The sequence below is a fragment of the Malania oleifera genome, chromosome 1 (assembly GCF_029873635.1).
Source record: "Malania oleifera isolate guangnan ecotype guangnan chromosome 1, ASM2987363v1, whole genome shotgun sequence".
NCBI classification, from domain to species: domain Eukaryota; kingdom Viridiplantae; phylum Streptophyta; class Magnoliopsida; order Santalales; family Ximeniaceae; genus Malania; species Malania oleifera.
In genome coordinates, this window is record NC_080417.1 from 81,098,558 (window position 1) to 81,386,915 (window position 288,358).

Below are 288,358 nucleotides of genomic sequence, written 5' to 3' on the forward strand. Positions count from 1 at the left end.
TGGTGTATTCCTAAGGAAGGGGGGGGGGGTGAATTGGGTATTAAAAAAATTTCTCCTAAGTTTGGTCCAAATCTCAATTCAATATTTCACAGCCTAGGGTTCATCTAAGCAACTACAAAACCCAACACAATTTAACTGAGCAGATATGTAAAGAAGATATAGCACACTCAGTATTTCCCAATCATTCACAGTATTTAATTCATGCACACATTTGAAATAATTTTAAATATAAGCATACATGTGTAGGAATTTAAGTGCGAAAAATAAATTACGAAAAATAAAGAGTATAAGGAAGAGAGAACACAACACGATATTTGTGATCAAGGTTCGGTCAATATTGCATACGTCCCTGCCTTAAGCTAACAAACAAGGGGATTCACCACTAATGCCAACTTGTGGGTGGAGTGGCACTGATTACAATCACCTCTCCTTATTGGGTGATGGAATACCCCAGGTCACATTCACAGGGCTGACCCCAACCTTTACAACTACACCTTACGGTGCAATAGGTCCTCCTAATTGATTCTAAACCATCCAGTGTACGTTACAAGTCAGTGCAATCCTCTTTCGATGATCACACACCAAGAATACAACCAGTATAAATTTTGTGTACAATAGAATGCTTCTTACAATAAGCAACTAAGTGCACCAATAAGCACAATACACTCACAAATGATAAAGATTTATGCTCAAGTGAGACTGTGTAGTTTATGTGACAACTCTCATAAATGTATACATACATACATACATATATATATATATATATATATATATATATATATATATCTGTGTGTGTGTGTGTGTGTGTGTGTGTGTGTGTGTGTGTGTGTGAGTGAGATCTTTGATTTAAATATGAAAAGTTCACTAAGTGTATTTCAAAGATCTAAAGCCCAAACAAAATGATATCTCCACAAGTATTTTTCAATAATGAAGAATAGGAGATGATGATGATTAGCCTTCCAAAAATATTTTCAAATAAGCACAATAATATCTCAACAAATATTTGCAAGATGAAGTATAGGAGATATTTGAAATCAGCTCAACAAAAAGATTTTAAGCAATAAGCACAAGATGAGCTTCTTGAGTCTTGCAATGAAAATGCAAAAAGACTCACAAGCAATGAAGAGTTTTCCCAATAAGATATTTATCAATAAAAATATTATGGGAAGAACTCAAAGCTAACTCTAAAAATATATTTTAAGAAAAATGAATGGGAGAGTATTATCTTTAGAGAGATGTAATGAAAAGCTCACAAGAATAAAACACAATCACTCTTCAAGTTGCAATGGATTTGCAAATGAAGAGGATGAATAAATAAAGCGCTCTCCTTAAAATGATTTTTGAAAGAATAATGTAAGAGAGAGACAAAATATACTTGATTTTTAAATGTATAAACAATAATAGCTCAAGAAAATTTTAGAGGAAAATTTTCTAACCAAGTGCTAATCATCTTGATAATTTGGACAAATGAAGGGTATATATAGAATTCCCACAAAATATAACCATTGGGGACATATTAGGAATTTTAGAAAAGTTTAATTAAATTTTAATCTCGGATTAGTGCAGTAAAAAATCCAGAACCCGAGAAGTTTGGTTGACTAAGAATAGAGCCAGTTGCTCGACCACTCACAGAATTTTGAATTAAAAATGAGGGTTCAGTTTGCTGTAGGAAATACCGGTCGGCCAAGCTAAGGCGATTTTCCAACCCTTTGTGGGTTCGGTTAGTTGAGCAGCAGGTCGGTTTGCTGAGTGGTTAGGTTCGTTCGACCAAGTTGTTTTGAACTAAAAGTTCGGTCGGCTGTGGTAGCTAGAAAAAGTCATTTTAAAGGTTGGTTGACCGTGAAAGTTGAGTTCCAAATAGTTTGGTCGGTTGAGTGAAGTCAAACATTGATTTTCTGGCCAGGTCGGTTGACTGAGCTATAATACAACATGAAGGGTCAGTTGACCGAGACTTTTTAAGTAAGCCTAAAAAAATGCAACGTCGGTCCACCGTCTTTGTGATATTAATTTTAGCCCTACTTTGCCTTTAAACTTTTCCTACCCTGCGTGAACAAGTTATGGCATTTTAATGAAAGGGTCGTGAAACCTAATGGTCAGTCTATGGTCTTATGTATTTGAGCATTCAATCCTTACCTTGCATGAGATGCAATTATTACAGACCATATGATTATTACAGGCCCAAAGAAAATATAATGCAATTACAATTGACAATTTTTTTCTTCATTCCTTTTGCACTTCGTATTGCCATTCCATATGCCAGGTGATGTTGAATTTCAGCTCCTCATGGCTTCTATTTTATCATTACCATCTGTGCATGCAAAGTGATAATCCTGCTCACATACTCAATGCACAGGTAAGATACTTTGTATTTGTCATAATCAAAACAGGATATGACTCAAAAAGTCAACAATCTCCCCCCTTTTTGATGATGGCAAATACAAATGCATGAGTTGGTATAGCCTAGAAAGACTCCCCCTAAGAATATGCATAATTTCAAAATTTCAATGCAGATTAAGCATATTAAGAACAGAAGACATTGTCAAAGCAATATGCATTGCATTTTAAGTTTGTCACTAAAGCTCATCTATCAAAGCTTAAAGACCAATATTCACCCAATTTTGCAAATATATTTCTCCCCTTTTTGGCATCATCAAAAAGAGCTAGACAATAAAATCATTTGAGTATTAAGAGGTTTAGCTTAAAAAAGGAAACTTCCCCTATTTGATTTAAAACTTGGGCATATAAAAATATTTTAAAAACTGTTTGAAAAATATATCAATTAAGCACTCAAAACAAAACAAAAAATATTCCCCTTTTTATGTTTGCAAAAGGTGCTAAAGGTCGTGCTTGCTGAAAAAGAAACTTTAATGGAAGGTGAACAAGCAACATTCTTCTGATTGAGCATTTAGGCACAATTTATAAAATAACTAGAGAAATCAACCACAAAGATCCTAAATATATCAAACAATTCAAAACAAGGATCATATGGCAACCTAAATGATTGTGGCCAATCAACATATTTCTAATTTCGATTTTCAATAAAAGCAACACATTTAAGCACATGCCACAATATATTCAAAACATATCTAAGTTAGACATGTTGGAGAACCTACCAAAATGAAGATTTAATTTCAAGGACTCCCCCTATAAATTTGAGTATGAGCTTAGATGCTATGAATTTATGATTTACTATGGGTGGAAGGAAATTCATTATAATAAACGTGCAGGCCACAGTATGCTATACATTTAAGCTAAAGGTAGAGTGATCATAAGAACTAGAAATTTATTTTTAGATGCTTCCCCTGTAGATTTGAATCCAGGCTTAGATGATATAAACCACTTATACTCATCAAGATTAATTTCACTAAGTATGTCAAGAGTATAAGCACACATTTTAAATATTTTATCATAACTATACTAGATATTGATTAATTCATTTCAAATATTGCAACCAATATAATTATCCATATAATTCACACATGCATTAGAAAAGTGATATTAAGGCATGATATGATGCTCATAAACCAGAGAACAATCCATATCTATATATAAAGCTTTAAGAGCCGGATATGATGTTCAAGGTTTTTAAAAGAGTCTCAATATTCAAAAAGCGACACATGATACATATGAGACGTTATGCTCTTTCTCTAGGGATGGTGCTTAGCTTCTCTAAATATTCGATGATTATGTAAAGATGAAGTTTAATATTCATTTTGTTTTTACTCATCCTTTCAAAAATATTTTTTTTAACTTTGATTTTATCATAATCATTTTTAGTACATGGTTTTATTTTAGGAAAAGTCTACCAAAATTTAAGCAGCATGTCGTTTGTAAATTGAACATTTTCCTATAAAACATGTACCTGAAATGTGGTTGTATTAAAAAAATAATTCATTTTAAACATTCAACAACCTAAAATCCACCACTAACAAAATGCAATTCTCATCACTGCATCCATGCAGGAGGCGTTCAATACAAACATGCATTTCAGTAGCACAATCAATATTTTATATAAAAATAAACCATCCATCAAATATCAACAATAAATAACAGTGGATAGTTATGAGTTTAGTGTAGTGATGTTTTTATTAAAGCATATAAATATAAAGTATGATCATGAGAGCATTTGAATTATATAACTAATGAGGAATGCTCCCACCAGTTAAGTACTCAACAATTATATGCCTTTTTCTTCTTTTTATTTTTTTTTCAATTTTTATTTAGCCAAGTGTTTTAGATTTTTTGTGATTTAATCTTGGCTTATCATGCTTAGGCTTAAAGGACCAAAAAGTCACAATGAATATTTCTTTAAATGAACTAAGCTTACATTGCCTCTTTTCTTTATGAATACTAATGAGTGAGAGGCACAAGTTCGAATGGCATTGGATTTTAACTACATATGCATAGGTTTCTTTGAACTTTGAGCTATCATCTAAATTGAAACCTAGTGCAATCATTTTAGCCATTCCACACATTTTAAGGACACAAAGCTCTAAAGGATTTAACAAGTTTGAGAGCTCGTGAAGGGAGTAAGGATTAATACTCCTAAAGATTAAGTTCAAAAGAGCATATTGAAGAAGCAGGACATTTTATAGGATTAAGCAAACAGGAGAATATGTCCTAACTCACTCTAGGCAAAGAGCATTTATGCATATGTGAGCGTTATGAATAATGCTCTTTGGAGAATGAAAAGTATCCTTTAAATATGATCACAATTTAGAGTAGGATATAAAACAGTCAAAAGATGAATCTTTACTAGATGTGATCATGACGTGGTAAAGATTTCCTATGGAGGTGATAGGTGAATTAAGACTAGAGGGTTTTAACATTTAAAGTTCAAAGGGAATATTTTGATTTAACAATGAAACTTGAATCCCTTAGTGAATGATCCCTAATTTGATTGTAAAATGATGTCCTACGATAAGCACAAGAAATATTTGGAATTTATGATCATCTATGCTTATACCTAGAGTGATGGCTAAGTTTTGATCCTGGCCTTTATGTTCAAAGAATGTCCTTAGGGAAGAATGATATATGACAAGATGAATTCCCTAAAGCTCAATCCCGTGCAATCGACAACAGTTGCTTAACTTAAGGTGTTTGTATTTAAGCATGAGTTAAGCATTTAAAATTATTTACCTATCAAAGATGCCTTGTCCATTTGGAAGTGAATTTAGATTCTTTGTATAACAAGATAGCATATAGTGAATGCATATACTAAGGTTTTGCATTTTAGGTCTGAACCACTTCCTAAACCTGTTAGTCATCACTCCCTCTAAACCTAAGAGCCAGGGAAGTATTAAATAATTATGTAAATCCAATTGGAATCCTTTCTTCCTTTGGCCCTAAGGGGTTTGCTTTCAAGATCGCCCACATCATTTTCTTATGTAAGCCTCTGACACTTCTAGATGGACAAGTAAACTGAATGTGTCATATCATTTCATAGAATAAACAAGTTTTGTGTAGCATGAAAGATTATGCTTACAAATCTTATTTTTGCTCGATGAGGCATAAAAATGACTATTGGATTTATAAGATGCCCCCTTTTTGAAAGTATTATTTCTTTTAACTCCTAGGGATTTATCGAAGTAATCCTTTTCATTTTTAGATTTGAAAATCATTCCAAAATAATTTTCAATTTTTCTTTGTTAGCAGATGATTTTCAAAACCTTCATAATCTTTTTCTTTTCTAAGGTGGCATGATATTTTCTTAGAGTTTCTAATTGTGTTGCCCACCTTTTATTTTCATTTTTCAAGATTGCTTTCATTTTAGACATCCTAACTAGAAGCTTATGCGTTTTCAAAAAAACATTTTCTAGTTTTTCATTAGAGGTCGTGCTATCGTCATTAAATTCAATGCATGATTCATCATAAGATTTATCACTGTGACATTCATATGAATCAATGCATGCATTATTATCATCACAAACAATAGATGATTCATCATACATTATATCACATGATTTGGCACAAGAATCATCACAACATGCATCACATGAATTATTGCATGAGTTATTAAAAAAAGTATCACTTGGGCAATTAGATGATTCATCGCATGATATTTTCCAGTATTCAACGTGAGAATCGTCAAGTGCATCAATATCAGAACTATCACAATATTCAATAGATGATTCAGCACAAGATACAACATAGCATTTGACATAAGAATCATCAATTGAGCTAGAGTGAGAATCATATACCTCTTTTTCTGTTAATGCAATTACCCTATCATTTACCACTTCCTGAGTGATGGTTTCATTCTTGAGGGATTCTCCATGTTTCTTCTCGAGTTCATCCCAGATTTCTTGTGCACTACAACAAGCCATGATCTCCTAAAAAACATTAGATTCTAAAGCACAATATAAAATATCCATGGCTTTAGAATTTATCATCCCAAAATCATTTTCATTTATTCGTGCACAATTTCTATTAGAAATCACTTGCTAGGCCCTCCAGTCCATTGATTTTATAAATATGCTCATTCTAATTTTTTAATGGGTGTAATTTACACCACAAAATACAGGAGGACAAGTGACTGTTCCTCACCGAATGAGGCTACACCAATGTGAGTCATTGCGATCTTTTGCAAAAAAATTTAAGTCTAGTGCAACAAGGCTCTGATACCAATTGTTGGAATTTGTGTATTCCCAAGAGGAAGGTGAATTGGGTATTAAAAAATTTCTCCTAGGTTTGGTCCAAATTTCAATTTAGTATTTCACAACCTAGGGTCTATCTAAGTAATATCAAAACCCACCACAACTTAATTGAGCAGATATGTAAAGCAAATATAGTAGGCTCAGTATTTCCCAATCATTCAAAGTATTTAATTCATACACACATTCAAAATAATTTTAAATATAAGTATACATGTGCAAGAATTTAAGTGCGAAAAATAAATTACGGAAAATAAAGAGTATAAGGAAGAGAGAGCACAACATGATATTTATTATTGCGGTTTGGCTAATACTACCTACGTCCTCGCCTCAAGCTAACAAGCAAGAGGATTCACCACTAATGCCCACTTACAGGTGGAGCGGCACAAATTACAATCACCTCTCCTTACTGGGCGAGGGAATTTCTCAGGTCACATTCATAGGGCTGACCCCCAACCTTTACAACTACACCTTATGGTGCAATAGATCCTCATAACCAAGTTTGAACTATTTGGTGCATGTTACATGCCATGCAATCCTCTTCCGACGATCACACGCTGGGAATACAACTAGTATAAATTTTGTGTACAATGCAATGCTTCTTATAATAAGCAAATAAGTACACCAATAAGCACAATACACTCACAAATGATAAAGATTTAAGCTCAAGTGAGACCGAGTGGTTTATGTGACAACTCTCATAAATGCATACATATATATGTGTGAGTGAGACCTTTGATTGAGATATGAAAAGGTCACTAAGTGTATTTCAAGATCTAAAGCCCAAACAAAATGATATCTCCATAACTATTTTTCAATAATGAAGAATAGGAGATGATGATGATTAGCCTTCCAAAAATATTTTCAAATAAGCACAATAATATCTCAACAAATATTTGCAAGATGAAATATAGGAGATATTTGATATCAGCTCAACAAAAAGATTTTAAGCAATAAGCACAAGATGAGCTTCTTAAGTCTTGCAATGGAAATGTAAAAAGACTCACAAGCAATGAAGAGTTTTTCCAATCAGATATTTATCAATTAAAATATTATGGGAAGAACTCAAAACTAACTCTCAAAAGATAGTTTAAAATCAAATGAACGAGAGAGTATTAGCTTTAGAGAGATGTAATGAAAAGCTCACAAGAATAAAACACAATCACTTTTCAAGTTGCAATGGATTTGCAAATGAAGAGGATGAACAAATAAAGCTCTCTCCTTAAAATGATTTTGCAAAGAATAATGTAAGAGAGAGACAAAATATACTTGATTTTTAAATGTATAAACAATAATAGCTCAAGAAAATTTTAGAGAAAATTTTGCTAATCAAGTGCTAATCATCTTGATAATATGGACAAATGAAGGGGTATATATAGAATTCCCACAAAATATAACTGTTGGGGACATATTGAAAATTTTAGAAAAGTTTAATTAAATTTTAACCCTGGATTAGTGCAATAAAAAATCTAGAACTCAAGAGGTTTGGTCAACCAAGAATAAAGCCGATCACCCGACCATTCAAATAATATTGAATTAAAAACAAGGGTTCGGTTTGCTGTAGGAAGTACCGATCGGCCGAGCCAAGGCGATTTTCCAACCCTTTGTAGGTTCGGTCAGCTGAGCAGCAGGTCGGTTTGCTAAGTGGTTAGGTTCGGTCGACCAAGTTGTTTTGAACTAAAAGTTTGGTCGGTTGTGGTAGCTAGAAAAAGTCATTTTAAAGGTCGGTCAACTTTGAAAGTTTAGTTCATAATAGTTCGGTCGGCTGAGTGAAGTCAAACATTGACTTTCTGGCCAAATCGGTCGATTGAATTGTAATACAACATGAAGGGTTGGTCGATCGAGACTTTTTAACTAAGACTAAAAAAAACGCAACGTCGGTCGACCGTCTTTGTGATATTAATTTTGGCCCTACTTTGCCTTTAAACTTTTCCAACCCTGCATGAACAAATTATGGTATTTTAATGAAAGGGTCGTGCAACCTAATGGTTAGTTTATGGTCTTACGTATTTCTACATTCAAATTCAATTCTTACCATGCATGAGATGCAATTATTATAGAATATATGATTATTATAGACCCAAAGAAAATATAATGCAATTACAATTGACAAATTTTGTCTTCATTCCTTTTGCACTTCGCATTGCCATGCTATACAACAAGTGATGTTGAATTTCAGCTTTTCATAGCTTCTATTTTATCCTTACCATCCGTGCATGCAAAGTGATAATTCTGCTCACATACTTAATGCACATATAAGATACTATGTATTTATCATAATCAAAACGGGATATAACTCAAAAAGTCAACAGTTCCACTATTCCCTTGTTTAATGGAGATCAAGGAATCTATTTACACCTTTTTTTTTTTTTTTTTCTTTTTCTAGAGATCAGGAAACCAAATTACAAGTTTTGTTTTTTGGAGACCAAGGAACCAATACAGCAAATCTTACAAAAGAAAATTGCTCAAAAGGATGATTTGTAATTCAAGTTAATAAAACAAACTCTTTAAGAATAGTCATATGTAGGCGCGCTCTACCACTGAGCTAATAGCCCATCGTGCGGGCCTCCTCAAGAGTTTTCTTAAAGATTGTCAATATAGAGTACAAGGAAAGAATAAAAGAGAATTGAAAGTAGAAACACTTGGTAGTTCAATATGGATAACTTCTCTTACATTCTTAAGGCTTAGAAGGACATATATATAGAGTTTGGGTGAAAACTAGCTATTTTTCACTCGTTGGAACCTTTTGACTTGTCAGAATGATTGACTTCTTAGAGGATTTGATCAACTGCTTACTAGCCATTAGACAAGAAAAAGTGAATGTTGTAGCAAAAGTTGATAGATTGGTTAACCACCTTTAGGGGCTAGTCAACTGCCTTTGGCCTCTGTCTGGGTCAATCAACTGCCCTTGGCACAAGGTCGGGGTTCAGTCATTTTTTTGTTCCCAAATTTTTGGTTTAAGTCCTTTAATGTTATGCCTTATACTTTCTTATAGTTTTACAAGTTGAAGTAAAATACAATTGACAAATATATATATATATATATATATATATATATATATATATATTTTCTTATAGTTTTACAAGTTGAAGTAAAATACAATTGACAAATATATATATATATAAATCAAATTTAAGTCTTCAACATCTTCTCTCAATTCTTCAATTTTAATGGCTTTAATCTTATAGAACACAACTTAAGCATCAAACTATTATTCAACGATAGTTTATTATCATCAAAATTAGGTTGATGAAACCTTGGGGCTAACACATAGGACCGCAGTAACAAAAACCCTTCATTGGTGATATAATCTAGTGCTACTAATAGATATCAGTTCAATGAATATCAAAATGCAATGAGAGGATGATAATTATTGATGAGAAATCATAATTTTGCAAAAATTCTTGGAAAAATCAATGTTGAACTTCAATTGACTTTTGGAAAGAAACTTACTATTCTCTATATTCTTCGTGTTTGAGAGATTAAAAATCTTGTATTTGCAAATTTAATTTGCAAGAAGGGATAAAGGCTATTGTAGAGTCTGATAAGTTAATCTTTTCTAAAGATAGTTTTTGTTGAAAAGGATGTTTCTTGTGATGGAATATTTAATTGTTTTTGTTTACATGATTGAGTCTTCTTTATCATTTGATCATTTGAACACGTAAATTATAGATCATTAAAATTTATGTCCAGACATGGTTTAATTTTGTACAATCATGATGATAGAAACAATTGAGAAACATGTATTCAAGTTTTCTAAACTCATACATTCTGATATTCGTGAATTGAATGGCATGTCGATAAGAATTTCATAACATGCATTGATTATCATTTGAGATTTTCTTATGTTTACTTGATGAAACACAAAGATAAGACCTTTAGCATGTTTGAGTGTTATTGATCTGAAGTTGAAAATAAAATGGAAAGGAAAATTAAAATTTTGCTTAGTGATGGAAGTGGTGAATATTTTCCCATTGGATCTTCTTTTTGTGAGAAAAATGGCATAAGGCACCAATCTAGTTCACCATAAACCCCACAACAAAATGGGTTGGTAGAAAAAAAAAAAAAAATAGTACATTGATTGATATGACTATGCCATGATTATAAATGCAAAATTTCCTTTAAATCTTGGGGAGAAGCATTACTTACTATATGTTATGTATATTATAAAGTACCATCAAGGAAAACAAAAGTTTCACCATATGAACATTGGAAAGAGGACGGAGGCCTAATTTGGAATATTTTAAGGTATGGGGCTATTTCACATTCTATGGAAAACCAAACTTTTGTTTTCCTTTACATTATTTTATTATGTACATGACATGTAGTAAATAATGCTTCTCCCTAAAGATTTAAAAGGAACAAAGTTAGGACCAAAGGTTTTGAAAAGCCTTTTTGTAGAATATGCTCAAAGTTCCAAAGCCTACAAATTGTTGAACTTGGAATCTAATGCTACTGTAGAGTCGAGAGATGTTCAATTTCTGGAAAACAAATTTCATAATGACTCTTAAGAGTTTTACAAAATCTACTAAAGCATAAAAGTTAGTCATTAGTCATAATCCATCTTCTAGTGATAAAAAGAAAGTACTTGAAACTTCTAGAGAACTTGGGATAATTCAAAGCATTAGAGGAGAAAAGACTTTTTATCCTAATTTTATATCTTCTTAACCAAAAGAAGATCTTTTGGCTGTAAGTGGCAGAAAGTATAATACAAATGAATTTATTTAAATATTCAAGGCCAGATTAGTAATTAAAGGATAAAATAGGAGGGTATTGATTGTTTTGACACATGTTTACCCATTGATAAGTAGCATCCATTAAAGTAGTGTTAACTTTGACATTTATTTATTATCTACGTATACATCAAAAGGATGTTAAAAGAACATTTTTGAATATTGAGTTGGAATGGAAAGTGTTTGTTTTACTAGGAAATAAAGAAAGTTCTCAAATTAATAAAATCATTACATGACTTAAAACAAGCATCTAAACAGTGGCATGAAAAGTTAGATTTTGTAATTCTGTCTCATGCATTTTGACATAATAGTGTTGATAAGTGTATTTACTCAAAATTCGCGAATGATTAAGACATTATTATATATCTTTAGCATGAGAGTATTTAACTTAATACTTACAATGCAGTTTACATGGGGGATTATTCAATAGATTGTAATAAGAGGAAAAAACTTTTTATATTACAATCTAAGCGAGGGATTGTTGGAATTTTATAAATTGTAATATAAGAAAGATGAAAACACTTATCCCAAAAGCAACAACTAACATCTATCAAAAGGTATATTATCTCCTTCATGTTTATAGATATGGGGTTTTAATAGTAGGTTTACCATTCCAAGTTTCTCTCTCTACAATATTTTTGATCGTCAAGCACTCTATTTTTAAGAATAGAGAAATATTTAGATTTACTACCTATAAAATTCTTGTAATTTTGTTGTATCCTTAAAGTAAATTGTACTACTCTTCCTAAGGCAAACTCATTTAAGTGGAGACAAGTATCACATTAAAGATAATCATTTATGCCAAAACCGCAAATTATTTTTATGAATTTATTCTCCTATACATTGCAACCACAACAAAGTCGTATTACCCTAAAAACTAAGCAAATGTAGAAAAGCATTAGATTTGTATTTCATAACCAACTCCTAATTGATTACAATTAAAGGAGACATTATATAAATTATGATCTAAAAACTTAGCAAATGTAGAAAAGTATTAGACTTGTATTTCGTAACCAACTCCTAATTGATTACAATTAAAGGAGACATTATATAAATTATGATTAATATAATTACAACTACGTGTGTATTTATTACACACTGCAACGATGATTTCACAGCAGAAGCATGATAGAAAGTAAATGCAACACAAAAACTACATGTATAATCAATTATAAAATAACTAATTGTTTATAAAAATACATGAACATACGTGTGCTTAATGACTATCTAAAAGAAAGGTTTTGAAAAAAAAAATAAAAGAGGAAAAAACAAAGTGATGCGTCACTTGCAGAGGAAACGAAACTGTGCTTCAACATCAAATGTTGCCCCTCACAAGCCCAAAATGTTGGCAAAGAGATCTCTGCACGCCCACAAATTCTAATGAACAAAAAACGCAGAGTAAAAGTACCAAAAATTTTTTACTCCGACCAGATTTGAATGCCATATATTAATCAAATTACAAAGGAAAATTGATTTGTTGCCTTCGGCCCAATATCATAGCTCATTCACCAAATTAAAATTCAACTATTATCACCACAAACACTTCATGTCCTTTCAACTTCACTAGACAATTCTCGTTTGGCACTATCATTTTCATTTTTTGGAAGTCCAAAGTTACCACCACTCCCATGATGCTCTTCGCTGTTCTCGCTATTAGCTGTTGCACCCTCGCCAGCAGCATCTTCTTCTGCTTCCAAAACCTTTTTTGTCTGTGTTTTACTCTCTATTTTCCCATCAGGCACGGAATCAGAAAATTCTTCATGCAGTGATGGATCAGACGATGCTTGAAAATCATCCATGTGACCAGGGTTCTCATTCTCTTCATCTTCAGTAGTCAATTTGGTCATTGATTCTTCAGCATATTCAAGCAGTGGATGACCACTTGAATATGGATCATTTATTTGATCTGGCGCTGCAGTATCGCTATACTGATAATGACTATCACATTGCTCAGAATAAGGGTCGTCTGTTTTCATATGATTTCCACCACTCACTGCTTCAAATATCTCTTCCTCTTCACCAACTTTTAGATGCTCAGGTTCAATTATTACTTTTACAATATTGTTGATGGGTGGAGAACTACGGTACTGTTGGAATTCATCATTTTCAGTATTAAAATTTGGAATGGGAGAGTTTTCAGCCATAGGAGGTTCTGCTACACTTTCTACTTCTGAATTTGTAGCGGCCACATTCGTGGATGCAGGAAAAGACTGGAAAGCGTCCCAATCATCTTCTTCTGTGCTGTTCTTGTCGGAGTGTGGTGTAGCAGTTGATGGAGATGGAATTCTCTCCCTACTTCCCTCCGTTTGAACTGGCAACTTTATTGCTAAAGAAGGTGCTGTCGGTTTCATCTGTGTTGCATTATGGTCTAGTGTTACAGAAGTACGGATGATGCCCTGAAAGTTGAAGTTCCAGATTAGTATCAAAGCAAGGGAGTTTTCAAAAACCACCACCAGTTATTTCACAGCCATAACAAGGATGAACAGAGGAGGATATTGGTAAGTCTAACAGATGAGTAGGTTCAATCTAACTACCAAATTCCTACAGGTCACAGAAATTTGTTTTTGCAAAAATTTTTCCTGACACTTTGAATTCAAAAGCTCAACTAAGAACCAGAAAATACTACTTTCAAATGGTAATTTCAAATAAGAAAAATGTGATTTTTAAAGAGTAATTTACAATGTGGAATGGAAAAATAATTTTTGAGAAGATAATACAGGAGAATATATACCAAGAAATTATGAAAAAGTATTTGAAATTGACACCTCTGGTGGACATGACCAATAAGATAGAAGAACAGTGACACAGTTTTGCTGCTGGACAGTATTAGAAAAACTTTAATTGCCAAACGAGTAAGAAAATATGAGAAAGCATGACTGCAACAAAATCTATAACTTTCAGGCAAAGCCAAAATATGTATGATAGCCTTTAGGCAACACCAACAAAATTTATTATAAAAATATTATTTCTCTGGACCAATCTCTGGATAAAATGGATAAATTACTGTAGGTCACTTAATTTCCTATTGATTTTGTTTGCTCATTTTGCTATTTTACAGTTTGAATTAAAATAAAAGTACCTGAAGCTGTTGCCTATGTGTTGCAGGCATTGCCAACAAAACATCCTTCAAGTGAACCGCAGAGGAAGGGATTTGAGCAAAATGAGAAACAAGTCTTATAGCAGTGCTCCTCATATCATTTACTTCCTGCAACAGCAAGCATATCAGAAGGGTGTAAAAGATGAACCAAAACAGGCAATAAATTTCATTTTAAGAGCCTTCAGTCACCTGAGAAAAACTATCTTCTGTTGCTAGGAAAACCATGACAATAGCTTCCAAAAGAAGTTTCATTATACTTTTCTGACACTCAGTGGCTTTTGTCAGATTTTGCAGGAGAACCAAAATTCTTAAGCACTCACCAGTGATGGCCACTGATTCCCGAGATATAGGTCGCTGTCATCAAGAGCACAGATCGCTTCCTTTTAGAGTAAAGATCATAAAAGTTTGACAGCAACACTGTAATGATTTTTTAATGACACAAATACCTTCAACATTTTCTGGATTATGGAGAATATCTCTCTAAAAAACTCCCCAGTAAAGAACAGTAAAAAAGAGTTGTTTTCAACATTGGTGCTTCTTTGTGATATGGCTTTTAGAACTTGCAATCCAATTGCTTGGACCTGCTCAGAGAAAAAATTGACTGGTGGTTGTTCCATACTTCATATAGGTTAAATTACTACATCTAAACCTTGCGTGCTTAGAGAAATTACCTGTACACTAGAATCAGTAAGAACAGTTTGAATACATACAATGCAGTTTTTAAAAATAGTATAGTAAATTGTGTTGCTGTCCATATGCTCCCCAAGAGGTTGAATTTCATAAGCCAGCTTGGCAAATGAAAACGTCTGCTCAACAAAGAAAGCGAGCTTCATTTGCAGCAATTTGCTCAAGTCAGACCTCTTCTTTTCCAGCAGATGAATGCCCTCAATGCAATTCTTAGTCAAACTACTAATTACGGCAAGACAAGCTCCAATGATTGTTCTCAAGTAAAGAATAGTCTCGTCACTTAGTTCAGATTGATCTGCAAGACACGGTTCCATAAACATGTTCATTAAATATTTATCATTTAAAAAATGCATTAAACTGACTAAATATGCTAGTACTCAAAGTGCATCAATCAGATTGTGACAAAATACAAGAACTTTTAATGCAACAGTTGCTCTTGCATCTTGTGGCAAGTTATATCCTACCATTAAACACTGCATTGAAAGAAAAATTAATGAAACAGAAAATCAATAGTCAAAATGGAGGCAAAAACACCACACAAGTAGCACACGACCCAAACCTAACTGAATCCTCACATCTCCCAAAGCCTATAGGAAAATTTAACAAAAGAGCTCCAATCTAAAACCAAAAAAAAAGTTATGAGTAGAGAAAATAAAACATATGCTATGTAAAAAGAACTCAAAACAGGAATACATGCTGTAAAATGTTCGGCCATGAAACAAATGATGCAATGACAGGTTTTGCCTAAATAATTTGAAAATATATTCCATGGAAAATTTCAGTGAAAATTAAGTGAAACCAGCCCTTTTAGAAGAGCATGCCATTTCAGTAATTAGGTTGTGTTAATGGGGGTATTTTTGTTATTAAGACTTCATTGGTAATTATATATAAGAAGGCAGACCTGGAGCTGTACTTAAGACTCCAGAAAACTGCTGCCCAGCTTTACCTCTCTCTTCTTCTCTTTTTTCTTCACTTCTGTCCATATCTAATTTTACAACATGGGATCAGAGCAGTGATCACCTTCAAATCTGATTTATCTGAATTATTTTGATACTCTGTTTTTCATTTCTTTCCTTACCCTTCCCTAATTAGTCATCAGATCTAATTTTCTGGTTAGCTTGAAACTCGTTCAAGGACACCCTTCCTCTTGGTTAGGTTCTGCAGCACTTTTGGTTGTAAGATAGGAAGCATGGACACTTCTAGAAGCCTGAAGTGTGGTGTCTGACATGTATCGGCTATCGACACCTGCCCGACACTCTATTACACGTATCCAACACGTATCGGAAAGTAATTAATTTATCTTTATTTTTATACATGATTGAGACACTTCCCCACACAGCAAGGACACCTCTATGACACTTCTTGCACCCAAACGCAGCATTTATGTTGCCCCTTTAATTCTGTTAACAAAACCCAAAAGAAAAAAAATAAGGATAGGTCAAGAGATCGAGAGTCAAGTTCTGTGATATCGGAGTGGTTGGACTTTGGAGCCCTAGTGCCACTCCACCAGCCTTGTAGACCACCGTTGAACCTCCCATCTCCAAAATTCCCCCCTCTCTGTAAGTCAATCGCCATTTCATCACTCTTGGTTAATATATATAGATTTTTTTTTAAATTTTGACAAGCGACGCCCATTGCTCATAATCAGCCATGCCCTTGAGTTGTTTTTTTGTTGCTCAAAACAATATTCTATAATATGAACATAGTTGATGATTGTATAACTGTAGTTCGTAAAATGTGTAAGTTTGTAAAATATGCAATTGATAATTTTGCATGAATGGTGCTTATATTTCATTTAAAACCAAAATTTCCACATATTTGAGACGTGCCTAAATATATATATTAATATTAATTAGTCAATGTATCCCTGCCATGGCCTATCCTTATTTTTTTCAAATTGTAGATCGTGGTGCCAAATATCGTGTCGTATCTGTGTCTTGTATCGGTATCAGTGCTTCCTAGATTGAAAGCTGTGTGCATCATGGTGATTAGCTAAGAAAATGAGAAAGAAAAATAAAAAAACACGTACCACATTAATGAAAAAATTAACTTTACACATCACTAAAACTTTAGAAATGAAAGAATCAACTCTCATTTTAGGGAGGAAAGAAGCCCATAATATATATATATATATATACGTGTGTGCATCAGATGGTCATTGGTTTATTGGGTACCAACTGGGACGCTAATGTGGTACCTGCTTGGTACCCAATATTTTCCCTGCAATCCTATTCCAATCGCTGGCTGGTTTTGACTGGAGTTCAAAGACTTATTTCCTGCTCTTGCCTGCATTCTTTTCCAGTTGCTGCTAGCCATAATGCCTGTAGCTGCTGCCAGGTTGTTGCTAAATGCCTGCCCTGTTCTTTGTGTTTAAGTAATTCCTCCTAGGGTATTGTAGGCTCAATTCTGTAGTCATAGCTGCCTCTTGAAATTCTGGATTTTGGAAGGTCTAAAATGTTGTGAGTTCTGGTTTTTTGAGGTCCTTAAAGTGCTGTTTTGTGTGAGTGCTGCGTGATTTCTTCTCAAGTTCCTCCCCATGATAATTCAGCCATCAGTACTGCCTCTAACCATAGTAAGTGAAGTTTTGGAGGATGAGGATGGGGCATGGATTGTGGTTGTAACAGAAGTTGTGTTTGGGAGACGAATTTGTTGTGGCAATTTTGCATTTGTGTGCAATGTGGCAAGGAAAATCATACCATTAATCACTGTTGGGATATCCTTGAGAAACCAACTTGGGCCAATAAGGGTGCATTTGATTCAGTGGCTAAGGCTTACAGGATAGGATAGGACTGGACTGGACTGCAGTAGTCTGGCCTGACTATGATTATTATCCCATTTCCATGTTTGAATTGGGATGCCATTGAATAGGCTAATTATTCAATAAAACAAAATACCTTTTAACAAAAATTCGTAAATTTTTATTTTTCTTGAATTTGAACATTATGAAATCAGTACAATTGAAGGGCCTCAGTTCTCAGGCAGTTGCAATGGCAGTGTCGGCATCTCCAGCTACTTCATCTCCACTAGAAAGGCTGGATTCGAAGAGTTGTTGATCATCACTGCCATGTCAAGCATATTGAACCTCCCAACACCTCCCTCATCTTCAAGGGAATTTTGGATTCTGTCAAGGGCTCCATGAAGTAGATCGTCTCTACAATGCCAGGGCTACTCCTGTCCAACCAGTCTCTGTCACAGATAGGGTTTCAAAGCATCCTCTTTATTACCTACTCCTATGACCACTTTAGCTGCAGCTGCAACTACCACCTGAATTGTCCGATCATGCCAGACTCGTCTCCCAACCACACAGCCCAAGCCGTGCACAAGCACAGCCTGCACCTTCTCCTCATCTTTGCCGTCCAACAATCCCAGAAACAGAAGGATGCATGTACTATTTTGATGGTGGTTATGGTGGATCCAATTCTTTTCACACGGTAATTTATATTCATGATGTTTCTCTTGATCAATGGCACACTCATTTGGGTCATCCATCCTTTCAAACACTACAAGAAGCTTTCCTATTTTCAAGTCGATTTCTCGTTTGAGTGTTCTGCTTGTCAGTTCGGAAAGGAAATTTGGACATGTATTTTGACTAGAGACGAGATTGTATTTCTTGTAGATTGAAGACTTTGACTGGTCGTCAATATTTTCTGTCCGTTGTGGATGATTTTGCACATGACTTGGATGTATTTGCTAAAAGATAGGTCTGAATTATTTAATATATGTACTTAGTTCTAACAGGAGATAGAAACTCATTTTGGCATTGTGATTCAATTTTTTTGAATCTGATAATGCACATGAATTGGTTCAAATGAGGTTCAATCTTTTTCTTTGGCCTTAGGGATTATTGATCAAATATCATGCATACATAATCCTCAGCAGAACGAAGTAGCATTTACTTGACATAGAATGGTCTCTACTCCTTCATATGCATGTTCCCAAAACCTTTTGGACCATTGCTCTTCTTGGAGCCTATTTCTACTCAACAAGATGCCCTCAAGTGTTCTAGGGAAAGAAATTCCCTTCTCAATCGTATACCTAGAAACATCAATTTTCTCTGTTGTGTCTCATGTCCTTGGGTGCACAAGTTTTGTTTATGTTCCACATACTGTTCAAGACAAGTTCTCTTGTGTTGTTAAATGTGTCTTTGCTGGGTACTTGAGAACTCCAAAAGGATATAGATGTTATGATCCCCACACTTGTAAGAAATATGTTTGTGCTGATGTCACCTTTCTTAAGAGGAGACTTTATTTCTTTAGCGCCAAGTCCTCCTTGGATGAATCAATTTTGATTCCATCAACAATTTATGGCCTCTCCTCGTGTTGATCCTCCTATCACTACCCTTATCCCTTTTGAGAAATCTTCTGCTCCTCTTCCAAATCCATTAGTTACTAATCTAAAGAAACAATTCAAGGTTTATGAATGGCAAAAACCAAGCATAGACATAACTACCACCATACAAATGTGTCCTCTACCCATCACTGTTTCGACTTCTAGTTTTTAAGATCCATCCAAGTATGGCTTGGTTTTCCCCATTGCTCACCGGAGAGGTACTCAAACATGTGCTTAGCAGTCCTTAGTTGCTTATCCTATTGCTCATTATGTTTCAATTCTTCACCTTCATAGTCCTATGTATTCAATTTCCTTGCCTATTTCCTCAATTTCTATTCCTTCCTCGCATGTTGAAGCACTTGCTAACCCTAGGTGGAAGCATGCAATGAATGCATAAATGGGATGCCTTAGCCACTTGAGGGACATGGGACTTGGTGGAACTTCCTCCAGACAAAGAGTTGGTTAGATGTCATTGGGTCTAAACCATCAAATATTTTCTTTATTGCTCTATTGAGCGGCTTTAAGACTTGGCTGGTTGTCAAGGGCTACACCCAAACATATTATATTGATTATTTTGGGACCTTCTCCCTTGTTGCTTGACAAAATTCTGTTCGTGTATTGATCTCAAGCACCTTCTCTCTTGTTGCTTGACAAAATTCTGTTTGTGTATTGATCTCATCAGCAGTTAATTTTAATTGGTTGGATAGTGAAGAATGTCTTCTTTTATGGGGGATTTGCAGAAAGAGGTATACATAGAGCAATCTCATCGGTATGTTGCTTAGGGGGAGGAAGGTAAAGTATGTGGGTTGGCCATTGATGGTCTCAAGTAATCTCCTCAAGTTTGGTTTGACAAATTCAGCATTGTAGTCTTTGCATTTGGCTTTATCTAGTGCTACTCTGAGCATTTAATTTTTTATCACAAAAAGAAGGCATATGTGGTACTTCTAGTAGTTCATGTTGATGATATCATCATCACTACCAGTGATCAAAGTGGGATTGTAGGCGTAAAGTAGTGGTTTCAAGAAAATTTTCAAATCAAATACTTGGGTATCTTGCGTTACTTTCTGTTGAGATTGTATGGCGTAGGACAAGGTTGAATCAATTCTTGTCAAATTATGCATTGGGTTTGCTAAGTGGGACTAGTTTGTTGGGAGCTAAACCAGTTGATACTTCTATGCATCCCAATGTGAGGTTGTCTAGGGATGTTGGACCGAAATTTGAAGACAAATGCAGTTGGTTGGCAAGTTGATCAGCTTAACTGTCAATAACCTGACATATCTTTCACAGTGTGCCCCCAGGGGGGGGGGGGGGGGGGGGGTGTGAGTCTGTGGAAAAATCCAAATCATAGCACCAGAAAATGCTAACACCCTAGCAAACCACATATTGGTACAAATGTTTCAAAATGTGGTAAATGTTTGTTCCATAACACTAAATACATTGATCCAAAGTCTTAATTCAATGTTTTTCAAATAACAAACTTTTAATAGTTAAAAGTGGGGAATCACCACATTTTAGGTCTATTTCTATCATTATTATTCTATTCGACAATAGAAGATCTCTTCTAGATTTAGAAACGCTTCAATGTCCTCTCCAAAATATATAAGTGTCATTACACTCTGTTCTCCAATATATCTATTTTAAGAATATCCCTAACATTACACATTTTTTAGCATGCACCGTACCATGATCTGATTCCCATTCCATGAACCAAAACATTCCACATTCTAGGTAACATGGATTCAAACAAATTTTTGCAGGCTTTTGTGGTATATCAAAGGCTTTCCAAGCAAAGAATTGTTTTATAAATGCTATAGATATTTTGAGGTTGCGGGATGCTCTAAAGCATATTGGATTGGATCTGTTGATGATCAAAGGTCTACTACTAGATATTGTACATTTGTGCAAGGTAACTAGTGTAGCAAGAAACAAATTATTTTAGCAACTAGCAAGATCTAGTACTAAAGTAGAGTATCAAGCTATGGCTCATACTGTGAGTGAGCTTACGTGGCTGAAGTCTCTAATGTTAGAGATGGGATCCTTTGTAATGAAGCCAATGAATATGTTTTGTGATAATTGAGCTATCATTTATCTTGCTAGCAATCCAATGTTTCATGAGAAGACAAAGCATATTGAAGTTGGTAGTCATTTTATATGGGATGTTGTGTCAAAGAAGGTTGTGAGGACTCCCTTTTTGAAATGTATGGATAAGTTAAGCAATACTTTTACTAAGACTTTATTTAAGCCCGCCTTGTCTATGCTCGTTACCAAGGTTGTAAATTTTGATTTTCGACTCAAATTTCAAAGCTCCAAAAGTACAAAAATTTAGACTGAAATTTCGATTTCTATGTCAATTTCGATTTCAATTTGAAAAAATGACAAAAATTAGTAGTAAAGCATGGAATTCGTTGTAAAACTTTGGAAATGGTTAACAAACATAATAATATAAGTTTTAGAACTAATATATTACAAATTAAATACATCTATGTTTTGTATAAGGTGGAAAAGTTGTAAAATAGTATGTGTATCAAACATATTTGTAAGATAATGTACATTAAACATATTCAGTTATTACAAATGAAATTCATAAATCATTTAAATATTATTTATTATACAACTAATGATAATTTAGACATGAATGGTTAAATAAAATCCTACGGTAAGTTTATTTTTTTCAAATAATTTCAAACGCACTTGTAATAATATTTTGTTTTGATAAAATAAATAAAATAAATTGATAGAAATTTCACTTCAATCCAAAATATATAATTTGAATTATGAAAAAATTTCATCGTATAATTAAAATTTTGACAAGTTTTGCTAAAAATTCAAGATTTCGATAAATTTCGAATGATTCGTTGAGATTTCAATGGAAATTATGCAAGACAAAAATCAACTGCCATTTCAATTTCGAGGGTGAAGGAAATCAGAAATTTTGACAGAAATTTCGACAATTTCATGGAAATTTAAGAACATGCTCGTTACAAGATAGGTTAGGTGATATTTATACAACTCCAGCTTGAGGAGCAATTACATTGTGCCGATCTAGATATTTTTGTCCTTATGACTTTATTATTATTAATAGCATATAAGAGGGAAGACCTGGAGTTGTACGTACACTCCAGGAAACTACTGCTCAGCTTTTCCTCTTTTTCTCTTCTCTTCTTTCCTCCATCTCTAACTTTACAACAATTCTAGATAAATATACAACAGAAACATGCAGCATATTTATATTAAAAATAGAAATTAATTAATGAAGAGTTAGGGGGAAAGAAAAGGACATTCTTGTGAAGCTCAAATACAAATATCAAACAGACAGAACAGTTAACATGTTATCAATCAGTTCTAATTGCTCACCATCATATTGCTTCTTCAACAAAGGGGCAATGCATTGCACAAAATCAATAGCTATAGAGAAGCATGACTCAGTTGAAGCTCCTTTAATACACTTGTACCCAATTAACAGTGAAGCCAACACGAACTTTAGTTGCTTCTACGAATGAATACAGGACAAATGATAAATCATATCAACAGCACACTTCACAAGTTATATCGTTAGGAGAATTAGACATAAATGAAATTAAACCTCATAATCATAACAAATATATATCATGGATACAGTTAATCCACCTTATGCTCAAAACGCATCATTAATGTCTTTGTTGTGATTAACAATGGAGAAATCAAATCTTCCTTCATTGGCTGATCCAGTAATATTGTATCAGTACTGAACAAAACAGAAGAAAATTTTGGATGAGATGACAAAACTCTAACAAATGTTATAGACTTGTTAAATTTTGATTTCATTCGCAAATGGCTACCTCTGAAAGACCTTGAAAAGATGGGTCAAAGAAAGTTCCATCACCAAATAAGAAAAATTTTCTTGTTCAAGAAAATTATCAGGGCAGTTCTGCACAATCTGTTCAAAAGGAAAAGGAATTAAAGTACGAATTAACAGTTAATAATGCATTTAGCAATTGTTTCAAGAGAAAAATTTTAAACAGCCACAGTGAGGAAACATTCCAAGAATAAAGTATGATCTAAAAGTCCTACCACAAGGCTATCGAAAATGATAGAGCAGGCTAATTTTCCTCTCTGGGAAATTTGTGGACTAGTGCTCCCACTAAAGTTGTTTTTCTTTTCTTTTTATTTTTATTTTTTTTGTTTTATTATTATTATTTTTTTTTGCTTTTTGTTTTTTGCTTAGGAGGCAGCATGGGGAAGGATGTTGATTGTTGAATCTATTGACAATCTTTCAATAAAGGGAATGATAATGGTCAATTGATGCTATTTGTGTAAAATTTCAGCTGAATTTGTGCAAAAGCCCATTCTTTGGTGCTCTTGGACTAAAAGAGATTCAAAATTGTAATAGCTATTGTGAAATTAAACTTATGAGTCATACGATGAAACTATGGGAAAGAGTAGTTGAACAAAGGTTAAGGCTAGACACGAAGATCTCAGAAAATCAATTTGGTTTTATACTTGGGAGATCTACTCCAAAAGCTATATATCTTTTAAGAAGATTAATGGAGAAGTTCATGGAAAAAAAGAGGGATTTGCATATGATATTTATTGATTTAGATAAAGCGTATGATAGGGTACTAAGGAAGTTTTATGGGGGGTTTTAGAAAAAAAAAAAAAATGGTGTATAAAGTAGGTACACTGATGTCATTAAGGATATGTACAATAGGGTAAAGACTAGTGTAAGGACTATAGGTGGAGAGACTAGAGAACTTCCAATCACAATAGGCGTACATCAAGGATCTACTTTGAGCCCTTATCTTTTTGCTTTAGTGATGGATCAACTAACTGGGAGTATCCAAAATGAGGTTCTGTGATATATGTTATTTGCAGATGATATTGTATTGATTGATGAAACTAGGGATGGAGTAGAGGCTAAGTTAGAATTATGGAGAGAAACTTTAGAACCTAAAAACTTTAGGATAAGTAGAATTAAGACAAAATATATGAAATGTAATTTCAATAATAGTAGGGGGAATATTGGAGACAAAGTTATACTTGATGATGTAAAAATAAATAGCACTTGTAGATTTCGATACCTTGGATCTATTATGCAAGCTGAAGGAGAAATTGAAGAGGATGCAATGCATAGAGTTAAAGCAAGTTGCGTAAAATGGAGAAGTGTTTCAAGTGTGCTTTGTGATTGTAGAATATCCTTACAATTAAAACGAAATTTTTATAGGAGGGCTATAAGACCAGCTATGCTATATGGATCAAAATGTTGGGCTACTAAGAAACAACATATCCAAAAAGTGAAAGTTGTCGAGATGATAATGCTTACATAGATGAATGATATAACATTGAAAGATAAATTAAAAAATGAATATATTCGTAGTAAGTTAGGCATAGCTCCTGTAGAAGATAAGATAGGAGGGGGGGCAACTTAGATGGTTTGGGCCCTTGCAACGTTGCCACATAGTGCGCCAGTGAGAAAGAATGAATTAGTTATTTATTAGGGGTAGTAGAAGGCGTAGGGGTAGACCTAAAATAACTTGAAATGAGAGGGATTTAATAGCCTTGAATTTGTCGAAAGAAATTGTCCATAATCGCATAAATTGGCAGAAAAGGATTCACGTAGCTAACCCCACCTAGTGGGACTTGGGGCTTGGTTTTGTTGTTGTTGTTGTTATGTGGTAGCAATTAACTGTTCACGTTGCAGTCCACGTCACTGGTAGGTACAATTATGATACTGTAACAGCTTACCTCTAAACGAGCTTTTATGTCTTTTGAGTCTTTTATTTGGGTTACTTTACCCTAGCTTTCCATAAATAAATAGGGGGCTGAGATTTAAAGCTGATGTGATGCTAGAACCAGTCAAACATTAATTAATATTTTCAAAAAGTTAGTTCACTCTTCGCCTTGTTAGTAACAATAATATTTTATTATTCCAGCCTATCACAGGGCATTATCATAGCATACTATGGTTTCATTTCCAAAGTAAAAAAATCTTTTAAGTTCTATAGGTCATTTATGAGTCTGGTCTAAAGCAGACAGGCCTTTTATGAACCTGTAAAAGTCAAACAGCAGTAATAAGTAATAAGCAATTTCCTATACACATAATTCCCCAAGGCTGTCACATGTACATACATACATACATACATATATATATATATATATATATATTAGTTTTAAGAACAAGAAATGGAAATTTTTTCCTACGATATCCTTATCAATTTTGACTTGCTCGGCAATTTCGTAAGATCTAGAAGTCAGAAGTGTATGCAGAGGATCCACCCAGTGGTACCTTCCATCTCCTCTGCAGCATTTCCAAGTGGGAGACAATCTCACATTGCCACCTTCCATCTCCTCTGCAGCATTTCCAAGTGGGAGACAATTTCACATTGCCACTAATCTCTCCACTTTACTAAATCACTGTTCTGATCCATCATAAAATTATAATCAGACTGATTCTACTTATTCCCACCATGCACGCTGCATTAAATTGGTACTGAAGCAAGTTCCTTGGTTTGCCTCTAGTTACTAAACTATTTTAAGTTCAAATTTGTTTGCTGGAATTCGGTTCAAGTGCAATCACTAGATATGACAGCCACTTGATGTTTCAAATATAAATTAGTTCAACTTTCAAGAAAACTCTTTGTTATTGGTACAAGAAAGAGAACCTGGATAAATGAAAGGATAATTTAGTAGTAGCAATTTGTGAAGAAGAGAAGATATTTCACTTTGATTGAACCAATCAAATAATATCTTTCGATCACGCTCCTCTAAATTCAAGCAAATTGACCTTGATTCCTGATTCCGGCTTGCAAGAAGCTTGCTCCAGAGCAGGTAGGGCAGGGCTTATGTTGAAGCAATGTTCAAACAACTATGAGGATCATCAAATTCCATAACTCCCCTCTTCTTTTTGTTCTGTATAAATAATGGATGAGAGAAGAAATCTGGGTTCAGTTCAGTTCAACTAAGAGGAAGCAGTTCAATCTGCATCCATTTGACTAAACTTCCATTACACTTCTTCATTCGAGGGCAAGCAACCTTCGCCTGAAACCAAAGTTTGGGAATGATGCGGCTAAGGCTTCAACAGCAGATGAGCAACAAGGTCATGTTGATGAGTAGTGGGAACTACTCAAGACAGGCATTGTACCTTGCAATGATGGCTTGCTTCTTCATGCAAGGATGGGGAGTCAGCTGCGTCACTGCCTTATCTACATATTCAAATGTAATGATGGGTGAGTCGCAGCTAGGTTCACTTCTCTGCAAATCTAGTAGCCAGTGGCGAGAAGGGCTTCAAACAGCCATTTTGTGGATGAACAATGACAGCAAAGCTCCAACAGAGATCCTTTAATGGTTGTTGAGACTTTTGACAATGGTGAGATCGAGAACTGTTGCCAGTCAATGATGGCTATGAAGGTTTTTGTGTACTTCAAAGGGATTTAGCTGATTATTGTGATTATGAATCAAGAGAAAGAGAATAGTAGAGACAGCACAAGCTGATTTTAATAAAAATTGGGAACCCTACAAGTTCAAGTGGATACTCAGGCAACCCTGTCAAACACTCATAGTGGTGGCAATTGGAGTTGATATCTTTTGAGTATTTATTCACGTTAATTTTTGTCAATCTTCTATAAAATTAGGGCAGAGATCAAAGTCCCATAGGAGATTAAGGCTGGTATTTTAGGGTTTTTTTTTTTTGTAATTTTGAATAAACCCTCTCCTGAAGGATGTAATTTTAGTTTTTCCTCGGAATATAGTAATAAAGTTTCAGATATGAGCTCTTTTTGTGGTGACAAATGCTCGACTCCTCTATTTCTGTTTTCTATTCAGTTTCCTGGCATTTTTTGGCAATTTCCCTGTCTGTATTTCTACTGTAACTCTCTGCTCGGCCACAGAGAAGCAGCTTTCATGGCCCAACCCTGCATCACCTGTGGTATGTACTATTTCATCCCTTCACTATTGTGCATCAAGTTCTCTAGAAGCTCAGATTATTACATAATATAAGCTGAAATTTACCTGTGACAGAACAGATACTGCAAGACTATTCCAAGAATCCTCCATGCAAATAGAATATGAAAAAACCTGCATCCATTGAATTTGCTAAATATGATTAAATGAATCCAGAAGAACCACATTTGCATAGAAGACAGACTTTGCCTCGTGAACATTTCCATCAATATTGAAGATAAATATGGTCATCCTATCATCAAAGACTAAAGTTTTAGTAGCAACAAAACGATAGCATAAAGATGTTACAGCACCCAGTTACCAAAATTAAAGGTACTGATATGAGATTGTTGCTCATATTCAACAGCAGAATTAACATGAACATAAAAACTGACTTGGAAGTAAACTTCCTGCACCTACACAGGCTAAGGATAAAACCACTTCACTCAATTTGAAAATTGTGATGCCGCTAAAGACATAAATAATAAGTTTTGCATTTATTGCGAAGCTTTGAGCACGAGAAATGATGAAAATTATGAACAAAAGAAGAGACAACCATCAATAATATTTAACATTTGGTTGACTTATTCCAAATTGTGGTTTGGGAAAAAGTTCCAAAGTCTCAAACCTGAAAATGTCGTCATTGAATAAAATTTCAGGGTGGAAACATTCCACAAATGTGTTGAGAGAGAGAGAGAGAGAGAGAGATATGCAATGGAGAACAGAACAAATCCATCCAAAGGTTATCCATGCATAAAAAGAAAATGAGAGTTACGCGTGGAGTAATTTTCATATTTTCAACATTGCCTTTATTGAATTCAACTATCATATTTATTTTACTTTTTCACCTTGTACAATTCAATCATTTATCCACTTAAATAAAGAGGCTATGGTTGGTCTATAGGCCTCTTTCTAATATAACCCTAATAAAATATAACTATTTACAAATCATTTATAAAATTGATCCTACTTTTGCCATCTTATATTCTAATCAAGATTTTAAATTTGATTTCAACTAATATATAAAGGCCTCAAAAGTATGGATATTTCAATTTCAATTTAAAAGAATAAAGATTAGTAGTAAAGCATGAAATGCTTTTTCATGAAACTTTAGAAACTGTTACTAGACCAAATAAGGCAAGATTTAGAACTAAAATATTGTAATAAATACATCAATGACAAGTATGTAGTCTACAAGGTGCAATATCTGCAAGTCGTACATTAAACATTTTAATATAAATGAAATTCAAAAATCACTTAAACATTAGCTATTATGTAAATACAGCTATTTTTGACATAAAAAGGTTGAACAAAATGTTACACCTAATAACGAAGTTTTGCATGAAATTTGAAGTCTGAAAGCCAAAATTCATGTCCTCCATGCAATAGACCTTATTTTGATTCTCTAATTTTGATTTCAAGAAAATTTTATTCCATAGTCAAATTTCCAAAACATAAAAATTCTCTAAAATTTAGGAATTCCAATAAATTTAGGATGATGGAAATTTCAACAGAAAATTTGTACCCTGAAAATTGACTACCATTTTGATTTCAAGTCCAGTGGAAAGCAGAAACTTTTGACAATTTATTTTTTCGAAATTTAAGACCATAATTTTAATATTATATGCGATACCATATTCTCTATTGACTCCTTTAAAATTGCATATAATAGATTATATAATATTGTTCAATCTAATCCTTTCCAATTATAACTAACTAATACAGAATTTTCACAACTAATGATATAAGCTGTAATGGTTGAAACAGCACGGTCACTCCTTTTAGCAGCTAGATCTGTTTGGACCCTGTCGTATAACTTACACCATGTACTCAGTATTAGATGAACTTTTTTCCCATACATCTGTTGTTACGAAATATTAATTAATTTGCATTTAATATGGTTTACTGAATAGTAAGAGTTCATTATTAGCTAAGCCAATAAAAATCCCCTACTAGAATGTACTATTAAACCAAAATTGTGGTTATATACCAATATCTATATGCTAAAATTAGACTGATTAACATATTTCTACTAAGCAAACAACTAAAAAATATGTTATGTAATCAATAAGTAAACAACATATCTAAAAAATTACATGGAAACATAGCTGGTACAAGAAAATAAGGAGAAACACAGAACACCACCTGCAGCAGTTCTATGCATACATCCATGGTCGGAAACCCTGCACTGAAAAATCTTTCTGTTGAGAGAAACTGGAACACAGGTAGCACAATCTCATACAATTTCAAACCTAAAGAACTTGTTTGTTCAACTGATAAGTCAGAACCAGGTTTAGCTTTGGCAGAACCTAGTGGAATTATTTGTTTGCCAACCATAGAATGTCGTCCCTGGAATAGAACTAGCAGAGCAAATCCCCATACAAAGTGAAATTCTTCAGACACCAGCTCAACCATTCTGTATCCAGATACTAAACAGTTTCTCAATAAATTACTAGAGGTTGTCTTTGAGTGCTCATCTGCATCAAAATTTGCAGGAACAGCATCTAATGCAAGTGCTTGTAAAATCACCGGCCATGCTTCTTCCAAACAAGGCTGCAACTTTGAGTAAACCAGTGGAGATTGAATTTCATCGAGGAATGGTTTCCACTGTAAGCAGGGCATTGCAAACATAAGAAGCTAGAATATGGAGAAAAACTATAAAATTTCATAAATATTAAGTCCATTTTCCTCTTTGGATGCAAAGAGGTTGCCAGAGAAAAAGAAAAAAAAACCAGGTTTCATTAAGCTCACATTTCTTTTAAGATGCAGGTGGAAGCAGATATAACTATAGTCTCTCAGAATCCAGATCCAATACTTCCCGAGAATGCTTGAGCTTTTTGAAAATAACGGGGTCAATGCTAGATACTCATCTGGAACCCCATTATGGTGTCTCCTCAAGAATGAAAATGTATAACATTTTAGAGAAGCATGAGCAGCAAGAAGTCTTATTTTGATCTAGAGGAAATTCATAAAAAGGAAAAATAGTAAGAGCCCCTTGATATTAAGAAAAATGCATATACTTGGAAAAAATATATTACAGAAGCAAATGAATTAATCCCACGAATTGTTCAGTTTAATTATATCAAAACATTTTAAACTACAACAAAGAGTTTGAAGATCAGAGAAATAGGAACACCTTGCAATGGACCCATTCCGCAAAGGATGGATAGTAAAGGTCCTTGAAGTCATCAAGTGGGCGAGATATCAACGAAAATATGCGTTTGACACCGGCTTGATCCCCACTGATTATTCCGCTTGTCAATATCTGAAATTTTAAGATGTTATCTTATCCATGACTAGATAAATTAATAGAAAAAATAATATAAAAGAACAAAACGTCTGTAATTTGCACCTTAGTAGCCAACTGCAAGCCAGCCTCCAAAAGAACTGGACCAGAGGATGAGTCTAATGCAGTGCGAACTGCAGAGACTAACTGAGCCTAAATTTCAAACGAAAGCAAAAAATTCATTGACAATCATAATACACATCATCGCAAAAAATCCTACAAATAAATCACAGAATGGAAACCATATCCAGTGGAAAAATGTAGATTGTCGGCAATACAATTTGCCTTTTGTATTTAATAAGAAAATGTTCAGGACACTTCAAGCAAATTCATCAATATACCTGATACTGTTCCAGTAGAAGGTGTCCTGGAAGCTCAGGGTCTGGTGTCATTTCAAACTGAAATTAAAGCATATTATACAGCAATTAAGTACATGAATTCAGAAATTTTGAACAAATAAAGAGAACTTCTTGGCTTTAAACAGAGGACAACAGACTAACAGAGTAACTACGCTGCAAATTTTTTTTTAAAAAAATGACATTCTTCTCTCATATAATCACTGGAAGTAAGGAAAGGAATAGAAATCAACAATATTTCTAAGAATGGACCAAAATAGGTTCCAGTCGCCATATGAAAAGGCTGTGAAACCTTAGATTTTTGTCCAAATCCAAGACAGATCCAACTATCCAACCAGAACACTCTGGTTTCCATGTAACTTGGTAAAATGTATGCACTTCGCCTAGAAGATAGGTGCTGCTAATCTAGATGATAAACCATATTCTCAGGCCACTACTTAACAGTTTAAGCCTTTAAGTTAAGTGCTAATATATCTTACAGTTAGAGCTGTGGTTGCCAGGAGCTCTTGGGTTCTTTTTCTATTTTTAAAGTGATAGGAAAAGAAAGTTACCGTGGCAAGAAGGAGATGCAAAGAGGATGATAATGCATCCTCCTAAGGAAAAACAGAAGAAAATAAAGAAGAAAAGCGCAAAGCAAGAAAAAAGAGAAAAATACGATCGGACTAGTAAGTAGAAGCCATGCAATCCTGCTATAAGTAAGAAAACAAATTAGCTTAAAGCCACTCAATGAAAAGGCCCACTGCGAAGCAAGGAAAATAATCCTGTCCAAAAGCAACACGAAAGGAAAAGAGCATCCGTTAAAATACAACTATTCACTTAACAAAACACCCAAAAAACCACACAAACCAGAGAAAACAGCAAGCACTTTACATCCTTGCGCTGGGTTCAACTCTTATTATCAGCTTTTATCATCTCCCTACTAAACCTCATCTCAATTATGTTTCTCTCTACAAGTGGAGTAGGGCTACACAAGTGGGAAACTGTTATGGATATAGTTGGTTCGCAGCATAACATCATAAGCTTTTTATTTCAGCAGTTTTCAAAATATGGTTTTAGAACCTTTCTAACCTAAATGTCCAGAGTTTTAATCCTGAATGCCATATTCTTCCATTAAAAATTTCAGCACAATGTAAAAAATTAAAATAAACGGACACATGCATAAAAATTAAAATAAACAGACACATGCATCATCTGTGCTTTCGTTGTCCATATTTTGAAGCCCAATGGAATTTCACATTGTGTGCAGGGCATTTTAGAGAATAAAACCAACTCCTAAGACCTCACCTAACAGCTTAAACATTCAAACGAAGTGATGATTGAACAGTTGTAAAGCCCATCTTTCTTCATCTTGCCCTCATTTCTGTAAACCCAAGACCTCACTAGACATTATCAAGACGATTTAATTGGATCATGGGATGGATTTTTTTCTTTTTTTTCTTCTTGCAAAACAATAAACCTTTTGACAGATGTTTTTTTTCATCGATGTTTTCTTTTTCATCTTTTCAGTTTCACAAAAAGATTTTCAAAGATTAAGAAAACATGAGTATTTTATCATAGCTATAAGATGGGGCTATTTGATATTTGAATTTATTTGGATCATAGATTGAAGGTGATCTACACAAAAAGCATAATTTTAGTAAGTTCATGTTTAATTTTAAAAATAAAAAGCAAGTTATTTATAGATTTGGTATAAATGCAACATATATGATTTGCTAGATCTATTTCAATAATGGTAGATGTTTCTATTACCAACCCATTCAATCTACTTTTTTGTTAATTTTCATGTAGTCTAAATCTTTTTAAACAATTAAAAAATAAGAAACACAGGGAATATGCTTTGCAAATAGCAAACATGGATCAATTAAGGTAACTTGCATATTAAGTATTTTAGTACCAATATGTGACCTGTAATATGTCCAAATCTCAGGCTGCATTATATTCTTTTTCCCTTTTTTTTGGGGGATAAAAAAGAGAACTTTATTATGGAATGAGTGTTGGAAAGTTAGAGATGGAAGAGTAGAGAGGAAAGCAGCAGTTTCCTGGAGCATGACATACATATCTGGGTTTACCATCTAATAATATTAGTAATAAAAAATAGATGCAAGACAAAAATACCCCACTCACACGGTGCACCACATAATTACTAAAATAGCCTATTCTCTTCTAACACTCTCCCTTAAGCTGGAGGTGCATAAATATTAACTAACCCATGCTTGCTACAATCATTAGACATGGCAGGCTTAAATAAAGCTTTCGTGAAAACATAGCCTAACTGATCCACACATTTCACAAATGGACTCCTCACAACTTTCTTCAACAGAGTCGTCCCCCCCCCCCCAACAAAATGAGGGTCAACTTCAATGTGCTTCGTCCTCTCACGAAAAAATAGGTTGCTGCCATTATAAATGGCAGATTATGACAAACATATCTGTGGGTTTAGATACGAAGAATCTCATTTATGACATACTTCAACCACATAATCACACTCAGTACTTTAGCCATTGATCTTATAACTTTAACTATTTCCAATTACTACTCAGTACTTTAGCCACAGATATATTCAATTTTTAAATGTCTTAAATTTCCTAATCGTGGATGCTTAATTGCTAATTTTCTATGCTTATAGCTTAACGAATTAATTTTTTTAATAGGTCTAAATTGTGAATCCATAATGGCCTAAATTGCTATGCTTAGTTATTGTTACTTTTGAATATTAAAATGTACAAATAAATTTGCAAGAAAATACAATATAACATGTAATAACTCTTAAGTATTAAATGCAATGAAACTACCATGTATTTAGCATTACTTTGCTTGATAGGCCTAAATTGCGTAATCCCTAATAGCCTAAATTGTTATGTTTGCTTAGTTATTGTTATTTGAATGTTAAAATTTAAAAATTAAATTTGCAAGATAATACAAAATAATATGCAACTATCAAATATAATGAGTAGGAAGACTATAATCTATTTAGTTGTTAGTTAGTATTTATCAATTATTACTTAACTATTTTTACAAATTTACTATTAATTAAAAACTTAAATAATAAACAGTTAAAGTGATAACTGATAAACCTTAATATTAAGCAACTTAAATTTATATAATCTATCATTCATTTTATGTAATAATGTTCCAATTTCAATTTCCATTTTATTCTTACATACAGACCATAACTTCCATCACAATTTTAATTTATTTCTTATGTGTAGAAATCATCAAATCAAGATGCCATGTGATAAGAAAGGAAATGAAAAGCTTCCTATTGGGAAATTGTTCAAAATTTTGCCAATCTAGTGGAGGGTAGTAGGCATGTTGTTGTGTTTTTGTGTGGAAGACCATTAAAGGAGGATTACATGCTTGAAACAACACTTGCATATAAAAATGTCAACTGGTTGGGAGTGCAAATGTGACCACATAGGTGAGAGAACAAATGATGAAACACCTTCAACAATATGCCAAGAAGAAGAGAGAGAGAGAAAAAAAAAAAGACCAGAACAGCTAGAAGCTCAAATTAGATGAGATTTCCAAAACATGAGTGACGAAGAAGATTCAATGACGAAAGAATGAGATTTTCCCAAGAGGAAAGCATATGGTCACAACAACAGTAGGAAGAGAGATAGAGATCTAGGCCAAGAATGAGTGGATGAAGTAATAATGAAGTAGGGGTGGCTTTGGTAATGGTAGTTCCAGTGATTTTAGTAGAGCTCAGACATAAGAAGCTAAAGGTAGTGGAAGGCAATGAATCAATCCTGATGACCCTGATGGATCCTATTATGGAAAGAAGCAAAAGTTCCAAGTAAACAAAAATCAACACCAAACTCCTAATAGGTTTAAAGAGTAAATTAAGAAAAGCAAGGGGAAAATCCCTAATTCATAATCAAGTCCTAGCAAAAGTAGTTGATTTCTCCATTTATGTAGCATATGCTTAAAGTTGCTACAAAGGTTGGAAAGGGGGTGAACAGCTCTACAGCCTATGAGAATGAGGTGTTTGAAATTTATTTGGAGCATAAAGGGTTACATATTTCCTTTTGCTGGTATATAGAGGGGCAAAGGTGTAACCATTATGTCTAATGGTTGGTCAAGACCAACTAGAAAACACATAATTAGTTATTTGGTTTACTGCAATAGAGGTATCGTGTTCCATAAGTCAATTGATGCCTCATATGAGCCTAGCTAAAATATTTCAAGTAATTTTCTAATTTTGATTATCTATTAAAATTGTAAATAGTTTTATAGCCTTGTATATTTTTAATTTAGTAATAGTTGACACTAATTACTAAATCTAAATCTATAATTAGATTGTAAATTAATTGCTCCACAAGCCAGGCATACATTAAACATTCAAAAGCTGTTCCAAGTCCAGCACAATAGTCAGAGAAACAGGCCCATTCCAATGCATCCTCACTCCTTGCCCTGCTCCCATTGTAGCGCTAGCCACCTCAGTTCCTAGTACTGTCCACACAACCAATTCTGTGTGCCAGCATTATGCAGAGAGTCTGCTTTGCCTGCTTCATAAGCATCACACCACTGTGCCATGAGCAAACATTCCTTTGCCTCAGCAGTACTACCTCACTCCATCAAATGATGTGCTGAGACTATACATCTTTGACTACATTAACATGGTCAATCAACAAAACTAGCATGCAAACTCTTGCATGAAAAAATAAAGCACCCTCCCAATTCTAGTGCTTTGGAAGCACCTCCCTGATCTTCCAAAGACCAACAATAAACCATCCAAAATCCAATTTGCTGCCACCAAAGAGGTCCTCATCTATTCATTGCACATTTGGTTATGCTCAAGAATAAACCCCAAAAAACAAATACATTCCCCACTCCTGCCAGTCTCAGATGAAAGGATATTCCTTCAATCTGTACCAAGTGCCATGGCAATTGACAGCAACAATCATGTGAAGAGAGAGCAAAATGGTTTCTGGAATCTTTACTAGTATATCGTGTAGTTAGTGTAGTTCAAAAAATGTACTTTAGATACTTCCTTTCAAGCAAATATGTAATGGGAGCGGTTTGGTATTCAAATCAATTTGGTAATAATAGACCAAGGCATATAGTTAACAGATATATGAACAAAATTTGGCATGAAGTGTCCCATTGTAATCATGAACCAGCGAAGAAATGCATATTACATTCAAACATGGATATTCATACAAATGTACCTTATCCACAATGGTACTTAGAAGTCCCACACCAATAGGCTGCATGCTTTCAAACTGAATTGTGCTTATCTGCGACAAATTACACATAATAAGATGTCTACTTATAAGCAGTTTCAGGGCTTGACAAAATTTCAAAGCATAGATACTATTACAAAATCCTTAATAATCTATCCAGCACCTGGTAAGCAAGTGATATTAGATCTTGCACTTGGAGGACTAACCAATCACCAGAGGCCCGTCCATCATTCGAGTGTTTCCTTGCCAAAGAGAGGTCAAAGTGTGCAGGATTCTTTCCAACTGCGGTAGGCAGATGACTCAAGCACCTAAAATCCAACAAAGGAAAATTCCTTTGTTAATATGAATATAGAAACAAAATCAAGGCAGAAGGTTACTTTTTCAGTTATATTCATAAAAATGCTTTTGAAGAGTGTGATGGTTGTGTTTTCAAGAAGACTGAATTAGAGGTTTGGGTGTCTCAAGGGGGTGTCTTTACAAGTACGTAAAGAACAAAGACAATATACAATGAAATCCACTTTCCAAGACATGTGCAAAAAACAATGTAATATGAACCAAATATATCCACCATGCTACGAACAAAAGCTTCCAAAACCATAATTGTTACTTTGTTAGTAACTTCAATAATCCATGACATGTAGTGCAACTAGTGAGCTTCTCAATAAATCCACATAACCATTCATTTCTCACAACAATTTGGCATACTACAATACGATGGCTCAAGTTAATCTTAACAGAGATAACATTAACAATTTGTTGCACATAAGGAGACCACACAGGGCTTCGTCTCCAAATATTATGTGATGGATTTAGCAATGGAAAGACCTTCTCATGGAATGACTTTTGTATTCCCAGAAACCATTATTTCCAATTCCAAATGACTTGGAGCCTCTGGAACACGTATGGCTGTTTTGGCAAATGTTGGGAGTGTCCAGAATCTTTGGAACTTCCTAAATTTAGAGGTCATGAAAGCCCCACAAGGATGCCAGAAGGCAGCGAATTTGTGCAGTCCTAGTTATTATAAAGGCATTCAGTTAGATAGAAAAGCCCATAATTTTAACAATAATTCTCTTGCAGCTGCCTTGGTAGAACATTGTATTTCAAGCTTGTAGGAGGGCTGTTTCATCTGACTGTTTTCAAGGAATTTGATTTTCACCTTTAGAAAGATTGTTGGTTTTATGGGCTTGACCTTTGTTGATTTATTTTTATTGTTACTTTCTTTTTGTTTTTCAATTAAAGGAACTAAAGCATTGTGAAAAAAATTTAAGAAGTCAAACATATATTTCAACGTTTGTTCATTCATTTACTCAGTCAAGAATATCCAGAAATAAAAAAGCAGGTAGACATACTCAGCAGCAAAAGCTCGAGTTCTGAATCTCAGATGGTTATCCCTATAATGATTGACATTGGAAGCACCATACAAGTTCCCATGCATTGGCACACCCTTAGAGACGGATACCATATCTTCATCATCTCCAAAATTGAACCTAGTGTCACCATCTGTTCCATTAAGAGAATCCTGCTCCATAATATTGATCTCATTGTTCCTTATAGCCGATACAGCAAGAACCTGGACACAAGTTGCAGGAATTATGCCATCTATAAGAACAACAACAACAACAACAACAACAACAACAATAATAATAATAATAATAATAATAAATAAATAACCAATCATTTCCGCTGCTCACAATAACGACCACTCGTCCCTGCTATTCCAGATAGTTAACAAAATTCAGAAGGGACACCTGACTCTGGGAGTCCACGTAGGCATAAGATCTACCAGAGGTCCATAATACCACAATCATTTCATTGCCCTTTATCTTTTGTTCATGGAGAGTTTAAAAAATGCAATAGAAACATTTGGTATGCCAAAAGTCATACAAGAATGCTCTTAGTTTCAGGAAACAGTAAAGTTAACTTTTGAATTTCTAAAAATAAGATCAATTAAAAAATGAGAACAACCTGAAATAGTAGTGTTTTCTGCTTTTCCTTAATTTTTTTAAAAAGAGAAAAGAAAAAGAACAGATACAAAAGTAGTTTCTAAACTCAACGGGCCATCAAGTCTCTAGTTATTATCATAACAATATATTTTAGGTATTTTTTTTAACTAATCAGATTTAGAAACATAACACATACAAACAAAATGAGCACTTGATCTCAACAATATCTTTCAACATAGCTATGGTTACCAGATAACATAACGAAAACTGAAAACTGTCCACTCTCCCTATTTAGAGATGACTGAAAATAAATTATTGCCAACATGTTCAGAGGAATGTGTTCAAACAAACATGGATAGCATATTAATTCCTCAAGATGCACATGATGAATCCCACTCATCATTCAACATAGGAATCTCCAACCCTCCAAGTCAGCCAGCGAGCAGAAGTTGATATAAAATTTACTAAACATGGAGGGATTTCAAGTGGGGTTAAAAGTTCTGAAAGCTAAGAATAATTATACATAATAGAGGAGCTCCATTATACCCTGGTATTGATGTGCTAACCTTTTCTTTGGCTCATATGTTTCATTTATAATTTTTTTTCTTAAATTCTGTTACACGGAAGTCATCACAGCATGCCCACCTTTACTACCATTGAAAATATGCAAGATGTAGGATCCATTCTAATAGAAAATATTGAGTTTATAATTGGATTAGAGAAAATGAATAAGGACTAGAACAATGTGTTTGTAATGCACAGGCACTGCATCCATTGCGATCATCTTTATCATAAACAACCTGAAAGGTACACCAACCATTGTGCAAGAAATAAGTTTAAATCCACGTACTCCAAAGGAAAAAAACAAAAAGAACAAAAGAATTCCAGGCATTCCTAATTAGGGGATGTCTGCTTGATTTGAATGGCCTCTGAATAGAGGTTATGTCTAAACTACTGCAATAAATAAGTGAACTGTTTAGACAACAGAACATTTGGTGGTAGCTTTGAATGTTCTTAAAATTCCTCTGATAGAACCACGCAAAGAAACATATCTGATTCGGATTTAGATGTCTCTTTCCAATTTTATCCCTCATAAAAAATGAAAATGACGAAAAACTCAAGTGATAATAATTGAAATAATAAATTTTATTTTTATACAACAATAAATAATATTATTGTTACTTATAATTATTAAATAAATATACGACAAAGAAATATTGTAAACAACAGCAAACCAAACCTTAAGTCTCGTTAGGTAGGTCGGCTATAAGTCTAAAACAAGGAAATATTATTTATGTTAAATTAAAAATTTTGACTTATATAATTGCTTTTTAATCAATCAAATTCATGCTCCTCAGCATTGAGAAGGTTAAAATTGAAAAACAGTACATATTTAGATATTAGAAACCAAACAGCTAAAAAGAAATTCATATTTTAAATTTAGCGACCAGTTCAAGTTCAACTCAAAACTGGTTCATAAAATCAGATTTGAATTCAGTGTTCAGCACTTAGCACTTAATTTTACCAAACACCCCCTTAGCCTGCAATGGTTCTAGGAATTCCTTAGATGAAATGCTCATCCCCATTTATTTTTTTTCGTTGAGCCATTTTCTTTATTTCTTTCCCCTATGCCAGCACCTAAAAAGCATTCAACATAAAGAAAGAGGGAAATAATTGTCAGTACTCTGCCTCCTTTTCCTGCTCTCCAGCCTTGGTCACCTTAAAGACACCTTCTACTCATTCTTGCCATCCCTACCCAACCTGGCTCTATATTTGTATGTTTCTGCATGTGCACACCCAAGTGGGCATGTGTCTCTGCTCATAATACATTGAATTCTCATAAAAAATGCTCCCAAAATGTAGAAAATGAAAGGAAAAAACTAGACAAAGATCTTTATTAACCACTGTCCTATAAATATCATAAACCAATACCTCCAACAAAGCAAAAGGCGTTGAATTCAAATCAACACCAAGAACAAAAGAACTCATCCACTCTATGATAATATAGGAATTCATAATTACATTAGGTGACTAGGGTTCTTGCAGATAACATAGCCTCAACGTGATGAGTATGTTAAGGTCTAGACTTTTACAAGTGGTTTAATTTTGTTGACAATATTCAGTAAATTGGAAAAAACGCAATCATAGTGAAAGGACAACTTCTCTATTTATGATATATGTCAATTACATGACCATAGTGCCCTTACTATCTCAGGTCACTAAAGAAATACTACTAAATAACCAATAACACTCTCCCTCAAGCTGGAGCATAGATATCATATGCTCCTAGCTTTTTACACAGATCAATTTAACTAGAGCACTTTGCAACACTTCAGTGAATAAATCAGCAAGTTGATATTCAGACTTCACATAAGCGGTTGCTATGAGCTTCTGCCTAAGTTTCTCCCAAAGAAAACGTCAATCAACTTCAATGTGTGTTTCTCTCATGGAAGATTGGATGGGAGGCCATATGGAAAATGACTTGATTATCACACATCAATTTTATTGGTTGCGACTTTGGGAAATCAAGTTTTAACATCAAGTTCTTCCTCCAAACTAGTTCACATACCGCATTGACGACAGCCCTATACTTAAACTCAGCACTTGATTGATTGAGCTACCACAATTTGTTTTTTACTCTTCCAGGATACGAGGTTAACACCAACAAACACAAACACAAAGGACCCAGTTGTAGATCATCTAAGGACAATCCAACCCAATCTGTATATGTATAACCCATGAGTGTGAACCCAATCCTAAATTCATGACATGAGGCCTCTCCTAGGTGTACCTTCTGGGTATCACAAAATATGAATGACAACATCCCATTAACTTGTTCTTGGAGAATCAAGAAACTAGCTTATAACACTTGTCAACTGTGAGAGAGACCAACAAGTCATCAGTATCACCAGGATCAGCCAACAAAGAGAAAAAAAAAAAAGGGCAGCCCGGGTGACAAGGTGGTCTATAAAAGATACAGACATTTCCACACCCTAGAAGTATTCAACATTAAATATTCAATCAAACACTTCATGCACAGATAACAGTTCAGGCTCAGTATACGTTTATTGTTATCACCTGCGATCACAATATCATCCACATACACAATGAGCAAAACCTATGAGCAGTAATATAGAGATAGAATACGGAGTGATGTGTCACACATAACTAAAGGCCAAATTCAAGCACTATTGCACTAAACCTACCAAACCATGCTATGGGAGATGACAAACCAATTTTGACTCCTAAGCAACAAAACCCAGCTGGTTCCTCAATATAGACCTCCACCTAAAGAACACCGTGTAGGAAGGCATTCTTCACATCTAACTAATGCAAAGGCCAACAGAAAGTGTTGCTAAGGAGATAAAAAGACGAAGCGGTGGAAGTTAGCCAACTAGGAAGAATGTGTCAAGTCTGAATCACACGCTTGAGTACCTTCAGCAACACGGTTGGCTGTTAGGCCAATCACAAAACATAATTAACCTTTTATGATGAACAACCAACGACATCCAACCACAAACTTATCAACATGAAGAGGCATCAATGCTCAAGTATCTCTTAAACATTGTGGCCCTCCATGGAACGGATGATAGTTAATACACAAACTTGGGAGGGGAAAGAGTATATAAAATGATAACAAAATGGTAGCATGACATAGACAATAAATCATAAACAGTCAAAAACCAAAGAATGATGCTAGGTACATGTGTGTTTACCTTTCCGTTCATGAAACCAAAATTCAGCTACAGAATCTAGACAACTTTCTCAACCTTTGAGTCATTATCATATGTGCACATGTTTATGAGGATGATGTAGGCAATTAGAAGTATACAACTTAGATAATGACTTAGGAAGAGCATTGGCATAAGAGAATATGCCAAATTCGAAAGACTAAGCATATGAAAGGACTCATTAACTTCAACAGGACTCGAGCAATTAGAATAATATGGTGTAGACAAATAAGGTATGAGGGCAATACTTAGGTTTTTCTCTCGGGGCCATGTTAAGATGCCATGTTAAATGTTTTAATAAATTGAAAAATCAAAGTGTCCATTTCTGATTGGGTTAGATGTTATGTCCGTGGATCCGATCCGAGAGCCTCTTTTAAGGGCCTTACACCTTTGCGCAATTCACTTCTGATCTCGACGAAGCTCCTCAGAATCAATTGGCAAGAGGTCAACGATTGCAAGAATTGCTCAAACCTTCGACGGGGGGCATCTAAGACTGAAATGACGGGCTTTTGCCTTTGAAAGATATAGGTGCTCTACACTTGTTGCCTCTCGGGTCGAGTCTCAGAACAAGCTTGATAGCCTCTGGTTTTGGTGCTCTACTGTGGTTTCCAATCAGCTGGCTTGCCATGATACTCCCAACAATTATCCTTGGAATGGCCAGGCTTTCGGCAATGTTCACACCATAGGCGGCCCTTTGGTTGCTTGGTATTTGGCCCACTGTAGGTCCCATGGAATACAAATGCTAAGCCCTCTGGTATTGTGGTTGTAGCTTCCTTCTACATGACTTTGCGCCTTGCCTCTTCACGCCTCACTTTAGCAAACACTTATCGAGTGGATGGTAGAGGCTTGCAGCTGAGAATCCTTCCTCGTACATCATCTAAATCTTGATTAAGGCTTGCAAGGAACACAAAAACTCTCTTCTTTTCCAATATTTTCTTGAACAATGCACTGTCCTTAACATAGCGCCATTCTTCTTTGTTGCTTAAATCCAGTTCTTGCCATAGTGCCAGCATCTCCATGTAATAGTTTGTCACCACCCTCTCGCCTTGTTTCATCTGCCATAGGTGTGTCTTAAGTTCAAAGACTTGGGAAGCATTCTCCTCATCAGAGTAGGTTTCTCGGACTGCATCCCACACCTCTTTTGCTGTGGGCAGGAACATATATGTTTTCCCGATAGTTGGCTTCATGGAGTTTATAAGCTATGAGGTAATCAAGGAATTCTCCGATCTCCATTGCTGGAGTGCCACAACATTCGTTGAATCAAGTTTCTTTGAGCCGCCGGAAAGATACCCGAGCTTTCCTCTACCACCGACTGCAAGTTTCACAGGCTGGGCCCATTCTCGGAAATTCTTCCCATTGAGTTTTTTTTCCGATAGTTGGACAGAAGAGCCATCTAGTCCATTTGAACTGCTGATGGCATTGTTTCGACTCATTTGAGTCTCTGAGGTTGTCAACTCTCGACTATTGATGGAGTTGTTCCCCATAGTTAGCTTGGTATAGGAAAAAAACCAGCTCTAATACCATGTAGAGAATGAGAATGAATCAATTGTATATTCTTTACATACTCAGGTCCCTATTTAACATGTACACAGAGAATAAAATATGGAAAAACAGAAGAGGACACAACTTGCAGTTGAGATGTGTGGTTTAGTTTCGGTGGGGCATCTCAATTTATAGCCTCTGGCTTGTGGCAAGATCTCATGGTAGGCGGTGGTGGCTCACCCACCATGGTAGGTGGCGGTGGCTCACCTACCATGGTAAAAGGCCATCATTCACCAACTGTTGGCCATCATTCACCAACCGTGGCCGTCGTTCACACTGTAGGGATTTCTATAGATAGTGAGTTTGATAATGATGGAGGTCTACTAATAGACGAGGTTTGTGAACAACTAAGGGTTCGATCAAATTATTCTAATTTGAAGCCCACTCCACATTTTGAACAACTAAGGTTTGAATCTCAATTGCTCAAGAACCATCTTCAATTCACATGTAGTCTTGAAAAAGATTAAGAAATTAAACAAATTGCTCACAAATGCGGCAATGCAAACTAATTTTTATTGTTAGGAGTAAAAAATCAATGCTCCAAAGTGCTTATAGTACACTGATACTTCAGTTTCTTTAATATCAACATATTACACTTCGTCACAAAATATCATGTCAACAATCAAAATATCACACTGCAGATCATAATATAATGGGGAAAAAGAAAAAGCAAAGTCCTGCAGCTGGACTAATTTCTCATGAAACTGGAAATTAAAAAGGAGAGACTGGCACTTTTCTTGATGTGCTCTTCCAACCCGTGGGGCATGTGAGCCGCCGGAGAAGGTCCTCCAGCAATGAAATTTGAGGCGAACCTAGATCAGGGGATCAGGATTGCAATGAATGTGGTGATGTGCAGAAATAATCACAGGGAATTAGAGATTTCAAAAGGGGGTAGCTTGGAAAATTTTCAGGTGGTGCATGGTCCACCCTGTTTATCGGATGGAAAATTTTTGGAAGGGAGCCTTTCATAGTAGTCTGTTTTCTATGGTATCGATAGTGTTGTAATATGGTGGCTGGAAGATAGGATTTGAATTTGAGGGACACGACTGTAATTTGGCTGGAAGTTACACCAGATCAATCCTTCAGATTTCTGGGATTTTCCTGCAATTTCTGAACTTAGCTGTTGGAGTTATCTGGTTTGATGCAAGGTTGAAATAATTCAAAGTGATTAGCATTGATTTTGATGTAGGACAGCAACTTCAGAAATCAGAGAGAGATTGGAGGGAACAGTGTGAGTAAATTAGAAGAAGAGCACAAGAAGAGAAGGAGAGATAGGGAAAGAACATAACAGATTTACAGAATAGAAACAGAAAACAGCAGAGAGAGAAATGGAAGCAGATATACAGAAAAGAATTAGAAGACAGCAAAGGGTTAAGGATGGAACAAAGGAAAGGGGAAGGGAAGAAGGATGAGGAAGCAGAAGAGTGAGAATGTTGTGATTGTGGTTGGGCTCCGAATGATACAGGACAGCATCATGGAACTACAGAATACATATAATTTGGGAGAGAGAGAGAGAGAGAGAGAGGAGAGGACAGGAGAGGAGAAGGGAAGAAGAAGAAGATGGAAGGAGGAAAAGAGAAGAAAGGAGACACAAGGGGGAAGCACATGTTCACCTCCAATTCAACAAAAACCAATTCCCACATGGATTTAACACAGTATTTATAAGAAAGCCTCTAATACAAGAAATTACATATAAACCCCTAAACTACATGAAATTAAAAACACACCGCTAAAATAAAAATGTATTATTAACAAGCTCCCAAAATACGCATAATTGTATGCTAATTAAACTAAACACACGATAAACAATTAACTAAACCAACCACCCCTTGACCCAGTTATTTTGATTTATTCACCAACAAAGGTTTTCCTATGGTTCGGCTTCTTGTCCTACATCAAGCCTAATGTAACTGTTTTCATACTTTCTTTGTTCTTAGGAGGATATATTGTCCTCTATTCTTTGTAACTTTCTTTATTTTTTGTTAATGTTCCTTTTTCTAACCAAAAAAAAAAAAACGTTACTCTCTGAAACGTGCACGTGCTACCAGGTAAGGCATCAACCAAATATAAGAGACATTTTCCTAATCTTCATGAAATAAAGAACAAATCAGGATACATGCAGATGTTCCACAAAAGTTCTACCGTATATGCATTCACAATATAATAAAGAGATGAATCATAGAGCTTCATAAAATAAAGTTTTTTAGCATATAATGGCAGGTGCAAGAGAAAGAACTGCATTTATGAAAGGAAAAGGTTACCATGTTATGACATATTGATATCCAACGAGATGGACACGAAGGACATGAGGCATAGAGCAATCTCATAATTGTAGTACGCACCAAATTTCCAATCCTAAAAAAATGGAATGAATTTACAGAAGAAACATTACTACAAAATCTAAACCCATAATACTATATCATAATTGCATATACTAGGCCTTAACTCATGAATTACCAAAAATTCTAAAATATTATGGCAGCTGATGCCAGGATAAAAGAAACAGAAGCACAAGGGGAAATGAAGCAGTACTTTGAATCAAAAACAGATATACACACAACAACCAAGCATTAAGTTCTACCATCATGGCCAGCCATATGAATCCTAAATCCTTTTTCCCATTCTTCTACCTATCTAGAGCACAGAATCCTTCCAAAGCTGAAGGTCCATGAAATCATTGCTATTACCTCAATCTAAGTTTTCTAAGCCTACACATCCCCTACCTACTGCCCCTAAAGTCAATCAATAACATTTATTCCCAGAGAACTCTGTGCTCCATGATTCTAATGGTTGTAACATCATAAACACCTTACAAGTACCACTCCCACAACACAACAGATGTATCCATTTCTTGCTTTATCACTGAAAGTTACCACCCATGTCATAAAATTCTTGCTCTGCATCTTTGATCCAAATTATTCTGTCCATCCCTCACCCCTCTACTATGCCCTAAACAAAAGCATCAACACATGAAAATAAAATCTCTCTGCAAATGTCTCACATTTGAAAAATGCTTCATCTTCTAAAAAAGCATCCTATCAGCGTGGAAATTTTTATAAAATTGGGTTTGATTTATTCATCTATTCATAAAGTATCTAGACGATACATGTGTTGTAAGAGCTTCAGGAAAATATATAAATATATATATATATATATACATATACATATATATATATATATATACATATACATATACATATATATATATATATATTAAACACAATTATGAGTTTATGACTCACATGAAAAAGACGCTAAGTTAGCACAAACAATTTCACACTTAAATCCAAGATAGATTCCCACTTGGTTTGAAAAACTGATAATGCTAAAATATTAGGTAAAATGGAAGTCATCAGTACAACGATAGGTTTCTTGCTCTATTTATAACATATTCCAAGCACATTACAAGGACCATATTACCCTTACTAACTCATGCACTCATGCCTACAAACACAAGAAATAAAACAATAAGTAACACTGCCCCTCAAGCTAGAGAATATATATCATCTGCTCCTAGCCTTCAATTTAAGATTTTCAATCTGCGATTCAATCAATCTCTAACATAATTGCTAGAATCTTTTCTTTATTGCTTTTATTTTATTCGATTACCTTCCATTATTCGCAATAAATTTGGCATAGCACCAAAAGAGAATAACATAGGGAGGGGCATCTTAGATAGTTTGCGCATTTGAAATGGAAGCCAAGTAGTGCACTAAGGAGGAGAAGTGAGATAGTTATTGTTAATGGTACTAGAAGAGGTAGGGATAGACCTAAAATAACTTGAAATGAGATAATAAGGGAGGGATTTAACAGCTCTTACGTCAGTTGAGAAAAATGCCCTCAATTATGTGAATTGGTGAAAAAGGATTCTTATAGCCAACCCCACAAAGTGGGACTTGAGGCTTGTTGTTGTTGTTATACCTTCCATTCCTTGTCTACGTCAGTTTCGTGCTAAAAAGGAAGACAAAATAGAACTTCAAGCCTTATGTTGCGTTCACCAAACCATTCTTCACTCTTGGAGGGGTATAGTGTACTCCCATTGGGAAGAAGCAACATACTCATCCGCTAAGGTGGTATTCATGTTTCATTGTGCTGCTAAGATTCAAAGTTGGCTTTTTAGTGTTTTTTTTTTTTTCAATTATTATAATTATTTTAAATTAATTCTTTCCTTTTAAATTCAAGAAAGAATATGAATGAAATATTTCCCTTCAACAGCATAAAATTTATATTTTTATTAATTTTTCTTGACTCATTCACTTACTTTCTGTTGTTTAGGGAGCACATACACATGAAATATGATTTTCTATTGTCAAAATTAAAACAAAATTTACTATTTTCCTTGTTGTTCATATATCAATATATTTGTGTCATATCAAACTGTTTTGCAAATTGGAATTTTTTATCAAATCTTACAATTCGATTCAATTAGACTCATAATCATCAATTCCCAAAATTGGAATTTGGATTCATGATTCGAATATTGATTTGACAACTATCCACCCCCCCCCCCCCCCCAAAGGCTTTAGTGAATAAATCAGCAAGTTGTGATTCAAACTTCAAGAATCATAATGAGCTTCTCAACAAGTTTTTCTCGAACAAAGTCACAATTAACTTCAATGTATTTCATCTACTCATAGAAGACTAGGTTGGAGGAATAGCAGCTTGATTATCACACATCAACTCCATAAGTTGAGAATGTGGAAAATCAAGTTCTTCTCACATGTTCTTTAGCGAAATAAGGTCATGTATAATGTGGGTGATGGCCCAATACTTTGACTCAACACTTAACTGAGCCACCAGAGTTTGCTTCTTACTTTTCCAGGATATTAATTCCTTCCCTTAAACAGCACAAAGTTTATATTTTTATTAAATTTTCTTGATTCATTCACTTACTTTCTGTTGTTTAGAGAGTGCATACACATGAAATATGATTTTTCTATTGTCAACATTTTAACACATTTTCCTACTTTGCTTGTTGTCTGCATATCGAAATATACGTGTCATTTTGAACTAATTTGGAATTTTTTACCAAATCTTACGATTCAATTTGATTCAATTAGACTTTTAATCATCAATTTCAAAAATTGGAATTTGGAATCTCAATTTGACAACTATGCCCCCCATGTATTTCATCCACTCTTGGAAGACTAGGTTAAAAGGAATAGTGGCTTGATTATCACACATCAACTTCGTAGGCTGAGAATGCGGAAAATAAAGTTGTTCTAACATGTTCTTTAGTGAAATAAGCTCACATATAATGTGCACCATGGCCCAAACTCTAACTCAACACTAAACAAGCCACTAGACTTTGTTTCTTACTTTTCTAGGATATCAAGTTACCAACAACAAAAACACACTACCCAATTGTAGATCTTCTATCACTAGGTGACCAAGCCCAATATGCACCTATATACATACCTAAACACAAGTGTGTTCCGGATCCTAATATAAGAGACCTCTCCTAGGTGCACCATTTAGGTATCTCAAGATATGAATGACTACATCCTAGTGGACTTGTTCTCATAGAATCAAGAAACTGGCTCATAGCACTTGTTGTGAAGGATATATCATGTCCAATGGCTATGAGGTAATTCAACTTTCCAACAAGTTTCTGGTATCTTCCTGAGCTAGCCAACAATCACCTACATCTGATACTAACTTGCTGTTAGGATCCATTTTTGTATTGACAGTTTTGGATCCCAATAGCTCAGTCTAATCTAAAAAAGGTACATGCTTCATTTGTTCTCAAACAGTCCCCAAACAAGATCTATATAATTATCAATGCCCTTAAATCCTTAGTATGAAATTTAGTTCATACAAAATTCCCAAACAAGATCTATAGAATTATCAATGCCCTTAAATACTTTGTATGAAATTTAGTTCACACAAAATCCTTCAATCATTATCACAAGTAATCAAAATATCATCCACATACACAATGAGTAGAATCCTACAAATAAAATACTGAGTGATGTATCATGCATCAACGAAGATCAAACTTAAGTGCTATGACGCTTAAGTGCTACAAAAATAAATCATTCAAACCATGCTCTAGAGACTATTATCGAGCACAAATTGTGACAACCTCAAAGCAACAAACCAGCCAATTGCTCCTTATAGACCTCCTCCTAAAGATCATATAGGATGCATTCTTCGCATCTAATTGATGCAAAAGCAAATGACATGTAGTGGTTAAGGAGATGAACAAAGAAGCAAGTTTGACCTTTGGCAATCGTCGATAGTCAATTTTTGACCAAACAAATTTTAAACCAAATTATTTTAATATTTTTCCAAAATTCAAATTTTTTCTTTTAGAAACTTGCTTTAAAAAATGTGAGATATGTTGATATTTATGTTGGATGTTTCAAACTTTAAAAAAAATAAAAATAAAAACAAAAACAAAAAAAAAACAAAAAAAACAAACTATACAACAGCAAAACCAAGCCTTAAGTCCCACTAAGTGGAGCCTGCTATATTAACCCTTTTCCTCCAATTTATGTGATCATGGACCATTTCTTTTGTTAGATTCGAGGCTATTAAATCCTTAGTCACTATCTCTTTTCACGGTATTTTAGGTCTACCACTACCTCTTCTACTGTCCCCCCCCCCCAAAACAGTAACCAACTCACTCTTCCTCACTGGCGCACTATGTGGCCTACGTTGCAAGTGTCCATACCATTTGAGTTGTCCCCCCCTTATCTTATCTTCTATAGGAACTACACCTAACTTACCATGAATATGTTCATTCCTTAATTTATCTTTCATTGTTATACCACTCATCGATCTAAGCATTCTCATCTCGACAACTATTACATTTTGGATATATTCTGTTTCTTCGCCGCTCAACATTCTAATTCATATAACATAGCTAGTATTATAGTCATCCTATAAAACCTTCCTTTTAATTTTAAGGGTAGTCAACGATCACAAAGCACACTTGAAGCACTTCTCCATTTTACCCAACCCGCTTTAACTCTATGGATTACATCATCTTCAATGTCTCCTTCAGCTTGCATAATAGATCAAAGGTATTGAAATCTACAAGTTTTATTTATTTCTTCATCATCAATTTTAACTTTGTCTCTAATATTCCTCCTACCATTATTGAAATTACATTTCATATATTCTATCTTATTTCTACCTATCCTAAAGCCTCTAGATTTAAAAGCTTCTCTCCATAATTCTAACTCAGCCTCTACTCTGCCCCTAGTTTCATTAATTAATACTATATCATTTGCAAACAACATAAACCATGGAACCTCATTTTGAATACTCTTAGTTAGTAGATCTCCTAGGCATAAAACCAAATTAATTTTCTGATACCTTCGTTTCTAACCTTATTCTTTGTTCAACTACCCTTTCCCATAGTTTCATCATATGACTCATAAGTTTAATTCCAAGATAGTTATTACAATTTTGAATATCTGCTTTATTTTTGTATATAGGTATTAAAGTTCTTTTTCTCTATTCATCTGGCATTTTCTTAGTTTTTATAATTGTATTAAATAAATTAGTTAACCATATTATTCTGTTATCACCTAAGTATTTCCAAACTTCAATTGGGATGGTATCCGATCCTTTCCCCTTTTTTTATCTTTTTTAGTGCAAACTTAACTTCGTTAACTCTAATTTTACAAATAAATCTCATATTTTTAGTCTTTTCTCCTTTGTCAAATCTAAATTTAAGCATTCTATTTGGTTTTCATCAAACAACTTACTAAAGTAACTTCGTCATCTTTCTTTAATGTCTTTGTCCTTAACCAAGACAATATCATCCTCACTTTTTATACATTTTACATTTCCTAAGTCCTTACCCTTCCTTTCTCTAGCTAAAAATAAATAAAAACTATCTATTTAATAAATATTATATAATAGTCATAGTTTTTATTTTAATTAAGTATACGTTAAATTTATATATATTAGTTTTAACATTTTAAAATATTAACTACAACTTTAATGGTTTTGTATTCATTATGCTGGAAGTTATGCTTAAATTTTACCTACATAAACTATGATCCAACTTCATTTCAAGATACGGCTTTTCTTCTTTGAAATAACTTTACCATCTACTCTGGAGATTTATATTATGTCGGCTAACTAAATGACACTACATCTCCTATAGCTTTGGCGTTTGTGAGTGCACACAAAACCGAGCCAGCCAAGTAATCCCAGAAGTTGTCTGCGCAGTGACTATATGCATCGAGAAATGTTCTCTATAAGCATGAAATTAGCTTTAAGGATAGTGGGTTCTTCCACGACTCAACTTCTGATAAGTATTTGTACTTTTATTTAATATAATAATTAATAGTAAATATTTTTTTTTCTATTATATTTCCAACAATCTTAAATTCGAGCACTATTATCTAAAACAAATAAATTGCATATATTAAAAACTAAAACAAAACGACCTTTGATTCCATTAAGGTTGGTTTGATTTGTTGGTATTATTTTATATTTTTCAATAATCATATTTATTCAATTGTTCAAAATTTTGAATTTTGAACACTTAAATTTGAGGTTACTATATTATCTTATTTGTAAGTCATGAATCTCATGATACATGACTTCATAATGTAATTTTCATATTAAATTATTATTATTTATCATTACTAATATTATGGAAAATTTTTTCATATTGTATTTTTAGTTGTTTAATCAGATTATATACAAATGAAATATAATGCTACCTATGCAGTATTTAAATTTGTGGAAATGGTATGGAAATTTTGTTAATGATCCTAAAACAAAAAATAGATGATACAAAGTTTTAATAATTCAATATTATAAAAGTGGAGTGAGTTTCCTACCATTGTTACGTGATTAGATTTGCACCTTTGTCATTATAAATTATTGAGCCATTCTAGTTAAGTTTTATCTTTATAACTAAAAATTTAATTTGTAGTTAATATATATATATATATATATATATATACATATATATATGTATATATTGTATATTCTCTAAGTTTCTGGACTACAAAAGTTTTGATGTTATTATTGCTTTCTTGTATGATGAGTGCATTCTTGAGTATTGTGTATTTTATATTAATTTTATTTGTTTCTCAACTTTTTTCTTTTTGGTATAATCGTGTTAGAGATATGTTTTTTGCGTGATAATATTTTACTTATTCAAATATTGTCAGATTTGGAATATAATGAAGTGTGGGGGTTATAATTTTATAACAGCTATAATATTGTTTGAGATTTATCATATCAGAGTCAAGTGAAAAAATTGTGGCTTAAACAATTGAATTAGAAGTTTTATTTTTGTTTTTTTTCGCTTCCTATTGCTGGTTTTGACTTGTTTATTTAAATGGGAGATGCATATGTGTATAAATGAAACAACGCTATTATTTTCTATTGCTCCAGTAGATAATATTTTCCCCAATTATACCATTACGTGATTTTTTTGCAAGGCACGTAAATTTATTATCTTTAATTGTGGGGTTTGAAATGTTTTTATATTCTTTTCATATGTCAAATAGATGGTGGTGCATAAACATGCAATTAAATTAATGGTCAATAATTATTATTAATGTTTTTGCAAAGCAAGATAGGTGCAAAAAAGGAACAATATTTTCATGAGCCGTAGTGTGGTGATGGAGTCACCTAAATTTATGAGCCTTAAATGGCACAGAAAAATCGAATATAATAATAATACACATAATTGTGTAATTTTATGGTGCATTGTTCAAGTGGATAATAAACACAAAGTCAGAGTATTGGTTTTGGTTAGTATATTTGTGGACTAACCTGAACTAAATGAATAGTCAAATTGGGCTACTATTAGCGTGATCCAAAAAATGTGAGGGCACCTACTATCAATATGATCAAAATACGAGAATTGAGAAACAGCTTTTGATTAATGATTTCCTTAATTAAAGGACTAGCTAAAAAAATAATAAAAAATAAACATCTAGGAGGATGTGTCTTAAGCCCTTAACATAAACTACTAATGATGGCAACCCAACCTATGTAACTGGAAATCCCACAAATTAGGTTCAATGGGTAATAACAAGTCATTGAGTAGTTTGGTGAGCATTATCATTTATTTTTATCATCCCTATGGTGTTTTTAATGGTGCAACTGTAATGATTGTGAGGTTAAGTTTATCTCTTAATAAATCCATATCCTTTGTTAGGCAATGTGTTTAGTTACAGTTACACACTCGACAAATTTACCTATGTGAGTAGGGGTGAGCAAACGGTCGGTTTGGCCAAATTCGGGTAATTAACCGAATTAACCGAAAAATTCGGTTAAATAATGTTGTTAACCGAACCGACCGAATTACTGAATCACACCGAACCGAACCCGACCGAATTACCAATTCGGGTAATTCGGTTAACCGATTTTAACCGAATTTATTCAATTATACATTAAATAAAAATTTCATAACTAATTTATTTTAATAATTGTGTTAATGCATTTACTCTATCACTTAGGCTTATTTATTTTGAGGTGCAATAAATTTTATTTATTTATTTATTCTAGGTCTTCGCAAATCAAGTGGAAATAAATAAAAAAAAAGGCGATGTTTTTGTTATTATCGAAACATTGAAAATAAAAAAATGAAAAAACTTTTGCTGAAAAAATTTATTGTCAGCGCTGTCATCCCCTTCGACGACAACATTAATTTCCATAAGGTATATCCACGTTCATAATAAAAAACAATTATATTCATAATTTATACTTAAAATTTAATTAATTAATAATTTGGTTAATCGGTTAACTGAATTATTTTTGGTTGTTAACCGAACCGAAACCGATTAACTGAATTTTTGTAAAATCCCAACCGAACTGACCGAACCAAGTTTTTTACCCGAACCGAACCGACCAATTTCGGCCGGTTAATTCGGTTAATTCGGTTTTCACCGAATTATGCTCACCCCTATATGTGAGTGTGGAAGTGGGACTGCTTCCTATGAAAGTTTACTAGGCTAAAACATTCTAGAACACTAATGAACATCGAAGTATAGTGCATGGCCTATTCATATCACCCCACAGAAGTTTTGTGTCTAGAGATGTTATGTGAATGATATGTTTGTAGTATTATGCTAAAAGAATTTGATTCAAGAATTTAATATTCACCAAGTTCTTGTAGCTCATAACATATTCTCTCTAAGTGCAATACAAACTGAAAGGTATTGTCACCCAATGCATTACATCTCGTAATTACCCAACGCTGATTTTTATCTTTCTTCATTTTTTTTTAAATTTGAACTATGTTGAGGATTGCTAATATTTATGTTGGATGTTTCAAATTTTTTTTAATATATATATATATATATATATATTTGATAAATACTATATAATAGTCGCAATTTTATTTTAATTAAGTATACGTTAAATTTAATATATTAGTTTTAATGTTTTAAAATATTAACTACTACTTTAATGGTTTCGTATTTATCATGCTGAAAGTTATACTTAATTTTACCTATATAAACTGTGATCCAGCTTCATTTCAAGATACAGTTTTTCTTCTTCAAAATAACTTTATCTTCTACACAATCTTGAGATTTATATTATGTTGGCTAACTGAATGACACTACATCACCAATAGCTTTGGTGTTTGTGAGCGCACACAAAACTAAACCAAGTAATCCTGGAGGTCATGAGCGTGGTGATTATATGCACCGATAAATGTTCTCCGTAGGCATGAAATTGACATTAAGGACAGTGATCCTTCCACGCCTCAGCTTCTGATAAGTATTTGTATTTGTATTTAGTATTATTTTTATTAGTAAATTTTTTTTCCTTTTATTATATTTCCAACAAGATACACACCCACAAAGTAAGCGCGGTAACCATTCATGGAATGGGTGTTTTAGGGTGCTAATTCTTTTAATTCCAAACAAAAAGGATTTAAAGTATTAGCTTCCCTATTCAAAAACTCCCAAACCTAATCTCTTTTCAAAATATTTTCCTCTATTATACCTTTTCAAAAATTAAAATAACATGGCGACTTCGCTTTTCCTAAAATAAAAGGACAGGTTAGATAACTAATGGTTTCGTTGTCTATACATGCTTGGATTATGAACAGTCACCAAAATGCTGACTACCCAAATGGGTCCTCAGAAGCCAATGTCAAGTACAACAAGGTGGGCCTTCGAGCCATGGAACGAACTAGATTGACTTTCATGGTATACATCTAGCAATTACCAGCCACAAACTTATTAAGAGGAAGAGGCACCAGTTCCAGTGTATTATTATCCAGTAACACACATTTCCTCAACTATTGTAGCCCTCCATCCAAAATGGGATAGGGATATAGAAAAAAGCTTTGGAAAAGCATCAAAAGATGGAATACTAACAATACATTAATATGAGGGTGACAAGAAATTGAGCAAACAAAATTAGAGATGGATTGTGGGTACGAAAAAATGGACAGAAATAGGAAGATCAACATCTTTATAAGAGAACTAGAAGCATAGAAGTGGAATCTGGAGGAGGTTGTCCTCCCTTAAGACACCAATATGGTTACACCTACAAATTGGGAAGATCCAAACGATGAGATGTACTTAACCTAGATGAAGATGCAGAGACTTGGGCAAAGATAATAGTTTGGAAGCATAAGTTGCAGAAGGGGCTCATCAAGGTCAGCAGGATTCAAGCAATCAGAATAGTATGTTGTAGACACAAAAATGGTGACATTAGCAAGGACAAAGAATCGATGTAAAGCAAGGCTATAACATTGATATCTCTTTTGAGTGCAAAAGTAGCCTAGAATAATACAATAGATAGCATGAGGATCTGACTTCTCTACTCTTGGACTTAACCGATGAACAAAGGACACATGGAACATGATCCCTACTCTCACAACATCAAGTTATGCTCCTTTTGACCTCATTTTGTACCTCAAAACCTTTTAAGCTTGAACATCTTTTTTTGAATGACTTAATTACAAGTGCATGCGCACACACACAGACACATTAAAATTAGGTGAGAGGACAGAGAGCAATATAAACATACAAAATCGACAAGCATGTGAAAGGGATGACTGCAAAGAACTTAAGGGCCATGTTGTCATCAAAACTTAAGATAAAGGGATCACCTAGACCAATTTAAATGGGTGAAACAGCATTTATTAATATAAAAAGCGCACAAAAATGTAAATAAAATGATGCAAAATGATAAAGTTTTAATGATCCAAAAGCATGTTAGTTTTGGGAAGTTTCTTAATATTATAACAATATCCAAAAAAAACTAGTACAATAACAGAGTATCATAACTTACAAACAATACCAGTGTAACAAATACTATATAGGAAAAAAATCCTAATCCATCTTTCCATCCTACACTATCTAAGTCACAAGGTGTCGTTAGCTCTGATGGAAGCCTCTCAAAGCTAATCCAAAACAATTGGAGAAACTAGTTATTGATAACTACCATGCACATTCAAAAATCATGTCGAACTATTAAAATATAATGACTTTAAAACAAAGACATTCAAGCGCACAAGCCTCTTCTTGTGTGTTTTCAACAGTAAAGAGTTTTCTTGTAAGACCACTTTTAGTTTTACATCCAAAAACAAGTTCTTAAATCTTATTATTCAAGAGAAAATATGGTTATTAATACAGTAAAATTAAGGGCAACAACTCATTTTGACTGCAATTGATTAATAAAAAGCATAAATTAATTGCTTACAACTTGCAGCAGTGAAGGACAACAAATAGAAATTTGACAATTGCAAAAATTAACCAAATATTCGTCCAAAAAGTAAAACAATATCAACTACCTCTTTTATACATAGTTAATAAACTTCCATTATTTTTCCTTCTATTTTTTAGCTATATCTGGCTATGCTTGGCCACCATTCATGACGTACAAATTATCAAACAATCTAAAACCCAGAGAGAGGGTGTGCGTGTGTGTGTGCGTGTGTTTGTGAAAGAGAGACAGAGAGACATAGAGAGTTTATTATGCACATACTCAGAATCAGTTTCTTCATCCATCATATGGAACAAGTTATCTTCTACTTGCTCATCAATAATGGCAACCTGTGAAAAAAAAAAAAGTAAAAATTAATGATAATATAATAAAATAAAATTTTAGCATCATCATCATTATCATAAGACTGGCCAGTGCATAGATTACAAAACCACGTTAGAAGAATAACAAAGATTAACGAGAGCAGAAATCAAAACTGGATAGGCCCAAGAAAGCAGTCCTTGGTAATGAAATCAAAATAACTGTGCTTCCTAGTACAGAATCTGCTGCCCCTGGCTTCAGGCGCCTTTTCTTTCCCTCTCCCTCTCGCCCAGGTTCTCCCTCTTGTCTTCTCCTCCTCCTTCCTCCTTTCTTCTTTTTCCTTCTTCCTTTCCCTTTCTGTTCTCCCTCTGTTCTGTTTATATGCTCTTTGTTTTTTCCGTCTCTCTCTCTCTCTGCATGGTTCCCACTTTCTGCCCAGCATCAGTTCCTCTTCTCCTCCTTCCTTTCTCTTTATTCTTTCCATTTCTCTCCTTAATTCTTTCTGTCTCAGTTTCTGACTTTCTGTTTGTGTCCCACATCAGCCTTGTTCATAAGGAAATTCATTTAATTAAATCTAATAATCTCAGTTTCATATTAAATTTTGGATTCATTATATACAAAAAATAAAAATAAAAAATAAACTCCTCACCAACTAAATTCCTCTTATTTTCTTTTGTTTACTTCTACTTCTAATGGTTTCTTTTCTTTTTCTTTCTTTCATTTTCCTGTATTCTATTCTCTCTTTTTGGTTGTGTTTCTCACCAATCAAACAAATCCGCTCTCTGAACTTCCTTTCTTTCCTTTCTTTTCCCCTAAAGACTCGAACAAATCCAAGGATTCTTGTTTCTTCAGCCCTAAAATCATGAAGAAGCAATAAAGGTTTTATGGGTTAAGGAATCTTGTTTCTTCATTATTCTTAGATATGACTCTTGAATTTAGATTTGAAGAATTCTTGCAATCCCTCGTTGCTTAGATATTCTTTGAATTGATTTTCGTTAGGAGCATCAAATTTCTTGCATCAAAGGTACTTACGATAGTATTGTGTAACACAAATTCTTTGTACACACAGCCGGTCCCAAGCCTGGATAAAGGAGTAAGGTTGTGTTGAGTAGCTGACAGTAAGCGAAAAATTTTATCAGATCTAATTATCATGAGTTTTTACCAAATTCACCAAGGTCAAGGGAATAGACCGGGTTAGTATAAAAGGGAGAGGGTTAATAAGTTAGTACTAGAAACTAAGATAAGATTAGCAACTTGGAATATAGGGATTCTTACGGGAAAAAGTATGGAAATAGTGGAAATAATGTTTAGAATAAAAATTAACTTAATCTTCCTTCAAGAGACGAAATGGATGGGAGAGAAAGCTAGAGAAAATTGAAAAATCAGGATTTAAACTTTGGTACACTTGCAAAGAGAAGCATAAAAACGGGGTGGATATTATTGTAGATAAAGACCTAAAAGATAATGCATAGATGTTAAAAGAATAGGGGATAGGATCCTTAAAATCCATATAGCTTTAGGCCGGGAGATAGTGAATGTCATTAGCATGTATGCTCCCTTAGCAGGCTTAGCAGAAAATCTAAAAAGACAATTTTGGGAACATATGAATAGTATTGTACAAAGGATACCAATGTCTAAAAAGGCATTCATAGGAGTTGATTTGAATGGCCACATTGGCAGGATAATATAGGATATTAGAGGATACATGCAGGCCATGGATATGGAGATGAAAATTAGGCCGGTGATACAATTTTAGATTTTTCCATGTCTTATGATTTGGTTATATTGAATACTTGCTTTATAAAAAGAGAAGAACACTTAATAACTTTCAAGAGTGGATATAATAAAAGCTAGCAAATTTCTTCTTAACTAAAAACAGAGATCGTCTATCTTGTAAGGATTGTAAAGTTATTCCAGGTGAAAGTTTGGCTACACAACATAGAGTATTGGTACTAGACATACAAATTAAAAAATGAACGAGTACTATAAATCAACACAATAGGACTAGATGGTGGAACTTGAAGGGAGATAATATAGTAAAATTCAAAGATAAAATGAACAAAGAGTGTGATTGGATAGTAGGGGATAACGTTGAAGCAAATATTGTTTGGAATAAAAAGGCAAATTCTATCTATTGTAAGGATAGCAAAAGAGGTTTTAGCCTTTTAGGTGACTCCAAAGCAAGATACTCAGGTAGTAAAGAAAGTTGGTGGTGAGATCAAGAAGTCCAAAAAGCTATTAGAACAAAAAGAATTTGGTATAAAATATGGCAAAATTGTAGAAATATAGAAAATCTTGAAAAATATAAAGAAGCGAGAAAAAATCCAAAAAAGACTATCAATGAAGCTAAACATAGAGCTTATGATACTTAATATACTAAACTAGATACAAGAGAGGGAGAAAAAGACATTTATAAACTTGCAAGAGCTAGAGAAAGAAAATGTAAAGATTTAGGCGATACAAAATATATATAGACGAGAATGATAATGTCTTAATTAGAGAAGAAGACATAAAAGAGAGGTGGCGGAGATACCTTGATAAATTGTTTAATGAAAACCAAAATGAAATATTGAACTTATAAGTGACAAATGAGGAAGAAGAGTTAATAGGAGATTTATTCACAAAATTAGAGCCCTTGAAGTTAAGATAACATTAAAAAAGATGAAGACTAGGAAATCCATAGGACTAGATAAATACCAATTGAAGTTTGGAAATGTTTAGGGGATAAAGGAATTATTTGGTTAACTAATCTATTCAACACTTACAAAAACCAAGAAAATGCTAGAAGAATGGAAGAAAAGTACATTAGTACCTTGTACAAAAACAAAGGTAATATTCAAAGTTGTAATAACTATCGTGGAATTAAGATTATGAGTCATATGATGAAATTACAGGAAAGGGTAATTGAACATAGAATAAGATTAGAAATGAAGATTTCAGAAAATCAATTTGGTTTTATGCCTAGGAGATTAACAACAAAAGCTATTTATCTTTTAAGAAGTTTAATGGAAAAGGTTAGGGAAAAGGACTTGTATATGGTTTTTATTGACTTAGAGAAAGTTTATGATAGAGTACATAGGGAAATTCTTTGGTGGGTATTAGAAAAGAAAGGAGTTTGCAGTAGATATACGGAGGTCATTAAGGATATGTATGATAGAGTAGTGACTAGCGTTAGGATTGTAGGAGGAGATTCTAGGAATCTAGAGAGTTTCCAATCACAATAGGTATACATCAACGTTTTACTTTTAGTCCTTATCTTTTTGCTTTAGTAATTGATGAATTAACTACGACTATCCAAAATGAGATCCCTTGGTGTATGTTGTTTGTAGATGATATCATGTTGATTGATGATAGTAGAAGTGAAGTGGAATCTAAGCTAGAACTTTAGAGAGCCATATTTGAGTCTAAAGGATTTAGGATAAGTAGGAATAAGAGAAATGAACTGTAATTTCAGTAATGTAAGAAGTTGCTATAGAGAGAAGATTAAACTAGTTAATCAAAAGATTAATAGCATTAATAGATTTAGATATCTTGGATCTATTATGCTAGCTAAAGGGGAAATTGAAGAAGATGTAATACATAGAATTAAGACAGGCTAGTTAAAATGGAGGAATGTGTCAGGTGTGTTGTGTGATCAAAGAATACCCTTAAAATTAAAAGGAAAGTTTTATAAGACGACTATAAGGCTAGCTATGTTTTATGCCTCAGTATGTTGGGCAACTAAAAAACAACATGTACAAAAAATGAAAGCTGCTGAGATGCGTATGTTAAGGTGGAAGAGTGGTTCAAAATTAGCCAAGAGGGAGATGTTTTTACACCAATTTTCCAAGACCACTTAGCTAAGAGGGAGATGTTTTTAGACACTAATTTTCCAAGACCCAGCCCTCCCCCTGATCTAGACCCGCAAACCTCTTCCCACCTTACTAAATAATCCCTAAAACCCCGACTTCAGACCATGAGAAGTCTCTCATAGTTTTCTTGATTTTATTAGCAATCCTCAGTTCCCCACTGGGTTCCAGTCTTAACAGCAACCAATTCAAGAAAAAGAGACTGCTAGGATAACTTGTTAGATCTTCTGCGACAAATTCCTCTTAAGTTTTTGACGAGGCATCCCTTATGAACAATGCATTAGACTATAGCCATGCAGATGCAGCAAAAAACAGGCAAGCTTTAGCTAAGATGACATCTGAAAACAACCTTATTTATTGGTGCCTAGGTTAGTACCATGTCAAATAAGTGAATGTTTTTGTTAAAGTTCAATATGCATTGTTGGCCCAAAGCCTAATAGTTTAAGCTTTTAGGAGAAGTGGTAATCTAACATGGTATTAGAGCTGGTTACCAAAAGTCCTGGGTTCTAGTCAATGTTACCTAGAACGTGAAACGTTCTAGCTTGTGGAAAGGGAACGGAGTTGCAGCATGGCACATGCTCTAAAATGTGGAACATAGGGATACACTTAAATAGATATACAGGTGAAAACGTTGCAAGGACACTTGTATATTTTGGAGATAAAGTTGAGGTGCTCTAAATCCATAAGAGATATTCTGTTGTGAAATAAATGACAGAAATAGGACTAAAATGTGATGATTCCTCATTTTTAACTAATTCAAAGTTATGTTATGTGAAAACTATTGAACTAATACTTTAGATCATTGGATTTAACGTCTGAAAATGAAAATGTACCACGTTTTGGAACCTTCATACCAATACAAGGTTCGCTAGGATGTTAGTGTTCTTTTGATAACTATGGTTCTAGTCTTGTCCCTTGCATCTATTGTGCGGTATTTATAAATATTTTGCTTCATGTAATCGGTTTAAATCATCCTTGGTTTCTCTCCTTAGATGTTATTAGACTGCACTTGCAGGTTAAAGTTAAAGCTTGATATACATTGTTGGCCCACAACATAATAGGTTAAGCTTTTAGGTAAAGTGGTAATCTAATAGTTTCCACGCCATTAATATAACATTTGGCAGCAATTAGAAAAGTGTATAACAATTATCACTTAAAACAAGTTCTTGCACAAAAAAAGCATTTGGCATCTTCCCAACAATGTGCTTATAAAACAAATATGTACTTGTTAAAAAGAAGTGCTGAAAAAGAACCACTTTTTAAGTGGATTTTGAGAAGCAATGAAAGATTGCATTTTGCGACTTAAAAGTGGGTATTGTTCAGGCTTGGTGACAAATTTCTTGTATTAATATAGCATCTTCATTATCACACCTCAACTCCAAAATAGAGTAACTCTAATTGCGGAAGTGTCTATCCCAATTTCTAAACATAACACAAAACTCTTCATTGCAAGTAATGTACCTCTATTTAGCGATTGAGTGTTTTTTACTGAAGAATTAATAGATGTCCATCCTTACTCAAAACACCACATATACCTACCTTAGAGGCATCACAAGAAACCTTTCAAGACCACCAAAAATCAGGATGCCTAAGTGCACATGCTTCAATCATCTTCTTCCGAATTTTAGAGAAAGTTTTAATTTGTCCATGTTCCAACGAACTCTCCTTTCTCAAGATAGTTATTGAAAGGAGACATAATTGTATCATAACCACTAATCAAATGCCCATAGAAAGTAGTTAGGCCATGAAAACAACAAACCACTAAAACAATTATAGGCACAGGCCTGAACCACTTTATAATGCCTTTAAAAATCTCTGGGTCAACTACTTCTATTATATGCGTAAGACTAGTGAGACCTACGAAGAGCATTCTAGCTTGCAATAAAGTACATTTCTTATGGTTAACAGATAGCTTGGCTTACCTAAGAGTGTTGAAGCCCTAACGAGAATAACACAAATGCTCCAATCTATACCTATTATGGGCTAAGATATAAGTAGAAATTTTTAAATTAATGGTTCCAAGATATGCCATAACCCTCAAGAGGCGTCTGACTCAGGTTATCCTAAATACCTTCATGGAATCACTTTAATGGGTATCTGATGTGCAGGAACACGATTATTATCTCACGAAAATATCTTTGTTTGATATGCTCATTAAGATTACAATGTTTGGCATAATATAGGTACTTTGATGGTATTTCAATAAGATTACCAAAATGCCATTGACTTGTAATGATAATAATACTATGCATATTCTTGTAATTTAATGTCCAAATGTATATGTAAGAACAATAATTGTAATAATCTTATATGCACATGTGCATATTATTATTTGTGAACAAGAAGGGGCATACATATTTTTTGCCCAATAATCCAAAATTAACTAATGAAGAGGTGACCATTGACTAGCCATGTTCTAGGGGCATTTTGCATTCCCAGAGAATCCAATGTGCCTATTACAAAAGATTAATGTGAGTTCCTTAATGTCGACATCCCAAATTCCATGGCTACAATATCCCTAAGAATCTTGAAAGATAACCCAAAATTTGTGCAGGATAACCACCCCCTCATGAAACTTCTAATGAGCTTTAAAGAGATCAAAGGACTCCAACAAATGCTTCCTAAGAAAAACTCACAACCTTTTAGATGAGACCTCAATTAAAATCTTATGCACACTAGTCAACACTCTAATTGGCCTATAATCACTCGCATTTGCGTCAAGTGATCCTTATTATGCAAAAGAATAATAGAAATAGAAGATAGAACTAATAGTCCTACGTACCACACTGCTAACATGAGATTCATGAACAACCTACAAAAGATGACTCTGCATAATACGAAATAAAGATAAAGTAAAACCATCAAGACACGTAGAAATTTTTGGTCCCTCTTTATACTAAACACAGCTTCCTTCACCTCCTTCTTAGAAAATGACCTTTCCAACCAAACACTTTGTTCATCAGAAATATAACTAAAATCAAAACCCCCGAATCATTGTCCTCTAAACATGCTCGTAGGACAACAAAACTTTACAAATTGACTAATCTCATCAGAAAAAGACTTTGAGATGTGTAACCAATCTCCACCTCCAACTCTCCAACCATATTTCTACTTACCTCATTAGCAATCCTATGGGGAAAAAAAACAAAAACAAACAAGAAAATGATGCAATCTCCCCCTTTTCACCACTTACTCCTAATTTTGTGCTTACAACTAATCTCTACCTTCAACAAGACTTCCTCCCACTCATTCTTTATATTGGTCCTCATCCATCAAAGGCCCCTTCCTCATGAAGAGTATCTGAAATAAATAAAACAGAAGACATTGAACCAACAATGGCAATCATTCCTACTGTCATAAAAAAATCATTAAAAAAATCCAAGAAAATGACTAAAAAGAGAGCCCACAAAATGCAAGAAGGCAAATTCCCAATCAAAGCAGCTGCAAAGGTGGAGAAAAACCATTGAAAATGTGAGCATTCTCAACCCGCCCACCCCCCCTCCCCCCCCCAAAAAAATAGCTCAAAGAACTGCAAAGAGAGAACAGTTCTAATTCCATAACACTGTAGCACTGTTGTCCCTTCCAAGACCATTAAAACTGGTAAACAAAAAAGCGTCCATGGACACCAGACAAACATAAACCTTTCCAGAAAGAAACTGCATAACCTGTACCCCAAGCTTCTAAGCAGAGCAAAGCAAAAGAGGGTCTCTGTTCACAATTAAAACATTGCACACACCCAAGAGATCAATCCTTAGAAGGCCACCTAATCAGCAATAGATGGTGTTAAATATTTGTCAACCCAACTTAGGTCTTGACCTTCAAAGAAGGATGAATATAAGATACTAATGCTGACTAGGATTTTAGAAATACTACTGACTGGGATTTAAGATAGCTGCATGGGTGAATACCTCATTGCATTGAAGGTACCCAACTCTGAGCATGAGAAGCACTCGCTAATACTACCCTGCTTTTTTAAGTCAAATGTTACGAAGGTAAATATGGTGAGAATTATGACACCCATAATCTTTAGGCCACAGTAAATTTAAATTAAATTGCTTTGATCAATTTGCGTTTTTTTTTTTGCTTTGTTTTGCATTAAACAAGTTCATACTAACCATGTCATTCATTAATTGTGTTAACTGATATTTGAAATTCCACTCGATTTATTAGTGGTAAGAGGGGCCTAGATGAAAGAAAATTATGAGGAACATTGTAAAACCAAAACAACATAAGAGTTGGACCAAAGAGAGAGAGGGGAAAAAAAAAAAAGGAAAAACAAGATGGGCCATGCTTAAACCAGGTGCGACTCCTGGCAGCACTACAAACCAGCAGCAGCCACATGGCAGCTTCCAGACCAGGCCCCAACACCTAGCACACAGATGGCAGCACTGTAGGACTGTTGTCACCACCAGCTGCTGCAGTCCTGCCATGTTTCCAGCCTAGAAGGAGACACTTAGCAGGCAGCTGGCAGCGAGCAGCTGCTGTCTTAACCATTTCAGCCCTACAGGGCAGCCACAACATATAAAATACCACAAACTCTTCTATAAACCTTAGTTATGGAGAGAGAGAGAGAGAGAGAGAGAGAGAACTCTGCAGAAAATTAGGGAAATTCAGAGAAAAATCAGTAGAAAATACAGGAAATTTTCAGAGGGAAACTTAAACTTAGTTTGAAGAAGCTGAAAATCAAGGTAGGTGTTATTAATTTTCATTTATTCATCTAGGCATTTTTGGTATTCAAAGGAAATAGAGGTGGAAGCTTGCATGGAACTGAATCCTAATAAGGAAGATTTAAGCTTGCTATTTCTAATTACTTGATATGGCAGCATATATGTTCTCTTTGGTTGTCATAGCTGCATATTTAATTTAGTTGGAAACTTTCCTAGGGATGATGGTTTTACTTGGCATGGCATAGCTTGTGTATGCATATGTTGAATTGCTATGGTGTGAAATAGCTGGCATTGTGTGTTGTTTGTGGATGCGATATTGTGGAATTTGAGTAAGTTGGGATTGTCTCCTATGGGTGAAAGGCCCTAAATCTCCATAGGGTATTTCCGCATTAAGCAGTGGTTGGGCAAGCTACAATTTGGCACTTGTTCGAGATAAAAATTGCATTTGCTTGAGACAACACTGCTAAGTCAGAAAAAACATCAAAATTCATGCTATTTGAATGTTTTGTGATGGTACCTTTGGATGAAGAGATTGCTTATGATAAGGGTGTGTTCATGCACATGGCTTAGAATAAAGAGAGTATTCATGCACCATAAGATTATGCATGCATATAAGAAATCATTTATTAAAATATGGAAATCCTTATTTGAACGAGGATTAAGAATGTCTACTAGGCTTGTGGTTGCTCACCCCACTCCATAACAATTTCAGGTTCAAACTGAATGAGAACCCCACCAGTTAAGTTTTCCAAGAAACTGCCATTTTGACATGTATTACAGGCTGGCAAGAAGATATTATAGATATTAAGCATGTATTTTGTTGGCAGACATATATTTAGTCTAGGCTGTGTAAAAAATGATGTATGTAAAGAACAGCCCACAATGTAAAGAGCTTGTCAATGAAGGAAAAACTTTTTGGTTGCTTCATGAAATATATATATATATATATATCTGTCTCTGTGTGTGTGTGTGTATTTTGTGTTCCAACAAATATTCACTCTCTTAATTGGCTTTTGACTTGTTTTCAAATGACGGTTCTGCAAAACAAATTCTTTCCCAGGCTTGGTGGCTCCACATTTTGGACTAAGCCACAACTAGTCATGTGCCAAAAATAGGGACATGACAACCCTTGGTTTTTAGAATGTGTTTGCAAATACAGATTTGAGGCCTTGGATTTGGGGTTGTGTGGCTTTGGCAAAACTCAATACAATTTTATATTGGTGAAACATTCAAATCCAAGGTCCAAATACCGAGAGCCCAAACATTGGCCTAGGCTCGTTTATTTATACAATTGTCATAAAACAAAGAAGATACAATATTTGAAAAAAACAAAAAACAAAAAAACAAAGGTTAAAAGTGATAAAAAAATTTAAAAAACATTTATTAGTTTGGAAATAGAAGAATATTATTGACTAACTCTCCCCGATATATTAGAGACAATTTACAATTATATACAAACACGCATATTTTAAGTAGCTAAGACCAAATATTAGACAAAAAAACTTCTCATTGGAAACTTTGCACTTAAAAGAAGTTTGAAACATGCAAAGAAAATAGAATAACCAACTCTTATTTACTCACTGGGTCCTTTTCTATGAGATGTCGTAGAGTGGAGACAGCCAAATGCCTTAGAGTTGGCTGTTTCAAGAAAAATAACAATAGCATTAAAACATTTCACAGAAAAGAAGAAAAAAACACTACTATTGATAGGAAGCTATTCCATAATTTACACAACAAAACCTGTCTTGAAGATAGTGTTGGGAGGAGAGTTTGCACATGGGTGTGAACAGAAACAGCTTGTGGGGCAAAAAGAACAAGCTGTTGCGTAAACCGTACGCTCCTGCCATATTCAAAATAGAAATATGGAGCAAAACAAATTAATTATTTCACCAAAACCACATTATTTCAGTAGTAGTCAGAACTACCCTCTCATTCAACCAAAAAAGAGAACAGATAATATGGGAAAAAGGAAATTTGACATACTCCAGAAGGGTAGCTGTTTCTTGCAGGGAGCTTATCTCTGCAACAACAGACTGAGCACAAACCAAACACATCATATATATGAAATCCACTATAGTTAACTAGCTAATAAAGATAGAACAAGAGTTCACATCAAAATATAATGTAGTTTAGGGTGGTCTCTCAACCAATATATATCCATAAGGAAATAGTAATAAAATAGGCTACTTTCTTATCTAAGTTCAAACAATAGCAGTACAAGCATCCAATATAATGCAAAAAGACAACCTTGCAGCGTGAAAAGAAAATACTGTCTGGAGCAAGTTCAGGACCAAGAACAGCAACAATAGCATTGATAAGACGGCCAACTCCCTGCTGACGGTCAAGCAATCCATTTTCCTCAGATAGAAGAATGTCCATAGCAAGACTTAGTGTTGCCTACAAATTAAAATAGGTGTGAGAAACAAACAATGACAAATCAGTTTTGAAAAAAGTTTATTGTAGGTGCAAAATGAGTACGACGGCTCCAAGAATATCCCAATAATACTAAGTACAACCAGCAACAGAATCTAAAATATATTTCCCATAACTGCATAGGGCAACATCAATAGAGCATTTTTCTTTCAAAAGAACCCACAAATTAAATTAAAGAACAAACAATATGATCAGAGGTCCCACACATATAAAGGAAGAAAACCAGAAGGATTAAGCTCAAACAAATTATGCAGGAACATGACCAGTGACAACATCTTTTGCATCAAAGTTCTCAAACCCAGCATTGCCTAAAGAATTGACACAGGAAGTTAAAGAAGAATAAAGTCATATAATCCGAAGTAATAGTCATTCCTTCAAATCCAAATAACCAAACCTTCTTTACTGCACATTGCATATGTAAACAAAGGTAATTGCTCAGTAGTCCACAATCCATCCATTAATTAATAAATTCCATTATGAGTAGACTATCTCATGGAAAAGGAAAATTTGCATGTTGAGAGAAGTCAGCCATGCCAAAACTTAGCCAAATCCTTCGATAATGTGTCCTGTATTTGCCTGAAAGCATTGAAAATGAGAATCCTTTTTTTCAATTAGCATAGTAACTTATTAAGAGATAAACAGAGATCATACAAAGATGATGACAAGGCATCCTCCATACAGACTTGAAAGCAAAAGATTAAAAATAAAACAACATTAGAGACTAACGAAGCAAAGCTCTCCAATTCCTTTTCATGCCAATGGTACAACACCAAAGTGAAACAAGGAAAAGCATCCAGCTCCAAACCAGATTTGCAAGAGTTTAGACACCTTGGAGATTCAAGCATTGTGTTCTTCTAACTAAATACACCAAATGTTGAAGAAACAGCGCACTTCCATAGGGCTTCCTCTTGCAAAAACCTCTAAATTGCAAGAGACAAACTATTAATAGGACATCCCCACTCCTGCCTAAAATACGACACAGTATTCCAATGAAATTAATACTCTTGCTTAAAATCCCATTCCCATAAAATTCATTAAGGACCTTAAGCAAATCAGCCTTAACCACCTTCAAACAATCTTGGAAGAAAGCCATATTACAACCGTCAAGACCTGGAGCTTTATCTCTCTCCATCCCAAAAACCATGGCCCTCACTTCCTCTTTCAGGTTTCTCCAACCAAACCACCTTCTCACTAGATAAAGGGTCCCAATCTAATCCTTCAACCATAGGTCTACCATCATCCCCCCTCGAAATACAAATTAGAATAAAATTCAGTGATTTCAAAAGCAGTTTGACTCTGATCGAATATGATGACCCCCGCTATCCACTTCCAACTCCCTAGTAAAATTCTTCCACATTTTCCCAATAGCTATCCTTTGAAAAAATCTAGAGTTACAACCACCATATCTAATCCATTTAAACTTCGTCTTCTGCCTCCAACTTATCATTTCCTTGAAAATCACCTCCTCCAATTCATTCTTCAAAGATACTCTTCTCATCTCTTCCTCCCCTTGATAGAATATTATCTTCTTCCTTCCCATCTAACTCAGCCAACTCTCCTAAGATACCAGCCTTTCTAAACCTTAAATCTCCAAACACCTCCCTATTCCAATCTTTCAACTTCTCTTTTAGCCTCTTTAGTTTTTTCAATGAATCTAAAGCCTTTCGATCTCCCCTCCACATCCTCACTCCAAGAATTCTTGACTAAGGGCTTGAAGGAATCGTTATCCAACCATATATTTTCAAACCTAAAAGGAGTAAATCCCTAGGGAAGTGGTCAGAAGCAGGCCTAGGTAAAATAGATTGAGAGAGATTAGGAACTCATCCTCGCACTCTATATAGAAAAGGAATCTATCACGCCTACTCGCCTTTGCTATAGCACCTCCCACTGACCACGTAAAATTAGCATTATCAAGAGGAAGGTCCCTCAAACCACACTCCCTAACAAAGGGTTTAAAACATATCATAGTAGTAGTAACTCTTATCACCTTTTTTCTTCTCTTGGGAACACCTCACCACATTAAGGTTGTCACCATGTGACCTGGAGGTCATGAGTTCAAGGTGCGGAAACAGCCTCTTGCAAAAATGCAAGGGAAGGCTGCATACTATAGACCCATTATAGTTCACCCCTTCCCCAGACCCTACATACACGGGAGCTTTGTGCACCGGGTTGCCCCTTGGGAACACCTCACTGCATTAAAATCACCTCCCACAATCCAATTAGGAACACAAAATCCAAATACATAACAAATCTCTTCCCAAAAATAGCTCCTAAGGGTTGGTCTAGAAGGGCCATACACCAATGAAACCCACCAATGACCCTGGCCTTTCATTTCTACTAAAACGGAAAGAGCTAAAAAAAACTTGCTAGATTACCCACTTTAACAATAGATAGAGTGTCCCACATCACCAAAATACCATCACTGACCCTCAAGAAGATAAGAATGCCCAATCCTTATTACGTCCTTCTCAAATCTCTCTAACAAACCCCCAGCCCCCCAAAAAAAATCAACATTCTTATGTTCAGTCTCCTTAATCAAAACAATATCAGGGGAATATCTAAGAAGGACCTCTTTAATTAACCTCCTTCTTTCTAAAACCTCCCAGCCCTCTAACATTCCAAATGACAATTTTCATAACTTCACTCGTTTTCCTCCCTTCCCAACTCCCTTCCTCCCCCATAGTTAACAAAAGAAACCAAGTTCTTAAGTTCTTCTTGCACCTTTTTTTTTTCACTCATAAGTTATAGGGCTCACTAGCAATTTCACCTCAACCCTACTAGACCTACTAATTTCAATTCGTCTTCAAGGAGTTTATTTGGATCCTGAATTCTCTTTCGCTACCCCCCCCCCCCCCCAAAGCCAATACCAAAAGCACTATGCTCGGAAGAACCCTCATGTGGCATAAAGTGTTAGAAGAAATAATAGATTGAACAAGAAGGGAAAGAATACCTTTTCTACTTTTTGACAAATTCGGATCAACCATAGAAATAGCCGACTCTTCATCAATACCCCCCCTCCCTTGTTTTTTACAAAAGGAATATCAACAGTCCACCAAATCAAAATTAGGAATGGGGATAGGGACAAAGATCCCTCATTTATCAATTATTTCATCTAGTTTAAATTGTGTTTAATATCATTAAGACCCCCTTGCACCAGTTTTAGAGAACAATTGAATACATTCTTCCCTGTACAGCCGCTTACTTTGTGTAAGGTCTTCGCTCTGTCCCAAGGCTTCCACTCACTCTCCTTCAGAGCTTTCTTCTGTAAATTGTGCCAAGGCTCCCTCTTCATACAAGGCGAACTCAACTCTCAGTTGATTAACCAGCAACTCCATCTCAGATTCACAAAAGCTACTCAAGTCATCTTCCGTATCAGATACCTCCTCTTCCCCCCACCCCCGAGTTAGATTATTTTTCGCTCTCTATCCATCATCTCCTTTGACAATTTTTCCTTTCCCTCCCCCTGAGTAAGATGTCCGAACTACATCCCCTCTACTCACAGGAATCTCTAACTCCTTTTCGAATGTCCCACCGATTGAACTAAACGATAGTTGTGGGTCAATATCGAGCAATGCGTCCCTCAAATTCTCCTCCATCACCTTCAAATCTTCCAAATAGTGTGTACCTTGAGAGCTTCACCTGACTTCCCTTTCGAACTCCCCCACTTGCGACTCCAATCCATCAAGCTTACCCACTTGGCTATTAGAAAGGTTACCGCATCATTAAGTCTCATGTTCTTAGAGTCAGAAGGTCCTAGATCCAAGGCCTTAAATTTCGATTTCAACTCAAATTTCGAAGTTCCAAAAGTACGGAAATTTCGATGGAAATTTCAATTTCAATGTCAATTTCGATTTTGATTTGAAAAAACAATGGAAATCAGTAGTAAAGTATAGAATACTTTGTGAAACTTTAGAAATAGTTAACAAACATAATAATGTAAATTTTAGGACTAACATATTGCAAGTTAAATACATCTATGCTGTGTATGAAGTGGAAAAGTTGTAATATAGCATGTGTAACAAACATATTTGTAAAATAATGTACATTAAAAAAATTCAGTTAATACAAATGGAATTCATAAATCATTTAAATATTATTTATTATACAAATAATGATAATTTAGACATGAATGGTTAAATAAAATGTTGTTGTAAGTTTATTTGTTCATATAATTTCAAAAGCACTTGTAAACAAAATAAATTAAGAGAGAAATTTCACTCACTCCTCAATCTCTTATTTGACTTCTGAGGAAATTTCATTGTATAGTCAAAATTTTGACAAGTTTCACTAAAATATCGAGATTTCGACAAATTTCGGATGATTTGTTGAGATTTCGATGGAAATTATGCAAGACAAAAATCAATCGCCATTTTGATTTCAAGGGTGGAAGAAATCGGAAATTTCGACAATTTCGTGGAAATTTAAGACCATGCCTAGATCCTCCTCCTAAATCGAATCTGATACCACATTAATTTTATCCTTTTCAATTCATCTGCTAACAGCCCTTCTTGGACCATTATTCATACGCCCACTTTTTTTGTCCCCAATACCAACATTTGTGAAGGAGTTACTCCCGAATTGCCTAGAAATTATCCTTCCCTTTATCAAGTGCTCTTTGACAACTTTGGAGAATGAGAAGTTGTCCAAAAATCTCTCAAAAACATTCTACTTCTCCAATTTCTGCTCGCGATGGACAATGCTCATGGAGCCACAATCTGCACAACTCATATTGTTATATCCTTCAAAAGCATTCTGATTCCCACCTAGGACACGGGGTGCTTGCCTACGACCTTCAAAAGACCATTCCTCAATACAAATAAACCTACCTCTCTCATTGCTCCTCAGCTCTACTCAAAAAAAGCATCCCCACCTTGCCCATTCGCTGCCCCTAAAGAACCCAAATAGAACAGCCCCAAGGATCTCAAGGCTCATAAGAACTCCTCCTTTTTCAATAAGATATAAACGAAAATATCCTTGCGAATTCAAATAACTAGAAAGTTGAACTATCCAGGCAGTTAGCATTGAAAATTTTCCTATCAATCGTCACAATAGCATATCCATTCAACTCCTTCCATTCCCCTATAATTGCGTAAGATAAATAGCCAAAAATAATAATAAAATACTTCCACCAGTAAGAAAGAGAGCACAATCAAACCACAAGAAAACCAACACAGTGCACAAGCAGTCAAATACCTAGCTACAACCATCATCAAATAATCAATCAATAGGTTCAAAACAAAAGCAATTCTTCCCTATACTAATAACCCACCCCACCCCATCAAACCTATCATGATAGTTACACGAAGGCTTGTGAAGTCCTACTAATGATTTTTGTGAGAATCAATGCGAACGGGATCGCAGAAGCATCTCTAACGTTGAAGAAGAGAGCCCAATTAGTCAATGACGAGAGGGACGACTCTATTGGGAATGCATAAGCAGTCCCAGTCGCAAAAGAGGAAAGTTTGTTACTGGTGGGGACACAAGAGGAAAGTCAAAGTAGACGACTCTGTTTTGAAGCAGTCTTAGTCAAACGAGAGTAGCTGAAGATAAGAGTCGAAGTAATCTCTATGAACGAGACAACACTGAAGTTTTTTCAATCTCAATCGCTAAGGATTTCAATCTCTAGTGGGGACACAAGAAGAAAGTCGAAGCAGACGATTTTGATTCAAAGTAGTCTAAGTCAAACAAGAGTCACTAAAGATGAGAGTTGCTAAAGACGAATTCGAAGCAATATCTATCAAATTAGATGACTTAGACTTTGTACAGTCTCAATCGTTGAAGATGTCAATCACGCTTTCTTTGTTGCTGATGGATTCAAGAGAACCCCAAAGATCAAGGATGACTTGCCGGAGAATACGAGAAAGTCTGTACGAAGGAATATCGGGAAGGGATAGGGTTCGATTATAATGGGAATGTTATGGCTTTGAAACAGTTTAAAGACTAAGGCAATCTTGGGGCTTCAAAACAATTTTGGTTCTAGGACATCAAAGATGAAGGGTCTTGATAAGACCCTAGGGTTTTATCATGGAGAAATTGGGGAGGTTTTAGGAAGGGAAGATAGTAAAAGAAAATAGGGTTTGGTCACTTTGAGGGGATCTGCCTCCAAATTAACCAAAAGCTATAAATTATGTTATTGCTTGGATGGAAAAGCCTTGTAGGGTTACATATATATAGGGTAGGAAAACCTACTCCTATTAGGAATGTAAATTATCCAATCCGAGTCCTTAATGGATTCAATCCCAATTGATTTAGGAATTCCAACACATTAAATAAAAATCCCAACGTTAAATAATCCTAACATTAAATAGAATTCAATGGGAATCACAATAGAATAATTAGAAATCTCAATTTATTTGGGAATCCTGACATTCTCGCCTCCTTCAAATCAACCTTGTTCTCAAGGCTAAGCAGCAATAAACTTTGGGAATCTCTCCTCCAAGGATTGATAAGTTTCCAAGTTGCATCTTCAAATGGTAAGTGAGAATAGCGAACTAAAACTTCTATGATGTCTCAACTTCTACATTTGGCCACCCAATGATCCAAAATTGCTTGTGGTTGCACTTGAACCTCATCCATAGGTGCAACATCAAGCAAATGGCACTGCATAGTAACTTGCTCCCCTAACTTCATTATTTTTAGGCAAAAGACATTAAAAAATAGATGTACCTTAGAACCTATTGGTTAGTCAAGATGATAAGCAGCCGGGCATATACGTTTTAGGATCTTATAAGGCCCGTAGAATCGAGGAACCAACTTTCATTGAAGAGCAAACAGTTGTAGAAATCTATATATAGGGTTGTAGCCTGAGAAATACCCAGTTTCCCAGTGAGAATTCCCTTTCACTATGGCAATATCAATTTATTGCTTCATAACAGCTTGAGCTGCGACAAGATTTTCCCTAAGGAGCAGAAGCACTTTGTCTTGATCATGTAACTCCTTGTTAATTAGATCAACTTTGGATAACACAAGTGAATGCCTAGCAAGAATAGGAGGAGCTCGACCATAAGAGCCTCGAATGGGAGCCATCGTACCCAATCCTTCGATTTGTCACTAGCAAAGCAATGAAAATAAGTCACCAAGCACCAGTTTACAACTTCAGTTTGCCCATATGATTGTGGATGCTATGCAATGCTCATATTCAATTGTGTTCCTTGCAAATAGAAAAGCTCCTTCCAAAAGTTGCTGCTAAAGAACCTGTCACGATCACTGACAATAGACTGAGGAATTCCATGCAACTTGACAATATTTTCAATAAAAGTACAAGCACCACTTATAGCAGTATAAGGACGAGTTATGGCACAAAAATGAGCATATTTTGTGAGATGATCCACAACAACAAAAATAGTTGACTTACCATGAGAAGATGGTACTCCCTTAATGAAATACATGGAGATAACAGCTCAAGTTTCTTCTAGAATAGGAATAGGAAGTAGAAAGCTTGGACTCACCACGGTTTCTCCTTGTTGTCATTGACAAACATCACATTCTGCCACAAAATTTTTGATTTTGCCCTCCATTCCCTTCCAGAAAAATTTCTAAGAAATGCGCTTGTAGGTTTTAAGAAAATCAGAGTGACCTGTAGCCAAATGATGGGAGTAATTCTTATAGTATGGATTTCTTGTGGGCTGAATTAGGCACTAATAAAATCCTCCCTTTATGCAGTAAGTTTAAAGAGTTCCAAAGGTAAGGAGAGACTTAAGTTGGCACTTTTTGTTGCTTTTGGATAATACCTCTAGTCTCCAGATTTTGCCACCATTCCCTCCTTTTTGGTTCAAGAGTAGTACATGTAGGTACAAAAATAGCTATTAGTTCAACTTGTTTAGGAAGTTGTGACATCTGCCACCACATCCTCGGTCCCTTTCATAAATAATCTCATAGTCATAGCCCAACAACTTAGTGACCCACTTTCATTGTTCCATGGAAGAGATTCCTTGCTCCAAAGAATACTTTAGATTCTTGTGACCGGTTCGGATTTGGAAATGCCGACCAACTAAACACGGTCTCCACATTGTAATTGCATGCACTACACTAGCATCTCTTCGTCATAAAATGACATGCCGATGTGGGATGGAGAAAGAGCCTTACTGCTAAAAGCAATGGGGTATCTGTCTTGTATTAAAACTACACCAATGCAAACTCCTGATGCATCAAACTCAATGATGAACACCTTCTCGAAATCTGCTAGGGCAAGAGCTGGTGTGGTGGATATTGAGTGCTTAAGCTTGACAAAGGCTTGTTCAGCTTCCTCACTCCATTTGAATGCACCTTCTTTAGTAGAGTGGTCAATGGAGTGCCAATCTTTCCGTACTCCTTAACAAACTTGCAGTAGTAACCAATTAAACCCAAAAATCCTCGCAGCATTTTGATTGTTTGTGGAATAGGGCAATCTATCTCACTTGTATTTTAGAAGGGACAACTAAAACAACTTCTTGGGAAATACTCTGCCCAAGGTATTCCACATGTGACTGAGCAAAGCTACATTTACATTTCTTAACAAACGATTATGCTCACAAAGAGTGGTGAGTACAATTCACATATGACCTAAATGATCTTCAAGAGATGAGCTATATATTAGGATATCATCAAAAAAATATGAGAAAAAACTTAGGTTGGAAGATGTCATTCATAAGACTTTGGAAGATCGAAGGCGCATTGGCTAACCCAAAAGGCATAACCACAAACTCGTAATGGCCATCATGAGTTCTAAACACAGTCTTCTAAATGTCATCTTTGTGTAACCAAATCTAGTGATAGCCTAATCTCAAGTCAAGTTTGGTGAACTAGCACCTCCCAACTCATCTAACAATTCATACCCAACAGGGAGGGTATATTTATCCTTCACAATGTTCTTGTTCAATGCTCAATAATCAACACACATCCACCAAGAGCCATCCTTCTTTACCAGTAAGACAAGAGAAGAATATGGAATGACCCTTGGTTGAATTATGCCCTCTTCTAACGTTTCTTTCACTATTTTTTCTATTTCTGCCTTCCGAAAATAAAGATAGCTATAAGGACGAACATTAGTAGGAACACTACCTAGAAATTAAGGAATACGTTGATCATGTGTTCGCTAAGGTGGCAATCCTTATGGCTTTGCAAATAGGTCAAAAATTTCTTAAATAAGAGAGTCTAGCCCTTCATCCTGGCCAGATTGATGTTGAAACTTTGGTGCTCGAAGTTGTACTAAGCAATCATGTCATTCCTTTTTAAGGAGCTTCTCTATACGTTGGGTTGAAACTATAGTGACATTCCCACAACGTTTGCCATTAAGAGTCACTCTCTGACAATTCAGAGCAAACTTTATAACTAGTCTAGATAAATTCTAAGCTATCTTACCTTAAGTCTTTAAACATTCAACACCCGAAACCACTTCATAGTCTTCTAGAGGCTGCAAAAAGAAATCAACATACAAGGCATAGTTTTACAAAGTAAGTTTAACCTCTGGATACTTGCTCTGACATGTCAAGGTCCTTCCATCTGCAACCTTCGTATCAAACTTATCATATTGCTCCACAGGATAGCTAGCTATGTAGCAATTTTAGTGTCCATGAAATTATTAGTGTTACCGTATCAATTAGAATAGTAATAGGGTTAGCGTCTTCGGAATCCACTAATTTTCATGGTTTGAGGATTAGCATAACCAGCCAAAGCATGAACTGAAGAAATGATAGATTCATCATTATCATCAAATTCCATACCTTCCTGATCTGAATAAGGGAGCTCATCCTTAACCTCTTCTTGCTTCTCCACCGGTTAAATCATCAAAAGTTGTCCCTTTTAGCAACAGTGCCCTCTATGCCACTTTTCATCACAATGCCAGTACAAACCTTTTGTCATTCTCTCTTTAAGTTCCTCCTAAGTCAATCGTTTGGCAAAAGGATTGCAAGCAGCAGGTGGTGTGATAGTGTTGTTGACATTCTACTTGCTAATGGTCTTTTTGGAGCGAGATCATTCTTCTCCCAACTTCTCTTCTACTAACAATGCAAAGGAAATTGCAGCAGTCATATTTCATGGCCAACATACTTTGACCTCATGCCAAATGTCAAGTAGGAGACCTTCAATAAAAGTACCGACAAGTTGGCTTTCATTCCAATCTTTAGCCCTGTTTGATAGCCACTCAAATCATGTTTAGTACTCCAAGACAGTGCTAGTTTGGGATATTTTAGCAAGCTGTCCATTGATATTCTCATATCTAGTGGGCCCAAATCAGACAAAAAATTCAGAAACAAATTCTGCCCATAAAGGCATTCCATAATGAACTTTAAACCAGTCATACCACTGAATAGCATCGCCATCTAGACTAATAGAAGCATCTCAACTTTAGATGTTTATAGAGTGCGATGAAAGCAAAAGTATTTTCCAGCCCTAGAAACCTAACTAGTAGGATCACCACTAACCCACCGAGGAATTTCCACTTTAATATGAGAAAGGCCACAATCACACTTTCCTTGGTAACCTCCTTCATCCATGGACAACTGCTCCCTATGATTAGCTTATGTAGAGGCATCGTCTTCTCTCTTTTTGTGGGAAGATGTAATGAGTAGTTTAGATAGCAATGCTTTGACCTCTTCAAATTGAGACTTAAATAGTTAAACATATTGCTAAGTTCAGCCTTTAGTGTAGCTTCCATCCGGAACTCTGCTGAATTTTTCTGAAACCATTGCGTACGACTGAAGATCAAGATTTCCAAGATCTTACTTCTATTGGTAGGTTAACGGCATCCACAAGAACGCTACCTCTAATACCAAATGATAAAACCCTAGGGTCTTATAGTGGAGAAAATAGGGAAATTTTAAGAAGGGAAAATAGTAAGAGAAAATAGGGTTTGATCACTTCGAGGGGATTTACCTCCAAATTAGCCAAAGGCTATGAATTATGTTATTGCTAGGATGGAAAAGCCCCGTAGGGTTACATATATATAAGGTAAGGAAACTTACTCCTTTTAGGAATGTAAAATATCCCAATCCAAGTCCTTAATGGACTCAATCCCAATTGATTTGGGAATCTTACCACATTAAAAAAATTCCCAATATTAAATAATCCTAACGATAAATAAAATTCATTGGGGATCATAAAAGATAGAAATCCTAATTGATTTGGGAATCTTATCATTAAATAGAAAATCCCAATTGATTTAGGAATCCTATCAGGTCTCAGGCCAAAATATTTGGGAGGAAGATGTTTGTGGATGCTCACCATGCTCGCAGTTGCGTAGGAAGCCGACGTCAGGGAAAGAGCATTGCCATTTTTGCTGAACTTAGAAGTTATGGTTCCCTCATCTAGTCCTAGGCATAGTAGTGAAAAGGGCGAGACGCCGTGAGGTGACCAAGCTAGCACCTCATTCTTCTTCAAGCAAGGTGACCTTCAAGACGCCCAGGTAGGTGCACTAAAGCGCACTGATTCTTCAAGCGCAATGAGTCGCACCTTGAAATTCTTGAAGTTGTGAAGAAATAAAACATAGCCAAAACCGGCCCTAGCCCTCCAGCAATCCAACCTTCGACAGTTCAACTCAAACCAACCCTAGCCCTTCGTCTTTGACTCTTCGAAGCAGCATAAAACCAGCAAGAGTCATTATCGACCCTTCGAAGCAGTACAAAACCAGCGAGAGCACTTTGCCTTAGACCCTCGAAGTTCAAACCAGCACAAGGCTTTCTTCTTCAGTTCTTCTTCCTCACTTCTTTTTCTTTTGCTTCTTCAGTTCTCACACACACACTGACACACTTTTCTCCTTCTTCTTCTTTTCCTCCTCCTCCTCCTTCTTCTTCCTCTGCTTCTTCTCTATTTTTTTCTCCCCACCTCGGGCATGTGTGTGTGGGATCCTGTGAGCAATGTGTGTGAGTGTATACAGATTAGTGTGTGTTCAATGTGCATGAGTGTGTGTTGGACGTCCATGCATGCATGGGGATTGATGACGCATGATGCATACATGACAATGGGATGGATGCATATACAAACTATACATTTTTCATAAATATATTAATATATAATATTTTTTACTGAATTTAGCTGCTGTTTTATTGTACTCGTTTCTTTTGATATTGAACATGCTTTTGGGCCTTCGGCTTGGCAATTTCATTTCATTTCTAATTTGAAGCTTGAACTCTTGCATGCGTAATTACTTATGTTGAACTATGTTTGTTTCACTTGGAACTTAACTCTTGCATGCATAATTACTTATGTTGAACTATGTTTGTTGTCATAACTACTATTGAATATTTTGGCATTTTTAATTCTAATATAACTATTGATGTGTTTTTATATCAATTACCCACCAAATAGGCATTGTACAAAAATTTTAATAATTGTGCGCCTCACCTTTCTGAGACGCACGACTTTGCCTCGCACCTCGCACCTCGGCTCCAAGTACCCTTTGTGCCTTAATGCACCACGCACCTTTGACTACAATGGTCCTAGGGAGGATAATTTGAGTAAGGTTTGAGAATTCATTCTCCCACTCACTGCAAAAAAGAAACCTATCCAGCCTACGAGCCACCGCTTTAACCCTCACATAGAACAAGTAAAAGAAGAGATTTCCAAGGAGAGATCTCTCAAACCAAAATCCCTAATTAACAAATCAAAATTTTGCATGCAAGCTGTAACTCTACCTCCCCTTTTCTTCTCCCTACGAAATCTCATTGCATTAAGGTCACCTCCTACAATCCATCTTGGGGAGCAGAAACCATAAACATAGTAAAGCTCATTCTAAAAATAGCTCCTAAGGGTTGGTCTAGTTGGCCCACACACAAAGGGAACCAACCATTGACCCCTCCTCACTTCAAATAGCATAGAAAGGGAGAAGAAACCCAATAGAGTATCCAATTATTAGACAGACCGAGAATCCCACACGATAGGGATATTACCTAAACCACCGCACTAGGGTAATAATTCCCAATTCCTGCAGCGACCACCCCAAATACTCCTACCCAATCAATCACTACCCTTTTATTCTCCTGGATAAGGTATCCACAGAGTATTTGTCCATGAGTTCCTTCATCAAGTTCCTTTACCTAAGCCCCCTAACCCTCTGTTAATGGTTATTTAGTCATTTAGCATTATTATTAAATGTTAAGAGTTTGGTTCATAATAAGTGTAAGTTAGTAAGGGTATTATAGTCATTCCCATTGTACTTGACATATATTATAAATAGACGGGGAGACATATCATTGAGTTTAGGTCTTCCATTTTACCCAATTATTAAACATGGTATAAGAGCATGATTTTGAAACCTAAACCTCAAAATATTAACGCCACCACCAAACCAAAGCCTAAACCCAAAATCCACTGCATGTCTATCATCATAGAATATTGTTTAGTGATACTGTAACCCAAGGAAACAGCCAGCAGCGGCAGAAATTCAGACCAGTCGCTGGAATTTTCTGAGCGACACTGCCAGTTCAAGAGCATCAAATCCACTATAGATTTGTCAAAACCAATACCATAGTCACCCACAGACACTGCCGATCTGCCGCCCTCTGAAATCCCACCTTCAGGCAGTGTCCCATGCACCCTCACTCGCCAGATGAAGGCTGCCAGGGCCAACCCCACTTGCCGGCACGTGAAGCCACTTTCAGGCATGGTTTTGACCTGAAATGATCCAGCAGTGATCCAATCTCTCTATTAACATGTTTTTGGAGATTTTTGTGATGTTTTTTGCCCAAAGATCTCACCTTTTTTAATTGCTCAAGTGCAGCACCTAAGGAATGGTTGTTTGATACTTCATGACGCAATTTATCAATGGTTATTGAGTTTATTGGGTCTTAAACAATGGGATTTGTTGTGTTTTTTGATTCAATGATTAATTCCTTCTATATATCAAAATATCAAGTTGTTGGACATGTGTTTTGCTCAAAGATCCAGTCTTTGTTTAACCATGCACTTGTGGTAATTTGTCAATTGTAGTTTTGTGTTAGTAACAGTCACAGTGCTCATAAGCTGTTTTTTGCGAGGCTATGGCAGTGTTATGTAAGTTAGTTGGTGATTTCTCCATGATAGTTTCAGTGGTTCACTTCCCCAATCGTTTTAGTGCAGTGAGTTGCTTTCTTGGGGCAGTGTTTGAGTTTCTTGGTGCTGTGGCAGTCTTGTACTGATTTATCTGTGACTTGTATATGATTGGTCACCTTGTTTGTGGTTGTTCTGATTGTTCCACTAATTAATCTTATGGTCATTGGTCTGAGTTTGTGAATATTGGGATGGAATTTGCAAATCCCAAAAGTATGGTTAGTGCAGTGAGTTGCTGTCTTGGGGCTGTGTTTGAGTTTCTTGGTGCTGTGGCAGTCTTGTACTGATTTATTTGTAACTTGTTCATGATTGGTCACCTTGTTTGTGGTTGTTCTGATTGTTCCACCAATTAATCTTATGGTCATTGGTCTGAGTTTGTGAATATTCGAATGGAGTTTCCAAATCCCAAAAGTATAGTTCCTTCATTAATCACTTGTTTAAGTGAACCGTGTACTGTGACTATATCAGAGGAGGTCAATTCAAGGTTTCTATGGTATCAGTCGTCGCAACAAGCATCTTCTCACATTGCGACTTTGCCCAGAAAGGTAACCCTACAGTTTGTATGTCATTTGGTATCCTTCCTACTAGTCCTTGGGTTATCGATTATGTTGCCACTAACCATATAATAGGTGCAACCAACTTCTTTTCTGATCTCCAACATCCTGAAAGTCTACCTCAAGTTACCCTTGCCGATGGGTCCACTATTGATGTTAAGGGGATAGGAACAGTTAATCCTACTCCTTCCATCTATCTTTCTTCTGCTTTATACATTCCTAAATCTCCTTTCAATCTCATGTGAGTTAGTAAGCTTACAAAATCACTAAATTGTTTTGTCACATTCTTTCGTGATTATGTTTATTCAGAATTTGAGGATGAGAAAGACAATTGGCACAAGACATGAGGCTCGTGGACTTTACTACTTTGAGTTGCCTTCTCCACCCATTGCTTGCATAGTCGCAGCTACACCACCCCAAATCCATTGTCGCCTTGGTCATCCGTTTTGGACAAGTTGAAACAATTGGTTCCTACATTGAGTTTTGTGTCTAATCTTGAGTGTGAGTCTTGTCAATTGGGAAAGCATCATCATGTCCCCTTTACTTCCCGGGTAAACAAATGAGTCGTTAGTCATTTCATGCCAGTCCATTCCGATATTTGGGGTCCTAATTGTATCACATCAAAATTGAGGCTTTGGTACTTTGTTACATTTGTTGATGACTACTCTAGGACGATTTGGTTATATTTAATGAAAGATTATTTTGAGTTGTTTGATATCTTTAGTGCCTTCTGTTCCCAAATAAGGACTCAAGTTGATATGCTAGTCAGGATGCTTCATAGTGATAATGCTAAGGAGTGCTTCAATACCCAATCCAGTACTTATATGACTAGCTCTAGTACGATCCATCAGTCCTCTTATGCCCACACTCCACAACAAAATGGGGTTGCAAAGCATAAAAACATACATATTTTTTAAGTCACTCGTACCCTATTGTATCAAATGAATGCCCCCGAAGATTTTTGGAGTGATGCTACGCTTGCAGCTTGCTCCCTCATCAATAAAAAGCCATCCTCTGTCCTTGGCGGCAAAATCTCATATTCAGTTATCTTCCCTAAGGCTTCTTTGTTCTCCCTTCCTCCTTGTATATTTGGTTGTGTGACCTTTGCCCATCAGTCAACTCCAAGAATGGATAAGTTGGATCCTCATGCTATCAAATGTATCTTTTAGGTCTATTCATATACTCAAAAAGGATAGCAATGTTATATTCCTACTTGACATCGATTTTTTGTCTTTACTAATGTCAGCTTCTTTGAGCCTACACCATACTACCCTGATTCTTTGAGTTTTGTTGACTTGAATGATTCTCTTCCTCTGCCTTGCCTTCGAGATCCAAACCTAGTATCTATGCCCAATCCTCCTACATCTTCATCCAGTATAAGTCCTTCTCGTCCCTTGGATCATCCCAATTTGCAGGTATACACGGCAACTCAAGGGGGGAAGTGCATCCTTCAGCTTCTACTACTGTGCCTCTAGCTCCCTCATCAGATGATCTTATTTCCCATGATGTTGATCCTCCTACAGCTGTTTGAAAAGGTAAAAGCACTTGTACCCAATATCCTATCTCTAATTTTGTTTATTATGATTCCTTGTCATCCTCTTATTATTGTTTTGTTAGTACTTTGTCTTCCGTTGCTCTTCCAAAATCTATTTCTTAAGTCCTATACTCCTATCCCATTCTGGGTGGAGGACAGCAATGGTTGAAGAGATGCGTGCACTACATGATAAGGATACTTGAGATTTGGTACTTCTTCCTCCTAATAAGTTTGTGGTTGGTTGTCGTTGGCTATACACTGTGAAAGTCAATCCTGATGGCTCTGTGGCTCGTTTTGAAGGTATGCCTCGTTGCTAAGGGGTATACTCTGTTGTATGGTTTGGATTATTCAGACAAATTCTCTTCAGTCGCTAAACTTTCCTCGGTACATTTGTTCATTTCTTTAGCCACCACTTGTCATTGGCCTTTACATCAATTCGATGTGAAGAATGCCTTCCTACATGATGATCTAGATGAGTAGGTATATATGAAGCAGCCACCTAGGTTTGTTGCACAGGGGGAGTCCGGCTCAATATGTCGACTTAAAAAATCATTGTATGGATTAAAAAAATCTCCAAGGGCATGGTTTGGCTGTTTTAGTGTTGTAGTACTTGAGTTGGCCTTCATTGGTGTGTAGATCACTCTAATTTTATTGTCATACTCTATCTGGAAGAATTTTGCTTATTGTATATGTTGATGACATTGTGATCGCTGGTGATGATGATTGAGGCATCCACGACCTAAATTTTTCCAACAAAGTAAGTTTCAAACCAAGGACTTGGGACCATTGAAGTACTTCTTGGGTATAGAAGTATTGAGATCTCGTAAAGGAACTGTATTGTCAAATAGAAAGTATGTTTTTGATCTTTTAGATGAGACGGGGTTATTGGAATCCAAACCTATTGATACACCCATGGGTCCCAGTAGTAAGTTAGTGCTAGATATGGATGATTTGTTGCCTAACCCAGGTAGGTATAGGAGACTTATTGGAAAGTTGAATTATCTCACAATCAACCGACCTGGTATATCCTTCGCAACAAGTATTGTGAGTCAGCTCGATTCCCCGAGAACAAGTCACTTGGTGGCAGTAATTCGCATTTTGAGATCGCTCAAAGGTACACCAGGGAGAGGTCTTTTATATCAGGATCAGTGTCACACTCATATTCAAGGATACATAGATGCCGATTGGGTCGAGTTACCTTCTGCTTGAAGATCCACAACCGAGTATTATATCTTTGTTGGTGGTAATTTCGTGTCTTGGAAAAGTAAGAAACAAATTGTGGTGGCCAATTCGAGTGCAAAGTTAGAATACAGAGCTATGGCGCACACTACATGCGAATTTGTTTGGCTAAAGAACATGTTTAACGAACTAGGTTACCCATATTCTCAGCCTATGGAGTTGATGCGTGATAATCGAGTTGTTATCATGGTCTTAAATTTCCACAAACCGATTTCCATACCCTCAATCAAAAGGGCAGTCAATTTGCATCTTACATAATTTCCGTTTAAATTTCTACGAATCATCCGAAATTTATCGAAATCTTAGTGAAACTTGTCAAAATTTTAACTATAGAATGAAATTTCCTCATAATTCTAATGAGAGATTTAAGAGTGAAGTTAAATTCCTCTCTCTCTTAATTTAATTTATTTTTTTATCGAAACAAAAAATTATTACAAGGATTTTTGAAATTATTTGAAAAGATAAACTTACAACAACATTTTATTTAACCATTCATGTCTAAATTATCATTATTTGTATAATAAATCATATTTAAATGATTTATGACTATCATTTGTATTAAATGAATATGTTTAATGCACATTATCTTACAAAGTTTCATAAAATAATTTCATGCTTTACTACTGATTTCGTTTTTTTTTCAAATAGAAATCAAAATTTCAATCAAAATTTCTGTACTTTTGGGGCTTCGAAATTGGAGTCGAAATCGAAATTTAAGACCTTGGCTGTTATTCATAGTGCTTCGAACTACCTTCCATGAGCGGACAAAGAAAATTGAAGTTGATTGTCATTTTATTTGAGAGAAACTTGTATAGAAGCTCATTACAATCACTCATGTGAAATCCGAGTTTCAACGTGCTAATTCGTTCACTTGCTCATGCGAAATATATTTGTAACAAGCTAGGAGCATATGATATATATGCTCTAACTTGGGGGGGGGGGGGGGGGAGTGTTCATGGTTATTTACTAATTTAGCATTATTATTAATTGTAAGGGTTTGGTTTGTAATAAGTATCAATTAATAAGAGTATTATGTTCATTCCAATTGTACTAGACATATATTATAAATAGAGGGAGAGACCTATCATTGAGTTTAGGTCTTCCATTTTACCCAATTATTCAACACCCTCTAACATTCCATCCAACTAGCTCCAAAATCTGACCCGCTTACGGCCCCCCTTCCCCTACCCGACCCCTTTACCACACTCATAATTGATCAATGAAACCACATTTTTGAGCTGCTTCTTAACTTTCCTTTTTCGCATACATCCTAGGACACAAGCCCACCTTCACCAAATTCCCAGCAAGATCTAATATTTCCAGGCCTAGGTCCCTGAGGAGTTTTTTCAGGTCGAGACTGTCTCTCTTACCACCCTCAAAACTAAACCCACAACCCTTCCTCCAATTAGAGTCCTCCCTACCCATAAAGTTTCCGAAGAAAGAATGTGCTGGATAGGAAGAGGTAGGACACGTTTCCTAATTCTAGATAAAGGACTAAGATTCTCTGAGGGAAGAACCCCCTTCCCAAATTTATCCCTCCCAACATCACAAGAAGAACAGTAGAATTAGCCAAAGGAAACAAATTGAGCTTGAGGCCAAAGTCAGTATGCTCAGGCCCCTCATCATTAAAGTCTTTCAAATGGTCAGAATTATAATTAATAAGATTTATATCTGCTTGATCATTTTCAAGAAAAGTATGAAGGCAATCTCTCTCTGACTGCTGTGATAGCATTACAGACTTGACACTCTTAGCCAGCTCCCACCCCTTAGGTCAATAATAAGCCTCTACCTCCTTAGAAGTTGTCTCGTGTATTAGGGTTTCAAATTGATAAACACCCATACAGTCAGCAAACTCCGACTTTTCCAGAACTTTCAGCTGGGAAGAGCTCAAATACACATCCTCAAAGTCCTGAATCTGTTCCAAAAGCAGATCATTATCTTCTATATTCCCATCTTCCAATACAGTGTCACATTCTTGCAAATTACAACTCTGTTTGATCACAAAATGTTGTACTGAACTTTTCACGATATTTTGTAGTCTCTATCTTTCTTGCAGTATCTTCCTTGTCATAAAATTCTGGATTTTCTACCAACCTATCTCCCTCATTTCTGTTTTGGATAGGTGAAAGGTTAGCTTCAGAATTATCTTTTACTGTCAATGCTGTCTGCAATTCTCCCTTGCTGGACAAAAGATTACTAGGATCCATATTGTCGTGTTTAAACACCGCCTCAAAGCTCTCTGGCATCTCTGCATCCCATGTTTAAATCACTGCTGTCTTAGACACGTTAACAGATTTTCCATTCTGGCTGACTCTGCTTTTCGTAAGTTACCCAAACAGGGCAAACTGTTGCAAATTTCCATCTTCGCAGTTTCATCCTCAGCCTTCCTTTGAGTCTTCAGCATGCCATTATGCTCCTTCTCGCCTGGGTACAACACCTCCATTCCCACACCAGTAAGCAAAGTCCCTCATTAATTCCTGAGTTCTTATAAGTACTGGACTTTTCTTTTCCACCCAAACTAAGTCCACTGATCCAGCCCACCTAGATTTTCTTGGCCCTGCAGGGAAGCAGGCTTCAAAATAAGGCTCCCCCCAGGCCCAATGTGTAACGTATAACTGATTATCCAATTCAAAAATATTCAGCCCAATTTTCACACCATTTGGTTTAGAAATAAAATTTTAAAATTTTAAATGAGATCTGGGTTTTGTTAAAGCACAAAAATCTCTCCCACCCCCCCCCCCCCCCCGCCCCCCCAATTTTTCCCTTTCCAAAGCCATGGTCTAGCCTTTCTGGATTTTCCGCTTGGTTTCGCCAGAATATCTCCATCTCCAATTGTAAGCAACTCCATTATTTACCGTCTCTGCATAGCTGGGCTCATTGGGTTGTCCATTATACACCATATTTATTCCTTCTCGCTCTGCTCTATACCAGCAGAGCTGCAGCGCATACAACAGACCCAGAATTTTTCAATTATTCCCTCACATTATGTCTCCATCCCCTTTCAGCAATTTGCAGAAACTCCAGCAACATGAGCCTTCCTGCCCTCTGGAATTCTCAAAAAAAATCTTCCCCTGAATACAGCAGTTTCTCAACAACGGCCATCCAACCAAATTTGTTTGACACAAATCAAATGATCAAAGAACCCCCAGGGAATTTCTTCTGCTTTAGCCATGGAAATTTAGTGTTCTGCATCAAAAACTCCAAAATCTGCTCCTTGCCCCATTGGACCTCGTTATCTAGCAGATCACAACGAAACAGCTTCCTCCAAAATTCTGAGAGCTCCCAACGACAGTATCCATTCAAAAGAGAATTGTTTTCTGTATATTTGAATGGGTTTGGACATTACAGACAGTCAAGTAATTCTTCTGTACCTTCTTCATCTCCTCATGATCTCTTCGAATGGATGATGAGAAGTTTCTCAGGGACAGACAAGTCTTCTGATAGCCAACGAAGGAAAGAAATGATGTACAAGAGGCTCTGGATCTTCAAAGATGAGTTTCTGGTGGAATATAAGTCCTCTGATATCCAGCGATTCTATTTGATGTTTGAAAAGCTTTAGACAATCGAGGCCAGGTTACTAATGGAAAGCAAAAGTTTCTTGATCTTAGCAATGAATATAGAAGAATTGATTGGTGATGCCCTAAAGCAGCTAGGTTTGATAACTATGAGAAGGGGTCAAACGACAGGATATTGGGAGAGGGAGAAGAAGTTGCTTGGGAGACTGACAAAATCCTCCGAGGGAAAATCCCACTTCCCAAAGTTATTCGCCCAACACCACAAGAAGGAATAATCGAATTAACCATTGGAGAATAATGGAGCCAAGGCCAGGGTCAGAAGACAAAATTTCATCTGCATCTGCTAGAAATCAGATTGCAGAGACTTCTAGAAGCTATTTAGTGCTAGTTCCAGCTTCAATTATTTTTCCTTTGCATTATATTTTTGGCTCTGTCATTGCTGGGAATCCTCTGAAGTGAGGAACAATCATTTTTTTACTCCTAGGACAGGGGAGCTAAACTTTTACACTGCATCACACCAGATCCCAGAGAAAAAAGAAAGTAGCAGTAGAATTACCATATAAAGAAACACCAAAGAAAGAGAAAAATATCAAAACATTACAATCACATGATGTGAATGAGTGCTCAAATCTGGCTCAGAAATGTAAACATCCATATCTATGTCCTTGTGCCTAGGTTGTAAGGAGTTCACAAGTCCAAAACCCCACATGTATGCCAAAGCATCACATATATGTCAACATCCACACATCACTGCAGCACAATGACTCCAAGAAAATGAAGTTAAAGGGATCACCTGCTTCTGCAATTAGTTTTATTAAGACACATCTAGTATGTTTTACAACAGGTTAAGGGGCCTTAGAGCTTTCCAGATAAAAAGCAACATATATTTGGATGTGTTTTATTAAGGCATATCTTGTATGTCTTTGAACAAAAGCATGCTAAATTGGGCTTATGGCTATGACCCCAGTCTATGCAGATGCCTGTTTTCAACATCTTGGGCATACAAAACTATCAATACCAGAAAGATTAGAAAATGGTACAATTTGCACCCACTCAGTACAAATGCAAGATAGAAAAATGATGAAGGAAAAAATGATGAAGGAAAAAAAAAAAAAAAACACTAACTAATATCAAGTGGCATCAACATTGAATCCCTCTTCCAAACATTTACAATGATTTAGGAACTCAAATACCTGAACATGAGATACATAGGACAAACCAGCAGCTTCAACAGTCAAAAGAAGTCCATGTAAAGACCAGATTTGTAATCCAGCAATTGAACTCTTGGCCAAGGAAGAAATTGAGCTTACTGTTGGAGGCACTAAACTTGATAGTGCCATTCCTCCTGCACTGTAACAAATCTAGATAAGATGAAATCTTCCACAACTTATACACAGAATAACAATTGAAGAGTACCAAAAATAGGCATGATATCCAAATACACAAGCATATAAAAGTCGGCACTCTGCATAGCCACGAGTAGACAAAGTTCTGATATGAATGCTTTGACAAAGTAACAACATAGAAACATATGGAATTTCCTTGTCTCATGAAATATCATAAATTTTATGACCATGGACAGAAAAAAGTTTCTAAATGACTATTAACAAAACTACATCAAGAAGGTTTTATTCAAAAAATTAGAATGAACTAAAAAAATAATATTCTTGATATAGTAACATTCTCAATATAGTTTTATTAATAGTCAGAGGATATTGTCCCAGATCGTGTAAAATGGGGCAAAAGGATTCATGTAACCGGTTCCACCTTGTAGGACTTACAGTTTGGTGTTGCCTGTTGTTCCTATTGTTGTTTTACTAGCTTTGAATAAAAAGACACTACTATTAGCCTGGGGAATTCCATGGAATACCTTGCAAATCTTACTAGACTTTACCAAGTCCTATTATGGTATAGATTTTGATACACTACATTAGGCATGTGCATAGATTAAATTATTGTCTTATTCCTCGGCACTAAAAAATATTTAAGCTTAACAGCAACACACAACATAGAACTTGCCACTGGGTGTAATGCTTAAACGATAGAACTTTTTAGCTATCTAACACTTGTGCATAGCTTTAATTTTGGGGAGTAGCCACTAAGCAAGAAAGGTAAAGGCTTAGGATCATTTCAAGAGAACCTTTCCTGGACCATACTTAGTAGGACAGCCATTGGTTAATGCCCTTTTTTAACACTTTTCTTTGTCACACTACACTTGACATCATCATTCAATATTTACGGATTGAATTATGATCCAGGTTGAATGACAAGACTCCAATTAAATTGATTGAGTTATAACTCAGAGAATAGCTTGGAATACTATGGACAAGATATGAAAATTTGAAACTGTTGTAGCATTTGATTTATTACTGCTATGGATTTTTTGAAATTTGGCAGATTATAAAACATTAACTTCCATTGGTTTAGAGATGTCATTACTGCTTGACCCCTCACTGAACCTATTCTAAAAAAATCTTCTGAGAAAATGTTAATTAATGAATTAACCTGGATCACTGGTTCAAATACTGATGGCACTTAAACTTGTTGCATTTCTTGCAGTTTAGTGTGTGATGCATTCCTTGCAGTTCGGTGTGTGACATTTGTGCAGCCCCATCAAGACCAGTTTGCTTGGGGGCACAAAATGGAAGAAGTATAAACTGATGTTTACCTGCGATGAATGCAGCCAAGTGCAAGAGCAATTGATCCAGCATAGGTAGAATCAGCCGCCCCAGTCAAATCACCAAGCAGCAATCTAGTCTGTTCAGCATATACAGTCAGGCTGGTATGCACGAATGCACACAACCAGAGAGAGAGAGAGAGAGAGAACTAAATTCACATAGAAAAATGGAAAAACGATACTTGACGAAGTTCATGACAGACCATTCTGGCTGTAAAGATATCATTTCCAAGGCGAGCTAGAAGACCAAGACCTTCTGCACATGCTCTACGCTGTGAAGCACATATGTCCCCTTCTGCAAGAATACCCTGTCAAAATGGAACAGAATAGTAGCTGATCTAGATCAATAACATGATATTTTAAAAGGTAAATTTCAGGATAAGAATCTAATTAACTAAAACTGCTCGTAAGCATAAAATAAAAATTATATATTAGAGGCTTCACAGCCACACCCTCTGTACCTACTAAATAGTTGAACTTGAGGCCCTAAAATAATATTTCAACACTTACCACCCCAACGGTATAACAAATCAAATAATTTATTATGGTCCTACATATTATATTTTAAATGCACTGCTGATGCCATCTGCCAGTGGATAAAAAACAGTTAAAATTTTAATAAAAAATTTAGCATCACTAAGCACAGAGGAATACTGTTACCAGAAATATAGCCTGAGCTGAATTTAGTATGTCCAATCCTAGGGTTCGGGGACGTAGACCAAGAAAATACTGCAGAACAAAATGAAATCAGGGACAAACTCCAAATAGCGTAACACCAAACGGTCAATTCTAAGAAAATGCATTAAGTACAAGAAAGCACCTTTAATCCAGCTACTAATCCCACACATATACTGGTTATGCAGGCTGAATGCCATGGTTGTTTTTTTCCAGCTTTTAGACATTGTTCAACTATGCCAAGAAGTGAAAGCATCCCACCACTATCCTGGAATGTGTAACTCCCAAGTGATCAAAAATTAGAAATCCACTTCAACTAGTATAAACAAGAAAGAAAAACGCTGGCCACAAATAACAATCACTTACTTGTGACGCAAACATTATTCCGAAACAGAGAAGCATCTGGTTCACCACCATCTTGCTTATGGTCTCCGGCTTCATGAACAGAGTCAAAATTAGCATTGGAGTTGAGTGAAACAAATAAAAACTTTCACAATTTGGATAGAGGAACTGGAAAACAGAAATCAATATGGCTCAAACTGAAAAGGAGAACAAAAAAGAAGCTTATATGCATATATTCAAGCCTTAGGGATAGAATAAACTTTGAATGGAATATAGTATCAACAGGGGCAAAAGCAAAAAAGAAAGACCCCTGGTACCAAATATCAAAATTAACTGGAGGCATAGTTGCTACAGATGCAAGATGCAACAAGGCAGAAAGTCAAGCAGTAACTTGGGCCCAAGAACACTCTGCAGAGCACAGGCATGCACCTTGGGAAAACAAGGTACACTTAAACACATATACAAAATGCTTAGATAATAATTTTTGTATCTGCAAACAAACTGTTACAAATATTAATATAAATGACACTAGTCAACTCTACCAAACTACTCTCTAGTGAGGCACAAATCTAGTTTTCAATGCATAATAGTCACTAAAGCATTCATTGACAATTAAGTTATTAATATAGAATTAATTATTATTAGAGGTTATTTAGGTCTTTTAGTATTATTATTAAGTGTGTTAGTATGTTAATTAGTGAGAGTTAGTAACAGTATTATTGTCATTAGAATGTATTTGATTTGTATTATAAATAGAGGGTGAGACCTATCTTCACGTTAGGTCATTCATTTAATCAAAATATCAACATGGTATCAGAGTGTGATCCAACCTAAACCCTATCATACTCAGCCGTCGCCAGAAAAAACCTTCCCGTTGCTGCCCTTCTCAGACCCACCTCCACCCTTCAATATTTCACAAAACCAACCATACAACCAAAAACCGAACCCTCTGAAGCCTACCCCCATAAAACCCCATCACCGGCAAGTATCCCACATGCCAGCCAAAGGCCAGAAATGCCAACCCCATGCGCTGGTGCATGCGAGAGTTTCTGGCCACCTTTTTCTTTTTTTTTTTCCCCCTCTGCCATGTTCTGATTCCTTCTCCACACTATATTATCAAGCTGTAGGGCATGCTTTTTGCTCAAAGATCCAACCTTTTTCGACCATGCACTCATGGTAATCTGGTAGTTGTTGTTCTGTGTTCATAAAGGCTTCTTTGTGAGTTTCTTGGGGCAGTGGCAGTGTTCATAAGTTAAGTTGTAAGGCTGTGGCAGTGCTATATTAGTTGGTAAGTCGTTCACCTCGTCCGTGGTTGTGTCGGTGCTTCACATAGTTTGTGATTGTCTTGATTAGTTTTGATTGTTCTTCTTGTTTGACATTGGTGTGGCTGCAAGTTTGTGAGTGTTGGGATGGAGTCTATGAATCCCAAAAACATGTTGAGATTTTGAAATAAAATTTCTTCCCTTGGACTTAATGTCATAACTTAGAAGCACTAAGAAAATTTTCAGATCCAACTAGACTATAAAGGACTGATAATTTGCCCAAGTCTAGAACCTCTATATTTGACCAAAGTTTGGCTAAGGCCTTAAAATATATTTTTAAGAAATTTATCCCTGCCTTTAATTTCTAATCATTTACCCAATTAATCTTTTGAAGCTTTGATTCTGAACGGAATTTTCAAATTTTATACTTGAAAAATATCTTGGTTTATTTCAGCCAACAGCTATACTTTTGAGGTGTGCATGGATTCGCTCAATTTGATGCTTAAGTTCTATTTCATTTGTGGGTTTTCAGTATAAAGAACTTAAGAAACACGTCCCAATTCTTTTGCCCAACAGATCAACCACCGAGGCTATATGCATGTTAAAAAAATTTTGACCTAGGTTTTTATTTTTTGATTGCAAAAGAAAAATATTAAGAGAGACAGGAGAGAATTTTAATCTAGAAGAGGACAAATGATAACACAAAAAATGAGAAGAGAGAGAGAGAGAACCAAAAAAATGAAATAAAATAAACCAAAAACAAAAAATCCCAAATTACGATAACCCTATTAAAGCCCTTCCCTTCATAATTGATGGAGCACTAGGAACTTGCTAGTTCCACTAACCTTACGTTGATTCCCTTTTAGCTCCATCCAAACGAACTTAATTCCTTTAAGGATCAACCAGCCAGATTCCCATATCATCCAGAATTTTTTTTAGCACCAACTTCTTGCTAACTAACGTCCTCCACCAGAGTAACACATTCCTACATTGATTAATAACAGCTAAGTCTACGTCCAAAGCCCCTTTTCAAAGACAGAGACATCCTCCAAAACTTTAAGTGGAGAAGGAAGCACGTAAGTAATATTCCCAAGAGCTTTGGAAGACAGAAATGTAATCCAAATTTTCGCCAAACTCATCCAACAAAAGACATCACAAGAAAAATCACTACCACATTGACTATCCTCTTCCAAAATATTCCACTGTTTCTTTTCCTGCTGAAAGTTATTTCCTCCTTTATCTAAATCAGATTTAGAACAATTATGAGACTTCCCCAACATAAACTTTCCAGCATCATCTATTTTTAAAATTTTCCTCCCTGCATTTTTGAGTTCATAAAATTGCTAAGAAGCAATGCTTATACACACCTTCAAATCCACTGCCTTTTACAATCATTTCCACCCTTGATTTCCCCAATAATATCCACCACCTTGGGCATGACCCATTGCCAAGACCTTTCTCATTATGCCCTCCATCTGAATGCAACTCCTGCACCACTCAAGTAATCTTAACCATTTCATAACAAAAATTATTGGACAATTCCACAATAAGATCATCATTACCAATATTAATACTTGATGTCTCAGCATTGATCATTAACAGGTCACATGGTTTTTATTGACCAAGAGAATGCCTATAATTGAGTACCTACTATCTAGATAAGTTTTACGGTGGTTCAGAAAGGAAAAACAAAAAGAGGAAAGTTTGTAGGTATATACAGGTTGTTAAGGACATGTACAATGGGACAATAAATAATATTAGAACTACATGGGGAGAGCTCAAGAGAATATTCAATCACAATAGGCATACATAAGATTCTGCCTTGAGTCCTTATCTTTAGCTTTAGCTATGGATAAAATTTCTTGACATATCAAAAGATGAGGTACCATGGTGTATGTCATTTGCAAATGATATCTTGATTGATCAAAAGGTATGAAAGCATCTAAGTATGAATTATGGAGATGACATTTAGAAAATAAGCATATGCAAGACTATGCCTGAAATGCAATTTCAGTCATTCTAGAAGGAATAGTAGAGAATTTTAAACATGAGGATCAAGAAATGCGTGGTGCGAGTATAAGAACCTAGGATCTATCATGCAGGCTAAAGCCGAGAAGTGCTCCAGGCATGTTGTGTAATCATAGACTAATCTTGAAATTAAAAAAGGAAAGTTCTGTACAATGGCTATAAGGCCAGCAATGCCATATGATCAGAATGTTAGACAACTGAAAAAAAACTTATCCAAAGGATAAACATTGCAGAAATGAGAATACTAGGATGGATGAATTGTGTAATTCTAGAACATAAAATGTCATATCTGTTGTAAGCTAGCTATAGAAAGATAAAAGGGTGATTAAAATTTATTGTTAGTGGAAGGGGAAGGGGTAGATATACAATAACTTAGACTGAGATAGTAAGGATTTGATACCACTCCAATCTCTTAAGGACTAGCCATAGAGAATGAAAGTTTCTCCACAGCCCCAAAATTTCAAACTTATTAGCTTATAGTATAATTATACTCTTATTTTTAACATAGTATCCTCCTCTGTTTCTTTTTTAATAATAAAAGAGCAGATGTGATCCTGTTACATGGTACTTCAGGAATTAAAAATACCAGGCCAAAACTAACTGTAGAATGGGGAATCCTCTTTCTATTAGTAATAGAAGACAGATTTGCCCTCAATTGTACAGAATGGCAAAAGAGGATCCAAGTAATTCACTGACCTAGTAAAATTTAAAAGCTTTTTGTTGTTGCTTGTAGTCTATAGAACTGTTATAACATGCCTTCCTGGTTTCTTTCCTTATTCTTTTATCTCCTAATTTCACTTGTATTAATATTGTTTTGAAACTTTCAATGCAAAACAGCATAGAAATAGAATGGGATCACCCAAGCCTAACAGTGCTACACAGGTAGATTAAACAACTTGTCCCATATGGAGAATCCTCTCTACAACAAACCCAGGACAAAAAAATCCATAGAAGATATCAAGCACAATAACAGAATTTTCATCCTTTTTTCTCAAATGCTTCTCTTTATTCATGTTCATTTCTTCGCTTTTTTTTTTCCAATTCCTTAATCTAACAGAAGGAATATTTATTATTTGGACATTTTTTTTAAACCATACGAGTGATGATTATTCTGCATTTGGTTGCCTCTCAACAGTCTCAACCAGAAACATTCCTACCTGAGGAAAAGTAGCAAGTTCACCATCCCATACACAATGCATAAGGCCATCCTTTCCACCTTGAAAAGCACGAAGTTCATCTTCAAACCAGTCCCTGAATAAGCAGAACGAAGAAGCATACAATCATTTATTCTTCAGGGGAATAAAATGAAAATTTTGTTGGAACACATTTTGGGGAATGAACTTGCATAATTTAATCAAGATGCCTAATGCAACATAGACCAAACATTTATAGACATTTGCTAGAAGTCTAACAACAAACTACAAGACTGCTAAATATCTTAAAAATCAAAAAAAAAATAAAATAAAATAAAAGAGGATTGAAAGCCAAGCACCTTCCAGGAATCCATGGACCCAACCATGCATCTCTCTTATCTAACAGCAACCTCAAACAAGAGCTTTCCTCACATCCAGATGCATCCCTGTTAATTAATACCAAAACTAATGAAAATCAAACAAGTTGGTTGTAGTGAAAGAAAGAGGGGAGAGTTCTAACAAAAAATCTTATTTCAGAAAATTTGAGTAGTCAAATAAAAGTGAGATATTTAAAACATATTGATCCTCAGGATAATAAGAGTAATTTTAAAAACTTACAAAACAAAGGAAAGAAAATATCAAAAATTACGTATGGCTAATCATTACCTGAAGGGAGTAGTGCATAGTTTAATAATCTGGGGGTGATCAGTTTTGTATGCCATTGGATCAGAAAGGGACTGATAAGCTACTAACGTTCTGATGATAAAGACATCCATTGCAGGCTTCACATTAGGCAGTTCTTTGAGTGCTACAAATGATATATAGGATAAAGCCCTGCACTCATTTATACATTAAAAATTTATGACTGTCACTGAACAGAACCCTGAATACAGAAGTCAAACAAATCATAAGCCAAGAATGAAAACCAGATTGAACGATACAAAAGAAGCTTTCTATATATCAATCATACCTGCTAAGGTATACTACCACTGGTTGCAGTAAAATCCCATAGCTCGCAGTGTCAGGCAAAACAAAGCATCTCACAAATGCCGCAAGTGCATCAATTGCAGCAGACCACACACTACAGGAGAAGGGAGGAAATTAAAGATGAAGCTTAATAACAAAGCAGTTTCAACCATATTTAAACATATCAATCCACTGACATTAGACTCAGTGCCTACAAAGAAAAATGAGTAATTTGAGTTTCAAGAAATTACAGATGACCCCCAGTCGCATGGGGGCTGTGTGCAACAGGTGTTACATTCATTCATTGGGACAGTGCAAATAATTTCTCAACCAAAGTTATCAAGAAGAACTTTGTCATAGCACCAACACTTGAAGCCTCATCAGGACAGAGATGATTAAACTGTAGAATCACATTTCATGCAAGAATGCTTGGCTTTAAGAAGCTGCATGTTGCTTTTGTGTGAAAGAATGCAATGACCGTGATTGGCTTTGAGTACAGACAGTCTAACAACCTTTTTATGCTCGTGGTCAATAGGATTGCATAGAGGTTGAAAATATGGAAAGATAAAGTACACTTCAAGGAAAAATTGAACTGCTGAGGAAGACATATTGAGGTGAACAATTACACAAGAGCTTATCAAAGGGGTCTAGGATGGGTTATCACCATTCTTTAAGCTAACAGGAATGGGTTTAATTCGTATAGATAGGAGTATGATCCAGAATGTATTTCCAAGTATGCAGGAAAATGTAGTTCTTTAGTGGTCTTTGATAGTAAGGAATTTCTTCTATTTTTTTATTAGTAAAGAGAAATTTGTCATTTGCATCAATACCACCTTTGTCACTCTTGTTCCAAAGAAAGTTGAGGCTGTTAACATCAAGGATTTCAGCCCTATTAGCTTGGTGGGGAGCATTTATGAAATCATTGCCGAAGTCCTAGCCAAGAAGATCAAAAAAACAATACCAGAAATCATTGGTCAGTATCAGCATGCTTTTGTGGCTGGAAGGCAGATTATGGATGCTGACCTTATTGCTAATAATGTGGTGGATGCTTATCGGAAGGAGGGAAAAAGGGGAGTAGTGTGCAAACTGGATATGGAGAAAGCATTTGAGCATGTCAACTGGAACTTCCTTCTTTATCTCCTCAGGAAAATGTGCTTTGGGGAGCTTTGGTGTAGTTGTATTGTTTGATGCATCAAAACTCCAAGCTTCTCAGTGCTCATAAATTGCAGCCCTTACTGATTTCTTCGCTCCTCGAAAGGCTTGAGACAAGGAGATCCCTTGTTCCCATATTCTGTTTATTTTGGTTACGGAGGTGCTAAGCAAGGGCAGAGCTACATAGGATAGAGTGTGGGCAAATGCCCCCACTCAATCTCAAAAATATGAATATTTTATATGGAAAATAAAATTTTTCCCCACTAAAATTTTTATATTGCTCCTACCATACCCCAACTACCCTCAAGTACAGAGGAAGAAAAGCCCCTAGCCTCTGCCCCTGCAGAGGCTGTGAAGGCAGCAGCAAAGTCAGTGTACTGCTCCATTTGGAAGGCTTGTACTCTAACTGAAAAATATTTTCTAATAGTTATGATATTTTAATATTCTATTGTGCAGCCATGTATATGTATGGCAGTGTACATAGCTTAAAACAGAAAACTGCCCCTCTCTATGCACATGGTAGGCTCTTTTTATACATTAATGAAACATCTAATCTCAACAAGAGATTTGTTTCCATAATAATAGGGATAGCTATCTTCTATAAATCAAACCATTAAAAAAAATTTTTTTTTTAAAAATTCAAAAAATATGACATTATGTAGTGCCAATATTTAATATGACATTTATTTATTTTCATTACTTAAATATTATGTTTAAATCAATGTTCTAGCAATTTTTTATAATAAATAATTTTAATTTTTTTTCATGGAGTGCAAATTGTTGCCCCCCACTACAACAAGGTTTTGGCTCCGACACTGGTGCTAAGCCTCATGCTGATGAAAGCTACTGAATGAGGGCTCTTTAGAGGTCTCAAGGAGGGCAAAAATGGAAGGCTAACAGAAGTTTCTTGTCTCCTTTTCACAGATGATACTATCATTTTTTTATTTTTTTCGTAAATATGATCCCCTTCATATATCCTCAACCTTCGATGCATTTTTTTAGGGCTTGAGGTTGTCTCAAGCTTGAAAGTCAACCTTGTTAAAAGTGATCTTATTCCAACTTGAGGATAAGGGTTGGATAACACACAATAGTAGGGAACCCTATGGAGTGGGAGTTTGGAAACTCATCAGCAATGGATGGGATGATCTGTTTTTTTCCAATTTCAAAGATTTCCAGTGGGAAATGGGGTCAATGTTTACCTCTGGCAGGATGTGTGGCATGAGAACAATAATCTTAGATCTGTCTTTCCTTCCATCTACAGCTTGTCTTGTGACAAAAATGCCCTTATCAGTCACACCATCTCCAAATCACTGATCAAGGAATTTTCTGGAATGTTCCTTTTACTAGGAATGTGGCATATTGGGAACTTCATGCACTCTTTTTGACTTTTACAGAAATCTCTATAATTTTCGTTACCAAAACATCCCCAATGAACCAGAATGGGCTTTTGACAAAAATGGTTTTTTCACTATAAAATCTTTCTAAAAAAGAAGCTCTCCTTGATGGGAGCAAATTGCAACAACTCCCCTTGGATTCATATTTGGAGGACAGCAGCCCCCTTAAAGGTTGTCTTTTTTGTCTGAGAATCCACACATGGAAATATCTTAACCCTTGACAATCTGCAGAAAGGGGGCTTACAGTCACAAATAGATGTTTTCTTTGTATGGATGATGCAGAATCAGTAAACCACATTTTTCTCCACTGCCCCTGGACAAGGAACTTGTGAAATATGGTTCTACCCTTGACTGGATATAAGTGGGCTACTGCAACTTCCGTTGGAGGGGAAATTTGGGCTTGGAAAGGCATCAGAGCCACCAAGGAGAAGCAAAAGGCTTTGAATGTCATCCCTCTCACCATATTGTGGTGTGCTTGGAAAGAAAGAAATATAAGAGAGCCTTCAAAGATACAGCTACACCGATTCAGATTTGCATAGTGCAGTGGATTGCTGTTGTTTCCAGCTAGCCTAGTGGGCAAATTGTCAATGATCTTAATGTAATCCTTGATGCTTACGACACTCTTACCTCAATGGTTCCTATTACAGGTGATCGTGTTTCAGTCTGGTCCCTATGGCTAGATAAAGGTTCAAGCCTTCATGGGGTTTGCTAATGAGGGGTACAGATGGATTTATTTGCTTGAGACTGCTAAGAGGGAGACAAATCTTATCCCTAGAGAGAGTTTGAGAGAAAGATCAGAGTTGCTCCATTCAAGTTCTAGAACATGAAACGGCAACAGAGTGGTCGGAGTTCCTTACAGTATAGAAGAAGAAATCCAGTAAGTGAGGTCCCAAGAGTAGAGAAGAGATTGGATTGCATTGTTGTGATTGTGGCTCAAATACTATTTGCAGCGTGCTTCAGCAACTGTCAAAAAGGATGTGTGCCAAAGTCCTTTCCCAACCTCTGGCAAAGGGCTTGAATTGTTCCAATTAGGCATCACTTTAGAACAGCAGTTGTGATTTTTTTGCAAGAAACCAGGATAAGGTTCCAGATTTTCAGGGAAGAAGATCTGATGAGGGGGTCTACTTCAGCCGTTCAAATGTTATTTTCTGAATAAGCTTACATTATCAAAACGGAAAAAGTCTTACTGGCTGTTTGTTTAGACTTAAAAGCCTTAAAATAGAGGCTGGGTTCTTAACAGTCTAAATATTAAGTGAACAGTATATTTGTTTGGGCTTTGAATGGGTACTGCCCTCTGACCAAATTAGGATTGGCCCCTTTGCTCATTCGATCAGCACCAAGTATTCGCCACATTCCTCTCTTCTCTCAAACTCCACACATAAGTACACAGCTCCTCGATCACTCTATTTGCAAGCACAGCAGTGGCATGGAACTCGCCATGAAATACATATGGAACTCAAATCCTGGCATCCAAAGCCAAAGCAGGAGTTGTTTGTCAAAGATGACAAAGAACATCAGGAAATCACTGGAGTTCGACATGCAGGTGCAGAGGTCGAGCTCTGTCAACTGAAATTCCTTACTCATTCTCGCTCTCTGGGATTTCAACTTTTCTGTTGATAATGCTGATGACTATGCCATTGGATGAACCAAGGGGTAATCACGTGAAGTAGTCACATGGGCCTGATTCCCCTCAGTAGTGAAATCCATTAACAAAAGCTCCTTTGCAGATTTGTGTTTTTTTCTATGTATAGTAAGAAGATAGCTGAGGTACTTACAGATTGTAAATTGTGCAAAGGAATTGAAGAAGTTATTTGTAAGAAAGGAACCATGAATCGGACATCTCCCAGGTGTCATGGTTATTCTATTTTTTTTCTTTTTATTGGACTGCTATGATTATGTTCCAAATGAATTTTGTCAGTTTAAGATGCAAAGTCATCCAAATGGATATATATATATACATGTATACAAGCAAAACTTTTTTAAGAATATAAGCATGTTAACATTTGCATAAAAGGAAAATATTATTTATTATGGTAGATGGTATGTTATTCATTATAACTGGTGGGTCTAATTTTAAGTCTATTTATTTACTACTGAATATTATTTTTTACTTTCTATGACATTTGTACTAAAAGAAAATATTCTTAAAGAAAATTATTTTTATATTTTATATTTGAGACATTATTTTAGCTATAATAAAAAACTAAGATTTTTGAAAATGTTTTAATATTTTTAAGGAACATTTTTGCCCTCGACAATTATAACAATTAAAACAAGAAAGCCGCATATTCAGAAGTTAGTTACCTAATGACTGAAACAATTCAGCATTCAGATTCAAAGGCTTGTCCTAGTTATATTCAGAACCTAATTCACAGATTTAGAACTGCATTCAGTATTCAGCACTTAATGCTTAATTATCAAACGACCCCTTAGTCCCCATGTGAAACATTGTGCGAGAAATCCACAAGTCATTAAAGCGACCAAATCTTAAGTACAGCAACCAGTTTTCAGAGCAAGAATTGAAGCATAACACAATTTTTTAGCAAAGAATACAGGACATGCTGATGAATCATCTTACCATATTCCAGAATTAAGGTCTCCAATATCATTGAGTTGATATTCAGGATTTCCGCTGAACAAAGAAGCCCACAGTGAAAGAATATCAAAAACCTGATCTTCAAGCTCCTGCATGTATCAAAAATATTACATTAATAAGCCAAAATGTAGTAATGTATGCAAAAATGAGGGCTAAGAGATGCCAGAACCTCCTTTGGCATGGATGCTAACAGTGATGCCAAAAGCAACCACCCAGCTTCTTTTTCAACTGTGGCAGCAGCAGGGTTCCGACTGCATTCTGTCAGCATTCTCTTTGAGACTTCAAGAACTAATCTGGGCAATCTGAAAACAGCAACACAATGAATGTTCCCACTCTAAGTGCCACAGCACCAGAGAAAACCAAGTCACATGCATAACAATCAATGAGGTCATTACATGCTATCCAGGATGATGACCCCAGGGATGTGAACTGCTATGTAATACGTGATATATTAGTGTGTACATGGAAGGCTATTTTTTGGCGTGTACGGCACTGTGCAGGTGGGAATTGAACAGAAACATGTAATATAAGAAGTGCAATAAAAGTTGAAGACAAGAAGAAATCAAAATCTTATGGTACAGGCTATTTTAAGGATTCTGCTTTCAAAATGTCATCAGAGACTGGAGGGCTTCATTTAGATGATGTAGTTTTCCCTTTCATTTTCCTTATTCAGGACTAGTTCTCCTTTCCTTTTATCTTTTTCTTCTTCTTATTAATAAAATTTATTTTTCTATAAAAAAAAAAAAAGAAAAAAAAAAAAGATACTTTTTTTAATCTACAACCAAATAGATCCAGATCCACTTATAGAATATTTCTAACTCACAACAGTCAACATCTGGAATCAAGAGAAGATGGAATTAGTAAATTTATTGCTAGCCATAAAAACATTTAGGCCAAGTCAGATAGAACTTGTTCATCTAAGCTCAGGTTGAGATGATGGCTCAAATCCACTACACCAGAGTTTGGACACTTATAACTCTCAAAATGCTTGTTGTACGACCCTAACCCATGGTTTTGATTTGTGCTTGTGAACTAAGAGGTATGGTCAGTTAACCTGGATGCATCTGTCCAATTGTCATGGGGATGGTTTCATTATATCTCTATGATGTTGTGGTTGGTCCAGATAGTTTTGAATCTTTTGATTGTGGTGTTCTTGAATCTAAGATGTATGATCACTAGATCCCTAGTGGTTACTCTCATATGTGACTGAAAATACTTTGGAGAATGACTCCAGGGGATACACCAGGGGTGGGCCCTACCTCCCCTGATATCTTGATATATACTAAGTGAGCAATCCTTAGGCATGCTCAGAGGTGGGTGGGGTTCCTGACACCCTCAAAGGGTGTCTTGTGCTTCTGTGTGGGATTGGGAGTCCCACGGACAACTCATTTGGGAATGGGATCGCGCGAGTCCCTCTGGCCCAAAGGTTTGGGTGCACGACCTTCTTAGCCATCGGCTACACAGTTGGGTGGTATTATCTAAGACCTCGATTGTATTAAAGCAATGAGAGTTACACTGAGTACTAATGGAATGTGAGTTATTTCCCTTATCGTTTGAGTCTGGGTTCTTTAGTGATGACCTTAGTTGGTTCAAGTGTCATCATGTCATGAGACTTAACCACAACGTTAGACACTTGAGTTTTTCCTTGGATAAAGATGGGTTTAGATGGGCTGGAGACTTGGCGTTCTTGCCACCTCAGAGGCATGACTTGATGACACTTTAGGAGGATTTTGGCAAGGGTGATTCCTGTTCAGCCATTGTGAACTCCACATCTGTGACACTTGTCTTTTTGCCAAATATAAAAGGTGGTCTACATCTTTTTGGAAAACCTCAAGGGAGATCTATTAAATTTTTGAAAACTCGAGGGAGGTGTCTCTTTTCACAAAAACTCAGGTGAGGTCAATGCCTTTTATCCTTCTATTTATTACATGAGCAAATAATCTTGAAGAAACATCCACAAGGTATAACAAGCAAGAATCTCAAAAAATTAAATGCATTATATGATGAAAGCATTACCTAGCAGGATATCCAAGAGGTAACTTTGGCGAAATGGTCACCAAAGCTGCCAAAACTGTAGCTTGCCCATGCAAAGAATCGAGCTCAACTTTCAAACTGCTTCCCTATAGCAATATGCAGGAGCCATTTGTACTAATTATTATAAACTCTTTAAAAAATTACAGCAAAGAACATTCCAATATTAACCCTTCCATGATCCACTGAACGGATTCCTGGACATATAAGACAGTTAAAATACTAACTTCATCGTTTTGAAACAAACAGATGGTGGGGCTTGAAAACCAACTCACATGCGCACTTTATGGCCCAAGAATCACCAATACAACCATCCATTACATTATCTCAGTTACAAATCTTGACAAATTCATTTACGTTCCAAGCTCATATCCAAGGTCTTAAATTTCGATTTCGACTCAAATTTCGAAGCTCCAAAAGTGGGGAAATTTCGACAAAAATTTCGATGTCGATTTCGATTTTGATTTGAAAAAATAACGGAAATTTGTAATAAAGCATGGAATTCTTTGTGAAACTTTAGAAATGGTTAACAAACACAATAATATAAGTTTTAGAACTAATATATTACAAATTAAATACATCTATGTTTTGTATAAGGTGGAAAAGTTGCAAAATAGTATGTGTATCAAACATATTTGTAAGATAATGTACATTATATGTATTCAATTAATACAAATGAAATTCATAAATCGTTTAAATATTATTTATTGTACAAATAATGATAATATAGACATGAATGGTTAAATAAAATGTTAATGTAAGTTTATTTTTTCATATAATTTCAAAAGCACTTGTAATAATCTTTTGTTTCAATAAAATAAATAAAATATATTAAGATAGAAATTTCACTTCACTCCTAAATTTCTCATTTGAATTCTGACGAACTTTCATCGTATAGTTAAAATTTCATCAAGTTTCGCGAAAATTTCGAGATTTCGATAAATTTCGGATGATTCGTTGAGATTTCGACTGAAATTATGCAAGACGGAAATTGATTGCCATTTCGATTTCTAGGGTGACGGAGATCGAAAATTTCAACGGAAATTTCGACAATTTCGCGGAAATTTAAGACCATGCTCATATCTTCAAGCAAAAACAAATCAATAAATAAACATAAATAAAACATGTACCACAAAAGTTTAATCCTTCATATGAATTAGCATACTTAAATTACAAATTTACATTTTTTTATAGAAATTACAAGTACATAAAGGAATTGAAATGGAAGTCCATTTTAATTACAAATTTACTGATCATGATGCGTTGGAAGATAAGTTAAGCTGCAGACACAACCAGTGAAATTTGTACTTCTTGTATAATTGTAAGGGACCAAGATTTTGCTCAATAATAAACAATATTTGCATAGCATTAAATATAAACAATTAAAAAATGTGAGGAAAACAAAGGAAAAGCTCTTTAATACTTAAAAAGTAAAAAGTACATCCAAATTTGGGATAACTATCATCAAATTAAACTAGTGAGTCAAACAATGAAACTTTGAGAAGTAATTGAACAAAGACTAAGGTTAGAAATGATGGTTCCAAAATATCAGTTTGGTCAATTGCATGTGTCATTAACTAAAAGCTATACATCTACTGAGAAGATCTGGACAAGTTCAGGGAAAAGAAGAGGTACTAGCACATGGAATTTTTGATAGGGTACCTAGGGAAGTTGTATGGTGGCTGCTAGAAAAAAGGGAGTATGCAATAGGCATATTGATGTCATTAAGGGTATGCATGATACAGCAATGACTAGCGTTGGGACTAATCTATGGAATTTCCAAAAACAATAACTATACATCAAACATCTACTTTGAATCCTTACTTTTCGCAATATGGATGCATGAACTAACTAGGAGTATCCGAAATGTTGTTCCATGGGATGTATGTCATTTGCACATCATATAATGTTGATTGATGAAACTAGAGGTAGAGTAGAATATAAGTAAGTATTATTTTCTCCCTTGTGACCGGTTCATCATGGGTTCGAGTTCAAGGAAACAGCTTCTCTGCATAAAAGCAGAGGTAAGGTAGCGTACACTCTGACGACTAACCCCTACCCACGCAAACGGGCAGCCTTGTGGCCTAGGGACACCCTTTTTTTTTATTAGCAAAAGAAATTTCATCAATAGGGAAAGAAATTACAGGAGGGAGAATAAGATATCTCCCAACAAAAATTTGGAACAAACCAAAAAAAGAAAGAACTAAGAACAACAAAAAGAGAAAATCATCAGCCAGCAAGTTCCTCCAGCCTCTTTGTATATCCAGAAAGTTGCACCCCTAAAAATTCTAAACCTGACACACCACAAAGAAGCATATACTGAATCTTTTCCCCTACCAGTGTGCATTTTAACTTCTCCCCAGAAAATATCCGTGCATCACACTACAGCTAGAGGTGTACAGAAATAAATCGAACGGTTAGGCATTTCAGTTTGGTCTTTTGATTTCAGTTTTACAAGAAAACCAAACCGAAAAACTGATCTATAAACTGACCTACAAACACTTGGACATTTATATATTTTAACATATTCCTAAATATAATTTCTATATACTTTTTAACATGGCAATTTCTTTATTTTATGTGGAACAATAGCAAATACAGTTCTACTGCTCAAAGGAAAGGATGAGGTTTCTATAAATAAGGAGAGGCCCTCCAACTTTGCTGATTTTCAAAGTGGCAAATGGAATGAAGGACGGAGAAGACATGCCCAGGACGCCCAGCTGACGACCTGCTTTTTTGTATTGACGGGAGCCTTTGTCCCACATCACCCCAAAGAAAGAAGAGAAGACCCTTCATCCTATTATAAAAGAACAACCCCTCAGTTGTCAAGTTGTACTTGCATTTAAGATAGATCAGAGCCCTCGTCTTCAACCCAATAGTATGCAAAATGTTGAGTCATGTTAATGCGGGCTTGATGCTTAGTTGAAGCGTATAAGTCCAGTTCTTAATGTTTAAAGCTTCACAAAACCCAAAAATAACCAAACTGAACTGCTAAACTTGGTTGTGAGCTTCGGTAGAGCTGATGGTTTACAGATCAGTTTCGGTCTTAATATTCCAAAACTGAAATTTTTTGTTTGGTTATCAGTTTTGGGAAATATCAAACCGAATGAAACTGATTACAGCCCTATCTACCGACATAAACCCCATAAGACAACAAATATGCCACACTTCCACAATGCTACCCTATCATTCCTTTTTCCAAAACCTGCAATGGATGAGCTAAAAAATCTTCCACCGAAGAAGGACAAACCCAACTCTCTTCCATGATACCAAACAATTGTTCCAAATCCTCCAAGAAAATTCACAATGCATAAGAATATGGGATGCTATATCGAAATTCCTATAACAAAGCATGCAAACATCTAGAGAGAGAGCCTTCAAAGGTCTCCTAATTTGCAGCAAGTTATTGGAATCAATTTTGTTAAACATAATCAACCATGTAAAAGCTTTGATTTTTGGGGAACTTTAACCTTTCAAAAAATCAATCAGGTAAAAAAAATAATAATAATCCCAAAAAATACCCCAAAAAAAAAAAAAACCAAAAAAGTGATTAATCACCTTTTGCACGTATAGCTTTAATCTTTCCGTTAATGATTGAGTCTCAATTAAGCTCATTCAATAACCGTAGATATCTAAATCAAACCGATATAGAACAAATATAATATATGCTGAATAATTTTTAAAATACATTATTTTTAACATTTTAGAGCTTGGATTATTTTTAAAGTATTAGAACTTAGATTATGGATTCCATATGTTCAATCACGGATCAATATTCTTAAGTTCATGTTAAACACTCATTAAAAACTTAAAATTCATATGACTTCGCATTGATGACTGAATTTTAATGTTCAAATTTAAAACTTACATGTTGATATTATTTTTAAAGTATTAAAACTTAGATTATGGATTCCATTTATGTTCAATCATGGATCGATATTTTTTAGTTTATGTTAAACACTCATTTAAAACTTATAAATTCATATGGCTTCTTATTGATGATTGAATTTTAATATTCAAATTTAAAACTTACATGTTGATTATAATAGAAGGGGAGCCTAGGCACAACAGTCAAGTTATCGTTGTCAGGTTCAAGGCATGGAAATAGTCTCTCGCAAAAATGCAAGGTAAGCTTCCTTGCTATGGCACAGTGGTCGGCCCCTTACCTGGACTACGCATGTGCAGGAACCTTGTGCATCGGGCAGCCCCCTTTTTCAATGTTGACTACAATAGAAAAAAATTGTAATTGATAGAGACTTTACGATTTTCAAGTCGTCAATATTTATTTATATTATTGTTTGAAACTAAAAATATTTAATGACTAGATTTTTGTATGAATTTGAAAAAAAAAATATTTATTGATAACGACCTTAGAATTTATAGTTCAAGGGATAGTTCAAGGGATATGGTCCGGTTAACTGAACCATACCTAGTCTTAATATTTCATTACATCTCTTGAAGTTTGGAGTTTTGTACAAAACCTTTATCTTACTTTGGAAACATGTAAGTCATACTTTAAGTTTGAATTTGTGTGGGAATAAAGTCAATGCAATTTTATACTTCGTACAAATTTATAATCCTAAACACCACCTTAGTTCTGCAATGAAATGTATTTATGGTTGTTGTTCCATTAAATAGAACAACTATGCTTAGGTAAAATTGTCTAAATGTCTCATATAATGCTACATTTAAAGCCAAAAGTTATAAAGTTAATGGAAAAATTAATGAATATTACATCAAACTTTTATATTGTATATTGCGAATATCACGACTCAAGTTGTATAATATGTCAAGTTAAGCTCGAGTATTATGTACTATTTATCTTCTTATAGTTTATTTGGATATTATACTTTTCCTTAACTGTGCCAACTAATCCAAACAATTGATTTCCTTGGTATTATCGTAAATTTTAAGGTACCCCGCCGAATAGCGTGGGGCTTTTCACTTGTTCCCATATAAATTAGTGAAAACCTTCAGCAAATCAGAATCTAAGTATTATGGACAAAAGCTTTAGTGTTTGAAGATTTGAAGATAAATAGAAATATGACAGAGCATATGAAATTAACTTTAGTCATGTCAGCCTGACAGGAGGAATATTGGTGAAAAGATTAAACTTGATGGTCAAGATATTAACAGCAGTAGTAGATTTCAATACCTTCGATCTATTATGAAAGCTGAAGGATAAATTGAAGAACGTGCAACATATAATGCTAAAAGTTAATTTGGGTAAAATGGAGAAGTGCTCTGGGCATGTTGTGTGATCTTAGAATACCCTTAAAATCAAAAGGAAGATTTTATATAACCACAGTAGTCAAAAGCACGTCTGAGGTGCACCTCAGCATGAGGCGCAAACAGGCGATGGAGTTGGTGCCTCAACAGGCCTGAGGCAAGATGATCAGCATGGCGCAGTGAGGCTAATGGAATGAGACGCACCTCAATGTTTCTGGCCTTTACCCTTATTTTTTTACCTTTTAGGTAAAAATTCTCCTTTTGTTTTTTCTACTTCGAGCCCTAGTGAGAAACCCAGAGCCCCTTTGTCTTCGCCAGAGCCTTTGAACCAGCAAGAGAGCCCTACCATCGTTTTCACGAGAGCTTTCATCTCTGATCCAGAGCAGTTGTGGGGCCTTTGCCTCATGCCTCACACCTAGGCTCCAAGTACCATTTGCAGCTCAGTGCGCCTTTGGCCTTTGACTACTATGTATATGACAATTACAAGACTAGCTACATGATATAGATCAAAATGTTGGGCAAGCAAGAAACAACATATCCAAAAGTAAAAATTGTTGAAATGGGAATACTAAACTAGATAAGTAGTGTAATGCAAAAGATAAAATTAAGGAATGAACACACTTGTGGAAGCCAACTATGCGATATAGATCAAAATGTTGGGCAAGTAAGAAACAACATAGTCCAAAAGTAAAAATTGTCAAAAATGAGAATGCTAAGCTAGTTGAGTGGTATAATGCAGAAAGATAAAATTAAGGAATGCACACATTTGCAGTAAGTTAGGCACAGAACTAGCAGAAGAGAAGATGAGGAAGGGGGGCACCTGCAATAGAGGCCAAACAGAATAATGCACTGATGAGGAGTGCTCTAGTTAATGTTAGTGGTAATAGAAGGGATTATGGTTGACCTCAGATTTAACAAACCCCAAATTGTCAGAGTGTCTAGCCCAAGATCATGTAAATTGGTAGAAACAGGTTCATGTAGCCAACCCTAACTAGTGGAACCTAAGGCTTGGTTGTTGTTGTTGTTGTATAAGAAACAAAACATCAAACAATAAAGCAAAAATGATTACTATATATATGGACAACAACTAGGCTTCCGTAAATGTAAAAGGCATGAACATACGGTGTTCCATTATGAACAAAATGGAGAGAAACAATATACTGAATTACAGAGAAAAATATGCTGCTGATGTATGAAGGCAAAGAGGGAGACATAAAGGTGGAAAAAACGCATATGCAGGTAAAACAACTGATGATAGTGCCTGCTATTGTCCTACAATTCATCTCAATTACTGTAATTTAAGGCTTTCGAACGGCTCCAATATGACAATATAAAAACCATATGTAGTTGACGCACAGCTTGAGTGTGAAACTAAGCCTGAGAGTAGTGTGCCAATATGTGGCCCCACCCCACTCATGGAATTTATAGTGGAATGATAGGTTTAATGAATGAGTTCAATAATGACTCTAATATGAATTAGTCATACAAATTATAGACCTAAAACAAGGAAAAGAAGCATTAATTATAACACAGAGCCCATGACCAATCAGGCAAACAAGATTTGTTCAAATGACGTACTTGAAACGGTTAGGTCAAGTAGAGGGAACAATTTTAAAATAAACAAATAAAATATGAGAACAAATAGCAGGTCAAGTTTATGCAAAATCAGTGCCATCTATTGGTAGTGGGGATTTTTTTCTTTTTATTTTTAGGGGTGGGGGGTGAGGAAGTGGAGGGAGGAGGGGGGTTATGCTTTAACAGACAGGTGCAGGAGTTCAAATTAAATAACTTGGTCATAGAGTATAACCTATGTTCCATATCATACAGGTAACATAGTACATGCTTGTTCTTTCTGTACCTTTTCAAATGAAATGTTTTCTCTCAAAGCATTTAATGTTGTCACCCCATAAGAAATTAAACCACCAACACAAGTAGGATCAACCTCAGCCAATGCGCGCAACGTCAAAGCAGCTTCAATGCGTACCTAGCAAAAAATTAACCGTGTGTCAGAAGAAAATAATACAAATATAAACACAGGGTTGGAAGAACACAGCTAGATCAACTATAATGCATAATGGTTTAGTTATTGCACATAATAGATGCAGCTTTCCATTTAGCATGACAAAAACAGGCAGAAAACCAGTTTCAGATCATTCTTCAATCAAGATCTCTTCGGGACATGAACTCAGAGATTTATGAAGCAGTGGAAAGTCCTTCTAAAATCTTTGCAAAATGGTGGTATTATTTCTGTTAATGGTTATTTTGGACATTTACAATTATTAGCATGTGCCAGAGTCATGTAAGAGTAAGGGTATTATGGTCATTGGAATCTACTTGACATATATTGTAAATAGAGAGAGAGACCTCTCATAGAGGTTAGTCTTCCATTTTACCCAATTATTCAATATGGTATCAGAGCAAGATCAGACTTAAACCCTAAGTAAATAAAAAAAACCAAACCCTAACCTCAAACCAAAACCAAACCCTAACCAAAACCCTAAACCTCAAACCTGCGGCTGTAGAGGGATTATTTGCATCACCAGTGACCAGAAGCAAAGTCCAGGGGCTTCCAGAAACACTGTAGTTTCTGGAAAATCCTGGGCACTGCTGCCCTCTAAGAAACTCAAAGAAATACTTCATATTTTGCAAAAATAACCACATAGACACACACAGAACCAGCCAATCTACTGATCTAAAAATATTCATAGCCACGGAGTGCCCTATGTACTGCTATGCGCCGGCTGCAAACCTGCAGCTCCCAACTTAGCACGTATAAGACTTATTCTGGTATGATAAATTAGTTATCTTGTGCCCAAATTCTACAAAAAATGGAGTTGCAGAGACATTCTTGAAGTCATTTGTACCCTAATGTATCAAATGAATGTCCCCATATTTTTTTTGGAGTCATGCCATGCTCACTACTTGCTCTCTCATCAATAAAATGCCATCCTCCATCCTTGGTGGTAAAATCTCACATTTATTTATCTTCCTACGGCTCCCTTGTTCTCCCTTCCTCCTCATATATTCAGTTGTGCATCCTTTGTCCATCAATAAACTCTAGGAACATATATCCCTGTGCTATCAAATGTATTTTTTTGGGATATTCCTATACTAAAAGGAATATCAATGTTATAGCCCTATTTTACATTGATTTTTTTCTCTGCAGATGTCACCTTTTTTTATTCTACACCATATTACTTTGATTCCTTGCATTCTGTTAACCTTGATGAATCCCTTCCACTGCCTTGCTTTCCAAATCCTAACCTATTAACTATGCCCCATCTTCCTACATCTTTATCCAGTTTGAGTCCTTCTCGTCACTTGGATCGTCCCAATTTATGATATACACATGGTGACTAAAGGGAGGAGAGCCACCTCTAGCTTCCACTTCTACGCCATTAGTTCCCTTGTCAAATGATCCAATTTCCCAAAGATGTTGATCCTCCTATTGCTATTAGAAAAGGCAAACGCAGTTGGACCCAACATCCAATCTCTAATCTTGTTTCTAGCCACCCTCATATTATTGTTTTGTTAGTATTGTGTCTCATGTTGTTCTTCCAAAATCTATTTCTAAAGAACTATCCCATTATGGGTGGAGGAATTCAATGATTGAAATTTGAAAAATGCATGCACTACAAGATAGTGATACTTGGGAGTTGCTACTTTTTTCCTCCAGATAAGTCTAGGGTCGGTTGTCACTAGGTGTATACCGTGAAGGTCAATAGAAGTGGTTCCATGGCTCGATTGAAGGCCCAACTTGAAGCTAAGGATATACTCAAGTGTATGGTTTGGATTATTCTAACACTTTCTCTCCAGTCACTAAGGGCCTATTTAGAATCGTTGTTTTTTTTATGTTTTCTAATCTCAATCCTGCATAGTGAAGAAACAGATTATTAAAACTCATTTTCTTATGTTGCTAGTTCTTTTGTTTTTTTTGCCTATTTTCAGCTATTTGTGAAAAAAAATGAAAACTAGATTTTATGATTTTCAGTTGTTTTGGCAACCTATTGTCAAAAAATTTTAATATCCAAAAATAGTTCTTTTGAATTAAATCATTCATTTTATATAGATTTTTTTAATTAAAATTAAAATAAAAATGATCATATGAGTTTAAATAAAATTAAAATAAAAATATCCATAAATTTCATAAAGTAAATATATATATATATATATATAAGTCAATTACAAAATATTTTTACCATTTTTCAATTGTCATGTACAATAAAATTGTTGCTGTAAAAGTGAACTTCAAAAATATAAAAATTACGTAAAATAATTATAATAATTTTTTATTTTTATTATAGTTTTTGACTATTTTTAATTTTTATTATTTTGCACTTTGTTATTTAAATCATATTTTTAAAATATTATTTGATTTAAAAATGAAAATGAGCATTTTTAATTAAATTTTTAATTGTTTTTTATGTACAAAAATTAACCAAACAAGTTGTGGTTTCTAGTTTTTAGTTTCTATTCCTAGTTTTTAGTTTTCGTTTCTAGTTTTTGTTTTCATAATTTTTCAATGATACCAAATAGCTTCTAAACTTGCCATGGTACATTTGTTTCATCTCCATAGCCACTACTTGTCACTGGCCTCTACATCAATTAGATGTGAAAATGCTTTCCTACATGGTGATCTTCAAAAGAAGCTTTATATGAAGCAACCACCTAGGTTTGTTGCTCGAGGGAGTTAGGATTAGTAAGTCCACTCAAGAAATCATTATATGGTTTAAAACAGTCTCACAAAGCATGATTTGGTCGATTCAATAGCACTAAGTATGGCCTCCAACAGTGTGTAGTAGATCACTCTATATTTTATCATCATACTCTATTCGGCAAGGTTTTGTTTACTGTCTATGTGGATGATATTGTGATTATGGAGATCTCGTATAGGAATAGTTTTGTCGTAGAAAAAGTATGTTCTTAATCTTCCAGATGAGACTATGTTGTTGGGATCCAAACCTATTGATATAGGTAAGGATCGCAACAATAGGTTAGTGCCAGATATAGGTAACTTGTTTCCTAACATAGGGAAATACCAAAGACTTGTCGAAAAGTTGAATTATCTCACAGTCACTCAACTAGACACATCTTTGGCAACAAGCATTCCGAATCAATTCCTCGATTTTCCAAGAACAAGTCACTAGGCTGCAGTAATTAGTATCTTGAAATATCTCAAAGGTGCACCTAGGAGAGGTCTCTAATATCAAGATTGGGGGCATACTTATATTCAAGGATATACAAATGCAGATTGGTCCAAGTCACCTTCTGACAGAAGATCCATAACGAGTACTGTTTCTTTGTTGGTAGTAAATTTGGTTTCTTGGAAGAGTAAGAAACAAAGTATGGTGGCCAAACCAAGTGCTGAGTTGGAATATAAGGTTTTGGCACACACTACATGTGAGCTTGTTTAGTTGAAGAACATGTTGGAAGAACTGTCATGACCATAGTTTTAGAACCTGGACCCAACTGGCCAGTCTGACCCCATTCAACCGGAAACAGCCACCAGGCTGGTCTGATCAGCCTTTCAGAACTGGAATTGCTGCAAATCAAACTCGATCCAACTGACCTGGTCAGAACTGGATGGAATCGGTCCAAACCGGGGTTGAAGTTGAGTCAACCCAACCCATACTTAAAAAATATATATGGTAGAGAATTTGGCCAACCTAGAATTGAACCCTAGACCAGCAATGAATATACTCTCCTCAATGCCACCATGCCAACTGGTTTGAGTGTATTAATGGAACATTGAATATTAATGATACTTCATATACAAACACCCACAACCACAATAACTTCAAATATATTTATATTTGTATTTTTTCTTACTCAAAATAAATATAAATTTTAAAGAATATGCACAACAACTTCAAATATTTGTCTTGTTTTTGACTAAAAGTAAATAATAAACTTTAAATATTTTAAAAAAAAAATAGAGAAAAATGTTTCAAGCTTAAGATTTTATTTAGATGGTTGTTAAAATTTACAAATGTGATTCTTTTTTTATTTAATTCGCAGATACATGTGATTTTAATCAAACATTTTTGTATAATTTACATGGAATCTGTGTATATTTTTTTTGTAACAATATTATTACATGTCATATTTATACATACACATTAAATAATATATCAATACATATTCTCAACCTATGGAGTTGATGTGTGATAACCAAGCTGTTATTCGTATTGCCTCCAACCTAGTCTTCCATGAGTGGACAAAGCACATTGAAGTTGATTGCCACTTTGATCGAGAGAAACTTGTGCAGCAGTTCATTACAACCACCCATGTGAAGTCTAATTTGTAGCTTGCTGATTTATTCACTAAAGTCTTGGGAGGTGCTCATGTAAAATTCATTTGTAACAAGCTAGGAGTATATATATGCTTTAGGTTGAGGGGGAGTGTTGTATCATATGTTCCAGCTTGAGGGGGAGTGTTAATGGTTATTTTTGTCCTTTAGCATCATTAGTGTGTACTAGAGCCGAGAATTATGTTAGTAATGTGATAACGTAAGGGTATTATTGTCACTGATATGTACTTAACATATATTGTAAATAGAGGGAGAGACCTATTATTGAGCATAGATCTTCCATTTTACACAATTATTCAACAATTTTCTTTGGCCTCATTTCCATTGGTATTGGTAAGACATTGTAACTCTATTTCAGCAATGAGCACTAAGCACAATGTCTAGCATGAAGGTACCCATAGTGCTCAATTTCTACCTTTGTTTCTTTGACAACCAAATTTTTTTTTTTAAACAAAATAAATTCATTAGAAATAGAAAGAATGTCAATTGAGAGAAAAGACATCTCAGAAAAATCTGGGAATCCCCAGAAAACAAAAAATAAAATCAAAGAAAACACAAAAAATAAAATACAGCAAACTAAAATCAGCACACCCTTAGAAGGGACTGCCAACCACGCTGAACATTTGTCAAGCAGATTCCCTTAAAATTTCCCTTGCCTACACACCACAAAGAAGCCATAAAAAGTGCCCTTTCCCACACCAACCAAAGTGGAATCTTCTTCCCTGAAAAAATATGCAAGTTACGTTCCTTCCACAAGAAACAAAGGTAGAAAATCTGACAGCCAATTAAGAGGCTTTGATCGGAAAGTGCTTTAATTTTTCTTTTTCTTTTCTTCTTTTCTTTTGGTCACAGGAGGAGGGGCTCTCTTTGTAAAGGACGCTCATCAGGACTAGGAGTTTTTCTACAAACATATATTTCTGAATTTCAAAGGAGACTAAATTAGATGGAAGTTGAGGGGCCACAGATGCTTCTTGGCAAAACCCATCACTAGGGCTGTGTCTAGATGTAATTTGGAAGGGAGCAAAGGGATTTTTTTTTTCTTTTTCAGGAAGGTTATATGTAAGTCAAAGCTCAACATAAGGTGCCCTATTTTACTAGGAAAGCCACTTGGAATCACATTTTGACTATATAAATTTGCAAAGAAGTGCTTGTGCACAAATGCTTCCTATGTAAAGAAGGAAAACTTCACACCCTCCTTTGTTGTCCTCTCATGAGAAAGCTTTGGGATTCCATGCCAAGCCTAAGGGATAATTGTTGTGTTTGTTCCAATTTGGTGATAAATCCAGCATGGAAATGTTTGGAAGGAAGGAAAAAGAAAAATCTTAAAGCATCATCCTTCACATGGTCCTTCGACTTTTGCAAAGAGAAACTAGAAGCTTTTGATGCGGAAAAATTACCTCAGTAAACATTGGAAGGAAGATGGATCACGATCTTTATTTTTAGAAAAAAAAGCTCTTCTAGATCTAATGCAGTAGATATTCTTAAGATACAACATATGTGCCCATATAGTTTAAGAACAAAATGAACATTACGCTCTACTTTAATTTTTATAGAAACCACATTCTTCTACACATCAAGTTTTGTTACCGGTCCTTTTAGATAGATAGTAAATATTGTTAGTGTGTATGCTCCCCAAATATGCCTAGCATAAAACCTTGTAAAACAGTTTTGCAAATATATGGATAGTATTTTACAAGGAATATCAACATCTGAAAAGACATTTATAGGAGCTGATTTGAATGGACATATTGGAAGGGACAATATAGGTTATGAGATGACATATGGAGGCCATGAATATGGAGATAGAAATGAAGTCGCTAACTCGCTGATACAATTTTAGATTTTTCCATGTCTTACGGTTTGGTTATATTGAATACCTACGCTACAAAAAGAGAGCACTTAACAAATTTCAAGAGTGGGGTGGGCAAAATAAAAGTCAAATAGATACACAACATAGAGTTCTAGTATTAGATATGTATATATATATATATATATATACACACACACACACTAAAAAATGGAAGAGAATGAGCAACATAAATCAAAGCAAAAGGACTAGGTGGTGGAGCTTGAAGGAAGCAAATATAGTAAAATTTAAAGATAAAATGATCAACAAGTGTGATTGGACAATAGGGGATAAGGAAGTTGCGAACATTGTTTGGAATAGAATGACTAATTCTATCATAAAGATAGCAAAAGAGATTTCTGGTGAATCCAAAGGAACATACTTGGGCAGTAAAAAAAGTTGGTCATAGGATCAAGAAGTACAAAAAGACGTCAAGACAAAAAGAAACCGGTATAAAACATAGCGAAGTTGTAGGAATATAGAGAAGCTTGAAAAGTATAAAAAGGCAAGAAAAAATGGAAAAAAAAAAATCTAACATAAAGCTTATGATACTTTAAATACTAGACTAGATACCAAAAAAAAGGAGAAAAAAAACATTTATAAACTTGTTAGAGATAGAGAAAAAAAATGCAGAGATTTAATAATGTAAAATGTATAAAGGACGAGAATGATGATGTTTTTAGATTTCTTAACTAGGAAAAGGCATCATCCATCTTGCAAAGGATTGTAAAGTTATCCCATGAGCAAGTTTGGTTACACAACAAAAATTTTTAGTATTAGACATATATACTAAAAAAAAAATGGAAGAGAAAGAGCAACATAAATCAAAACAAGAGAACTAGGTGGTGGACCTTAGGGGGAGAAAATATACTAAAATTTCAAGAGAAAATTATCAAAGAGTGATTGGACAATAGGGGATAAGGGCGATGTGAATAGAATGGCAAACTCTATCATAAAGATAGCAAAAGAGATTTCATTGAATCCAAAGGAAGCTATTCTGGCAGTAAATAAAGTTGGTGATGGGATCAAGAAGTCGAAGAAATCATCAAGACAAAAGAAAAAAACCTATTATAAAACATAGCAAAGTTGTAGGAATATAAAAAACCTTGAGAAGCATAAAGCGACAAGAAAAAAAAAAAGGGGGACCATTAGTGAAGCTAAACATAAATCTTATGATACTCTATATACTAGACTAGATACAAAAGGAGAAAGAAATATTTATGAACTTTCAAAAGCTAGAGAAAAAATATGCAAAGATTTAGGTAATTTAAAATGTACAAAGGACGAGAATGATAATGTCTTAACTAAAGAAAAAGACAGATAAAAGAGGTGGCAGAGATACTTTGATAAGTTGTTTAATAAATACCAAACTGAAAGCTTGAACTTGGAAGGGAAAATGAGGAAAAGAATAAAAATAGGAAATTTATTCGCAAAATTAAGTCCTTGAAGTTAAGATGGCATTAGAAAAGATGAAAAGTAGGATATCTATAGGATTACACAACATACCAATTAAAGTTTGGAAATTGTTAGGGGATAAAGGAAGTATAGGGTTAATTAATCTATTCAACACTACTAAGAAAACCAAGAAAATGTAGGAGGAATAGAGAAAAAACACATTAGTACCTTTATACAAAAGCAAAGGCAATATACAAAATTTATAATAAGTACCGTGGATTAAGATTATGAGTCATACAATGAAAGTAAAATTGGAGGAAGGGTAATTGAACAAAGAATAAGACCAGAAACGAGCGTTTTAGAGAATCAATTTAGTTTTATGCCTAGGAGATCAACAACAGAAGCTATTTATCTTTCAAGAAAATTAATGGAAAATATTAGGGAAAAGAATGGTTTTATTGACCTAGAGAAAGCCTATGATAAATTACCTAGGGAAGTTTTTTTATGGGTTTTAGAAAAGAAGGGAGTCATGCAGCAGATATACTAAGGTCATTAAGGATATGTATGACAAAGTAATGACTAGGTGTACATCAAGGTTCTACTTTTAGTCTATATCTTTTTTGCTTTGATTGATGAACTCACTAGGAATATCCAAAACGAGATCCCTTGGTTTATGTTGTTTGCAGATGATATTGTCTTGATTGATGAAAGTAGGAGTGGAGTCAAATCTAAGTTAGATTTGGAGAACAGCTTTAGAGTCTAAAGGTTTTCAGATAAGTAGGAATAAGAAAAACATATGAAATGTAATTTCAATAGCGTAAGGAGTATTGGAAAAAAATTATACTTAATAATCAAGAAATTAGTCTAGCAGATTTTGATATCTTGGATCAATTATGTGATCAATTATGCAAGCAGAAGGGTAAATTGAAGAGGAGGTAATGCATAGAGTTAAAGAGTGTTGGCTAAAATGGAGTAGTATGTCAAGCATGTTGTGTGATAGTAGAATACCCTCAAAATTAAAAGAAAACTTCTATAAAACAGCTATCAAGCCAACTATGCTTTATGGATCAGAATGTTGGGCAACTAAGAAACAACATCTAAAAAAGTAAAAGTAGTAGAAATGCGAAAGTTAAGGTGGATGAGTTAACTTTAGAAGATAAATTAAGGAACAAGCATATACGCAATAAACTGGGGATCATACCAGTCAAAGGCAACATAAGGGAGGGGAGGGGCAACTTAGATGGTTTGGGCATTTGAAATGCAAGCTTAGTAAAGCACTTGTGAGGAGTGAGTTAGTGTTTGTTTCTAGCATGGAAAGGGTAGGGGCATGCCTAAAATAACTTGGAATGGGGTAGTGACAAAGGATTTAATAGCTCTTAAGCTAAGAGAAGAAAATGCTCTCAATTGTGTAAATTGCGTAAAAAGATTCAAGTAGCCGACCCCACCTAGTGGGACCAAAGGCTTGTTGTTGTTGTTGATACTTTGCACAAATGATATAAGCATTTGTTCCAGTTCTTTTTGGATGGATAAAAGATACATTAAAGAGTACCAAGCCAAATAAGAAACATATTACACAAATAAATAAATACGGTCACTAAAGAAATTCAACCAAGAAATGGGGTATGCAGTAAAATCTCCAGAACACCAAAGAAAAGTGTATGAGTGTGTCCCTCAATGTTTGAACAGTCCAACCACAAAGAAACGTGATGAAAAAAAGCATTATCTGACAAGGAATGGCTTGCAAGTATCTGACGCCTCCTTCCATTGTTTCTTCCATCGAGTTAGCAATGACCATGGCGGCTTCTCCTTCGATATCTAATCTAAATGTCTCTTTGAGTCTTCATTTAACGTCAATTCCTACTTTCATATTCCTTCGCCGTCCCATTTTCTTGCAGAAAAGCTATTGAGTCCTGCGATCTTCCTTGAAAATCTGAAGCCTTTTCTAAAACCCTAACCTTCATTCTTCTTCATATCTTACTTCTTGTCTTCGTCACTTTATCTTCCTTAGAAAACGTAATACTTCAATCTCAGCTTTGCTATCACCTTGGCTCCCAAATGGAATCCACCATTTCAATCCACAAGAAGCATTTTTTTTAAGGAGAAGACCAGACAACGAGGATTTGCAATATTCATTTTTGAAGATGAACGTAGCTAGATGAAACATGAAATATATTGTTTCCTCTTCACGAAGACCTGACCTGTGGGTGAGAATCCACAAAGCTCCAACTGATCTTTCAAGACTCTATGAAAGAAAAATGGAGTTCTCAAGACTGGCACCACAAGGTAATCGTTCAAGGAATTTAATCGAACAGCTCCAGAGAAATTCTAATTTGGGAATGCTGGCCTTTCAAGGGAAATGTTCAGAGCCATGGGATTCTTATTGGGTAGAGCTCAAATCTGAACAAAAGAGTTCAAGGGATGGGTAATTCAAGCAAGCAAAAGGGAGCTTCCGATCAAGCAGTTTCAGCTTGCAAGCTTTGGGTCTATTCTAAAGAAAAACCACACAGCCCATAAAGCATTCAATCATAGGCTCAAGCCTAAATCAAAAGATGAGGCTGATTACCACAAGTTTCACTCCTACAAATAGATCCTCATACAAGGCAGATTGTTGTCTCCCTTGAGTGAGAATTCTAAACTCTGTAAATGAAGGTCAAGGGAGGAAATATCCCTTGCGATCGGCCAGTACAAAATCAAGGAAGCTTAAGGCTTTCAGCTGCCTGTAGGAGATTCAGAGCTCAGCTGGAGAGGGGGGATCTAATCAAAGTAATGATAAACAAATAGCCCTATCAGAGGGTGAAGCTTCAGAGGACAAAGAAGATGATTTCAGACCTTTACTTCAGAGAACGATGGGGTCCTTATTAGTTGTCTCCACATGTAACGCAAGGTTAGAGATCTTGATAGGTGCAAAGGGTTGGGGAGTCGCACATTTGGGGTCCAATCTTCTTAAAAAAGCTGGCGAGGTCAGCCTTTTTCTTGGAATTTGAGAGGACTAAGTAGTAAGGGTAAAATAAGAATGGCTAAGGAACTCGTCCCTAAATCCAATCCTAACATATTTTATTCCTTTGGGAAACTAAGCTGAAAGATGCAGATTCATTCCTAATCAAAGAGTCTTTAGGGCATTAGAAATAGAGATTGGGTGTGTTAATTTGTCAGAGGGATGCCTGGGGGTCAAATTATCATGTGGGATTCTAGAGTAGCGTATGTTAAGCAAGTCCTTGAGGGGTCCTTTTCCCTATCCATTCTCCCTGATATCAAAGTTGTAAGGAGAGGTTTGTAGGGGGGGATTTCAAAGTGGTTCATAGCTCTATAGAAATCCTAGGGAGCTTTAGGACCTCTTTGACCATAAGTAAGTTTGGCTGCTTTATTTGAGAATATGGGCTTACAAATATCCCTATTGACTATGGTTGTCTCACCTAAGCGGGTTCTGAGGATAGTAAGGCTGCTCCCGTATTGGTAGATTTTTGTTCACTAATGAGTGTAAGGATGCATTCCCACTGCTCGTCCAGCAAATCCTCCCTAGGCCCACTTCTAACCACTATCCTGTCCTTTTAGAATCCAACCCTATGCAATAGGGGCCCACTCCTTCCGCTTTGAGAACGTGTGGTTAACCCATCCTCCCTTCAAAGAGAATGCTAGAAGTTGGTGGAGTGAGTGTTGGATGGAGGGTTGAGAGGGTTTTAAATCCATGAAGAAAGAAAAATTCTTAAATCCAAGCTAGAAGTTTGGAATACAAAGACTTTTGAGAATGTAACAGCTGCTAAAAACCATATCCTCTCCAAAATTGCTGCCCTAGATAGGCTAGATGAGTGTGGTATTCTCAAGGAAAAGGGTAGGAGTAGGAAGCCAAGCTTATCAATTTGTTAGATATCCTCTTAATGAGAGAAGACATGAGTTGGTATCAAAAAACTTGGGTGAAATGGATTAAGGAGAGAGATTGTAACTCTAGTTATTTCCCATCAAGGAGTTGATTTTGGACTTAGGTTAGGTGGTGAAGGGTAAAGGCCAGATAGGAGTCACAATCACTAATCTACAAATCTCTTTTTCTAAGGAAGTCCCAAAATAGGCCGATGGTGGAAGGCCTTGACTGGAGCTCCATTAAGGAGAACTCTACTCAATGGTTGGAAGCACCATTTGAGGTTAAGGAAATTAGAAAAAAGGTTTTGACATAAGTAGAGACAAGGCCCCAAGCCCAAATGGTTTTTCAATGGCCTTCGTTGAAAAAAAAAGTGGGTTGTGTTTGGAAGTGAATATCCTTAAATTTTTTGAAGAGTTTCATCATAAGGGTGTGGTAGACATTGGTGCTAATTCCACTTTTATCATCCTTATCCCTAAGGAAGGAGCTAGAACAGTCGAGGATTTTGGATCAATTGGCCTTGTTACTAGCCCTTATCAAATCCTATCTAAAGTCCTCACTAGTTGACTTAGAATTGTCTAAGAGGAAACTATCACCTTGGCACAATCCGCTTTTATCCATGATATTGTCTATCATGGATGCGTTGTTGGTGGCCAACAAGGCGGTAGAGGATGTGAAGAGGAGGGGTAGAAAGGGTATTATCTTTAAAGTGGATTTTGAGAAAACCTATGATGGGATCAATTGGGTCTTTTTAGATAAGGTGATGAGTACAAAAGGCTTTGGGGATCTTTGGAGAAAGTGGATCAATGGTTCTCACTTTGTCCCATGTGTCTATCATTGTCAATGACAACCAAAAGATTGGTTCAAGGCCTCTCGGGTTCTTAGACAAGGGGACCATCTATCCCCTTTCCTATTCACCTTAGCGATTGACACCCTTAATAGGTTGCTTTTTCATGCTCAGGCTAGGGCTGATCAGAGACCTATGTGTGGGGAGGGAGGAAATGGAGATATTGGACCTCTAATTTGCCAATGACACTCTGTCAGTCCTTGAAAGCAGTCTAGCAAATTTCAGGAAAGCCATTATGTTGCTCAAAATCATTGACAAGATGTCGTGTCTTAAGATCAACTTATCCAAGAGTGCTATAGTTGGCATCAACATGGATGAGAGGAACCTCTAGAATTTCAAATTGAGTAGGGAATGTGTCCACCTAACTTATCTCTACCTCCCTCTTGGAGGTAACCCAAACTCTAAAACCTTCTAGGAGCCCTTCCTAGAAAAGGTGGCTAGCAAATTGGAGGGATGGAAGAGGGTTTATTTTTCCCTTGAGGGTCGCACCACTCTCATTAGTGCTTCTCTCGAATATCCCAATATATATCTCTCCTTGTTTAAAGTCCCCTCTAGAGTGACCAAATCCTTAGAGAGGTTGATGCATGAGTTCTTTTGGTCGAGTGTTGAGGAGGGTAGGCATGATCATCTTGTGGTCTAGGGCATGGTTAGCAAACCTATGTTGGAGGGGGGCTGGGTATTGGGAATGTTGTATCCGAGAACATCTCTCTTATGGGTAAATGGCTTTAAAGGTTCCCTCTAGAATCTAAATCCCTTTGGCATAAGGTGATAAAGTGCAAGCACAGGACGAAATGAAATGGGTGGGAGACGAGAAGCAGTTGCATCATATCTCATGCTTGTCCCTAGAAATCCGTCTCTCAGGAAGCAAGTTAGTTTTTTCCTCTTATTCAGTTCAAAGTGGGTAATGATGAAAAAGTCCGCTTTTGGGAAGATGTGTGAGTGGGGAAAACTCCATAGGAGCTGAAGGTTCCTCGTCTTTTTAAGCTTTCTTCACTTCATTATGCTTCTATCAGTTCCTTAATTTATTCTTAGGAGGATCTTTCTTCCTAGATTTCCATTTAGAAATCTCAACGAAAGAGAGATTAATGAGCTCACTTCCCCTACTTCCTTAATGGAACAGCACATTCCCTCTTCTAGTGAAGGCGAGAGTGTGGGAGGGGAATTCTTCAAGTATATTTACTTCTAAATCTTTTCTCTCGCCTTCTAAAAAGCTATATCCGTAATCCTTTTCCTTCGAAACACTTTCTTTGGAGGGCCAAGGTGGCGGGGAAGATTTAGGCTTTTGTTTGGACGTGATTCTAGAAAGGATTAACACGCACGATTTGCTTTAGAAGAGAAGACACTATATGAGTGCACTCACAACTTCTGTGGGATAGAATGACTTTCCAAGCCCAATTGTGGGTGCACTCCTTGGGTTTCTTTAGGGCTTTTCCACTGTCTGACCTTACTAGAGATCAGTACGCAGTGCTCTTGCAGTGGATTTTATGTATTGTATTTTGTATTTTTCCTATTTTGGAATTTTCCTAGCTGTTTAAAGTTTTTCATCACCTTTTCTAGCTGGTTGGGGAGGACTCCATGTCCTCTAAATCCCAAACTCCGTTTTTCAGATTTAATAAAATTATCTTCTTCTATCCAAAAAACGAATTGTTTAAACAGTCCAAGTCCTTTCATTCGCATGTTTCTTTCTCTCCAAATGCACCAGGACAAGAGAGCATCCAAATTCCACACCTTCAATTCGCAGTCCCAACCTTACAGGCCCCTGCAATGAAACAAGTAGTGGATACATTTAGACATTATCCAAGCAATGAAAACCATAGCCTTATTAGGCTCTAGGCAATAGGACAATGCAGCACCAAATGATTAACATTTTCTCCATCCCCCTTACACAGATAGCACCAATTTGAAAAATTATAATACCTTTCTTACTAATGTTGTCCCCAGTGAACATAGCTTCCAAAGGGCCTCCCAGTTGTAAGCTGCCTACGTCTTCACCATCAAGAACATTTGATAACGAGGAGCCTTGTTTGATTGCTTGATATTAAATTAAATTGGATTGCACTTTTGATTATATTTTTAGTATCAGCTGTACAATCCCAGTCCCTAAAGACTCGGATCAGCCAATGGTCATTCATAAAGGCAAGCATACCTACACTTCCCATCCCATACCATATTGTTTACATCCTACAGATTATGACCATTTGTCACCATATCTGTGTTATTTAATTTCCTCAGTCTCCTCTTCCTAAATATGTTTACAAGTCTATGTCCCATCCTGGCTAGCAAGCCACTGTGGAAGGAAGATGAATGCTTCTGCTGCAAAATAATACTTGGGAACTTGTGTCCCTTTCTTCAAATAAATCCTAATTTCATGTTTGATGGATATTTACTACGAAATTTAATTGTAAACCATTCACTGAAAAAAGGAGCAATTCTATCCCAAAGATTAAATCATTCTTCTCTCACCTTATTAAGACTGACGTGGTTTTATATGGGAGGCTAAAGTTCCTTTTAAGATAAAGGTGTTTATACAGCTCATGGCACCCCATGAGTTGACATCAAAATTCTGCTGCAGAGTATAAGCCTTATAAAGCTTTCGTCTCCCGATATGTGCTCATGTATGGGAATAGTTCTAAGGATGCATCTCATTTGTTCCTACAATGTCCATTTGCTTGGGTCTTCTAAAATACTCTCCTTAGAGTTCTTGGTGAAATGCAGATTTGACCATAGTCAGGGGAGGAGCTCTTGGCTATTACTTTTACTGGTTTTGGGGAAGGCATGGATATAATTGTAAAGAGGTTGTGAAGGTGTGCTCTTTCTGTTGTGCCATTGGGAATTTGACTGGAAAGAATGCTAGAATCTTTCTTTCGGAAAGAGATTATCTGTGGGGTTTCTTTGGGACAGCGAGGTATTTGTCTTCTCATTGGACTTACAGTGAAGGTGGTTTTAAGCGATGCTGTTTTCAAGATGTCAACCAAGACCAGGTCAATTTTTAAATTGATGTTGTTTTTCTTTCACTATTCCCTTTTTTTTTTTTTTCTTTGAATGAGGACTTCTTGCTCTCACTCTTTGTATTTGTTTCTCCCTTATTTTTTCAATAAAGGATCTTTGCCTATCAAAACAAATTGGTTGACAACATTGTCACAGTTGTATATACAAGTACAGAATACATTGTGGATACATCAAGATACATTTTTTGAAATTTTGAAGCATCTGTCTCAATTCCAAGAAGTGTATGACACAGATACACGACCCTCTGGAAGCACTTGTGCTTCATGGGATCCATCTATCTAGAAATTAATTCACATCCCATTTTCAAATATTCATATAAATTAATCTCAATGCCTACATAAGGCCCAACATGTCAACCTTGTCGGATAGGGCTCAACCACCTAAACACCTAATAAGCACTGTCCCAAAATCAAGTTGCCCAAAGTTCTTTTTCAAACTGCTTAATATTCACATTTTCCAGCCTAAAATCCAACAAGATCACATTGAAACCCTCGCTAGATCTGAGTGTATATCAAAACTGACACCCACCTCCAACAGCACCACGAAACCATCCAACTTTTCCTTAGTTTAATCACAAAAAAAATTGAATTGAAGATAGACACCGAACCCAAATGTTATATAAATTTTTCAGCATCCGCTCAGAAAGTAATTGCCAACGAAAAGATAACTCCAATTTAGCCAAAATGAAGAACTGATGCAAAATTAGAATATTAAACATTGGCGAAAGAACAAAAATGAAAGTTATAAATAAAAAGTCACAAATATGCATCTGTAAAATGGACAACTGCACGTGCAATTCATATAACAGATTTGTGTGTATGTGTGTATTTATAGACAGAGCCGAGAGCTTACAAGCTGCGAAAAATGAGACAACGAAGCAACAATTGTGTTATCAAGAGCTTCCTTAAATTCAAGTGGAACCTGGAAACAGTCAAAGCAGTCACTACCTCGTGAAAATAAAAAAATAAAAAAAAAATTAAATTTTTTTTAAAAAAAATTCAAGCTAACTGCATGTTGCAAAATGTCAGAACACATGCTTATCCATATTCTTAATACCACTCGGTACTCAATATATAAACAAGTGCAGCATTCATAGCAGAAAAAACAACTTGGGGAGAAAGTCATGTTCAATTTTATTTCAAATCATCATAAGTTTACATCTACCGTAACGTACAATAAAAATTAACTGTGCTTTTTATTGGGAATAAGTTTTTTTCTGCAAAGCACTGAAAATTAGGCAGGAATGTGGGGACAAACTCCTGTGTTCAATAGAGGAGTAAATTACAACCTTGGTGAAGTTGGTCATTCACATAATGGATGGGATACTTACTCAAGGTCCCTGGAAACTTTTGTCCCAAATCCATCAGTCTTTCTTTCCTAATGTTTGTTATAAAGTATCCAATGGGGATAGAATTTATTTTTAGGAAAAAATTTGGATCGGGAATGTGCCTTTGGCTGTTGGCTTCCCTCGTCTGTTTCATTTATCTGATATTCATGGGTCTCCTACAGCCCCCTTGCTCATTTTGCAAGAGGCTGGACTTTCTTGGGATTTTTATTTGGGAGGAATATGAGAGAAATTAATGAGCAAGCATCACTGACTATCCAGCTTGATTCTTTCCATGTCCAAGTGGGTGATAATAAACATGTTTGGAGTTGATTCTTCTGGGTATTTCTCGTGCAAATATTTCTTCTCTCATTTGATCCATTCATTCCCTAATCTGGAAAGCTAAAGTTTGTTCCAAATATAAGGCCTTTTCTTGGATTGCCATCCTTCAGAAAATCAATATTAATGATTTACTTCAGAAGTGAAGACCTAACAGGGCCCTCTCTCTCGATGTTTGTGTCCTGTCTCAAGAATGGGGAAACTTGTTCTCACTTGTTTTTACATTGTCCCTTCTCTTGGGCACACTTTTGATTGGGATTTTTGGAGAAAAATTGGGTGTGCTTGGCTTCTTTGGGGTGCTTTTTGTGTAATTATTTTTTTGAGGTTTTGGTAAGAGGAAGGAGAGAGAGTCATGTGGCAGAATACTGTACAGACTATTATTTGGTGCATTTGGTTGGGCAGAAATGCCAGAATCTTTAAAGATGTCACCACAAGGAGTTGACACTTCCATTAATATGCTTTGGAGTGCAGAGCCACTGAGTAGTCTTCTTGGCGCCCCTCTGATCTTCAGGAAATGGATTCTTTCAGCATGTTTCTTTGGAAGGCATGCAGCAGGAGTGGTTGGCATGAGTTTATTGATTTGTCGTGTATTTACTTTCTTTAGTTTAGCTGCTTTCCTTCAGTGATGGGAAGATATCTTGTTCTTCCTTTTTTTTTTTTTTTTTTTTTTCTTTTTTCAACAATTGTACTCCTTTCTTCCTTAAAAACAATTCTTTGCTTATCAAAAATAAAATATTATTACTTCACCATATTTTAAATTTAAATTTTAAAAATATTTTTACTGGATCATTTTTTGGTCATAAGTACATATAACTAACATATATATATATATATATATATATATATGTATGTATATTTCTTAACTCATAATGTACCCATGACTATAAATGTTTATTTGGTGTCTAATTTTAAAATCCTAAACAGTACCTTTACAAAAAAAAATTTGAAATTGTATTTCTTAACCATGTTTTGAACATCAAAAATTAGTAATTTTACGTATTTTTGAAATCGACAATTTCAATCGAAATTTACTGTGTGTAGTATTAACATGCATATGCAAAGAAAATAAAATATATACACTGATAGGAGCGCATGCTAAATCACCCACAAGCACATTTTTCTTATTAACATTTCAACAAACACCTTGGCCACACAAAACTCCACCTGTGATGCACTTAAAGTCCTAATTTTTTTCACACACAGCCAGTCCCAAGCCCGGGTAAAGGAGAAGAGTTGTGCTAGGTAGCTAACAGCCAACGTAAAATTTGTCAAATCACTATGATATGAATTCTTACCAAATATTTGTTGGGATGTCTCTACAAGTGACGCATTGCACTTGTACCACCTGGGTGTTGCGAAAAGTGGGCGAGGGTGAGCTAGGCCATCGCCTTGAAGCGACATGCCGTGTCGGCACCTGGGTACAGTGTCAAATATGCGAGGGTTCCAACATCATTCTAGACATAGGCAAATAAAGAAGCTAGTTCAAGAAACTAAGATTAGAATAGCAACTTGGAATAAAGGGACACTTACGGGTAAAAGCATGGAAATTGAGGACACAATGATTAGAAGAAAAATAAATATAATTTACCTTCAAGAAACTAAATGGGTAGGGAAGAAAACTAGAGAAATTGATAAATCGGAATTTAAACTTTGGTACACTGGAAAAGAAAAACATAAGAATAGAAAAGGAATTATAGTAGACAAAAACTTAAAAGATAACGTTGCTGATGTAAACAGGATAGGGGATAAAATTATAAAAATCAAAATGGTATTATGCCAAGAGACAATAAAAATCATTAGTGCTTATGCTCCTCAAGTAGGCTTCGTAGAAAATATTAAGAGACAATTTTGGGAAGATATGGATAGTATTATACAAGGTATACTAGGGGTTGAGAAAATATTCATAGGAGGAGATCTGAATGGACACGTTGGAAGGGAAAATGAAGGTTATGAAATGATACATAGAGGATATGGATATGGAGACAAAAATGAGTCTGGGGAGATGATCTTAGACTTTGCTATGTCATATGATTTTATTATAATGAATACTTGATTTAAGAAGAGATAAGAACACTTAATAATCTTTAAAAGTGGACAAAATAAAATAGATTTTTTTTAAACTGGGAGGGTAGATCGTTTATCATGCAAGGATTGCAAAGTTATTCCAGGTGAAAGCCCAACCACACAACATAGAGTCTTAGTGTTATGTATATGTATTAAAAAATGAAATAAAAAGGATAAAATAAACTAGTGTAAGAGAACTAGATGGTGGAACCTAAAGGGAGAAAATATAATAATATTTAAAGATAAAATGGTCAAAGATGGGTATTACACTATAGAGGATGGGATAGATACAATTATTCTTTGGAGTAGATTGACTAGCTCTATTAAAAAGATAGAAAAAGAGATTTTAGGTGAATCAAGGGGAAAATTCTCGAAAAGTAAAGAAAGTTGGTGGTGAGATAAAGATGTTCAAAAATCCGTAAAGGCAAAAATAATTTGGTATAAAACATGGCAAAAATGTAGAAATATGGATAACTTTGAAAAGTATAAAGAAACGAGAAAAGATGCAAAAAAGTCCGTTAGTGAAGCTAAACACGGATCATTTAATAGTTTCTATGATAGATTAGATACAAAAGAAGGGGAAAGAGATATATTTAAACTTGCTAAAGCTAGAGAAAGGATGAATAAGGACATAGGAAATGTAAAATGTATAAAAAAAAAGATGATGATATTGTCTTGGTTAAGGATGAAGACATAAAAGAAAGAAGGTGAAGTTACTTTAGTAAGTTGTTAAAATAAAAATCAAATCAAAAGGCTTAAACTTAGAATTGACAAATGGGGAAAAGACTAAAAATATGAGATTTATTCGCAAAATTAGAGTAAGCGAAGTTAAGTTTGAACTAAAAAAGATGAAAAATGGAAAAGCTTTAAAACCGGATAACATCCCAATTGAAGTTTGGAAATGCTTAGGTGATAGCAGAATTATATGGTTAATTAATTTATTTAACACAATCATAAAAACTAAGAAAATCCTGGATGAATGGAGAAAAAGCACTTTAATACCTATATACAAGGAGATATTCAAAATTGTAATAACTATCGTAGAATTAAACTTAGGAGTCATACGATGAAACTATGGGAAAGGGTAGTTGAACAAAGATTAAGGCTAGAAACGAAGGTCTCAGAAAATCAATTTGGTTTTATGCCTGGGAGAATCTTACTTTTTGTTACTCTATGCCAAAGGGAAGAATCTTCTAGTGGAAAGCACCATAACCATTTAGCTAAAAGAGCGGTGTTTCTAGACACCAACTTACCAAGACCCAGCCAACCCTCGCACCCAAGGTTTAAATCTACAGACCACTTCATAGATGCCTCTTGAGAGTATTAACTTTTGATAACTATACCCCAATCACCAAAACAATATAGTGTCCTGCCCAGCATCTTGTGAGCGCAGATGTTTTCCACGGAGGTGATGGTCTTACGTCGCTTCTAGCAAAATAACTTAAAATTTAAATTAAAAAATTATAAAGGTCTTGGTTCCGTCGGTGGCACCAAAGTCTAACCTCAGAGACTTATCGACACCATCATCCACCACGCATCATCTGCATACTGGGTCCCACACATGTTCTGTGCACCCATGGTGCTCAACATACTCTCTAATTCGGACCTGGACTCAAGCCAGACCCCTGTCCAGGTCATGACCACTGAAGCACTCCTGCCAATTGCCCTGCTCCTTTGGGCTAAATCTCTCAACTTCATCATTGCCCACAAGTACAGATAGACAGAGACAACAAGGATCGACTTCTCCTGCATGTGGAAGCCACAGTTGAACCAGCTGCCAGCAACAGTGAGGACAAGGATTAAGGCAAGACAGAGAGTGAGGACAACGGGCATGGGTCCTTTGATATTTGAACTGGAAGACGGTTATGAAGCAGTTGTGGGGTTTTGGGCATTCAAAAACCAGACCATATTTTGGATAGTTATACTGGTGTTTCTTTTCCAATTTATGCCCTCAACTTAACAATCAAGTTTTTTGAAAAATAAAGAGAGAAACTTATGGAGGGATAAATTTAGAATTTAAAAAAATGAGACCAAAGGACGAATCCCCTTTACAATATTAGAGCCAAGAGATTAGAAATTAATATTAAAAGGACATTGAAGATGAAAATACCCCCCATTCATGCACATAATTACAAAAATAGTGTATTTTCTTCTAACAAGAATAATTTTGCACTGAAAAAATGTGATTTTTTTTTTGCACACATACAATATTTTTGACAAAACAAAGGGTCACTTGGATAGCAGTAAAACAAACACACTGAATACACAAGATGCAAATTCATTATTTGTAACCAATTGAATCCAAGAATTTCAAAGCAATTCAATGAGGAGATATAACCCATGATAGTGAGCACTAATCACCAATTAGAAGAAAGTAGTCGCAACTACCTTCCCCATCCAGCTGTGATTAACAAGGATGATATATGCCTAAGAACTGTCCTAATTCCTTCTGCTCTTCTTTTTCTTTTCCTTCTTTTTTCTTTTTCTTGATACACTCCAAGCATGGTTTCCAATAAACGAAAAGCAGATTGCCTATACATTATGAGCATTACTACATAAATATTTAGCTGAAAGTTATAATACAACAACACAACAAAATCGGACCTCGAAACTTTATAAAACCTTGACTTGGTCAAGCCTCACCTCTCCCAGTGTCTTCAAAGTATATGCCAACGTGCGCAATGCAGCAATTTTCATGGAAGGGCCAACATCAGGAGACTGAAGCTGCAGTTTACCATGAAATTTAAGCCATCTTACAGCAGGATACATACCATACAATCATGGGCAGCAACTAGAAGACTGAAATCAAAACAAGATTAAATTCATAAGCCCAAGAGAGCAAAAATTCCGGAATAAACAAACCTGCTTCCCCAGAAAAATTAAAAAGCTCCTTTGAGCAGGTTCTGTCATTTGATCAGTCACACCAACACGAAGAATATATAGAACACAAGCCTTCAAAGACCAAGAAATATATTTGTGAGTAGCTAAATTTGTAGAATACAACATTTACTATAGTTACTATATACAATGGGAACACACGGAAACAACATTATGGAACTTTCTACCCTTGGACAGTGAATCATTACTGCATAAGCCCTAAAAAACTCAATACTTTTGACTTCAATTTTGTAAATTAGTAAAATTAAGAAAAACACATTTTCAATTTTATGATAATATCAACATTGTATTAACTCAAGAAAATGGCAATATAGCACTTGAAAGAAATGGTTAAAAAAAGGGTTTGGGATAAGCCAAACACATTTAAATCAGCCGCAATGAAGAATTTGTTCAAGCATGCCAAAAGAACATATCTGGAAAATATGCCAAGTTCTCACCACCAAATGGCCAGGCAATATATTTATACATTTAAAAAATCTCAACTCCTACATAAAGGCTTTATTTAGCATAGCAGCCATTTTTTTTCCCCTCCCATAAAGAATAAATTTTTCTTTAGATAGATGAAGGATTGCATTAAAAGGGAAAAAAAAAGAATAGTATAATCACAGAGGGTAAAAAAAATATCCACTAAACACACAAAATAACTGGAAAAAAAAAAAAAAAAACAAAAACAAAAACAAAAGACAACCCTTCTGAAGTCTAAACACCTAAGAGAAGCAAGGAAGACCACCCAACTCAATAAAATATCAGCCAAAGAAGCAAGTCCCTTAAAAATCCTAGCTACACTCCAACCAAATGCACCATATTACTACAGGAAAGAACACATCACAGAAGAACCTTAACCTCCTTAGCAATGCAAACCCCTGTAAGGACGAAGGCACAAACGGTTCAGAAGAGGAAGAAACCAACTAACAACTTTCAAAACCCCAAAGAAAGAGTACAATGCAGAAATATATTTGAGCTGGTCTTCCCATTTTCAAAGCACGACATACACATCAGGAGAAAGTGCATTTTAGACCTCAAGTCTCAATCTCAATAACAGTTTATTTGAATTAAGAACACTAAGCAGCAAACTAGGATCAATAGTCTCCCTCTCATTCAAATTTCTAAAACAGAGGAAAATTCAGTTCACGCTTTCCATAGAAATACAAAGAACCTCCATTTTATGCTCTGATAAGTCCAGAGCATAAAACTATGTATGTCAACTAACTTAAAAAAACAACAAAGTACTTGTAAAGCATTCTCCAATGGCAATATGTAAGGTTTCCTGAAAGAATGCATCTCTAGTTGAATTTCATAGCAACTTAGCAAAACTCCCCAATGAAAGACCAAACGTCAGACAAAAAGTAAGATAATTTATGCTGAACAGCATTTAATGCTGTAAACAATTTGGTATTGTTTTTTATTTTTCTCCCCCATTCTACTTCTCTCTCTTTTTTTTAAAAGCCCTTCCCTTTCATCTATGAAATAATGCATAACAGGACATTTGATTATCGAATATATCATTTTCCCACCAAAGGAAAAAAATGAAGTTAAAGCTCTTGATTTGTTCAAAAAAGTACCAGTGCTTGGGCATCAACAAAAGCATCCATGCGAAGCATGTCCATAACCTGCAGAGCAAGGTTTTGAAGCTCACCATCTGGATGACAATACTTCATACGCATGGCCTGCATGATACATTCAAAGTAAAACAAGAACATTACAGCTAAAATCACAAAGCGGAGAGAAAGAACTATAAATTGCAGTCACAGATGAGAAAATATAAAATAGTTTCAATGCAATTGGGGAAAAAAGGCAAAGAGTTTCCTCAGATATAGGTACTAGCTACTCCAAGCATGCTTCCATCAAGGATAATGCATTTAAAGCCAGAGCAATAAAAAAATACCAAGGATACCATGAAACAGAATGTTGCCAGTTTAAAACCTCAGAAAATGAAAAGAAAGCCATGCAAAATAACTTATCACTAACCAACAGAAAAATAATAACAGCAACCATAACAATATTCCCTAATTTCAAAGAACATTATTGATGTATAAACCCCTAAAAAAAAAAAATTATGTAAAGAACTGCAAAACTGTAAAGGAAACCAATGATAGTTCCGATATCGGTACAAACAAAAACTGGTTGTACTAAAGCTTCATATCTACAGGGAGAGTAAAAGGGAAGAAATGTCAGCATCTACCTGTAGAAAAGATACCCATGATAAGGTTAGGCCAATTCGCAGGATTTTTGACCGAACTCCACTGGCTGCAATTTAAACAATTTGTGAGGATCTGCTGGGCTCAGAGAAGCACATTCAATGAAATCAAGAGGAACAATGAAATTTTTTAGAAAAGGGGGAAGAAAAGAACTCAAGAGGTTTTTTAATACAAGAAAAGAAATTCTATTAAAGGAATAAATAAAATACAAAGCAGAGAACCATAGCTGATTTATAAAACAAAAAAAAAAGTTCATGCAAAACAGAACAGAAAAACACAACACAAAAAAACATTGCAATGGCAATAACAAAATCAGTAAAACACTGAATGCTAGTCACCAACACCCAAAGAGAGATCTAGAAAGGTAAGCAACAGATGTGTACTAGCATTAGTAGCATACAGTCATCAATGAAAACTAAATCTGCCAAGCTACTGGAGTTTCCGCAATACACAAATGCCCCTCACAATTACTTCTCAGAGATTTCAATGTTACCAAATCAGAATTACTTTGCTAAAGCTTCAAGCAATTTTATCATTTTAAAACTTTCCTCCAGCATCATTCAACAAGAATACAGCTTGCTAACTCCAGCCTTATCAGACCTTTTCCCAACACTAGTAAGTTTTTCCTTGCATCAACATCATTCCCCAGAACATCCTTCACACACAATTCCTGGTTATAAGCCTGGCAAACTTAAAGACAGTTTTCAAAAACCACCAGGAAGACTAATCGGCAGCAATTGCTTCCTGGACTCCTCCTCCAAATCATGACAATGATCCTCTCCAAGTAATGAATCAGATCCATTTCAATTGGATTTCTAGAGAAACAAAAATTCCAAGAATTACGAACCTTCCAAGTTCTCCCTATACTCTATAGAGCCACATGTGGGGATGGGGAGAGAGGGGAAAGATAAGAAATCCTAGGTACAATTTTCCAAGGGCCTCCACAAGGAACTCATCAGCTCTCACACCTCATCCATTTAAATAAACCCCATATTGCTACAAATTACTTTACGCCAAAGGGATTGTGCTCTAAAGGGAACTACCATATCCACCTCCCCACTAAATAAAGGTTCTTAGACACCAAATTGACAAAGCCCAATCCTCCCTTACTCTCAGGCTTACACAACATCCCAACTAATCAAGTTACTATCCCCAAAAATCCCAAACCACCAAAAAATCTCTCATCAGCTTTCCTAACCTACAAGCCACAAACACTGGAACACGGAATAGTGACAGATAATAAATAGGTATACAAGAAAGGCAAGCTTGAATAAGAGTGATCCAAGCCCCAAAAGTGAAGTAGGTACCCCTCTGGATTAGTGGGGAAAATTTGAAGCTTGAAGTTATAGAACACCCGCAGTAGTACCACATTCTTTGGTCCAATAAAGAGAAGGAAGTATTCGTGATAACAAGATGCATGATCAATTTTCAATGAGAATATCTAATAGAGAATCCATTTGGTGTGACAGAGTACCGATGGAAACATGCCATATTCTACTCGGTTGTCCTTGACAAAAAGATAAAGTGTTCTCAATGATGAGCATGCCTATACATATGTCAAAAATGGTGATAAGAAGAAGTCAGTTTTAAAGCCCATGAAAGGATGGAGAGGATTGCTTGGTGCAGCTATCAAAGGGTGATTTTGAAGCTAATGTAGAGGAACTATTGGGGTGGAAAGAAGCTTCTTTAAGGGGTCGATTTCTATAACTGTCAAAAATTACAAAAACGTTAACCAAAAACTAGAAATAGAAACTAAAACCAAAAACCAACAACCCGTTTGGTTAATATTTACAAAAATAAATAAATTAAAATTTTAATTAAAAAATGCTCATTTTCATCTTTAAATCAAATAATATTATAAAAATATGTTTAAAATAATAAAATTGCAAAAAAAATACACATAAAAAAATATTACATAAAATCATTTATTAAATTATTTTACTTAATTGTAATTGTTATACTTTCAAAATTTACTCTATAACTAAAATTTTATTGGACATGATAATTGAAAGATAGTAAAAATATTTTGTAATTAGCTTTATTATTATTTTTTGAAATTTATTTATATTTTTTATTTCAATTATATTTAAATTCAAGGATCTTTTATTTTTATTTTTATTCAAAAGTGTATAAAATGAATGATCCAATCCAAAAGTACTATTTTTGGATATTAAAATTTCTGGCAATAAGTTGTCAAAACAACTTAAAACCATAAAATCCAGTTTTCAGCTTCTTCGCAAATAGCAAAAAAAACTAACAACGGAAACAAAAAACTGATAATATAAACAAAAAAACAGAAAACACATTTTTATAACCCGTTTCTTCACTATGCAGAAACAGAAACAAAATACAAAAAACAACAACGATACCAAACAGGCCTTAAATTTATGATTGTACAACTGTAGCTTTAAAAAATAGTTGTGTTTTATTTAATAAATGATTTAAAATTTAGCAAACTATAAATTCAAACATAACTTCAATTATTAATCATATATATATATGATTAGGAATGAAAGATTATCCGCCAACTACCTTGGATGGTCAGCTTATCACCACAGGTCATCCAATCCAAACCACTAATTAATTGAATTAGATATTGATTGTAAGTTGCTCACTCGCTAATTCGCCAAATCCACCTCAGATTATCCGATCCAATCTGCTTTGCCAAGTCAATAGCAAACTAGTAAGAGGATTCTTAGTTGTTCTCTAACACTACGCAAGGAGTTAAGAATACTTTTAAGCACCATTCAGACCAAATGTGCATGTCGATTGAAAGGGGTTTTTGTCCCCTATTCTTGAGTTGGAATCGATATTTCTTCTACTATCAAGAGGGAAAATGATGAAGAGACAAATAAGCTATTGGAGGATTCGATACTTCAAAATTTGAGGTATTCTTCCCTTTTCAACCTAATATGAACCAACAAGCTCCGCTTGCATAGGATGATCTACACATGCCAAGCGGACCCATCACAAGAGCTAGAGCCAAGAAGGTCAAGGAGGCTCTGAAACCAAATGATGCGGAACCCCAAGAATGAACGTCCGAAGACCCCAAATCAGATTTATCAAAACCCCAAACCCAAAATATGATTCGACATGGTAGTGGATCCTTGACCTATTGCTTGACGTGAAGCACAAACCAAGAATATCAAATTAATGGATGAACGCCAAAAAGGTAGCACCTTTGATAAGTTTAGTGAAAGTTCAATGAAGAACTTGAAGAGAAATAAACCTCACTCGAAATTGTATTCGGCCAAAAAAATATTCCTTTCTAATACAATGGAGAGTTGGCTACTTATAGAACATAAAAGAAACCCATGACAACAGTTTGGCCAATAAAAATAGGCTATGACATCAATCTGGCCAATAAAATAGCCCCACATAACCTTAAGCATGTCATGTCATTTAATGAAACATGTACAAATCACATGTCATGTGCCATGTCATTTAATGAAACATGTGCAAGTCACATGCCATGCTTAATTGACACAATTGGCCCACTATTTAGCCCATAAAAATTCCCCAAACAGCCGTTATTGGCCTAAGGTTTCAGCTTCACACGTCTTTAGACAATTTACCATCTTTTGCTCTTCAAGAAAGTCCTTTCTTTAGTGTCCATGGCCCTCATTGACTCTTGCTCAAGCAACTTCTCAATTAGTCCTTGCGTAGCCTCCTTGACCTTCTTGGCTCTAGCTCTTGTGATGGTTCCGCTTGGCATGTGCAGATCATCCTGTGCAATCGGAGCTTGTTGGTTCATATCATTCCCCCTCTCCTCAAAAGGATTCATCCTCAAATCATCACCTACATCAAAAGGGGATAAATTAGAAACGTTGAAAGTTGCATTAACCTTATACTCACCCGGTAGATCCAACTTGTATGCATTGTCGTTGATCTTTTCTAGCACTTGAAAAGGTCCATCACCCCTCGGGTGTAGCTTTGTCTTCCTTTTAGTAGGAAACCTCTCTTTTCTCATATGCACCCATACCCAATCTCCCAGTTCAAAAGTAACGAACTTGCACCCCTTATTAGCTTGAGATGAATATTGTCGGTTCTTCTTTTCGATGTGCTGCCATGCTTGTTCATGGATCCTCTTCACCAAGTCAGCCTTGTGTCGTCCGTCCAAGCTAGCTATCTCATTCACAGGTAGCAGCATCAAATCCAATGGAGTCAAGGATTAAAACCATAAATAATTTCAAATGGAGAAAAATTAGTAGAAGCATGCACAGTTCTATTATAAGCAAACTCAACAAGTGGTATGCATTCTTCCCATGATTTTAAATTCCCTTGAATGACCGCACGCAATAAGGTAGCTAAAGTCCGATTAACTACTTCAGTTTGACCATCGGTTTGAGGATGACTAGTAGTAGAAAACAATAGCTTAGTTCCTAACTTTCCCCACAAAACCTTCCAAAAGTAGCTAAAGAATTTAACATCCCTATCACTCACAGATGTCCTAGGAATGCCATGCAATCGCACAATGTCCCTAAAAAATAAATTGGCTATATTTGTGGCATCATAAGTTTTATGGCAAGGAATAAAATGTGCCATTTTAGAAAATCTATCAACCACCACAAATATAGAGTCCATACCCCTTTTGGATCTAGGCAAACCTAATATGAAATCCTTTGAAATGTCTACCCAAGGTTCACTAGGTACAAACAAAGGAGTATAAAGGCCATGAGGTAAGACCTTAGACTTAGCTTGTTTACATGAAATGCATCTAGAACACACTCTCTCTACATCTCTACGCATATGTGGCCAAAAGAAGTGTTCACGCAGAATATCTAAAGTCTTTTATACCCCAAAATGTCCCATCAAACCTCCACTCTGTCACTCTCGCACAAGCAATTCTCTTAAGAAACAGTTAGGCACACAAAGTCTATTCTCCCTAAACAAATATCCATCATTCCTATAGAATTTACGAAACACAACTTTATCACATGCCTCGTACACATAAGCAAAATCAGAATCTTTAGCATATAAATCCTTTATGTACTCGAAACCCAATAGCTTAGTGCTAAGTGTAGTTATTAAGGTATACCTGCGAGAAAGCGCATCAGCCACGACATTCTCTTTCCCCTACTTGTACTGAATGACATATGGGAAGGTTTCGATGAACTCTACCCATTTGGCGTGGCGACGATTTAGCTTACCATGCCCCTTCAAATGCTTTAATGATTCATGATCAGAGTGGATCACGAATTCTTTAGGCCACAAGTAGTGTTGCCACGTCTCCAATGTCCTCACCAAGGCATACAGTTCTTTATCATACGTGGAGTAGTTCAATGCTACCCCATTGAGCTTTACACTAAAATATGCAATGGAACGCTTATAATCATTGTGACAGGTCCGCTTGGCATGTGCAGATCATCCTGTGCAATCAAAGCTTGTTGGTTCATATCACAACCCATTCTTTCCTATAATGCTTTATGCGAAAAAGGAGGACCCTACCAAGGGAAATGATTCTAGGTTTAGCCAAGGGGATAGTGAGTAAGAATTTATATAATAAAAAAAAAAACATGTTAAGGCTTTAATACTATTAGATTACCATTTCATATAAAATCTTAAGTTTTTAGGCAAAGCGGTAATCTAATATGGTGTTAGAGTTGGTTACCAGAAGCCAGGAGGTCCTGGGTTTTAACCTTGTTGCCCGTGTTTAAATAAAAAATTATTGTATTCCCTATAATGGGTGTTATCATCAAGTGTTTATCTCACCACATGTTGTCGGTAATTTATTTAATATAATTGTAAAAACTAAGAAAATGTCAGATGAATGGAGGAAAAGCACTTTAATACCTATATACAAAAATAAAGGAGATATTCAAAATTGTAATAACTATCGTGGAATTAAACTCATGAGTCATACAATGAAACAATGGGAAATGGTAGTTGAACAAAGATTAAGGTTCGAAATGAAGGTCTCAGAAAATCAATTTGGCTTTATGCTTGGGAGATCTACCACAGAAGCTATTTATCTTTTAAGAAAATTAATGGAAAAGTTTAGGGAAAAGAAAAGGGACTTGCATATGATATTTATTGACCTTAAGAGAGCATATGATAGGGTACCTAGGGAAGTCCTATGGTGGGTTCTAGAAAAAAAAAGAGTGTATGTAGTAGGTATACCGATGTCATTAAGGATATGTACGATGGAGTAATGACTAGTGTAAGGACTATAGATGGAGAAACTAGAGAATTTCCAATCACCATAGGTGTACATCAAGGATCTTCTTTGAGTCCTTATCTTTTTGCTTTAGTGATGGACCAATTGACTAAGAGCATTCAAAAGAAGGTTCCATGGTGTATGTCATTTGCAGATGATATTATATTAATTGACGAAACTAGGGATGGAGTAGAGGTTGAGTTAGAATTATGGAGAGAAGTTTTGGAATCTAGAGCCTTTAGGATAAGTAGAAATAAGACAAAATATATGAAATGTAATTTTAGTAATGATAGGAGGAATATTGGAGACAAAGTTAAACTTGATGATGAAGAAATAAATAGCACTTGTAGATTTCGATATCTTGAATCTATTATGCAAGCTGAAGGAGAAATTGAAGATGATGTAATGCATAGAGTTAAAGTAAGTTGGGTAAAATGGAGAAGTTCTTCAAGTGTGCTCTGTGATCGTGGAATACCCTTAAAATTGAAAGGGAAGTTTTATAGAACAGCTATAAGACCAGCTCTGCTATATGGATCGGAATGTTGGGCAATGAAGAAACATAATATCCAAAAAGTAAAAGTTGTCGAGATGAGAATACATAGATGGATGAGTGGTATAACATTGAAAGATAAATTAAGGAATGAACGTATTCGTCGTAAGTTAGGTGTAGCTCCTATAAAAGATAAGATAAGGGAGGGATGACTCATATGGTATGGACACTTGCAACGTAGACCACATAGTGCACTTGTGAGGGTGACTTAGTTATTGTGGGGGCAGTAGAAGGAATAAGGGTAGACTTAAAATAACTTGGGAGGAGACAGTATGGATTAAATATCCTTAAATCTATCAAAAGAAATGGTCCATGATCGCATAAATTAGCGAAAAATGATTCATATAGCCAACCCCACCTAATGGGACTAAGGCTTGGTTTTGTTGTTGTTGTTGTTGTTGTTGTTGTTTTGTGGTGTGTCAAGCGGTGTTTTAAAAGGCAAAGGCATAAGGCGAGGCATTTTACCCTCCGCAAGGCGAGGTGTAAGCCTTTTGGGACTGTATATTTTAAAATAATTAATAAATAAAAAATTATATATATAATATTAAAATGAGAAAAATGTTAGAATAATGGAGAAAATATGTATTTTCAAGAAAAATCTTTTTTTTTTGGCCCCTTGAATTAGCTTCAAACATTTCAGCAGGTGCAAATTTAATTTAAACAATTAAAATATGAAACAAAAACCTGAGAGACAATAAAAACTCAAAAACGTCAGATAGAGACTTCAAAAGAGAGAGAGAAGATGCTGAGAGAGAGAGAGAGAGAGAGAGAGCAGAGGCTGAGAGAGAGAGAGAGAGAGGCAAAGGCTTTGTCGAGCTTCGTCGAGGGAGTAGCCGAGCTTCGTCGGCTTCATCGAGCTTCGTCTAGGCTTCGAAAGAGAGAGCAAAGGGTTCGCCGAGCTTCGTCGGCTTCGTCAAGCTTTGTCTAGGCTTCAAAAAGAGAGAGCAGAGGTTTCGCCGAGCTTCTTCGAGTCTTCGAAAGAGAGAGCAAAGGCTTCAAGCGAGAGCAGAAGCTCCATTGAGCTTCGTACAGGCATCGAAGAGAGAGCGAAGGCTTCGTCAGGCTTCAACAACAAAACAGTGGAGAAGAAGCTTCGCCGGAGACCGAAAGGCATACACCTTATTGGCCTTACAAAGCTTAAAATCTTGTTTTGATGATAACAAATCAAATGAACTTAACATATTTAGTTAAGTGATGATATTTCAGGACTCAAGTATGTGAATACAAGGTCAAGTGCACACAAGGATTATTGAAAGCTCATACTCCAAAAAAAGAAGATCTCATAAAGCTTATACTATTAAAGCATGGATTCATAGATGATTTGATGAAGCATTAAAGTGAATTGAAGTTGGAAGTCAAGATAGACTCAAGAGATGGAAAAGCATGAAGACTTAAGTGCTTAGAATGTCAAAGTCTTAAGAAATCTTTATGTAAGTACTTCAAGCAATTTCAATATGGATTCATGAAACTCTTAGGTTAATTACTTTGACCTAGATACCTTTTAAAATACTTGGAGAATATTTTTATAAGGTCAAAAGTTATTTCAAAATGGTTAAAATTATTTTTGGAATGAAAAGCACCAAAGCATGATTTTCCAAATTCTGTTATTTTTTCTATATCCGCATTGATGAGCACTTTTCTCTATCAACCACTCCTTATCTTATAACATATTCAACATGAAAGTTGTGAGATTTTCTCTTAACTTTTTGTTGATACCAAGAACGTCAAATTTGGAGTTGTGTAGAAAAAGTTATGACCAAAATACTGAAGGGTGGTCAAAGCTGTCAGGCGGCTGATCTTGTCTGTTCAGATGACTGAACAGCAGACAGAACCACTTCAGGCGCCTGACCCTATACTACCATCAAAAATATGCTGAAATTTAAAGTCCAAGCGACTTACCATTTGAGTTCAGGCACCTGAACCTTCGAAATTCAAATTTTAACAGTTAGGAAACTTTCCAAAAGTGATTTCTTGGCCACCAAACTTTGTTAAACTAGGGGAATACTCCAACCAACTTGGGCAACACGAAAAATACTCTTTAAACTCTATAAATACATGATTAAACCCAAGGGTCAAATACACCAATAACCTACAAGCAGCAAATCAATCAAATTCTTTCCACTCTTCAAAGCTACCTTGCCTATACTCTTGCTGAATTACTTACTGCGATTTTGTTGAGAAAAGCTCAAGGGTCTTTGCATTTTTACTGAGTTATTCAACCTAAGAAAGAACCCCGGTGATATATATACTTGAGTTTCATCTTTCTATATTGTGATTTTGATTGAAGCATATAGATTTCAATTGTATTAATCTACTCTTTTGAGAGTGTCATTGTACACCAAATTGTTTCTTGTTTCTCTTGTAATTTTTTACGGTTCAAGGTTGGTTGAATCGTTGTAACAGAGCGTGGGGTATCACTTGGAGAGGGGGCTCCACCCTAAAGAAGAAATTGTAATGGTTTGTTCTGCCCGTAAAGGAATGCTATAGTGGAATCCTTAGGTGGTCTTGCCTAAGGCGAGGACGTAGGCTGGGTATAAACCGAACTTCGTAAAAAACTCGGTCTCACTCTCTTTCCCTAAACCCTCTTTAATTTTCTGCACATATATAACTGCGTGGTTGTTAATTTCAAATCTATAAATTGTGTGGATTGGATATTAAATAAACCAAAAATTAATTTGACTTTAGGATTGCGGAAACCAAATGGGAGTATGTTGGTTGATCAATACTTTTTGCGGAAACCATAAGGGCGTACGTTGATTGATTAACACCCAAGACTCATTAATTGAAAGTTTATTTAAAATCTAAGTTTTGGAAGAGTGTTGGAATTTTCAATTGTACTTCATTAAAACAGGGCTTTTATCAAACTCTACTTTGAGTTATTCAATCACTGAATCTCGAAAGCTTTGCTGAAATCATTCTTTAGTGCGAATCTTGTTTTGGTTATCTCGTTGAGAGGATTGAATTATTCAAAATCTGAAAGCATTACATTGTGAATCATTGGTTTGTGTTGATTAAATCACTTTATTGGTTGGGTGTTAATTGACATTACTGCAAGATCAAGTTGATTTACTCATTCTTAAAGTTTTAAAAGTGAATATTGATTTCTAGCGATATTGTAATTCAAATCATCCTTGTTTGAGTACTAAACTTACAATAAGTTGAGAATCTATAAAAGGAGTTAAAAGAAACTTTTAAAACCCAATTCACCCCCCCCCTCTTCTTGGGACTACACCTTACTTTTCATGCCTTACTTATGAGGCATAAAAAAGCGTTGTTTTTTGGCTGAGGCGAACGCTTTGTTGGATTTACGCCTTTACACATATGCCTTGAGGCGTTTTTGTCCCAAAACGCACCAAGGCGAGCCTCAAAAACGCCTTTCAAAACACTGGGGTCAAGTATGGATTTTTCAAAGAGGCAAATTTTCAGGAGCTACAAGGAGATTGGAGGAACACGTTAATTGGATGATTTTTTTCTTAGGCCTTTTTTTTTTTTTTTTTTTTTTGAAGTCTTGGAGAGTCTCAGTTTTCCTTGGAAGATTTCTCATTCTTCCTCTTGTAAATTCTCTTTCTATTAATGATATCTTATTTTGCTATCAAGGGGGGAAAAATGATTTCTAAGGCTCATAGTGCATTCGTGGGGGGTACTGGGGTAGATAGATTGTGGCTACCATTTTGATTGCTAATGAGGTAATAGAGAGTATTTGGAGGAGAAAAAAGAAGGGGCTCATGTTTAAACTGGATTTTTTTAGAAATATTACGACATAGTTAGTTGGAATTTCTTGGACAAGATTTTTGTGAGGAAGGGACATCATCTTGCAAAAAAGCACTCATAAAGCTTCACCAACCTTCGCCTTTTCCACCCTAAGGAATAAAGACCGAAAAATTCTTCCCTTTCCATCCCAACCCTAGCTCCATAAATTTCCTACCTTCATCCATTTAACCAACATCCAAAGCTTCGTGATACCCAATCGAACTGATTGATGCCCCCTTTGCATGCAACCAAAAGTCGATATGCATCAGCGAACCAAAGCACAGCCTCTCTGGAAAACCTAACCCACCTAGTATAAGAGATATTGTTCTCGACCATGAATGCAAACCCACCGATCTTGTCTAATTGCCAATCAAAGGAGGATCAGCTACCACAAAAGCTGCCATGGCATTGAGCGCATCAAGAGGAGAAAGGAGTCCACAAGGCAAAGAGAAAGAGAAACATCAGGACCAACTCTTGGGGGGTAGAATTATTCTTATTTAGAGCAGCCTGTATACCATTATTTTTTTTTTATCTCTTTTTAGGATTCTAAGAGGGGTAGCCCATAAGCTAAAGAGGGGATGATAAGAGGGATTATGAGGGATTAGTCCTAGTCCATTTGTCTTTGATTGTATTCATCAATACTGACATGAGACATGGATATGACACAGCAATACAGAATTTTGAAAAAATGAGGATACAACACAGCAGGGATGTTTTAATTAATATAAAAATATATATTTAGATATGTTTTTCCTTTTGGATGACAATTATTGTGGTAATTTTAATTTAAAAATGAAATATAAGCACCATTAGGCAAAATTATCAACTACACATTTTATAAGCTACACTTACCTAGTTGTCAACTACATTCATATTATAGAGTATTGGTCTGACAACAACAGCAACAACAACAAAACTCAAGGGCAATGGTTGATGGTGGGCAATCGGCATGGCTCATCAAGAAATGGAGGGGAAAAAAACATATTAACAAAGAACAAAAACTGTCAATGGCTACAAGAGGGGAAATTCTGGGGGCTGGGAGGTTTAACAGCGCTCTATAGGGCTGGTGCAATGGCACAGGAGCTCCAAAGTCCAACCACTCCAACGTCAAAAAACTATTGTCTCCATCTCTCATCTTCTCCACTTTTTTTTTTTTGGATTTTGTTAATAGAATTAAAGGAGGCAACGAAGCGCAGTGTTTCAGTGCAAGAAGTTTCCAAAAGTATCCTCATGGTGCCAGACTGTGTCAACAAGTGTCTCAGCCATGTCCTAGGAAAAAAAATAAATTAATAGATTTCCAACACATGTCAGGGAGTGTCCGGCAGGTGTTGGTATCCAACATGCCAACACTTCAGGACTTCCAGAAGTGTCAGGGTTTCCTAGGTATTCAGCAAAACAGCTTATCCTTTGGAGGCTCTTCTATTTCTTTCCCTCCATACAACATAAAAATAGTATGGGGAAAAAAAGTCAAAGCAGAGTCTTTCTTTCTTTGCTTGGAGCCTTTCCAGACCTAGATTTCTTTCTCCACTGAGAGTGGCCCACTGTTACCTCAACAGTGCAAAGGCCAAACCTCAGAGATGTCTGGTCCAATAGCAATGGAAAAGAATATGGTTGATTGGTCGATTATCTCTGTCTTGCACAAATAGCACCTGTTTACCAGGGGCAGTCCCCTGTCTGCAGGGTGCTAATCATGAGGATTTTTTCTAAGGAATTACCTTCCATGAAGGTAAAAAGCCTCCGTTGTGCAGGGGTTTTTCAACTTAGCTCCAACGGGAAAATCTCTGCTGGTTACTGCCGAGCTACGAGTTTCCTGTAGTAGAGCTCACTGTCAAGCAGTCACCATAATCCATGATCCAGTTTTGTTCATTAGAGATGTTTCTGAAACAAACTTTTTACAAGCTGCCAAAGAAATCAATGAAGCTGTCAAATTTCAATCTCCCTATCATGCACATTCTTTACAAGAGGGATGTCCATGCAATTTGCTGAAGGTGGCTGCATATAAATGCATCTTTATGGCGGGCCAAGCTAAAAATAGTGGGAAAAACCTTGTGCTAAGAGAGTGACCACACCATATGTCATGCCAAGAGAAAATACTTTCCCCATTTCCCAATATAAATGAAAAAGAATCTTCCCAGCCTTTCCAAATGTATTTCCAAACTCCCACACGGGTTCTCAAGCTTCTAAAGAAGTCCAACGGTCCAACCATTGTAGTCAAGACAATATTTTGAAGCTATGATCTTTCTCCAAAGTTGATCTTGCTTGCTTATCAATTCCCAAAGCCCTTTCCCAAGGAAAGCTTCTGACGACTTGAATTCCAAGCCTCATTCTTGGATAGATTGCTTGACAACCCCTGTTAGACAAGATGGTATCTAAAGCCACTCCCATGTTTTAAGGGGAAAAGGGACATGAAGTAGACCGGTTCATCAATTAAAAAGCACCTGCTTAAGATTGGCTCCACCACTATGGCCAAAGTTAAAGGTTTGAACCAGCTAATCTAATTTTTAAAAAATAGCATAAAAGCAATATGACTAGCCTAGCCCCTCAGGATGTGGCAAATGCATACCTTTCACAAAAGGCTGTGCTAAATGCCTCTGCAAACCACCTTCAAGTTTCTTTGCAGCATTAAAATGACCTTTTCCCATTGGTTGCACCTAGTTAAGAAATACTAGAATCAAAAGACTGCACCAAAAGGGAAAACAGGAAAAAACATTACCACAGAAAATTAAGAGGTACAAACTTGCGCATCAGGATTCATTCCCAGAGCAATCAGGGCACCCAAAGATTCAGCAAAGGCATCCCGAACAGAAGAAACAGGATCCTCAAGAGCCTAGTAAATTAAGAATTTATTAGAATAAATGAATAATTTACCATAAGCATTACGCATGAAAGAATAAAGAAGCAACCTACCTTGACACAGCAAGACGATGAATTGTCTAGCTCTCCAACTCCTAAACCTGGACCTCCGATATTAGAAAATGCCTTCAGACACCTTGCAGCAGCTATTCTAACAACAAATGATTTATCCCCAACACCAAACCGCATGATAAGACGGAATGCCTCACTATATGCTGCAAAAGCAGCTCTGCCACCGGAACCTTCTAAAGCATTCTGAAGCATATGCAGAGCTTCTTGCCTTACAAATTCCTAGAGTCATTAGTCGTCAAATGCCAAAAAGGTTAAAAAGCAAACAAAATGAAAAGCAAGGAAAATGAGGGGAAAAAAAAGACATCACATTATTGATGATCAGTTTTAAAAAATAACTTTCAGCAATATGAAGCACAGAATACAAAAATCCAAATCCTTAATTTCCACCCTCAGCCAACATGAACACAGCTCATTAGAATTTTCCAAAGGAAAGAGCAAGCATGAGGCGTTTTAACCAATCACTGCACTACAAAAGCAACTGCAGTCTTTCATTGATGCCAGGGGGAAGAAATCATACTTGGTCCATAGATAAAGAGTCGATCAAGGCAGATATCAATTATGATACTATGGTCCAGATGACATATTTAAACATAGGTCATTCATTAAACTTTTTCAACTCTTTCAGATAATTATTATTGCCCTTGAATTTGAACCAATAAATTCCACGAATTTTTTGCAAAAATGATTATACTGCACATAAAATATACGTTATCATTTAGTTCTTCCGTACGACTGACAACGGAAAAGATCATCATGTGTGCGGTACGAACATAGACAAATAAAAGAAGATTTCAAGTTCTATGAAACTACCTCATGGAACTTCATAAGTTTTGTTGCAATCATAGTTGTTTCCAGTAAACCAGAAGTAATCCTTCTCCCAAAAAGGTGATATAATTCTCCCAAGCATTGTGCAGCACCTGTAAAATTATTTCCATAATTGAAGAATGGAAAATATTTTAGACAAAACACACTCAAAAGCAATGGAAGGATCCTGAATACAATTTGTCCTAGTCCAAACACCATTAAAAAATTCTATTAGTTACACTTATACCATCAATAGCTAGTATCATAACCCAACGGTAAAAATAGAGTAAATATGGGAAATAAACCTCCACGGATTCCCCAAAGAACATCTCAAGCTAGCAATGGCATCCCACCCAATCTCATCAAACCCAAACTTACTACAAATAACTCTATGCCATAGGGAATTATTTTCCAAGGGAAAGTGCCACAACCATTTAGCTAAAAGAGCGGTGTGTCTTTAGACACCAAATTACCAAGACCCAACCCCCACCCCCCTCTTTTTAGACTCACTAACCTTTGCCTAGTTTACTAAATGGTCCCACAACCTGCTGGCCTATCAAGGTTTCATCCCGTTTTGATAATGACAGACTAAGGCATCTAATTGTGCTATTAAGTGCATTCATAGGAATTAAGGTTTTAAGCACAATAACAGATGCAAATTGGAAGCCATGGAGCCTACAAGATGATTTTAATTGGCTATAATAATGGAGCTTATAAAAATCAAGCTTGAAGACTAGGAGAATTTTTTTTAATGCATATTGCAAATAGAACCTAAGTGAGTACACTACCCTTGATAATGTGATGAAGCTCATATGTGACCTTAGTTGGACTCTAGGCACTCTAAATTTCATGAAAAATCATTTTATACAAGTGCAAAAATTATTTCAAAGTATTAAAATCAATTCTGGAATGAAAAACTAAGCGTTTTGCTGCTCCAAGCAGTTCGGGTGCTTGAAGCAAGGGACTCAGTCAGCCGAGTTGCTACTGGTCGTGCATTGGTCCTACTCCAAGCAGTTCGGGCAACTGAACTCCAGATCGGTCGACCGAACCTATGGGAATTATTAACCCAATGGCTATAAACGGCTAGTTTTTCAAAATATTAAATTGTTAAACTCATCCAACAGCCATAAAACAGCTAGAACTCAATTTTGCTTATAAACTTGGCTTCAAAACTTGTTCTATGTATGGGTATTATTATTGGTATCATTTAGCAAGGAAGCTAAGCATTTGATCTTTAGTGAAAATCATTTTCAAGCACTTTCCATTTTCAGTCCATCATTCAAGTGCTCATTTTCACTTTTGCTCTCTAAATCTTAGAGAACTTTTAGTTACTCCTTTGAGCTTCATTCTTATTCATTTGGGAGTGCATTAGCGTGCCATTTTTCACTACTTATCAGCTCAATTTTAGGAGCATTTATTGTAAACCAATTTATCTTGATTCCACATTCACATTGACGGTTCGGGAGTGAATCGTGCCAATCGAAAGGGGTATTTCGCTTAAGGGATTGTAAAGGCATCTTTGCCTAGTGAAGGAGGGATTGTAAAAGCATCTTTTCCTAGTGAAGGAGTGACGCATCTCCACCTATCGTCCTCAAGTGGTTTTCTTAAGGTAAGGACGTACGCAAGTATTGCCGAACCTTGTAAAAATTCGATTTTGTTTTCTCTTCCCTTAACTCTTTAATTTCAGCACATTTGCATTCATACATATTTATTGTGATTATCGATAGTCTTTGCATACTTAGAACACTTGTCTAAATTTTGGCAAAAATTATTTCAGTGTTAGCTTAAATTTTTAATCACCCAATTCACCCCCACCCCCTCTTGGGACAACACCTTAACTTACACAACCCCCCATACCAGGCCACAAAAAATCCCTCATAATTCTTTTAAGCTTGCTCGTGACTCCCATTGGAAATATAAAAACAGATAAAAAATACAAAGGGGTGCTAGAGAGAGCCAGACCAAGATAAGCATAATTCTACTACCAAAAGAGGAACAGGTTCGTTTCCAATTGTCTCATCTCTTCATAATTCTCTCCACTATTGGATTCCAAAAATCTGCCCCTCTAGGATTCCCACCCAGTGGAACCCCTAATGAGTTAGGGGCCATTCCAATAAACCACACCCCACGTTTGTTGCCCAAACTCTAATCCTCTCATCAAGTACATTTTGGGCTACTAAACCACTTTTCCCCATATTAATCTTAAGCTCAGAAACACTCTCAAAAACATTAAGAATACCCAAAATTCTTCTAAACAAAAGATTATGGTTGTCAAGAAAGAAAATGGTATCATCAGGAAATTGAAGATGAAAGACTACCACCCCCTCACTCCCCACACCTAATCCTTTAACCAAACCTCTATCAAACGCCCTATCCACCATCCTACTTAAGACATCAGCTACAAGTACGAACAAAAATGGGGGTAACGAGTCTTCTTGTCTAATGCCTCTCAAAGCAATAAACCAAGATTTAGGCTCACCCTTAACAATAATTGAAAACCACACATTAGACTGGCAGTCCCTAATCCACCTATGCCATCGCTCCCCAAAACCCTTTTTCACAAAGACCTTATCCAGGAAACTCCAACCCACTTTGTCATAAGCTTCCTTGAAATCTACTTTAAAAACAAACCCCCTCCCCCCCTCTTCTTACTCCTACAGATGTACTCCACCACCTCATTAGCCATCAGGATACCACACACTATTTGCCCCCCCCCCCCCCCCCAAAAAAGCATTTTGGGCTCTAGGCTCTAGAAATAGAATCATTGAGCACCACACTCAACCTATTAGCTAAGACTCTAGTGATAATCTAATACACAGTAGAGACAAGACTAACAAATCTAAAGTCCTCCACCTTAGAAAAAGAAAAGGACAAGAAATTCTTATTGCAGAAAAAACGAGAGAGAGAGAGAGAGAGAATCAAAAAGGAAATAAAAATAAAACAAAAACTAACAACCCTAATTGAGAAAACCACACCTTAAGTCCTTCCATTCGCAATTCATAGAGTTCTATAATCTAGCTAGTTCCCGCTAATTTTTAGTCCCTTTTCTTTTAGCCCTTTCCAATCAAACTTCATTTCCGCCAGTCCCATGTCCCCTAAATTTTTTAAGCACCAACATCCCACCCACTAATCTCCTCGAGTGGAGTAGGTAATAACCCATCCCTGCATTGACTAGTCACAACCAATTCCATACTCAATCCCCCCCGGAAGATAGAAACATCCTCCAAACTAGACATGTTAAATGGATGGGTACGGGTCAAGGTGGGTTGTGTCAAAATGGATAGGGTCAAGATGGGTCAAGTCAAAATGGGTTGGGTCATTAATGACCCATTTACCCATTTATGATGTACATGCACATATGTTAATTGGTTTGGAATAGCCGAACCAAACCAATCATGTAAATTTATAATTGGGTAATTACATACATATTTGAATTGCATTGTCCAAAATTACAAAATCATGTACATAGATTTTCGAATAATCTTATTAATTAATTACATAATTATGTAGTTTAATTTCAAATGATAGGTGCAGCCAATACTTTGATTACATATCTCTATAATTACAGACATATCTAAAATGAATCAATTATGTAAGTATACACATGCATGCATATTAATTGGTTTGAATAATCAAACCAACCAATTGCAAGTCCATAATTACAAAATTATATACATAGGTGTTCAAATAATAGTGCTAATTACATAATTATGTAGTTTAATTTCAAATAACAGGTGTAGTCAACCCTATAATTACATGTCAACATAATTACTAACATATCTAAGCCAAACCAATTATGCAATTACATACATGCATGCATATTAATTTGCTTGAATAACTAAACCAATCCAATTATGTACATATATAATTGTGTAATTATGTATGCATTTAAACCAAACTTTACATAATTATAAAATCATGTACATAGATTTTAGAATAATAGTATTAATTACGTAATTATGTAGCTTAATTTGAAATAATTGGTGTAGCCAATACTATAATTACGTACCTACATAATTACGAATATGTTGAAACCGAACTAATTATGTAATTATGTACATGCATGCATATTAATTGATTTGGACAATTGAATCAAATTGATTACATTCATAAAAAATTAAGAAATTACATAAATACTCGAACCAAACTATCCATAATTACTTTATGCATATAGATATCCAAATTATAATATTAATCACGTAATCATAGAATAGTTTTGAGTATGTTGCATTACGCAGACTACAAATTTACTATTACAGTTAACTAGGTTCAAAATTTAAATGCGTTGATAGGTTAAGTGGGTACAACCATTTTCACCTATCTAATGTTTGAGTCTAAATAGGTTGCCCATTTATGACTCATATAATTACATGGGTGTACCCTAATGCATTTATTTGTGCTAGATATAGGTGGGTTAATGGGTATGGGCCACGTCTTCTCCAAACTTTAAAGTGAATAAGGGAGCACATAAGAAATATGTCGAAAAGTGTCAAAAAATTCAAAAGTATAATCCAACTTTTCGCGAATCTCATCCAACAATAGACCACCATCACATGCAAAATCACTATCATACTGACTGCCCATCCGAAATATACCCCCAATTCTTTTTTTCTCTCTAAAAAATGATTTCCACCTCTATCTAAGTCAAACTTAGAACATTCTGGAATTCCTCAACATAAAACTTTCCAGCATCATCTATTTTAGAAATTTTCCTCCCCACATATTTGAGTTCACAATTCACACAATTGTTAATAAGCAAACCTTTCATACCTTTCATACCTTTCCCATCCTTCATCACTAATCAATGCTTGTACACCTTCATATCCATTGCCTTTTTACATTCTTTTTCATCCTTGCTTTCCTTAGAAAAACCCACCAACTCTTGCACAACCCATTGCCAAAGCTTTCCTTGTTCTGACCTCCATCTAATTGCCACTCCTGTTCCAACTAAGATTTCTCAACCACTTCATTACAAAAATTATTGGACAACTCCACAACAAGAGCATTAATATCAGAATGTATGCTTGATCTATCAGCGTTGAAACCCTCGACAATTTGCTTGATGTCCGGTCCTAACATTTCAACATTCTGATTTTGAAAAGAAACTTCCCAAAAAAGATCTATCACAATTGAATAAGAAATAGCCAAATCATAAATATTTTCTGCTTTTTTTGCATAGTAAACAAGTGCTCCATATCACATTTCACCAGCTGATATTCACTATTTCCAATGGGAATATCACTTGATCCCTACAAAGGAGAAACAATAGAGCTTCCCATTCAAATTAGGCACCAAACTTGCTACATAAACATGGAGAATTTTCTGCCTTTGAACAAGAAAAATCGTCTTGGCTGCTAATAGGCCCACCAATAAACTTTCAGATCATGATTTAAAGAATGGACCTAGCTGCTAACATGATAAGTTAGCTGATCCACATACCTAACCGAACCAAATTCAGCTCTAAGTCTCTTACACGACTTGATGCAAGACCAACGTCCAAAAACTTAAATCTAATTTTCAATCTAAATAAAAAAAAAATGATACATAGGAGCCCTTTAATAGGCTTACAATGCTAGGAAGATGTTGGATTACCACTTTACCTAAAAAGCTTATGTAGGTTGTGGGTCAACAATGTAAATCAAGATTTAACACCATTGCACACATGCAGATAGCATGTGGAGATAAAAACGAACGATAAATAACACCCATTACTAGGAATATAATAGTTTTTAAACACCAAAAAATAAACGTGGGCAACAAGAAGGAAGTCTAGAACCGAACTCTAATACCATGTATCAAAGCTAATGGTTCATAACTTTGGCGGAACAAAATCATAAAAATCGAGGTGTAAAAGCAAATTCTCCTAATGTGCTAACACTTGTAGGACCAAGTGTGTTAATAAGACCCAAATTGGGTCAACCCACTTGAGGGAATTACAAAGACACTCAAGTGAGAGGGAAAAAATTAACTAGAGGATGAGTGGGCCCATGACCTATCAGCTTAAGCTTTGGGTCAAGTTGGTGCTCACCCTGTACATCAAGCCCACATGAACATTCCTAGATTCTAATAAGTGGTTTCAAAGCTACGTTACGAGTAGTGTTTTTTTTTAAATATTTGAAAACTGAACCAACCCAAAAATCCAACCTAAACTAATCGGTTAACCAATTTACACAGTTCGATTTCAATTCATCCTTTTTTATGGTTTTTGGTTTTCAATATGATTTGATTTTTAATGTTCATAAACCGATGGTTACCTAAACCAAACCAATATAAGCATTTATTTATAATACATATCATTTATATTATATAACAATATATAATATATACTAAAGTAAAAAAATAGTATGAAAATTTCTTTTGGGGTGATTGATTTATATAAAAAAAAAAAAAAAGTGTGATTGCACACAATAAAACAAAACCCAAAAGAATGATCTAATTTTTAAAATATACATAATGATGTGAGAATTTTGGTTCACAAAAACACCAAATTGAAATTTTAGGTATGATAGAACTTCGGTTCGAATATCTAAACCATGAACATCCCTGGTTACGAGAAGGTTGTGGGTTCTAGTCTTGTTGCCGATGTTTGTTGTGTAAAGTTTAAAAACCATTTTATTCCCTGCGATGAGTGTTATTCATCATTTGTTTGTCTCTCCACATTCTATTGGGCTGCACGTGCAAAGGAGTGTTAAAACTTGATATACATTGTTAGCTAACAACCTAATAGCTTAAGCTTTTAGATACAGTGTTCGTCTAACATCTTCAAAGCATTGCAAGCCTATAAAAAGGCCCCTATGTATTAGTTTAGTTTAGACTGAAAATCAAGTTGTTGGATGTGGGTCCTGCATCAAGTGTTGTCAGAGACTCGGAGCTGGCTTTGGTTCAATTAGGTCTATGCATCAGCCCATTACCCCCATTAGATTATCACTTTACCTAAAAGCTTAAGCTATCAAAGTCTCCTACATCAAGTGCTCATTTATTCCTGTTTCTAAGGGCACTGGAAGCAGGCTTTCTAGAGAGTATGGGGGCGTGCCCTTCTTCTTTCAAAGGTTTTTTCCTTCAAAGTAAGGAGGAAAATTTCTTTGGAGTTGTGCTACTTTTGTTGTTATGTGAGGTATTTGGTTCGACCTTGTCACTCTAGATTTTAAGGGTGATGGAAAAAGATTTACTGCAGAGTAGGGCTCTATTTTTGGTGTAATGATATCCTGCTTTCAGTTCATTATGGAAAGCATATTCAAATACATAGCATAGGCAGCACAAGAATTTTTGTGACACCATGTGTACTCAAAACAATATTCAGGAAATAAAATTATATTTATCATTCATTTATCTAACTAAAAAGTTTGATGACATTAACAAACCAGCAACTCTTTGAGGCTCGCTTCGCTTTCCATCAGATAGAAAACCTTGAAGGCTACTTGCTCTTGAGTATATTGAAATGCCATCTCCCTTGGAGATTATCTTTGCCATGGCTCTCGCTGCCAAATGACGCACAGGCCGGCGTGCACCAAGAATAAGCAGAGAATAAAGTGCTTCTTCACATTTCCTTTGCCACAACAATATAGATTCCTAAAATCAAGCAAATCCAAAATCGCATGTGATTCCTTTCCAGAAAGATAAAATCCTCAAATTAATAATTTCAAATTAAATGTCAAGGCAACCAATGCAATAGTGATACTAAACTGCCAAATAATCATTACTTTCATTGAATTAAACACGTTCAAACCCTTGTACATTCGTGGAATTAAACAATTATAGATCATATGTAGAAGCAACCTTTTTCAAAGCAAAATCCAAGAGTTGAAAATATATATTGTAGCCATAATAAAATGATTCAAGTCCATCAAAACCAGAAAGACAAGCATCCTAAGTTTAATAAATTCCTGAAATTAGAGAATGCTTTGATCAAGATGTTTGAATGAAGTCCCGCAGGAAACAAACTAAAGAAAGAATCAACTGCCATACAATCATCGAAAATCTATTAATCCTAACCAACCACGTTTAAAGCTCAGGACAGTACACTTCTACTTTCAGAAACAGCGATCACAAAGATAATCAAATATTAACTGCAACAAAGTTTTAAATAAGGATCTAAATAATGCTGAGAGTGAGAAGAGGAAGTGACCTTGGGTTCTTCATCAATGGCAGACAGGAGATCCGAGAGGAGATCGAAGCAGAGAATAGCGTCCGGCGGCTGTTGAGCAGCTGAGGCCACAATGGACTCCAACTGAGCCACCAACACTCCGAACCTCGAGAGCGGCACATTCTCTCTCACGTAATTCTTCGCCATGGAGGCGCATTTGTGTGTGTGTGTGTGTGTGTATGTGTGTTAGCGCCCGCGTGAGAGAGAGAGAGAGAGAGAGAGAGAGAGAGAGAGGGAGAGCAAACTAAGCCACTGCCAAGATCGTGAAAGTGAATGTCATAGCATCCCCAGGACTCCGGAAATGAGTGTCGGAGGCGATTGCCATAAATGCCTCATGCGCATCGACCTAGCCGATCTACCTTAAAATAAATAATTATTGTAAAAAAAGTATTTAAAATAAGTATCCAAGCAAAAAATATTACTCAAACATTTAAATAAGTTTTTATTATAACACTACAACAACAACAACAACAATAAAACCAAACACTAATCCCACTAAATAAGGTCGGTTATATGAATCATTTTTTCATAAATTTATACAATCATGAACCATTTCTTTTAATAAATTCAAGGATATTAAATTCATACTCACTATCTCCTCTCAAGTTATTTTAGGTCTATCCCTATCCCTTCTACTTTCCCCCACAGTAATTAAGTCATTTTTCCTCACAGGTGCACTATAAAGCCTACGTTGCAAGTGTCCATACCATTTGAGTCGTCTCTCCCTTATCTTATCTTCTATAGGAGCTACACCCAACTTACCACGAAAATGTCAATTCCTTAATTTATCTTTCAATGTTATACCACTCATCTATCTAAGCATTCTCATCTCGGTAACTTTTACATTTTGGATATTATGTTTCTTCATTGCCCAACATTCCGATCCATATAACATAGCTGGTCTTATAACTATCTTATAAAACTTCTTTTTCAATTTTAATGGTATTATATGATCCCATAGCACACTTGAAGCACTTCTCCATTTTAACCAACTTGCTTTAACTCTATGCATTACATCATTTTCAATTTCTCTTTCAGCTTGCATAATAGATCAAAGGTATTGAAATCTACAAGTGCTATTTATTTCTTCATCATCAAGTTTAACTTTATCTCCAATATTCCTCCTATTATTACTAAAATTACATTTCATATATTCTGTTTTATTTTTACTTATCCTAAAGCCTATAGATTCCAAAGTTTCTCTCCATAATTCTAACTCAACCTCTACTCTGTCCCTAGTTTTGTCAATTAATACAATATCATCTGCAAACAACATATACCATGAAACCTCCTTTTGAATACTCTTAGTCAATTGGTCCATCACTAAAGCAAAAAAATAAAGACTCAAAGCAAATCATTGATGTACACCTATGGTAATTGGAAATTCTCTAGTTTCTTCATTTATAGTCCTTACACTAGTCATTACTCCATCGTACATATCCTTAATGACATCGGTATATATACCTACAACATACACCTTTTTTTCCTAAAACCCACCATAGAACTTCCCTAAGTATCCTATCATATGCTTTCTTAAGGTCAATAAATATCATATGCAAGTCATTCTTCTTTTCCCTAAACTTTTCCATTAATCTTCTTAAAAGATAAATAACTTTTGTGGTAAATCTCTCAGGCATAAAACCAAATTGAAGTTTTTATTATAACACTACGTTTGGAAATATAGATTTTGAGTTTTAAACTTAGATTTGAATTGATTTAGACAATATTTAATATAATTTTATGTTACATTTTATTCAAATTCATACAAATCCAAAATTAAAATCTCTCCAAAACATAAGATAAACTTTTTTTTTTAACAAAATTCTATATAAGAACAAAAACAAATAAATTTTTTAGAAGTAACATGAAACTATTTTTTAACCATTTAGAGCTACAAATAATCAAACCTGGGAAGTTTCAGGAGCTCAACTTGGTAATAACTCCTTCAAACTTGTTTAGTATATAAATGTGTGATTTCCAAGCGTAATATACAACTCATTTAATGAATAAGTCAAACCTAAGTATGGATGGGCTCAGGTCATTTCAACTTGTGAACAACTCAATTATAGATTTAAACTCTTTTAATAGGCTTGGGTTAAACTCATTTATAGGCTTGATTAATACAATAGAATTGGGGTTGACGGACTATAGTGGGCTAAAAAGTAGAGGTTGTTTTGATTGTGCGCTTATTTAGCTCAAACTTCATAACCTAAATCTAGTGATAGGGTCAATGTCTAAGTCCAATAGGCTAACTTGATAAAAGCAAAAAAAAAACAAAACAAAAAAAAACAAAAAAAAAAAAAAAAAACATTAAGGCAGTATTAGTAAGAACCTCTTTTCACCTTTTTGCCTAACAAAATCTCAAAGTCTTTCATCTCTCAAACTAAGAGGTTACCAAAAATATCAAATTGTTTATGAACATCTCGATAACTTAGCTTAGTAATTGCTCGTGAACTTGTTCTATAAAGGCCTAAAGAATTTTACCGAACTAAGTATTAAAAGAGAGGGGAGAAAATAAGTTTTCTAAGGGAGTTCAGCAAGCCTCATCGACGAGGCCAGATTGTTCGTCGACTAGGAGATTGCTAAGGAACGTCGACGGGGACATGTGTCCCGTCGACGAGGGATTACCGAGAGAGGTGTTTCCGGGCCTAAAATTCGTCAACGAGGAATAAGTGCTCATTGACAAACCTCCTTCTCGCACTCGTCGACGAGATGACATGGCTCGTCAACGAGTCTACACTTTATAAATATGTCAAACCCGGATTTGAAGCGAGAAATGGCATGCAAAATTTCCTCTCTCTCTCTCTCTCTCTCTCTCTCTCTAACTCCACCCTTCTCACCTTCTTTCTAACTTTCTGGCCCGATTCTTCGTCGGATCGACGATTCAAAGCCGCCACGCTACTCCTGTGAAGTTTCTCTTCATTTCTGTAGGAGTGGATCATTGGTTAGGCTAACTTGGGAACCATCCCAAAATTTGGGTAAGTTAGTTAATTTCAGTTTTATTGGGTATTTGGTATTTCTGTACTGAGGAGAATATGTTAGGAAGGATAATACTGAATTTTTGTTGGAGAAATGTTAATTTCAGGATATTGTGCTGGGAACACTGCAGGTGTAGGATTGAGTGTTTTGTGGGCTTCTTAGTAAGCTAGGTAAGGGGATAAACTAAGTCATAATTTTTCATGAAATTAATTATTATTTTATAGCATTAAATTTCAAGAAAATACGTATAATATATAATTATGTTTGGGAAATACAGTTATGAACACGGATACGATTTAAACATGATTTATCAGAAATTATGATTTTGGAACAGATTTTACATTCAGGAGATTACCTATTTCTGTGTGGCATGAGTTTAAATTTCTATGTAAATATGTATATCAGAATAATATGTTTTCCCAGATCAAGTTTGTTATGATAGTTTTCAAAGCAATTATAAGCAATACAAGAACCATGATTTTATGATTGTAATATTAAACAGTACAGAAATTATGTTCAGTATATTATGATATGCCGGCGCAGAAGCCGTAATTCATGTTATTTTATGTCGGCGCAAATGTTGTGACTCATGTTATATTATGCCGGCGCAGATGTCGAGATTCATGTTGGCGTAGGTGTCATAATCATGTATGATAAGACAAAATTTATGAAATATTAACATGACAGATGTTATTATGAAATACGAAACAGCTATGTTTAGTATATGAAATTTATTATATGATATCAGAACTCAGATGGTATGGTTTAGTTCAGTTTTAGGAGCATGGTATCGTAGCTATATATTCAAAATTATGATAGTGCTACCACACGACCAGTAGTGTGGGAGATGGCAGTTGATGTGGCTTCAGTGTAGAGTGGAATAGTCCCCTTAATAGTCCGGGACCAGGTAGGGGTAGACCCATTGTACTTACAAACTTATGTTTGATCTAACATGGTCGGCCAGCCATTGCTAGGTCCCGCCTTCAAGTTGCATAACCTAGTCATATGTGGGTAAGACATGACATCAGCTAGCTATCCATCTTGTGTTTTATTTCAGTATTGTACAATTATATAAGATAATTTTCATGTATAGTAATCTAGTATGCTTTATATGATATGATAATCATGTTTTACTCAGTTCTGTTACAGATAGTCTTTACAAAATATGCTTATTATACTATTTATATGTATAACACGGTAATGCTCGTGTCACCATACACTAATATTTGTTTATTTCCCTTACTGAGAGGTGTCTCACTCCAGTTATATAAACATTTCAGAAAATCTAGGTAGAGGAGCGGATAAAGCTCCGCGACAGTAGAGATCGATGGGGCTACCCTGTCTGAAGGGTGAATTGTAGAGTTAGGGTCAGGTTTATTTTTGGGTAGAGACCCTAGGGTACTTTTGGCCTTTTGATGGATGATTGTATATATAACAAGTTTAGTGTAACTCTGGTATTGTGATTGGTTGGATGATATGTATATGATTACGTTTCTTGTTACTTAGGTATCAGAGTTGTATTTTGGGTATATCCCTGGTACCCATGAGTCCAGTTTGATTGTGCTATTCAGTTGAATGTGATATCAGGCTTATTATACTATATGTTAATAAAAAAATAAAATATATATGGTAAATTAGGCAGGTAGTTATAGTTTGGTATCAAAGCCTAGGTTGGTAGGTTCTGTAAACTTTAGAGTGCTACGGAAGCAATACCAAAGTATAGGAAAGGATTTGAGGTCTTGTTTTGTGGCCTTGGTCTTTCCTAGGGTGATGATTTTAGGAAAGTCATAGTAAACTATTGTCGGCTCATGTGTCTAGGTTACAGGATTGGATTTTGAATTTAGATAAGGGAGGATAGTTTGTAGTAAATATGAGATTTTAGTTGAATGAAATAAATTAGATTTGTACGGGAGGTAGGGTCCTTAAATTGTGTTCTTTGACTTTTCAGGATGGACCCAGGAAGTAGTAGTACGAATGCTGGGGGTGATGGAGTGGGACCTTCCAGTATGGGAGGTGGAGATACTGAGGTAGTATTGTGCAACATCACCCAACAGGTGATGGTTGAGATGGCTAGGAGCTCAAGGGAGTGTAGCTGTACGATCGAGCAGTTTACGCGGATGAAGCCTCCATATTTTGCTGGAGGAGCTGACCCGATTGTGGCTGAAAACTGGGTTTAAGACATTGAGGAGACGTTGGCAGTGCTTCCATGTACGGACGAACAGAAGGTAGTATTTGCGACGTTTAAATTAACAAGATAGGCAAAACGTTGGTGGAGATCAATGCGATTGATTGAGGAGCAGAGGTTGGATCCAGTGCCAGTGATGTGGAGTCGATTCAAGGAGCTGTTCTTCAAGCGATATTTCCCTGCTATCATTCTAAGTGCAAATGTAGCAGAGTTCATGCGCTTAGCTCAGGGGCAAATGACAATATCACAGTACGCAACTCAATTTATTGAGTTGTCTCGGTTTGCCCCACATTTGGCACCAAACGAAGAGAAAAAGGTGAAAAAGTTTGAAGAAGGTTAGAGACAGAATGTATTTGAGCAGGTTATCGATTTTCAGGCTTAGACATTCACTGAGGTTGTGGATAGAGTTTCGGTTATTGAGAGTAGCATGCAAAGAGGCATCGCAGCTCAGAGTCAGAGAAAGAGGCCCACACCTCAAGGTTTTCAAGCAGGTTCTAGCTGGGGCTTATTGAGAGCAGATCGTTATAGGGGAGGTCAGAGGCAAATGACGAGACCTTGTGAGGTTCAGGGTGCTCAGACCAACCATGTATGTCAGATATGTGGAAAGAGACATCAGGGGGAGTGCCGAGCCAGGAGAGGTGTATGTTATCATTGTGGAGGATCAGGACATCTGGCACGGCATTTTCCTACACCTATTAGTACTACTCCTGCTCCAAGGCAGTTCAGGGGAGGTTACCAAGCGCCTCATTGAGGGCAATAGAGGAATGTGTCCCCAGCAAGGGTTTATGCTCTGACGCTAAGAGATGCTGAGACGGTCACAGATATCGTGACAGGTACCCTTACTGTTTTGTCATGTCATGTTATTGTGTTATTTGATTCAAGTGCTACTCATTCCTTTGTGTCTACGAATTTCATTAAATTATCTAGAGGTGAGACCCAGGTATTAGATGTAGTAATGCCAGTAGCTTCACCAGCTGGTTCAGTGATAAAGTGTCATAGGATGCTCAGAGGCTATCCCGTAGAGATTTAGGGGAGAGTGCTACCTGCCGATCTAATTGTACTTGACATGCGTGGGTTTGATGTAATACTGGATATGGATTAGCTGGTAACTAACTATGCTAATATTGACTGTCATTTGAAAGAAGTAATTTTTAAACCACTAAGCAAGTAAGAATTTAGGTTTGTAGGATGGCAGGTGTGTTCTTCACCTTAGTTAGTGTCAGCTATGCAAGCGAGAAGGCTACTCCTAGATAGTTGTCAGGGGATTATGGCTTTTATAACAGAGATGTTAGGAAATAAATTGAAGTTTGTTAAGACGCCAGTGGTAAATAAGTTTTCAAATGTTTTTCCAGACAAATTACCTGGTTTGCCTCCTGATTGCGCGGTAGATTTTCATATTGATCTACTTTTCGGGATGGCACCGATCTCTAAAGTTCCTAACAGAATGGCTCCTTTACCTGGATTTCTTGAAATGTTTGAAATGCTGGGGTGAGACACCTCTCAGTAAGGGAAATAAACTAACATCAGTGTGTGGCATCATGAGTACTTTCGTGTTATATATATAAACAGTATAATAAGCATATTTGGTAAAATCTGTCTGTAGCAAAACTGAGTAAAACATGATTTGTCATATCATAATAAGAAATACTAGATATCTATACATGAAAATCATCTTATATAACTGTACAATATTAGAATAGCACCCCGGATGGATAGCTAGCTGATGTCATGTCTTACCCTAACCCGTCACGTGAGCCTGGGGTGCTACTAAAGTGACGCTTGCATACTTGATAGCATAATCATTTAACAATAATGCAGCGGAAGTAATGATACATTCTCTATACATACATTACCGGAGTTCTAAACTTGTTCATACATAAAGGTTTTCATGCATCCATATTACAATCCGACCAAAACTGGACAACTAGTTCGGTCCATATGACCATAATAGAAGCCCTGAGCCTGACAACATAACTTACATATGCCAAAGTTCTTACAGACACTCTAAAAAAGGAACTAATCTAACTTTCACCCCCTGATCCTGCTAAGCATGACACCTGTAGTTTCCTGCAAAAAATGATTTGTATATTGGGGTGAGACACTTCTCAGTAAGGGTGATCAAGTTAATATCAGTGTGTGGGTAGCATAATTTTAGTGCTTACAGAAAACATTCATTCTTCATATAATCAAAAATAGCTGTCTTAACATCATACATATATATACAGTTGGAAATACTCATTTTGTTTTCCCAACTTAAACACTTCATTCATTTCATAACATCATCATTTACATAAATGTACAAATAGGCATGAAAGACACCTCCTGGGACTAAGATCATGTATAAACCTCCGTGGTCAGGGTTAAGCTGCCCGAAGACTGGACTGAGCTTGGGCTGATCAACCCAGACAAAGTTAACATTCATCCGCGTCATAACTCCGACTATGCAGGCTTCTGCAATGTACTTGCGTGCCCCGATTGCCCTACCGTGTCTTGAAAGTCTGGCCTTCCAAGTATTATACACCCTCTACCGAGGTTAATCGACATAGACCACCACACCACTCTCGCAGTACAGTGTGGCCCACATGGTCATATATATAAATCCTAACAATAGTACCGTGCTCCTAACAAAATGGTCCATCAGGGTTCCTAAAGCATATCGTGTAATTTAAGTAATAAAACCATATTTCATAATCATTTCATATAAAACTTGACATGTAACTGCCGGCCCTCGGCTGTTATATCATACTTGGCTCACAGTCGTTAAACATATACCTAGCCCTCACGACCGTAAACATCATCCTATATTTTCCAAAGCAGTTTCAGTATATTTCGCAAACAATTCACTATTTCACAAATATTCATCATTTTGGTTATAACATAGTACATATATACTATTCACCTGCCACACAATCTCCTATACTTTAAACATAACCCATAGGCAACCATGAAAACATAGTATTTGTAACGACCCAAAAAAAAAAATTAATTAAAAAAAATATTATTATTAATTAATTAATTATTATTAAGAAAATTAATTAAATTAAGAAATTTGAGGATTTTGGATATATATAAATATATATATATAATATAAAATTATATACATAAGTATATATATATATATATAAGTATATATAAAAGTTTAAAATATGGATAAAGGAAAGAAAAAAATAGGAAACTTAATGGTTAAGTTTTGAACAGGAAAGGAAAGAATAAAAATAAAAAAAAAAGCTTCACGCGGCAGAAGGAAGAAAGAAGAGAAAGAAAGAAGAAGAAGAAAAAAAACAAACTCTCTCAGCTCACGCTCTCCACTCCTCTTCTTTCTACGATTTCGCGGCAGATTCTCGTCCAATTGAAAATCCGAAAATACCACTAGACTCCATTCTCCGCTACCGACATATCTACCAAAGTGGATTTGTCGTAGGAGTAACGTGGACATATCTCCTGGGGTAAGCCAAATTCTCATTCTTGTCTCATTTTTTCTTAAATTTTAGGCTAAATTGACGATCGAACACCACCACGAAAGTCTAGGGATGATTCTCTACAAATCTAGCAAAACGGATTTCTCGTTGGGTCGTTGTAGGAATAGTCCCAAAACTAGGATAAATGGGTTATTTAGAAATTAATTGTCATTTAATTATTGTAAATTAGGAAATGTTAAAATAATATTTTATTGGGGTTGATTTGATTGAATCAGGGTTCGGGTGAGCGCTGCGGGTATAATTTTGGGAGCCTTGTAGGCGTGATTCAGGAAATTAGGTAAGGGGGAATAAAATTATATCAGTATTTTTTTTAGGGTAAATAAGTTATTTACGAGCGTATGAAATTTATTATTTATCTATATGATTTTTAGAACCGTCTAAGTACTGGAAAATGATGATTTTGTTTAAGATTTATATTTGAGATAATTGCATATGATATTAAATTCATGTGACATAGGAACAATTTTTCCTAATAAATTGAATATGAAATACTATGGTATTTGGGTTTGCATGTGGGGATGTTTGGAATGATTATGACATGATGAATGAATTGTTATGTTGGACTCATGTGTGGAAATGTATTGATCTGTTGGGATATTGTGTGGGAAATAAATTGATATGTTGGATTCCTGTGTGGAAATGCATTGATGTGTCTGTGTGAACTAACTAGTGTGGTTATTCGTATGCATCTCAATATAACATTGGCATGAGGAGGTTGTTATATTGCCTAGATATAAATCATGATATGACGTTGGCAGGTCGAGGAGCTTGTCATATTGTCATTTATATGGGGTAGGACATTGGTAGGTCGAGGAGCTTGTTCTACTGATGTATGACGGGTAGGTCATGGGGATTGGATACTGGTGAATAGTGGTGTCTGTGTGGGTCACGTTATATCCTGTGTGGATAATGGCGTCTGTGTGGGCTATGTTATGTATCCTGTGTGGGTAGTGGTACCTGTGTAGGCCACGTGTAGATAAGAAGTATGTAGGTACTTGTGTGGGCTATGTACTAACATGTACGCAGTTGCTCAGTGTGGGCCACGTACTGAGGACTTTGGAAGAAGAAGTATGAGATGCATGATTCTTGTGTGAATGTGTCGTGCGAATGTGAATTTAATTATAACATAAAAATAATGGTATAGCATATTGTGAATGCATGTGTGTGCATGTGGCGAGGTAAACATACCACTGGGGGCTTGTTGAGAAAGGCGAGAGCTCTGCTAGGTAGTTTCTTGGTATCAATGCAAAGGGATGCTACTTGTATGGGTGGGTAGACATCTCGATCCTTGGAAACCTTCGCCTTTAAAATAATAAAGATGTGTGTACTGGCGGTGAGGTAATAGTTCACCTGAGGGCTTACTGAGTAAGGTGAGTGCTCTGGTAGGTAGTTTTTAGTACAAGAGCAGAGGGAAACTACTTGTATGGGCAGGTAATCTTCCCTATCCTTGGGGACTTTCGCCTGCAAAAAAATTATGTACTTGTGCATATTGGATGTGTGTATGATATTAGATGTCAGTGATGTTATTAATGATACGTTCTCTTAGTTGTTATTGATGTTATATGAGAAGCAGTTTATTTTGAAATATAAATATTAAAACTCAGTTGTCACACACTATTATAATTTATTCCACCCTTACTGAGAAGTGTCTCACTCTAGTGGATTAATAATTTTTCAAGTTCTTTTGGAGATCGAGTTTGAAGGCCTAGGCTGATATAGTATTTGTTGATTTCTTTTTGGGGTATTGTGAGATACAGATATATGTATAGATATATTTGTACGAGATAATATTTTGAATGCTGGTTGTGGATATGGATATTTGGATGTTGTAGTATTCTTTTTTGGGTTGTTATATAGAACTTTGGTATTTATTTGAGGTTATTTATTTATGTTCCGCTGCGTGCATGTTAATTATGGTATCAGATACAGGTGATTGGAACACGTGGCACCCGGGTCCCACTTGGTGGGTTGGGGGCATCACATTATGGTATCAGAGCATTAGGATATAGATTCTGCAGACTTTAGGATTGATTAATACTAGAATATAGGTGCGAATAAGGATAAGTATAGGAATGGGTAGATTAAGATGTTGATAGGAGATTTTGAGTTTTGTTTCGTAGCTTAGAGGTAGAAATTCCTTGATGGACTTCTGTGAGTTTCTGAATCCAGCCAGTTTCAGAAAATCACGGTAAATCCGTTGACGGTGATGTTTCTGAGCAGAGAGAATGAAACTTAGAATTAAAACTTGAAGGTTAAGTTGATTTGAGGATAAGCTGACTATTTGATGTTTTAATTGAGGATTTAAATATTAAACTGATTTGTTGTTCTATAATTGATTAGCGAATTTCAAGGATGAAATTATTTTAAGGAGGGGAGAATGTAACATATTAAGAAAATTAATTAAATTAAGAAATTTAAGGATTTTGGATATATATAAATATATATAAAATTATATATGTAAGTATATAAGAGCTTGTTAGTTGGAACGAAACAATCACTCCATTTGGATTTCTAAGTACTACTTTCTTTTAAAAACAAACAATTAGGTGAATGATCAATAGATAACCATCAATGGTTAGCCTCATCTTTAAACAGAGAAGTGCAATAGTGATTCATGCTCATCACGAACCATACTTGCTAGGACATCTTAAACCAGGATGTGTACTCATTTACCTGTTAGATCAATTGTATAAAAGGCACTTCAAAACTCTCACCACAACTTTATAATTCGTTTGAGTAAAAATTATATGAACTCCCAAACATTCCTTGGAATTCTATAATCCAATTTCTTTTCAATGCCAAACTATTGCACAGGCTTACACCTTTAAATCAGGGTAAAGTATCATTTTCTTACCAAATTGGTTTCTAGATTTTTTTTTTCTTGCAACATTTTTAAGATTCCACTTCTAGCCTATGTTGGCAAACGTTGAATATCAAAATATAGTTGGAAAATATCCTCAATGAAAAAAAAGGATTGCGATTATGGCAAGTCTAAGTCTTGGTATATTGACTCAAGACAACCCTGATCTTGCTCCAGTGACTAGACAAATGTATTGATTTTTCGGTATTAAATACAACATAGATGAAGTTGTTTAGTCAACTATGATCAGTGATTGGACATTATCTGGTAGCACAAGTCTTGCGTGGAATGAACTAGGAAGGAAAGGATGATATTCTTTTGTACTAAAGAGTTGCTAATCGTGGAAGGATCAGATTCTGAAGATGGCTTCAAAAGCCATAATCAACTATAGATAACCACATAAGATTTCACATGAAGCTGTATACAAGTTAAATCCCAATTGAGCCGATGCCTGAGTGGTTAAATTGATGTCCCATTACCAAGTAGGATTTGCACGGATAAAGCAAAAAATAAAACTCCAAGTCCTAGCATACATGGTTTTCCTTTTAGATAGCAGATTGTTAAAATCCAAGTATCATTATGATATTTCTTTTAGGTACGTTGATCAAGATTATTCTATTAGGTGTTATTTGATTCACAGGATCCTTTGAAAGACTTGGCAATGTGATGCCCATGACATCTTGTTCTCATGTTTGTTTTTAGGTAACGATAATAACATCACTTTCTAGGGTATAAAGAATTTCCACAAAATATAGGAGTCTAGTTGTTGCCCACTTAGTATCTTACATTCTTATGGGCATCTTAATTTTAAGATTACACTGTCCCTAATATTTTGGCCGACTTATGGAAATATGAAAATATGTAGTCGATGCACACTCTTATCGACCCATCTTCCTTCCTCACAAACAATACCAGCGCTCCCTAGGGCCACACGCTAGCCGAATTACTCCTTATCCAACAGTTCCTGAAACTGTTCCTTCAACTCTTTTAGTGCTATTGGTGCCATTCTATATGGCGCTTTAGAAATTGGTGCTGTCCCCGGAACTAGATCAATAACAAATTCTACCTCACGATCGGGAGGTAGTCCCTGCAAACCTTCGGGAAATACATTAGGAAAACCCCTCATTACTGGGATATCCTCAATCCTCAACTCCCCTTCTGATAGTTCCTTCACATAGGCCACAAATTCCTGACAACCCTCTAGCAACAACGTCCTCGCCTGAATGGAGGATAACAACTATAGTGGGGTGCGCACACATGACCCCACAAATCTATACTCCTACTCTCTTAGAGATCTGAACACAACCTCTTTCTGATAGAAGTCAATGCTGGCTTAGTGGGCAGCTAGCCAGTCCATCCCCAAGATTACCTCAAACCCATGCATCTCTAAAACCACCATATTAGCTGACAAATACCTCCTTTGAATACCCACTAGACAGTCCCTCAGTACCTTCCTATACAACACTACTACCCCAGTCGGCGTAGGCACTGACGAACTAATATCTAATCGCTAAGTTAGCATCCCACAAAATTTAATGAATTCCTGGGCGATAAAAGTATGAGTCACCCTTGAATTAAACAAGGCAGCAACCTTATATGACAAAATTGAAACAGTACCTATCACGACATCTTCTGCCACCTTAGCATCTCCCTGTGTCAGCGCATGGACTCACGCTAGGGCGGTATACCTCTCCTGTCTACCTCGGGGTTCCTAGCGACCTCCTCGGTATAATCAAAGAGCAGCCGCTATTGTTGGCCGTGCCTGGCAATTTCTCGCCATATGTCTAGGCTGATGGTACTGATAACAGACAACCTCCCTCGCTCGGCACTCTCCGGGTGTGTCCTGAAACATATAGGGCAAGAAGGGGGCATTTGTCTGCCCTGTACTACTCGGTCTCCCATTCCCTAGCTTTGGCCTACACTACCACCATGTCTTCTCCAAGTCCCCTAACTGGTACCTACCTAAAATTCTGGAGGCAAATATCTCTTCCTCTAGTTCAGATTCATAAACTCCTCCACCTTGGCATCTCTGGTTGAAGTGTGAATGTATTGATCACAGAAAATTTCCTTAAAATGGTTCCATGTCAAGGTTGTTGGTTTTGGCCTTTGTTTTTCAAGTAGCTTTACCGACATCCATCAACGTTTGGCCTCCCCAATCATTTTCAAAATAGCATGCAGAACTTTCTGCTCGTTTGCACAACAGAGACATACTAATATATCTTCCATATCTTGGATCCATTTCTTTGCAATGATTTGATTGGCTCTCCCTGTAAAAGTTGGGGAATTCATGTGGATAAATTGCTCGACAGTGCAGCCCGGGTCAGCTGGTGGATAGTCTTGTCCCCTATAGTTCCACACACTTGCTGGCCTACACTACACAACACCTATTCAAGGTCACTGCCACCTATGCTGGAAGCCCTCTAGTTACCGCTACTTTCACTATTTACGTCGTTATTCCTAGGGTCTATCCTAAAAAGAGAACAAGTAGTCTTAGAACTCAATTACTATCATGCAACCAATACACTTATCAAATTATAACTCATGTAACATTCTTCTATAACCATTCATCATAGCATCCTCAATCCCAATTTAAGATTTAGTCGTACCACTCAGAAGTAAGAACCGACGATAGTATCCGTGGTTTTCTTGAAATCGTCACCCCAAGAAAGACACAGAAACAGCCACGAAATTCCTGCTCCCAGGCTGCAAGATAGAACCCTAAATTCCCAATATCATCCTCTAACAATAACTAATTCATATCTCACGCCACCCATCTCTTATTCTCCTTACAATCCATTTGTATACTCTGGTATTATATTTCACTGTTTACTAAAGTCTGCAGAACATAGCAATCTAGGCTTTGATACCAAATTGTGATGCCCCAATTTTCATACCATTTTTTTTTTAAAATAATATCATAAATAATAATTAAATCATACACATCAAACATCATATCAGCCACGTCAACAACTCTGATATCACTTACACGATCGACTGGCATTGGGTACTGGGTAAACAGACATTTTATTTATATTAACCTAACAGCGGAAGACATAATATACATACCATCTAGAATACAATTACCCAGAGTACTAAATCATCCATATCTACATATATGTTTAACACATTCCCCAAAAACAAAACATCCTATGGAAACACATACATCCTTGGTTCAAAGCACTCACCCTGTATATCAGGGTACCAGCTCCCCACTATCCCAGAGCTCTATCATCTTTTCTGTCACAACTTCCTAAAATATTTAGATATTTGGGTGAGATACATTTCAGTAAGACGGAATAAATTATTTACAGTGTGTTACAATATGAGTTTCATCAAATCATAATATACTATTTTAAATTATCATATTATTTGAGAAAATAATTGATATACGCTCATAATCTTTTAGATATAAAACACAAGCTTTCATAAGCTTTTAATTCCATTTTTCAAAATCATTCACACTTAACCCAAGTTTACCAACAAAGTTCTCGAGAATAAGGAAGATTACCCGCCTATTCAAGTAGCTTCCCTCTGCCCTAATACGTTATGCAGTCAAGTATGACTAAATCTGATGCCTATGGGCACTTATCTTACTTAGTAAGCCCTCAAGCGGAGAGTTTTACTTCGCTTTAATTATTTATGTTATTAACTCACACATATCCATTTTTCAATTTCACTATCTAGCACATGGGTATCCTTGGTATTCAGTACCAACATTGCGTTTGTAACTCATGGCTACCTTGAGGATTTCTTTGCCACATCATACTTCCCCCCATGAATAGGGTTGTGCGGCCCGAAGGATGGATCTAACTGTGGTTGGCCTACCTTGTTAGATCAAAATAGAAATCCATCCATGTGTTTGTAATACGACTGGCCGGCCTATAGCCCTGATCCGGACTTAGGGGGCACAACACCTTTACTTAATGGCTTAGTTGACTGTCCACACCACACTCTCCACGAGATCGTGTGGTTGCACTAACACCTCTAGAAACGGTACCATGCTCAATATCACAACCTATCATTAGGGTTTCCATAACCATCCGTTAGGGTTATCATTACCATATACCCACAATCATTATGCGGTATTGACATTTCATCAATCGTATTTCAATGATCCCATTGCAGCTTTTGCACTTTGCAATGTTCACAATTCCCAATATTTAATGATCCCATTGCAGCTTTCGCACTTTGCAATGTTCACATTTCAATATTTGTATTGCAGAATTTACAGTGCAATATTCCCATTTTTAATATTCACATTTCAAAATTCATTCCATAATAATGTGTGTGTGTATATATATATATATATATATATATATATATATATATAAATCTTATTTCACATTATTCAACATTTCCTAGTAAAACATTTCTATACTGAATATTTCATCATTTTTCCGAAAATACTCTTCAATATATATATGTATATATATATATATATATATATATATATATCCTCAGTTCAATGTTTCTAAATAAAATAATTCTCATATCAGTATATTTTAATTCATCTCAATAAAAATATTCGCATCATCTTCTATGCACATTCTATCATCTCATAATAGCATATATCACGTTTCATGTGTTTTAACATTTCTCAGAAATACTCATTAATATTTTTCACTTTTCATCACCTCTAGTATTTCAAAAACCAAAACGCCACAATTCATTATAAATCATATGCCTCACAACTTTATCTGATATTCATATCATAATAATTTTAGGAAAAATATCATATACTCATTTTTACGTATTAACTAAATCTACAGTTCTCAAAATAATTGTAATAATTTATTCCCCTTACCTGGTTTCTAGAAACTATGCTAGCAAGGACCCCAAAATTATACCTGCGGCGCTCACCCAAACCCTGTATTCCAAAAGCCCTACTTACTTAATTCAACCTCAAAATGACCAATATTTTAACATTTACAAATCTACATTAATTAAATAAAAATTAATTTCTAAATAACCCCCTTATCCTTATTTTGGGGTTATGCCTACGATGACCCCACGGGAAATCTGCTCTGTTAGACTTGTAGAGAATCATCTCTAAATTTTCGTGGTGGTGTTCGATCGTCAATTTGTCTAATGATTTAAGAAAAATTGAGGTAAAAAAGAGAATTTACCTTACCCTAGGAGATCTACATCGCTCCTACGACAAATCTGCTCTGGTAAAAATGTTGGTGGCGAAGATAGGATTCCAGCAGTATTTTTCGATCTTCGATCGGCGCTTGTTTGGCTGAAAAAATTGAAGAGAGAAAGAGAGACAGGTGGAGGCGAGACATGAGGAGAGAGTAATTTCATCTCAAAATTCTCATCTTTGGGGGGGGGGGCACCTGAAACTTAAAGAAGTTTCAGTTGTCTTTACATACATATATATATATATATATTAAGATTATAATATAATAATATATTTTATTAATATATTATTATATTATATTATATTATTTAACTAATAATTATTAATTAATTAATTATATTTATTTATTTATTTATTTTGAAATCACTCCACTAATTTTGGGGTCATTACATAAACTATCGTCGGTTTTGTTTTCGAATGGTAAGATTAAGCCTTAAATTTGTGGAGTGATGGTATGAAGATATGTGATGATTTTTAGTGAGATTAATGTAAGAATTGTATTATGAAGTTAGGATTATCAAATTATTCTCGTGTTATTGCAGGATGGACTCCGGAAATAGCAATGCACATGTCGGTTGTGGTAGTGATGCAGGGCCTTCCAGTATAGGTGGTAGTAACTTTGACTTAGTGCTGCGTAGTGTAGCACAACAAGTTATTGTAGAAATCGCCAAGAATACCAAAGAATAAGGCTGCCCACTAACTGATTAGGGCTGTACGATCCAACAGTTCACCAACATGAATCCTCCAGAGTTTTTCGGGGGAGCCGACCCTGTAGTTTCCGAAAATTGGTTGCAAGAAAATTGAGAAAACACTGATGGTGCTGCACTGCACTGATGATTAGAGGGTCCTTTATGCCACATATAAGTTGATGGGTGAGGCCAAGAGGTGGTGGACAACTGTGAGATTATTTGAGGAATAGAGACCTGTTCTAGTAGCCATGACCTGGAGCTGGTTCAAGGAGGTGTTCTTCGACCAATATTTCCTTGCCATTGTTAGAGAAGTTAAGGTAGAGGAATTCTTAAATTTGACGCAAAGGCATCTAACGGTCTAGCAATACATGGCAAATTTTATTGAGCTGTCACGTTTTGCCCCATACATTGTCCCAGATGAGGCTAAGAAGGCAAGGAAGTTTGAGAGGGGCTTAAGGTAAGAAATCTATGAATAGGTGACCATTTTAAAAGTGTAGGATTTTTTAGAATTGGTGGACAGGGCCATTGTAGCAGAGGAGAGCAGGCAAAGGGGTACTGGGACAAAAGGCCAGAGAAAGAGGCCCACGCCTGCTGAGTTTCAAGTAGGTGCTATTCAGGGCCCATGGAAAGGAGACCGATACGGCGGAGGTCAGAGGCAAGTGATAGGAAACCGTGGATATCAGGATGAGCATACTTATCCTATCTACCCTAGTTGTAGCAGGAGGCATATGGGAGAATGCCGTATGGGAGAGAATATCTGCTATTGGCATGGGAGACCTAGGCACATTGCACGAGCTTCTCATGGGCTGTTGATCAATGCACCAGCCCCTAGACCATTTTGGGAAAAATAACCAAGCACCCCAAGGAGGCCAGTAGAGGAACACTGCCCCAGCGAGGGTCGATGCGTTGACGCTGGGAGACGCTGAGGCTACAAGCGATTTGGTGATAGGTACCATTAATATGCTTTCAATTAAAGCCATTGTTTATTTAACTTAGGGGGCACACATTATTTCGTGTCTATGGGGTACGTCAAATTATGTAGGGTAGAAACTCAGCTATTAGACACAGAGTTGTTAGTAGCTACATTGACAAGGTCAGTAGTGAGATGTCGAAGGGTGCTCAGAGGCTATCCAGTAGATATTCAAGGAAGAGTATTACCAGTTGATCTCGTGGTATTAGATATGCATGGGTTTGATATGATTTTGGGTATGGATTGGCTAGTAGCTAACTATGCCAATATTGATTGTCATTAGAAAGAGGTGATGTTTAGGCCTCCTAGAAAGTAGGAATTCAAATTTATGGGGTCTTGTGTGTGCGCCCCACCACAGTTGGTGTCAGCTATTCAAGCAAGGAGACTACTCCGGGAGGGTTGCCAGGGGTACATTGTTTGTATAAAGGAAATGCCAGAGGGAGAAATTAAACTTGCTAATATTCCAGTAGTTAGGGAATTTTCAGATTTTTTTCCAGAGGAGTTACCTGGTTTACCATTGGATCGTGAAATTGAGTTTGTTGTTGATTTATTTCCAGGGTTGGCACCGATTTCTAAAGCACCCAATATAATGGCTCTAGCCGAATTGAAAGAATTGAATGACCAGTTTCAAGAATTATTAGACAAAGGGTTTATCAGGCCTAGTGTGTCGCTTTGGGGAGTGCCAGTTTTATTTGTAAATAATAAATATAGGACGATGAGGATGTGTATCAACTACAAAGAGATAAATAAAGTAACAGTTAAGAACAAATATCCTCTTCCTTGTATTGATGACTTCGTTAATTCACTCTAGGGAACCCGAGTCTACTCTAAGATTGATCTTCGGTCAGGATATTAGGTAAAAATTAAAGCAGTGGATGTTCCTAAGACAGCTTTCCAAACCAGGTACCACCACTATGAGTTTTTGGTTATGCCATTCGGATTGACCAATGCACCGACAACGTTTATGGACATAATGAATGGGTTATTGCACCAATATTTGGACTTGTTTGTTGTTGCTTTCATTAATGATATTCCAGTCTGCTCAAAGAGTTTTGAGGAGCATGAAGATCATCTGAGGATGGTGCTACAGGTGTTGAGAGAAAAGAAGTTGTACACTAAGTTTAAGAAATGTGAATTCTAACTAAGGGAAGTCATGTTCCTAGGACATGTGATATCCGGGGATGGTATTTCCGTAGATTCGAGTAAGATAGAAGTGGTGGTGAATTGGTCGAGATCGAGGAATGTTCAGGAGATCCAAAGTTTCTTGGGTTTGGCGGGATACTACCGGCAGTTTGTAGAGGATTTTTACAGATTATCAGGTCATCTGACACGACTTATGAGGAAAAATGTGAAGTTCGAGTGGATCGATGAATGTGAGCAGAGCTTTCAGGAGTTGAAGAAGTGACTCGTTATCGCACTGATTTTGACCATCCCATTAGGGGATGGAGATTTTGTGATCTACAGTGACGCTCCTTTGAGAGGACTTGAGTGTGTATTGATGTAGTAAGGAAAAGTTGTGGTATACGCTTCTCAGCAACTCAAGGAATATGAAAAAAATTATCCAATGCATGATTTAGAGTTGGCTGCAATGGTGTACACCTTAAAGATTTGGAAGCATTATCTGCATGGTACGAAATGTGAGATCTTTACAGATCATAAAAGCTTGAAATATTTCTTCACACAGAAAGAGTTGAATATAAGGCAGAGGAGATGGTTGGAGTTAATTAAAGATTACAACTGTACCATCATTTACCAACCAGGGAAGGTAAATGTGGTAGCTGATGGCTTGAGTTGAAAATCAGGGAATGCCTCTATGTTAGCAGTGGTGATGCAGCATCAAATCATAATGGATTTGGAAAGGCTTGGGGTAGAGTTGATAGAGGGAGGTCACTAGGCATTTATTACTAGTCTGGTACTTCTGCCAACTTTGCTGGAGAAAATTAAAACTACTTAGATGCAAGGCGCATAATTATTAAAGATTAGAGATAAAGTACAGAGTGGACAGGGAGCCAATTTTACTATTTTAGAAAATGGTGCTCTGAGGTTTGGTATTAGACTGTGCGTACCTACAGATGTTGAAATTAAAAGAACCATATTGGAGGAGGCACATCGATCCTTGTATACAGTGCACCTTGGAAGCACTAAAATGTACAGGGATCTTTGGGAACCCTTTTGGTGAAGCAATATAAAGAAAGAGATAGCTGAGTACATAGAGTAGTGTCTCACGTGCCGACACGTATAAACTGAACACCAGAGACTGGAGAGACAATTACAGCCACTCCATATTCCTGAGTGGAAGTAGGAATATATTTCTATGGATTTTGTTACAGGATTGCCGCCAGCACTTCATGGTCAGGATGCTATCTGGGTAGCCGTAGACCAGTTAACAAAGACTACTCACTTTCTTCCCATCAAAGTTGGCTATTCTATGAGTAGGTTGGCAGAGATATATATACAGGAGATAGTGAGATTGCATGGAGTGTCTGTGTCCATCATCTTTGATCGAGACCTATGGTTCATATCACAGTTTTTGAAAAGTTTGCAAAGAGCCATGGGTACACAACTAACATTCAGTATGACTTTTCATCCTCAGACCGATGGACAGACAGAGAGGATGATTCTAATACTGGAGGATATGTTGTGAGCTCGTGTATTAGATTTTGGTGGTAGGTGGATCTAGTACATGCCACTAGTCCAATTTGCTTATAATAACAGCTACCGGACTAGCATTGAGATGATACCATATGAGTCATTATATGATAGGAGGTGCCGATCCCTGTTATATTGGGATGAACTAGTGAGGGACAAGTTTTGGGGCCAGAGATGGTTCAGCAGACTTAAGAGAAAATCAAACTCATCAGAGATAGAATTCGAACAACTCAGAGTTGACAGAAAAGTTATGTAGATACTTGCTGGCGAGAGTTGGAATTTGGGGCAAGAGATCATGTATTTTTGAAAATTGCACCAATGAAAGGGGTGATGAGGTTCGGGAGAAAGGGTAAACTGAGCCATAAGTACATTGGACTATTCGAGATACTTGAAAGAGTGGGTTCGGTTGCCTACATGTTTGCCTTACCACCAGTTCTATCCAGAATCATGACGTATTCCATGTATCAATGTTGAGGAAATATGTCCTAGATCCCTCATATGTGATCATATATGAAGCACTGGAGTTTGGTGATGCCTTGTCTTATGAAGAAGTGCTTGTACAGATTCTAGATCGAAAGGAACAAGAGTTAAGCACAAAGAGGATTCCATTGGTAAAAGTATTATGGCGGAACCATGCAGTCAAGGACGCTTCATGGGAATTAAAGGAATAGATGCTTCAGCAATATCCACATTTGTTCAATGGAGATCAGAGATGAGATGTTAAGAGTAGAATAAATAACAATGTAAGTATTTTTGACTTGCATAGTGTAAGGTAGGATAGTTAGTATTTTTTATTTTAGGTTATAAATAGTTTTGGGAGAGTTTTCTATTATTTAAATGATTGTAATCTCCCAGAATTCTTGCTTGTAACCACAGTATTCCTCCGCGATAAGTAAGGGTAATTAATAAAATTGCAATGTTTTTCTTGAAGTTTGGAAATGTGATAGATAGAAAATTTCGAGGGTGAAATTTTTATAAGGAGGGGAGAATGTAGAGACCCAGAAATAGAAATGATAAGAAAAATAGAATAAAAGAGGAAAATGGTTTGGTGAGGAGAAAATCGGCGACAGTTTTCTGGAGTGCTAAGAAAATCATAGACGGTTATATAGTTATTGCTGCTGGGTAAAAGGGTAAACAGTAAAAACTGGTTTGGTTATAGACAAAATCGACGATGGTTTTTTGGGAGCCTAAGAAAACCGTCAACGATTTTTTCCTGGGGTAGAAATCTATAAAAGGGATGCATGTCGTTTTCTTGTAAAAAAATTGAAAATCCTCACTCTCTCTCTCTCTCTCTCTCTCTCTCTCTCTCTCTCTCTCAAGCTGTGAGTCCTCTTCCTCTATTTCCTTATTTTACGACTTTAGATTTGCCCCATCGATGATCAGACTCCGTATTTAAGGCCTAGTAGCGATCCTTGCCATTTTGATCAGATCATAATTATGTTTGGAGGATCCCAGGAACCACTCCAAAACTGAGCTAAGAGAATTATTTTTAAGTTTAAATAGTTATTGGGATTATGTGAACCTAGGAATATTAGAGTGGTATGCATTCTGGGGTTGAATTGATAAAATGGGATTTGTGAAATACGGGATTTTGGTGTGAACACCGTAGGCACGGGTTTAGGGTAAGAGTAATAAATAGTTAATTGTTTGATGTTTCATTGATTAAATGGAGTATGTGGGGCCGGAAAAATGTGAATGCGATATTATTCTCGGGTTACATGATTTTAGGGTTTTTGTGTTCCAAATGCCATGGGCGTGAGCATAGAGTTTTATGAGGCCTCTTGATAATCAGGTAAAGGGAATAAGTTAAGCCAATTAATTTCGTGAATTTTATTAATTAAAGTATAGCATGTGTTTATGGGATTGGAATTTTACATCTGTTATATGTTTGTGAAAAATTCAGAAATTTTGGGATACATAAAGGTTTTACAAATGATATATATATATATATATATATATATATATATTATTTTTATATAGCAGGAAAATACAGTTTTTCCTGTACAGATTATAGTATAAGAGTTTTACTTAAATTGTGTGGCATGAGAAATATCAGATATAGCACAGAGATTTAATACATGATTTTATACAGCTTTTACAGAACCATGATTATATATAGCTTTTACAGAACCATAATTATTTACAGTTTTTATAGAACCACAATTATATACAACTTTTTATACAACCATGATTATATACAACTTTTACAAAACCATAATTATATACAACTTTTTATAGAACCATGATATACAGTTATTACAGAGCTATGATTTACAGTTATTACAGAATCATGGTTTTACGGTTTATACAGAATCATGGTTATTTCAGTTATACAGAATCATGGTAAAATAGTAATATATGGACATAGTATTATATAGTATCAGATCTCTGATGGACCATAATAGAATATAGAGCATGGTACTGTAACTAATACAGTATAGAGAGTGCAACCACACATCTCAGATAGAGTGTGGAATGATAGTCAATTGTGCCTAGAGGAGAGACGAGGAGCTCCCTGGCAGTTAGGACCAGGTTGAGGGGGCCAATAGTACTACTGAGGTTTACAGTTTGACTTAGCCTAGTAGGCCAGCCAGTGTTAGGTCCAGCCCACGGGCCGCACAACCTGAGCATGCAGGGTTAATTCATGCAGACAATTATCCATCCAAGGAAGCTTTCATAGTTATATAAATAAATGTATTGGTTTTATAGAGAACATGAACTACCTATAATGTTAAAAGTATGTTCAAGTAGAAAGCTTACTTTAAAGGGCATAGGTATGAGGTATGATATGTTTTACATTGAAATGTTATCACAGTTACAACCAAATTAATAATTATGTTATTCAAGTAAAAATCATTTGCCACATACTGGATGTAACTTATTCCGTCTTATTGAGAGGTGTCTCACCCTAGCATTCCAAACATTTCAAGTGATCTAGATGGGCGTGCGGAGCGAGCTTCGAGATTGAGGGGGCTTTAGTACTGCCCTAGCTGTAGGGTAAGTTTTTGAGTTGGGAGTTGTATTTTTGGGTATGCCCCTAGGAAATTGTGTTTCTTTTGGGAGATGTATATGTATATTCTTGGAAATATTGAAACTCTGGTATTATAAATAAGGTTAATGTATTTTTATGTTTTCCCGCTGCATAGGTGGTATGTTTTGTGAACAAGTATCCTCGGTATCACTTTGGGTTCGAGACGTTATAGAGATTAGTATTATGGGTATTAGAGTAACAGTATATTATAAAAAAAATGAAAAAAAATGGTAATAGATTTTGGGGTCGTTACATGCATCCTATCGCCCTCTTCCCTTCTAGAAGCTCCACCAACTCCCACATCTGATTCTTATGTAGTAACTCCATCTCCTCCACCATAGCACTTATCCATATACTTTTCCCTTGGTTGTGCACTACCTTTTTAAAAATAGTAGGAACGTTGCTACTGGTAATGAAGGCATAAGACACCAGATCATCAAATTCATACCTGGGTGGTGGCCTGATAGTGTATCCGGACCCATTGTGATACTACTGGTCTCCCAAGCTAGAACTCCCTGCATTATAAACAATGCCATCTCTACCTTGAGTTTGTAACTCCACCTACATCATAATCTCATTTATGCTGCAGTTTATATTATGATTTTGCTGGTCTCCAGAGCTAGGACTCCTTGCATTATAAACAATGCCATCTCTACCTTGAGTTTGTAACTCCACCTACATCATAATCTCATTTATACTGCAGTTTATACTATGATTCTGTTGGTCTCCAGAGCTAGAACTCCTCACATTATGAACAATATTGGAGATATGACTCATATTTGAGTGGAACATATACATTGGGAAATCATAGTGAAGCAAAGAATAAGAGAGAAGGTTGCAGAAGGATAATCGTTGATGGCTAGACTGAAACCGTCGATGGTTTCCGGATTCATTTTGCAAGGGAAATAGCTATCGACTTCAAATTGTCGATGGTTTTCCTGAAACCGTCGACGTTTTCATTCGGCACAAGTCATGAAATTTAAATTGGATATAAGTAGATTGGGAGATTTTGAAGGATTTTCCTCCAAGGGATTACTACATAATTGTTTTAGATGTAGTCTATGTCTTCTGTACGCATAGGGTGTGTTTATATACTATATTTTGTAACCCTTAATGTAAGTTTTGACAAAATTCACATTGTGATAGTGAAAAATAGTCACTTGCTCCAGTGGATATAGGCAAATTGCCGAACCACGTAAATTCTTGTGTCTTTGATTTTGTTTTCTTTCCTTATTCTCATTGTAAGTGTTTGTTTACTTCGTATATTCATCATTGAGTGCTTGTATTACTTGTTCCAAATTGTTTTCGAGTTCATGAGGTTTCTGCTGCGCATTCGCATCAACAAATTGTATCAGAGCTATTGGTTGCATTGGTTGGGTTCTCTTTGGTGAAATTCGATGTTGGTAAGTTCGATCGAATGAGAAATTTTAGACTTTGGCAGAGGAGGGTTAAGGGCTTGTTAGTGCAGCAAGGTATGGTGAAGGTACTATATGAAAAGAAGCCGAAAGGCATATGCGACACGAGTTGGAAGTGAAAGTTGCATCTAATATCAGGCATTGTTTGGCCTATGATGTGATGCATCACGTCATGGATGAGGAATCGCCTGCAACAGTTTGGATGAAATTGGAGAGTCAGTATATGTCCAAGTCATTGAAAAACAAGTTGTATCTTAAGAAAAAACTATATTAGCTTAAGATAGCAGAGGGTTTGGACCTAACTCAACACATCAATGTATTCAATTAGATCATTAGTGATCTGAAGTGAGTTAATGTGAAGTTTGAGGAAGAAGACAAAGCGTTGATGCTACTTAATTCCTTACCTACATCTCCTACCTGTGAGAATCTGGATATGATCCTAACATGAGGGAAAGAAACTTTGGAGTTGGAGGATATCATGAGTGCATTGTTGGGGTTCAATCATAGGAAGAAGGCTAGCGATGAGAATTCACAAAGTGAAGGGCTCGTGGCGAAGGGTAATAAGGATCGTGGGAGAGGCAAGTTATGGAGCGTATCAAGTGGTAATAAAACTTAGTCGCAGTCTAGGAGGAGGAAGGATGTTCGTTGTTTTAAGTGCGGGAAAATTTGGCACATAAAATCGGAGTGTCTGGAGTGGAGGAGGGGGAATGCAGAAACTCACGAGAGTTCGTCAAAATCTACGAATGTAGTGAAAGAAGGAGACTCAGAGACCAGTGATTGTGATATGCTTTCTATTTCATCAGGTTCAAAACGCCTTTTGAATTCTTGGATCCTAGACTCGGGCTTTGGCCTAACAAGGCTTAATCTCATTTTGACGATAACAAATCAAGGTTACTTAACATATCTATGCAAGTTTGAGTTTGAGGAATTATGTGATCTTAAGGTTTCAAGTGGATATGCTTGAAGAGTTTGAATGGATAATCACACTTAAGGCTATGAGACATGACAAACATGAAAGTTCAAGTCATGTGAGACATGAAACTCATTGAAGTAGTGGACAAATCTCAGAAGACATATTGGAAACTTTACAACATGAAGACTTAAGCACTTAGATAGAATAGTTAAATAGAAGTCTCATGTGAGTACTTCAAAACTCAATATTGATTGCTTGAAGATCCTAGGATATGTCGTTGAACCTAGATACCTGATTTTATTCATGGAAAATGTTTTCTCAAAGTCTAAATTAAGTTTTTCATTACATGAATTAAGTTTGGAACAAAAAATATTGAAAAACAAGATTTACTGAAAAGACAGGCAACTGATGATAAATCATAAGGCGACTGTGATGCTACTATTTTGAAAATATACAAACCGAATAGGCACAGGTGACTAACCTATCAGACATAGTCGACTGGCACCATTTTGATTTTCAGAATACGTTAACTTCAAAAGAGCGCAGGCAACTGACCCTCAGAGGATAGGTGACTAATGTGTATGTTTAAACGAATTACAGCGCTGATCTTGTTTCCATATCTTGCGTGATTGGTTTCCAAATTAAGAGAAAACCTTAAGGAAACTTTTTAAAACCCTAGTGCACTATTTAAACATATTATTATCGCACATTAGGGAAAGAACACATTTTGAAAAGTGAATGGCTTGCACAAGTTCTGTATACTTTAGTCTGCATAAGGCGACTGCTGTGTTTTTGTTTACAACTTAGAGAAAAACTGATTTGATCCTTCGTAACTCACTCTCTTAATCATTTCTGGTTATATACTTCGAGCTTCAACTTTTATATTGTTTATTTAAAGTATTATTTTGAATCTAACGTGTACTAATCAACTCATTTGAGGAGTTTTTCTCTTGTACAAGAAATTGTTGCTGTTGTTGTATTGTTTGATGATTCATGATTGTTGGATCATTGCATAGCGAAAGGGGATTCTCATTAGAGAGGCAAACTCCACCTTTGAGGGAGAGAGGTTATAACTTCATTTGGTATCAAAGTTGGTAAAGGAAATTCTCTCAACGGGATGTTGGAGGCAAGGACGTAGGCTGCGGCCGAACCTTGTAAAAACAACGGTATTCAGCTTCTTCTTCCCTATACTTTTACTTTTTGCAAGATATAATCTGTATGCTTGACTATATTTTCATCATTATCTTGTTAAATATTAAATAGTGCTGAATATCAAATCTTGGTAAATATTAAATCTTACTAAGTATTGGAACTCGTTGAATATCTAATCATGTGAAATATTGTATTATGCTAAAAATCTAATCCTTGTAAATATTGGATATTGCTGAATATTGGTTGATTGTGATTGAGCTTATATTTGTTATATGATTAATTTGTTAAATTAAAATTGCAGATAAATATATATGAAATTGATTTTTTAAGTAAAGGAGAAACTAGTTGTAAATTGGTTTTCATATTAAAGCATAAGTGCTCGTGTAATAACCCGAGGAATTAATCAGGACCTCATCAACGAACATAGGGATTCATTGACGAGGATACATGAGGACCTCATTGACGAAGACACGTCTCATCGACGAAAAGATACCAAGAGAAGGTTTAAGGTAGATTGAAACTCGCCAACGAGGGTGCAGGTTCGTCAATGAACTTTCAACAAGACTCATTGACGAGATGACGTGTCTCATCGACGAAACTAGCCCTATAAATAGTTGAAACTCGGATTTTTCAGCAATAAATCTCGCAAGAAACTCTCTTTCTCTCTATAAAACGTCTTCCTCTCCTTCTCTCTTTGATCTCGGCTCTATTTCACTCCGGATTGAGGATGTGAGGCCACCACGCCGCTCTTGGCGAAATTCTCTACAAGTCTGCTTGAGCTAATCGTTGGTGGAGATGGTTTGAAATTCATCTCAGTTTCAAGGTAAGGTATTTTATCCAGTTTTTACCTTTCCCACAGTTATAGGAAATCTTGTATGCAATGAAATACTGATATTTTGTTCTAGGGGATGATGTTTTCAGGATGTTGAACGGGAAACCCTGCGGGTATAGGGCCAGAGTACAGTAGGGGTTTTCCAGAGTTTAGGTGAGAGAAATATGCTATGCTAGAAATTTTGTTATATATTTCAGAAGATTATGAATGTGTATTTATAAGCATGCAGATCAGATTATTTTTCCAGAAAAGTATGAATATTATTTTTACAATAGAATTACAGAAATTGAGCATGAGATTTTGATTTTCCAAATGTGTGGCATAAGTTTATTACAGTATAATATGTAGATTTTAAAGTATTACAAATATTCAGTTATACAGATTATAGCAATGAATGAGGCTTACAGTATTTTTCAGAATAACATGATTTCTAAACGATAACACTCAGACAGAAATTATAGGTAGATATTTCAAACAGATATTACAGAAATCACAGACAGATATTTTAGACTAATATTACAGAAATTACAGACATATATACGGATATTCCAGACATATATTATAGAAATTACAGATAAATATTACAGATAGATATCACAGTGTTTACAGACATATATTTTAATAGATATTACAGATAATTCAGATATTACAACTCAAATTTATAGTGTTATGGTTGTTTTGAAATTATGCTAAAAGCAGTAAGATGATTATGTATTTATATATGTATACAGTATTACACAGTTTCAGACCCCTGTGGATATTAAAGACAGGGATATACAGCAGAGCACGGTACCGTTGCTATTTCAGACACGTGCAACCACATGACTTAGATAGTATGTGGATTCCGTCTGACCGTGCGAGGAGAAATTGCAGTCTCCCCAACGTGCTGGGTTGAGTTAGCTTGTTAGACGAAGATAGAGGTTAGAGATGGCCCGGAGTGATTGTAGCGGGCTAGATTTACACAGATCAGAGGATGTTAGAGATTCATATTGACTTTCCTAGTAGGCCAACCAGAGTAAGTATAGCCTACAGGCTGCACAACCCTATCATGAGGGGATATATCATGATATATAGATCTTAGGGTATAACAGAAGTTCCTATGTAAAGATAAATCACACAGCAGCAGTTTATACTATTATATGAGCAGTACCTTTATATAGCAAAATCAGATACACAACTATGTTTTAAATTATATTCCATATATTCTGTACAACTTATTAGTTTACTCAGATTACAGTATCTGTATTATTTTAGTATTTCAAATGTATAGATCAGTGGCCACACACTAGTAATAGCATATTTCCTCTTACTGAGTGTCGGCTCATCTCAGTGACTTTCTATTTTTTAGGAGAACTAGCAAGGTGAGCAGATTAGGCTCGCAGGTAGAGGTTATTTTGAGCTGCCCTTGCTGGAAGTGTAGGTGTTTATAAGTTACTAGTGTTTTGGGATAGTTTTTATATTATAGTGATGTCACTGTATTGTAAATAAATTTCAGAGCACGATAGTTTTCTGGTATTGTATATAGTAGCTCCCAGTTTTTATATACCGCTGCTTAGATATGTATGGTGCCTAGAGTTTCTAAAGTGCTCCTTTGAGCTTGAGAAATTATCAGTAGTATTATAGATAGAGAATACTTATGTATATGAATATAAAAAATATATATTAAAGAAATAGCAAGTCGTTGCAGTTTGGTATCAGAGCCTAGGTTGTTAGGTTCTATAGACTCTAGAATGTAGTGGATACAATACCAGAAAATAGGAAAAAATTTGAGGTTTGTTTTATGGTCTGAATATAAGATTTTTGTGGTGGTTTCTGTGTTTTTCCTAGGATGACGATTTTAGGAAAATCATAGTAAACTATTAACGAGTTGTGTGTTTGGGTTGTCGGATTGGATTTTGGGGAAGAACAGGGGGTTGCTAATAGAGAAACTGAGATTTTTGTTGAATAGGATAAATTAGATCTGTGTGGGAAATAGGATTCTGAAATAGCATTCTTTGTATTTTCAGGATGGATCTGGGTAGTGGTGGCACGGATGCTGGAGGTGACAAACCACGACCATCCAGTATAGGAGGTGGAGATACAGATGCCATTTTACGCAGCGTCACCCAGTAGGTGATGGCTGAGATGGCCAGGAGTGAAGGAGAGCGTGGCTGCACGATCAATAAATTTACACGGATGAAGCCTCCTTCTTTTATTGGAGGACCTGACCTGATAGTAGCTGAGAATTGGGTTCAGGATGTTGAGGAGATTTTAGCAGTACTTGCATGTACAGATGAGCAAAAATCAACATTTGCGTCATTTAAATTGTTAGGAGAAGCAAAGCGTTGGTGGAGATTAGCGCGGATGATTGAAGAGCAGAGGACAGACTTAGTTCCAGTGTCATGGAGTCGGTTTAAGGAATTATTCTTCGAGCAATATTTCCGTACTATCCTTCAGAGAGCAAAGGCAGCATAATTTCTGCATCTGACTCAGGGGTTGATGACAGTGACATAGTATACTGCGCGATATCTTGAGTTGTATTGTTTCGCCCCACATTTGGCACCAGTTGAGGAGAAAAAGGCAAGGAAGTTTGAAGAAGGTCTGAAGAAGAGTTTATTTGAGCAAGTTATTGCCTTTCAGGCTCAGACGTTTGCAGAGGTGGTGGATAGAGTTGCTATTATTTGGAGTGGTATGTAGAAAGGTGTTGCAGCTTAGGGTCAGAGGAAGAAGTTCGCCCCTTAGGATTTACAGGCAAGCTCTAGCCAAGGGCCGTGGAAAGGGGATCAATATGGAGGCAGTTAGGGATGGATGACGGGCCGTGGTGGACCTCAGTGTGGACGGGCTATTCCTACCTGTCCTAGATGTGGCCGCAAACATCTAGGTGAATGCAGAATGTGTAACGACCCCCTTAAATAATCATATAATAAAACATATTAAGTACAATAGTCAACTCGAACCCGTGGGTAGTAGGGACACCTGTCATACATAGCGGAACCTAGGCAGCAGTAAATGTAAGTCATCAACTCAATACCACAAAATACATAATACCAGAGTTAACTATAATCCCACAACACTGTGTTTATATACAATCTCTCAAAAACATAGAAATTTTTCTAGGATCCCACATCAGAATTTCCTGATCCTAGTTCAAACTTACCCTCCTAACGGGGTACGATGACAGACTCAATGGCGGCCATGACCTACCTGTCCTTCTGGGTTTCTTGAAAATTATTTAAGTTCGGGGGTGAGACACTTCTCAGTAAGGGAAAAAAAAAAAAACTAAATACAGCTGTGTGGCAACATGAATATTTAATGATAATACAGATATACAATACATTTTCCATACTAAAAAACATTAATCATTTAATAACTGTATAAACATATACCTTCATATTTTTAATAAATCATGATAACTGTTTGGTATAACTAATAATACTGAAAACATACCCAGGATGAATAGCTAGCTGATGTCATGTATTACCCCCCATGATTGGTTGTGCAGCCCGAAGGTGGGACCCGATAATGGCTCGCCGACCACTACTGAGTCAAAAATATCTATAAGTATGATGGGCCCGCCACACCCTGGTCCGAACTGTCAGGTGGACTTCTACAACTGATTATGCGCTTAAATTGCGTAATTAGGTGCTTTAATTCATGCATTGCAAATGATATTTTGTATTTAAATGCCTAATTACTCTCAATATTCTAACATTGTGTTCTATTAATAAAATTTGGGTTTTATTGAGTAATGTATGAAATTTTGGTGTTTTTTATTGCAGAGCAACTGTTGGAAGCTAAAAAAAACCGACAGTACTTTACAATCTCATCAAGGCCGAAATCAGACGTGAAGTTAGCATACGCCGTTTTATGGATTTTTTTCGACAATTCTTCGTAATCTTGGCGTAACTTTCTCATACAAGCTCCGATTGAGATGATTCAAAATTTTGGGAAAAGCTGAAAAAGAGCTCTACATCTTTTATGTTTTAAGCTTTGAGAGTTATGAGCTGTAAGAGGGTTGAAAGTGGGCTTGAAAGAGGAGGGTAGTTCATATACCTTTGAAAAAAAAAAAAAAATCAAAAAATCAAAAAATGAGATGTGACCCAGCCATGCAGCCAGGTCATCTCATAAGGGTAGTGTGCGCTGGGTACATACAAAGGAAAGACAAAAGAATGGAAAGAAAAAAAGAAAGGAAAGAAAAGCAAAGAAAGAAAGGATAAAAGGAAAGGATGGAAAAGTCAACAAGGGAGGGTTTCCTTGGGAGAGTGCCGTGTGCAAGAAGAGAGGGGGAGAGAGCAGCGTATGCTGGGGGGCTAGAGTGAGAGAGGCCGCACCATAGGAAGAAAAAAAAGGATTTTTCTTGGGGAGAAAGAGAAGGGAGGCCAAAAAGCACATAGAGTCTCTTGGAAAAATTATTTTTTGGAGAGCTTTCTTGTGGTTTTCTTTTGGGGGTGCTGCGAAGATACACACACAGCCAGCAAAGGAGAGTTGGAAGCACGCAAAAATACTATCTTTTCAGAATCGGAAGGCGGCGAACAACGGCGGTGTTCGTGACGCGTGATGGCAGTGCGGCGAGTGTTGATCTTTCCCGTACGCTCCAAATTGAAGAAAATATGGTGAAATCTATTATGTTGGATTTTATTTTCAGAATGAACTAAATTTTTGAATTCTAGGAAAACGATGTAACCAGTTTCGAACTATGCTTGCTCTTTGATGCTAATCTGAAATAGTTTTCATTAATGTTTGTTTGAGTTATTCTGTGCCTAATGCTTTTAATTAACTGGCCATTAATTAAATGATTTTAGTCTTGTGATTTGCTACCAAAAGGGGGGATTATAGGATAGATCTTGGATAATTCAGCGTAGGTAAATATAGAGATCGAAAGACTTGTATGAACCTACGTAGCATAAAAAATCGAGGGTCTTACTGCGTTCTTGCATTATTAATTTGCATACTCTTATGTTAATAAACAAGAATAGGTTCCGATTGACTATCGAAAGAGGCTTTTGGAAAAATTGGCGATTTGCTAACAAACAGAGGAAACGAAGTTAAATTAGCTAAATGAGTAAAGCATAGTGAGAAACTAGGTGAAATCGGTTTCCTAGAAGTTTTCACCATCATCAATTTGACACGCGGTATTCAGTTTTAAATTCTCCTGAATAGTTTATTTAAAGTAGTTTTGTTTAAATTTTGCAGTCTAAAATTGTTAATTTTTCTAAATAAAATCAAGGTTAGTAAAATTTCAGTACTTGGTAAAATTAAGACATCAATCCTTGAGGACGATACTCTACACATCATTATATTATAAAACTACGATACTGTGCACTTGCAGCTTGCACTGGTCAAGTTTTTGGCGCCGTTGCCGGGGATTGAGTTTTTCTTATTTTTGCCAATATCGATACAAAGTAATCTTGGTTTTAATTTATAATTTTATTTTTATATTTTTATTTATTTATTTTCTTTATTTTATTATTATTATTATTATTATTATTATTATTATTTTTTGTATTTCTGGTGTGTTTTTTTATGTTGGATGCGCAGTGCTAGAATACGTGCCATTATTCCTTTTGATCTAGAGACTGAAAGAACGCTTAGAGCACTAAGGAAAAAGAGGGTATTAGCCATGGAGAATGGACAAGATAATGCGCAGCCACGCGCCTTGAAGGATTATGTGCGACCAGTTGTGAATGACAATTATTCGGGTATCAGACGCCAGCCCATTAATGCCAACAATTTTGAGCTCAAACCCGCATTAATTAGTATGGTGCAGCAGACCCAATTCAGTGGATCGCCACTTGATGATCCCAATATCCATCTGGCGATGTTTTTGGAGATTTTTGATACTGTGAAGATCAATGGTGTTACTGAAGACACCATTAGACTGAGATTATTCCCTTTCTCTTTGAGGGACAAAGCAAGAGGTTGGCTACAGTCGCTACAACCTAGGAGTATTACTAGTTGGCAGGACATGGCAGAAAAATTTCTAGCTAAATTCTTTCCACCTGCAAAAACAGCTCAACTCAGGAGTGAGATTGGTCAATTCAAGCAGCATGATTTTGAATCACTCTATGAAGCATGGGAAAGGTATAAAGATTTGATTCGACGCTGCCCACAACATGGATTGCCAGATTGGTTGCAAATTCAGATGTTCTATAATGGGTTAAATGGGCAAACGCGGACTTTAGTTGATGCTGCATCTGGGTGAACTTTGATGTCAAAGACACCTGAGGGTGCTACTACTCTTTTGGAAGAAATGGCATCAAATAACTATCAATGGCCAACTGAAAGAACTATGGCTAAGAAAGTTGCTGGAATTCATGAATTGGAGCCGTTTGCTACACTTTCAGCTCAAGTTGCTTCTTTGTCTCATCAGATTTCATCTTTGACAACCCAGAGGATACCACAAGGTGCAGAATATGTGGCAGCTACAAGTAGGACAGATCCGAGCATTGGAGTGAGTCAAGAACAGGTTCAATACATCAATAATCAGAACTACAATTATCGTGGTGATCCTTTGCCATAATATTACCATTTAGGGCTGTGAAATCATGAGAATTTGTCTTATGGAAATACAAGGAATGTGCTGCAACCTCCTGCAGGATTTGAGAGTCATCAAGGTGAGAAGAAGATGTCACTTGAGGATGCCATGATATCTTTTGTTGAGGAGACAAAAGCAAGGTTTAGAAAGACAGATGCACTGCTAGACAACATTGAGACTCATTGCAACAATATGGGAGCCACTATGAAGAACCTTGAAATACAAATTGGGCAACTGGCCACGACTATAAATACCCAACAGAGAGGAACTTTTCCTAGCAACACAGAAGTTAATCCTAAGGAACAATGCAATGTCATCACACTTAGGAGTGGAAGAGAAATTGAGAAATCACCAGCAAAGGAAACCATGACAACACCTACAGCTAAAAATAATGGTCAAGGCAAGAATAAAGTGGAAGAAGATGAGATGGTGGATGACACACCTAGAGAGACTGACACGTCACCAACAATTTCATTTCCTGAAAATCCTCCTATTCTCTCTACTCCACTTCCTTATCCTCAACGTTTTCATAAACAAAAACTAGATAAGCAATTTTCTAAGTTTTTGGATATTTTAAAGAAAATTCACATAAATATTCCTCTTACAGATGCCTTGGAACAAATGCCAAACTATGTCAAATTCCTGAAGGACATCATTTCAAAGAAAAGAAGGTTGGAGGAGTTTGAAATAGTGAAGCTTACCGAGGAGTGTAGTGCTATTCTTCAAAAGAAATTGCCTCAAAAATTAAAAGATCCAGGGAGTTTTACTTTGCCTTACACTATTGGAAATTTATTTTTTGATAAAGTTTTATGTGATCTTGGTGCTAGTATTAATCTTATGCCACTTTCTGTTTGCAGGAAATTGGGACTTGGAGAGATGAAACAAACAACCATTTCGTTGCAACTAGCAGACCGATCCATCAAGTATCCACGTGGAATCATAGAAGATGTATTGGTAAAAGTGGATAAATTTATTTTTCCTGCTGATTTTGTGGTGTTAGATATGGAGGAAGACCAAGAAGTCCCGCTAATTCTTGGCCGACCATTCTTGGCCACTGGAAGGGCTTTAATTGATGTTCAAAAGGGTGAGTTAACATTGAGAGTGGATAAGGAAGAGGTTATGTTCAACATCTACCAAGACATGAGATTCCCAGAAGATCCAAGCACTTGCTTTCGGGTAGATGTCATTCAGCAAGGTGTAGAAAAAGTCTTTCAAAAAGATGTACAAGTTGATCACCTAGAACAATCCTTGCAGCAGATTACAACACAGCAGCATGTGGGGAGGCTAGAACCTATGGTAGCAAGGATGGATTCTGTAATCTCTAAAGGAAAGATGCAACAACCTATATCTCTAGAGTTGAAACAATTCCCTGAGCATCTTCGCTATGCATTCTTGGGTGATGTGTATGAAAATGCAAAAATCTACAAAGAGCAAACGAAGAAGTGGCATGAAAAACAAATTCTTAGGTGTGAGTTTGCTCCAGGACAACAGGTTCTACTCTTCAACTCACGATTAAAACTCTTCCCAGGGAATATATTCAAAGTTAATGGTCAGAGATTGAAGCAATATTATGGAGAACAAATGGAGAGGAACTGTGCATTTATTCCTCTTGGTGATCCTGGTTGATGAAGATTGAAACGTCTGGCTGGAGACGTTAAAACAAGCGCTTATAGGAGGCAACCCAAAGAGTTTTTCTTTTGTTTATTTCCTTTATTATTTATTTATTTATCTATGCACTTTTGAATAATTTAGATTTTCGATGCAGGTTCATTTGGCATGAGTACAGAGCTGAAAATTAAACTCCTCAACGGATTCACCAATAAGTCTGGGAAGTTTCTTTCTTTTCTTCAATCCTTCTCATTTTTGAATAACAGTAAAAAAAAATGTGTGTGAATGATGCTACTTATGCCCTTCATATACCTGCATATAACCTAGGAGTACACATTGGGTCATTTATGTGTAGTTTCTATTTGTATGGCTAAACTAGGAATCGTAACTCATTGAAAGTTGATTGGTAGTGCACTTGTGTTAATCTGGCTTTATAAACTTTTGTATCTACATGGTATCTCTTGAGGCTAAAAAAATACACGTTCACGTGACTTGTAGCACTTAGGGTTCCTTGTGAACACTGAGAGAGCGCCCGTGGAGACTTTGACACCTTGTGAGGTATTGTTGAGCCATTTATCGCTCTTTTGAGTTTTGACGTCAACTCAGAGTTCATGAAACTCAACTTTCCCTATTTTTTTTCCGGATACTCTTTGTACAGTAGTCTTGGTTTTTGAATTGCTAGCCTAGAGGTGACATCTAGTGGGGAGATAAAAACTTAGGTCTTGTAGCCTACTCAAGATGTGAAGGCCGAACCACCCCTAGAAATAGACTTATTTCATGGACTCTTGTTCGAGCTTAATGCACATGGGTGGTATGAAACAATAAAAGAAGTCTTATGATTGTCCTAATTGACCATGAAAAGAAAGAAATTGAAAAGTGAGCAGAAGAAAGAAAAAGAGAAATAGAAATACCCTACAAGAGGTGAAAGACTAATACCTGCTCCACACAACTTCAACAAAAGTCAAGGACAAGATGCATGTTATCCACATATGAAGACTCTTCACCCGCCTAATGCCTCAGATGTATTCACGCCTAGTTTGTAAATAAGTTGATCTAGGGTGGTCTCGGTTGGACATGGCGAGTAGGTGAGAAGATGCTAGGGTGAAGGACCTGACACCTCCTAAACAGGCTTGATCCTTTTCAGACTAGTCCACTCCATACATTTAGCTTTTGTTCCTTGCAGTATGTGGGATGTTTGATCATGACACTCCTCCTCACATACGATGAGTGAACCCATCCTTTTTGAGTGTTTTGAGAGTATACCAGTTAGGCCGAGTCAAAGCGACAGTTCTTTAGGTGTCCACGGATATCCTGGGTGTAACGAGTCACACACATTACACGTGCTTCAAGATTTCGCCTATTTATACTTGAATTTATATGACTACATTAACTCTGAATTGTGCTCGCTGGTTAATTTTACGTGAGTTTACTGTTCTTAATGGCTATATAATGATGAGATTTGCATGAATGACTTACTTCGGAGTTGCGTGAATTGGGTATGAATGAGTTTGTGTGTAATTTGGTGATATTCCTATATGTGAAAGGGTATGGTTGTGTTGCCTGTGTATTCATTCATTGAAATTGGTATGACACCACCCTAAATTGCATTCACGTTATTTGCTAGGGACTAGCAAAACTGTAGTTGGGGGGTGTGATTACACGCTTAAATTGCATAATTAGGTGCTTTAATTCATGCATTGCAAATGATATTTTGTATTTAAATGCCTAATTACTCTCAATATTCTAACATTGTGTTCTATTTATAAAATTTGGGTTTTATTGAGTAATGTATGAAATTTTGGTGTTTTTTATTGCAGAGCAACTGTTGGAAGCTAAAAAAAACCGACAGTACTTTGCAATCTCATCAAGGCCGAAATCAGACGTGAAGTTAGCATACGCCGTTTTATGGATTTTTTCGACAATTCTTCGTAATCTTGGCGTAACTTTCTCATACAAGCTCCGATTGAGATGATTCAAAATTTTGGGAAAAGCTGAAAAAGAGCTCTACATCTTTTATGTTTTAAGCTTTGAGAGTTATGAGCTGTAAGAGGGTTGAAAGTGGGCTTGAAAGAGGAGGGCAGTTCATATACCTTTGAAAAAAAAAAAAAGAAAATCAAAAAATCAAAAAATGAGATGTGACCCAGCCATGCAGCCAGGTCATCTCATAAGGGTAGTGTGCGCTGGGTACATACAAAGGAAAGACAAAAGAATGGAAAGAAAAAAAGAAAGGAAAGAAAAGCGAAGAAAGAAAGGATAAAAGGAAAGGATGGAAAAGTCAACAAGGGAGGGTTTCCTTGGGAGAGTGCCGTGTGCAAGAAGAGAGGGGGAGAGAGCAGCGTGCGCTGGGGGGCTAGAGTGAGAGAGGCCGCACCATAGGAAGAAAAAAAAGGATTTTTCTTGGGGAGAAAGAGAAGGGAGGCCAAAAAGCACATAGAGTTTCTTGGAAAAATTATTTTTTGGAGAGCTTTCTTGTGGTTTTCTTTTGGGGGTGCTGCGAAGATACACACACAGCCAGCAAAGGAGAGTTGGAAGCACGCAAAAATACTATATTTTCAGAATCGGAAGGCGGCGAACAACGGCGGTGTTCGTGACGCGTGATGGTAGTGCGGCGAGTGTTGATCTTTCCCGTACGCTCCAAATTGAAGAAAATATGGTGAAATCTGTTATGTTAGATTTTATTTTTGGAATGAACTAAATTTTTGAATTCTAGGAAAATGATGTAGCCAGTTTCGAACTATGCTTGCTCTTTGATGCTAATCTGAAATAGTTTTCATTAATGTTTGTTTGAGTTATTCTGTGCCTAATGCTTTTAATTAACTGGCCATTAATTAAATGATTTTAGTCTTGTGATTTGCTACCGAAAGGGGAGATTATAGCATTTAAACTAACATTCGGGTTTTGATAAGATATAACGCATGATAATATAGCGTTTAACATAAATGGATTGATAGCATTTTCTATAGCTTCATAAATACGGCCTTGCGCCGAATATTTCATGAATACAACCTTGCGCCAAAATCATATATCATACACGGCCTCGCGCTGACTATCAATCATGGCCTTGCGCCAAATATCTCATACATATCATTATGAGTAAATAAATCATTTATCATGTATTTTCAAAATCGTAATGTATTGTATTATTTCATAATTCTTGAAAACATGCTTTATTCATAAAATTGCCATAGCATAATACTTCCCATGTAAAATAATATTCATGCCACACATTGCTGAATAAAACCATACATTATATTCTGAAATCATAATTTCTAGAATTTCATACATATACATATATTTCAACATAATAGTAGTGTTTTCCCAAATATGCATTTTCTCTATGATATACAAATATAATATATGCTTTCCTGAAAATAAAATTGCTGATAAATAATAATAATACGCGTGAAAAATAATTGCTTTAGTTTACTCACTTACCTGACACTGGAAAGAAACCTCCTAAAAATTCCGATCCTGCACTCACAGGGTTCCCCGTTCAACTACCTAAAAACAATAACTCCTAGAACTAAATTTTAGTATTTTCACATGAATATCATTTCCTATAACTATGAAAAGACCAAATTTGGCATAAAAAACCTTACCTCAACTTAGGGATGAATTTCAACTCGCTTCCACTAACGATTCGCTCTGGCATATTTGGAGAAAACTTCCCCAGGAGTGTCGTGGTGGCCTCAGATCGTCAATCCAGCGAACGATGGAGCCAAAAGCGAAGAAAGAGGAGAGAGGAACCATAGAGGAGAAAGAGAGTAAGAAATTTTCTGATTTTTCTGCGTTTAATTCAAGTTTTAGGTTATTTATAGAGCTGGATTCATCGACGAGACACGTCACCTTGTTGACGAGTCCCTAGAGAGTTTCGTCGATGAACCTTCACCTCTCATCGATGAAATTTAGAATTGCAAGAACCCTCCTTGGTATTTTCTCGTCAACGACACATACCCTTGTCGATGAGCCCAATTGCCGCGTTCGTCGACGAAGTCTGCTACATCCTCTTTTCTATTCCCATTTTCTCTCTCTTAATTATAATTTAAATACCATTATACTTCGGGTCATTACAGAATGGGTGAGGACATCTGCTACTGATGCGGGAGACCCAGACACCGATCTTGGTCGTGTCAGGGACTGCCAACTCAGGCACCAGCTTTTAGACAGTTTTGGGGTGGTTATCAAGTGCCCCGTGGAGGACAGTAGAGAAATACGGCATCGACGAGTGTGTACGCGTTGACGCCGGGTAATGCCGATGCAGCTGGAGACATAGTCACAGGTACCCTTACTGCTTTTTCATATACAACTGTTGTTTTATTTGATACAGGTGCTACCCACTCTTTTATTTCATTAGTATATACAAAATTAACAGGGTATGAGGCACAATTGTTGGATATTGGGTTAGCTGTAGCTACGCCAACTGGGTCAGTGGTGAGATGTAGGAGGATACTCAGGGACTTTCCAATGATTATTCAGGGAAAGACGTAACCAGCTGATTTGGTGGTATTAGATATGCAGGGGTTTGACATAATTCTGCGTATGGATTGGTTGGCAGTCAATCATGCTAGTATTGACTGTCATTTGAAAGAAGTGATTTTCATACCTCCAGGCGAGCGAGAATACAGATTTCTTGGTTCGTGGGTACGTTCTTCGCCACAGCTTGTATCGGTCATTCAGGTGAGAAAAATGATTCAAGAAGGCCGCTAGGGATTTTTCACCTACATTAAAGAATTGAAACAAACTGATATCCCTATGGTCAGAGAATTTTCAAATGTATTTCCAAAAGAATTATCTAGCTTGCCACCAAACCGTGAAGTTGAGTTTACTGTGGATCTTCTACCGGGGTCAGCACCAGTTTCTAAAGCTCCTTATCGAATTGCCCCAGTCGAGTTAAAAGAGTTAAAAGATCAATTGTAAGAATTACTGGATAATGGATTTATCAGGCCCAGCGTGTCGCCCTGGGGAGCACCAGTTTTATTTGTGAAAAAGAAAATGGGACCATGAGGATGTGTATAGATTATAGGGAAATAAATAAACTGACAATTAAGAATAAATATCCTCTCCCCATGATCGACGATTTGTTTGATCAGCTCCAGGGGACCTAGGTCTATTCTAAAATTGACCTGCGGTCAAGTTATCATCAGGTGAGAATGAGGGTAGAGGACATCGCGAAGACGCATTTTGGATGAGATATGGGCATTACGAGTTCTTGGTGATGCCATTTGGGTTGACTAACGCACTAGTGGTATTCATGGATTTAATGAACTGAGTATTCCATTAGTATTTGTACCAATTTGTGGTTGTATTCATTGATGATATACTGGTCTACTCGAGAAGTTTTGAGAAGCATGGACATCATTTGAGGCTGGTATTGCAAACATTGAGAGAGAGGAAGTTGTATGCGAAATTTAAGAAATGTGAATTCTGGCTGAGGCAAGTTTCTTTTCTTCGCCATGTAATCTCTAAGAAAGGTGTATCTGTTAACGCGAGTAAGATAGAGGCAGTAGTGAATTGGGCAAGGCCAGGAAATGTTCAAGAGGTTAGGAGTTTTCTGGGTTTAGCAGGTTATTATTGGCATTTTGTGGATGGTTTCTCCAGTTTGTCAGGTCCATTGACGTGACTCACGAGGAAAAATGTCAGGTTTGAATAGAATGATAACTGTGAGTAGAGCTTTCGGGAGTTGAAACAAAGGTTGGTTACAGCCTCGATGTTGGCTATCCTATTGGGGGAGGACAGGTTTGTGATATACAGTCATGCGTCCCTGAAGGGACTCGGGTGCGTACTGATGCAACACGGTAGGGTCATTGCATATGCTTCTAGATAGCTTAAAGAATATGACAAAAACTATCTTGTGCATGATCTGGAGTTGGCTGCGGTGGTGTACGCTATTAAAATTTGGAAGCATTATCTGTATGGTGGGAAATTCGAGATCTTCACGGATCACAAGAGCTTGAAATACTTCTTTACCCAGAAAGAATTGAATATAAAGCAAAGAAGGTGGCTAGAACTTATGAAAGATTATGACTGCACTATTAGTTACCACCCAGGGAAAGCAAATGTGGTAGCAGATGCTTTGAGCAGGAAATCAGTGGGACCAGCACTGGCAGCTATGGAGGTTCCGCATCTGATCCTGATGGATTTGGAGAGACTTAGCATAGAGTTAATAGAGGATAGTCCTCAGGCATTTGTCACCAGCCTGGTTGTACAACCTACATTATACGAGAAAATCAAAGCAGCTTAGGGAGATGACGCAAAATTAACGGAGGTAATGGCTAGAGTGCGAGATGGTCAAGGAGAGGAGTTCAGCATATCAAATGATGGAGCGCTACAGTTTCGTACTAGGCTATATGTTCCTGTAGATACGGAGATTAGGAGAACTATATTGGAGGAGGCTCACTGATCACTATACACAGTCCATCTCGGCAGTATTAAAATGTATCGAGATCTGCGAGAGTACTTTTGGTGGAGTGGAATGAAGAGGGAGATAGCCGAGTTTGTACAGTAGTGCTTGACCTGCCAGCAGGTTAAGGCTGAGCACTAGGGACCAGCAGGATAATTGCAGCCACTCTTAATTCCAGAGTGGAAGTGGGACCACATTTCCATGAATTTTGTAACGGGGTTACCACTAGTGCGGTATGGATTGAATTCAATTTGGGTGGTTGTTGATCGTCTGATGAAGACTGCCCATTTCATCCCTATTAAATTTGGTTATTCCATGGATAGACTGGCAGAAATATATGTTTAGGAGATAGTTCACGTCCATGGTGTACCAGTATCCATAGTCTCAGACTGGGATCCTCGGTTTACTTCACGATTTTGGAAAAGTTTTCAGGAGGCTACGGGTACACAGTTAGCATTTAGCACAAATTTTCATCCCCAGACAGATGGTCATACTGAGAGAACAATCCAGACATTAGAAGATATGCTTCGGGCATGCGTGCTAGATTTTGAGGGCAGCTGGACTCAGTTTATGTTGTTGATTGAATTTGCTTACAATAACAGCTATCAGGCTAGTATCGGCATGGCACCATACTAGGCATTATATGGTACGAGGTGTCGTTCACCTCTTTTCTGGGATGAGGTCGGCAAGAGGTGAGTTTTGGGTCCAAAGATTGTTTAGCAGGCGTATGAAAAAGTCCGACTAATTAAAAAAAAAAAATCAGTACGGAATAGAGTCGGCAGAAAAGCTACACAGACACTCGCCGCCAGGAGTTAGAGTTTGACGTGGGAGATTGAGTATTCTTGAAGGTAGCTCCTCTGAGAGGGGTTATGAGGTTTGGAAAGAAGGGTAAGTTGAGCCCTAGGTATATTGGCCCTTTTGAGATACTAGGAAGAATTGGGTTAGTTGCTTACAGGTTAGCTCTGTTGCCAGTTTTATCCAGAATATATGACGTGTTTCATGTTGCTATGTTGAGGAAATACATCTCAGATCCATCCCATATAATTAGTTATGCAGAAATAGAGCTTAAGGATTCATTAGCTTATGAAGAAGCACCAGTACAAATATTGGACAGAAAAACACAAGAATTATGCACTAAAGAAATCCAGCTAGTAAAAGTTTTGTAGGAGAATCATTCTATAGAGGAAGCTTCTTGGGAGCTCGAGAAGCAGATGAGACAGAAATACCCTCAGTTGTTCCAAGAGGTTTAGAGGTAATCAGGTAAAGTATAATAGCTAGACAGTGTTTCTTTTGCAGGTACATGTATTGAATATATGAAAGTAGTTATTAGTTTTATATGTGTAATCTCCCAGAATTTGGAATGTAACCACGGTATTCCTCCGCCATAAGTGAGGGTAAGTAATAAAATAAGTAGACCATTTTCCTCAGAGAATGATGTATGATTTAGATAGTAAATTTCGAGGATGAAATTTTATAAGGAAGGGAGAATGTAATAACCCGAGGAATTAATTAGGGCCTTGTCAATGAACACAGGGGATTCGTCGACGATAATACATGAGGACCTCATCGACGAAGACACATCTCATTGATGAGAAGATACCGAGAGAAGGTTTAAGGCAGACTAAAACTCGTCGACGAGATGACGTTTTTCGTCGACAAAGTCGGCCCTATAAATAGTTGAAACTCAGATTTTTCAGCAGTAAATTTCGAAAAACTATCTTTCTCTCTCTAAAACGTCTTCCTATCCTTCTCTCTTCAATCCTAACTTCATTTCTCGCTGGATTGAAGATCTGAGGCCACCACGACGCTCTTGGTGAAGTTCTCTACAAGTTTGCTTGAGTTGATCGTTGGTGGGGATGGTTTTAAATTCATCCCAATTTCAGGGTAAGGAATTTTATCCAGTTTTTACCTTTCCCATAGTTATAGGAAATCTAGTATGCAATGAAATATTGCTATTTTGTTCTAGGGGATGATGTTTTCAGGATGTTGAATGGGGGACACAACGGGTATAGGGCCAGAGTACAGTAGGGGTTTTCCAGAGTTTAGGTAAGGGAAATATGCTATGCTAGAAATTTTTTTATATATTTCAAAAGATTATGAATGTGTATTTTTAAGCATGCAGATCATATTATTTTTCCAGAAAAGCATGACTGTTATTTTTACAACAAAATTACAGAAATTGAGCAAGAGATTTTGATTTTCCAAATGTGTGGCATGAGTTTATTATAGTATAGTATGTAGATTTTAAAGTATTATAGATATTCAGTTGTACAAATTATAACAGTGAATGAGACTTACAGTATTTCTCGGAATAACATGATTTCTAAACCATAACACTCAAACAGAAATTACAGACAGATATTACAGAAATTACAGACAGATATTACAGAAATTACAGACAAATATACAAATATTCCAGACAGATATTACAGATAGATATCACAGTTATTACAGACATATATATTTCAGATATTTTAATAGATATTACAGATAATTCAGATAGATGTTTCAGATATTACAGCTCAAATTTATAGTGTTATGGTTGTTTTGAAATCATGTTAAAAGCAGCAAGTTGATTATATATTTATATATGTATATAATATTACACAGTTTCAGACCCCTGTGGATATTACAGACAGAGATATACAGCAGAGCACAGTACCATTGCTATTTCAGACATGTGCAATCACATGACTTAGATAGTATGTCGATTCTATCTAACCGTGCGAGGAGAGATTGCTGTCTCCCCAACGTGCTGGGTTCAGGTAGCCTGTTTGATGAAGATAGAGGTTAGAGATGGCCTTGAGTGATTGCAGTAGGTTAGATTTACACAGATCGATGGATGTTAGAGATTCAGATTGACTTGCCTGGTAGGCCAACTAGAGTAAGTCCAGCCTATGGGCCACACAACCCTATTATGAGGGGATATATCATGATATACAGATCCCAGGGTATAGAAGAAGTTCCTATGTATGAATATATCACACAGCAGCAGTTTATACTATTATATTAGCAGTACCTTCAGATAGCAAACTCAGATACACAATTATGTTTTAAATTATATTCCATATATTCTGTACAACTTATCAGTTTACTCATATTATAGTATCAGTATTATTTTAGTATTTCAAATGTGTAACTCAGTTGCCACATACTAGTAATAGCATATTTCCTCTTATTGAGCATCGACTCATCCCAGTGACTTTTTATTTTTTTGGAGAACCAGTTAGGCGAGCAGATCAAGCTCGCGGGTAGAGGTTGTTTTGAGCTGCCCTTGCTGGAAGAGTAGGTGTTTATAAGTTACCAGTGTTTTGGGATAATTTTCAGATTATAGTGACATCACTGGGTATTTTGTATTGTAAATAAATTTTAGAACACGGTAGTTTTCTAGTATTGTATATAGTAGCTCCCAGTTTTTATATACAGCTGCTTAGATATGTATGGTGCCTAGAGTTTCTTTAGTGCTCCTTTGAGCTTGAGAAATTATCAGTAGTATTACAGACATATAATACTTGTGTGTATGAATATAAAAAAAAATATTAAAGAAATAGCAGGTCGTTACGGATGGAGTTAAACAAGTGATTTGCAAAAATCTGTTTTGAAATAAAATATCACTTGTGGTTGAAATTCAGATTTTATTATTGATTATGTCATTAAAGTATAAATCAAATCATTGAATTCATTCTTGAATATGTTGTTGTAAGCCTTACTTATTCAAGATGTAATCATATTCCAAATAAGGACTAAATTGAATGTATTAATTCTTTATTTCATAATTTAGATCATATATTGAGTTTTACATTTATATCTAAGACTCCTTGTTTGTATTTCTTAATAACTAAATCGAAATAATATTTTTGAAATTGTTTGGAGTTAAAGTGAGTAAGGGCTGCAGTATATCCTAACAAGTAGCTACATAAAGATCATTATGGCAAAGTTAGGAGTATCCCCTTTTGGCGAAGACCAATCCTCATCTAGACCTCCCATTTTCTACGGTGAAAACTACATCTTCTGAAAAGAACAAATGAGGATATTTTTGCCAACCATTGATTATAAGGTATGGAAAGTAGTCACACATGGTGACTGGATTCCCACTAAAACTGTAGACTACAAAGAAGTCCCTAAAGAAGAAAAGGAATTGACTGATGTAGACATGAAACAAATACAAATTAAATCTAGTGTAATGAATGTACTATATTGTGCCTTAGATGCAAATGAATTCAATAGAGTCATGGGTTGTAAGTTAGCTAAAGAAATTTGGGACAAGTTAGAGGTTACCAATGAGGGAGCCATAGATGTTAGGGATAGTAGGATTGACATGCTCACCAGTGAGTACGAGGCCTTTAAGATGAATCTAGAAGAATTTATCACTAGTATATACACTAGGTTCACCCATATAATAAATTCCCTTAGTGCACTAGGTAAAAATTATACTACCTATGAGATGATTAGGAAAGTTCTTAGAGGACTTCATCTTGTTTGGGAACCTAAGGCAACTGTCATAACACTGCAGTCCTGATCGATATAGTTACTGATAGATTGACATTTAATGGCTGAGTTTTTATCCCACAAAATTTGATAAACTTTCAGGCTATAAAGGAGTGAGTCGCCCTTGAATCAAATAGAGTAGTAGCTTTATCGAAAAAAATTAAAACAATACATGTCACTACATCACCGGCTGCCTCAGCATCTCCTAGTGTCAAAGCATAGACCCATACCGGGGCGGTGTTCCTCTGCTGACCGCCTCGGGGTGCCTGGTTGTCTCCTTGATATGGTCTAGGAGCAAGTGGGTTAATTGAGGGTGTTCGGTAGTCTCTTGCTATGTGACCAAGTTGACTACAGTGATAACAGATCATCTTTTTGACCCGGTAGTCTCCTATGGCACCTAGGGCAGAAATAGTGCAATGGTCTGCCCTGTACCGAGTTGGTCTCCTATCCACTGTCTCTGACCTCCTCTACCACCCTGTCTCCTCCAAGGCCACCCTGTCTCCTCCAAGGCCCCTGGCTGGTATCTGCCTGAAAATTGGGAGGCATGGGCCTCTTCCTCTGACTCTGTGCTCCAGCGCCTCTCTGTGGGCTGGTCTTTATAACTGTGGCTTTAACTACCAGCTCTAAAAAAGTTTGGACTTGAAAGCCCAAAACCTACTCATATAAACCCTGTCACAATCCCTCCTCAAATTTCCTCGCCTTCTTTTCTTTATCTGGCACCATATATGGGGAAAATCAGGACAACTCGATGAATCTGGTGGTGTACTTCTGTACCATCATATGTCCCAGAGTCAGATTTAGGAATTCCACCACTTTAGCATTTTGGGTAGTAGCGGGGAAGGCTCAGGCCATTGCTCCTCCATTAATCTCGCTGATTTCCACCAACATCTAGCTTCTCTTGTCAACTTAAACATAGCAAAGGATACCTTCTGCTCCTTAGTGCATGAGAGGACTGCCAACATCTCCTCCATCTCCTGTACCCAAATCTTAGCCACAAATGGGTTGGCTCCTCTAGAGAATGATGGGGGATTCATACGTGTGAACTACTCAATTGTGTAGCCCCACCACCCTAAACTCGTAGCCATCCCTGTCATCACCTACTGGGTGACACTGTGTAGCACCACATCTGAATCTCCGCCTCCCATATTATAAGGCCTTGCATCATCACCCCCAGCATGTGCATTGCTACATCCAGGATCCATCCTAAAAATGGCACAAAATGTTCTTAGAATTCCATCATCATAACATAACCAATACACTTATTAGAAAAAGGCCCATAAGATATTCTCCTATAACCATTCATCTTAACATTCTCATTTCCCAATTTAAGATTTAGTCTTATCACTCAGAAACAAGAATTTGCGATAGTTTATTATGACTTTCCTTAAATTGTCACCACAGGAAAATCATAGAAACCACCATAGAATATCCTACCTCCAAGCTGCAAGATAGAACCCTAAATTCCAATCTTTAACTTCCAACAATGACTGACTCATATCCCAGTCTACCCATCTCCTACACTCATCAAGATCCATTCCTATACTCTCGTATTGTATTCCACTAAAGTCTGCAGAATCTAACAACCTAGGCTCTGATACCAAACTGTGATGACCTGATTTTTCTACCACTTTTTTAAACAATAATAATAATCAATCATCATCTGTCAACTAACTCTAATACCATATATTACACATAACCTGACCCTAAGGAGGGGTACCGGGTATTCAGTTCATTTAAACATACTATCCACGCAGCGGAATACATACTATGTCTAGGTCCAAAATACAATACCATCCAAAATACAATACAATATGAGAGTGTTACACACATATACACACCCCCAAAAATAAAATAATTTATGGATTACACAAAACACATCCCATACTCAACCACTTACCCTAAATACTAGGGTACTACAGTCTCCTTTACCTCGGGGCTCTCTCTGCTCATCTGTCATTATTTCCTGAAATTTTTAGATTTTGGGTGAGACATCTCTCAGTAAGACGGAATACATTATTGACAATGTGTGGCACATGAGTTTAAATATATTAACATGTCCATTTAAATAATTATAACACCTGAGAAAATATATCGATATGTATATTCATATATAAAACATAGTGTCATAAACCTTCATATCATTTTCATAATCATATACATACTCATTCATTTCTTCTGTCATATACGTACTCTGTCATTTCTTATATTCATAATCATACTCTAGCCCATGGGTGCCCGCTAGCATATAGCATAACGCGTCTGTAACCCATGGCTATTCATTTCTCATATAATTTTTTTTTTCATTTTCATAGTCTAGCTCATGAGTATCCACGAGTATAGAATACATTATGCGTCTGTAACTCATGGCTGTTCATTTCACTTTTCACTTTTCATAAACATTTCCTAACTCATGAGCATATACTAGAATAAAATACACTATGCGTATGTAGCTCATGGCTATTCATTATCACGTCTGTAATGAGAAACCATCCTAAGGATAATTACTTGGTTATGTATTCACCCCACATGATCTGGTTGCGCGACCTGAAGGCTGGACCTAACCGCGGCTGGCCTACCCAATTAGATCAAAACAGAGAACGCGTTTGTAGTATGATTGGCCTACCCAATCCTGGTCCAGACCCCAGGGGGTAACACAACCCTTCACAGGCCCAATCGACTGTCTCGCCACACTCTATACCAGACGTCTGGTTGCATAAAACAATGTTGGCAACAGTACCATGCTCTCAGAATAACTCTAATCCATCTGGGTTTTCATTTCCACATTTCAGTATTCATATTTCATTATTTCTGTATAATTCTCTGTTCAACATTTTTGTACAAAACATCTTTAAGTATTTCACATATAATCATTTCAGTATAAAACACATATGTGTATTTCTCATTTCATCGTTTATGTAATTCCCATTATTTTTGTATAATTCTCATCTCATTTCATCATTTATGTGTAAAACCTATTTGTATATTTCATATATCATCAATTTTCAGTAAAAACATATCTGTATATCGCATTTCATCATTTCTATTTAAAATAAAACTGGGTTTCTCATATCATCATTTCTGTATAAAAATATTTCTAGGTTTCTTGTATTTTCATATCTGCATAGAATATAACAGTATATCAACATTTCTCATTACAAAATCATATATTTCTGTATCATTCACATTCTTAATATAAAACTGTTATTTCATATTCCTCATGCCACACAATTTTAAATGATTATTCACAATATAATAATCATAAGGAAAATATTAATATCGTAATTTTCCAATACTATATACCATATTCTCATTTTCACATACCTTAATCAATCAATTAATTTCCCAAAAATATATGTTATAATTTATTCCCCTTACCTGCTTACTGAGAAAATTCCTATGAAGATCCTAAAACCCAAGCCTGCGGCTTTTTGGAGTTCAAAAACCTGAAATCACATTTTCCCAGTTCAATCAACTCAACCCTAGAATGACAATTATTTTTAATATTTCATAAACCCATACACTCCCAATGACTAATTAAACTTTTAAAAAATAATTAACGGATATAATTTCATTATCCTTATCCTAACCTTGGAGTGGTGCCTATGAAACCCAAATTAAAAATTTACTCCAATTAAAATGACAAGAATCGAAGCTAGGACCCTGTGGTGGTGTCCGATCGTCGATTTGACTAAAGATTTAAGAAAAAATTGAGAAGAGAGAGAGAGAGAGAGAGAGCGAGAGAGAGAGAGAGAGAGCGAGAGAGAGAGCGTTTACCTTATCTCAGGAGTAGTGCCTATGACGCCCTAATCATGAATCCACTACGGTTAAAATGTTGGCTGCCAAGAATGAAACCCTGTAGTATTTTCCGTTCTTCAATTGTTTGAGAATCGGGGAAGAAATTGAGGAGAGAGAGAGAGTGCTCGAGGAGAGAGAGAGAGATGCCTTCCTGAAGTCTCTGGCTTCAGGAAGGTTTATATATATATATATATATTAATATTATAATATTATATTAATATATTATTATATTATTTTATATTATATTATTTAATTAATATTTATTAATTAAGTAATTAATTAATTAATTATTTTTATTTTTTTTTACTTTTATGGGTCTTCATATCCTCCTCTCCTTATACAAATTTTTTCCTCAAAATTTGCTAACTTTCACTTATCACAACCTCCTTTAGGAATCACCGAAATATTTATTCGACTATAAGAAGAGCTGGTGGCCACCCACATAGCGGCCCCGTCCCAATTTATTAATAACCACCACTTATGGTGAAGGAATACTGTGGTTACAAGGGAGGGTTCTGGGAGATTACACTCATTCACATAAAAAGAAAACTCTCCCAAAACCATTCATAACCAAAACTAAAAACACTAATTATCCTACACTATACAAGTCAGTAATGATACATTGTCATTTACTTTTATTCTTACTAGCTCAACTCTGAGCTCCACTAAACAAGTGTGGATACCTTCGGCGCATCTTATCTTCCAATTTCCATGAACCTTCTTCAATTGCGTGGTTGCGCCATAACACTTTTACCAATGGAATCCTTTTTGTGCGTAGCTCCTGATCCTTTTGATCTAAAATCTGCATTAGCACTTCTTCATATGAGAAAGTGTCCTTAAGCTCCAGTGCCTCAGAACTAATCACATGGGAGGGATCTGTGACGTATTTCCTCAACATGGATACATGGAATACGTCATGAATTCTGGACAGCACTAGTGGTAATGCCAACCTATAGGCAACTAGATCCGCTCTTTCCAATATCTCAAATGGTCAAATAAACCTAGGGCTCAGCTTACCCTTTTTTTCCAAATCTCATAATTTCCTTTATCAGAGCAACTTTCAAAAACACATGGTGCTTTGTATCAAACTCCAACTCTCGCTGGCGAGTATCTGTATAACTTTTTTGCCAACTCTGAACTGCCTTGATTCTATCTCTGATAAGTTTGATTTTATCATAAGTCTACTGGACTAACTCTGAGCTTAAAATCCTTCTTTCACCAATTTCATCACAGTATAATGGAGATCGGCATCTCCTACCATATAACACCTCATAGGGTGCTATCCCAATGCTGGTCTGGTAGCTGTTATTATATGCAAATTCAACCAATGGCAAAAACTTTATCTAACTACCTATGAAGTCCAGCACACAAGCTTGCATTATATCCTCTAGTATCTGAATGGTCCTCTTCGTATGTCCATCGGTTTAAGGATGAAATGTTGAGTTGAACGTCAACTGAGAACCCATGGCTCCTTTCAAACTTCTCTAGAAATGAGATGTGAATAGTGGTTCTCAATCCAATACTATGGACACTGGCATGCCATGTAGTCTAATTATCTGCTGAATGTATAACTCAGCTAGTCCACTTATGGAGTAGTTAACTTTGATGGGAATAAAGTGGGAAGTTTTTGTTAATTAGTCAACGACTACCCAGATGGCGTCCTGTCCATGCAACGATGATAGTAATCCTGTAACGAAATCTATCGAAATATGCTCCCACTTCCATTTGGGGATGTGAAGTGGCTGCAATGATCCCGTCGGTCTCTGATGCTCAGCTTTTACTTGTTGGCATATCAACACTGCACTGCAAATTCAACAATTTCTTTCTTCATATTACTCCACCAAAAAGATTCCCAAAGATTCCTATACATCTTAGTACTACTAGGGTGCACTGTCTAAAGAGATCGATGCGCTTTATCTAGAATAATTCTTTTAATCTCAGCATCAGCAGGCATACACAACCTAGTACAAAACCTTAAAGTTCCATCATCTGAGATATTAAACTCTGCTCCCTGACCATTCTACATTTTATCCATAGTTTTACTAATTCCGCATCTTCCATCTAAGCAGCTTTAGCTCTTTCCTGTAAGGTGAGCTGAATTACCAGATTGGAAATAAATGCTTGGTGATCTCCTTCTACCAGTTCCACGCCAAGTTTTTCTAAATCCATCTGGACCGGATGCTGACTTACCACGGTTGACATTGATGAGCCCACTAATTTCCAGTTCAAAGCATCAACTACCACGTTCGCTTTTCCTGTGTGGTAATTGATGGTGCAGTCATAATCTCTAATCAACTCTAGCCATCTCCTCTGCCTCATATTTAATTACTTTTGTATGAAATAGTACTTCAGGCTTTTATGATCTGTGAAGATCTCACGCCTACGCCCATACAAATAATGTCTCCAAATTTTTAACGCATAAACCACTGCTTTTAATTTCAGATCATGGATAGGGTAATTATTTTCATATTCTTTGAGCTACCATGAAGCATATGCTACAACTCTCCCTCGCTGCATTAGAACACATCCGAGCCCTTTGCATGATGCATCACTGTAAATTACAAAACCTTCTTCTCTCGAAGGAATTGTTAGAACCGGTGCAGTGATGAGTTGCTGCTTTAACTCCTGGAAGCTTTGTTTACACTCATCTGTCCATTCAAACCTTGCATTCTTGTTGGTCATTCTAGTCAAAGGGCCTAAAAGTTTAGAGAATCCTTCTACAAATTGGTGATAGTATCCTGCCAGTCCCAAGAAGCTTATGATATTCTTCACATTCTTTGGTTGTGCACAGTCCACTACTGCCTCAATCTTACTCAGATCAATAGAGATACCACCACCAGATACAACATGCCCAAGGAATGATACTTGCTCTAGCCAAAACTCGCATTTCTTAAATTTGGAATACATTCTCCTTTCCCTCAAGATTTGCAGTACTATCCTCAAATGGTCCTCATGCTCTTAATGACTCTTTGAATACACCAGTATGTCATCAATAAACAAAACCACAAACTGGTCCCAATATTGGTGGAAGACCCTATTCATCAGGTTCATGAATACAGTATGGGCATTTGTCAGTATAAATGGCATATCCAAAAATTCATAATGGCCATACCATGTTTTGAATGCTGTTTTCGGAATATCCTCCACCCTGACCTTTACTTGATGGTACCCAGATCATAGATCAATCTTGGAGAAAATCTGTGTGTCCTGAAGTTGGTCAAACAAATCATCAATGCGGGGAAGTGGGTATTTATTTTTAATAGTCACCTTATTGATTTGTCTATAGTCGATGCACATTCTCATCGACCCATCTTTCTTTTTCACAAACAATATTGACGCTCCCCAGGGTGACACATTGGGCCTGATAAACCCTTTGTCCAACAGTTCTTGTATCTGTTCTTTCAACTCTTTTAATTCTACTAGCACCATTTTGTATGGCGCTTTAGAAATTGGCGTTGTCCCCGGAGCTAGGTCAATTCCAAACTCAACTTCTTAATCAGGAGGTAGTCCTGACAACTCTTTTGGAAGCACATTAGGAAATCCCTTACTATCGAGATATTCTCCAATTTTAACTCCCCTTCCAGCACTTTCTTTACACAAGCCAGGTACCCCTAGCATCCATCCATAAGCAATCTCCTTGTGTGGATGGTTGATAACATCTATGGTGGGGTGCTCACACATGTCCCTACAAACCTGTACTCCTGCTTTCCTGGGGTGTGAATACTACCTCTCTCTTATAATAATCAATACTAGCATAGTGGGTAGCTAGCCAGTCCATCCTCAAAATTATCTCAAAACCATGCATATCCAAGACTACCAAATTAGCTGGCAAGGACCTCCCTTGTACATATATTAGACAATCTCTAAGAACTTTTCTACAAAACACTACATTCCTGGTCGGTGTAGTTACTGACAGACTGACATCTAATGGCTGAGTTTCTATCCCATAAAATTTGATAAACTTCTGGGCTATAAAGGAGTGAGTCGCCCTTGAATCAAATAAAGAAGTAGCTTTATAGGTCAAAATTAAAACAATACCTGTCACTACATCATAGACCACCTTAACACCTCTTAGTGTCAAAGCATAGACCCACGCCGGGGTGGTGTTCCTCTGTTAACCGCCTTAAGGTGCCTGGTTATCTCCTCGATATAGTCTAGGAGTAGGTGGGTTAACTGAGGGTGCTCGAAAGTCTCTTGTTATGTGACCAAGTTAACTGCAGCGATAACAAATCACCTCTTTGACCCAGAAGTCTCCTAGATGTCTTCTATGGCACCTAGGGCAAAGAGGGTGCAATGGTCTGTGTTAGAATCGGTGTATTCCCAAGAGGGGGGGTGAATTGGAATTTTCAAGTTTATCACCTAGGTTAAATAAAATGCTCGTATAAAACAACCTAGGGTTGGTCTATATAATTCCAAATGCGCAGATATAAAAGATATGTGGAAATTTAAGTTAAGCGCATCATTCACATAATAACATACGCGTGCGGTAAATGTAAAGTGCAGAAATGTAAATAAAAACACGATATGTTATCGAGGTTCGGCCAACAGTGCCTACGTCCCCGCCTCAAGCTCGCAAGCTAGAGGATTCCACTAATAGCTCACTTAAGGGTGGAGCGGCACCGTTTACAACCAGGTCAAATTAACACAAGGCTGACCTCAACCTTAACCAGGTCAATTAGCGGGGCTGACCTCAACCTACACGCCTTAACAGGACGACGCACCTAGCTTTCCTAACCGGGTCTAAGCCAATCTGGGACTATTCCAGGGCTAGTCTCCCTCTTCGGGCCCGTGCCTGGAAATACAACCAAAGTGTATTACAATGAAATGGTACAGTGATTGTGCTTTCAAGTAAAGCAGATATGTACCCAAATTTGCGCAATGATATACACCACAGTATGATTCAATATGTAAGCTCAATGTAGTCTAAAATGTCAACTCTCAAATAAATTTACTATCGTTGTAATGAGTGCGTGAGAGTGCAAACCTAAACGATCTTTGTATCACAGGATATTCAATCTAAGTGCTCAAACAAAGATATTAATCAAACTTCATATATTTTAATCAACGAGTTTTCTCAATACATATATCTATATGAAGCTTAGTAACGTATAGGTTTGGTTTGCAAAAAGGATATTCAATCTTTGTATTCAGCAAGGGATATATGAGTTAACGAACATTGCAACAAAGATTTTATCACACTAGCAAATATCTCGTCAAATATTTTCAAGATAAAAACACAGTAGATATTTGAAAATGTTTTTGCAACCAAAATGCAAATACTAACTTCTTAAGAAATTGCAATGACTATGCAATACTCAGAAGTTTTATATAAGTCTTCTTAGGAGAGACTTACTAACAAAGTCCCCTAAGAATACTTAAGGTTTGGCTCTCAAAAATAAATCCGACAATCCAGAGATGGGAGAACAAACCAATTACAACAAGCACTCAAAATCAACTTACAAATGATGTAGGCAATATGAGAAGGTAAGATTGAGTGTGTGGAGCTTGGAAATGAGTATTATAGGGTTTTGGATTTTCAAAGAATTTTCCCTAATCAAAGTGGCTAATCCCTCTTTAATCTTTGCAAATGTACCCATATATATAGCCATGGAAGGAAATATGACCGTTGGGGACCTATAGGGTATTATTAGAAAAGTTTAATGACGTTTAAGGCATTTTAACCCTGTTTAGAAAAATATTAACCACGGTAAAAATTGGACCAACCCGAGAGGTCTGGTCGACCAAAAGTGGTTCGGTCGACCAGTACTCAAGTGGCTCGGTCGACTAGGGGCATTTTGAACTGAGTGGTCGGTCGACCGAGCAACGGCGATTTCCAAAAATACAGAGGTTCGGTCGATCGGGGCCTTTTTGAACTACAGGGCTCGGTCGACCATACCGTTGGGAATTCTCCCAAGACCCCTCGGTCGACCAGGTAGTTGGAGTACAAATCTGGTCGGTCAACCGGGAGGTCAAACTGTTGACTCCCAGGTGGTTCGGTCGATCGAGGTCAAATGACCTATAAGGGCTCGGTCGACGGGTCCTGGGTCAAATAGTTGACCCGGACCGGTTCGGTCGACCAGGACAAATTGAACTGAATTGGCCGGTCGACCGAAAGTGCACCAAGTGTGCATTTCGGTCCCGTATCTACCCAAACAATTCCTATTCAAGTGCCTAACAAATATATGTGAATATGTGTGTGTCCTAAGGTCACTTTGGGGTCCAATTTGAGATCACTGAAAAAGTCCGGTGTCAGTCGACCGAAGGTCGACCGAAGGTTCACCCTAAGGTCTTTCTACGGTTCGGTTTGAGCTTGCAAATTAAATCATGTTTTTGATGTGTGTGCTTATTACAAACCGAAGAACCCTAATTACTATTATAGACAATTTTACTGAAAATTATTACAATTAAGAGTTATGAAATTGTCTTCAAGCCTTTCTTGCTTTGTGCACATCTTGATCTTATCATTCTTGATTCCTGCACAAAACTCAACCACTCATTAGATACAATGAGTATTTGTCATAATCAAAACCGGGCGTGACCAATAAGGTCAACAGTCTGCCCTGTATAGCTTAGTTTTCTATCCTCTGTCTCTGACCTACTCTATCAACCTATATCCTCCAAGGCCCCTGACTAGTACCTGCCTAAAAATCGAGGAGCATGGGCCTCTTCTTTTGACTCTATGCTCTAGCACCTTTCTATAGGCTGGTCTCTATAACCGTGGCTTTATCTACCAGCTTTAAAAAAGTCTGGGCTTGAAAGCCCACAACCTGCTCATATACCCTGTCTCAGGCCCTCCTCGAATTTTATTGCCTTCTTTTCCTCATCCGGCATCACATATGGGGTAAATTGGGACAACTCGATGAATCTGGCGGCATACTGTTGTACCGTCATGTGTCCTTGAGTCAGAGGGGCGTAGATTTAGAGTATTAGCAAGCTCCGTAGGAATCATGTAAGGGAAATATGCTATGCTAGTTAAAATAAAAATTTTACTAGTAAATTATAGTATTTGATTATTAGTTTTATAGTGTGATTTTTGAACAAATTCAAGCATAAAGTTTATACTGTTTCACAGATTTCAGTACATAGGTTTTATTTATTTGATTGTGTGGCATAAGTAAGTATCAGTTCAGTATAGAAATTACACAGCTTTCAAAGTATCATGATTTATAGTATATATACAGAAAAATGTTTTACAAAAATTACAGAATTACGATTTATGGTATACACACAGAAGGATATTTTACAGCATTTATAGAATACCATGATTTATAGATTACAGAACCATAACATATTACAGTTTATATAGATATTGTTGTTTATTCAGATGAGCTTTTACAGTGTTATGGTTATTACAGTTAAAACAGAATCATGGTAAAACAGTAAGATGTATTAAATAGTATTATAAATTATTAGACCCTGATGGGACAGATCAGATTACAGAGCACAATACCGTAGCTAATTCAGTACAAAGTGCAACCATATATCTTAGATAGTGTGTGGAGTTTATGAGTAGTCGATCCTGCCTTGGGAGAGCTTGCAGACTCCTTGACAGTTTGAGTTGAGGCGGCCGATATGATGATAAAGGTTTCAGTTGACTTATCCTGGTAGGCCAACCAGTGTTAAGTCTCGCCTGCGGGTTGCACAACCCTATCATGAGGGGTTAAATCATGACATACAACCCCCTGGGGAAGTTTTCACAGTTATGTATATATGTATACAGTTTTACAGAATATAGTTGATATACTTATAGATACTAAAAGTATGTTTAAATAGAAAGTTTAGTAACAGTTGTATGTTAAGCCATATAGGTGTGAGTTATGATATATTTTATTTTACCTGTTATCTTAGTTTCAGTTGATTAAAGTATATTATTCATATAAACTCAGTTGCCACACACTAGTAATAGCATATTTCTTCTTACTAAGAGTTGTCTCATCCCAGTGAATTAACACATTTCAGGTGATCTAACTAGATGAGCAGATCAAGCTCGGAGAAAGAGGGGATATTTATGTTGCCTTGCCTATAGGGTAAGTGTTTTTTAGGGATGTATTTATTAGTAGATTCTAGATGATCTAGTGGAGAATACTGGAGAGATATGTATATAAATGTTTTGGGAAAATACTAAATTTCGGTATTGTAATTATGGTTGTATGATTTTTTTTTTCTGCTGCATAGGTGTGTTGTCTTACGAACAGGAATTCCTCAATGCCCACCTTGGGATCGAGATGTTATAGTAGAAGTTATTAGGGGTATCAGAGTAAAATGACTTTATAGCACATATAAAAAAAATGGCAGGAATTTTTGGGTCGTTACACTAAGACCCATAAGATATTCTCCTATAACCATTCATCTTAACATTCTCATTTTCCAATTTAAGATTCAGTCTTACCACTTAGAAACAAGAATTGGCGATAGTTTATTATTAACTTTTCTGAAATCATCACCCCAGGAAAATCACAGAAATCACCACAGAATATCTTGCCTCCAGGCTACAAGATAGAACCTTAAATTCCAATCTTTAACCTCCAACAATGACTGACTCATATCCCAGTCTACCCATCTCCTACTCTCATCAAGATCCATTCCTATACTTTGGTATTGTATTCCACTGAAGTCTGCAGAATCTAACAACCTAGGCTCTGATACCAAACTGTGATGACCTGATTTTTCTACCATTTTTTTAAACAATAATAATAATAATCAATCATCATCTGTTAACTAACTTTGATACCATATATTACACATAATCCAACCCTAAGGAGGGGTACTGGGTATTCAGTTCATTCAAACATACTATCCACACAGTGGAATACATACTGTGTCTATGTCCAAAATACAATACCATCCAAAATACAATACAATACCAGAGTGCTAAGACCTCTACACATATATATACACCCCCACAAATCTATAAAATAATTTACGGATTACACAAAACACATCCCATACTCAACCACTTACCCTGAATACTAGGGTACTACGGTCTCCTCTACCTCGGGGCTCTCTCTACTCGTCTGTCCTTATTTCCTGAAATATTTAGATTCTAGGTGAGACACCTCTTAGTAAGACGAAATAAATTATTGACAATGTGTGGCACATGAGTTTAAATATATTAACACATCCATTTAAATAATTATAACAACTGAGAAAATATACCAATATGTACTCATATTCATATATAAAACATAGTCTCATAAACCTTCATATCATTTTCATAATCACATACATACTCATTCATTTCTTATATCATATACGTTCTTTGTCATTTCTCATATTCATAATCATACTCTAGCCCATGGGTGTCCACTAGCATATAGCCCAATACATCTGTAACCCATAGCTGTTCATTTCTCATATCATTTTTTTTTTTCATTTTCATAGTCTAGCTCATGGGTATCCACCAGTATAGAATACACTATGCGTCTGTAACTCATGGCTGTTCATTTCACTTTTCACTTTTCATAAACATTTCCTAGCTCATGAGCATCCACCAGTATAAAATACACTACACGTTTGTAGCTCATGGCTATTCATTATCATGTTTGTAATAAGAAACCATCATGAGGATAATTACTTCGTCATGTATTCGCCTTATATGACCGGGTTGTGTGGCCCGAAGGTTAGACTTAACCGTGGTTGGCCTACTTGGTTAGATCAAAATAGGGAACGTGTTTGTAGTACGATTGACCTACCCAATCCTAGTCCGGACCCCAAGGGGTAACACAACCTTTCATAGACCCAATCGACTATCTTGCCACACTCTGTCCCAAATGTGTGGTTGCACTAAAACAATGCTGGCAACAGTACCGTGCTCTTATAATAACTGTGGTCCATCAGGGTTTTCATTTCCACATTTCAGTATTCATATTTCATTATGTCTGTATAATTCTCATCACATCTATATATCTCATCATTTCTGTATAATTCTCTGTTCAACATTTCTGTACAAAACATCTTTAAGTATTTCACATATCATCATTTCAATATAAAACACATCTGTGTATTTCTCATTTCATCATTTCTCTAATTCTCAATATTTTTGTATAATTCTCATCTCATTTCATCATTTTTGTGTAAAGCATATCTGTATATTTCATATATCATCAATTCTCAGTAAGAACATAGCTGTATATCGCATTTCATCATATCTATATAAAATATAACTGGGTTTCTCATATCATCATTTCTGTATAAAAATATTTTTGGGTTTCTCGTGTTTTCATATCTGCATAAAATATAGCAGTATACCCACATTTCTTAGTACAAATCATATATTTCAGAATCATTCACATTCCCAAATTAAAGCTATTATTTTATATTCCTAATGCCACACAATTTTAAACGGTTATTCACAATATAATAATCATAAGGAAAATATTAATATCATAATTATCCAATACTATATATACCATATTCTCATTTTCAGATACCTTAATTAATCAATTAATTTCCCAAAAATATATGTTATAATTTATTCCCCTTACCTACTTATTGAGAAAATTCCCGTGAAGATCTTAAAACCCAAGCCTGTGGAATTTTGGAACTCAAAACCCTGAAATCACATTTCCCCAATTCAATCAATTCAACCCCAAAATTATAATTATTTTTAATATTTCCTAGGCCCACACACTCCCAATAACTAATTAAACTTTTAAAAGATAATTAACGGATATAATTTCATTATCATTACCTTAGCCTTGGAGTGGTGCCTAGGAAACCCAAATTAAAATTTTGATCTAATTAAAATGATGAGAATCGAAGCTAGGATCCTTGTGGCGTTCGATCGTCGATTTGGCTAAAGATTTGAGGAAAAATTGAGGAGAGAAAGAGAGAGAGTTTACCTTATCCCAGGAGTGGTGCCTACGACGCCCTAATCATGAATCTACTCCAGTTAAAATGTTGGTGGGTGAGAATGGAACCCAGTGGTATTTTCCGTTCTTCATTCGACCTAGAATCGGGGAAGAAATTGAGGAGAGAGAGAGGGAGAGAGAGAGACGCCTTCTTGAAGCCTCTAAGGTTTATATATATATATATATGTATATTAATATTATAATAATATTATATTAATATATTATTATATTATATTATATTATATTATATAATAATTAATTAATTAATTAATTAATTTTTTTATTTTTATTTTTATTTTTATTTATTTTTTATTTATTTGTTTATTTATTTATTTATTTTTTACTTTTTCGGGTCTTCACAACATAACCAAGTTGATTCATTTCCCATGAACAAAAGTGGTAACCTTAATTGAATTGTTAAAGATAATTTATGAATACTTAAGGTTAAAATTCTAGAGCACAATATATGTTGTTCTTTGCACAAACTTGAGATTTAGAAGATTGAATTAAAAGAGTCTTAGTAATGTTGCTCATAAGATCCTAATTTATCTTGAGACCTTGTTAATTGATCAAACATTAAAAGAAGTTCAAAATGAAAATCAGTTATTCAACGTGTTAGATATTGAATAAATCAACAGGATATTTCATCTTAAAATCATCTCAAGACACTGATAGGTCCTCAAGTACAAGTGAAATGTAATTTTGTTTATACACTTACAATATATGGTTGATTCAAGAAGAAAAGTGCATCTAAGTAGTTTTTCTGAGTTTATATAAGTTAGTAACTCATAATAGCTCAAAAGCTTTCAGAAGCTACTACTAAGAAATTCAGAGAATTCACAAATTCCAAATAGAAAATTCTTCTTTGCTTAATATATGAAAATTTCTTAATCACAATCAATACAAAAGTGTTAAACAAGGTGTAAATGGAGAATATCAATCTTGAAGGATTATTTCCAAGTTTATTGATGACATTAGTGTTAAAATCAAGTAAATATAAAAATGGAATTGTTGGCTGAAATCAAGAAAGGTTGGATTGTACAAGACTTAACTTAGAAAGGATTGAGTTCAAAGAATCCTTTGCATCAATTGCAGATTTGGGAAGCCATATGAATTTTGGGCATTCACATACAAAAGGATAATTTTAAATCAAAAGAGAGAAAATTTGAAGTAAATTAGGTTTATTACATAGTAGAGAGGTGATTTGAGAAAAATAATTTAGTGTATATGAGTGGATAAGCTAAAAAGAATATGTAAGTCATAAGCCCTGAAGGATAGGAGACTGACACTTTAGTATCAGTCGGCTGAAACTACACTGACTTACTAAGTACTTCAGGTTCAAGCTCATTAGGCGATTAACTCCTTAAGTGCAGTTGACTGACTTGCTATTGACTTGTGAAATTTGAGAAAATACACATGTCAAGCGATTGACTCTTTGAGCAAAGTCGACTGACCTATGGTGGTATATATATTTATTGTTCATTAAAACCCTAACTTTTCACATCTCAACCAACTAACCGTATACCTCCACTCTCCTAAACTCTCTCTCTTTCATCTTCAAGTCATATTTATTGAAGATTAAACCATTTAAACTTCAATATTTCCTTCAATCTTTCATTCCCACTTCGTTTTCAAGTATTTCACCCGTTGATTTCTTTAAGACTATGCTTAGAACCAAGCATGCGGCAAATCGAGATCCCTCTTCTGGGAAAGAGGATTCCAACGATATTGAGAAATGGCTGCTAATGCCTCAAGCAAAGTAAATCTATAGAAAGCATCTTCAATCTACTGAACCCATATTTGGTAAGGTTTTGGATCTTGAATTCTTTAGAGATGAATTTCTTGATATTTTACCATTGTTTAATGCTCTGGGTTGGGAGAAATTCATAACCTATCAAGCTGGAGGATAGTATCCTAATATGGTTAAACTTTTCTATGCAAACATGATAAAAGGAGAAATTGTGATCTCCAGTTAGATTATGGATAAATTAGTTGCCATCACTCCACAAACTTTAGCTGCTAGATTTAGAATTCAAAATGAAGATTTAGAATTCAAAAATGTCCACTTATTGGTACATCTTGGATAATAGAACAAGGTTTTACTCCTGAGGAATTTCTGCCATTGATAATAAAAGAAGCTCCTGTTTATTTTGGTATTCCTCCACTATATCATTAGTTAAACCTTCAAGCACAAATTCTATAGAAACTCATCATGTACAATATTCTGCCTAGGGTAGGATCACATAATCACATTTCCTACCTTGATTGCTTTGTAATGTGATGTCTACTCAATGGAAAGAAAATTGATCTACCTAATCTTATTTTAAAATGGATGATCACACGAGAAGAGGATAGACGAGTTATTTTACCTTGTCGAGGAGTGTTGAATCATATTTTTGATCATTTAGAAGTTACCACTTCATATACCCTATTCCTAACACGTACCCGCTATGACATGTTTTCATCTACTACTTTTAGGCAAATGGGTTATGAAAAATATAAAGGGCATGGTTGGTTGCCAAAGGGCAGAAGGGAACGCAGACAACCTCTAGGACCTCAACAAGCTCTTGAACCCCCGCACGATGCTCAACTAGCTGATGATGTTCCATTATGATTTGTAGCTTATCAGTAGCCACATAATGTCTTTTATGGTGAAGTGCATACTAGTTTTAATTCACTTCAGTCGCTTTATAATTCATTCGATCAGCGTATTGGACGCATTGAACAGTATATGAAAATTTCTTCATCACGTGGCAAAGCTCCTATGGAAACAAACTCTAGAGATGAAGATGATGAGGAAAGCACTGTCTCAATTGATGGAGATCAAAATAAGCTTTCTAAACTTTTAACTACTTTAAGTTGTAATATTTGAGCTGCTTACAGCTCTTTATAATTTCTTTATCTTTGCTTATTTTGAACATTACTCTTTTCATACTAAACTTTGATTATATTGATTATCTTTTGCATGAAACCTAAATGTTTGATGAATTTCTGCTTTGAGAAATGGCATGCTGACTACTGGACTAGGATATTGTACTAAATTTTGATTTTTGGTCCTATGTTGCAATGCATGTTCATTTTTTTGGGAACCTTTTTTTTTTTTTTTTTTAATGTTAAAAGGGGGAGAAATAGTTGCAAAATGAGATACATGTTTGAGAAATACTAAGAAATACTTAAATGTTTGAGCATGAAATATGTTGACAAGGTTGAGAAATAATAAATGCGCCAAATTTATTATTGAGTTTATCAGTCACACATGAACATATATTTAGGAGGAGTTACTATGGATGATATGAGTATTGAAAAACATGATATACATTGAACATTATGAAGCATGATATATATTGAAAATTCTTAATGCTTGAAATTGTTCTGATATGATTATTGAAAGCATAGTATATATTGAAAATTCAACGCTTAAAATTGTTCTGATATGAATGTTGAAAGCATGATATTCTGAACACTTGATATATTATGATATGCGTGTATGACTTGTTAAAGTTATGCTTATTGTAAGGGGGAGCCTTTTAAGGCTTTCTCATTTTTGCCCCTTATTTGTCATCATTAAAAAGGGGGAGATTTTTGGCCTAACAAGGCTTAATCTCGTTTTGATGATAACAAATCAAGGTTACTTAACATGTTTATGCAAGTTTGAGTTTAAAGACTTAAGTGATCTCAAGGTTTCAAGTGGATATGCTTGAAGAGTTTGAATGGATAATCACACTTAAGGCCATAAGACACGATAAACAAGAAAGTTCAAGTCATGTGAGACATGAAGCTTGTTGAAGTAGTACACAAAGCTTAGAAGACATATTGGAAGTTTCACAACATGAAGACTTAAGCACTTAGATAGAATAGTCAAATAGAAGTCTCATGTAAGTACTTCAAAACTCAATATTGATTGCTTGAAGCTCCTAGGATATGTCATTGAACCTACATACCTGATTTTATTCATGAAAAATGTTTTCTCAAAGTCTAAGTTAAGTTTTTCATTACATGAATTAAGTTTGGAACCAAAAATATTGAAAAACAAGATTTACTGAAAGGACATGCAACTGATGATAAATCATCAGAAGACTATGGTGCCACTATTTTGAAAATATACAGAACTATGAATTACTGCATTATCCCAAGAGAGGGGGGGGGGGTGAATTGGGTATTTAAAAAACTAGATCCTTTAGGTTCTAATTTTGTAAACGATAATTTCAAACTTGCAAGTTGCCAATTGCTATTTCAATCAATTTTATTAATCAACCTAATGCGTAATTTTAAGTGTCTTTATCAAGCATACAATGTTACCCAATTATTCAAACATATACCAATTGATCAACACATATACAATATGATTATGCGGAATTTAAATAGAGATATGGGTAAGAGAGATGCAAACTCGATTTTACGAGGTTCGGCCTACCCCAGCCTACGTCCTCGCCTTAAGTATCCCACTCAAGGATTCCACTAAATAATCCGCTCCTTTAACTAGGATGAAGCTTTCCTTACAATCCGCTGCTTACAAGAGGCATAACTTTCTCCTACTCCACTGCTTACAAGAGGCACAATTTCCTCGTCATCGGGTTCACAACCTAAACCGTGATTATAATATAGAATTAAAATTCTGCATAAACTCAAAATTGCTTCTCCACAAGTTAGTGAGTACAATAAAAATCCTAACACATAATCATATGATAAATACTTGAAGCTCAGTATGTATGTAAAAATATGATTTTTATAAGTTGAATGATATGTTTCACAAATCTACCCTTCAAGCAATATCTCCCAAAAGTTAGTTTTTTATTTTATTTTATAAATAAATACTTTGGAGATCTTGGAGTTTGATTTCGAATCACTTTATGCAAGAATATCAAATAAGATCCTTAAAAAAAATAGACTTGAATATTATGTAGATCTAAGTTCTTGCCATCAAATAACTCGTAAGATTAAATCTTTGAGTAAACAATAAAACTTGATAGGTTTTCAAAGATTTGAACAATATTTCTCAAATACTTTTTGTACAAATAAAGTAGGTTTTTTAAATGAAAGTATATTTTTGAATATTACAAGGTTTCAACACTTGAGAATACTGTTCCCAAAAACTTTTCTTAGATAATGATCTTTCACAAAATGTATATATAATAAATCAAGAACAACCTCTCAAATAAAAATCTTCAAGAATACGTTTGTAAAAAACAAAAAAACTTTGAGAATAAACCAACAAGTAGTTTGATCACCAAATCTCGATACCCAAGTTGTTTATGCAATATTCGTAGGAATGCCTTTTGAGAATCAACGTAACCCAAGCTTAGATTTGATGTGAATGCTTTGAAATCGCAGGCAAGGGCTTAGCAATGTGTTCAATGCTTTCCAGAGATGTTTATACATTCAAGGCTGCCAATAATATGCAAAAAGTGAGAAACTAGGATTCTTAGGTTAGTTTTATAAGTGTTCTCGGCTCTAGATTTAATCCTGGCCATTAGATCAAGTTAAAAACAAAAGTTTTCATCCGTGTTCGCACTAAAACGTGAATCAGCGTCCCAATCTTCGTCGACGAGTGGGTAAGTTCGTAGATGAGTGTATAACACTCGTTCGTCGATGAGAGCACTGTCTCAACTTTTTAGGCTCTCGGTATTTGTTCGTCAATGAGACAACACTATTCGTCGCCAAGTGGCCTTCATACGTTTTTTGATGAGGCCATTGGGTTTGTTGACGAGGCCTCTAAAATTTTTCTTGAAAAATTTATTCAACATGGACTAATGTAAATGATTTTTTCATGAATGCGTGAGTCCTAAGGTATATTTGAGCTTTAAAATATATCATATGACATGTAGTTACATTTAATTCTAAATACCCATTCCCATTGACGACCTCGAACTTAAAGCTTGCTTCTCCATCCTTTTATTCTTCTAGATCCATGGATTGAGCCAAGTGATATGTACTTTAGGTTCCTCGTGGCTTCCAAATCAAGATCACCGTTCGTGCATTCTAAATCACGATCTTGTTCATAAACTCAATTGCACAGGTCAAATACCAAGTGATTTTTCATTATCAAAACAGGATTGGACTCATAAAGTTAACAATCTGCCCCCTTTTTAATGATGACAAATACACGAGTAAAAATGGGTTACGCCTAACAAGGCTCCTCTTAAGATAATGCATAATTTAGAATTCAGCAATATAGGTTACACACAATGAAGTTCATACACATTGTAGAATATGCAATATCTTTGCTAGTATATATGTCTATACTATACTCTTTTAAAAAAAAAAATGCTTACTTCTTCCTCTTTTTGATAAAAGAAAAATCATGATTTATTTTTGCTTACAAACTTCTCCAAAAAAATCATTTTATCATTTTGCTTTAATTTCTCCCCCTTTTCGACATCAACAAAAAGGTATGTATATAAAAATGTTCTGATGGAAATATATCTTATCTTTGCAAAAAGAAAAAAAAAAATGCAACCTTTATATTTCAAAATTGTACTGTGAATTATATCTCCATGTGTTATTCAATTTACTTCTCCACCTGTCTAATGTATATCTGTGTTGTTGTATTAAATGTCAATGTAAATAGACATAGTATTTCAATTTTCATAGACATGGATAAGAAAATCAGTCCATTAAAGTCCAATAGTTTTTATTTGACCAGCAACATGTGTTATGTATCCAAAAAAAAAAAAAAAAATTTAACTTGCAATCACCTGTTTTGAGTTTAATACCAAATGTGAAAAAAAATTCACCAATTGTGAAGTGTTTAACCAAGTATTAATGTTAATGTATGTTGCTCCCCATTAGTTATGTAATCTAATGTAATTCTAAACAACTTCTCGACTATGCATCAGACCTAATTCTCATCTAATTTGGATAAACCTATCCTCTACAAGTGGTTTTGTAAATATGTCTGCCCATTGTTCATCTGTGCATAGAAATTCAAGTGTCACATCTCCTTTTTGCACATTATCATGAAGAAAATGATGTCTAATTTCTATATGTTTAGTTCATGAATGTGATATAGGATTCTTTGAGATGTTTATTGCACTAGTATTGTTGTATCTTATAGGAACTGTGTCATAGCTTAATCCAAAATCCATAAGTTGTTGCTTCATGTATAGCGTTTGAGCACAACAACTTTGAGCCACTACGTGTTCAGCCTCGATTGTGGACAAAGCAACTAAATTTTGCTTCTTTGAAAACCAAGATACTAACAAATGTCGTAGGAAATAACAGGTGCTGCTAGTACTTTTTCTATCTACTTTACTTCTGGCAAAGTCAGCATCTGAATAACTAATAATCTCAAAGGATGTATACTTAGGATACCATAATCCAAGTTTCATGGTTCCTATCAGGTATCTAAGTATTCGTTTGACAGCTAATAAATGTGACTCTTTAGGTGTAGCTTGAAATCTTGTGCACAAGCATACACTAAACATTATGTTAGGCCTGCTGGCAGTCAAATATAGTAAGCTACCAATCATTCCATGATAGAGCTTAACATCTACTGGTATACCTTGTTCGTGTTTGTCTAATTTCAAAGAAGAACTCATAGGTGTTCAATATTTTTTCATCTTCCATATTAAACCTTTTGAATAAGTCTCTAATATACATTGATTGATTTATAAAAATTTCATGTTTTGCTTGTTTGATTTGAAGTCCTAGGAAGAAATTGAATTCACTCGTCATGCTCATCTCAAATTCATTTTGCATAGTACTTGCAAACTTATTACACAATTCTTCATTTGTTGCTCCAAAAATTATATCATCTACGTATACTTGAACTAGGAGCATGTGTTCATTCTTTGATTTTATAAATCGTGTTGTATCAATCTTTCCTCTAATAAATCCATTATCCAGTAGAAAACCGCTTAGCCTTTCATACCAAACTCTAGGAGCTTGCTTTAAATCATACAAGGTTTTAGTTAGTCTGTAAACATGTTTTGGATACTTATGGTTTTCAAAACTTAGGGGTTGTTCTACATATACCTCTTCACTTATGTAGCCATTTAAAAATACGCTTTTGATATCCATTTGATATAGTTTGAAATCCTTAAAAGTAGCATAAACAACAACATACGAATGACTTCCATTCTAACTACAGGTGCAAAGGTTTCCTCAAAGTCTATTCATTCTTCTTGGTTATATCCCTCATGTTTATCTTTCTTGTTCTTATATATCCATTTTGTTTCAATAACTGTCTTATCCTCAGGTTTAGGAACTAATGTCCATACTTTATTTCTATCAAACTGGTTTAACTCTTCTTACATGGACATCACCCAAGATTCATCCTCAATTACTTCACTCACATTCCTAGGTTCTGCTTAAGATAGAAAAACACAATGACTAATCATATTTCTAAGTGAGGATTCTGTGGCTACTTCCCCATTATTTGATTAATGGGGTGATTCTTTATGTACTTCCATTCTTTAGGTAGTTCATTAACTTTACTTTCAAATTTATTATTTTCAGCAAATGGTTCCTTAATTTCATTTCTCTTATCTGAATAATTTTCAATAGATAGTTGTTCAAATTCCTTATTAATCTGAATTTCATCCTCATCAATCTTTTTAGAAATAGGATTGGATTCATCAAATACAATGTGAATGGATTCTACAACTGTTGATGTTCTTTTATTATATACCCTATAGGCTTTACTATCTAGGGCATATCCTAGAAAGATACATTCATTTGATTTCACATCAAACTTTCCTAAGTGTTCATTTGTCTCTAAGCACAAAGCATTTACAGCTAAAGACATGAAAATACGAGATGTTTGGTCTATGGCCATTCCATAATTCATATGGAGTCTTATTTAGAGATGGTCTAATCAAAACTATATTTAGAACATAGCAGGCGGTATTTACTACCTTAGCTCAGAAGTACTTCGGTAACTTATGTTCATTAAGCATAGTTTTGGCCATTTCTTGTATAGACCTATTCTTTCTTTCAACTACTCCGTTCTGTTGAGGTCTTAATGAATTACAATATTCTTCCATACCTTGATTTTTAAATTCTCTACCCCTATCACTCCAGATATTTTTGATTGTATATCCTTTTGCATTTTGAATTTTCTTGCATAGTTTAATGAATTGTTCACACACTTCATCTTTGTGACCTAAAAATAGCACCCATGTATATATAGAATAATCATCAACTATAAAGAATTCGTATGATTTTCCTCCTAAACTCTGAATTGTGTTTGGACCAAATAAATCTAAATGTAACATTTGAAGTGACCTAGTAGTAGAGATTACTTTCTTCTTCTTAAAACTGGATCTTGCTTGTTTTCCTAGTTGACATGCATCACAGATTTTTTCTTTCACGAATTTAGTCTTAGGCAATCTCTTAACTAAGTCTTCCTTAACTAGTTTAGATATTAAATCAATGTCTGTGTGTCCTAGTCTCCTATGCCAAATCCAACTAATCTCATTCATAGCAGAAAAACAGGTTACGTGTTGAGAAGCAAGATTGTCAAAGCTAGTGGTATATACATTTTCATGATGCTCAGCAGTGAATAAAATTTTGTTATCAGTTTTATGTTCAACGATGCACTTTTCATGTTCAAAAAATACTTTACAACCTTTATCGCATAGTTGGCTTATACTTAATAAGTTATGTTTTAAACCATCAACTAGTAAAACATCTTCTATAATAAGTGATGAATCGTTACCAACTTTACCTATACCTATGATCCTTCCTTTTGCATTGTCTCCAAAAGTGAAATCCTCCATCTTTTGGTGTGATGGATGTGAATTTAGCTTTATCCCCAGTCATATGATGTGAGCATCCGCTATCCATATACCATCTATCTTTTGAAGTGGACAATCTCAAGCACATTTGTAAGACATAATCAGATAATTACTTTTGGTACCCAGATTTTCTTGGGTCCACAGGGGTTAGTGCTTGACTCTCCTTTAACTCTCCATACCTTTTTCATTTTAACATCTCTATTCTTAAAAGGACAATCAAATTTTATATGACCCATCCTTTTATATTTAAAGTATGTGGTATATTTATGAGAATCTTTTGATGGAACATAAGTCTTTGATTCTTTTACAAAATAATCCATGTAAAGATGTTTTTGTTTCAAATTTTCTTTTCCATTAAAACCAAGTCCTTCTTTATCTAGAGAATTTCTTTGAGCTCTAAGGAGTTTTTAAAAATTAGTTTGACCTTCTGTAAATTTACAAATAATCTTAGATTTATCTTTAAAATTCTTTTCTAAATTCTTCAATTTTCAAATCCTTGTTTCTCATTAAGGATGCATGAGATTCATTTTGAATTTCTACTGACATTGAAAGTTCCTTCAATTTTAACTTCAAAATAGAATTTTTCTTATTCATTTTCTCAAGCATTTTAAGTGTATACAAATATTCCTGTTGCAGTTTATCATAAGAGTACATGCTATTTTCATTTTCTAAATCGTAATAAGATGAAGTAGAACAAAAAGATTGTACCTCGTGGTCTTCGTGAGCCATCAGACACAGATTTGCAATCTCGTCATCATTGGATTCAGATTCTAAACTATTAGTACTGTGAGTATCCCAATCAACCTTTAGTGCCTTCTTCTTCTTGGACGCTTTCTTCAGCTGGGGTCAGTCTGGCTTGATATGCCCAACTTCTCTACAGTTATAGTACATAGGAAGATCTTCCTTTTGTTTCTTTCTACTTGTTTCTCCCTTTTCTATTTTTGAGCCCTTGAATTTTCTGGTGTATTTCTTGTTCTTTCGCATGAACTTTCTGAATTTCTTAGTGAGAAGAGCCATATTATCATCCGATTCTAAATCACTTCCTTCACTGGAGCTGTTAGATAACGCCTTAAGTGCTGTAACTTTCCTTACTTTATTTTGCTCATTTTTCCTCTTATTTATCGCTAGCTCATAAGTGATGAGCGATCCGATCAGCTCATCAACTGACATCTCCTTCAGATTCCTTCTTTCAGCTATTGCAGTAGCTTTAGCTTCCCAAATTGGCGGTAGTCCCCTGAGTATTTTCTTGATCAACTCATAAGTAGGGTAATATTTACCAAGAGCATTTAAAGAATTCGTGATATGTGTGAATCTAATGTACATGGATTGAATAGATTCATCAGCAGTCATTTTAAATGCCTCATATTCACTAGTAAGCATGTCTATCCTACTATATTTTACTTCCTTAGTACCTTCATATGTAACTTCTAATTTTTTCCAAATCTCTTTAGCAGTGTTATGGGCCATCACCCTATTAAACTCATTTACATCTAGCGCACACAATAGCAAGTTCATTGCAGTAGCATTTATTTGTACATATTTCCAATTTTCTTCAGTATACTCATCTTCAGTTTTGGGTACATTTACGTCATCAACTGCGTTCATAGGGACATGGTTTCCCTTTGAAACTATTTTCCATACTTTCCAATCTATATTCAAAAGATATATACTCATCCTTCATTTCCAGTAGGTGTAATTTACACCGCACAAAATTGGTGGTTTAGTGGATGAGTGTCCATAACCGAATGGGATTACATCGATGTGTGCCATGTGATATTTTTACAACAATAATGGTTAAGTCTAAGTAAACCCACTCTGATACCAAATGTGAATTATGGTGTTATTGTGAATTGGGTATTTTAAAAACTAGATCCTTTAGGTTCTAATTTTGTAAACGATATTTTCAAACTTGTAAGCTGCCAATTACTATTTCAATCAATTTTATTAATCAACCCAATGCGTAATTTTAAGTGTCTTTATCAAGCATACAATGTTACCCAATTATTCAAACATACACCAATTGATCAACACATACACAATATGATTACGCGGAATTTAAATAGAGATAAGGGTAAGAGAGATGCAAATTCGATTTTACGAGGTTTGGCCTACCCTAACCTATGTCCTCGCCTTGAGTAACCCACTCAAGGACTCCACTAAATAATCCACTCCTTTAATTGGGACGAAGCTTCCTTTACAATCCACTGCTTACAAGAGGCACAATTTCCTCCTACTCCGCTGCTTACAAAAGGCACAACTTCCTTCTCACTCGGTTCACAACCCAAACCGTGATTAAAATATAGAATTAAAATTCTACACAAACTTAATATTGCTTCTCCACAAGCTAGTGAGTACAATAGAAATCCTAACACATAATCATATGATAAATACTTGAAGCTTAGTATGTATGTAAAATTATGACTTTTATAAGTCGAATGATATGCTTCACAAATCTACCCTTCAAGCAATATTTCCCAAAAGTTAGTTTTTTTTTATAAATAAATACTTTGGAGATCTTGGAGTTTGATTTCGAATCACTTTATGCAAGAATATCAAATAAGATCCTTAAAAAAAAAAAAGACTTGAATATTATGTAGATCTAAGTTCTTGCTTATCAAATAACTCGTAAGATTAGATCTTTGAGTAAATAATAAAACTTGATAGTTTTTCAAAGATTTGAACAATATCTCTCAAATACTTTTTGCACAAATAAAGTAGGTCTCTTTGAATAAAAATATACTTTTGAATATTACAAGGTTTCAACACTTTAGAATACTGTTCCCAACAAATTTTCTCAGATAATGATCTTTCACAAAATGTATATATAATAAATCAAGATCAACCTCTCAAATAAAAATATTGAAGAATGCGTTTGTAAAAAAAACTTTGAGAATAAATCAACAAGAAGTTTGATCACCAAACCTCCATACCCAAGTTGTTTATGCAATATTCGTAGGAATGCCTTTGGAGAATCAGCGTAACCCAAGCTTAGATTTAATGTGAATGCTTTGAAATCGCAGGCAAGGGCTTAGCAATGTGTTCAATGCTTTCCATAAATGTGTATATGTTCAAGGCTCTCAATAATATGCAAAAAGTGAGGTACTAGGGTTCTTAGGTTAGTTTTATAAGTGTTCTTGGCCCTAGATTTAATCTTGGCCATTGGATCAAGTTAAAAACAAAAGTTTACATCCGTGCCTGCATTGAAACATGAATCAGCATCTCGATCTTCGTTGACGAGTGGGTAAGTTCGTCGACGAGTGTATAACACTCGTTTATCGACGAGGCCATGAGTTCGTCGACGAGAGCACTGTCTGAACTTTTTAGGCTCTCAGTATTTGTTTGTCAATGAGACAACATTGTTCATCACCGATTGGTCTTCATACGTTCGTCGACGAGGTCATTGGATTCATCGATGAGGCCTCTAAAATTTGCCTCGAAAAATTTATTCAACCTGGACTAATGTAAATGAATTTTTCATGAATGCATGAGTCCTAAGGTATATTTGAGTTTCAAAATATATCATATGACATGTAAATACATTTAATTCTAAATACCCATTCCCATTGACGATCTCGAACTTGAAGCTTGCTTCTCTAACCTTTTATTCTTCTAGATCCATGGATTGTGCCAAGTGATATGTACTTTAGGTTCCTCATGGCTTCCACATCAAGATCACTATTCCTATATTCTAAATCATGATCTGATTCACAAACTCAATTGCACAGGTCAAATACTAAGTGATTTGTCATTATTAAAATAGGATTGGACTCATAGAGTCAACAAAAAAGAATAGGCATAGGCAACTGACCTATCAGGCACATTCGAGTAACACCATTCTAACTTTTAGAATACGCTAACTTTAAAAGAGCATAAGAAACTGACCCTCAGAGGACAGACGACTGATGTGTATGTTTAAACGAATTACAGTGCTGATCTTGTTTCCATATCTTGCATGATTGGTTTCCAAATTAAGAGAAAACCTTAAGAAAACTTTTTAAAACCCTAGTGCACTATTTAAACGTATTATTTTTGCACATTAGGGCAAGAACACATTTTGAAAAGTGAATGGCACGCAGAAGTTCACTATACTTTTGTCTACATAAGGCAACTATTGTGTTCTTGTTTACAACTCAGAGAAAAACTGATTTGATCATTTGTAACTCACTCTTTTAATCAGTTCTGATGATATACTTTGAGTTTCAACTTTCATATTGTTTATTTGAAGTATTATTTTGAATCTAATGTGTACTAATTTGTTCATTTGAGGAGCTTTTCTCTTGTACAAGTAGTTGTTGTTGTTGTATTGTTTGACGATTTAGGATTGTTGGACCATTGGTTGGCAAAAGAGGATTCTTGTTAGAGAGATTAACTCCTCCATTGAAGGAGAGAGGTTGTAACTTCACCTAGTAGCAAAGTTGGTAAAGGAAATCCTCTCAGTGGGTTGTTGGAGGCGAGGACGTAGGCTGTGGCCGAACTTTGTAAAAACAATAGTGTTTAGCTTCTTCTTCCCTATACTTTTACTTTTTTCAAGATATAATTTGCGTACTTGACTATATTTTCATCATTATCTTGCTAAATATTAAATAGTGCTAAATATCGAATCTTGGTAAATATTAAATTTTGCTAAGTATTGGAACTCACTGAATATTTAATCTTGTGAAATATTGTATTATGCTGAAAATCTGATCTTGGTAAATATGGAAATTGCTGAATGATTGAGCTTATATTCGTTATATGATCTGTTAAATTAAAATTGTAGACAACTATATATAACTTTGATTTTGTAAGTAAAGGAGAAACTAGTTGTAAATTGGTTTTCATATTAAAGCATGAGTGCTCGAGTTAAACAAGTAATTTGCAAAAATCTGTTTTGAAAGAAAATATCACTTGTGGCTAAAATTCAGATTTTATTATTGATTATGTCATTAAAGTATAAATAAAATCATTGAATTCATTCTTGAATATGTTGTTGTAAACCTTACTCATTCAAGCTGAAATCATATTTTGAATAAGGACTAGATTGAATGTATTAATTCTTTATTTCATAATTCAGATCGTATATTGAGTTTTACATTCATATTTGAGACTCCTTGCTTATTGCTTAATAACTAAATCGAAATAGTATTTGTGAAATTGTTAGGAGTTAAAGTGATTAATGGTTGATGTAAATTCCGCAAATAATTTTTTAAAGAAACCAATTCACCTCCCCTCTTGGGAATAGATCCAAATTTCATTGGGATTTTCTTTTCACATGACGCCCAACAAAGCTTAGTTCACCACTTATATATTGGTGAGTTATGATTTCGTTATGATGGGTAACAATGTTGTCTACAAAGTTGTTGGAATGGGGGATGTAAGAATCAAGATGTTTAATGGTGTGGTAAGGATGTTATGTGGTGTAAGGCATGTACCCGGTCTATGGAAGAATGTGATATCATTGGGCACTTTGGATTGTAACGGGTATAATAACAAGTCTGAAAGTGGGACAATGAAGGTGTGTAAAGGCGTCTTGATGGTGATGAAGGGATAGAGGTTAGCAGGGAATCTCTTTACACTGCTAGGTAACACAGTTGTAGGTGGAGTTGCAGCTAAAAGTTCTAAGTCAGATAATACCATTTTTTGTAAAACAACCACACACAAAATGGGGGGTATTTTTAACTACATTATTTTGGATGTTTGGGGACTGGTGAGGGTTGCATCACGAGTTGGACATATGTACTTCATGAGTTTATCACAAAAGGTTTGGGGGTACTTCATGCAGTACAAGTTGGAAATGTTTGCCAGGTTTAACTTATGGATGAAATGGAATACCAGATCGGGAGAATGTTCCTTAAGTCAGATATTGGAACTGAGTATGCTGGTGTTCAAGGAGTTTTATAAGCATGGCAAGTTGTATGCAGGGCTTGCAAGGAACTTCTTGGTTAAGTCAACGAGTATGGTGTGTTTCTCGATTAACTGATTGCCAAGGGTATCACTAGATGAGAGAGTTGCAAGAGAGGTTTGGACAGGTTATATGATAGACTTCTTTGGTTTGTGAAAGTTTGGAGGTCCAACCATGCACGTTTCTAGTGAGGTGAGATCTAAGCTTGGTGCAATGTTTAGACGGTACATCTTTCTAGCGTATAAGAAAGATGGACTTAAGTTGTGCGATCCAATGGCAAATAGGGTGGTGATCGGTGGAGACATAGTTTTTGTTGTTAAAGCCATGGTGCAGCGTACTCAGGTAGATGAAGAGAAACAGGTGCCAGAAATCTACACCAGCAATGACCATGTTGTGCAGGTGGAATTGGAGACTCAGGGCATTAGTGTAGGGAGTTCTTGCTCAGGAGACCTATAGTATCACAACATAAACTAGAGCAGAAAAGAGATTGTTATGTAGGTGGAGTTATAGACTCAGGGCAGGGATGACATCATTCATAATGTAGGGAGTTCTAGTTTTGGAGACCAGCATGATCACAATGGACCCAAATGCACTATCAGATCATCAATCAAGTATGAGTTTGATGATTTGATGTCTTATGCTTTCATTACTACTAGCAAGGTTCCTACTATTTTTCAAGATGCGGTGCACAGCAAAGGGAAAAATAGATGGATGAGTGCTATAGTGGAGGAAATGGAGTTACTGCATAAGAATCAGATGTGGGAGTTGGTGGAGCTTCCAAAGGGGAAGAAGGTGATTGGATGTAAGTGGATAATTATTCTATTATTTTATGTGATTGGAATGCCAATTGCTGGGAAAATTTCGATTGAATTTAATCAGTCGAAAACTATGTTGAGAAAGGAATTTGACATGAAGGTTTTGCGTGCAGCCAAGAGGTTTCTTGGGTTGGAGATTCACAAGTATTACAAGGAGATTGGGGTTATCTCAAGGTAGCTTTGTGGACATAACCGCAGGGAGATTGTGGTTATCTCAGGGTGGTACACTGGTGGCAAATCAATGTAAACTGTTTACATAGGGGACTTAAACAATAGGAGGTTTAAAACAGGGTATGTTGTGGGAGGGCCTATTTGTTGGAAGTCCAGGATACAGTCATAGGTTACACTTTCAACAACTGAGACGAAGTACATGATAGTGGCTAATGCTGTCAAAGTAGCATTGTGGTTTAAAGGATCGTTCAAGGAGTTGGGCATTCAGCTAGGTGGAGTTCCTTTTACTCCAGACAAGTTCAAGCATTGCTTGGACTTGGTTTACGTCTCCAAGTGCTGACGGGAGGTGGTCCCAATCTACTGGCTTGGGTGGAGTAGCGGAGTTAAGATTTTGGATTTCTCCTAAGTGGTGAATATTCACCAAGGTGGAGATTGTTGGAGATGTGGCTCATATTTGAGTGGAATGTATACACTGGGAAAGCATGGTGAAGCAAAGAACAAGTGAGAAGGTTGTAGGAGGATAACCATCGATGGTTAGACTAAAAACGTCAACGGTTTCATTCGGCGCAAGTCATAGAATTTGAATAGGAGATCAATAGATTGGAAGATTTTAGAGGATTTTCCTTTGGGGGATTACTACAGAAGTGTTTTAGATGTAGTATAAGTCTTCTGTACTCACAAGGTTTGTTTATGTACTATATTATGTAACCTTGATGTAAGCTTTGATAAGCTTCACATTGTGATAGTGAAAAATAACCGCTTGCTCCCATGGACATAGGTAAATTGCTGAACCACATAAATTCTTGTGTCTTTGATTTTTTTTTTTGCTTTCCTTATTCTCATTGTGAGTGTTTGCTTATTCCGTATATTCATCATTGAGTGCTTGTATTACTTGTTCCAAATTTTTTTCAAGTTTACGAGGGTTCTACTGCGCATTTGCATCAACAAACAATGTCATCTCTGTCCCGAGTTTCCTGCTCCACCTGCATCACATGCTCATTACTGCTGCAGTTTTCTAGCACCCGTTTCTCTTCATCAACTTGAGTACGTTGCACCATGGTTTTTCCATAAAAAATCATGTCTCCACTAATCACCACCTTGTTTGCCATTGGATCTCATGGCTTGAACCCACCTTTCTAATACCCTAGAAAAATGTACTGTCTAGGTATTGCACCAAGATTAGATCTCACCTCACTAGAAACGTGCACGGTTGGACATCCAAACACTCGCAAACCAGAGTAGTCTACCGCTTTAGCTGTCTACACCTCTCCTACAACTTTCCCATCTAGTGATACCCTTGGAAATCGGTTAATCGAGAAACACATCATACTCATTGATTTAAGTTAGAAGTTCTTTGCAAGCCCTACATACAACCTTAGACACCAAACCCTTTCAATTAGAGTTTGGTTCACCCTTTCTACTATACCATTCTATTGTGATGTCCTGCATACTGTGAAATGTCTCCTTATGTGATGCTATTTGCAAAACTTGTTGAACACTAGAGTACTTAGTTCCATTGTCCAACCTGAGGATCTTTCTCCTAGTCTAGTTTTCCACCTCAACCACAGGTTAAACCTAGAAAACATCTCTGACTTGTGTTGTATGAAGTACACCCAAACCATTCGTGATAAAACTTATAAAGTACAAATGTCTAACCCGTGATGCTATCCTCACCGGTCCCCAAACATCTGAATAAATGTAGTTAAGAATACCCTCTATCTTGTGTGTGTATGTTTTACACAAAATAGTATTATCTAACTCAGAATCTGTAGCATTAACTCTACCTACAATTGTGGTACCCAACAGTGCATAGATATTTCCCGCTAATTTCTATACCTTCATCACCATCAAGACACCTTTATACACTTTCATTATCCCACTTTCAGACTTGTAACTATGCTTGTTACAATCTAAAGTGCCCATTGAAATCACATTCTTCCGTAGATCCGGTACAAGTCTTACATCACATAATGTTCTCACAACACCAGCATACATTTTAATTCTAATATTTTCTATCCCAACAATTTTGTGTGAAACATCATTTCCCATTAGAACAGAACCAAAATATACTAACCTGTAGGTGCTGAACCAATTTTTATTTTGTGTCACGTGATAAGAACATCCTGAATCTAGGATCTAAGAATCCGTGAGGTGTTTTGAACTCAATGAAACAAAAAGCATATCACCATCACTACTCCCTTAGTGTCCTTCTTCCAATATATTCGCAAGTTTTGACGAACCCTCTTGATTTTTCTGCATTCCCCTTCTTCCACTTCAGACACTCCGATTTTATGTGCCCAATTTTTTTGCACTTAAAACACTTTATGTCTTTCTTCTTCTCGGATTGTGATTGAGATTTATAATTACTCGATCCATTCCGGAACTTGCTTCTCCCATGTTCCTAGTTACCCTTTACCACAAACCCTTCACCTCGTGAAATTTCATCGCTAAAAACCTAGCAGAGCGCTTGTAACATCTTCCAAGTTCAGGATTTCTTTTCTCCATGTCAAAGTAGTAACTAGATTTTCATACGTATGAGACGCTGGTAGGGAATTCAATAGCATCAATGACTTGTCTTCTTCCTCGAACTTCACATCAACCCACATCAAATCACTTATAATCTGATTGAATACATTGATATGTTGGTTCAAATCTGAACCCTCCGTCATCTTAATCCAATACAACTTTTGCTTAAGATATAATTTGCTCGATAAAGACTTGGACATATATCGGCTTTCCAATTTCTACCAAACTTTCACCAGTGATTCCTCATCCATGTTGTGATACAACATGTCATTGGTCAGACAAAATGTAACGCCCCAGAAAATGATATGAATTCAAGTGTAAAAATAAATAAATAATAAAAAATTTAAATTAATTAATTAATTAATAAAATTATTATTAATAATAATTAAATAAAATAAAATAATATATTAATATAATATATATACCTTCCTGAAGGATTCAGATCCTTCAGGAACTCACGCCCCCCCCCCCCAAGCGCCAATTCTTACATCTCTCTCTTAGCGTCTCTCTCCTCATCTCCTCTCCCACTCTCCTCAATTTTTCGATAAATATTTGGCTGATTGAAAATCGAAAAATATAGTTGGGTTCCTATCTTTGCCACCGACATTCCTATCGGAGTGAATTTGTCATAGGAGCGACGTAGGTACCACTCCTAGGGAAAGGTATACTCCTTCTCTTTTCTTAATTTTTCCTTAAATCTTTGGCTAAATCAACAATCGGGCACCACCACGGGGTTTTAGTCTTCATCGTCGACATTTTGGTCGGAGCAAATTTTCAATTTGGGGGTCCTAGGCACCACTCCAAAGCGGGAGTGGGATTTAGGGAATTAAGCAAATTGGTTATTTTTGGGAGTTTAATTGTTTATTGGGAGTTTATGGACCTAGGAAATTTTAAAAATAGTATTTTATTTGAGGTTAAATTGATTGAATTAGGGTGATTGAATTTAGGGTTTGGGTGAGCGTTGTGGGTGTAATTTCAAGATTCCCGCAGGCGTAGTTTAGGAAACCAAGTAAGTGGAATAAATTATTACAATTATTTTAAGAATTACTGATTTAGTTAATACATGAAAATGAGAATATGTTATTTTACCTAAAATTATTATGTTATGAATATCAGATAAAATTTTGTGGCATATGATTTATATTGAATTGTGGTGATTTGGTATTTGAAATATAAAAGGTGATGAAAAGTGGTAAATATTAATGAGTATTTTTTTTGAAAAATATTGATATGTTTACGGGAAAATGTTTATGAAATGAAGATATGTTTTATTGAGAAATGTCGAAACATGCGAAACATGATATATACTATTATGAGATGATAAAATGTGCACAAAAAATGATGAGAATATTTTTATTAAGATGAATTCAAATATACTGATATGAAAATTGTTTCATTGAGAAATACTGAAACGAGGATATACATATATATGGTGAAGAGTATTTTCTGAAAAGTAATGAAATATGCAGTATAGAAATGTTTTACTGGGAAATGTTGAATAATGTGAAATGAGATATATACGGATTATTATGAAATGAATTTTGAAATATGAATATTAAAAATGAGAATATTACAATGTAAATTCTGCAATATAAATATTGAAATGTGGAAATTGAAATGTGAACATTGCAAAGTGCGAAAGTTGCAATGGGATCATTAAATACTGGGAAATGTGAACATTGTAAAGTGCGAAAGCTGCAATGGGATCATTGAAATATGATTGATGAAATGCCAATATCGCATAATTATTGCGAGTATGTGGTAATGATAACCCCAATGGATGATTATTGAAACCCTAATGATGGGTTGTGATATTGAGCATGGTACTATTGCTAGTGGTGTTAGTGCAACCACACAGACTTGTAGAGCATGTGGTCACGTTGATTGAGTTATTTAGTAGAGTTGTTGTGTACCTTGAGTCCAGATCAGGACTATAGGCCAACTAGTCGTACTTTAGATATAGGATATATGATATGATATTTTGATCTAATTGGGTCGGCCAACCGCGGTTAGATCCGGCTTTGGGGCCGTACAACCCTATTCATGGGGGGAAGCATGACATGGAAAGAGATCCTCAGGGTAGCCATGAGTTATAGATGCGATGTTGGTACTGAATACCAAGGATACTCATGTGCTGGATAGTGAAATTGAAAAATGGATATGTGTGAGTTAATAACATAAATAATTGAAGCGAAGTAAAACTTTTCACTTGAGGGCTTACTGAGTAAGGTGAGTGCCCTAATAGGTATCAGATATAGTCATACTTGGCTGCATAACGTATTAGGGCAGAGGGAAGCTACTTGTATGGGCTGGTAATCTTCCCTATTCTTGGGAATTTCCTTGGTAAACTTGGGTTGCGTGTGAATGATTTTGAAAATGGAATTAAAGGCTTATGGAAGTTTATGTTTTATATCTATATGATTATGAGCATATATCAGTTATTTTCTCACATAATATGATAATTTAAAAGAGTTTATTGTGATATGATGAAACTCATATTACCACACACCGTAAATAATTTATTCCATCTTACTGAGATGTATCTCACCCAAATATCTAAATATTTCAGGAAGCTGTGATAGAGCAGATGATAGAGTTTCGGGATAGTGGAGAGCTGGTACCCTGATATACAGGGTGAGTGCTTGGAACCAGGGATGTGTGTGTTTCCTTAGGATGTTTTGTTTTTTTTTTTTTGGGGAAATGTGTTAAACATATATGTAGATATGAATGATTTAGTTCTATGGATAATCGTATTATGGATGGTATGTATATTATGTCTTCCGTTGTTAGGTTAACATAAATAAAATGTCTATTTACCTGGTATGCAATGTGGGTCGAGTCGTGTGAGTGGTATCAGAGTTGTTGACATGGTCGATGTGATGTTTGATGAATATGATTTAATTATTATTGATGATTTTATTTTATTTTTTAAAAATGGTATGAAAATCGGGGCGTCACACAAAACCCGATAGTCACCGCAGCCTTCGCTTCCAATTCATTCAAACTTGTTTCATCCATGCCTTCCGATTGATCTCCGTATAATGCCTTCACCATACCGTGCTGCACTAACAGATCTTTAACCCTGCTTTGCCATGGTTTGAGGCTTCTCGTTCCATTGAACTTAACAACATCAAACTTTGCACAAGAAGTTATAGAAGCCATTATATTCTAATGATCTGATACCAATTGTTTGTGCAAATGAATGCGTAGTGGAAATAAACGAGCTTACAATGCAACAACCAATAGTGAAGTATATAGAAAACACAATCACGCAGATTATATAAAAATAATAAAGTAATGACACGAAGAATTATGTGGTTCGACAACGCCTACATCCACGAGAGCAAATGATGGTGATTTTTCATTATCTTATGCCAAAAGACATTGAGTTATATTATAAAACATGTATAAATAACCCTCCCAGAGGTTTTCCCCCCGAAACCCAACCTATACAACTTTCTAATTCAAAGTTCAAAAGTCAGCGCTGAGTAACCGAGTAAAACAGTCGACAATTTTAGACATACCATCAATAGTTTAAAGTCGAGACCAAACAATCAATGTAACAGGATCAAATCCATCAACTCTTTCTCTGCACCTGGACAAAACCTTCGACAATTTTAGACATACCGTCAATAGTTTAAAGTCGAGACCAAACAATCAATGTAACAGGATGAAATCCATCAACTCTTTCTCTGCACCTGGACAAAACCGTCGACGATTTGTCTGAAACCGTTGACGATTTCTTCCTACAACTTAGCAACTCTATTTTCCACTATGTTTTCTCTTTGTACATGCATTTCACTCAACATATGAGCCATATATTACAACAAAAATAATATTTAAAGGAAAGGTAACCTAACTTAATAAAGATTCAAAGATCATCTTGATTAATGTTTGAACATCTTGAACCTATCGTGATACCATTATAAAGGATGAGTGTATAGGGGATGCTAATACCTTCCTCTCATATAATAAAATCCCCAAACATGGTTCTAGAGCGTAGTTTAGAGACTATTAATTCCTTACCCCTATGATTAGTTAGAGAAAAATCAGGCAGCAGTAATTAGGTGAACTTAACCACATTCAGATAAAAAAGGTTAATGGTTACTTCGTGGACCTACAAAGCATAAGATAAAGGACATTAAACACATTCTTTGGATAGTCATTCTCATTAAGGAGTTGTATCTTGGTCCGCACATGTTTCATAATATCACTTTCTTATTTTAGCTCATTATGAAATGTTTGGGCAAAAAGTGAGTATCAACATGCCCATGACTACTTCCACATCAATCGCTCATTCAAACCAGCAAGTGCTCGTGCTTATGATGGTACCATCAAGTACTTTGACCACTGTAGCTTTGTTCATGATTCTATATGGTACCGCCAATATTGCTGGACCTTTAATTGAATCAATTGCAGGTTTGGGCATTCTTTTGCCTAGCACCTTTCATCTTTAGCGTCTTGTAAGATTTGCATTGTCAGATTGTCTATCTTCTCCTTGTGCTACACTAGAGCCTAGGTTCCGTCTGTGTGTGTGAGAGAGAGAGAGCGGTACTTGAAGAAGGGGATGAGCCCCACTCATTTTCAAATAATAATTATTATTATAGATAAAAAATTAAAAATAAATAAATAAATAAATAAAGAAGGAAAAAAGAGACATGTGTGAGTCCCTAAGATTGCCACGTGAGCAAATTTAATGGATCCGTGTTTCCTTTAGATGAAGTAATGGACATTATAACACGTAGTTAAAGTCTAGTGACTTAACTGAAGCAAGCAAATGTTTAGTGATCTCAATAAGATTTAGTCAATAATTTAGTGTCCATAAATGAAATTCGCTTTTGCTATATGTACAATTCTACATAAATCAATCACCCATGCATCCAACTCTTTTACTCTCAATGAAATTATTGACTAAGTCAAGCCTTATCTCTAGCCTACTTCCATTATTTACTTGACTCGTACAAAAAAGTAATAACCTAATGTTTGATATACAAGAACAAGATGAACTGAGAGTAAAATGAATTGAAAAATTATATGATGAATATGTAACTTATTAAGAATACTAGTCCTTACTACTGTATTCAATTCTTGTACATTCAAGCAAATAATGAATTTCAAGAACATTGAAGACATAAAAGGTGAAAGGTCGAGATATAATTAATTAGCTACTTATTATTTTTCTGCTATAATTTGCATAATACACATACAAACACACACACCCAATTATGACTAATTTTTAACATATATGTAAAAACACATATATTGTGGCATCACCTCTTCAACCATTAATTTGATCGTTAATTTAACACATTCGGCTAACTTAGCGACTAGTTACTTTCTTGGATTGGGCATATGTTCAAGTTTTAAAAACATGCTTAAAATCAGTAACAGTGAAAAAAAAAATAAAAATAAATAAGTGCCACAGTGCATCATGTATACTCATATACAAACAAGTCTTTATCTTTAAAAGATGTATCTGCAATTTGCATGGCCACAATGCAAGCATCATGCATACAATTGATTGATTCAGTGAAATGACATGACATGATATGTGCTTTCGTCCAAAGTTTGAAAAAAAGAAAAAGAAAAAAGACAAATAATATAATCACATAAAGTTGATCATGATTTATGTGTATTAATTATACATATCATTCAAATTCACAACTTAAGATTCGAGAGCCTGTATGCAAACTCCTTTTAATTCCTCCCAAAGAACACAGCTTTTCTAATAATGAGGATTAATTAGTCCTGGTAATTGATGAAGTCCTTGAGATGTGTCATCAGCTCGTGCCTGCGAGATTGGGAAAGCTGAGAGCTGTGCAGAATTTGAAAGGCATGACCCACGCCCTTATAAACCTGCGTCTCTATCTTCTCACCGGCGCCGGCCAATGCACTGCTGAACTCCAAGTTTCTATCCTTCAATATATCCATCTCTGACACGCACACCATCGTCGCTGGAAGTCTGAAATCGCCCATCCTCGGCGCCCCCCGCCCCAGCGGGTTGCACCATGGATGCTCCCGCCCCGCCCCCGTCGGCAGCGCCAGCCGCCAGTACGTATCTGATGCGGACAAGCTCAGCCCCAACTCCGACACTTCACCCGGTCCATTCATCTCGGACCCGGTCCGCGCCTCTCCCCCGAAAAAGGGTTGGATCAAGATGAGACCCTTGAGCCCCAGCGGCCACAGAAAGGTGGGTGCGGATCCAGACCCGACCCGTACCGCCACATTGTAAGCTATGTTGCCGCCGGCGCTGTCGCCGGCGAGGAACAAGCTTGAGGGATCGACGCGGTTCAGCCACCAGCCGTGGTGATGGCTTGAATTGCCGTTTTGACCCATGAGCTGCTGTTTCAGCCATGTGAGGACGGCGAAGCCGTCGTCGTAGGCGGCGGGAAGGCGGTTCTCGGGGGCCAAGCGGTAGTTGACGGAGACGATGATGCAGCGGGCTTTGGACGCGAGAGTGTCCAGGAAGGTGTGGTAGCAGCTCCAAGCGACGGAGCCGAGGCAGAAACCGCCGCCGTGGAAGTAAACGAGCAGAGGGAGGCGGCTGCCGAGGGCGCAGCCGGCGCTGGGGACGTAGAGACGGACCCAGAGGTTTGTGGGTTTGTGGATAACAAAGTCGATGGAGGCGACGGCGGCGAGTTCGGAAGAGGGAGCGATAGGGATGAGGTGGGGTCTTTCTACGTGTCCATCTTTGTAGACTTTGATTAGGTCCCGGATTTCTTCCACCACGGGGCCACGCTGGGCAGGAGGATGATCATTGGCCATGTGAACAGCTGCTGTGCTCGGGGACAGCTGGGATGTAGATGCCTTTCTCGACCGTCTTCTGAACATCGATATTTAGTAGCTTTTGCGTGTGATTGGAAAATACTTTGCCTAATTGGTGAGTGTGGATGTGAGATTTAGTTGCAGCTGGATGGGGTAGCTACCTCCTTATATATATATATATATATAGAGAGAGAGAGAGAGAGAGAGAGAGAGGTACTGATGCTTTAGCTCCATGGGCGGGTTAAATGTTGAAGGTGTATGCTTCCATGTATATGCATGTGTTGATGTGGCAAGTGGGTTGGGCATGCAATTATGGCAACTTGACATGCATGTCATCGTGTGGAATCAGGAGCCAGCTAACTGCGTTAATATTTTTGGGTTACGCTTTTTATCATGCATGTTTATTGATTTGCATAATGCACGAGGAGTTAACTACATCATATTTGCACTTAATTTGCTGTATTAATTTGTGTCTATATTCGGTGAGGAGATGGCCGGATGAACTCTGCTGATATTGATTTGGCAGATGCATACATGACATAATCGGAGGTTTATCCAGGAATCTTATTCGTATCTGATGGCGACGTCGATCGCAGCGCTTAAGCTGGAGATCTTTTTTAGCATTTTTAAGTGAATTATAGAGGAGGTGACTAGAGCAGGCAACTTGTTGATATTACCTTTACAATAAACATGAGCAGAAATAAGTAATAAAAACGCAATTAGCTCAAGTGGTAAGAGTGATTTGTGAATTTAGTGACCCCAAAGTCACAGATTTGATTCCCCCGTATTATACTGGCAAATTATCAGGAGTACATTAATAGACAGACGACTTTTACCCCCGAATTTGGTATCGCACCATATATATATATATATAGTCACTGTCGCGTTAAAACAAGTGGCGACGCTATGGGCATTTGATATCAATATTAAAAATTATCAAAAAAGAAAATGAACAATGAAGTAAAAGTTAGAAATAAAAAATAAAAAATATTATAAACTTGGGCAGGTAAGTGGTCATTTTTGTTCTTTAATCAATAACAATTAAAAAATATGGTTAAAATAACAAAACATAAAAAAGAATAAAAATTTAGTAGAGTATTTTGAAGTTTTAACTTGGGGAACTACACACACATACCTACATATACATATATACATGCACACACACTTAATGCTCAAAGTTGCATGCATGTTTCATGGAAATTGTGATATGAGCACAAGTTCAATGGGAAGGGAAAGTTTAGCCAGTGTTATATTGGAGTAACCAATATGCTAGTTCAATTGTAGAAGGTTTACAAGGCATTTGATAGGAGAGAAACTAAAGAATATGGATGATCGAAGATGATTGGATGAAATTAGAAAAAAGTGCCTTTCATACTCTCTGAACTTATTTAGCACATCTAATCGTATTTTATATGATGTAAAAGAAAACAACAAATGTTCTATGGGTGAAACTAGATAGAGCCTATATATGACAAATAATAATATCAACAAACTATTGTTAAAAAAGTCACTTTTATAGTTCTATTTCTTTGTGTTTTTGATAATGAAGATATGAGTTATTAAATGATCCAATTAAATCAACTCTCTGTGATTTGTTCAAAGTGGTTTGATAATTGAAGATGAAGATAAGGCGTTGATGTTAATATCCTCCCTTCTTGCACACTTGGTAACAACATTGCTCTATGGAAAGTCCACCATATACTATGGAGAGGTTTTGTAGTGGGGAGTCACCCCACAGGATTGCATTGTCCTAGGTGCATTGGCACTGAGTTTTGGTTGGTTGCTAAAGGAAAGAGAGTGTGAGATAAGAAGGTTGTCCTAAATATAGTATGCTAAGTTTATTTAGTATCATATTATAGTGAAAATACTCAAACTAGTTGGTTTGAGAAGTGGACATAGATCTAGTGACTGAATCACTATAAATTTTGTACGCATCTCTCATTGTGGTTTGATTATTTTATGATTGTTGAACTTAAATTGAATTGATCTCTTAAACAATTGTTAATTGTGATTCACCTATTCACTAATATTGCATTGAAGAACAATATTGCAAATTTATTTTAATTTTTAAAAAGACCACCTAATTCACCCCCTTCTCATGGGTGGCTAACTGAACAAACAAGAACATTACTTAATACATTCTTAGCTTTATTGATGATCACTCTAAGAATCTTTGATTTTACTTTATGAAGGAAAAGTTAGAAACATTCTTCGAACTCAACTAGTAGAAGGCAGAAATTGAGAGATAGAAAAGAAGTTCAATCAAATGTTTAACGTCATAAGATAGGTTGGAGTACAAGTTAGATATCTCTATAAATATTTATAGGTTAGAGGGAATTTTCAAACATTTTATGGTCTTGAGGACATTATATAAGACTAAAGGTTGGATATCCTAAAATGTTTTAGCTAGGTAGATTCATGCAACATGATTTATAATATTATTATCAGGTCACCTTCTACAAAGTTAGATGGTAAAAGGGCTGAGGAGGTTTGGATAAGTGATGTAAAATACTCTACATTAAGGATTTTCGTTTCCCTGCATACACTCACATTTCTAGTGAGATTCAATCCAAGTTAGACCCTAAATTCAATATGTGTGTTTTCATGGGCTATAAAAAAGGGGTTAAAGCTGTGGGATCTACAGGAAAAGAGTTGGTGATGAATAAATAGGCGGTATTTAATGAGGCATTTATATTGAAGGACAATGAAGATGAACAAGGTAGCAAGGTTTGTAGGGATGGATTAAGGATACAAGTGGATTTTTTGTAGATTAAAGGACCAACTACCAAAAGTGTCCTCAACTAAATTGTAGGAACAGCAAAATTTAAATGAGCATAAATGTTGATACAAGTAGATATGATGATCTCTTTTTCCTTTGTTTCTAGTAATGGAGTTCCATACTCCTAGAATGTAGCTTTAGCTCCAAAGAAAGACAAGTGAATGGGAGATATGGTTGTAGGCATAGAGTATTTGCACAAAAATCAAGCTTGGAAGCTAGTTGAGCTTCCTAAGGAAAGAAAGGCAAAAGGGTACAACTAAACATTTTGGAAGAAAGATGATGCCTAGAAAAAGGAAGTTATATTATTAAGACTAGACCAGTGGTGTATGGCCACTTTCAAAAGGAATGTATCTATGATCAAGTGTTCTCTCAAGTTGTCTAGTGTACCTCCATCTAAATTTTATTGGAAATGGCAACTCAATTTGACTTAAAGTTAGAACAATTGGATATTATTAAGATGGCATTCCTTCATGTGTACTAAAGTAGCACATTTATATAGAGCATTTGGAAGGTTTTAAGGAGCTCAGTAAGGAGAAATATGTCTATAAGTTGAGGAAGTCATTACATGATTTGAAGCAGTCGCCATGGAGTGATACAAGTGCTTCGATCATATATGATGTGCAAATGATTTGTATATCCACTATGAATATCACTTTCATGCTTAATTTAGAGTTTCATATGATGGTTCATTTATCTTTCCAATATTATATATGGATTGATACGTTGATTGTGACAAAGAACATTGGTGACGTTAATAATTGAAAATCTTTATTGAATATGGAATTTAAAATGAAGGATCTATATGTTGTAATGAAGATCTTAAGATGGGAATTTAAAAGGGAAATAAAGAAAGAAAATTTTAGGTCTCTCAAAAGATTTATATAAAAAAGTGATGGAGAGGTTTAACATGAGTACGTAGTGCTAAGCCAGTGTCAACCTCCAATGACAACCCATTTCATATTATGTTTAACTCAATGTCTATTGTTAGAGGTAGATGTGGAGGAGATGTCAATGGTACCATATACTAATTTTTCTGTGATCTTTGCCATGGTTGTAATCACCCAAACTCTGCACATACACTTAGTATAGTGAGAAAATTTAATGATTATTCAGTGAAGGAGCATTAGAGAGTGGACCTATGGAAAGTGGACTTATTTGTTGCAAATCGATGCTAAAACTAGTTATCGCATTATCTACCACCTAGGCAAAAGATATGGCAATGACAAAGATTATAAAGAAGGCTATGTTGCTGAAAGGATTAGTAACTAAAGTTGGCATAGGGTAGTAGACTATTCATCTACATTGTGACAATCAAAATGTTAGTACTTAGCAAAGAATCAAGTATGTTATTCTCGAATGAAGCATATTATTGTAAGATATCACAAGATGTTGGAGTTTATTACTACTAGTGAGATTCAACATGTTTAGGTTTCCAAAGATAATATTGTAGACATATTGGCAAAATTCATTACTAAGGATAAATTCTTATATCATTTAAACTTGCTCCATGTTGCTAGTTGTTGAATCGATGATTTACAATTCTAAGTGGAGTTATAGGTTTGGAAGATCCATGGGTTTATGCAGCCATCAACTATCTAAAGCAGATGGATGGTAAGAAGCCTTGAATTTTGAAACATCCACTACAAGCTAGGAGTTCATTCATAAGGATTTATTGCTCAAAATTGGCAACCATATACAATCCTTGAGAACCTTTAAGAAACTAGTAGGGGGGCCCATACTTGACCAACTAGCAATTAGATGTTGAAGGAGAGTGTAAAGATATTTGGGCTTTAGATGACAAAATGAGTAAGGGTGAGGGAAATAGGGACCATAGTAAGGAAGCCACACCTCACCTATCGCTTGGACAAGGGCAAGAACGATGTGAACTAGCAACCATGAAGTTGGAAGCAAAACCTTAAGCTAGAGGTACTTGGGGTGAGCAATAGGAAGTTTGAATCGTTGGGCCACACTAAACTTGAACGTAGAATCCATGAGGGGGTAGCAATGAAACACATTATAAGTTCTCTTATGAGGGGACATTAATAATCATAGGTTTTAGCATATTTAATTGTAGTTGTAGAGATCAGTTAAAGGATTTGATTGCGTAATATTCCAAAGGAGGCTGGTTTTCAAATTAGGAAGTTAGAAAAAGTACTCCAATGTAATAAATGCCAATGTCACCCAGATATTTTTATGTTAAAAAGAGATTTTTTAATTTGTGCTAATTTAAGATAGAATTACTAATTAGAAGGACTGTGTGCAAATCTTGGGGCTATTTGTAATATTAGAATTGATATGGGATGGGTATAAACAACTTGGATATTAATCTTGTAAGAATATCTTGAACATATTTTAACCAAACCAAATGCTAATACAATTGACCATTGCACCATTTTATCTCTCTCACACACTCTCTCTCTCTCTCTCTCTCTCTCTCTCTTACACACACACACACACACCCACTCATTCACACCCACACAACAACAACAAATCTAAACTTTGTACATTCCTAGTCTTTTCTATAATTTTCTTATCTCTTCTGATTTGGATATTGATGAGGCATAAAATATTAGTCCAAATCAGGGGATGTTAATGAGTCCCTTTTTAAGGTTAGTGGCCACTAATTAGGCTTGGTAAAAATTAGTGCATGAATTAAATGCACTTAAATGGGGTTAATAAAATATTTGTAATCCCCTAATGATAGAATTAAAGACTTATAAATCTTGTGTAACTCCTGGAATAAAGGCACATGTTGTGAATTGTAGCTCACATACTGAGTGGATAGCATACACAAAGGGAAAGCATGAAGGGAATCAAGCAACAACAGGGTAAACCGTCAACGGTAAGGCTCCAACCATCGACGTTTTGGAGTAGGATTTTAGACAAAATACAGTCTGTCTGAAACTGTTGATGGTTTGGCCCAAACAATCGATGATTTGGTTTGTGGCACCTAACGCAAATTTTAAATTTTGAATGGGAAACATTAGTATGGTTACGGCTTGGAGGGAAAACCTTTGGGAATTCTATATATATATATATATATATATATATGTCATATATGATATATTTAGAGGGTTGGTTGATAGTTGTTGAGAGTATTGTTGAGAGGGTTATATTGTTCTTATAATTTACACAAGAAAAAAGTGAATCCTTGCTGTTTGCTCCTGTGAATGTAGGCATTGTCGAACCATGTAATTCCTTGTGTCATTGTGATTGTTCTTACTTTCATTTACTTGTTGTGGTTGTGGATTATTCTGTACATTCACCATTCAAGCACTGCATTGTGTGTTTGATTCTTTACATACAAATATATATTTCACTTTGCATATTTGAGGGTTTTATACAACAAATTGGTATTAGAGCATTGTTGTAATGACCTCTGAATCTTCTTCTGCAAGATTTGACATTATCAAGTTTGATGGAACCTGGAATTTCAATTTTTGGTAGAGAAGGGTGAAGGATCTCTTAGTGCAGCAAAGCATAGTGAAGTCCTTATATGGAATTTTATCGGAAAGCATGTATAAAGCAAGTTGGAATGAATTGGGTACAACGACAGTACCAAGCATCAGACTTTGTTTAGCTAATGACATGTTGTATCACATCATGGATGAGGATTTTTTGGCATCAATTTGGAAAAAAATGGAAAGTTGATATATGTCTAAGGGTCTATCAAAATCTGAAAATGTAGTGGAAGGAGACTTAAAGAGTAGTGATGGTGATATGCTATGTCTTTCATCGAGTTCGCAGTGCCTCACTGATTCTTGGATCCTATATACCGGATGCTCTTATCATATGATAGCAAATAGAAAATAGTTTAATACCTATAGGTCAGTTAATAATTGTAGAGACCTAGAAAATTTATTTATGGAAAATAATAAAGGAAAGATAAAGGAAAAGAATATGAAAGGGGGAAAGAAATTTAAAAAGAGTATCAGCAGGGGTTCATCGACGAACCAATGGTCTTCGTCAATGAATGTCCCTCTAGGTCTCATCGACGAAGTACACGTGTCTCACCGACTAGAAGATACTGAGAGTTAGGGAATTTTATAGAAATTTAGGTTCGTCGACGAACCAGCCTCCTCATTGATGAAGTGTCTTCATTGGCTCGTCAACGAATCACTTTAAGTCATTGACGAACGTTGGCCCATAAATAGGAAATTTGTCATTTTTCAGCGTAATTTTCTCTCCTCTCGTTCTCTCTCTCTCAACCCTATGGTTCTAACTCCGTCTTTTTTCGATTTTCGCTTCGTTTAAACCCATTTTGACAATCAGAAGTTACCACAGGGTTTATGGGGAGATTCTCTACAACTTAGCTGGAGCGAATTTTTGATTTGTAGTGCTTGGACATCACTCCAAAATCAGGGTAAGTAATTGGAGTATATAGAGCCTAGGAAGTGTTAAATTAGAATTATTCTGGAAGATGAGTTGATTGATCTGGGAAAAATGTGAATTTCAGGGTTCAGGTGAGCATTGCAGGCATCGTTTCGGGGTCCCTGCTTGCGTAGTTTCTGGAAACCAAGTAAGGGGAATAGATTAAGCCAGTAATTTTGTAATTCAAGTAGTTAAAATAGAAATTATATGTGTGTGTGTGTGTCTATATATATATATATATATACATATATATATATATATAATTATCATGTGGGTTTTGAAAAGCCCACCATTTGAACTGTGATTTTGAACCTAGGGCTACGTTATTAGTTATTATTTGTGAAAATGGAATGATTAAAGTAATGAATTTTCTGGATAAATTGTGAAGATAATTTAACGTATATTTTCAGTAAAACAAATGATGAACATGGGTTGACTTATTATTTTTGATGCTATAATTATGCGTATTATTCAATTTGTGTGGCATAAGTAAAGTGAATATATTGTGTTGAAGTATAATATATATATTTATGAGATGTTGGAAATACTGAAATGCATTGAGAATATATATTGTGTGTGATTGTTTAAAACAAAGCTAAATGTGAAAGTTAAATTGCAAGTTATGGTTTGAGAACTCTGGTGGACCATAGTAGGTACAATACTATTGCGCGTGATTTTTGAAGAGCTAGTGCACCTATACGTCTTAGAGAGAGTGTGGAGATGAGATGGTCGATTGTGCTGAGAAGGGTAGAGTCTCCCTAGAGTCTAGACCAGTATGGGAACAACCAATCTAACTTACAAACTGAAGATGTTGTTATTGGTTTAACTTTGGTGGGCCGACCAGGGTTAAGTCCAGCCTACGATCCGTACAACCCTTCATGGGGGGTAGCATGAAAGTGTTTATCCATCTGGTAGTGAGTTCTAAATAAATAATTGTTGATTTAACCAGAGAATATTATATAACAGTGTATGTGATTGTGACTTATTTGTGAATACTGAGTATGTGAAGACAGAAAATAAGAAATTTGAAATGAGATTATATGATGTGAAATACTGAGAAATGTGAGAACCAAGATCATGAAGAGATGAGTATTACAGAGATAACAGATTCAAAGTGCTTAGTTTTGGTGCAACCCCAAGAGAGGGGGTGAATTGGGAATTTAAAATTTGTTGCCTAGGTCTACTGGTTTTATCAACAGTATAGCACACCCTAGGGTTAGTCTACATAATAAAAAAAAAACATACATGTGCAGTAAAAGAAAAGTGCGAAAAGTAAATAGTACACGCAATATGTTATCAAGGTTCGGCCAAATTGCCTATGTCCTCGCCTTGGCTACACCAGCACAAGGATTCCACTAAAGCTCACTTAATGGGTAAAGCGACACTAGTTACAATTAGGTCAATTCAAGGCGCTGACCTTAACTAACATGCCTCACCAGAATGGTGCACCTAACTTTCCTAATCGAATCTAAGTCAGTTCAGGACTATTCAACAGGGCTAGTCTCCCTTTTTAGGCCCGTGCATGGAATACAACCAATGTGTATAAAATTTGTACACGAAAATACGCTTCTTACACAAGTAGATATGTGCACCAGTACACCTTAATCAATATTGCAAGCACAAATAATATGTAAATATGATTAGTGCTCTAATGTAAACACTCAATCAAGTATAAATTATTAGTCCCGATCTAGAGTGTATATCAAAGCAAGATTTGAAACACAACACGTGAATAATACAAAATCAGATCAGGGTTTCAAATATACTAAGCAAGGTGATTCAAACAAACTCAATAAGATGTTTCAATATACAAAACACAATGGAGTTGTTTGAAAAACTAGCCTTTGAAAAAGATTTTGCACACCAAAATATAGATTTAGGTGTCTTGCAATGACAATGCAAGAACCACAACCCTCAAAGTCTTACCACACAAGATTTATCAAATGAAATTAGTGGAAGAACTTTAATGCTAAACTCTCAAAGAAAATCAATCAAGCAACAATACAAGTGAGAGTTCTAACTAGTAAGATTAAACACAATAGGTTTAGAAATACTCACAACACTTGAAAGATCAAGAAATAAGAGTGTATGAGTGTTTTTGAGTAGTATAGGCTAAAATAAGGTTTTGGAAGTTGAGAGAATTTTTGCCTTAATCAAAATGCTAATCCTTACTAATTATGACAAATGAATAGGTATTTAAAGGCAACGAGGATTTTTTGACCATTGGGGATACAATGGGAATAATTAAATTTGTTTTAAACCCCATTAAGAAAATAAACCCAGTTTACCCCATTAAAAAATCGATAAAAAATCATTTTAATCAGCAAGATTTGGGTGACCGGCTAGAGGTTCGGGTGCCCGAACATACTCAGTCAAAAATTCAATTTTTTAATGGTTTGGGTGCCCGAATTGAGAGTCAGTTGGCTGAACAAAAGTCAATAGCATTTGTTCGTAAATTTGGGTGTCTGATTCCAAGTTCGGTTAATCGAATTGACCAATTCGGTCGCTTGAGCCCATTTTGAACGTAATCATTCGGGCGTCTGGGTTGTTGAAAAGGAACCTGACACAGGTTCAGGTGTCTGATGGAGATATGCTCAAAAGTGGTTCGGGTGCCCGAACACTAAGTCAACATATTGACTTGTTTGGTTGCTCGAGCCGTTTTACATGGCATAGGTTCAGTCCCCCGAACCCTCTCAATATTTTCTATTAAGTTCATTCTAACCTGAATTGATTCCCCTAATATGAAGAGTGATGTTGGGGACTTGTGTAGTAAATGTAGGTACCTAAAGTTTAACTAGGGTCTGTTATGAGCATACCTAACTACCATGCATGATGCAAATTATTACAAGCCGCAGGAGTGTACAGTCCATAATAATTACATCCCAGAATGAAGAAATGAAAGATTAAATACAAGTACAACACAAAGTTTCTTCATTCTTTGGCACGAACACCACACGCCATTATGGTATGTCTTTCAGTCCGAAAGCATGCACAAGGTGAACCTGCATGCAAGTTTTAGTACAACCATAAGTACCAAGAGTATTTGTTATAATCAAAACTGGGCAATGACCAATCAGGTCAACATTCTCCCTTTTTTGATGATGACAAATACATTATGTAAAAGTGGGAACAACCAAGAAAGGCTCCCCCTGGCTTTGTGCATAAAGATAATTTAAGCAATAGGTAATTATAAATTAAGCATTATTTTAGCCACTTTTGCCTCTTCTTCCCCTTTTATAAATAACAAAAAGGGTTAAGAAATATAGCATGAAGGCAAAAGATGTCATTTATATAGAAGGTACATTGGGAGGAATTTAAAAAAAAAATTCGGCAGCATGCTGGTTGAAAATGAAGCATTCCCACGATAACCTTGTACCTAAGTGACCTGTTTGGAGTTTCAATGAAGAATATATAGCATATTTCAATCAATTAACTCAAACAAAATGTGCATCAAAGAAGTAGAAGTAGCATGCAACACATTAACAATCTTAATGTTTTATACTCCCCCAAAGGATGATTATGCAAGAATGAATATTGATTTTTTATTTGACTTTCACTCATCCTTTCAAAAATATTTTAATGTTAATTTTATCATAATCATCTTTGGTTGCCAAAACAAACATGTATTCCCATAAGGTTTAGTATAATGAAACATGTGGGCCTGATACCAATTGTTATAACTACGTGGTAGAGGAGATACTAACTTGTTAAAATACCACTAGTTATAAAGACATGTTGTTTTGAAATGAACATGATATCAAACAAAGATTTACCAAAATGTGCACATTGATACCACATTGTTAATGTATTTTCCAAAGGATATAAAAATGAAGGCAAAATATATATTTATTTTCTCAGAGCCTAATGATTTTAAGGTTAAGTGACTCCCCCTAAGAATATACACTTTCTTTATATATCAACTAGAGCATAATTCAAAAAATTATTTTAAAAGCACAACTCAAGTTTTAAGAAGTTTAGTACTTAGAAACGATATAGAGTTGTGTGCACATATTTTGAAAAATTTTGGCAGCATTTTGTTTGAAAATGTGATCTATCCATAAGAACTTGCCAATTTCAAAGCATTTTAAATATGTACTTGCAGCCAGCTCCAGAGAATTCAAAATTTTAAAGTAAATGAGCTAAGTGTAAATATTTAAAATCCAAGATCAAATTTTATATGCACACAAAGATTTCAATTTTAAAAGTCATTTCAACCTTTTGGGGAAATGTCTACAGAAAATTCGGCAGCATGCAGGCTGTAAACAGGACATTTCCTAAAATTAACATGCACAAAAGTGATCTTCAACAGGCACTAGATCAAGACTTTAAGGCATGCGAGAACCTAAATCTACTAGCAGACAATTCTCAATCACTGCATCTACCATGCAGGAGGCTTTCAACACAAGCATGTTTTTAGTAGTATAGTCAACAACTCATAAAAGAAATGAACTATCCAATAGATGATATGAACAATAACTAACAATGGATAGTTATGAGATTAGTGCATAATTGTTCTCACAGGAGCATACAGACATATAAGCATAGATGAAAATTGAGAGCATTTTAATGTATATAATCATGAAAGAATATATGCTCCCTTGAGTTATGCACTCAACTCATTTTATGCCTTTTCTTTCATCTTCAAGTTTAATAACCAAGAGTCATAATATTTTCAATAATTCTAGCTTGGCTTTGAGTTCTTAGGCTTAACGGACCAAAAAGTTACAATGATTATTTCTTTGAAAGTTCTAAGCCTATATTTGCCTCTTTTCTTATGATTTACAGTACGTGAGAGGCCCCAAGTTGGAATGACTTTTGATTTAAATTGCATGTGCATAGGTCTGCATAAATTTTTATACATTCATCTAGATTGAGACCTAGGCAACCAATTTAGCCATTCAACTTAATTCATAAGGATGAAGCTCTAATGGATTTTATTTAATGTTCGAGAGCTTATAGAAGAAATTTTGGATTAATACTCTTGAAAAATTAAAATTTAAGTTATGTTCAAAGAGTATTCATTATGAATGGACATGATTCAAAATATTTGCATGGAAGAGGATATGTCCAAAAAATTTAGATAAAGAGCAACTAGAAGAGTATGAATTTTGGAACACTGCTCTTTGGTGATTAGAATGTACCCTTTAGATATGATCACAATTTTGGAGCAAGGATACGAACCAATAAGAGGATGGATCTTTACCTGATGTGATCATGGTATGGTAAAGATTTCATATGGAGGAGATAAACTAAAATTAGAGGATTTTTACATTTAAAGTTCAAAGAAGATATCTTGATTTGTCAATAAAACTTGAATTCTTTAGTGAATGCCTCTAATTTTGGTTTCAAGAGGAATGTTTATTAATAAATACCAAATAGATAAGGAGTTATGATCAAAAGTACTTAAGCCTAGAGTGATGACAAAATAAATTTATTAGGCATTTTAGGCTTTCAATATGAGTTTAGGATAAGATGTTAAATTGGAAGAATTCATTTCGTACAACTCAAAACTTGTGCAATGGACATAGTATGCTTAACTTAAGATTTGTATATTCAAGTATGAATTAATCATTTGAAAATAATATGCCAGGCACAATTGCCTTGTCCATTTGGAAGTGGATTTTTATTCAAGTAGCCCGTTGGCTCTATGAGTCTAATCCGGTTTTGATAATGACAAATCACTAGGTAGTTGATCTATGCATTAAGTTTGTGAACATGAACTATATTAAGCATGCACGGAAGGATAACGAGTCATGGAAGTCACAAAGTAAAGCTAACATATCTTGGCAAGATCCATTGAATTCAAAGAGTATGAGAATCAAGATGCAAGTGGCAAAGTTCAAGAATATCTTGGGAATGGGTATTTAGAACTCATGTACTTACATTTTCATATGATTTAATTTGAGGCTTAACGTAACTTAGAATGATTTTAGGATTCATGCATTTCATGTACATCATTAGGGTACTTTCATGGACTTAGAAATACTTTTAAAATTATGCAAAATATGTTTTATAAAAGACCCAAGAAAAAAAGCAAAGAAGATTTTTAAATTAGAAAGGGAAAATTGAGAAAAAGGGGACTTCAATAGCCTGAACTCACCCTCAGTAGCCTAAAGAATTTCTTTAGGAGACAGAAGATTAAGTTCGGTAACCTGAAGAATTAATGGGAAACACAGCAAGTTGGTTGAGGCACCTCGGTCGCCTGACCCTAGAACCTCAGGCGCCTAAATCACTTCAGGAGCCTACCCCTATCACGCCTAACCCTGCATCCTAAGTTAAATTTTCAAAGGGTTAAGGAACTTCGGTCGCCTAGGCGTTCACCCTCAGGCACCTAAACCTGCAGGAAACTTAAAATTGTGATTTTTATTAAATGAACTCGCGAGCCATTTCTTTTATCCAACAGCTGAGATTAATCCTAAGGGTAAGGCACAATATATACTAAATATCTAAACCCTAGAACGAAGCGAAGACACTCAAGAAAGAGAAGAACACATCTTGTTGAAAGAACATTGAAAACTTGCTCCTATTGCTATACAATTACCTACACTTCAATCTCTAACCATCAAGCTTGGGCAAATCAACTTAGAATCTCAAAGAGAACTTGTTTACCCATCTGAATTCTCATTCTAGTATTGAGGTTTGATCATTCAAGTTATTATCCTCAAGAACTTCTCATCACATTACTTGTTCTTGATTATCTTTAGAAAAGTTTGATCTTGTGTGTGTTCATGCATATAAAGAAATTGTTTTTGAAAAGATCATTACTTGAGAAAGTTGTTTAGCTATTAATTGATTGTTTTTTATTCGAGAGTATATATATAGTTTTCATAGAGCATATTATTGAAAAATCTATTTTTGATTAGGTATTAAAAGGTTGACCTTGAAATTGCTTATACATATACATATTTATTTTAAACAAGATCGTCACTTGATTAAGGTTGTGTTATTGATTTAATGGTTTGATTCATGTGTGCATTCAGTTATAGGATTCATATTTTATATATATTAAAACACTTGAGAATATATCCTTGGTATTCAAAAATATCTATTTTATTAAGGGATATCTTGTTTGGAAAATCTTATACTCAGGATTTTGTTCTTTGAATTACATATCATATACATTTACATATTACAAAGATCGAGTTGTGATTAAATATTTGATAGAAAGCTTTTTGATATAGATTGATAAAATATTCAAGATAAGGCTTTTATCAAATTCACATTAGATATATGTGTGCAACTTTACAAAGTGATCTAGAACCCTAGTATACTCCAAAGCATTTTAAATATATCATTACGTGGGAGTTTTGATTGAAGAGGGTTTGTGTGTTGAAGCATATCATACATAAAATGATTGTATCGTTTTCATACATTCATGAGCTTCAAGTTCAATCATATGTTAATGTGTTAGGAATTTGATTTTTACTCACACGCTTTTGTTAGAAGTATTTTTTAGTGTTATTTTTTAGATTCTATTGTATACACGGTTTGGTGTGTGAACCGATGTGTGAGGAGAGAGTTGTATCTCTTGTAAGTAGCGAAGTAGGAGGGAGTTGTGCCTCTTGTAAGCAGCGGATTGTAAGGGAAGCTCTGTCCCAATTTAAGGAGTAGTGATTTAGTGAAATCCTTGAGTGGTTGCTCAAGGTGAGGACGTGGCCAAGTCGGTTGAACCTCGTAAAAACCGTGTTTGCTTTCTCTCTTCCCTTTACTCTTTATTTTCAGTACTGCATTTAAATTGTGTATATTGCATGTATAGGTTGGATAGCCTTACACATAGGTAATTGATTAACAAGAATTCATTGGTAAATATATAAGAAGGGTTTAAGCGGTAAATAAGTGTCAAATAATTTTTTAAATACCCAATTCACCGCCCTTTTGGAATTACACCTGATTCAACATTTGGCATCAGAGCGGGTTTACATAGACTTGATAGTTAATTTGTAAAACGATCACATGGCACATATTGGTGTAACTCCATTCGGTGAGGGACACTCATCCACTAGACCACCCATTTTATTTGGTGTAAATTACACCTATTGGAAATGTAGGATAAGCATATATATACTGAACGTAGATTGAAAGGTTTGGAAAATAGTGACTAAGGGAAATCACATTCCCATGAAAGTAATTGATAAGATTAATGTACCTAAAACTGAAGATGAATATACTAAATAGGATTGGAAGTTAGTTCAAATCAATGTCATTGCCATGAACTTACTTTTCTGTGCATTAGATGTCAATGAATTTAATAGGGTAATGGCATGTAACTCAGCTAAATAAATTTAGGAAAAATTAGAAGTTACATATGAAGGCACTAAGGAAGTCAAGGATAGTAGGATAGACAATGCTCACTAGTAAATATGAAGCATTTAAAATGACGACTGATGAATCCATACAATCCATGTACACTAGATTCACACACATCATTAACTCTTTAAATGCTCTTGGAAAAACTTACCCTACTTATGAGTTGATCAGGAAAATACTCAGGGGATTACCTCCAATGTGGGAAGCGAAAGCTACGACAATAGCAGAAGGGAGAAATCTCAAGGAGATGTCAGTGGACGAACTCATTAGATCACTCATCACCTACAAGTTGGCGATAAATGAGAGGAAAAAGGAGCAAAGTAAAGCTAAGAAGGTCACTGCCCTTAAGGCATCATCAAGATATTCAAGTGAAGGAAGCGATTCTGAAATGGATGATGACATGGCCTTGCTAACAAAGAACTTTAGGAAGTTCTTGAAGAAGAACAAGAAGTTTAATAGAAAATTCTGGAACTCTAAATCGGAAAGAGGAGAGCAAAATATGAAGAAAAAGAAGGAGGATCCACTCACACGTTACAACTGCCGAGAAGTTGGACACATCAAACCTGAGTGCCCCAAGCTCGTGAAAGCCTTAAAGAAAAAGAAGAAGGTGCTGAAAGTAAGTTGGGTTACACACAGCACTAGCGGTTCAGAAATTGAATCAAGCGACGACAATGTTGCCAATCTGTGTCTAATGGCACATGATGACCTTGAGGTACAATCATCTTTTTCATCATCTTCATATTATTCTAGTGAATCTGAAAATGAAAATGATATGGTTTCATATGATGAACTGAAACAAGAATACCTGTACACTATTAAAATGCTTGAGAAGAAAACAAGAAAATTTCCGAGTTAAAAGCAAAGTCAAAGAACTTTCAAATCTAGTTGAACACCAAAATGAATCCCATGCATCTTTCATAAAAGATAAAGATTTGAAAATTGAGGAGTTAGAAAAAGATTTGAAAGATAAATCTGAAATTATTTGTAAATTTATTGAAGGACAAAATAATTTTGAAAAGCTCCTAGGATCTTAAAGAAATTCCCTAGAAAAGGAAGGGCTCTGTTTTAATGGTAAGGAAAATATAAAGAAAAGACATTTTTACATGGGTTATTTTACAAAAGATTCAAAGTCATATGCTCCAACTAAGAATTATTATAGAAATTCTACATGCTTTAAATGTAGAAGGTTTGGTCACATACAATTCAACTATCCTTTCAAAAATAAAGATGTAAAAATAAAGAAAGTATGGAAGATCAAATGTCAATCTAGCACTAACCCTCCTGGACCAAAGACAATCTGGGTGCCAAAGCTAGTTGTTTAATTGTGTCTTGCAGATATGCTTAAGATCAGCATCCTCAAAAGATAGATGGTATATAGATAGCGGATGCTCACGCCACATGACCAGGGATAAAGCAAAGTTCACATCCATCATACCCAACGATGAAGGGTTTGTTGCTTTTGGAGATAATGCTAAGGGAAGGATCACAGGTGTAGGTAAAGTCGGTAATGATTTCTCACTCATTATAGATAATGTTTTATTAGTTGAAGGTTTAAAGCACAATTTATTGAGCATAAGTCAACTATGTGATAAAGGCTACAAAGTATCATTTGAACATGACAAGTACATAGTTGAACACAAAACTGATAATAAGATACTGTTCATTGCTAAGCATCATGAAAAAGTATATACCACAAGCTTTGATAACTTAACTTCACAGAGTGTGACATGCTTATATACTATGAATGAAATAAGCTGGATTTGGCATAGGAGACCAGGACACGCAAACATGGATTCAATCTCAAAACTAGTTAAGAAAGAATTAGTTAAGGGATTGCCTAAGACTAAATTTGTGAAAGATAAAATCTGTGATGCATGCCAACTAGGAAAACAAGCAAGAACGAACTTTAAGAGGAAGAAAGAGATCTCCACTACTAGGCCACTCCAAATGCTATACTTAGACTTATTTGGAACGAAACCTAATTTAGAGTTTAGGACAAAAATCATTTGCTTTTGTCATAGTTGATGATTTTTCAAGATACACATGGGTACTATTCTTATGTCACAAAGATGAAGCATTTGAACAATTTATAAACCTATGCAAGAAAGTCCAAAATGAAAAGGGATATACAATTACTAAAATTCAAAGTGGTAGAGAATTTAAAAATCAAGGCATGGAAGACTATTATAATTCATTAGGAATTGCCCATAATTTTTCAGCTCCTAGAACACCGCAACAGAATGGTGTTGTTGAAAGGAAGAATAGGTCTATATAAGAAATGGCCAGAACTGCTTAATGAACATAAATTACCTAAATACTTCTGGGACGAGGTAGTGAATACGGCCTGCTATGTGCTAAATAGAGTTTTGATTAGACCATCACTTAATAAGACTCCTTATGAATTATGGAATGGTCATAGACCAAACATATCATATTTTCATGTCTTTGGTTGTAAGTATTTTGTGCTTAGATACAATGAGCATCTAGGAAAGTTTGATGTGAAATTAGATGAAGAAACATTTGCCCCTATAGCTAGGATGGAAGCCATACGAATGCTTTTAGTATATGTAGCTTTTAAGGATTTCAAGATATATCAAATGGATGTCAAAAGCGCATTTTTAAATGGCAACATAAATAAAGAAGTGTATGTAGAACAACCCCCAGGCTTTGAAAACCATAAGAATCCAGATCACTTGTATAGACTGACGAAAGCCTTGTACGGTTTAAAGCAAGCTCCTAGAGCTTAGTATGAAAGGTTAAGTGGTTTTCTATTAGAAAATGGATTTATAATAGGAAAGATAGATACTACCCTATTCATAAAGTCTAATAAAGATGATATTCTCCTAGTACAAGTATATGTAGATGACATCATATTTGGCGCTACAGATAAAGAATTGTGTAATGAATTTGCCAATACCATGCAAAATGAATTTGAGATGAGCATGATGGGTGAACTAAATTTCTTCCTAGGACTTTAGATCAAACAAGCAAATCATGGAATATTCATAAATCAATCAAAGTATATTAGAGACTTACTCAAAAAGTTTAATATGGAAGATGGAAAAATACTAGGTACACCTATGAGCACTTCATTGAAATTAGACAAAGGTGAACAAGGTATACCAGTAGACGTCAAGCTATATCGTGGAATGATAGGTAGCTTGTTATACTTGATTGCCAGTAGACTAGACATAATGTTTAGTATATGTTTGTGCGCAAAATTTCAGTCTACACCAAAAGAGTCTCATTTGCAAGCTGTTAAGCGGATACTTAGATATCTGATAGGAACCGTGAACATTGGGTTATGGTATCCTAAGTATACATCCTTTGAAATTCTTAGTTATTCAGATGCTGATTTTGTGGGTAGCAAAGTGGATAGGAAGAGCACTAGTGGTAGTTGTCGTTTCTTAGGACACTCCTTGGTCTCTTGGTTTTCCAAGAAACAAAATTCAGTTGCTCTTTCCATAGCTGAGGCTGAATACATAGCGGCAAGTAGTTGTTGTACTCAAACGCTTTACATGAAGCAACAACTGAAGGATTTTGGATTAAGTTATGAAACAATCCCTATAAGATGCGATAATACGAGTGAAATAAATATCTCAAAGAATCCCATATTACATTCACGAACTAAGCACGTAGAAATATGACATCACTTTCTTCATGATCATGTACAAAAAGGGGATGTAATACTAGAGTTTGTATGCACGAATGAACAATGGGCAGATATATTCACAAAACCACTTGTGGAGGATAGGCTTATCCAAATTAGGCGTGAATTAGGTCTCATGCATAATCGAGAGGTTGCTTAGAATCATGTTAGATGATATAATTCAGAGGGAGCAACGTCACTTACGATATAATCACTTGGTATTGCATTAATCAACAATTGGACACGTTTAAACCTTAAGATGTCTAAGGGGAGAAGAACATAAGGGTACGTCTACTCATGCTTTAGTAGTTTACACCTTTTTTGTTGATGTCAAAAGGGGGAGAAAATTGGAAGCAAAAATAATAGAATGGAATTATGCAAAGAGGGAGATATGCAAAGGGGGAGAAACAGTTGTTGATGTCACAGATTGAAAGTTCAAGAGCATATTCATGATGAGCATATTCAGGAACTTAATGTATGAACATGAGCATATTACCCATTATATATTTTTGCTTGTGCATTTGTCATCATCAAAAAGGGGGAGATTGTTGACTCTATGAGTCCAATCCGGTTTTGATAATGACAAATCACTTGGTATTTGATCTGTGCATTGAGTTTGTGAATAGGAACTATATTAAGCATGCACGAAAGGATAACGAGTCATGGAAGTCACAAAGTAAAGCTAACATATCTTGGCAAGATTCATGGAACTCAAAGAGTACGAGAATCAAGATGCAAGTGGCAAAGTTTAAGAACATCATAGGAATGGGTATTTAGAACTTATGTACTTACATTTTCATATGATTTAATTTGAGGCTCAACATAACTTAGAATGATTTTAGGATTCATGCATTTCATGTACATCATTAGGGTGTTTTCATGGACTTAGAAATACTTTTAAAATCATGCAAAATATGTTTTATAAAAGACCCAAGAAAAAAAGCAAAGAAGATTTTTAAATTAGAAAAGGAAAATTGAGAAAAAGGGGACTTCAGTAGCCTAAAATCACCCTTAGTAGCCTAAATAATTTCTTTAGCATCCTGAAGATTAAGTTCGGTAGCCTGAAGGATTAATGGGAAAACATAGCAAGTTGGCTGTGGCACCTCGGTCGCCTAACCCTGGAACCTGAGGCTCTTGAACCACTTCAGGAGCCTGACCTTGCATCCAAAGTGAAATTTGCAAAGGGTTAAGGAACTTCGGTCACCTGGGCATTCACCCTTAGGCGCCTGAACCTGCGGGAAACTTAAAATTGTGATTTTTATTAAACGAACTCGCGAGCCATTTCTTTTATCCAACAGCTGAGATTAATCCTAAGGGTAAGACACAATATATACTAAATATCTAAACCCTAGAACAAAGCGAAGACACTCAAGAAAGAGAAGAACACATCTTGTTGAAAGAACATTGAAAACTTGCTCCTATTGTTATACAATTACCTACACTTCAATCTCTAACCATCAAGCTTGGGCAAATCAACTTAGAATCTCAAAGAGAACTTGTTTACCCATCTGAATTCTCATTCTAGTATTGAGGTTTGATCATTCAAGTTATTATCCTCAAGAACTTCTCATCTCATTACTTGTTCTTGATTATCTTTAGAAAAGTTTGATCTTGTGTGTGTTCATACATATAAAGAAATTGTTTTTGAAAAGATCATTACTTGAGAAAGTTGTTTAGCTATTAATTGATTGCTTTTGATTCGAGAGTATATATATAGTTTTCATAAAGCATATTATTGAAAAATCTATTTTTGATTAGGTATTAAAAGGTTGATCTTGAAATTGCTTATACATATACATATTTATTTTAAACAAGATCGTTACTTGATTAAGGTTGTGTTATCGATTTAATGGTTTGATTTAAGTGTGCATTCAGTTATAGGATTCATATTTTATATATATTAAAACACTTGAGAATATATCTTTGGTATTCAAAAATATCTATTTTATTAAGGAATATCTTGTTTGGAAAATCTTATACTCAGGATTTTGTTCTTTGAATTACATATCATATACATTTACATATTACAAAGATCGAGTTGTGATTAAATATTTGATAGAAAGCTTTTTGATATAGATTGATAAAATATTCAAGATAAGGCTTTTATCAAGTTCGCATTAGATATATGTGTGCATCTTTACAAAGTGATCTAGAACCCTAGTATACTCCAAAGCATTTTAAATATATCATTACGTGGGAGTTTTGATTGAAGAGGGTTTGTGTGTTGAAGCATATCATACATAAAATGATTGTATCGTTTTTATACATTCATGAGCTTCAAGTTTAATCATATGTTAATGTGTTAGGAATTTGATTTTTACTAACACGCTTTTGCTTTTGTTAGAAGCATTTTTTAGTGTTATTTTTCATATTCTATTGTATACACAGTTTGGTGTGTGAACCGATGTGTGAGGAGAAAGCTGTATTTCTTGTAAGTAGCAGAGTAGGAGGGAGTTGTGCCTCTTGTAAGAAGTGGATTGTAAAGGAAGCTTCATCCCAATTTAAGGAGCAGGGATTTAGTGAAATCATTGAGTGGTTGCTCAAGGCGAGGACGTAGGCCAAGTCGGCTGAACCTTGTAAAAACCGTGTTTGTCTTCTCTCTTCCCTTTACTCTTTATTTTCAGAACTGCTTTTAAATTGTGTATATTGCATGTATAGGTTGGATAACCTTGCACATAAGTAATTGAGTAACAAGAATTCATTGGTAAATATATAAGAAGGGTTTAAGCGGTAAATAAGTGTCAAAAATTTTTTTTAAATGCCCAATTCATCCCCCCTTTTGGGATTACACCTGATTCAACACAGCCAATAATTTCATATTTCAACCAATGAATATATGTACTAAGTTCAGATTGGTTATATGCTTGGATTTGCAGATTGGCTTGATTTTTCAAAATGCTCAGTATGTAAAATTTTAAATAGTGGACATATACTAAAATTTTACATTTTCAACTGCAACCACTTCCTAAGCCTTTCGTCAACACTACCCCTTATGGCTAATCCTAAATACTAAGGAAGAATTATGTGATCATGTAATTCTTGTTTGAGTAAATTCTTCCTTGAATTTCAAAGGGTTTGATTTCTTAATAACCCATACCATTTTTCTATCTTTTATTCTTGATGGGTTAGGAGTCAGTGATTCTTTGACTTTCCAAACTTGTTTGGGTTTCACACCTCTTCTTTTAAACGGGCAATCAAATTTTACGTGCTCCTTCTTTTTACATAAGACACATGTGGTGTGAGTGTATGGACTAGAAGAGGTACTAACATAGTGTTTTGATTCTTTTACAAAGTACCCCATGTATAGGTTCTTCCTTTTCCTATTTTCAATTCCATTAAAACCTATACCTTCTTTATCCAAGGTCATTTTCTGCAATCTTTAGAACTTATTAAAGTTGTCCTTACCTCTAGTGAATGTGTAAATGATCCTAGACTAGTCCTCTATTTTCTTTTCAAACTCTTTCATTTTCAAATTTTTAAGACCCTTGCAATCATCCTAAAGTTTAATGAATTTTCGAGTCAAATTATTTGCCTTTTGTTCAAGTTCAACAATCAAGTGGTCCTTTTTATTATCATTAGAAACTTGAGATTTCAAAACAGTCAATTCCTTTTCTAATGACTCATTCCTGTTTTCTAGTCTTTTAATTTTCAAATTGTTTTCTCTTTCAGCAATAACCTTTGAGTCACATTCTTTAATGTATGCATCATACTTGTTTTTCAGCATAGAATATTTCTTATTTGATTTAACAAGTAATTTATGAGTCCTAATGTATTCAATTTGCAGTTCTTCATAAGTTGGCATGCTCTCACTATCACTACTATCATATGATTCACAATCGGACACTTCATTCAAATCAGCATATGAATCATTTTCATATTTTTCTACTAAAATAGAAGGAATAGAGATAACCTCATCATCAGTTAAAGCAACAAAACACTGGTTACCTCCCTCAAGATCATTGGAGCTTGAGACGCACGGAGAGATAACTTCCTTTTGCATTGACGCTCCATATCTCCTCTCAAGTTCATCCCAGATCTGCTTAGTATTACTACGCGTCATAGCCTCACATAAAACATTAGAATCTAAAGCATGCAGTAAGGTATTCATGGCATCAAAATTTACCTACACTAAGTTCCTATCATGATCATTCAATTCATACTCAGATTTAGGAACACTAGTACAACCAATGGATTTCATAGGCACACAATCACCTTGATAAATGACTTTCCAAAATTTTCAATTTAAGGCTTTCACATACACAGTCATTCTGAATTTCCATACAACATAGTTGTCACCACAGAATACTGGTGGGTGTGTGACCAATCTTCCCTCACATGAAGGGGATGCACTAACACGAACCATCATGATCTTTTACTAAATGAAGTTTAAGTCTAAGTTACGAGCATCTGATACCAATTGTTAGTTTTGGTGCAACCCCAAGAGGGGGGGGGGGGTGAATTGGGAATTTAAAATTTGTCGCCTAAGCCTACAGGTTTTATCAACAGTGTAGCACAGCCTAGGGTCAGTCTACGCAATCAAAAAATAAACATACACGTGTAGTAATAGAAAAGTGCAAAAAGTAAATAGTACAAGCAATATGTTATTGAGGTTTGGCCAAATTGCCTACGTTCCCGCCTTGGCTACACTAGCACAAGGATTCCACTAAAGCTCACTTAACGGGTAGAGTGGCACCAGTTGCAACTAGGTCAATTCAAGGGGCCGACCTCAATCAACACGTCTTACCAGGATGATGCACCTAACTTTCCTAATCGGGTCTAAACCAGTCAAGGACTATTCAACAGGGCTGGTCTCCCTCTTCAGGCCCGTGCCTGGAATACAATCAATATGTATAAAATTTGTACATGGAAATATGCTTTTTACACAAGCAGATATGTGCACTAGTACAGCTCAATCAATATTGCAAGCATGAATGATATGTAAATATGCTCAGTGCTCCAATGTGTGCTAAACACTCAATCAAGTATAGATTATTAGTCCATGTCTAGAGTATATATCAAAGCAAGATTTGAAACACAACACATGAATAATACAAAATCAGATCAGGGTTTCAAATATAGCAAGTTGATTCAAACAAATCCAATAAGATATTTTAATATATAAAGCACAATGGAGTTGTTTGAAAAACAAGCCTTTGAAAAATATTTTGCACACCAAAATATAGGTTTAGGTGTCTTGCAATGACAATGCAAGAACCACAACCCTTAAAGTCTTCCTACACAAGATTTATCAAATGAAATCGGTGGAAGAACTTTAATGCTAAACTCTCAAAGAAAATCCATCAAGCAATAATACAAGTGAGAGTTTTAGCTAGTAAGATTAAGCAAAATAGGTTTAGAAATACTCACAACACATGAAAGATCAAGAAATATGGAGTGTATGAGTGTTTTGGAGTAGTATAGGCTAAAATAGGGTTTTGGAAGTTAAGAGAATTTTTGCCTTAATCAAAATGCTAATCCTTGCTAATTATGACAAATGAACAGGTATTTATAGGCAAGGAGGATTTTTTGACTGTTGGGGATACAATGGGAATAATTAAATTTGTTTTAAAACTCATTAAGAAAATAAACCTAGTTTACCCCATTAAAAAATCGGTAAAAAATATTTTTAACCTGCGAGATTTGGGTGCCCTGCCAAAGGTTCGGGTGCCCGAACATACTCAGTCAAAAATCCAATTTTCAATGGTTCGAGTGCCGAATTGAGAGTTAATCAGCTGAACAAAAGTCAGTAGCATTTGTTCGTAAATTCAGGTGTCTGGTTCCAAGTTGGGTTAGCCGAACTGACCAAATCGATCGCCTGAGCTCATTTTGAACTTGATCGTTTGGGCGCCCGGGTTGTTGAAAAGGAACCTGACACAGGTTCAGGTGTCCGAGGGAGATACTCTCAAAAGTGGTTCGGGTGCCTGAACACCAAGTCAACATATTGACTTATTCGGTCACCAAGATGTTTTACACGGCATAGGTTCGGTTGCTCGAACCCTCTCAATATTTTCTATTAAGTTCATTTTTAACCTGAATTGATTCCCCTGATATGAAAAGTGACGTTGGGGACTTGTGTACTAAATGTAGGTACCTAAAGTCTAACTAGGGTCTATTATGAGCATACCTACCTACCATGCATGATGCAAATTGTTATAAGCTACAGGAGTGTACAGTCTATAATAATTACATCCCAGAATAAAGAAATGAAAGATTAAATACAAGTACAACACAAAGTTTCTTCATCCTTTGGCATGAACACCGTACGCCATTATGGTATGTCTTTCAGTCCGAAAGCGTGCACAAGGTGAACTTACATGCAAGTCTTAGTACAATCATCAGTACCAAAAGTATTTTTCATGAGCAAAACTGGGTGTGACCAATCAAGTCAACAAGAGTAAAGAATAAATGTATTAAATATTGTAATATTGTGTGTACTTGGGGCAAGGTAAACTCTCCGCTTGAGGGCTTGCTGAAAAAGGCGAGTGCCCTGATAGGTATCAGATGTAGCCATATCAGGCTGCATAACATATTAGGATTGAGTGAAGCTAATTGTATGGGCAGGTAATCTTCCCTATCCTCGAAAACCTTCGATGATAAATAATTGTATGAATGTGTGTGAATATGAGACAAACTATCCACTTGAGGGCTTACTGAGTAAGGTAAGTGCCTTGATGAGCATCAGTTGTAGCCATACCTGGTTGCATAACATATCAGAGTAGAGGGGTGCTACTCGTATGGGCGGGTAATCACCCTAATCCTTGGGAAACTCCCATTAATAAAATACGTTGCATGTGTGTGAGTAGGGATAGGGGTTGATTTCATAATTGTGGATTAATTTGTAAATGATGATTATATTTTGTACACAAACCTCATGATAGCCACACATTGGTATTAATCTATTCCGCCTTACTGAGATGTGTCTCACCTGATATGAATTTCATCTTTTTCAGGACCTCCATATGATCGAGCTCAGTGAGCTCGGGGCTGACCTAGCAGTTTAGAGAGAGAGAGAGAGAGAGAGAGAGAGAGAGAGAGAGAGAGAGAGTATAACTTTGGATATATTTTTGGGCTGTAGTATATTTATGATTTCTAAGTTGTATATTTGTGAATACTGGCTGGAGAATACCTTTTTTTTGGGATATATATGTATAGAACTCTAGTATGTTATAAAGGATGTTAGTTTATTTTTCTGCTACGTAATTAATGTTATAGTATTAGATACAGGTAAATGGAACACGTGGCACCCAAGCCCCACTTGGTGGGTTCGGGGCGTCACAATAATGGTTGTGTTTTGATGGGAAATGATATTTCATGCAAGATACTTGGTATTGGAAATGTCAAAATAAAAATGTATGATGGTGTTGCGAGAACCGTATGTTATGTAAGGCATGTACCAGATCTAAATAAAAATTTAATTTCATTAGGCACTTTAGATTATAAATAGGACAGTTACAACTCTGAAAGTGGGAAAATAAAAGTGTGTGAAGGTGACTTCAGGTGGTGAAAGGAGAAAAGGTAGCAGGAAATATCAATGCACTATAGGGTATTACGGTTGTAGGTGGAGCTGTAGTTGTAGAATTTGAGTCAGATGTTTTGTGGCATATGCGGTTAGAGCATGTGGGTGACTACATGTATTCATATGTTTGGGGACCGATGAGGATAGCATCATGGGGCAGACATATGTTTTTCATGGGTTTATCATGAAAGTTCTTGGTTTATCTCCTGTGGCACAAGCCTAATGTGTTTTCGAGGTTTAACTTATGGTTGAGGTGGAGAACCAGATCGGGAGATAGATCCTCAGGTCAGAAATTGGGACTGAGTACACTATTTTCGTTCAAGGAGTTTTTTGAGTAAGGTAGGTTATATGCAGGGCTTGTAGGGTACTTCTTGGTGAAGTCAGTGAGTATGGCGCGTTTCTCGTGTGACCGATCACCAAAGGTATCACTGGATGGGAGAGTTGCAGGTGAATTGTGGGTAGGTTTTGCAGTAGACTACTTGGATGTGAGTCGATGTCCACTGGTGCGCTATTCTAGTGATGTAGGATTTAGGCTTCATGTTATGTCAGGATAGTACATCTTTCTGGGGTATAATAAAGGTGGTTACAAGTTGGGTGATCCTAAGGCAAACAAAGGGGAGATCGAGGATATGGATTTTGGTGATAAAGCCATGGGGCAATGTAATTAGGTAAAGAAAAAGAAACAAATGCCAAAAAACTGCAGAAGCAGCAGCAGACATGTAATTTAGATGGAATTAGATATTCAAGGAAAAAATGCGGGGAGTTCTATTTTGGTTCAACAATATCACAGTATAAATGAGCATGTGGTGCAGGTGAAGCAACAGACTCAGGGTAGAGATGAAATTGTTCATATTGCAGGGAGTTTCAACACCAAAGACCAGCAGGATCACAGTGGGCCCATGTTTACTATTAGACCACCACTTAGGTATAAATTTTGCATTATGGATTTTTATGCATGCATTACTACCAATAGCAAGGTTCCTACTATTTTTCAAGTTGCAGTGCACAACAAAGGCAAAAATAGGTGGATGAGTGCTATGGTGAAGGAAATGGAAGTACTGCATATGTACCCGGTGTGCGAGTTGGTGAGGCTTCCAATGTGGAAGAGGGTGATAGGATGCAATGGAGTGATGTATCTATTGTGTGTGAATGACATGTTATTGGTTAGGAAGGCTTTGACTGAGGCTAATCAATTGGGAACTCTGAAAGGTTTTGACATGAATGTATTGGATACGACTAAGAAAGGTCTTAGTTTGATGATGACAGAGTTGTAAGGAGATTAGTGTTATATGAGGGTGGCTTTGTAGACAGGGCTATAAGGAGATTGGTGTTATCTTAGTGCGACTTTGTGGACAGAACTGCAGGGAGACTTTGTTTGCCATTTCAAGGGGGTTCTATGGAGAATCAATATGGAATGTCTACCACTCAGGTTCCAAGGATGGATTGTGATGTTCGGGATATGTTAATGGTCCCCCATGATGGTGCTAGGGTGTTTCAGAAAGCAACGGAGTGGACCGTCACTTGTGAGATTTGTTGAAGTCTATGCAGGGGGCATTGGTGATAGAAGGTTTGTAGTAGCTTTTGTGTTTATTGTTGTAGGAAGGCCTTATTTGAAGCCTATGGCGCAGTCTCAGGTTGTTGTATTTACAGCTGAATCATGGTTGATAGTAAAATCTGAAGCTGTCATTGGAAAGTTGAAGTGACATTGCTTGGACTTGGTCTTTGTATCCAATTACTAGATAGGAGGCGGTCCCAACCTAACATCCCAAGTTCAAGGTGGAGTAGCGGGTTCGTATTTTTGTTTCTCCTAAGGGGCATATGTTCACCAAGGTGGATATTTTTGTGAATTATGGTCACATATTGAGTGGATAACATACACAAAGGGAAAGCATGAAGGGAATCAAGTAGTAGCAGGGCAAGCCGTAGACCATAAGGCTCTAACTGTCGACGATTTGGTTCGGGACACCCAACGTAGATTTCAAATTTTGAATGGGGAACGTTAGCATGGTTGGGGCTTGGAGGTAAATCCTTTGGGAACTATATATATTTGTCATATCTAATATATTTAAAGGGTTGGTTGATAGCAGTTGAGAGTATTGTTAAGAGGATTGTTGAGAGGATAGTGAAATTTAAAATAGCTACCAAGAGGGGGGGTGAATTGGAAGTTTTTAGATTTTTAAAATTATTATTTTAAATTTTTACTTGTTTTTATTCAAATACTAAAAGGACAAAACAACCAATCAAATTACACCACAAAACTTAGGAATACAATTCAATCATATAAAACTTAACCAATCATTCAAGAATGATATTTCCTTTAATGGAAGTTCTGCAGTTGTTTTGCAAAACCTATTTTGAATGAATTTTTATTGCTTTATCTCTTATCCAAGATTTTCGCAAATTAATCAATGTACTCCCTTGTGGGTTTCCGCAAATGGTTAACTAAAACGTACTTTCTTAAATCAAGAGATTTCCTTGAATATGATGTATAAGCCTTGCAACCTGCACTTGATTCACACAGTATATAATATGGAAAGTAAAGAGAGTAAGGAAGAAGATGAACACTGAGATTTACGAGGTTTGGCTTATCCCCAGCCTACGTCCTCGCCTTTGGTCAATTTCACCAAAGGATTCCACTAAGTATGCTTTTTTATCAGGCAAAGCAAGCCTTTACAAAATTCCCTCCTTTTAGGTAGAAACACCTCTCCAAGCGAACAATCCTCACTTGGTACAACGATCCAAACAATCCTTGAATCGTCAACAATACAAAGAAATTGCTATAATGATTTGTGTACAAAAGAAACTCTCAAAACAGAGCAGGGTTGTACAAGTTAAAGCACAATCAATACTTCAATCAAATAATCAATAAATAAACTATGAAGCTTAAGTGTTTAGAGATCACCAAGAGTTTGTTTTGAATAAACAAACTTAGAGTATGAATCTTGGCTTTGGAATTTCAGTAGAGTGTCAGAATTTCTCTCCCAGATGGAGTGTGAGCAATAGAAAGCTTTAAGAAATTGAATGCTTTAATTTCAAGAGAGCTGAGTGATATCTTGGATGATTGAATTCTTGAGTTTAAAAGAGTATTTATAGGCATTCTTGGCTTAGTTTCCTTGTTCCCCAAGTATCTCTGAGTAGACTCCAAGTTTTTACAACGTTCATATTTTGAAAAACTAATTTTTTAAATTTGCCCATTGGAGTTTAAAAAAACAAAAACTCGTGGAGTTAGTAAGCTGGACAGGGGACTGGATAGTTCAAAAAACACAAGGTTAGTCGGCTGGATAGGCGACTGGCACCATTCTATCTCCCAAAAATTATTTCAAGAAATTGTCAATCGGCTGGCAAAACACAATTCATTTTAAGTCAGTCGGCTAGGTAAGTTCACCTTGGTTAAGTTAGTCGACTGGACAGGCAAAAAACTGATTTTTCTTTTTGATTTTTCCTTTTCAACTTTACACTTATGATTTGATTTTTCATAAAATATTTCAGGGATTTAAAAATGAGTTTCTTAAGTTTATATTGGTTCTTTAAAGAGCTTCATATTTTCTAAATTATCACTTGATACGAAGTACTTACATCAAGCTTCTCTTAATCATGATGCTTCAAGTCTTTGACAAGCCTCTTGACTTCAAGTCCCTTTTTATCTTTAAGCTTTTAAGTACTGAGACTTCAAGTCTTCTTCTTTACTCTTTGAAAAGATTTGTTGAAGCTTTCTCTTGATATTCATAACTTGTTCTTTTGTCATGATACAAATGCATAACTTGTTCTCTTGACGATACTTTAATTCATAGCTTCTTTCTCTTGTGTTAAGATATATATTCCTAAAAAAAATCACTCAACAAGCAAGTTATACCAACGTCATTTGTTATCATCAAAATAAGATTGAAAAGTCTCATTCGGCCAACAGATTGTAATTTACACAAGAAAATAGTGAATCATGGTCGTTTGCTCATATGGATATAGGCATTACCAAACCACGTAATTCCTTGTGTCATTGTGATTATTCTTTGTGTCATTGTGATTATTCTTACTTTCATTTACTTGTTGTGGTTGTGAATTGTTCTGTACATTCACAATTAAAGTGCTCTATTGTGTGTTTGATTCTCTACATACAAATATATATTCCGCTGTGCATATTTGGGGGTTTTACATAACTGCACATAACCTTTATGTAACTCCTCCCTAATTGTGGAATTAAGCATTAATGGAAGGGGGGCTAAGCAACTATAAAAGGAAGACCTTGGGAATAGGTAAGGCATCCTAAAAATATATAATTAATGTATTGTTACCATTTTACTCCTATCCTTTTAGTTCCTAACTTAAGCATCAGAGTGATCTTTAGAGTACACTTTGAGTCCTTCAAGCCCTTTTTGTTTTCATTTTTAGGGAATTGAAGTTGCGATTAAGTTAAGTAAACATGTCCAAGATTTTAGCAATAACAGTTTGACATCGTCCTTAGGAAGTTGAAAGAGTAAATTAATAATGTTGGCACACGATCATGGTTGTCTCCTATAATTTTGGTTTCAATCATCTTGTCAAGGACCATTCACCCTTGTTAATTCAATCTCCATAACTCGTTGTTTTGTTGTAGGGGCAAATAGTACTTATGGAGCAATTTTTAGCCTTTCAAAAAAGTATGGAAGAAATTTGCAGAGAGATTTTGCAATAAACATCGAATTCTATAGGGAAAAAATAAAAAGCAGTCCCATTGAATGCGTCACTAAATGGAAAAGCACTGGTGCAACAAGAACTATCCCCAAAAACTTCAAGATTGACAAAGAAAAAATGCCTAAACTTGAAGATGTCAATGGCGTAGGCATTAACGAACAACACTCATTGGTATTCAAAGAGAAGTTTTAAAAATTAGCTCCAAAACATGATGGAAGAAGTTAAGTTTTAAAAATTAGCTCCAAAACATGATGGAAGAAGTTCGTGATCAATCCATATGAGATGAGCAACCAATCAAAATTTCAAATTCTTCTTTTACGAAAAAGATAATGAATGGTGTCATGCCTCAAACCTGAGAGTGGGCCCAAAGTGTTAGTTAAAAATAAAAACTCCCTAATACCATAAATACCATAACCCGCCCTAACAAGGGAAAACCGAATGATCCTATTAATATTGAAAATAAACCATACAGCGGAAAGAAAACACCTCAATCACATTACTAGAGTTCTAACTGTTCCCAAGTACACATATACAGCTATCTTTTTATATATTACAACCAAAAAATGACAAACATAATAGCTGGTGTCTCACCAGCTTTGTCTATCACTCCCAAAAGTCTACTCCCAGCCCTGTAGTAAGCTAGGCATTATTTCTTGTAGGACCTGAAAATGAGATGGATAATGGGGTGAGACACTTCTCGGTACTACGGACTAAGTCATTATCAATGTGTGGCCAACATGAGTTTTCGTGTGAACATACTTCTTTCATTATTTAACTGTATGTGAAATGGTATTTTGAAACTGTACTAAACTATATATCTTAAAATACATAATTTATGAATAATAAATTGTTGGCTCAATATAGTCCATTCATAGTAAATTTGCCCATATATGCATAAAAGAAACATCCTGTACTGTAAAACTAGCATCATCATGCTTTTTCATCGCCATGCTTTCCTAACGACATGCTTCCCCCTATGACGAGTTATGTGGCCCGAAGGCTGGACTTAACATATGGTAGGCCGACCATAGCTAAGTCAAAAAAAGGTAGTAAGTATGATTGTGCCTACCCTATACTCGGAACTACATCAGGAGGGTCACCCGGAATTGCATTTGGGAGGGGTCCCCCAGAACTGCCTTGGGAGTAATACTGTACCTAGGCCACAAATCGACTATCCCGCATCACACTTTCATCCCAGTGCGATTGCACTCATTGGTCAAAACATAGCTACAGTACCGTGCTCATCATAACATCTGATCTCTCAGGGTTCTTAAATCATATATGACAATTTACATAATAAAAACTGTAATTATGAATTCATTTTCATTAACTATATAAAACATTAGCTGATCATTATTCTAAAAAATAACTGTCATACACTGTCACGGTATAAAACCAGCACATTATAACTCGACATTCAGTCGTCATAAAAAAATATCGGCTCATAGCCACCATATCACATCTCGACTTATAGCCGTCATATCATACTGTATCATAATTGTATAAACATTCTGTTCATTTATGTCATTTTAAGTAGTTCTTATGCCACACAATTTTCATCTAATAAATCATAAATATAAACAACTATCTGAGAAATATACAAGTTACTGAAAATAGAGGTATGAGCATCTCCAGGGTTTAATTTAACTCAAACTATATATTTTACTGAAAATAGGAGATGTTCTACCCATTCATGTTAGTTTTCCCCAAAAACATATAAAAGTCAAAATAAACATTTTCTTATTCCTGATTCATTCAAAAAATCATATAATCAATTTCTGTACACACATACTTCAATTCAAACAGTTCATATTTCAAAAATAACTGACATAACCTAATCCCCTAACATGTTCCTAAAGAAATTGCCTAAAACTTTCAAAACACAAAACCCTAGTCGCTCGAATCTGTCGAAGATCAACAGCCTACGTGCCCGGAGGAGGGGGAAAGAGGATCGAGGAGCACCCCGAGAGTGATCCGAGAGGCTTAGGAGGGAGAAAGTGATGAGAGAGAGAGAGAGAGAGAGAGAGAGAGAGAGAGAGAGAGAGTTAGTATGGAATGAAAAAATAATATAAGAACTTAACTTATAGACTCTGCCCCTGCAGGAAACCGTCGATGGTTTTCTGAAATCGTTGACGGTTTGGCCACTTGCCAAACCAAAAACACCCTTATATGCTCTCGGTGGTTTGCCCTGCAAGAAAACCATGGACGGTTTTTCTAAGTCTCTTATAATCATCGAAGATTTGGTCTTATCCAAACCCTTTTTCCTTCTTTTTCTTTTCTTCTATTTTCTTTTTATTTATTTCTTTTATTTTCTTGGTTTGAGTTACTATATTCTCCCCTCCTTACAGAAATTTCACCCCCAAAATTTGCTACCTGACTTTCATCACATCCACTGAATTATCATTAATTTGCTGATTCGACTCTAGGAAGAGTCGATGGCCACCCAGATAGTAGCCCGTCCTAAGTTTATTAACTACCCTTACTTATGGCTGAGCAATAATGTGGTTACACACAATGTCTCAATAGATTACAACACCCAATCAAAACTCTCCCAAAGACCATCCTTAAACCAAAACAGAAATAAACAGATAAACTAAACAAATCTACTCTAAACAACCTATATACCAAAATCAAATACCTACCTATACTGTCATACTTACCTATCTAGCGCTGAGCTTCTCTGAATAGCTGTGGGTACTTCTAATGTATTTCCTCCTCTAATTCCCAGGAAGCTTCCTCAACTACATGATTATGCCAAAATATCTTCGCAAGCGAAATTCTCTTAATGCGTAGCTACTGTTCCTTATCGTCCAAAATCTAAACTTGTGTTTCCTCATATGCCAAAGTGTCCCCGATCTCCAAAGACTCATAACTAATCACATGTGAAGGGTCTAGACGTACCTCCTCAACATGGACACGTGGAATACGCCATGGATTCTAGACAGTGCTGGGGGGTAACGCTATCCTACAAGCCGCAGAACCAACCCTCTCCAGTATCTTGAATGGCTCGATGAACCTAGGGCTTAGCTTACCCTTATTTCTGAATCTCATGACCCCTTTCATTGGAGATATCCTAAAAAATATCACATCTTTTATCTCGAACTGTAGCTCTCACCAGCATGTATTAGCATAGCTCTTATACCGACTTTGTGCTGTTTTAATCATTTCCTTAATGAGTTTGATCTTCTCAAAAGTTTGCTGAACAAGTTTCTGCCCCAAAATTTTCCGCTCACCAACCTCATCCTAGTACAACGGAGATCGACACCTTCAACTATATAATGCCTCACACGCTGCCATTCCGATACTGGCCTGATGATTGTTGTTGTAAGTGAACTCAACCAAAGGCAGATATTGAATCTAACTACCCCTAAAACCTAGCACACATGTCTGCAACATATCCTCTAGAATTTGAATGATCCTCTCGGACTATCCATCGGTCTGTGGGTGAAATGCAGTACTAAAAGTGAGTTGAGCTCCCAATGCTTCCTACAAACTCTTTCAGAATTGGGAAGTGAACAGCAGGTCCCACTCTAAAATGATGGACATAGGCACCTCGTGCAATCTAACTATCTTTAGAACATAGAGTTCTGTGAGCCTATTCATGGAGTAATTGACTTTAATCAGAACAAAGTGCGCGGTCTTAGTCAGATGATCCACTATTACCCATATAGCATTTTGTCCTTGCACCGCTGAAGGCAACCTTGTCATGAAGTCCATAGAGATATGCACCCACTTCCACTCAAGAATACAAAGTGGTTGCCACGGTCCCGCTGGCCTATGATGCTTGGCCTTCACCTGTTGACATGTCAAACATTGCTTTACAAATTGGGCGATTTCTCTTTTCACGTTATTCCACCAAAAAGATTCCCGCAAATTCCTGTACATCTTAGTGCTCCCGGGATGCACTGTAAAGAGTGAGCGATGTGCATCTACTAGAATGGTTCATTTGACCTTAATGTCATTCGGTACATATATCCTGGCATGAAACCTCAACACCCCATCGTCTGAGACATTAAAATCTATCCTCAAACCACTCTATACATGTAACGACCCCAAAATTATTACCATTTTTTTCTCCTTATATTTATATCCTATAACAATATAATATTACTCTGATACCTATAATAATATTCACTATAACATCTCAGACCTCAAGTGGTACCGAGGATACCTGTTCACAAAACATGCCACCTATGCAGCGGGAAAACATAAAAATACATTAACCTTATTTACAATACCATGTTTTTAGTATTTCCCAAAACATACATATGCATCTCCTAGAAAACCGCAAAAACTCCTAGGGACTACTCAAAAATACATCTCCTAAAACAACACTTACCCTTTAGCAAGGGTAGTACTAAATTCCCCTCTATCTCGGAGCTTGCTCCGCATGCCTATCTGGATCACCTGAAATATTTGGAATGTTGAGGTGAGACACCTCTCAGTAAGAAGGAATAAATTACAACCAGTATGTGGCAAATGAGTTTTACTTGAATAACATAATTATTAATTCAGTTGTAACTGTGATAACATTTCAATGTAAAACATATCATAACTCACACCTATGCTCTTTAAAATAAGCTTCTATTTCAACATACTTTTAACTGTATAGGTAGTTCCTGTTCTCTGTAAAACTATATACATTTTATTTATATAAATGTGAAAGCTTCCTTGGATGGATAATTGTATGCATGAATTAACCCCACATGCTCAGGTTGTATGGTTTGTGGGGTGGACTTAATACTGGCTGGCTTACCAAGCTAAGTCAAATTGTAAACCTCTGTAGTACAATTGACCCCCTCAACTTGGTCCTGATTGCAAGGGAGCTCCTCATCTCTCCTTTGGGCACAATCGACTATCATTCCACACTCTATCTAAGATGTGTGGTTGCACCATCTATACTATATTAGCAACGGTACCGTGTTTCGTTATCTGTTCTGGTCCATCAGGGATTTGATACCATATAATACTATGTTTGTATATTACTATTTTACCATGATTCTGTATAACTGAAATAATCTTGATTTTGTATAAACTGTAATACCATGATTATGTAATAACAGTAAATCATTGCTCTATAATAACTGTATATCATGGTTCTGTAAAAAGCTGTATATAATCATGGTTCTATAAAAAGCTGTATAAATTTTTGTATTAAATCTTTGTACTATATCAACTATTTCTCATGCCACACAATTTAAATGAAACTTTTATACTATAATCTGTACTGAAAATTTTGTATTTTCAAGTTATATAAAAATAATATATATCATTTGTAAAAATTTCCTGTATCCCAAAGTTTCTGAATTTTCACAAACATATAACAAATGTAAATTCAATTCCTATAAACATATGTTATACTTTAATTAATAAAAATTCTGAAATTAACTGGCTTAACTTATCCCCTTTACTTGATTATCGAGAGCCCTACTAAAACTCTATACTCACGCCCGCGGCGTTCAGAACTCAAAAACCATAAAATTATGTATTTCCCAAAAATAATATCACATTCACATTTTCCTGGACCCACATACTCCATTTAATCAATGAAACATCAAACAATTAACTATTTATTACTCTTATCTCATTCCCTAAGGAAACGTCCGCAGGGACCCTAAACTCGTGCCTGCGGTGTTCACACCAAAACCCTGTATTCCACAAGTTCCAATTTATCAATTCAACCCCAGAATGCATACCACTCTAATGTTCCTAGGTTCACCTAATCCCAATAACTATTAAACTTAAAAAATAATTCTCTTACCTCAGTTTTGGAGTGGTGCATGGGATCCTCCAAACATAATTATGATCCGGTCAAAATGGAAAGGATCGCCACTAGGCCTTAGATACAGAGTATGATCGTCGATTTGGCGAGTATAGAGTGAGAAAATGAGGAGAGAGAGGGAGAGGATTCACAGCTTGAGAGAGAGAGAGAGAGAGAGAGAGAGAGAGAGAGAGAGAGAAAGAGAGAGACTGCGGTAAATAGTGTTCTGTCCCTGGCCAAAACGATCAACGGTTTTCTTAGGCTCCCAAAAAACCATTGCCCGTTTTGTATTTAACCAAACCAGTTTTGACTATTTACCCTTTTACCCAACTGCGGTAACTATATAACCGTCGAAGGTTTTCTTAGCACTCCAGAAAACTGTCGCCGGTTTTCTCCTCACCAATCCGTTTTCCTCTTTTTTTCAATTTTTCTTATCATTTCTATTTTTTGGGTCTCTACATTCTCCTCTCCTTATAAAAATTTCTTCCTCAAAATTTTCTATCTATCACATTTCCAACCTTCAAGAAAAACATTGCAATTTTATTAATTACCCTAACTTATGGAAAATGAATACCATGGTTACAAGGAAGACTTTTGGGAGATTACAATCATTTAGAGAAAAGAAAACTCCCCCAAAACCATTTATAACATAAAATCAAAAATACTAACTATCCTACCTTACACTATACAAGTCAAAATTACTTATACTATTATTTATTCTACTCTTAACATCTCATCTCTAATCTTCACTAAAAAGATGTGGATATCACTGACGCATCTGTTCCTCTAATTCCCATGAAGCCTCCTTGAATGTATGGTTGCGCCATAATACTTTTACCTATGTAATCCTCTTTGTATGTAACTCCTGCTCCTTTCGATCTAGAATATGTACAGGCACTTCTTCATAAGACAAGGCATCACCAAGCTCTAGTGCCTCATAACTAATCACATGATAGGGATCCGGGACGTACTTCATCAACATAGCTACGTGGAACACGTCATGAATTTTAGATAGAATTGGTGGTAAGGCTAACTTGTATGCAATCGGACTCACTCTCTCAAGTATCTCAAATGGTCCAATGTACCTAATGCTCAGCTTACCCTTCCTCCCGAACCTCATCATCCCTTTCATCAATGCAATTTTAAAAAATACATGATCTTCTGCACCAAATTCAAACTCTTGCCGGTGAGTATCTACATAAATTTTCTACCGACTATAAGCAGTTCAGATTCTATCTTTGATGAGTTTGATTTTCTCTGAAGTTTGGTGAACCATCTCTAGCCCCAAAACTTGTCTCTCACCAGTTTCATCCCAATATAATGGGGATCGGAACCTCTTGCCATATAACGCCTCATATGGTGCCATCCCAATGCTGGCCTTGTAGCTGTTATTATAAGCAAATTCGACTAGTGGCATATATTGGATCCACCTACCACCAAAATCTATTACACAGGCTTGCAACATATCCTCCATTATCTGAATCATCCTCTCTGTCTATCCATCAGTCTAAAGATGAAAGGTCATACTGAATGTCAGTTGTGTACCCATGACTCTTTACAAACTTTTCCAAAACTGTGATGTGAACTATGGGTCTCAGTTAGAGACGATGGACACAGGCACTCCATGCAGTATCACTACCTCTTATATATATCTACCTACTAATAGAGTATCCAGCTCGGATGGGAAGAAAGTGAGCAGTCTTTGTTAACTAGTCTACGACTACCCAGATAGCATCCTGACTATGAAGTGTTGGCGGCAATCCTATAACGAAATCCATAGAAGTATGTTCCCACTTCCACTCAGGAATGTGGAGTGGCTGTAATTGTCCTGCCAGTCTCTGGTGTTAAGCTTTTACCTACTGGCACGTCACACACTACTCTACGTACTCAGCTATCTTGTTCTTCATATTGCTCCACCAAAAAGATTCTTGAAGATCTCTATACATTTTAGTGCTTCCAAGGTGCGCTGTATACAAGGATCAATGCGTATCCTCCAAGATGGTTTTTTTAATTTCAGCATCTGTAGGTATGCACAGTCTAGTACCAAACCTCAAAGCACCATCATCTGAAATAGTAAAATTGGCTCCTTATCCACTTTGTACTTTATCTTTGATCTTTACTAATTCTACGTCTTGCATATGAGTAGTTTTAATTTTCTCTATAAAAGATGGTTGAAGTACCAGGCTAGCAATAAATGTCTGGTGATCTCCCTCTACCATCTCTACTCCAAGCCTTTCCAGATCCATTCTGATCTGATGCTGCATCACCACTGTTGACATAAAGGCATTCCCTGATTTCCGATTTAAGGCATCAGCTACCACATTTTCTTTCCCTAGATGGTAACTGATGGTATAGTCATAATCTTTAATTAACTTTACCCATTTCCTCAACCTCATATTCAACTTTTTCTGTGTGAATAAATATTTCAAGCTCTTATGATCTGTAAAGATCTCACATTTCCCACCATACAAATAATGCCTCAAGATCTTTAAGGCATACACCACTGCAGCCAACTCTAAATCATGCGACGAATAATTCTTTTCGTATTCCTTGAATTGCCGAGAAACGTATGCCACAACTTTTCCTTATTGCATTAATACACACCCAAGTCCTCCTAGAGACGCGTCACTGTAGATCACAAAATCTCCATCCCCTAATGGAATGGTCAAAGCTGGAGTGGTGATGAGTCACTTCTTCAACTCCTGAAAGCTTTGCTCATATTCATCATTCCACTCGAACTTCACATTTTTCCTCGCGAGTTGTGTTAGAGGACCTGATAATTTGGGAAAACCCTCTACAAACCGCCGGTAGTATCCTACCAGACCCAAGAAACTTTGGATCTCCTGAACATTTCTCGATCTCATCCAATTCACCACAGCTTCTATCTTGCTTGGATCTACCGAAATACCATCCTTGAAGATCACATGTTCAAGGAACATAACTTCCCTCGGCCAGAATTCACATTTCTTAAACTTAGCATAAAATTTCTTTTCTCTCAACACCTATAGCACCTTTCTCAGATGATCTTTGTGCTCCTTAAAACTTTTTGAGTAGACTAGAATATCATCAATAAAAATAACAACAAACTGGTCCAAATACTGGTGGAATACCCTGTTCATTAGGTCCATAAATGTTGCTGGTGCATTGGTCAATCTGAAGGCATAACCAAAAACTCGTAGTGGTCATACCTGGTTTAGAAGGCTGTCTTCGAAACATCTTCTGCTTTAATTTTTACTTGATGATATTCTGATTGAAGATCAATTTTAGAGTAGACTCGGGTTCCCTAAAGCTGATCAAATAAGTCATCAATATGGGGAAGAGGATATTTGTTCTTAACTGCCGCTTTATTTATCTCTCTGTAGTTGATACACATTCTCATCGTCCCGTATTTCTTCTTTACAAATAAAACTTGCGCTCCCCAGGGTGACACACTAGGCCTAATAAACCCTTTGTCTAATAATTCTTGCAACTGGTCTTTCAGTTCTTTCAATTCGGTTGGAGCCATTATGTAGGGTGCTTTAGAAATTGGTGCCAAACTTGGAAATAAATCAACAACAAACTCAATTTCACGATCTGCTGGTAAACCAGGTAACTCCTTTAGAAAAACATATGAAAATTCCCTGACTATTGGAATATCAGTAAGTTTCAATTCTCCCTCTGGAATTTCCTTTATACAAACTATGTACCCCTAGCAACCCTCCCAGAATAGTCTCCTTTCTTGAATAGTTGACACCAATTGTGGTGGGGCGCGCACACAAGACCCCACGAATTTGAATTCTTGCTCTCCAAGAGGCCTAAACATCACCTCTTTCTGATGAAAATCAATATTGGCATAGTTAGCTACTAGTCAATCCATACCCAAAATCATATCAAACCCCTGCATATCTAATACCATGAGATCAACTGGTAATACTCTTCCCTGAATATCTACTGGATAGCCTATGAGCACCCTTTGACACCTCACTACTGACCCTGTCTGTGTAGCTACTAACAACTCAGTGTCTAGCACTTGAGTTTCTACCCCACATAATTTGGCGTACTCCATAGACATGTAAGAATGTGTGGCCCCTGAGTCAAATGAAAAAAATATTCTTAATTGAAAGCATATTAATAGTACCTATCACCACATCACCTACAGCCTCAGCGTCTCCCAGTGTCAACGTATAAGCCCTCGTTGAGGCGGTATTCCTCTGCTAGCCTCCTCGGGGGGCTTGGTTATTTCTCTAGAATGTTCTAGGAATTGGTACGTTGATCAATGGCCTATGACATGCTCGTGAAATATGTCTAGGTCTCCCACAACAACAGCAGATATTTTCTCCCATACGACATTCTCTCATATGCCTCCTA

General features: G+C 35.9%; 2 protein-coding genes and 1 non-coding gene across 4 annotated transcripts; all 3 read right to left on the minus strand.

Annotated features, from left to right (window-relative positions):
- Positions 1–12,526: 12,526 nt before the first annotated feature.
- LOC131145049 (protein SWEETIE) lies at positions 12,527–159,456 on the minus strand. 2 transcript variants are annotated; one of them, XM_058094101.1, is made up of 48 exons: positions 159,099–159,456; positions 158,335–158,542; positions 150,980–151,086; positions 150,152–150,388; positions 149,982–150,071; positions 149,808–149,895; positions 136,772–136,836; positions 136,152–136,256; positions 134,554–134,643; positions 134,335–134,415; positions 128,817–128,885; positions 112,563–112,688; positions 105,461–105,564; positions 103,614–103,746; positions 103,427–103,533; positions 98,307–98,417; positions 98,003–98,170; positions 97,696–97,782; positions 97,361–97,454; positions 92,938–93,006; positions 92,717–92,839; positions 92,557–92,625; positions 92,100–92,204; positions 91,888–91,976; positions 90,413–90,569; positions 68,191–68,340; positions 67,927–67,976; positions 67,684–67,783; positions 67,525–67,581; positions 57,390–57,457; positions 45,719–45,812; positions 37,591–37,811; positions 36,405–36,549; positions 36,227–36,295; positions 31,041–31,097; positions 30,766–30,852; positions 30,550–30,678; positions 30,165–30,368; positions 29,559–30,020; positions 27,483–27,548; positions 23,318–23,415; positions 23,127–23,223; positions 22,854–22,986; positions 15,155–15,465; positions 14,930–15,064; positions 14,673–14,837; positions 14,466–14,591; positions 12,527–13,782 (listed from the first exon to the last, which is right to left on the minus strand). In XM_058094101.1, exons 1-48 carry the CDS (start codon positions 159,261–159,263, stop codon positions 12,931–12,933), a joined length of 6,723 nt encoding a protein of 2,240 aa, XP_057950084.1. In that variant the 5' UTR covers positions 159,264–159,456; the 3' UTR covers positions 12,527–12,930. The 2 variants fall into 2 exon arrangements, with proteins under 2 accessions (XP_057950084.1, XP_057950075.1); XM_058094092.1 differs by having other exon boundaries at positions 22,854–22,989.
- A 33,946-nt stretch (positions 159,457–193,402) lies between these two features.
- Positions 193,403–193,509, minus strand: LOC131147294 (small nucleolar RNA R71). Its single transcript, XR_009134684.1, has one exon. It is a non-coding gene; the product is annotated as a small nucleolar RNA R71 (small nucleolar RNA).
- Positions 193,510–245,671: 52,162 nt separating this feature from the next.
- Positions 245,672–247,192, minus strand: LOC131158405 (probable carboxylesterase 17). Its single transcript, XM_058113257.1, has one exon. It carries the CDS (start codon positions 247,024–247,026, stop codon positions 245,938–245,940), a length of 1,089 nt encoding a protein of 362 aa, XP_057969240.1. The 5' UTR covers positions 247,027–247,192; the 3' UTR covers positions 245,672–245,937.
- Between the last annotated feature and the right edge of the window lie 41,166 nt (positions 247,193–288,358).

What these genes read in the sequence shown, in the direction of transcription:
- LOC131145049 (XM_058094092.1), bottom strand. Translation starts at nt 159,263, where the DNA reads ATGGCGAAGAATTACGTGAGAGAGAATGTGCCGCTCTCGAGGTTCGGA. An exon ending in CATCGTCTTGCTGTGTCAAG is followed by an intron (nt 150,072 to 150,151) that starts GTAGGTTGCTTC and finishes TTAATTTACTAG; the next exon opens with GCTCTTGAGGATCCTGTTTC. An exon ending in CTTTGAAGACACTGGGAGAG is followed by an intron (nt 128,886 to 134,334) that starts GTGAGGCTTGAC and finishes GACTGTTTCCAG; the next exon opens with GTTCCACTTGAATTTAAGGA.
- LOC131158405 (XM_058113257.1), bottom strand. Translation starts at nt 247,026, where the DNA reads ATGTTCAGAAGACGGTCGAGAAAGGCATCTACATCCCAGCTGTCCCCG.